At 44.3% G+C, this 288,358-nt stretch overlaps 1 protein-coding gene across 3 annotated transcripts; it reads left to right on the top strand.

Moving 5' to 3' along the window:
• The first annotated feature begins 73,937 nt into the window (after positions 1-73,937).
• Positions 73,938-203,843, top strand: LOC144756226 (butyrophilin subfamily 2 member A1-like). Of its 3 annotated transcripts, none has more exons than XM_078645845.1 (9): positions 73,938-74,039; positions 86,539-86,614; positions 94,645-94,992; positions 165,521-165,802; positions 174,088-174,204; positions 189,630-189,650; positions 189,748-189,774; positions 202,355-202,969; positions 203,080-203,843. In XM_078645845.1, exons 2-8 carry the CDS (start codon positions 86,539-86,541, stop codon positions 202,873-202,875), a joined length of 1,392 nt encoding a protein of 463 aa, XP_078501971.1. In that variant the 5' UTR covers positions 73,938-74,039; the 3' UTR covers positions 202,876-202,969; positions 203,080-203,843. The 3 variants fall into 3 exon arrangements, with proteins under 3 accessions (XP_078501971.1, XP_078501970.1, XP_078501969.1); XM_078645844.1 differs by having other exon boundaries at positions 203,043-203,843; XM_078645843.1 differs by having other exon boundaries at positions 74,010-74,332; positions 203,043-203,843.
• The last annotated feature ends 84,515 nt before the right edge of the window (positions 203,844-288,358 follow it).

Below are 288,358 nucleotides of genomic sequence, written 5' to 3'. Positions count from 1 at the left end.
CAAAAACACAACAATCATAAGTTTCAGTAACACAAAAGAGCAAACACAGTAAGTAAATAGACTTCATAACATACAGTTCACAGTAGTTTTTCAGTCATTGAGGAGAACTGAACAAGCAATAAGTAAATATTACCAAAGGCCATTGCTTTTTAAGCATGTGATCAAAACAGGAGAAGAGTAAGACAAAGGGAATAGAAGGAAACGCATTGAACGGAATAGAATGAGGGGCAGGGAGCGCCAACAACAATACTCAACAAACAATAATAGATCAAAACCCTATATCCACCCTAGATAGAACAAATGTAATTAAACTGTGTCTCTTCAAAGTAGATTTCTCTAAAATGACCAGTTTACATACAGAGAACAGGACAGTGTCCATTCTTTTGACCACAAGAAGTGCACAAAGATTCTCTCTATCTGCAGTCAGTTTTGAATTGAATCTTAGTATGAGGTCTCCAGGGAGAGAAGTAGGTTACTGAACCAGAGGCGGCTTTGACAAAAGTGTGACTACAAGCCCCTCTACCCCTGGCTTTGACAATGATGCAATAATATAGCATCTACAGAAACACGGATTAATCAGTAGAACCGTATGTATACAGTGCACATTAGGTGTGCATGGTTTCTGTCCTTATTACAGGATTCACTAGGAGTGGTACACACAGGGCTGGACCCCGTGGAGTCCTGATGAATTGCTATTAGGGGAACAGTTTGAAACATGTTGACAAAAACACGTTACTGAGACAACCAGACTCATTAAGGTCAGGTTTCTTCTCCGTAAACAACCCCTGATTTTTAACCATACCAACTAGGGGCGGGAATAAAAGAGTGGTCAACTAGTTTAGTTATTTTTAGATTTTCTGTCCCTTTCCACTCCACATCACTGCAATACACATAGTCTACAATTAAAAGTGCTCCTACATAATTTGCAAGTTGCAGCATGCCTAAATCCGTAGAGGATTGAGAGGAACCTCAATGATGAAGCATGCCACCTAGGGGCAACCCTGGTGGGTGAGGTCTAGAATTTCTTTTTTTCTAGATAAGTGATTACAACGAATTCTTGCTGTATCCTATCTAATTCTCTATGGGCAGGTTTTTGTCAATATACTCTAATTTTGTCTCACTACGCAACTGTCAGGAGGATTAGCCTAGCCTTTACCTCTGACTCCCTCTCTACTTTGGCAACACAATATATGATGAACAGCCCACTACTATGCAAATGAAATGATAAGCAAAATGTCATTTAAAAAGAACACAAATGTCAAGTATCAGCCAGTGTTATGCCCTTAATAACCACAATGTTATCAATCAGACCAGAATTTGAGAGTATGAGTCAGTATAATGCTAGGAATAGTTAGGGTATCTTCAGGAATGCCAACAACATGCCTAGGATGGGGCACATTATTCCAGAGATAGCCAGTACTCCATTAAAAATGCCCATATGATGCAATAGGTCACTATCTTTCTAGAGAAAGAATGAATAATGTCACATAAGTCCACAGTGTGTCATGGTGAGCTATCATCATGCAAGGAATAGCTTGTATGTCGCAATGTATCATGGATGGCCCATTACTATGGCAATAATAGCAGAAAGCGGCGACAGATGCAAGCAGTGTTGCACTGATGGATCATTAATGTGCCAAGGAAAACCCACATTGTTATGAAGGATGCCTACAAGAAGTCCTGCAGGGTAGCACGAATAGGCCTTGGGGAGTTCCTCGCTACTCTCACTAGGTAGACCATAACAACATCCGATCCTCACTACCACAACCACTACCTCTTACAATCACAGACATGCAGACATATCCACTCGCATGCATACACACATACCTTCATAAACAAGTCCTCATGGATGCATACACTCTTCTTTCCAGCTTTCTTTCCTAAGCCCAGCATCATTGCAGGTGTCCCTTCCCCAGCTTAGCTGAAGTGATGAAGTAGCGGGAACAGCGTGAGAAGAGGGAGATTTGAAAATTGTAATTGAAAGCTTGTACATGTCCCTTCCTTGGTCTGCCTTAATCTGTAAATTACAGATAGAGAGGGATTAGGGAGCGTGCCATAAATTTGTATTCATCTCATCTTGTTAGAGTTCATGAAAGTGTCATTCTATGCTTTACATTCTCTGTTTTGTAGTACTTCTCTTGCGCTGTTGATGGGCTACAGTATAACAAAGTTGTTGCAAGTATTCTTCTGCTTCAAATCATCTTCTTCATATAAAGACACATTTTTCTAGCTGAGGTGTAACTAATAACCTTATCTCAAGCTAATGATTATCTCAAGAATCCAGAAGATTAGAGATCAATTTCGGTTCCAAACATTGACAAATCTCCTTCTCAATACAATCCAAACATTTTGTATCATAAAAGAAACGTGTACTTTATTTTATTTATTTCTGTTTAAGGAGCTGAAGCTCTACAAAAATGTACAACATCTAGAATTTAAGAAGGTAACATTCCAGTTAAATACAAATTCTCATCATATTACAGAGATATTCTCTTAGAGGAACAGCCATGTGTTCTATTCTTCCTAAAAGTGATAGAACAATTTAAGAAACATATTTTAAAATGTTGGATATAATTAATACAAAGCAAATCTAAAAACCTTGTTTGATCCACAACACGATTCACTGAGCTACATTTACTTCTGAGGCCGCTTGAGCAGACACCTACATTTGTTTCACCATTTACCTTGTATACTTTAAGCTTCCCAAATAAGTGGATCATAACCTGCTCTATCAAAAGTGCACACAATATTTTTGGGTCAGTGAACAACTCCAGTTACATCCTCCCAAAGTTTCTTGTTCCATGAACAGAGGATTTTATGAAACCAGTGCCTACTGTGTTCTCAGGGTGCGGTAGGGTGGAAAGTGCATGTACTGCGCTCTCTGAGAGTGTGTCCTGCAAGGTCCTTCTCCCCTAAAACGATTACGAGATTAGCAGGGAGAGTCACGCGGCTGTAGTGCTGCAGTTGAGTGTTGTGAAAACGGGCGCTGAAGTGGATGGAAGAGTGAACTGTGATTCCTGCTAGCTGTGTGGAGGAGACTGCAGCTGATCGGTTCCCGGAGCTACAGCCACCTTGGATTGGGCTGGGCGCAATCTGATGACATCATTAATCAACGTTCGCATGACCATATTCACAGCCATTGTTTACTTTCATATCTACCAGTTCTGGTAACACTTCACACAGACTGCTCGCTTAAGCAGTGGAGGAAAGGCTTGATCAGTCACTCCATATCTGTTAGCATAAGTCACACTTTTGCTGAACGTGGGGAAAGGAAAGCCACAGTAGTGATCTTTATTAGACAAATACTGATGCTAAGTGCATGGAGAACACCCTCATTTTATTTGTTCATGAGGCTAGTATTATATTCTCTACCAGATGTGTTATTCTTTATCTACTTGAAGTGGTGTTCAGCTTCTTCTTGGATGGCTGAAACTATTTCATCTTTGTGAACAAAACATGCAGATCGCTCTTGTTTTCTGTAGCACTATCGGGGAGACAGTCTGGTGCTACCCCATGCATCTTAGAAATGGAAAGGTACTCTGCAAGAGCAGATCTTGAGGAGATTCTGACTCAGCTTAAAGCTATAAAAGCATCAGTCACTACAGTTGAGCAGGCTACATCTGATACCAACAAAGAAGTCAAAGCTTTTCACACAGAACATGCCGCCCTCAAAAGAAGCCTAGATTTGACAGATAGGAGGATTGATGACTTGGAATGATGCATTTGGGAGATGCCAAACTGGGAAAGTGACTTGTGGAAATTCCAGCAAAAAGTAATTGGTTTAGAAAATAGCAGTAGACAAAATAATATTGAAGTATATGGAATTCCAGAAAAGTAAGAAGGAGACAATTTTACAAGTTTCCTAAAGACTTGTATGCCTTACCTTAATGACAGTCCAATTCAAGGGGATGCTCGAATTTCATAGAGTTTGTAGAGTTCATTCTACTAGAATGGGGAACCAGAAATTACTAAGGCAATAGTCACATGCCTCTGGCACATTCAAGCAAAGGCCTTACTTCTTGCTGTTAAAACACACAGCTAGTATCAGTATAAGGGTCATATATCTTGTCTGCAGCAGATGTCTCCTATGAAATTAACACTTCCAGGAGACAATCTTTAGCTCTCTGTCCATTGCTGAAAAAGTATGACAACCTTTATGCTGGTTACTATTAACAGCAAGACAAAAGTATATCATGATCCGTCATGGCTAGAACAATTGCTAACCCTGATGTAAGAACAGCACATGGACACAGGCCCAATCCCAACAGCTAAGAACAGAATATCTCAACAGAATTTGCAAGATGTGAAATTAGACAAACAAAATACCCCACATCATGAATAACAGCCAACTAAAAAAATATTTTGTCCCTGCAAGAAGGGATGCAGACGGCCCCTCAGCAGAGCGAGATAAGTCCAGATGCCTATTGTAGGAAACCGACAGAAACGAGTTGGCATTTACTCCAAGAACACTTCCCGAAGAGTTACCTTTGCTCTCATATATATGGTTCCCTCACTATCCATGATACACTATCATGCTATGCTCTCTCAATTATTACTGGAGTGTTTGCTGGTACAGCTAAGTTTACATTTAGTGTGCCATTCAAAGTTAAAGGTTTTTTTGTGTCTGGCTCTATCTACGTCGACCATACTTGTGTACAAATATTTTGCTTCTCTTTTACTCTTCTGATCTACTTGTAAATATAAGAAAGGGAGAAGGGTGGTGCACTGCTGGTTAGGTTACGGTTCTAGAGCCGTATGAGAAGTTATAAATGTTTTTGGGTGCTGCTCGTGGGTAGTGTTTCTGTCCAAACACTCATAGGATCACAGGAACTTGTTGTGTACGCATCGAAGATGCTAGTACATCCCCAGTTGAGGCACTCCGTAATCAAACAATGATTTGAAAAGTTGTAATCCAAATGCTGTAGTTTATTTAAACAAAGTTCATCTTGGGAGGTATATTGATATTCACTTCATATCAATCCAACATGTTGTACATATGTCTTCAAATTAGAAGGGTGAAAGCGAACTGCTCCAATGCATTTCGGGCGGGGAGCCCTTTATCAAGGAGTGCTGTAAGGAAGAGAGAGCAGAGTGAGGGTTGGGGTAGCGGGGTCAAGTGAAATAATGAATTAAGTGCCGATCAATGGTAGTGCTCTGTGACTGCATGGAAACGGTGCGTAAAATGGTGCCTATATGTGAACTAAAAGAAGTGCCCATAACAAGAAATTAGAACGGAGTGGCTGAAAAACGAAGAGATGCGGAGATTAGAAACTTACTTCTGGTCAGTTATAGCAAGACGCGCTACTCAGAAGGTTCAGGGACATAGCGGGAACGCTATGACGGTGTCAACGCGGGTGGGCGAATGGAGGAAACTAATAATGTTAGAAGTAGACGACGGGCTGGGAGGACTGAGGGGAAACGTGGGGCCATGATGAAATGGTGAGTGCGGTAGGAGAAAAGGCTAGGGGATTAGCCAATGAGAAAGATACAGTTACATAGAAAGGGTAAACTGAAGAGGTATGAAAGCAACAAAGTGCAGTGCATGGCAAAAATACACGGCAGGTTACAAATAACAGCTGTATTCGATCCGATCATTAAGACCATGTGGTTTAAGTGTCTGTAAACGGTACATCCATTCAAGTTCTCTTTTGAGAAGCAACTTGTGGTTGTCAATTCCTTCTCTTTTGGTGACAGTCTCTAAAACGATGAATTGCAATTGTGCGATGGTGTGGCGAGCTTCCAAAAAATGCATGGCAATGTTAGATTTCTCATTTTTGAGACGTATGTTGGATTTGTGCTCATTCATGCGTGTCTTGATTTTTCTTTCTGTCTTACCGACATATAGTTTGCCACAGGGGCATTTCAAGGCATATACCAGGTTCGTAGAATCGCATGTGGCGTTGACTTGGAGTGTGATTGCATTGCCCTTCATGGGGTGTCTAATGATGTTACCTTTGATAATACAATTACAATGATTGCAGTTTAAACATGGTTGGGTTCCTTTGTGGTGTTTAGCAATAAGTGTGGGTTTCGACAGTATTTCTTTGATATTCTTGCTTCTGGTGTAGGCAAACAAGGGGGGATTCAAAAACATGTCCCGGAAATCAGGTTCCATTTGGAGGATCGGCCAATGTTTAAGTATGATTTTTTTGTAGGTCGAGCTTGCCGTGGAGTATTTAAAAACTAGAACCATGCGTTGTTCTTCTTCTATGTTTTTTTTTTATAAACTCTCCAGTCTGGTGATTTGAGCCACTCGGGTCTGGGCCTCCTTCAGGATCTGTGCAGGGTAACCTCTATCAAGGAAGCGGTCATGCATTTCCTTGATGCGGGTGTCCATAGTCTGTTCATCTGAAACTATGCGTTTGACACGCAGCATTTGGGAAAACGGCAAATGTCTTTTAAGTGATCCCTGGTGGAAGCTGGTATAGTGCAGTGTGTTATTGCGGTCAGTGGTTTTTCTATGGAGATCAGTGGTAAGACCCTGTTGAGTGATTTTGATGTTAACGTCCAGAAATGTAATTTCGGTGTCGCTGATTTGCCAAGTAAGTTTGATGCGTTCATCCTTGGTATTGAGTTCATGTAGAGACTGGTTTAGAGATTCTTTGGAGTCCGTCCACATTATAAACAAGTCGTCGATGTATCTGACATACATTTTTATTTTCTCGTTGAAAGTGGTGTTGCCATATATATTCAATTTTTCAAAATTCTCCATATAAATGTTGGCATATGTAGGAGCTGCACAGTTTCCCATTGCCATTCCAGATAGCTGGAGGTACCATTTGTTGTCGACTTGGAAATAGCTATGGTATAGGGTGTATACCATGAGTTCCATAAGGAAAGATTGCATTTGTGCGTCTATGTCACTGTTGAGAAGGGCTTGTTCGATGGCTTCGATGCCTCCCTGGTGGGGGATCGATGTATATAAGGAGCTAACGTCAGCTGTGCATAGTATGAGCCGGTTGTTGTCATCAGTCTGAATATTCGACAATTTGAGAAGAAACTCAGTGGTGTCTTTGATGTAACTTGTGGCTTTTGTGACCAACGGTTGAAGATATTTGTCTATAAATTTGCCGGTTGGTTCATGGATTGATCCTTTGGTGGAGACTATTGGTCTAAATGGGGGATTTTGGAGGTCTTTGTGAATTTTGGGACTCCTGTGTATGGTAGGGTTCCTGGAATGTTCCTGAAGTAAATAGTTTTTAGTGCGATCTTGGATGATTCCAGTTTGGTGTGCGTTCATAACTAAGTCTTTGAGAATGCTCTGGAACTCCCTCGTGGGGTTGTTGTCAAGTTGCATGTAGATGGTGGTGTCTTGTATATGTTCGTGGAGCCGTTGTGTGTACATGGTGGTATCAAGGATGACTAAAGCGCCGCCCTTGTCGGCTTTGACACATCTGATCTGTTGATTATTAGCCAGAGCTTTGAGGGTGTCACGATCCTTGGTGGTAAGGTTTTGATGTGTGACTTTTCTTTTGAAGTTGATTTTAGATACATCGTTGCGTACCAGATTTTCAAATAAGTCAATGCACTTATGGCTACTGGGAGCTTGGTAAGTGCTTGGTGGTCGTAGACCTCTGAGTTCATCAGGTTTAGTAGCGATGGTGGGGGGCAAGACGTTTTCAAAAAAGTGGCGTAACTTGAGTTTCCTTGTGAACTTGAAGGTACTCACTTCGAGTTATAATAGATTAGTATGTGCCATAGGAATGAATGACGTTCCTTTCTCAAGTAGGTCGATTTGATGTGGAGGAATGGTGGTCTTTGAGATGTTAATAACTAGGTGTTCTTTTTTCCTTTGGAGTCCTTTTTGGAGACTGTGCTCCGTGTGTTTGGAAGAGTTATTTCCTTTTCTTTTGTTCTGGCTCCTCCTGAGTCTTCGATGGTTTCCGGGCCTGATTCTAAAAAATGAACCGCAGAAGATAGTTCTTGTCCAGTTGTAGACGTGCTGGCTTGACCATTTGTAGATCTCGGGGTCATAGTTTTACGAGGAGGGCGGTATGTGCTGTCACTGCCGGAGGATGAGGTATCAGTCTGTGTGTTAGGGGGTCTGTTGCGGCGTCGTTGGGCGTAAACATCAGCCCAAGAGTAAACTTCATCTAGCTTGTAATCAAGCGTATCTCTTCGGAATTTTCTAATTTTCCGCTCGTTTATTTCTTTTTGGTGTTTGTCAAGTGTGGTTAATCAACAGATCAGATGTGTCAAAGCCGACAAGGGCGGCGCTTTAGTCATCCTTGATACCACCATGTACACACAACGGCTCCACGAACATATACAAGACACCACCATCTACATGCAACTTGACAACAACCCCACGAGGGAGTTCCAGAGCATTCTCAAAGACTTAGTTATGAACGCACACCAAACTGGAATCATCCAAGATCGCACTAAAAACTATTTACTTCAGGAACATCCTAGGAGCCCTACCATACACATGAGTCCCAAAATTCACAAAGACCTCCAAAATCCCCCATTTAGACCAATAGTCTCCACCAAAGGATCAATCCATGAACCAACCGGCAAATTTATAGACAAATATCTTCAACCGTTGGTCACAAAAGCCACAAGTTACATCAAAGACACCACTGAGTTTCTTCTCAAATTGTCGAATATTCAGACTGATGACAACAACCGGCTCATACTATGCACAGCTGACGTTAGCTCCTTATATACATCGATCCCCCACCAGGGAGGCATCGAAGCCATCGAACAAGCCCTTCTCAACAGTGACATAGACGCACAAATGCAATCTTTCCTTATGGAACTCATGGTATACACCCTATACCATAGCTATTTCCAAGTCGACAACAAATGGTACCTCCAGCTATCTGGAATGGCAATGGGAAACTGTGCAGCTCCTGCATATGCCAACATTTATATGGAGAATTTTGAAAAATTGAATATATATGGCAACACCACTTTCAACGAGAAAATAAAAATGTATGTCAGATACATCGACGACTTGTTTATAATGTGGACGGACTCCAAAGAATCTCTAAACCAGTCTCTACATGAACTCAATACCAAGGATGAACGCATCAAACTTACTTGGCAAATCAGCGACACCGAAATTACATTTCTGGACGTTAACATCAAAATCACTCAACAGGGTCTTACCACTGATCTCCATAGAAAAACCACTGACCGCAATAACACACTGCACTATACCAGCTTCCACCAGGGATCGCTTAAAAGACATTTGCCGTTTTCCCAAATGCTGCGTGTCAAACGCATAGTTTCAGATGAACAGACTATGGACACCCGCATCAAGGAAATGCATGACCGCTTCCTTGATAGAGGTTACCCTGCACAGATCCTGAAGGAGGCCCAGACCCGAGTGGCTCAAATCACCAGACTGGAGAGTTTATAAAAAAAAAACATAGAAGAAGAACAACGCATGGTTCTAGTTTTTAAATACTCCACGGCAAGCTCGACCTACAAAAAAATCATACTTAAACATTGGCCGATCCTCCAAATGGAACCTGATTTCCGGGACATGTTTTTGAATCCCCCCTTGTTTGCCTACACCAGAAGCAAGAATATCAAAGAAATACTGTCGAAACCCACACTTATTGCTAAACACCACAAAGGAACCCAACCATGTTTAAACTGCAATCATTGTAATTGTATTATCAAAGGTAACATCATTAGACACCCCATGAAGGGCAATGCAATCACACTCCAAGTCAACGCCACATGCGATTCTACGAACCTGGTTTATGCCTTGAAATGCCCCTGTGGCAAACTATATGTCGGTAAGACAGAAAGAAAAATCAAGACACGCATGAATGAGCACAAATCCAACATACGTCTCAAAAATGAGAAATCTAACATTGCCATGCATTTTTTGGAAGCTCGCCACACCATCGCACAATTGCAATTCATCGTTTTAGAGACTGTCACCAAAAGAGAAGGAATTGACAACCACAAGTTGCTTCTCAAAAGAGAACTTGAATGGATGTACCGTTTACAGACACTTAAACCACATGGTCTTAATGATCGGATCGAATACAGCTGTTATTTGTAACCTGCCGTGTATTTTTGCCATGCACTGCACTTTGTTGCTTTCATACCTCTTCAGTTTACCCTTTCTATGTAACTGTATCTTTCTCATCGGCTAATCCCCTAGCCTTTTCTCCTACCGCACTCACCATTCCATCATGGCCCCCACGTTTCCCCTCAGTCCTCCCAGCCCGTCGTCTACTTCTAACATTATTAGTTTCCTCCATTCGCCCACCCGCGTTGACACCGTCATAGCGTTCCCGCTATGTCCCTGAACCTTCTGAGTAGCGCGTCTTGCTATAACTGACCAGAAGTAAGTTTCTAATCTCCGCATCTCTTCGTTTTTCAGCCACTCCGTTCTAATTTCTTGTTATGGGCACTTCTTTTAGTTCACATATAGGCACCATTTTACACACCGTTTCCATGCAGTCACAGAGCACTACTATTGATCGGCACTTAATTCATTATTTCACTGCTACCCCAACCCTCACTCTGCTCTGTCTTCCTTACAGCACTCCTTGATAAAGGGCTCCCCGCCCGAAATGCATTGGAGCAGTTCGCTTTCACCCTTCTAATTTGAAGACATATGTACAACATGTTGGATTGATATGAAGTGAATATCAATATACTACAGCATTTGGATTACAACTTTTCAAATCATTGTTTGATTACGGAGTGCATCAACTGGGGATGTACTAGCATCTTCGATGCGTACACAACAAGTTCCTACTTGTAAATATAACATGGCTCTAAATTCTTAATAAAACGCTTTTATTCATTTTAGATATTACTCAAAATTAAGGCACCCAATGATTGATCTTAATGCTCCACATTTTTAGTATATAAACGATAAGAACCACGCTTTCCTCCTATTAAAAATCAACGGACTGAATAATGTCATTAAACTGAAAAAGATCCTGGCTTACCTGGCAGCGTAATAAACTGATATAGCTCTCCTCCAAGAAACACATCTCTTCCAAGTTGAATCTTCCAAATTGCGGAGGGACTCGGTTGGAAAGGTGCTGTACGCAACCAGAACACAACATAAAAAATGAAGTGTAGCTATATTAGTAGATAAGAAATCACCAGTAAGAATATGTAAGTCATGGTCAGATCCAAATGGCAGATAGGTGTTCGCCAAAATGCATATCCATTCTTCTATGTGACACTTAGAAACTGTATCCATTACCCTAATGGGAGCAGAAAAAACTTTTTCTCTGATCTGAGTTGGCTACTGATCGAGGTCAGACGTACCAAGATTGTAAAAGGGGAAGACTACACTATCGTACTAGATCCTTACCGGATATTACATCCCTGAGTCAGGCAATATACATTTTATTTTATGGTATCATACACTGTGAATTCAAGGTTGCTTGACTTTGAGACACTTGACAACAGCCTTTCAGATGAGTCTACCTTTACCGACTCCAACAATGGGTTTTGTACATGGGAAACCAAATCTGAGTGTTTGTGACTGCAAAAAAATGTTGTGCATCTGGCCCGCATGTTCCACGTCCTATGTACTAGTAAAGATGCTCTATGTTCTCGTCTTATGTACTAGTTGTCGAAGAGAGTCATTTAACCACTTGCGCGCTAGCGGTTTTCCCGCTGTGCGCTGGATTTTTCAAAAAGCCGCGTTACATGACGAGCTCAGCTCGTCATCAGCATACGAGCGCCGTAGCTGATGACGAGCTGAGCTCGTCATCAGCTTAGAAGGGGTTAAGTCAGGTCTCTAGAAGGAAGCCAATGGGACATTCCTTCATAACATTTTGTGACAACCTAGAATCCCTAAGGTATTTCAGTGCAGATCATTTTCTTTATCAGTTAACTTTGGCCAGGCTTTCTGCAATTTCTCTAAAGCATTAAAACATTCCTCTACATCCACATCACCTTCTTTCATCATCTAGGTGATTAAAGGAATAATCTGGCACCCTTTAAGGTGTGTTCTGAAGCAAATACAAGAATCTGGGGGCATATTACCTAGAAAAAGCGATATTTATCGCTAAGCAGGGTAAGTGGGAATAATTTTATCGCCGCGCTACGACGATTTTTATCGCTGAGATACCTTGCTACCATCAAGGTTTTTCTCACAAACGATAAAAATCATTCGTAATGCATGAATATCGCTGGAAATACAGCGATATTCACACATTATCGTGACAATGCTCTTAGCCATGTTATCCACCTCCCATTGGATAACATGGCTAAGAACTGCTCTGGGCAGGTGTTAGCTTTTGGAGATATTCGCGCTTAGCGCGAATATTTCCAAAACTACGCCTTTGTAGGTAATAGGAGATAGCGATGTTAGCGATTGTTTTCAGTCGCTAACATCTTGGCACGCCCACTTTGCATGTCATTAGCGATAAATATCGCTGACATGCAAAGCGGGCCCCCAGATGCTCGCTATCGCCTATTAGCTGTCGCTGGTGTTAGCGACAGCTTGGTAATAGGGCGATCAAATTATCGCCGCCTTAGCGGGAAAAAGTCCCGCTAAAGCGGCGATAAGGGCCCTTGGTAGTATGCCCCCAGGAGAGGTACATTATCTAAGGACTAGTCGCCTCTGACCATGACGTAGAGATCTCCAGTTGTTAATTACAGAATGCCCGTTTGCATATGCCATGCCTTCTTTCAGCTTTTGAGCCCCCTCACAGCTATATATATATATATATATATATATATATATTACAGTGCATATTTGTGTTTGAAATTTTGCTTATTTTTGTTGATAGTATAGCTTCTGTTGTTAAAAGTTAATAGCGTATAAATAGTTCATATGCCATATTCATGCAATATGATATTTAGAGAGAAGCACGGTTACTATTGTAGAATATGTAAAGGAATTCACATTTATATTCACATATTACATCACAGATCACAAGTTTAGTTTATCTCATCATAATGCTGAGAAATGTTGTACAAAGCCAGTACTCAAGTCGCTCTGAGAAAGAGACATTGCAGAAATAGCTTCTACGTGGCTAACAGTCTGCATGAAAGTTACACAAGTAATCTGCTATCTGACAATACAGAGACTTAAGAGTGGGATTGCCTATGGGCAAAGAGTAGACAGGACAAATATGAACACAATGAGCAGGTATGTGAGTACCTATGAGGAAACTCCCAATTTTGGTGCTGATGTATACATTAGCTAGGATTAGGAAGGAAGGGAGCTCAATGCATGGGTCACAGCCTGTTTTTACTGGCCGAGCTGGTGAGTTGGATCAAACCGATGCTTACCTAAGTGCCAAGGAGAATCTACTGGTCCATGTTTGTAAGGCGACTTGTAAACACCTATCCTTTATTTTCACAGGGCTATTATGAATCCCAATGTACCCCCATATAGGCCTAGGTAGTTACACAACCTTTTACCTATATCTGTCCTGCCTTTGTTCTACCTAACTGGTTTGACGCTGACCTTTTACCTAGTTCGGTGCTACATGACTGTTGCAGGGTTTTCTCTGAAATCTAGCCTTGTATTATGCATGCGGATTTTCAGTATCATAGCAGGATTACCATCATCTGGTTAATAACTCTGCATAAGGGTCATCTCTATCGTCATCCTTGCCCAACATGCCCACAATACACTTCTAGGTAGAACCTCTGAGGCTACCTTTTGGGTATATATACGCACAACTTCTTCACTGGGCAAACTAGAGGAGAAAGACTTCCATGCTGATGCGAGACGCTGAGGTCTCTGCATGCAGACACTCCAGCACGCAGTGGCCTGACATCCCTTGCGGAGTATCAATCTCAAGACCAAGACGAGGTCTTTCACTCTCCCACATCAGGTAATTGGGTTGGATCTATCCTAAGGGGGTTCTTGGCTATACACCTACATATATGCTAGGTACATTTGGGTACATCTAGTTAGGGTTTGCATCGTAGGAGTACGCATTATTACTGTTATGTATATATTGCCTGCATATATATATATATATATATATATATATATATATATACACATGGGAGAGGGGCGCATGTACTCCTCACTAAAATAACATAAAAATGTTAACACCAACAAGTGTTTATTTTATGTTTTTTTAGGTTGCTATCCTGACGTAGTTCTGCACTATTTTGACATATTATTTTTTTTAAGATTTTATTTTGGCCCCGGGTGAAGGGTGGCCTATGGGACTCCCCCACATGTTCTAGCGGTAGGGTATCTCTACCCTGCCCCCTTACATTATTTTTTAACTAAACTCAGGACAGGGAACTGAGGGGCATATTATCAAGGGGTTTATCTCCGCTTTTTTGGCTTTAAAAGCCAAGAAAGCGGAGATAAAATTATCTCCCTATTACCAAGCTGTCGCTAACACCAGTTAGTGACAGCTAATAGGAGATAGCGACCATCTTGGGCCCCGCTTTGCATGTCAGTGATATTTATCACTAATGACATGCAAAGTGGGCGTGCCAAGATGTTAGCGACTGGAAACAGTCGCTAACATCGCTATCTCCTATTACCAACTTTTGGAGATATTCGCGCTAAGCGCGAATATCTCCAAAAGCTAACACCTGCCCTGAGCAGTTCTTCACCATGTTATCCAATGGGAGGTGGATAACATGGCTAAGAGCATTTGCTCGATAATGCATGAATATCGCGGACTTTTCAGCGATATTCATGCATTGCGGCCGTTTTTTATCGCATTTGCGATAAACCTTGCTAATAGCAAGGTTTATCTGCGATAAAAATCGCCGACGTGCGGCGATAATTTTTGTCTCTAAACAAGTTAGACAAAAATTATCGCTAGTTGTTGGTAATATGCCCCTAAGTCCCCAAGTCCTGTAATGGCTGCCTGCAAAAGAGCTTTGCTCTCACAGAAGCCTTGCTTTCATGTGAGAAAGATAGCCTGAGTGTAAAAACATCCCCTGGGCCAATCTATTGTATTATTAATTTAGAGTGACTCTCTCCTGAGTCCCTCTAGATATACTGTCCATTAAACATATTTTTGGAGCTTAATATCTCCTAATCTACTGAACGAATTTACACCAAATCACAAAAGCATGCTGTCTGGACCAAGATCTAGCTTTTTCCCAAATTTGGTTTAATTTTGTTCATTAGTTTTTGTGCTAGCGTTGTTAAAAAACAGAAGAATGGAAAATGTATGGGTGTGTTTTGGGACCCCCCACCCTTTTTCTGGGCCCCTGCTTAATGGATCACTGTGAAATTTTTCATGTGCAAACTAGGACAGAAAAAAAGCTTATTGAAAAGTTTTGGGAAGATTTGTCAAACTGTGCCAATGTTATTAGATACAGAAAAAAATTGATTTCTTATAGAACTGCAGACCTAACTATAACTACACTGATATATTTGTGTTATTTGTAACTCACAGCACACATCTATTGGGTTAGGTTAAATCTTGTAAAGCGGTTGTGTGGATCTTGGGGCAAAGTGGGAATATAGTTGTTAATTGTTAATGGTACTTTAAACTGTCCTCTTCCGCTGGGTTAGTCTCTTTATAGTGATTGTAGAGTCTATTTACCTACGACTGTTGGACAATCAGTGATTTGTAGGTGAGAAGTTCTTCACTGGAGACAATGTCTGCCACGCGGTGGTGGTTACCATATGTCTCTCAAAAAAAGAAACTTGGCCCTACAAACACATTAAGAAAGGATGACTGGAATATTTTGATAATGAAAACAACTAATAACTACTGTTAAGGGCAAAAGATATAAACTCAATGTGGGGTGCTGCAGCCCCCCAGACATTTCAGACAGGAAGGCGGATATAGACTGGTACCAGGGGGCAGAACAAGTGATCTACAAAGCCAGAGGTTGTCCAAAAAAGTGGGGGGCCTGGCGATAGTTTAGGGCATTGCTTAATTTGAGCCAGTGGTTTCAAGTGCTCAGCATTGGCACTTAATCATCAACACCAGCGCTTTTCATGAGCACCAGTTAAGGACACATTAATTTATTGTAGGCACAGAGAGATGAAGCGATTTGCCCAGAATCACACAATGTTGCCCCGAGGCTTGAACCTGGTTCCCCAGCTCCAAAGTTAGAGCTATGGTCATTACGCTACTTGCTCTCTCTACTTTCTTGTTAAGTAGTTGATCCTGTTTTAGGCAGCGCTAACAGGAGAAAAGGGCTGGTGCAAGCTGCCTCCTGACAAGAGCTCTGGCACTTATGTGTTTACAAATTAACCAGTGGTATAGAGGATATGGCTGAAAGAGGGGTGGGAAGCCGCCCCTGGGGAGGGGGGAGTAGGGAGGTGATCAGGGAGATTTAGGTGTGTGTTTCATGTGATAATGTACCGTAAAAGCACGGCTTTTGCATGGTGCATGTGTTTATCCTGGAATGTTCCAAACTAATGACTTGTAGATGGACAACAAATGTCAACTCTCTCTTCATTTTATGCTGTATGAAGCTTATGTTTTAAAAAAAGAGTTTAAAAAAAGATATAAGCTCAACATGCTGGGGGGTGAGTGTGTCTGTGCAATCACGTATCATTACTGTCTCCAAGTTTATAATTACGCCCTTAATTCACTCAAGGACTGATCGTGGGCTCATAAGATGGTTGCATCCACAGCTGGGGGGAAAAATCATTGGGGAAAACCTCAAAATCAAGTCTACACTACGTCAACCACTGCCTTCACGATGGGACCAGGGCCCACCTAGAACAGAACCGCGGACCCATCCTACTCCTTGCTCACCTCTTCATTCAAGACTGCAAACCATGGAAGCACAGGAGGTACTATCTTGCTCAAGCCAAGGCTGCTGAAGGGGTGTCATGAGTCAAGATGATCAGCTCCTGCAAGGTGGACTTCAGCCAAGCTGCTGACAGTCATTGACAACCTACAAAACAGTTACATCAGGCATGTGCAACATAGGCCAAGAAGGTGCAGCTGCATGACAGATTTTCAGGATCACCACTGATTAATCAATTATTTACATTTACAGTCTTTAAAGGCATTCTCAACATCTGACATGAATTTGGTCCTCCTCGACATACGTAAGACACCCATGAATTAAATAATTAATGTATTACAACTTTTAGCCAAGCATAGTTGAGTTCCATGACATCACAAGCCCTCCCAAAAGTTTGGTTCAATTACAACATTTGAAAAAAGAATGTCCATGGTAAATATAATATGTGTAGAGGACATGTGGTTTAAATGAAAATACCTAGGCCCAGATTTACCAAGATTTCACGCAATGCAGTTTAGAAAGGGACATTGTTGTGCTGTGTTACATGTGGGGGAGAGAGCAGATCTGCACCATATTTACAAAGATATGGCACAGTTCTGCTCTCCTGTAGCTTTAGCTCACCTGTAGCTGCGTAGCCAAGATAGTGTTTTTGCCATTGACTGAAACCATTTTTTCACAGTCAATAGGCTATATTGGACACCAAAAAAAATGGCAAAATTCGTAACAGCTGTAGTCCCAAGATATCATAGATGTGGTATGCTAATTGCAGATGATCGGCATATGTTTTTCGAATGCCCCCTGTTACTATTGGACTTCGATCGAGAAAGTAATAAACAAAATCCTCTGCACTAATATAAAAATGAGCTTAGCACTGATCATGATAGGGTTGGAGGATCAGCCGACCTTTCCCCTATCAGCAAACAGGAGGGCCCTTCTCTTTTATCTGATCCTTCTCACGGGCTCCAGGCGGTTAAAACTATCTACAAAAAGGACATAGGACTCGAGACTGGTACACATTTTAAGATCTGGGATGAATTTTTTAACTGGAATGGTATAATAAGAACTTAATTCCCTGTGTCCTATGATTACACCTGCATGGAACTAGCAACCAGGAAACTGCGTGGGCTGGTACGCAGGAATACATGTGATATTGCAGATAACCTAGAGTGGTACAGGTCGGATGTCAGGCTCAACTTTGCAAACAATGGTGGTATGAGGACTGACTTGTGTTCGCGGTATGGCAAGACGGAGGAAGGAGCAAGTGCTACAATATCGTCAGATCGGGCAAAAAACAAAACAAGTGCTGTTCATGTTTCCACAACTTTTTAAGAAATGCTATTGTTTATGTACATGTGCAGGCATTGTAATGATATGTGTGTATGTGTACAAGGGAAATGGCCTGAAAACACAAGTACTCCTATGGAGTGCTTGAAAACAGAAAAAATTGCTGCACAAACCGGTAGCAGTGTAAGGAAACATGTACTTGGTCCATGCGCTGTGGCAGGGCTAAATACAAGAAGAAGGCATCACGCCTGTATGCTGTGACAAATGGCATCATCAAAAATGAGTGACGCTGAAGTTTATCAATGGAAGGAGGTGGGCGACCTGTAAACCCACAGATAGAACACGTCTCTTCAAGGCACCGCATGCGCTGTCTAGCCGAGACCTAAAAATAATAGATTTCAAACATGCAAAAGTTCCTGGCTTTGCCAATGCTTGTTGTGTTTAGAAACAGGGAGATTAATTGATTTGTCTAGAATCACAAAATGTGGAACTGAGGCTAGGGAGCTGCTATGGCATCCTTATGGAAGAGGATGTGGCATAAGAGCCAGAGCTGCCGACCAGGAAGCTAGTAATCCAGGTTTGAGTTTCGCCGTTGGCTTAACAGCCTTGATTTTGGACAAATCACTTAATCTCCTCGTGCCTAAAAAATGAATGTGTAGAGTAACTGGTGCCAATCTAAAGTGCTCCAACACCTTTGGGTGGTGTTGGCTCTGTACTAAATTGCACACAAAATAATAACTGGTGGTGATGTAAAGCGCTGCAATACCTTTGGGTGATGTTGGTGCTACATAAAACTGTACCAAAAAAAAATGTGACAAGCAGAGTCGGGAGGAGGGGATCTGGGGGACGATGGAATCTGTTCAACGAGAGTTCATCATGGGCAAGCAGTGACGGGTTGGGAGGCTGATGGGAAACAAATGGCAAATGCGGGCTACCAAGGGAAGATTAGGTCATTTGGATGTAATCACAAAATGTAGAACTGAGGCCAAGGCTAGGGAGACGATGTGATGTCCTCTTGGGAGAGAATGTGGTGTAAGGGCCACAGATGTCAACTGCCGAGCTGGGAAACCGGGTTTGAGTTTCATCTTCGGCTTAACATCCTTGATTCTGGGCAAATCACTTAATCTCCCCATGCCTACAAAAATGAAAGTGTTCTGGTGTAAAGGAGCTGGTGCTAATGTAAAGCCCTCCAATAGCTTTGGGTGGCGCTGGGGCTATATAAAACTGCACAACAAAAAGTAACAGGTTCTAATGTAAAGCGCTACACTACCTTTGGGTGGTGTTGGCGCCATATTAAACTGCAAAAAACCCAGAAAAATAACAGTATTAAAGGTTTAAAGTTGAGAACATGAGGAAATACATTGCATCGACAACCTCAATAAAAGGACTATTTTTGCTCTGGACACTGAGGGGCAGGCAGACCTTGATGACATCGAGACTCTGCTTGGCTCCCTTGAAGAAAATTCAAGTTAAGTAATAATGGTGCACGGGGAGGGGCGCTAGGTGGCGCACTGGTGAATGGAAGCCTCCTTGTAAGGCTCCCACATCCTGACGACCGATATCCTGCCATTGATCCTTAAATCGGCATCCAATTGGGCTGAAACTGCCCTCGCCTGTTCAGGGACATCTGCGGCGGCTCCGGTGCAAGTTTGAGGCGGATCGGACGTTGCACGCCGCCGGTGGAGCCGTTTTGCTGAGCAGCGGGGATTACCGCCGGAGACACCAGCGCACTGGGACGGCCTGCCTGGCGACGCAAGACCGGGGCTCTGTGGGCGCCAACTAGGCCCTGAAGAGCGCGAAAACGCCGGAGAGCTGTGGAGAAGTGCGGCGGACCGGGCTTTCTCGTTTGCGGAGGCGCGCTACCGGCAGAGCAGGTACTGTCCTGTGTCCCTATTGCTCCCGGGTGGCGGCTGAAGACCCTCTGCCTGTCCCTGCGGGCCCCGGTGCGGCGCGTCTCTGCGGGGCGCGAGTCTCGCCTCTGCCATCTCCCCCCCGGGGCTGCCGGCTGCGTCTGGGTGACCTTCCTGGAACCGCCGGGCCCTCTGGAGCCCCGGCTTCTTGATTCTTGCTGCGCGGCCACCCCCACTGGACATCTGCACTGCCTGTGCCTGGTGACTCCCGGACCCATCACCGCCGACTGCCATCACCGCCGCTCCGGCCACTGCGCCACTTCTTTATCCTGCGACGGGACAGTGGGATGTGAGGACTGCTGGCTGGGGTCTGTGGCTAGAACGTCCTACTGCACCATACCCCCCTGCCCTGGCATTGTAAAGACCTTATGCACGCCTCACGGACTACTTTGGGAGTGCTGCTCTATTACCCTCTACAACGTGTTTGCTTGGGCACATCCTTGATCGCGGCACACGGTGGCGGTGCCACTCCCACGCTCCCTGATACTCTGGGCCTGCACCTCCATACATCTGCTTCTTCCTCCTGCCGGGCACATACTCCTGCACGACTTCCACCTGTCCAGTGACGGCGCACTTCTTTTGCTGTTGTGTCTGGCCCCTGAGGGTCGCCTGGAGGGCCGGCTGCACCGTTGTGCTTCCGGCAGACTGCTGCCTTTTGCGACTGGGGAGCGTGTTGTGTCCTAAGACAACGACCATTGCCAATACATATTTGCTGCCTGGGATTCCCCCCTCCTTACCACGTGCGGAGGTGTTGATACGTATCGGGGGGCGGCTGGAGAGTGGGGGCTTCACGACCTGATCTGCCGGCCCACGGGACTGTCGAGACGGTGAGACCTCTGCTGCCGTCCGACTCGCGGCTTCCATCGCCGTTCCTGCACAGCTAGGATGGGACGACCTGATACGAGGCAACCGAAGCTTACTTTCGATGCAGCCAAAAAACTGAATCGCAACAGCCCGGACTCTCAGAAACGAATGGAGACCAGCAATCCCTCTGCTAGTCAGGCGTCCACCTCTACAGATACCCAAGAACTTCTTCGTGAAATGCGCCAGGGCTTCGCGACCATCGCGGACAAGGTGGACAGGATGTCGTCTCGTATGGATGCAGTAGTCCACAAATTGGAGGTCCATGAGGGGAGGCTGACGGAGGTGGAACAGCGAGTGTCAGACGTCGAGGACACCTCTGGGCAACATACGACACGTCTAGCTAGAATGGATAACTTATTGCGCACCATAGCGGCTAAGAATGAGGACTTAGAAGCGAGAAGCCGGCGTAATAATATACGCGTCGTTGGAATTCCGGAATCCACCAATGTGGGTAGAATGGAGGTATACGTGGAACACCTGTTAAGGTCAGCGGTGGGACCGGAAGCATTCTCTCCCCAGTTCATAGTGGAGAGGGCACATAGATCCCTGGGGCCGGTGCCCAAGCCGGGCATGAAACCTAGACCCATTATAGCTCGGCTACTCAACTACAGGGACAGAGATGCAGCTCTCCGAGCGGCTCGCTCTTCTAAAAAACTGGTGTGTGATGGTAACGAATTCACGCTTTATCCTGACTTCACACCCGTGGTCCAGGAGGAGCGACGCAAGTTTCTGGACGTTAAGGCGAAGCTTCGGGCCCTACAAATTGATTACGCGTTACTCTACCCGGCTAGACTGCGGGTCACCTACCAGGCGCGCCAAAAGTTCTTCACTAATCCGCAGCAGGTTGAAGACTTTATTAAACAGGTAAAACGTTCGGCTCGCCAACGCCAAGGGGAGGCGGAGGATTCTGCCCGCGAAGATGACCAGCTTGAAGATGATGAACACTGACCCCGCTGCATCTACATCATTGGATGTTGTGGGGTATCCTATTTGTGAGTACTGTCATAGAATACTCAGTGGGATGGGGTCTGTGACTGGGACATGTCCGTCTCCCCTACATGACGACTTGGGCGAGGGCTGAGGCCTAGGTCTTGCTGAATATGTACTGTGTCGTCAGGAACCCCCCTCTCTTCTGGCGGCTGGGATTAGTCTGCCATGGGCAGCGGCTAGAGAGACGGGGTTGGTGTGTTGCCACCTAGAATGGCCCCTAGCGGGTATTACCCATGCTGTTGCTGTTGTTGTAACAGGGATTGTTCTTATCCCTGGTTGCTGAGGGGAATGGGGAGGGAAGGGGAGGGAACTAGCACTGGCGGGTTGGGGTTGCCTCTGTGGGAGGAGGGGGGGAGGGCTTGGGGGAATGTTTGGTTGATACATGTTTTGTATGAAGTTCTGATACACGAGCAAAATGCCACAGTCCACTTTCAGAGGGCAACGAATTGGATTATGCCTCTTGCAGATTTGCGATTGGGGGGCTCACACTACACATTATTGCAGCATAGCTTGCTACACCAGTATGGGCGCAAGACCAGATACTCGTTGTAATTTCCTATCCTGGAATGTGCGGGGGCTGAAGGATGCGCGTAAATGTCGACAATTGTTGGCCTATTGGGACAGGCACGATGTACGGGTGATTATGTTGCAGGAGACTCATATTCCCCCAACTACGACCCCCACATTTGGTGCGAAATGGGCGGGGGTGAGGGCTTTCTCAAATTTCTCCTCATATGCTAGAGGTACTGCCATTCTTATTCACCGAAATCTCCCATTCACGTTGCAGGGGCAACAAATTGATAAAGACGGTCGATTTGTCATTGTCTGGGGGAGGTTGGGTGGGGAGACGGTCACTATTGCCAACTGCTATGCACCCAATGTTGACGACCCTCATTTTTTCCACCGCCTCTGGGGGGGTATACTGGATATAGGCTCCAGATACATGGTGTGGGGCGGGGACTTCAACGTGGCCTTACACCCGAGAGTGGACAGAGCGGATGGCTGTTCCACATACCATACTAAAGCGAGGGAGGCCCTTGAGGGGATAGTTGATGAGGGGGGCTGATCGATAGTTGGAGGCACTTACACCCTGATTTGCTGGAGGGCACACACTTTACTTCCTACACGGGCACGTGGGCAAGGCTAGATTACATCTTTGTGTCCCAGGGTCTGGCCCCGAACATTCTCGCCACTCGACATTTACCTAGAACACACTCTGATCACTGCCCTGTTTTCATGTCTTTGGACCTGCCTGGCTTTCACAAACCCCGTCCACCCTGGCGACTCCATCCCAGCATCCTGATTGACACTGTCTTCTGCGAAGAACTTAGGACTGACATAGCAGATTTCTTCCCCCGGAACAAAGACACGGTGGACAGTGTGGAAACGGTGTGGGAAGCTTTTAAAGTCACGGTGCGAGGGTGGTGTATAGCTAAGAGCTCAGGGGTGCTCAAAGATATACAACGAACGCTGCGCAGATTGGAAGAAGAGCTTCGAACTTTAGAAACTCGTATGGAGCAGGGGTTAGATGGGGAGACGCACAGTGCGTTCAGAGCGAAACTATCAGAGTACGAAGCGGAGGCACAGAGGGAAGTACACTTTAAGGGAAAACACTGGCGAGCCCGTGCTTATAATGAGGGAGGGAGACCGGGTAAGGCATTGGCCATGGCAGTGAGACTGGCGCGAGGTTCGAACACCATCTTGGAGCTAACTGCAGCGGATGGGAAGGTACACAGAGACAACGATGGCATACTCAACACACTCCAGGCACACTATGAACAGTTGTACACCTCGCGGGCAGCTGGGGAATTTGACCTGGACGGATATCTGGGGGATATAGCACTTTGCTGGATTAGCGATGTCCACAGACGGTTTCTAGGGGCGCCACTCGAATTGGAAGAGATACGAGATGCCATCATGTCCCTGAGCAACGGGAAGGCGCCGGGTCATGATGGTCTCCCCGCGGAGTTTTATAAATGCTACGTGGAGATTATGGCTCCGGTGCTACGTGAAGTATTTAATGATGCCATGGAAGTAGGGATACTCCCGAGATCGATGCGAGAGGTCATTATTACATCTTTGCTTAAACCTGGGAAGATTGCCACCCAATGTGACTCATATCGCCCTCTATCTTTATTGAACTGCGACGCCAAAATTCTTGCGAAGGTCCTTGCGACCAGGCTTTCCTTACTTATGACCACGCTCATTTTGCCAGATCAGTCCGGCTTTGTCCCCACGAGATCCACGTCACATAACCTCCGCACGGTATTCTCCCTCATTCAAACTGTCCATCCGGAGATTCCCCTTGCTGGGGTGTTTTTGGATGCCTCAAAAGCATTCGACTCTGTGGAATGGGGATTTCTATTCGCAATCCTGCGGAAAATGGGATTCCCCCCTGTTTTTGTGGCCTGGGTACAGCTGCTCTATACCTCTCCAATGGCGAGAGTATTTGCGAATGGACAGCTTACTGCCGCTTTCGCGATCACGAGAGGGACTCGACAGGGGTGCCCTCTCTCCCCGTTACTTTTCGCGATGGCTATTGAACCACTGGCCTGTCGCATCCGACAGCTCCACAAGCCCAGCGCCTTCAATTGTTTTCAGCGCCAACTCTCAATATCATTGTATGCCGATGATGTCACACTTTACGTTAAGGACCCCCAGGCTAATCTTAACTCGCTGTTGCGGGAGTTTGTTACCTTCGGATGCCTTTCAGGTGTCTCTATCAACTGGAGCAAATCCCAGCTCTTCCCGCTGACGCCGGCGGTTACCGAATTTCCACTAGATTACCCGCTCGAGTGGTGCACTTCGGAACTCCGCTACCTGGGGATCCAGATCTCCAGAGACAAAGAGGAGACACTGCGAATGAATTACGGAGTGGCCATCTCCAAATTGACGGACTCGGTGACACGGTGGATTAAGCTACCCTTGTCTATGGCGGCGAGAATCTCCCTAGTCAAGATGGTGGTACTACCGCGATTCTTGTATATGTTCCTCAATATTCCCTATCACCCTGGCGCATTTTTTTTTAAAACCTTACGCTCGGAGCTTATCCGACTGGTGTGGGGGGGGAGGCAGGCTAGGATCCGCTGGGCAATCTTGACACAACCCTATGGAGCGGGTGGCTTCGATGTCCCAGACTTCGAAACATACTACTTAAGTGCACAGGCTCACTACCTCTATCATTGGCTACGCCCAACTGCTTTCATGCCACAGGTGGCAGCGGAAGACTGGATTGCGCACCCGCTGCCACTGGAGGGAGTGGTGCATGCCCCCACAGCCACGCTGGAAATGCATTCCAACACTGTGTCCTGTACAATAGAGGCGTGGCGCAAGATAGGGGCGAGGTTGCAAACCCCGTTGCTGTATTCGCCTCGTATGCCACTATCCTACCACCCACAGGTGACTCTCTTACGGGAGGTAGGATTCCGCCGAATGTGCAAGAGGTTGGGGGTTGGGGTGTGGGGGGACCTATTCCGGGATGGGCAGTTCCGATCTCGAGATGACTTCTTTGGAAATGGCGAACATACCCCACTGGAACTCTTTTACTACCTGCGACTCAGAGAAGGCCTGAAAGCCTTATTACCTGATTATCCTCATGAACCCCCCAGCTTAGCCCCGCTCACTGTGGTGTTGAGCAGCCCTGATGGCGCACACCTGGTCTCTAAATTGTACAAATGCATTCGAGAGGAATCACCAGTAGTGCCTAGTGCGGCTAGAGGGCACTGGGCAGATGATTTCGGGAGGGATATCACTGATGCCCAATGGCAGTACTGCTGCGAATTGTCAGGAGAGGTGATGTCTAGCTGCCGCTTTAAGATCATCCATTACAAATTCCTCCATAGGATGTACTATACACCGGCTCGGAAATTCCGGTTCGGGCTTGCCGATTCAGACAGATGTGAGAGATGTGGTCGGGAAGGAGCGGACTTCTTCCATTTATCATGGACCTGCCCGCAAATACAGGACTACTGGGCACGGGTCTGTGAGGGCCTGTCACACATGATAGGTACTGCTTTGACCCCAGACCCGATGTTATTCCTTCTGGGCCATACAGCGCGGATAGCACGGACGGTTAGGAAGTTCACTAATGTAGCGCTACTGTTGGCTCGGAGACACTTAGCATGTAGATGGGGCCGAGGTCGTGCTCCTAAGTTTAAGGCTTGGCTGCATGATATGACATACTGTCAGGAACAGTATAGTGTGTTTTCAGAACTGGTACCTTTGCGCTCGAGACCAGCGGACATTTGGGGTCCCCTGCAGGCCTACCTTATCGCTGACACATCACAGGGGGAGGAGGGCGCTGAAACAAATATTGACACAACACATGCACAGTCTATTTGAATTACCTGTTCTCGTTTCACGCCATTTGGCCTGGGCAGGGAAAGAGCTATTGGAGGCCTGTTACAGCGTTTGGGACGTACCCGATATAGAACCCCCTCTCCGACAAAAGCTATATATTTCTTGTTTGCTGCATTGCCTTTGAAATGTTGGTTGCATGTCTTGCGTCAATGTTCTCCCTCCACAGGTATTGTCTAACGCCACTGCATGGACTTGGCCTCCCTGACTACTCTAATATTCTACCTACCTGCATACCAGCCTCTGATGGAACTGCATTGTTCTTTCACTAATATGTAATGCCTGTATCCCCCTGCATTCCAGGCTACAGCGGTACTCACCCGATTCTGTTCTATCCTATTACGCATGCTTGATTGTATATTATCCTCATTTGCCCCCCTAGGATACTGGTTTGAGATTAATGTCTTTTATCTTATGTGTATTAACTATTGATTGAACTTCACTACACTCCCTGGATATGGAAATTCGCTGCCTCAAATTGCCCTACTACAGGTGTATCGCTGCCGGCCTTGTATGGTTGTAGGCGCACTGCTGTGTATGAATGCCTGGATGTTAATAAAAGTTTATAATCAAAAAAAAAAAAAAAAAAAAAAAAAAAGTAATAATGGTGCACGGGAACACTTCACCAGTGAATGCGGAAAAATAAGAAAGTGTCCAGAAGGGAAAAATTTGAAGAAATAGAGTCCCACCCTATGAAATGAGAAGCAACAAGGTGAGACATGCACAGTTCAATCATTTCGCACAGGAGAAACATGGCTAAGAAATTACAGCAGAAGACACAGGTACTTCTGTAGGTCTGACATGTCCTGTGATAAAGCATAACTAAATCACTTGAGGTCTGATTTTCCAGCTACAAAAACCATTGCTGAACAACCACATATTTTGTAAAAACACACGTACCTACCTCTAGTATCCACATGCATGGGAAATAAACAGAGACTACATGTGTGCATAGCAGCTGTGCACACATGCTCCATTCCACGCTTCAGCTATACACTAATAGGATATTAAAATGCAGAACACCATCCACTAGAATAAAACAGACTACAATGGGGTTTGAAGCAGTGATGGGGTCAGGACAGAGTGTGATTTGTGGACGGGGCAAGCACAGGGAGGTGCAAGGGAGCAAGCAGAGATGATAAGAAGGAGGAGGGGGAAACAGAAAGCAGTGGAGAGGGCTGAAAAAGAAAGAAAAAAGTAGGTCCTAAAAGGGTCGTAAAACTGGAGCAGTGGATGTTAGGAAGTACTTGGTCCATGCTCTGGGGGAGGGTTAAAACACAAGAAGAGGCATGACCATGCATGTCAGGGACAAATGGTGACAAAAAATATGAGACAGACAATTGAGCTAGAAAATGGAAAGCAGGTGGGCGGGCGGAAGCCCACAGATTAAGTACAACATGTCTCTTGTAGACAGCGCGTCCGCTGTCTAGCCCAGAACTAAAAGAGAGGAGAAATGAAGATATTTCTTCTCCTTATGCCAGCCTCAGGTAAGAGCACCATTTTGGTGCAAACCCACATTTGCTAGTCATAGTAAATATTAATTAGTGTCAAAATACACAGGTGGATAAACGGGAACGACTATGCTCCACCCATGAAATGCATACCTGTTGCAAGGTGCTCCACCCATGAAATGCAGACCTGGTGCAAGGTAACACAAGGCAGCGCTATGTGCTATGTTCCTTTTATTTATTTTTTATTTTTACAAAGCCACGCAAATCAGGCTTCATAATTTGTAAAACTTATTTTGCGTCAGGGTTGCGCCAAAAAAGTGATAAAACCGGGGCTAAGTGTATATTTCCATTAGAAGAGACTGGATAAACTGAGAAATGGTCCTGCACACTCACCCACTGGGGTCAGTTTATACGGCTGACAAAAAATGAATTGAATACAATGAGGATAGTAGGGAGGTAACATAAAAACACAATAAAACGTATAAACCACAGAAAAGTTGTGATGTGATATTACTAGATTTTTTTGTTTACACATGCGATCAATATCATGACAATGTGTCAAGCATCAGTTAACCAATATAAATCAGTAATGACAGCACAAAACGTTTTCAACAAGTTTGAAAAAAATTCCAAGACTTAGGATAACCAGAATTACAGTTTTACACTGTAGTAATCCATATCGATTATGCCACTGAAGTAACCTTAACATAAAAGTAGCCAGTAGCTGTAGCACTGAAGTATCCAACGCGTGTTTTGCAGAATCTTATCTCCACTTCTTCAAGGCTAAACAGAGAACAAAAGAAAAAAGGCAAGAAAAGATAAACGTAAATCCCAAACTTAAAAAATGCGATACAAAGAAGGGCAAAGGAGTAGCAGCTAATTCTGTTTACACTGGAAACTGTCTCCAGTACTAAGCAATATATACAAGGAAAAAAGCAAAGATCAATATGTAGTAGAAAATAATGATTATCCTACAGTATTAATAGTGACACTAGTGAACAAATACAATGGAGCAAAACCTCATCCCCAAAAGGGGTAAACAAACAGGAATCAAAGTGACTCAACATAATATCTTATATAGAGCAGTCTATAAAAGGAAAATCGAGAATCAGAAAAAATTAAAGGAATATGAGCCAGCATTCAGTGTGGCCAAAAGCACCAGTGGAATAGCGCTCCAAATACAGATTTGCGACAGAATCAGTAAAAACAGAAGAGCATGAACAGTTCCCAGTGACGAAAGAACCGAAGGATTGCCTCGTATAGGGCAGAAAGAAAGAATAAAGCGCTATGGCATACCAAATTCCACAATTGGGGGTGAGTAAAGCAAAAGGCACAAATTCCCATAGTATTCATATCCTATCCAAAAGATGATGGCCAGACAGATGTGTGCAGCATCTATAGTTCCAGTCCTAAAGACATAATATCCAAATACAACGCTAAAACTCACATGAATACCAGCACTGTCCTCACCAACTTAACCAAAGTTAAGCAATGCTGTGTGGGTGATCAAAAGAATATGCTGTTAAATAATTGTAAAGGAGGCTCTAAGTTAACATAGTAATATTCCTCTTGCCCTACATATCATAAATATTTATATAATAGAGGGCACACCAACGGTACAAGCTGTCCGGAAAGAGTACCTACAAGTAACAAAAAAGCTAAAAAAAAGTGGAAATTCCATATGCAATGTTCTACCAAGCTCGGCTGTGCATAGACCATCAGGGCAAAACGAAGATTTCACGATACCCAGGGCAGGCATGGAATACATCACCAAACTATCCCAACGCAGACGAGAACATCCTACCCCAGCAGACAAAGATGGGGGAGACTAAATACACACACGACGCACAGCGCTTCTGTTATCTATTAATGCCCTCCCCCCCCCCCCTTTGTAGGTGTATGTGGCGTTCCATTGGCTGACCTAGAATCCATTCAAACATTTATGATGGCTGGGAGCGGTGAGTGGCGTGAAGGCCAGTAGATTTGATTTATGATATTCTTGTACCACTTTGACCCCACCCCACTAGTTTGACATTGAGCAAACTAATTCAGGAGCTGCAATGGATACCAAGCTGCACCACTACTATCGTCACTGCTCTATTTGTATTTGACTTATAACACCAACATTCACGAGTCTCTCGGCCTCCACTGTACACTGGGTTGGTTACTGGGACTCTGGCTGCCCCTATGCGGGTACACCCCAAATGTGTTCTATATATGCTGCATCCGCTGCCACTTTTGCCTGCCGACACTTGTTTCTGATACTGTTTGTGTAGTTTTCTTATTACGGGGAGGTCTTTGGTATATTTGGGATGTTGAATTAGGTGGAGGATCGAGTACATGTTTTGAAATGTTGTTGCGGCAGCCTAAAAATGTCTAATGAAGATGACACACACATTTCTATAATGTCTGCCACATCAGGTTCAATCCTTTCTACACAAAGTGCATGGATAGGGACCTGCCACTAGGACATGTATCTCTTATAACATGGAATGTGAGAGGGCACAATAACCCCATAAGATATGCCAGGTGTTAGCCTACCAAGACAGGCAGCATATGCAAAGTGCTATCCTCCAAGAAATGCATTTAACAAAACAGACGGAAGGCACTGTGAGGGCGAGGTGGGCTACGATAAGGCTGGTCTCTTCATACTCTAGACGGGTCTTGATATTAGTAGAAAAAGGAGTGGCCATTCACTGTCAGTCAGACGGTGGCGGATGATCAGGGCAGATATGTCATATTGCAAGTGCTCTCTGTGGCACGCTAGTCACATTCATGAACACGTACAAACCTGATATAGATGACCCTGAATTCTACATACAAATCTAGACTGAATTACACTCCATGCCACAATCTGCAATACTGTGGGGCGGGCACCTCAACACATCCCTTGACCCAATGCAAGATAGATTCGCACAGGTAATCTGGGACAGACAAGAGTCTGCCAAGGTGCTGAGGGAGGATATGAAAGAGCTTGGCATGGTGGACCTCTGGAAGTTAAGAAACCCAGCTGGGCAAGAGAGCACTTTCACCTCCTCAATCCTTGCCTCCTGTCTTGGCTAGGCTATTGGCTGACAACCAGAGAGGTGAGATCCTGGACGGCAGACATACATCTTGCCAGAACCCTATCAGATCATAAACCGTTTAAGCCAGGTATAGTTATCCCAACGCATGCCCCAACACAATTCACCTGAAAGTTCAACACCACTGCACTGTTAGATCCAGCGTGTAAATCAAGCCTGTGACTTGCCTTTGTGGAATACTTTGACACAAATAAGGATTCAGTCAATGGGGAAAATATTCTCTGGGAAGCCTTTAAAGTTGCGATACAGAGGACCTCCATAAGTACACATGCAGGAATACTTAAAGACATACACACGCCACTGCACAAAATAAAGCAAACACTGCAGACGGTAAAAACAGAATAGGAGAGCGTACCCAGCACTGCCACCCTGGCCAACATCAGAGAACAAATTACAAACGATAGCAATATTGTGGAACAGGTACTGTGATATATTTCTTGACAACATGTCAAAGAGCATACGGGAAGGGAGGATGCCCAGATCACAATATGGCCAGTATGCTAAAAAGCACCGGAGTGCAAAACCACGTGGTAAAAATCACTGATCGGGATGGGAAAAATCAACATGGTACACCGGATGTCCTGTCTGCCTTCTCTGACTTCCACATGAGCCTTTATACATCCAGAGGGACATCCACAGAGACAGAGATAGCTGCCTACCTCGACGACATAACTCTGGAGTGGCTATCATTAGGACAACGTGAATACCTGATGCAACCCACAGCGGAGGAGGAGGTCCATGAGGCTATCTGGTCACTACCCAATAGCAAACGCACTGGGTCAAAATTGGCCTAACTAGTTAATTGTATAAGGAGTTCGCGAATCTGCTCACGCCCCATCTCCAGGCACTATATGAAAAGGCTTCCACCAAGTAGATCCTCCCCTCAACCCTCTGAGACCCCCTTATAAAATAAGCACTTTTAAAACCTGGCTCCAGAGGTCTGGCGGCACTCTTTTGTTTCCATGGTTGAGCCTTCCCAGAGGTTCAACCATATGAAAAGTGATTAGCACAAGCAGATTCAGTCCCAATCTCTCCTCTCTCAGGAGCAGGCCTAAAATACTGGCTAATGGCCCTATTGTGCCCAATAGCAAACATTCCAGGGGGAATTTTTAGGGGCACAACCCATTTCTCTCAACCATTTCAGGTTCTTTCTTAAATACTCCCAATACTGCATCAAACATGCATCTAAGCCTGATAATGTTTGCCCTATTTCTCTACTTCCTTTTCTCGCTAAAATTACAGAATCGCAAATAAACTCTATTTTAACTATGTTTAAGGAATCCAACTCTATTCTGGATCCCTCCTAAAATGGTGTTAGACCCCAGCAAAGCACAGAATCTGCTCTGTTGGCGGTCACAGAGTTTCTACGTGTCTCATTTGAGGAAGGCAGATCTTATGCACTGATTTTGCTCAATTTGAGTGCAGCATTCGATACTGTTTCTCATAAGATCCTGTTGCACCAGTTGTGGGAGATTGGTATTGGTGGTAAAGCTCTTTCCTGGTTCAACTCCTTTCCATCTGACAGATCCTTCCAATTCAAATCAGATCAAATCAAAACAGCTTTACTCGGTGACAACAAGGCAAGCACCATAAAAGCATACTAACACACATATATAAAATAGAAAATACATTCCCAACATATTTCACGAGGCGAAAAAGATTATTATAAGGTATGTACAAATTTAAAATACATGGAAATAATGACACCATAAAATGACAAGTCCATTTTTCAAAAATCCTAAAAATACAATCTACCAATAATCCGTACCATAAAGTGCAAGTGCGTTCAGTACAAAAGGATGCGATTAAGTAATGGTATTACTCATCATCTTTTTCATACAACAGAACGTCCAAAAATGCATAATCTTTTCTTTTCCTGATTGCTTTTTGGATGTAACAGATTACAGAGCTTATAGTTTTCATAGTGTCCAAGCTACATAAAAAATTAAACGCATCCTTGTAATTAAAAAGCATATTTTCTAAAAAATAGTGGTTTCAATACAGTTTTTCGGATATCCATATAAAAAGGGCAAAAGAGAATAAAGTGCAAAGTAGACTGAGAGGTTTTACCATCACATGGGCAAGGGGGCAAAGTTCTGTGCCATTTCTCAATTCTTGGGAACGCAGTTAAATAATGTTAAGTGCTCAATCTTAGCCTGGTCAAATAAAAACAATGATGGACATTCTGGACTAAGATAAGATATAACTGAGTACCGCTCATGCATGGGCGTTCACAATAGGCTGCTACTGTCTTTTTTTGCTTATTCGTCCTATCCCTATCATGTTCTGTAGCAGTAAGATATCTCAATTTCAAGTCACTTTTACTATATTCTTGTATGCTTGTGGGATCGTCTATACATATTTCACATCTAATCAAAAGTTTAGAAATGTGACACAACCATGGTATTTTTATGCTATGATGTAACGCAAGACAGTCTTTGATTAGGTCCTTAGAAAATGTTGTTTCTTCCTTTGTCCATAGGCCATGCCAAAGTGTAAGAGCAGCTATATTGAGTGTATCACTTAAATAAGGGACAGACAATTCTTTGTGAACGATCAAGTTTGCAGATGCACTAGGGACTGCCAGCATTCTTTTTAAAAACGTATTTTCGTTAGTTTACAGAATTGTCGTTGTCAGGGTCTGACGGGTGCCTACCCAGTGGTGAAGAAGTGGACTACATCTCCCAGAATCCTTAGGGGCGCCTGGAAGGGGAGAGGCTTCAAATATGTGTGAGACGCTGGGGGCGGTGCACGTGATTTGTCTATGTTCGTCTGGAGAGCGAGGGCAGCGGACGCTCGTTGCCTTCGTGCCTGTCAGGATTGTATGTTTTGACATTCTGTTTTGCTCGCTGCTGTGCCTTTGTCGGTCGGTGATCCGAGCCGGCTCAACTGCAGTGGATGCTTTTGGTTAGGAGATTTTGGGCGCCTTTTTTGCACGGATCAGAGACGCGGGTTTCCTCTGCTTCTGTTGGCAATTTATGAGTGCCTAGCTGTATCGCCAGGGACGCTGGATTTCCCCCCCTCGCGGTACAAGTGACTTGGTATTGATAACTCGGAGAGACGCTGGATTTGCCCCCTCTCGAGTTAGTCAGCTTTAGCCCCGGCAGAGAGACGCTGGATTTCCCCCTCTCTGAGCCGGAGGACACATAGAGGTGTGCGTGTTTGTTGGAACGCTCTCGTGGAAGCGGCTAGCATCACGGTTTATGGTAAGACCTCTGACAAAGTTCTTGACCGTTACAAACTGCTGAACTACTGTGACTCTACCTGGTTATTCCTTGGTTACTATCGTTTATTTGCTATTTGGGATTATTCACTGAATCTTGCAAGTGTGAACCCTAGGATTCCTTTTCTGCTACGGGGAGAGAACGCATGGTATGTATGTGGCCTTATGTGTAGCATGTGTTACATTGAGTATTGTCCCAGCGATGCTCCTGGAGTGTTGTTTATTTTGCTTCTATAATTGCAGACACTTGTCCTTAAGAAGTGAGAGACGTCATCTCATATACTCGATTAGAAGAAGGAAGGGCCTAGCAGCAGCTGAGAAGTATCAGGTGGGCAACTGTCTTACGGTTGTAGAGAAGTAGAGTGTAGGTTGAGAACCCCTCTAATGCATGTTCTCTTGTACTTTTACAGATTACCCTTCCATGACGGTTCCTGCCCCGGCTTCTTTTTTCCCTCACCTGCTGACCACTGTGCTCTGTACCTCTGTTGAGTAGGAGCACGGGGACAGCTGGAGGTGGACCCCTTATAGCATCTCATCGATCCTGAGGAATCGTTGGACCGTGACAGTCGTGTTTGCTCTTTTCTCCATATAGCAGCTCCATAATTAACTGCTGTAACACACTTGGTTCTATACAAGTTTAAAATTTCTCGTAGGGGTTTATTCCCAAGTTTTGCTGCCAACCTAAGACTTCCCTCAGTCGTTTTTAAAAATTTCATTTTACATAATTCAATCTGCGAATTCCATGTGCCATTATTGCAAAATAACAAACCTAAGTATGAAAAGGTCGGGTCTCTAGTTATGGGGACCCCACCCACATGGTGCTGTCTACACTTTTTTTTCTTTCCCCCACATGACATTACAAATGGTTTTTTTAAGTTCAACTGTAAATCTATATTAGTCATGTATTGGGAGAAATGTTCTATTAGGCATTGTAGGCCGTTTGCAGTTCTGGACATTAGAACTGCATCGTCTGCATATAATAACAAAGGGGTGGGGCGTGTTCCGACTTTTGGGGCATCTACAGCTAGTTCTTGTAAAAACGGGTCCACATAGTTTATGTATAAGGAAAATAGGTGGGCCAATACACATGCCTGTCTAATGCCACGCTTTACTGCAAAGTCAAGCGTGCATTCCCCAGATTTTCCGTACCGTACCCTTGAGGTTAAGTAGGTGTATATTTGTGATAAAAAAAGGATTATTTCTAGGGGAGCACCAAGCCCTCTTAAGATTTGCCATAGTTTTTGATGGTTGACCTGATCGAAGGCACTAGTCAAATCTACGAAGCATAAGTGGAGAGTACCTTCCTTGGCTAGCGTATACTTCACGATTATCAAATCTAAATTTAAGCATTGCTCCACCGTCCCAATACCCCTTCTGAAGCCATACTGTGCCACTGTTAAGATGTCATTTTCACTGGCCCAGTCTTCTAGCCTTTCTAACATAATTCGGACCATGATCTTAGAAGAGGAATCTAGAAGGGATATTGGGCGGTAGCAATTTGCCTTTCCCCTGTCCCCTTTTTTAAATATAGTCAATTATACTTTCAACCAATGTAATTGGCAAGGCTCCTCCCAGGGCGGCATTAAAAACTGTCACTAATATCGGTGTCCAGAAATCCAGATCATACTTGAAAACATCTATCGGCACACCGTCTGGACCTGCTGCTTTCCCGCTTGCGCTTTTCTGGAGTGCAAGTTTCACTTCCTCTGGTGTGACTGACGGTGTTTTGACTGGATTTACCCTAATGCATTTATTATTTTTCCAGTCTATAATGTTTATGTCATCTGGATTAAAAATACTCTTAAAATGTGACACCCAATCTTCTGATGGTACCACGGTATCAATCCTTACTGCGTTATTATCTTTAAAGTATGGGTGGTTGACTATCTTCCAGAAGAGAGTTGGGTCTTTCAGCTCTGCTGCCCGGTTTAGGCTTTCCTAAGCCTCATCACGGATCTCACTTTTTCTTATTTCCAATGTCTTTTCATACTCTCTCCTGGTGGCATTTATTTTTTGTAGGTCTCTAGGTTTTTGTTTGAGCGCAAATTTCAATTCCCCATTTGTTCTTGTGCACTCATGATTAAACCATCTTTGTATTGGGCTATGTGTTTTTTTCTTCTTCTTTTAGACTTCAAATCACCTGCAATTGCTTCGATGATGTTAAAGAAAGCATTAATAACCGCAGTATGTATAGATGAACCGTCCAAACAAATTTCTAATTCTTTTGGTATTTTCCCTTTAAGGGTTTCCATAAATGTGGAAGGGTTAACACCTGTCCATTTTATACAGACACCATTATTACCTTGAGTTGCAATATCAACATCTCCATCCTTACCCCTCTGTTTAGTTGAAAAATGTATCTTTAAAATCAAGCTTATGGAGTGATGGTCACTGAACAAGCTAATATTTATCAGAACTTCCTTGGCCATTTCATTGCCATTAGATGATATTATAATGTGGTCAATATTTGAGGATGACCTCATTCCCACAAAGGTATGCAGGTTTTCTTCGCCCTCTAAGGTAATTGGCTCTAAGATTGATAAATCATATTTGTGTATTAGATTGTTAATCGCTTCCCCATATCTGTCATGTTTGAAGTGTACGATCTTTTCGTTAGAATGGTCACAATACCCACATTCTCATACATGCGTTACTTGGTCCCAAGCTTCACAATCACAAGGCACTCTCAATATCCTTCATACAATGTAATAAAGATTCATCACATCTTATTCATGTTTGTTTTTCTTTACTGTTCAGTGTTCCGTTAATTATTTCATCATTAACTTTTCAATGATTCATAAGTTGATTTCTTGATAATTGTTATGCCCAATGCATTTCAAGCAAAAATGCCCTTCCTCAGGGGACTTAGTTATGTTGTCTATCACTGGTCTTCATTCGTGATGTTTCAAAGCGTGTTCCTCGCGAGTAATTCAAACGGGAACGCATCTAGCGGTTCCTCCTCATTTCCGCATGATCGAGTAACGCATGTATGAGTTCAAAGTACCTCCCATGCTCAGTGGGAGCATCACAGGTGCACCAATCACACAGATAACATTGTGATAAAATAAATAAAAAACAGATCACCAGAGTGCGGAGCCATACCCAGAGTGGTATACGCACAATACCCACATACCTCACCAGCTTCAATATCACATGTAACACAGTTAATATCCCCGGCCCAAATTAAAACATAAAACCCTACAATTCCCTTCATGAAACAATCTAAATCCCTTTCTAGTGAATCAATTACAGCGCTCCTTGAATTGTCAAAAACATTGTTATAGAAGTTTATAATAACAAAAATATTATTTTCATTAGAAGTTAATTTTAATAACTGATAATATTGTGAATCAGGAAAAGTTTTCCCTAGGGTCAGGGGGGAGTCTATTGGAATTAAAATGCCAAGCCTCCCTTCGCCCTTCCCTTTCTGGATGGTATTGCACTTGTGCAAATGCTTTGATACCCGTTTATACAAAGTGTTTCAGTGCACCAGGCTTCTTGTAATAAAACAACGACCAGTCCCTCCAGTGTATTTTGCCAGTTGGCATCATTGATCTTATTTTTGATGCCAGCTATATTCCATGTCATAATTTTTAGGGTACTACTCAATCGTTGTTCAGAATCTACCAGCATGGGGTTAACAGGTCAAGCACTATAATCCTGCTCAGGTGCTTCCTCCATCTCTCTTTCACTATAATCATACTTGGGTACTTCCTATATCTCTCTTTCACAAGTATCTGAACAAACAACCTTTATCACATTTGTTTTCGAGTTGCCATTTCCCATGTTAGTACTTGTGGTACAATAATGATTACCAATAATCGGCACCCTTCTGCCCCCATCGGTAGCGCAAATATCAGATTCCGCAGAGAGAGGGCTATTTACTTCTAAGTGTGTCTTAGAAAGGCTTGCGCTTTGCTCAATAACGATTGATATGGTATTTAAATCATCTTGTGTGATAGTTTTTAGCAGAGTAAAACCCCCAAGGCTATTATGGTTTAAAACTGACTCTCCCTTATCCCTTGTAGCTAAATGTACAGGAATAGGGTGTCTAGGTAGCAGAGCCAGTCAATCATTCTGCTCTAGTGTGCTCAGTGCCTCATATCTGTTATGAGTTGGCACTTTGCAGATATTTGGGCCCTGAGGCCATCCCAAGTTCCTATGTGTTCCTCCTTTAAGTAATACATTAGCTTGATAGAAGAACCCCAGGGGGAGGACATTTATAACATCGTTCCGTATTATAGGAGGGGCTGCCCTTTCCAATATACATCTAACCAAGTTTGGTGTCCTAAAGCTTAGGACCACATTATCCCCAGCCAATCCCTTTTCAGAATTTCACACCCAGACAATCCTTCTGACCATCATGAAGTTGGTAAATAAATGATCTCCAAGCCCAGTTTTTAAATTTAAATAGTGAAGGGCCTTATTCTTTAATGACGACCAATGTTCCTCCTCTTGTGGTTTCAGTCTCGGTACATTGGCCAGTATTATAGTATACGGTGTAGCATCTGGTGGGAGGTCAAGAAAGGCCCCTTTCGATCTATCCCCTTCCCTTCTTCTCACCGGGCCATTTGGTGCTTGCATACATGTATGCAAAGCATTGGGTACTGATATTACTGGCACAGACTGAATCAGAGGACGCACTAAGGTGGGGGTTGGAGGATGTGTGTATACTTCTGCCTGGTGTTGTGGCCTAGAGGTGTTTTCTGCCCTATTTGGCTCCATTGTTTTTGTAGGGCAGCTCCCGATACAAGTTGCAGGATCCTTACCAAAAGGTCCTCTATTTTGGCTAATCTCTGTTCTATTACCATTAGTCTGGACATAAGGGGATTAATTAAAGCCTTAAATTTTGCTTCCATCTGGTTAAGGAACACATCATTGGCCTCCAATTTTCGCAAACCAGTCTCGTCACTATCAATTCCCTCTAAACCCACCCCATCCTGTTCCTTCTCCTTCTCAGCTGTTGGAACTGAATTCCCCCCCTCTCTAAGGCCACACTCTTATTCTTAGCTACTTTTGCGGCTTGTAGACTGGCTTTTGGGGAGCTCCACGCTTTCCTTTTCTTTGTCTGGCCAATGTTTCCAGAAGCAACTGCTAGTTTTTTCTGTCTGGTACAAACATTAATAGTGTTAACAACAGGGTTGGAAGATCTGCTGGCTTCATTATCCACGTCTGAGTGGCTTAACTGGGAGCTATCTATAATGATTTGTGATGAATCTAGGCGTGTAGTTGGGCCAGTATTACAATCTTTGGAAACAGTTAGTCCTGTAAGTGGATTCAGGGGGTCCAATGAAAGTCGCCTTTCCGTTATTTGAATTTCGTGCATAAGCACTGATTCCACTCGGCTGAGAAAGGCATTTAGTGTCCCTGCCACTCCCACCCCCCCTTTGCGTGTGTTCTTGCTCATTCCCAATCAAGAAACGGCACATTACAATAGGAAATGGGAATCTATTTGTTAGTGTTCTTAAGCAAGTTAGACAAATTGGCGCACACCCCTTCAATCCCTAACAGTCTCAATAATAGCTTACTCAAAGTCCTAGGTTAGAATTGGGAGGGGGGACCCAGCCCTGACGCACTGCAGGAGCCCTGGCCCCTCTTTAAACACCTCCTGGTGCACGTCGCCCTGTGTGTGTGTGTGGCGGCACTACTACCGCACGGGATGCTGGGTGATGTAGTCCCCACACACAGGAGACAAAGGCGGCTCTCGGCGGCACTCGACGTAGCCTCAGGAGTGCAGCGGCCCCCTCGGGACTCGAAACAATCCTCTGTGGCAGCAGGTTGGGAAACGCACAATTTAGCAGCCCTCCGTGGCGCAGGTAGGGAAGTAATTTAAAAGACAACGTTCGGCAAACAAAACTGGCTCACTATATCTTACTATAGCTTGTTAAATAGCTTGTTAAATAGCTGGCAATGAATGAATGAATGAATGAATCGGATCTTATCGCGCGCAAACTTAGCCCAATGGGCGTCAAGGCGCCTAAATCAAATATAGCAGCAGCGTCCCCCCTTCTACAGCCTTCTCTCATTGGTATGCCCTCTTGAAGAGGCAGGTTTTAAGAGCCTTTTTAAAGGTTTGAAATGAGGGAAGGGTTTTTATTAGGATAGGGATAGAGTTCCAAAGCTTCGGAGCGACCACAGAGAAAGCTCTTTCTCCCCATCTGACTGATTTAGCCCGAGGAACAACCAGCTGGCACAGTCCCGAAGAACGACGATCTCGTGTAGGGACATAACATGTAAGCAGGGAACCAATGGCGCTCGAGGGGCCTTCTGCCAAAGCTCTATAGGCCAGGCACAGAATTTTAAAAGAAATTCTGTAGTGAACAGGGAGCCAATGAAGTTCTTTCCTGGCTGCAGTGGCGGAGGAGGATTTAGGGAGAGCCAGAACAAACCGAGCTGCCGCATTCTGCACTATCTGCAGTCGGTGAACAGGACTTTTATTAGCTTCCGCATAGAGGGAGTTGCAATAATCTAACCTTGATCCTACCAAGGCAACTGCAACCTGTTTACGAGCTTGGGGGGAGAGATATCCTCGGATTTTGTTGAGTATCCTGATCACACCCCAGCAAGTAGCCACGGTTCTATTGGCTTGGAGGGTCATAGAGAGCGAGATGTCAAATATTACACCCAGATTCCTGGCGGATTGGGAGGGGGTGGGGCAGATACCAAGCGAAGATGGCCACCACTCATCAGACCAAGAATCTTGGTCCTTCCCAAAAATCAACACCTCCGTCTTTTCGTCGTTCAGCTTCAGGGAATTTACAGTCATCCAGTCTGCCACATACTGCATGCATACCCTGAAGCTGGCAGCCGATGACCTGACGGAGGAGTGAGCCAGTGACACCATTATCTGGGTGTCATCTGCGTAGGACACCACCTCCATCCCCTGCGATCTTACTAGTCTTGCCAGGGGAGCCACATAGATGTTGAATCACCATCAACAGGACCATCAACAGGACCAAATGCAGCAACAAGGTACTCTGTGGTCAGATTACCTTGTTGCTGGGAAGAGATGCTCACCTATGGGGCAACCGCTGGATGCATCCCTCGCTAGGACTACCCCCGCAGCGCAAAGCATCTGTTAAGAACCAGGGAGTCTGGGTTGACAGTGCCCTGTCCTTTGGAACTCAGGCAAAATCAGTAGCAGGCACCTGCTTTGGACTCTTACGAGGCCTGAAGCCCATTCTGGGACTCTTTGACTCCCATAAGCGTCAGATGATTATTCAGTCCACCATACTGTCTAGGCTGGATTACTGCACCACATTGCTCCTTGGGTCTAATAAGACCGTGATCAAAAGGCTCCAGCTACCCGACAATGCTGCAGTGTGGCTTCTTTTTGCCCTTCCAAAGCACTGTTCAATCTCTGGTTTTATCAGCACACTGCACTGGCTCACTGTGGAGCAGATAATTTGCTTAAGGCCCTATGTATCTCTCACTATAGCTCACTATAGCTTGTTAAATAGCTGGCAATCACCATCAACAGGACCAAATGCAGCAACAAGGTACTCTGTGGTCAGATTTAAAACAACGTGCTGTATCACAGAAATCCACAGAAAATCTAGGGCTCAGCTGCCAAAGGCTCTTCCTGAGATGGGGGCACATGCGGCTCGCGGGGTAGGATCACCCGGCCGTCACTCCCCACCGCTGGAGGGTAGCCCGCCACTCCCGCCGCAAGAGAATACAAGAATTTCTTTTCCATTTCATCAATAAGGCCATTTATCGACCATACAGATACATTTGCATCAATTTTGCTCTTTATCTCCATTATTGGGTTTTTCTTTAGTTATTCATAATATTGCGTGTCTCTCAGTTGTCGATGAGCTTCTATCATGTATGCATTGCGTTCCATGATCACCACGTTTCCGCCTTTATCGGCGATTTTTATTTCAATTTTCTCATCCTCCGATAAGTTTTTCAATGCTTCTCGTTCCGCCTTAGTCAGATTATCTTGATCATGATTCCACTTGAGTTTGTAAAGATCTTGGATTACAGACTCTTGGAATAGGTCTACCTTATTTCCTGGTCCCAGTTGTGGGTAGAATTTCGATTTTGGCTTTTTTCCGCTTAGGCCAGCCCCACGTTGACTCACTGTTTGTGTCAATGTTAGTTCATCTGTGGGGTCTTGATCTATGTTCATCAGGGTTAAAATCCCCTCTGCATCCCTTATTTGTAGGTCGCTTTGAGATGATTCAGATTGATTTTTGGGGTTTTCCTTTAGAGTACGTTCTTTAAAGGCTTTCGCAAGTTTGATTTTTCTGATGTAAAGGTAGAGGTCAATCCTGACCTGTGCCAAATTCATGTGACTTTTAGGGCAAAAGTTTATTCCTCTTTTTAATAACGATATCTCTGTGCTACTTAGTTGTCTATTTGATAAGTTGATTACTTGTAGCTCATCTGATGTTACTTCCTCCTCTGTCGCATATTCCTCGTTTCGACTCCTGTTTTTTCGGTTCCACCGCTTGCTCCTTTTGCCTTTTCTGATGTGCTTTTCCCGGGCCATTGCCTTCCCCTTCCTTTTCCTCTTCGTGGTTGGAACTGTGGAGTTGGGCAATTCTGTTCCCAATATCGTTGTTGCAGCATGAGGCGCATGTCCCCTAAAAAAGACATCTTTATGCTACCATTGGATTCATTTCCTTGTAGTTGTTCTGTAGACCCCAGTGAGGACGCCGAGCTCGATACACTCGACATGCTTGCCCATGTCATTTGTTCTTTTAGTCCATCAAATTTTCTTGCAAAAGTAAAGATGCAACCTTCCGCATAGTCATTTGTATCTCTTATGAATTTGGAGTGTTTGCGATCCATTACAATTTCCTCATGTTTCTCTATTTCAACCTCCAAATCTTCTTTAAACGTTATCAATTCTGAAGTCAACTTCATTGTAGATAGTTCTTTTTCAATTTCCTTTAATTGACTCTTTAGTTTTTCCAGGGATATACCGATGTGTTTTATCAAAATTTCAATTAGGCCCAGCGAGGAGTGTAATACAAATTCACCCCATTCCTGTAATAATTCATTTGTTGCATCTTGGTTATTAGCCATAAGCATTATACGAAGTCCCCTCGGGACAAGTTTTGCCTCCAGGTATTTTTTTAAAGTGATGAGTTCCCATGATTTGTTGATTTCTTTGCGGCTTAGTTTTTCCCATGTTTTTAGTTTACTTCTGGCGTCCATTTTTCCTGATGTAGCCGCTGCATTGGTCCTTTTTTCAGTACACAAAACTACAGGGTGGAGAAGGGCCCGAGGGGAATTATTGTTATAGACCTATCAGCATCTTGTCCCCCAACTATACATACTAAATACAAGGAAGATGCCACAGGTCTTTTGTACAATCCAGACACAATAAGGGAATCTAAAAAGTATTCCACAGGAGAAGCTGGAGTGACATGATAAACAAAGGGATACAAAAAGGTGAGAAAAGTACCCATCAGCCCACTCAATAGTGGAAGCTCGTCATTTGGGATTTGAAGTTTGAAAGGTTGGTGTCCGACGAGCACTACCTCAAGTAGACATTGAGGCTAGCTTAGGACCCAATGGTTGAACCCTCAACCAGAGCAAATGACAGCATATGGGGCCGAGAGGGCTTAGTTGCAGTGCTCAAAGAAATAAGAAAATGTGAGAAACAAGGAAAATGATCCATGTGATATAAAAATGCCTATCTTGACGTCAACAAGGAAACTTTATTGAATGTGCCCGTCAAGATGGTATGGTTAAAAACAGAGTGATAGTAGCAAGAAGGATGGTTTGCTATTTACCATAGATGTTCTCTGGTCAACATGTTTCAGCCTTTAAAGGCTTTCGTCAGGACCTATGTATCACTACTGCAACACTTACTTCGTATCTTGTGAAAAAAGAAATATAAATATTTTCATGGGTTGTGTATCCCCTCCTGTTTAGGAAAGAAAAAAGAAGAAAACAGAGACATACAACAGCAACTTAAGTTCATTCTAGTAACAGTTACGTGTACGTACATTATTACAATGTTTATTGGTTAGCCACTTACCCAACTTTGTGGGATCCGGAACCTCACCTCACCTGGCGACAGCTCAGGCTAAAGGAGGCCACGCACTAGAAAAAATTCATTCACAGTGGTGTTGTAGTTGATTTAAGTTCATCTTATAAATAGCTATCTTCCAGATTACATGCAAATGGTAGACCTTGGCAGCCATTGGTGAGGGATGTGTAGTAATTCGCATGGTATAGATCTAATGTTACACACAATGTACCCTATAACCGCTCTGGTGACATTAAAAAGAACACCCCAACTAAGGTGTGTATATATGGCATTGGATTGGTTATCTACAGGGTTCATCTGTTAACACTTCACTCACAATCATGGAAGCAAAGAGGGGGCGTGGCCAGCGGCATGCTAGACTAGACGTGTCTCCCGGGAGCTCCCGGCCGACGTCAAAAGATCCGACTACCATCGGCGCCATCACGACCGGACACTTTCACAACGGTCGTAGGAGGTGGTCAGGAGTGGATTGAGTGGTCAGGCGTGCACAACGGCGCCCCTCTGAGCGAGATACGCCGATTTCTGCGGACACTTCGGGAGGCTGTGAGTACAGCGGACAAAATGGCGGCGAGGTGACCGGTCAGCGCGAGAGACACGCACCTGACCGGGCGATCCTGACTGGCGGGGGAGTGAGCGGAGCAGCGGAACGGTGGATCCAACCGCGCCGGGAGGCACGCATGCACCCCTGGGAGAAGTGCACCGGAGGGACAGCGGACGGCAACAGGGTACGAGATACCCTTACACAAGAGGGCGGCCGCAGTGTCACACTGGCGAGTTAGGAGGAGCACAGAGGCACCGGCGAGGAGAGTGAGTGGTGCCCTACACGCAGGCTCAGCAGCGACGGCCCGGAGGAGGTACGGGGAGTAGCCAGGACAGCGGAGTAGCTGGCGGGGCGGCCCGGCACGCAGCGACCTTTACCAAGATGGCGGCCACTGTAGGGAAGTCAGGCAGCGCCTGAAGAGAGAGCAACGCGAGCACAACATCGGAGGAGCGGTAGGGCTGTGAGTCGGTGGGACAGAAATCTGGCGGTGAGGTGGGGGTGACCATCCGGTGCCTGGCTGAGGGAGACAGTGGCAGACTACTCACCGCCCCCCGCCTCCCCCAGCACCAGAGAGTCGGCCTGGAAACGAGGGGAGCAGAGGCGCATAGCACCCGGGCAAACCCCAGGACGGCGAGTGTTGGCCCCCGGCCGTCTGACCGGCGGGGTGGAGTGACTACTACAGTACGGAGGAGGCGCTGATCAGCCGACCCACAGGCAAGGGGGGTGAGAGATACAACGACGCCTTTACAAGACAGAACCCCTATCCAGCCAGGGCAGCACCGTGACACGAGCGAGAGGCCACGTGGCGGCGAGCGCCCGGGTGGGGCATAGCAGAACGGAGCGGCAGGGAACGGGATACCCAGCTAACATACCACCCGGAGCGGTCATCTAGGGCCGGGGACGGTGGTGGCAAGCGGCGAGAAAGTTGTGGTCATTCGGCAGACGGATTCCGGCGCAAGTGGTGCACGGTGCGGCGGACTACACGGGGGTAACCAAGAAAGGCCGACCGCCGCACGCCACCGCAGCAGCGCCACAACCTCAGCGAAGATGGTGAAGAAGGACCACCTCCAGCCCAAGCCACCCAAGCAGGGCACACTGGACACCTTTACAGCGCCGAAATCATCCAAAGACAACGCGGGTGCAACGGCGGAGGGAGCCACCGACACGGACAGGTTACTAGCGGCGATTCAGGCATCTAGATCAGATATCCAGGACTCGAGAGCAGCCTTGGAGGTTAATATTGGGGAGGTGGGCTCTGAGGTCACGCTCCTGCGGCAGGATTTTAAGAACCTTTCCGCCAGAGTGACAGAGACTGAAACACGCATTGGTGAGGCCGAAGACTCGATCACGACGCTCAAGAAAGATATGGCGGAGCTACAGGCGTCGCACAGACAACTTCTGTGGAAGGTGGACGACGCGGAAAATAGGGCCAGGCGCAACAACCTCCGCTTCGTGGGATTCAGAGAAGGAATCAAGGGGAGCAATATGGCGTCGTTCCTCCATAAATGGATCACGGACACTTTCGCAGGGGCCCGCTTCTCATCATGCTTTGTGATCGAAAGGGCGCACAGGGCACTCCTTGCAAAACCTCCGGAGGGAGCCAGGCCCAGACCGGTGATCGCCCGCTTCCTAAACTTTGCAGACAGAGACTTAATACTGCGTGAGGCAAGGAAGATGGGTAACATCAGAGTGGAAAACACGAACATAATGATTTTCCCAGACTATAGTCAAGAAGTTCAGCGGCAAAGGCGCTCCTTCGAATCGGTGAAAAGCAAATTGAGGTCAATGAACATTACATATATGTTGCTCTTCCCGGCAAAGCTCAAGGTACTTTACAAAGATAAAGCTCACTTTTTCACTCACCCAGACGACGCATGGCAGTGGTTGGAGGAGAGACCGATCCTCAATAGTCGTGAAACAGTTGGGAGAGAGGAACTGGCGAAAGCAGCACAAGAGAAGTCACGGTGGGGTTCCCCACAACGGCAGCGGAGGAGATCCAGAAGATTGTACTCGAGGTACACGGGGACCCCATATCAGCCACGACCGTCAGCAGGAACCAGGAGGGGTAGATCGGAATCACCAGGGACGTCGAGCTGGACATGCAAGTCGCCGAGGAGGCATCTGGACCAGGCCTGCTCGGATGGGGAAGGGGAACGCCTCAGACTTTCAGACGGGAACGATGAGCTCTCGGACAGTGATCAACGCTCCTTACATCCACTAGAAGCCGAGATACGACAGTTGGAACAGGACAGAACTGATACGCAGGGCAGCACGGGGCCGACCACGCAAGATTCGCGCTCCTGAACGTGGCAGTGATGGACAACTGGATGGTCGGTCGGGACACGGACTTGACACGCAAGTGGCCACAACCCTTTCAGTTGTTGTTTTTTGTTTTCCTTGCCACCCTTTTCTGTTTTTCCAGGAACAGTTCATAGTTGGTGAAATCGTAGTCTCGCCACCTGGAATCAAGCTCGGGAGTGGTGCATACCTCGGCTGGGTTGAGCGCCCGGCAGGGGGGATCCACCGCGGGTTGGTCTGGGCGGAGTTTTGTGAGACATAATTAGATAGAGGGTGGGAGTGGGGGGGGTGACAGACCGACTCCTACCAACAGCTTGTACCTTGATGGGGTCGAGTGTGGAGGGGGAGGGAGGTGGGGAGGGGGGGGTAAGGGAGATGGGAGTTACGACATGTTGGGGAAGTTGGGGGGTAGTTGGGGAAGGGAACACACGAAGGAAGGCGGTCAGAAACCTGAGACTCACATAGGCTATACACAGTGGCGGGGGTCTCCTACCAATTGGCAGTGGAACTACACAACATGGCAGGTACATTAACGTCAGCAGGAAACTTGCAAAGGGGAATCTCCATCGTGGCATGGAATGTTAACGGTCTGGGGTCCAAAATTAAGAGAGGGCTGGTGAATTCATACATCAAACGACTCGCCCCGGACATGGTCCTCCTACAGGAGACACACATGAAGGTGGGGACTTGCACATTCATAGCGAGGGGGAGGTACAGGGTATTGGCACATGCGGGCTATACTTCAGGTGCGAGGGGAGTCGCGATACTAGTGGAAAAAACACACCCATTTACCATAACACGCACATGGAGTGATCCACAAGGAACATACGTGGGGATACAGGGAACGTGGAAGAGACTAAACATTACCGTGATTTCAGTTTATGCCCCGCCGAAGCTCCAATCGCGCACGCTTAGAGAGGTGGCGTCCATACTGCTAGACTCGGCAGATACGATGCAAATTGTGGGGGGGACTTCAATGATGTCATGTCGGAAGAATTGGATCGCTCGGGACCCACACGCAGAGGGGGGCACAGACAGCGCTGGCGGCGTATATGGCCGAGATGGGACTCACTGACACTTGGCGCTGGCGACACCCGACACAGGAGGTGTACTCCTTCTATTCCGGGGCACATAAAGCCTTCTCCAGGCTGGATTACATTTTCATGGCACGGCAATACTTGTCGGAGGGGGATGAATACACCTATAAAGCTAGGGGGATTTCGGATCATTCCCCTCTTTATGCAAGAGTGGGGTTTTCAACCGAACGACGAGAGACGGAATGGCGTCTGTCGGCTTGGGACATACATACTCCAGATATACAACGGGGTCTGAGGGCGGACATAAAGGTGTATGTGGCCGAAAATGAGGGCTCGGTAGACTCCAAAGTTACCTTCTGGGAGGCCATGAAACCGGTGTTGAGAGACGGACTCAAAGGGAGACTGAGGGACGAACGAAATAGGCAAAGTAGGGAGGCGATGTCATTAGAAACGGAAATCCTGTCCTTGGAAGGTGACTATCTCAGGCACAAGGAGGTGGGCATGCTGAGGCAATTGTGCGACAAACAAAGAGAATACAGGGAGCTGGTTTCGAACGAGGCAAAAACACAGTCGCTAGCGACGTTACACCGCCTCTACGATGTCGGCGATAAATCGGGCAAGCTGCTGGCGTGGTTAGGAAGGAAGGAGAGAGCGGCACGGTGGGTGGCCCAAATTAGGAGGGACGAGGGGGAACTAGAAACGACTGACAGGGGCATTGCCGATGCATTTGCACAACATTACGAAAACTTTTACAAAGCAAGGGACCTCGGCACAGTGGACGAGGCCGCACAATACATGGAACGCGTGGACATTCCATCCTTGGAGGTGGAACTCAGTGCCCCACTCGAGGAGACAATTACTCGGGAGGAGATCACCACAGCCATTAATAGCTTAAAATCAGGGAAAACGCCGGGACCCAACGGGTTCCCGGCGGAATTCTTTAAAAAAACAGCTGACTTACTAACACGTCACCTCTTGGCCTTGTACGTAGAAGCCTACGACACAGGGAGCCTGCCCCGAGATTTGGAATTAGCAACCATAGTGCCAATCCACAAACAGGGCAAGCCCGTAGAGGACTGCGCCTCATACCGTCCCATCTCTTTGCTGAATATGGAGGTAAAAGTGCTGGCCATGGTTATGGCCGCACGCCTACGTACAGCCATCCCTGCCCTTATTCACGCAGACCAATCCGGGTTTTTGCCGGACAGAGCGACAAAACTCAACCTTCGACGGACACACAACTGGCTTCAGGAGGTGAAGGGTAGGATGGAGCCTCACTGGTTCATGTCATTGGACGCTGAAAAGGCGTTTGACGCGGTGCACTGGCCGTTTCTTTTGGCGGCATTGGGCCGGTTTGGCTTTGGTCCGAATTTTCGGAACTGGATACAGCTGCTCTACGCAGCACCGAAGGCGCGGGTGCGAGTGAATGGCTGCCTATCGCGGGAATTTAGAATAGAGAGAGGCACTAGGCAAGGATGCCCGCTATCGCCGCTGCTCTTCACACTCACCATAGAAATTTTGGCGGCTAGAATAAGGCAAAATCCGGAGATACATGGTTTTGTTTGGGGCGAGGTAGGGGGGTCCCAGGAGAAAATATCACTGTATGCCGACGATGTATTATTATACATTACGAAACCGGAGGTAACGGTGGGGGCGTTGTTCAGAGAGCTAGAGGGCTTTGGGGCGAGGGCGGGCCACACCATCAATTGGCATAAGTCTTGTCCTCTACACACCACAGGGGATGTTACAGGGGGTAGCACTGCCGGCCCGCCTGCTCACCACTGTGGAGGGATTCCAATATCTTGGTGTCTATATCTCAGTGGACGAGAAGGTCTCCTTCCAGAAGAATGTGGGCAGGATAATGAGGGAGGCGGTGGAGGATATGACGCGGTGGAGGCAGTTGCCGCTCACCATCCTGGGAAGAGCGGCAATGTATAAAATGATCACTTTACCCAAATTCCTATACGCACTTCAAAATGAATACTACCCGCTCCCAGCTAACACCATTCCCAGAATTCACGCTGACCTGCGCTCCTTCATTTGGCTGGGTAAACAACCACGCATCGCGCTTCGGAAACCCCAACGACACCAGTATAATGGTGGGATATCGTTACCAAATCTGGAGGCCTACTATTGGGCAGAACACCTAACTCCCATAAATGATTGGCTACATACACCAGCGGACCACCCCACATACGCATTGGAAAGACACAAATTGTCTACACACAGTATACTTCACTATCTGTATGGTGGGAAGGCAGGGAGAACGCTCTTGCCGGCAACGGTGATTACAATTCGAGCGTGGACGAAGGCCACGAAAGCCACGGGGTGGGAGGGGAGGTTGACGCGTCAGACGCCACTATGGCACTGCGCTTGGCTCACAGAAGTGCGAAAACTGAGAGGCTTCGCCAGGTGGGACGACATAGGAATATCCACTATTGGGGATGTGACAAGGAACGGTGAGCTGAAGTCGTTCGCGAGGCTGCGGGCGGAATATGGCTTACATCACACACAACGGTACAAACACATACAGCTAGCGCATGCTTGGAACGCTCAGAAGATATCACTACAAGACATGCCAGAATATGCACCACTAGAAGGGAGACTCCTGCAGGAACAGCTGGTACACCAGGCAGTGTCCCTCACGTACAAAACACTCACGAACAATATGTTGGGGACTCTGGCGAAACTTAGAGGGATTTGGGAGGCAGATGTCGGTAGAATGGAGGACTTAGATTGGGAGCTCATACTGATGCACCCACATGAGGTGGCTATTAAATCAAGACTGAGGCTGATCCAGTTGAACGTCTTACACAGGACTTACTTCGATAGACTACGCCTCCTTAAGATGGGCAGGATAACGGACGCCACATGCCTTAGATGTAGAGCGGCCCAGGGAGACTTTTCCCACACCATCTGGTCATGCACAGACATACAAGTATATTGGTCACACATTTTCCATGAGCTGGGGGAGGTGCTGGAGGTAGAATTAACGCTGGACCCGAAACTGGCACTATTGGGGATGGTCACGGAGGTAGACCTGCCACGCCCGCTTATCACTTTCCTGGTGCTGGCACTAGTGGTGGCCAAAAGGGACATTGCGAAACATTGGGGGGTGGAGGAGGGGCCAGGTATAGAGGAGTGGAGGAGAGGGCTAGACCTCTATATGGCAGCAGAACGGGTGACGTACAAGGCGAGAGGCTGCCCCAAGAAATTCCGAAGGGTGTGGAGCAAGTGGAGACAGTACCATGGCTTGGAAGTTGGCGATCAGAGGAGACCCCGGGAGGGAGGGGAAGGCGGTGAGGCGTAGAGGGGAACACCTGAAAGAAATGTGTGCCTAAGGTGTATCAGGGACACAGGGAGCACGGAGATACTACACATATTGGGCATTGAACAACGAAGTGGATGGAGGGATTGGCAACTGTTTACCTATAAGTACTTGACACGAATGAAATGATGACCCTTTGATTGAGAGTCGTTAGACCTGAATGTCTTCCCTTCCAAGGGGACCAGCTACAAGTTGATTGTTTCGTGAGGGTGGGGGGGGGGGGAAGGGAGTTGCGGGTAGAAATCAAAAAGCAGGATGGGTGAGAGACATGTGGAGAGTGTCAGCCTTAGCGTGAACTTACATCTCGTGTTGTTTCTGAAGTTGCCGCCCGGCCTCAGGGATGTGGGCAAGAGGGCTGTGGCAGTGTGGCATTACTGTAACAGTATTCACTTGTGTGGGCTTGACATGCCTATTTCATTTAATCTCTGCACAAAAATAAAGTTTAAAAAAAAATCAAAAAAAAATCATGGAAGCAAAGAATGCCACCCGTTGTTCCGAATGTGTTCTGAACCACAAATGAGTTGTAGCATAATAGTATTAAGTTCAAATCTTAGCAAGGAGGGAAAGCGTGATAAAGCGCAATCCACTCTAGGGATGCTGCAATCCTCCTTTACAAAACCCCAGGGAAAAAGTGAGCGAATAGTTCTACATATTCACTAGCAAGGTTGTCACAAATACGCTAAAAAACGCTCAAAAAGGGGGTGTGATTACGTCCCACCCGTCCCTCCCTGGTCGCCTACCTCTCCGTCGTTACCTCTGGCTTACGCTGAGCCGAGGGGGAGGTAGTGTGCCGGTGTGGGTAGAAAGTTTATAAAAGGACAAGGCGGACCAGAGAGAGACACGTGTAGTCTACTCTCAGATTGGATAACCCCCACCAGCTGTAAACAACCAATCCTGCGCTACTAGGCTGGAAACCGCCAATGTAGGTCTTCAAGACGCGATGAGCATCTTGTTTTCGAAAAACGTAATTGAAGGCGGACCGCTGTGGAACCCACACGAGAAAATAATCTAATAGGTCAATAGGTTAGACAGGAAATACTAATCAAGTTTAACTTCGTTTCCTGTCCGTCAAACCACACTCAGCACAAAGACCGCTGCGTGACTCTAGCCGAGAGCGGATCTGATTGGTCTCTATCTGAAAACCGGAAATGCTTGGAACTTCGAAGGGAAAATCAGGCAAAGCTCCATTTCCTGTTCACACGAGCCATATAAAGAAGACGACTCTGATTGGTCCTGGATGAAAACCGGAAATAATCATGTTGCGCCAATAGGAAATGCAGAGGCCGGCATATAGTTTCTCGTAACTGAACTCCCCTCGATGTTATTACACACCAAACTGATCGTATTGGTGTATAACAGGCGCCACGAGCAGTACAAATGCAAATGCTATTGAGTGACTAAAGTGAACAGATAATAACATATACTCACAATAGCCTAGTTTTATTCAAATGTATAAAATATAGTACACAGTATACACTCAATTGGTGTCGACTTACTGGGCTATAAAGACTGCATATAAATGCCTTGTCAAGGGGACAGTCCATTTGGTCCTGTCATACGATGTGGGTTGGTACCGCGTCTGCTGCCGGTACCCACATTATCATAGTCCAGTACATGAGGGCGGTGAATGCATAGAGTGTAATATATTTGGCTAGGAGATCTATGATATTCCTAAGGTAGCCCACATCCGTCGGTGACACAGTCAAGAGATATGTTCCCTTGACCTCGAAGACAAGGTGGACACCAGAGTGGTATCGTGTGGACCGACAGATGATCTCAATAGCTCATAGCTAGACACAGGAAAGGACCATTGTGCTGTATACGGGTAACACCAATACATGGGAAGACCCCAGAGCTCGAGCCATCTCAGATACATAATTGATGGTACTACAGCTGTAACCAAGGGATATCGTCGTTCAATCCCTCTGTATCGCACCTCAATTTATGGACCCATCTTTGCTCTTTTCTTAATAGAAACTGGGAAACATCTGTGACATGCTGGGGTATGTAAGGTTGTTCTAGCACCACCCATTGAAGTTCATCTGGTTGGTGTCTCACAGTGAGGAAGTGTGAGGTCAGACGAGTAGCTTGTTTGTTACGCCTGATCGTACTCTTGTGTTCTTGTATACGTAGCTTGATCTTTTTGGTAGTCATACCTACGTATCTCAGATTGCACGGGCAGGTGATTAAGTAGATCACTCTCTCGCTGTTACAATTGGTATGACGTTTTAATACCCACGGTTTATTAGTGCCAATGTCAACATGAAGAGTCTTCCTTGTCTGTGGACAGACTGAGCAGTTTCCACAGGGATGGTGTCCTTGGACTGGAGGGAGATCCCACAGCGTAGCAGTTTGCATCTCAGGGGTCATTCGTGGTCTTGTGTGCACCAGTTCATCTTTGAGGTTACTACCTCTCTTGAACGCAAAAAGAGGCAACGGGATATTCTGTTCAGAATGCGCCATCTGTGTCGTATTATTTTTTGGATTTTAGATGACGAGGAGTTGAAGGTAGTCACACACGCCAGTCTTTCCAGAGGTGGTTTCTTGACTGGGGGTGCTAAGAGTGCCTCCCGATGATTGTTTTCTGCCCGTTTCTTGGACTTCCTAATCAGAGTCCCTGGGTATTTCCGTGCGAACAACTTCGTCGACAGGTCTTTTGCTTCAGATTGAAAATCCATTTTGTCTGAGCAGTTCCTGCGGACCCTCAGGAACTGTCCAAATGGGAGGTTCTCACGAAGAGACCGAGGATGATGGCTGTCAAATCTCAACAGCGAATTTCGTGCCATGGGCTTCCGGTACAATGAGCTGGCTAGATGTCCATCTTTAGGGAAAATCCGAAGGTCCAAGAAAGGAAGTGTCGTTTTGCTGTAGTCCAGGGTGAACCTCAGATACGGATTCTGGCCATTCAGCCAGTCTTTGAAAGCAAATAGCGATTGTTCATCTCCACGCCATACCAGCAAAATATCATCAATGTACCTTTTCCACACCATCAATTGTTGATGGTGTGGATTGGTGGTAGTAAGGATACATTGAGTTTCAAACTGGTGAACATATAGATTCGCCAGACTGGGCGCAAATTTGCTCCCCATTGAGGTACCTGATATCTGTAGGTACAGATCATTCTCAAAAGCAAAGAAATTTTTGGTCATTGCTATCTTGGCCAATTCCATTATGAAATGGATCGGTGTTATAGTATCCGGGGCTGAGTCCTCCAAAAGTCGTTGTACTGTTTCAAGGGTGTCTAGTTGGGGTATACACGTATACAAAGATTCTACATCCAGGGACGCCAGGATGTCTTTCTCTGTATCAAACTGTACTTCAGGTAGTAAGCGCAGTACATCCTTTGTATCCTGTAAGTACGATGGCATTTGCTTCACCAGTGGACTGAGAAACACGTCCACAAAGGAGGACAAGGGTTCAAGAAGGGACCCTATGCCCGAGATAATGGGACGCCCTAGTGGTGGTCTCGTTGGTTAATGTATTATGGGCAAGGTGTAAAAAGATGGAATGACGGGAAATTTAGTGACTAGAAAGACAGCTTCCTGTGCTGTGATCCAGCCCTCACTGCTTGCTTCCTCCACTAGACATTTGATCTCATTAGTCAGCCTCAAAGTTGGATTCTCATCCAAAGGGGCATAAAAAAGAGTGTTGCCTAGTTGTCTAAGGCACTCGGTTCTGTACGAGGAGGCATCTTGAACCACTATAGCACCCCCCTTGTCAGCTGGCTTTATTACAATGTTGGTGTCTTTTGACAAGGTTATGAGAGCATCCCTCTCTGATTTGGACAAATTCTGATAATTGTCTTCTTTTGAGAAGCTTAGTGATTTCAAATCATGTAGAACTGCTGCTTCAAAAGCACCCACTCTGGACGGTACTTGTTGGAGTAGGGGCATGAAGGTAGATTTAACCCTCAGGCCTGTGTTCATATCAACAGTTGGTTCTTCCGAGTCCTTATCTCTGAAGAAGTGATGAAGCCTTACAGTTCTAAAAAATCTCTCAATTTCACCTCGAATCTGAAAAGAGTCCCCATTGTTAGTGGGTACAAACCCAAGGCCTCTGTTGAGCAACTTGCATTCATTCATAGTCAGTGTCCGAGCGCTCAGGTTCACCACAAGATCCTCTTCTGTCTCTGCACCTGCTGCGTCTGACCTCATTTGTTGCGAGGTGTTGGGTTCTCTGGTTCGTCTGCCCACTGAACTTGATTGTGGCCTCTCCGCCTGCCCCGATTCCAGCCTCTGCCCTGTCCTAAAAAAGCCTGGCTGTCAAAGTACTGGGGCTGCATTGGATAGTGTGACATTGGAGGGGGGAATTGGGGGTACCCCCACGGGGCTGGTGGCCACCATGGTCCCGGTTGATACATATTCCCTCGCCCATTGTATCTGCGATTGGCTCGAGCCTGTCGGCCCTTTCCTCTCCATTGACCAGTGTTACCCTTTTCAGTGTCAGATGATTCAGAATCTGAAGAGGTGGCATAAGAGGAACCGGTTGTTTTCGGTTTGTTTGAATCATTGGGATTGTAGTTCTCACTAGTGTATGGATATATCTTCTCATGTGAGAACTTCTCCAGATCTTTCTTAAACTTTTCTATCTTCGCAAAGAATATTGGGTCTCTGTATTCTTTGTTGGCCTTATTTGAGTCTTCCTGTTGTTTCTCAAACTTCTTGGTGGTGAGAGTAGTCTTAATCTGCCCTTCTAGGACTTGTATCTCAACTAGGATGGCATCTGCTATTCTCTTAGCCGTTGTGATAATAAGAATAAGCCAATCCCTAGTACAGCGCCACTCTATTAGTGACCAGTCCTTCACGAAAGCTTTATCCGTCAGGAAAAGCCTTGGTGCGTTAGTTACTATCAAACCTGTAGGTGCGCATTTACCATGTAAATACTCCGCCATGATCTGTCCATGCACTGATGTACGGGAGAGGCTTTTCTTAAGATTGAGTACTGTTTCCCAATCTCCTATTACTGTGGGAGTCGTAGTCGGTAGTTGGTCCAGCATGCTGGGGTTCTCACTTAAAATGGATGATAGAATCTCATCATCATAACCTAAGCCACCAAAGTCTGCCATAGTAAAACTGGAAAAAGATAAACTACAAGGCAAAATGGATGTACCCAATCGCCTGAATGAACAAGGAAATACAAGAACGAAAAAGCAGGGCCCGCAGCCGTGGCTGCACCAAATTACACAAAACTACAGGGTGGAGAAGGGCCCGAGGGGAATTATTGTTATAGACCTATCAGCATCTTGTCCCCCAACTATACATACTAAATACAAGGAAGATGCCACAGGTCTTTTGTACAATCCAGACACAATAAGGGAATCTAAAAAGTATTCCACAGGAGAAGCTGGAGTGACAGGATAAACAAAGGGATACAAAAAGGTGAGAAAAGTACCCATCAGCCCACTCAATAGTGGAAGCTCGTCATTTGGGATTTGAAGTTTGAAAGGTTGGTGTCCGACGAGCACTACCTCAAGTAGACATTGAGGCTAGCTTAGGACCCAATGGTTGAACCCTCAACCAGAGCAAATGACAGCATATGGGGCCGAGAGGGCTTAGTTGCAGTGCTCAAAGAAATAAGAAAATGTGAGTAACAAGGAAAATGATCCATGTGATATAAAAATGCCTATCTTGACGTCAACAAGGAAACTTTATTGAATGTGCCTGTCAAGATGGTATGGTTAAAAACAGAGTGATAGTAGCAAGAAGGATGGTTTGCTATTTACCATAGATGTTCTCTGGTCAACATGTTTCAGCCTTTAAAGGCTTTCGTCAGGACCACCAAGAAACCACCTCTGGAAAGACTGGCGTGTGTGACTACCTTCAACTCCTCGTCATCTAAAATCCAAAAAATAATACGACACAGATGGCGCATTCTGAACAGCACCGGAGAGAATATCCCGTTGCCTCTTTTTGCGTTCAAGAGAGGTAGTAACCTCAAAGATGAACTGGTGCACACAAGACCACGAATGACGCCTGAGATGCAAACTGCTACGCTGTGGGATCTCCCTCCAGTCCAAGGACACCATCCCTGTGGAAACTGCTCAGTCTGTCCACAGACAAGGAAGACTCTTCATGTTGACATTGGCACTAATAAACCGTGGGTATTAAAACGTCATACCAATTGTAACAGCGAGAGAGTGATCTACTTAATCACCTGCCCGTGCAATCTGAGATACGTAGGTATGACTACCAGAAAGATCAAGCTACGTATACAAGAACACAAGAGTACGATCAGGCGTAACAAACAAGCTACTCGTCTGACCTCACACTTCCTCACTGTGAGACACCAACCAGATGAACTTCAATGGGTGGTGCTAGAACAACCTTACATACCCCAGCATGTCACAGATGTTTCCCAGTTTCTATTAAGAAAAGAGCAAAGATGGGTCCATAAATTGAGGTGCGATACAGAGGGATTGAACGACGATATCCCTTGGTTACAGCTGTAGTACCATCAATTATGTATCTGAGATGGCTCGAGCTCTGGGGTCTTCCCATGTATTGGTGTTACCCGTATACAGCACAATGGTCCTTTCCTGTGTCTAGCTATGAGCTATTGAGATCATCTGTCGGTCCACACGATACCACTCTGGTGTCCACCTTGTCTTCGAGGTCAAGGGAACATATCTCTTGACTGTGTCACCGACGGATGTGGGCTACCTTAGGAATATCATAGATCTCCTAGCCAAATATATTACACTCTATGCATTCACCGCCCTCATGTACTGGACTATGATAATGTGGGTACCGGCAGCAGACGCGGTACCAACCCACATCGTATGACAGGACCAAATGGACTGTCCCCTTGACAAGGCATTTATATGCAGTCTTTATAGCCCAGTAAGTTGACACCAATTGAGTGTATACTGTGTACTATATTTTATACATTTGAATAAGACTAGGCTATTGTGAGTATATGTTATTATCTGTTCACTATAGTCACTCAATAGCATTTGCATTTGTACTGCTCGTGGCGCCTGTTATACACCAATACGATCAGTTTGGTGTGTAATAACATCGAGGGGAGTTCAGTTACGAGAAACTATATGCCGGCCTCTGCATTTCCTATTGGCGCAACATGATTATTTCCGGTTTTCATCCAGGACCAATCAGAGTCGTCTTCTTTATATGGCTCGTATGAACAGGAAACGGAGCTTTGCCTGATTTTCCCTTCGAAGTTCCAAGCATTTCCGGTTTTCAGATAGAGACCAATCAGATCCGCTCTTGGCTAGAGTCACGCAGCGGTCTTTGTGCTGAGTGCGGTTTGACGGACAGGAAACGAAGTTAAACTTGATTAGTATTTCCTGTCTAACCTATTGACCTATTAGATTATTTTCTCGTGTGGGTTCCACAGCGGTCCGCCTTCAATTACGTTTTTTGAAAACAAGATGCTCATCGCGTCTTGAAGATCTACATTGGCGGTTTCCAGCCTAGTAGCGCAGGATTGGTTGTTTACAGCTGGTGGGGGTTATCCAATCGGAGAGTAGACTACACGTGTCTCTCTCTGGTCCGCCTTGTCCTTTTATAAACTTTCTACCCACACCGGCACACTACCTCCCCCTCGGTTCAGCGTAAGCCAGAGGTAACGACGGAGAGGTAGGTGACCAGGGAGGGACGGGTGGGACGTAATCACACCCCCTTTTTGAGCGTTTTTTAGCGTATTTGTGACAACCTTGCTAGTGAATATGTAGAACTATTCGCTCACTTTTTCCCTGGGGTTTTGTAAAGGAGGATTGCAGCATCCCTAGAGTGGATCGCGCTTTATCACGCTTTCCCTCCTTGCTAAGATTTGAACTTAATACTATTATGCTACAACTCATTTGTGGTTCAGAACACATTCGGAACAGCGGGTGGCATTCTTTGCTTCCATGATTGTGAGTTAAGTGTTAACAGATGAACCCTGTAGATAACCAATCCAATGCCATATATACACACCTTAGTTGGGGTGTTCTTTTTAATGTCACCAGAGCGGTTGTAGGGTACATTGTGTGTAACATTAGATCTATACCATGCGAATTACTACACATCCCTCACCAATGGCTGCCAAGGTCTACCATTTGCATGTAATCTGGAAGATAGCTATTTATAAGATGAACTTAAATCAACTACAACACCACTGTGAATTAATTTTTTCTAGTGCGTGGCCTCCTTTAGCATGAGCTGTCGCCAGGTGAGGTGAGGTTCCTGATCCCACAAAGTTGGGTAAGTGGCTAACCAATAAACATTGTAATAATGTACGTACACGTAACTGTTACTAGAATGAACTTAAGTTGCTGTTGTATGTCTCTGTTTTCTTCTTTTTTCTTTCCTAAACAGGAGGGGATACACAACCCATGAAAATATTTATATTTCTTTTTTCACAAGATACGAAGTAAGTGTTGCAGTAGTGATACATAGGTCCTGACGAAAGCCTTCAAAGGCTGAAACATGTTGACCAGAGAACATCTATGGTAAATAGCAAACCATCCTTCTTGCTACTATCACTCTGTTTTTAACCATACCATCTTGACATGCACATTCAATAAAGTTTCCTTGTTGACGTCAAGATAGGCATTTTTATATCACATGGATCATTTTCCTTGTTTCTCACATTTTCTATTTCTTTGAGCACTGCAACTAAGCCTTCTCGGCCCCATATGCTGTCATTTGCTCTGGTTGAGGGTTCAACCATTGGGTCCTAAGCTAGCCTCAATGTCTACTTGAGGTAGTGCTCGTCGGACACCAACCTTTCAAACTTCAAATCCCAAATGACGAGCTTCCACTATTGAGTGGGCTGATGGGTACTTTTCTCACCTTTTTGTATCCCTTTGTTTATCCTGTCACTCCAGTTTCTCCTGTGGAATACTTTTTAGATTCCCTTATTGTGTCTGGATTGTACAAAAGACCTTTTTTCAGTACTACTTTTGTCAAACAACTCTGTTATCCGTGCATTCCTTTTAGCTTCTCTTTGTTCCATGTTCGTGCTGTCTTATTTGCCCCTCACTGTAGATCGTTTATATTTATTCAAAACGATTTGACTGTATTGGTCGGTATCTCTGATTAACTTTTAAGTAGTGCGACACTTCCTCGCACGTTTCTGGATTGAAACAATGCTGCGGTTTTACAACTCAGTTAAACAGATTCCCCGATACTTAGCCGATAAAGCCGTTGCTATCACCAATGCATACGCGTTCATTTATTCAACACGCTTACCAGAGTCTCTTGCGTGTATCTGTCTCCTTCGCGTTTTGTCCTTTTCTTTAATCGGCGGTCACTGCTCCCGGTTTAAATATCCTCCCAATTCGGTTCCAATTACACAGGAACTGCCGCGCTCGTGGTCGGTTCGTTACCCTGCGGCTGAACCCACGCCGCTTCACATTCACCAACTCTTCCCCCAACGAGGGAAAAAATGGGTCGCACACCCAATAACAGTTCCAAATCAGCTTTATTCTTCATATACAGGGGCTGACAGAGCGTTTGATCTACGCGTTTCGGTGTCTCTCCACCTTGCTCACGATCACCGGGCTGTTCCGCCCATTACAATTTTAAATGTTTTTTCTAATTCAGTTTGTGACACGTGACAGGAAATGGTCACAAACTGAATTAGAAAAAACATTTTAAATTGTAATGGGCGGAACAGCCCGGTGATCGTGAGCAAGGTGGAGAGACACCGAAACGCGTAGATCAAACGCGCTGTCAGCCCCTGTATATGAAGAATAAAGCTGATTTGGAACTGTTATTGGGTGTGCGACCCATTTTTTCCCTCGTTGGGGGAAGAGTTGGTGAATATATATATATATATATATATATATATATATATATATATATATATATATATATATATATACTTGCATGATCGATTGACATTCTTTTTTTATTTAATATATTTTAATATGGAAAGGTTTGCCTAGTCTAAGTAGATCTACATAACATGATTATTATCTGTGATGATGTGGACCAGTACTACATTTTCCCATAAATTGCAATGTGAATAAATATTGTCTTCTCTGAGGGCCATTTCACTGTTGGGTTCCTTGGTTTGTAATAATTTGTGGAGGTCTTATGTAGCTTTCAATAAATGTCAAGTATGTATATTTCTTATTTGACGAAACATAGGACTGGTGTGCGAGTATGTGCGTGGACATATATTGAGTGATATTAGTGGCCAAAGGAGGCACATGCTGGTTTTATCAAGTAGAACAGTGTCATCTGCACACTGCAGTGCTAAGATTCTTGAGCACCCCTAAGTTAAGGAGGCTTCAATCAGGTCTGACAAATAGAGGCTGGAGAGTAGGGGTGGTATTATGCAACCCTGTTTTAAGCCTCTGCGGGTGTACTTCTTAGGGGAGAGTGTAGAGGTGCCACTAGGCCTTACTTGTACCCAGGTGTTATTGTATAGCTGGTATATGGCTTGAAATAGGATGGAGTTACCTCTAGTATTTTGTAGCTTAAGACTAAAGCAACAACCTATCTATAAAGCTATGCCAAAGTCAATAAAGCCGGTGCATAGATTCTGGCCTCTCTGTATATATATCTTGATTGGCCAAGCGAGATCAATAAGGTTATCAATGGTGCCAGAGATGGCTCTAAGGCTTGCTTGAAGAAAGGGCAGCAGCTTGTGGTTGACAGCAAAGTCAATCAATCAATCAAATGTACTGCATTCGATTAATACAAAATTAATCATAAAAGTTCAAATATGCATCACAGATAAAAACTCTAAAAAACAGTCAATTCATATCAGCAAATGTGCAATTTCCTAGTTCTCAGAGACAATCATAAAAAGGAGGCAACACTATAACAGGTTAGAGAGTCAGGCAACATTCATAAAAAGTATCAGGCCGGATGACATTGTCTAAAACTATGCTTACGTAAAAGTGGAATTAAAAACCTTTTCTGATGATTACAATAAAATTTACAAAAAAAGAAAATGTGCAAATCAGTTTGATGCGAGAAATCATCATATGGGCAACAAGGGAGATCTTTAGAAGAATAGACACCAGCAGGGTGGCCCAACATACACGGAATGTAATTACGGCAAACCCTTAACAGAATGAATCGGTGCCAAGGGATTGTTACAAACTCCAAATAGGAAGATATCCCCTCTCCTTGCAGGGGGCCCTCAAGGTATTCCCTGATAGTAGGTTTACTATGCTGTGCATTCATTCTCGCATCATTAGCGATGGATAAAAAACGGGTTTTAAAACTTTTTTCGAGACAGATACACATTTTCCTGGTTATTCAACAGCAAAGTCATTTAAAACTGACAAAAAATAATTTTTGCGTAATATTTAGCTTCAACATCTCAGGAGGGTGTTATCAGCCTATAGATGCTTAAAAATACCTAAGCGGCCCATTTAATACAATGGGTGAAAACAGAGCCCCTCCAGGACTCATGAGTGTAGACATTATGTATAGCATTCATAAAAGTTGGAATGAAGCATGAGCTCCAAAATTACAAATGTTATTATAATATGGCAGGAGGAATGCAATTCGGTCCAGGTGCTACAACTTATCTAGACGCCTTTGTTGTATTGCTAATTTTTTTTCTAGAGTCACTAGCTGAAAAACACAAAATTATCTTCACAGTTTTGCAAATATAACCTGCAAAGTTGTCTATATAAAGAGCGCCAACACACTTTCCCAATCATATGTGCTCCTTTTGCAACTGGTACCAGATTTGTGCTCAGGTGCACTGATAAATCCTCAGAACTTTTTGGAATCTTTCATTTTGCATATATTATAAATTCTAAACCATAATTGATTTCCATGTTACCATTTGGTCATCCTAATTGCGGTTGTATAATTTGTATATAGGATTTTATGTCTATGTATGACACACTGGCCGCTAGAGTAACAGTCGAAAGATCTGGTTATCTGTTTAGTTCTCTCATTTTGCCTGAGAATTTTGGAGTTCCGTTGCCCTTGTTGTGTTGAGCGCGGTCTCTGTAGCCACATGCTGGAGGAATAGGAAGTAAATATTTGGCTAAACCATCATGCAGTGTTACTCAGCCATGAGTTATCTCATCGGCTACAGATACCTCAACTAGCATAAATAGGATTTCTTGAGCTGGTTGATCGCCCTTCCGCGCCGCATACGGTGTGCCCAGGTTGGATGACCATTTGACATGCTTCTGCTCCTGGCTGTATTTGAATGTCAGGGGGCCTTTTCCTGCTGAAGCAGTTCAGTCAAAAAATCTGTAGGAAGTGATTGCTCTCAAGTCTGTGCTCTGTGCTAAATAATCTAGTTTTGAATGGCACAAACGTATAGTTCAGATCTTAAAACGCAATTTCCCCATGCATTTTCGATAGGGATATTTGAACAGTGCAAAAAGCTAGAAATTCAACCAGAGAGAGTTTGTTTTGTAATTTGTTTTTAGAAATTAAGGTTAAAAATGTATCAATATTTGGACGGTTGGGTTTGTGGGACTCTTGTGGGAGTCCTTCAAGCATGCAACATTAAATAATAGTGCATTCTGATTCTTCGAGAGGGCCTCTTTTCCTGTCAGACGTTAGTTTGCCGCCATCTTGCCGGATTCTTGCAGGAGCCAATGGGACCCCTCTGCTCATGCACGAGTCCCCTAGGGGCACAAGGGCTGAGCTGTCTCCCGCAAAAGTCCTGTGGGCTCGGAAAAACATTATAAAAACATAGGGGGTGCTGTGAGTGTCTGGTGGGTTTGCTGCATACGGGCTGTAAAAGTTAAAGTGACGTTTTAGTTACATTGTGGTTCAATTATGTTACTTTGTAATAAAAAAGACTCCGAAGTTTACTGAAAAATCAAAGCTTAAGGTGACATTTTAGTTAGAGGAAAATGCCAGTTCATACATAACATTTTAAACTAAATAAAACACTGAAATTCACCAGTCATAGTTATTTCGAGTAATTGTAACTTATGCCCTTGCCATGCACTGCTTATGACCTCATATATTACATCACTCATTATATGTTTTATGACATCATTGATAACATTACTAACAACATCTGAAATCACATCATTGATGACAAACATGTATTGTGAGGGTGTGCATTATAGCTACTTGAAATAACCGTAACTGGTAATTTTCAGTGTTATTTTAGTTTACATTTTAGTTTAGAATGTTACATTTAAACTGACATCTTCACATAATTATAACATCACTTTACCTAATGCCAGTACTCAGACAGCGGTGTAGCCTGGTGCCTGGGTGCAGATGCCAGAAGTCACAATTAAAAGTCCAAACACAAGGTTCAGGAACCACACTCACTCAGGGCAATCTGTGCAAACAGTGTTTTTACCTCAATTCTCATGACGCGTTTCAGTCACAGGTGGCCTTGCTCACATGAATTCAGACGTATGTGGAAACGCTGGATTTTCTGTGCTACTGATTGGTTGGTACTTTCTGTATTGGTGATTGGTTGAGTGAGAGAAATATACAATTGTTGTGTTTGAGGAGTGGAGTTTCACCTTGGCACTATATATTTCACATGCCATCTGTCATTTTGATTGCTCTGGTAACTTCTATCACTTGCCCTGTGCAGTGAAATACTCTAATACTTTTTTATTTGCAAACCATCAAGATACATGTATTTCTTTAACAAAAACTAAAAATTACACATTATGCAAAATTTGGTAATATTAAAGCCCTGAGATTTCTTTCTGTCCATTCGGAGAGTTGTATTCTTTGCTTAATTTCCATCAACTTATTGAGACATATTTGCAAAAGCCAAGAACATCCTATATGCTGCTGGATGTACTTAAAGTGATCCACCAACACTAAACATGATGTGCCATTCCTAGAGATATCAAGATACTGAAAGGCATAGTCACATATCTATAATTTTAGTAATGTACATTGATACTCCACCTCTATTGACACCTTGATGCAATTTCCTTCCACAGAGAGGTAGATATTAAGTGAACGTGAAATGTGAATCACCCCAGCACCAAATGGACAGCCATTTGTCAGTGCATCTGTTTATTTGTTCCTTTAATCTCTAATCACAAATGTTTTTCTGCAAGAGAAAAAAGACAATTCTGCTCAATGCTTGCAGAAGGGGTCCATTACTTACAGATTGCTGTTACACAGGATCTACCTTTGATTTCTCAGTACTCGTCCACTGTACATTTGTGCAGGCACTTTTTGAAATATTTAATATTCAGTCAGCTCTCTCACTTGAAGAAGGGTGCAGACCAGCCACTTCTGGCGGACTTGTCAAGTTTTTATCAGGTTACTGGTCTGGGACTTGGTAAGTGGGGTTGATGGTAGATACCCCAAGGCTGGCATTCCTATGAATCTCTAAGTCATTATTAATGTGGAATATAGGCTACTGGTCAGGAAATCTAGGCACGTCATATAGAAGTTTCTGTCATAGCTCTATAATGAAGTGACATACAATCTCTGTCCATTGCAGCAGTACAGTTCTAGCAATCAATCAGAATTTGTAAAGCGCGGCTAATCACCTGTGAGGGTATTCAGGAGTTGCAAGTGATGCTGCTTTCAGGGGGGGGTCAGTTGAACAGCCAGGTCTTGAGTCCTTTCCTGAATTCCTGAAGATAATTTGTGGTCCTGAGTTGCATTGGGAGATCGCCCCAGGCCTTTTTCTCGGAGGGGTGGGAGAAAGAGCATCCTCCACTGTTGCTTCGGCGGATGTAGGGGGTGTGGGAGAGGGAGGTAGAGAGCTGGAGTCTTGATGTTGATGGAAGTTCATGCGCAGGGCGATGTAAGCTCATCCTTGATTGTGGAGAGCTTTGTAGACTTGGATCAACATCTTGAGATGGCATCTCTTCTGGATGGGGAGCCAGTGGAGCTTCCTGAGGTGATGGGTGACGTGAGTTCATTTGGGGAGGTCAAGGTTGAGTGTGGCCACTGCATTTTGCATGGTCTGCAGTGTCTTCAGTAGGTGTGTGGAGATCCCTACGTAAAGTGTGTTCCTGTAGTCCAATCAGCTGGTGATAAGGGCTTGAGTGACCGTTCATTTGGTGTTGAGGGGGAGCCATCTGAGGATCTTACGGAGCATGCGAATAGTGAGGAAGCAGGCCATGGAAACTGCATTGATCTGGTTCTTAATGGTGAGCTTGTTGTCCAAGATAATGCCAAGGTTGCAGACATGGTTTGTGGGTGTAGGAGAGGGTCCTAGTTTGGATTGTTCCACGTGGAATTATTGAGCACTAAGATAAGTACTTCTGCTTAAACGCTGTTAAGTTTTATACAGTTGTACTTCATCCAGACAGCGATGCTCAGCATGCACCTGTGGAAGTTGTTCCTTGAGTTGGAGAGGGGTCTTCTGATATTGAGAGGATGAGCTGGGTGTTGTCTGCGTAAGATATGATGTTTAGTCCATGAGTTCTGACGATGTTGGCCTGGGGGATCATGCAGGTGTTGAATAGTGTGGGGCTGAGGGAATGCTGCAGCTTACGCTCTTTGTTTCTGAGGTGAACTGTGGCAGGCGGATTCTCTGGGTTCTTCCGATGAGGAAAGTGGCAATCCATTTTTATGGCTTCTCCTTTGATTCCAATGTGATGAAGCCTCTTGATGAGGTTGTGGTGGGATATGGTTGTGAATGCTGTAGAGAAGTCAAGGAGGATCAGGGCCGCTGTTTCTTTTCGGTCCATGGAGTTTCTGATGTCGTCGGTGGCAGTGAGAAGGGCAATTTCAGTGCCCTGGTTTTAGCGGAAACCGGATTGGAAGGGGTCCAGAAGATTGTTGTTCTCCAGGTCATCCATGAGTTGGTGGTTGATGACCTTCTTGATGACTTTGGCAGAGAAGGGGAGTAGGGAGATGGGAGAGTAGTTCTTGAGTTTTCTGGGGTCGGCGGAGGGTTACTTGAGAAGGGGTTTGACTTCTGCATGTTTCCAGTCTTCGGGAAAGGTGGCCAAGGTGATGGATGCGTCGAAGATGGTGATGAGCTCCTTTCTGATTTTCTTGCTCTTGAAGTTGAATATGTGGTAGGGACAGCTTTCCAAGGGAGCTCCAGAGTGGAGGATTTTGTGATGGTAATCTTGTTTTGGTGGTGAGCTGGTCCCAGGTGGTGAGCATGTGGCTGAGTTTCCCTCAGCGGATGCGAGGTGCCGAGGGTGTCGGCAGCGGTGGATTAGGATTCAAAGTTTTTTGTAGATGGTGGAGATGTTGTTGCTGAAGAAGTCTGCAAGGGTATCACAGAGTTCTTGAGAAGGGGTGATGATATTGATGGCTGCGGGTTATGAGAACTCTCTGACGATGTTGAAGAGTCTTTACTGTGGTTAATGCTGGCTTCAATGCGGTCAGCTAGGGCACTCTTTTTCGTCTCCTTTTGGTATTCGGTGAGGGATGTCTTGAAGGCTGTTCGGTCTTCAGACTCTTTGCTAGAGTGCCATTTCCCTTCTAGTCACTTGAAGTAGCTTTTTGCAGCTCTCAGTTCCATGGAGTACCATCTGGCCCACTTGGTAAATCGTTTGGGTTGTGTGGGATTGACAGGGGCTACTCTGTTGATGCAATTGGTGATCCAGGCGGAGAAGTTCTTGACTACCTGTTTAAGGTTGGCCGAGGTGTCAGGGTTGGATGTGTTGAGGGCATCGGTCCAGTAGCTCTCTGATACTTTATTCCAGCAGTAGTGTGAAATGCTTGGGGGCTTTGTGGTGGTGCCTGGGGATACTGTGATGGTGAAGTGGGCGATGATGTGGTCTGTCCAGGTGAGCTCGGTGACATGGCTGTACCAGACTCTGTCACTTGTCACTGGTCGTGAAGATAGGGTCGAGCGGGTGACCTGCATAAAGTGAGGAGTCTGTGACTTGTTGGGTGAGCCTGATGTTGTTCATGCTTTCAAGGAGGTTGGTGGTGTTGTCGTCGTTGTGGTCTTCAAGGAGAAATTTGAGGTCTCTGAGGAAGGTGTAGTGTTTAAAGTTAATGGTGAGTGGGGCAATGCATTTGGGGATGGCATTGCAGAAACTAGGGTATGGTCCGGGAGGTCTGTAGGAGACGGTGCCTCACATGGTGGTTTTGCGATCAGTTCGGAGTTGAAAGTTGAGGTGTCCCATGATGGAGTGGTGTTGTCTGTGTTGGTGGTGCATTGGTCGGTTTCGTTATTGAAGATGGTGATTCTACCTCGGTGTTAGTTGATGCTGTCTTGGTGTGCTATCATGCATCTGTCGCGGGTTGCTGAAGCGATGTCAAGTAAAGAAGCAATTTTGAGCCAGGTCTCGGTGAGGAAGATGATGTTGGGGTGAAAGAGACAATGGTGTCCCAAATCTCGGTGGCATGTTTGCAGAGTGATCGGGTGTTGAGTAAGAGGCAGTAGAGTTGAATTGACGTCGTTTTGGTCGGCGTGGTGGTGGTGGTTGATGTACGCATGGGTGCTTTGGTGTTGCAGGAGAAGAACCTGTGCCTGCAGGAGAAAGGTACAACCTTTGATCGAGGAGAGGCAGCAATTATTGCACAGTGTGCTGTCGAGGGCTCAGAGCTCAGTGACGGTGTATGTGTGGTGGGCGGGAGAACCAGGACATCTGGCACTGGGCGTGGTTCAGTCTTGGAAAGGCGCAGACTGGCTTGCCTTTGGTGCGTCTTTGGCGTGTCCACTACGCACATACGCTGTGCAGCGGTGCCACAGCCTTCATTAAGTAGGTCCTGGTGGGAGGGAGGGATTCTGGGTGGCGGTGGGCGTGACTTGCTGAAGGCAGGAAAGGAGAAGCTGGAGCAACAGAGAGGCACCGAAAAACACACTAGAAATACATGCACAAGACCTTTCTCCAGTCCAACAGTGGTATATGGCTATGTGTCGTGTGTGCATATATGATATCTGAGTGTGCTTGAGGCTCTGTGAGCAGAGGTGTCTGAATGTCGGGATATCTGCGCACACGGGTAACTGGATGTCTTGGTCTCTTTTCATGATCGCTTGTAACAATGTGTGGATGAGTACATAAAGATTAGGGTAATTCACCCTTCCCCCTATAAACTCTGTGATCTGGAAGATTACATGACAACATTGTATCAATCACCTAAACAGACATTTAATTAGGCATCACATTATGAGAACAATTAGAAAAAAGCATTTGTTCTTTTCTCAGTTTCTTTATTTTCTTTCTTCTTTTTAGCCTTAGCCAACACATGTTTCGTCATGAAGGGTGTACCCGACGACTTCTTCGGACCTAAAAAACATAATAACAAACAACATGCTACTTTTGGTGTTTGGTCAGCATACAATCAGGTACACCTGTGTTGTAGTGCTGTTCTGGAATGCCTTTGTTAGTGATATTATGTGGAAACCCATTATTGATTAGGAAAATTACATGTTTATTTTTACTCGTTAGATTATTTTATAGACATATTTGCAACTTGTGTGAACTACCATTAGTGCATAATACTTTTGTGAAAATCTAGAATAAATACTTGTAAGGCGTGGTACAATCTCAAGAATACCGAAATGTACCTTGTGTCATGCAAGTCTAGTGCGACATACCTCTTACATCCCTTGCATACCTGTTTTTTCTGTATATGGCTAGTAGGTTCAGTCTTATAGTCAAATATATATGTATCATGTTTAAAATCCATATTAAGCAACTATGCCAGGCAAGACAATTCACTTATATGAAATTATTCCTATTTTGATACCGGTTCTGCTTCCTTCCCAGATATCAGATGAACCATGCCTTTGTGCCACATATTTGTATATAATAACATATTTAAGTTGTAAAATTGTATGAAAGGCAAACCCCTTAGTACCGGGTAGTCATCATTCTAATCAGACAGAAGACACCCTAAAGACCATCAAGAGCATCCACTCCGGAGCACCTTCAGCGACAGTGCCACCACAGCCATCGCACCTGAGCTACGTCGAACCATCAACTGCTCCCTCAAAACCGCCACATTTCTTGACAACTGGAAGAATGGCGAAGTCAACACTCTCCTAAAAAAACCTCCACAGGCCCGACGTACCTCAAGAACTTCATGCCCATCTCACTGCTTCCTTTCACAGCCAAGGTCATCAGAAAGGGCCATCAACACCCAGCTAGCACACTTCATCAAAGCCAACAACATCCTAGACACCTCTCAGTCTGGATTCCGCAGCAACCACAGCACTGAGACCGCCCTCCTCGCGACCACAGACAACATCCGTGCCCTCCTCGACCAAGGCCAAACGGCAGCCCTCATCCCCCTGGACCTATCAGCAGCCTTCAACACTGTCTCCCAACGCACACCTGCCACCAGACTCCACCACGCTAGCATCCAAGGAAAGGCCCTAGATTGGTTACGGTCATTCCTCACAGACAGAACACAGAGAATAAGACTCCCACCCTTCATCTCAGAACTGACAGAGATCACATGCGGAGTACCTCAAGGATCCTCCATCAGCCCCACCCTCTTCAACATCTATATGGCCCCCCTATCAACCATCGTTAGAAACCATGGGCTCAACATCATCTCCTACGCTGATGACACCCAGCTCATCCTCTCCCCTGCCAAGGAAAACAACATCCCCTGGCACAACTTCCAAGAAGGGATGGAAGCCGTTGCAACCTAGATAAGGAAACAACCGCCTAAAACTCAACTCAGAGAAAACAGAAGTCCTCATCCTCGGCTTCACCCCCTCCGCATGGAATCACACCTGGTGTCCCCCCACCCTTGGAAACCCACCTACCCCGACAGACCATAGACATAACCTCGGCATCATACTGGACTCATCACTCACTATGAATCGTAAGATCAATGGTTTCTCCTCCGCATGCTTCAACACCCTCAGCATACTATGTAAAACATTCAAGTGGATCCCCTCCAACTTCAGTAAAATGGTCGCTCACGCCCTCATCACTAGTAGACTGGACACCACAACGCTCTCTATGCCGGAGTCAACAAAAATCTACTCCGCAAACTCCAGAACGTCAAGAATGGCGCAGCCAGACTAATCCTCAATATCCCACGGCACAACCACATCACCCACCACCTCTGTGACCTCCACTGGCACCCCGTCGAAAAAAGACTAATGTTCAAGCTGCTCACGCACACTTACAAGGCCCTCCACAACATCGGACCTCAATACCTCAACAATCTCCTCTCCTTCCATGCCCCCAAGATAAACATCCGCTCAGCCGACCTCTCCCTAGCCACCATCCCACGCTTCTACAGGACCAGAGCGGATGGAAGCTCCTTCTCCTACTTGCCAAGACCTGGAACAATCTCCTACTCCACCATGGGCGAAGCCTGACACTGCACCAATCCAGGAGAGACCTCATGACCTAGCTCTTGAATGACCCCAACGGAGCTGCTCACACCCACTCCTCAGCGCCTTGAGACCCTAACTGGTAAGTAGTGTGCGCTACAAAACCTTGATTGAAAAAATTGATTGATTGAATCAAAACATTTCTCACCCGTGTCGCGGGACTTATGGTCCTAAGTCCTAAATTATTGGTGTGTCTGATACATCTCAATCACAGTTGTATTTGTCCCATTTAAGTGGAGGATGGCCATCTTCTCCTGTGAGCTAAATATAGTTGCTGTAACAAATGTAAAAGAAACCCATGTTGTAAATGTTGCCTGCTTCTGGTTCGGTACACCAATATGTGGACTTACCTGATTCTCACAGCTTGGCATGTTTCAGCGAGTACGCTACATGGGTCCCAGAATCCTTGGTCTGCGTCGCGAATGTTCAGCAGAGGAACAATTAACTCTGAACCACTAGGGTAAGTAACATCAATGCCAGTCTTTGCATCTGGTACTCGATACTATTCTTACTTGTATCGTCCCGAAACAGCCAACAAATTGGAAAGACCTATATTTTCCTTGTACATGCTGTACGATAGTCCCTATATATTAATATTGTAATGTCACTATTGATATATGCATATGTAGTGAATATTAAAGTCAATAGTTAGACATGGTGCCCATCTGTGGTCTACCACTGCTATCCCTAGACATGCTGACACGTGTGATGGGCTGTCTTTCCATGCATGATGGTTATCACTGCTATCCCTAGACACCATGACACGTGTGACAGTATTTCTGCCCATCTCTTGTTTATCTCTGCCAGGGCCGGACTGGCTACCGGGCAGTTGTGTGTGCTGCCGAGCAGGGGGATGATTTCGTTGATGGGGACCTGTGTGTGCAAAACGAAATTCGTTTTGCTTTTTTTATTCCAAAGCGCACGCAGGTCCCCATCAACGAAATAAGCCCACACCACAGAGAAATTAGCCCCCAGCTCGGCAGCACACACAACTGCCCGGTAGCCAGTCCGGCTCTGATCACTGCTATCCGCTGACACATGTGTGACAGTCTACCAATCTGTAGCTTTTTTTCACAATTTCAATGAAGGGCGCTGGACATCATTACGATCTCAGCAAGTTGACCATGTGTTAACTGTGGGGCGTCGGTTGATTAGTTCTGAATAGCAGAACAATTGGTTGAGGTGCAAATGTTTTTTTTTACACTCCCTGTCTGCGAAGAGCGTATTGCAAATTAATGGCCAGGTACCAGTAGGCTGATTTTGCAACTGGGCGCTTTGGGAACTCCCCATCGTTACAAAATGTTCTACAAAACAATCGAGGAGGCTCTAACTCCCACAACCACCACCCAAGTAGGTTTGTCATTTACCAAAAGGTACTCTCTCCAATGCACTACCCTATTTCTCACTCTATACATCTCTCAATAAATCCTCTATCTCCACTCTCGGACTACTATGAGCCCCCATAATAACCTTTCCTAGTCTACTCTTCCATTACCATGATAACAATTTCTAGACTTGTCCCTCCTCTGCCCCTCCCTTGTATCACCTCAAACCTGTTTTGTTATTCAGATTTCCCAAACAAGCCTTTCTAAACCCTTCCCTCTGACTCCCCCCCACTCATCCTAAACCTGCTCCTGCTGCTATGATCTCCAAATAAACTGTTTCTAGACCCTTCCCTCTTCTATCCCTCTACTAGCCTTTTCAATCCAACTAACACTCACTTATCCACCGCTCAAATAATTTCATATTACCCTATACTAATCCACCACTAATCCAATTAGTATTCCAAAGTAGTGTGCTACCCCACGATAAGCACTTTCATGTCTCATCATAGTTAAAAAGCGCCCCTAAATAAAAAACCCTCCCTCTTCTAGCCCTCAACTATCCTTTTCAACCCAAATCACACTCACATGTCCACCGCTCAAATTAGTTTCATATTTCCCTATACTAACTCACCACTAATCCTTTTTGGGTTTCAGAGTAGCGTGTTACTCACCAAAAAGCACTTCGAGGTCTCGTCAGGGGTGATAAGCGCTATAAGCATGCAATTACAATACAATACATACATGCCCTGCCAAGCTTCCCAGGCTCAGGTGTGCTGTGCTGCTATGAAGTGGGCTGGTGTGTGTGTTTTTTTTATCCGTATGTATGCAGGTAAATTGCATAATTCTGAGAGTTCTACTCCTGGAGTTTAAATGTGCATTAAAAATCCCTGGAAGGCTTGTCAAGAAACCAAATTAGCAGACTTAAATTAGGTATAAAAGATAATGCTAATTTGTGTTTCTGATTCACAGGTACCATGTTAGTTACAATTAAAGCTACGGTCACTCAAGTAAAAGTTGTATGCTTATTACCAACCTAGGAAGGATGAAAGACTTGTCGATCCTGCTGGGATTCAAACCTTTGTCCTGCAGATCATACACAGCTCTCGGCAGGGACATTTAAGTCGCATGTATGTTATTGTTTTGTATAGCGCTAATCACCCCTCAAGGTATCCAGGCGCTGTAAGCTACCTTAGCAGAAAGCATAAGTGATATATAAAACGTGGTTGAATTGCGCCTAGTTCACCATTTGACACATTAGATTTCATATTGGTCACATCCGAGTTTGCTTTAAAACTTTTCATTTTTGGTAGTTTTCATAATATTAAGTTCCTCAGTAAAATAAATATGGTTTGAACATTATACACTCTTTTTAAGATGTCTGCTTTCTTAAGGCGAATGCAGAATGCCTTCTGCCTTTCCTGTTTGCAGGCAGATGACTCATTCGGTTTCACTTCGAATCTATCCAGGAAGCGGGAGCCCGAACGAGCTCGGTTCTTCATTTTGACGTATGACGTAGGAGAGAGCTTTCCAGATGAGCAAAGATCGGGGTCGGCGGAGGTACGTGAAGTCTACAGCTCGTCTCAGGGGGGTTCATGTCAGTATCTAGGCGGGTCGCTTTCGCCGAGGCTGTATTTATTCCCACAGATGAGGCTTCCTTGGCTTGGAAAAACTATTTTTGTTCATGGATGTTCTACGGAGTTCCCCGGCTCAGAGACTGTAGGCAGTACAGATGTTTAATCCCATACCTCACAGCCGTCTGAGTCCCCAACCTTCTGAAGTGAAGTGATCTGTGCTGGGTGGTCCCAAGGAAGGCAATAGAGACCGATGTTCTGCATCTAATGAAATGTAAGGTGGGTTTGTAGAGCGCTGCTTGTCATCCGTGAGGGTATCCAGGCGCTGAAAATACCTCATATCATGTGTGACGTCTTCAGCTAGCATCCTCTGGATTCTGGGGACTGGAGAGGAGTTTCCGATATGAGCGCGATTATCATACCAAGCAAATGCTGCTGGCTGAAAGCCAGGGCTCTCTAAATGCGTTTCAGTTAGCATAAGGCTGCTTGGCAGCGATGGGTTTCTGCAGCATAATAGGTCTGGAGGGCAGGTGGCCCAATTCGGAATAGTGGGAGGGTGAACTTTTTCTGCTGGCTGCCACCCTCCACTAAGGGTGAATTTTATGTTATTTCATTGATTTTTGTAAAGCACTTATGGTGACCAATGGAAACTACAGAAAACATAAGAAACAGAAAGGGGAAACCAGGGTTCGAGCCCCGGGTCGCATCCACATCTTGTGATTCTGGGCAAATCACTTCATCTCCCCGTGCCCGACTGTGTAATGTAAATATGGTGCTCATGTAAAGCGCTCCAATACCTTCGGGTCGAGTTCGCGCTATATAAATATTTTTTTTTAAATGGTGTTGGAAAGCTAACCGTAGCTGTCTGGTTGAGCAGTGTGGCATAAACAGTTTAGAGAGGTGGGTTGTGAATGAGAAACCCAGTCTTGAGTTTGTACTAGGAGTACATGGCGGAGGTGACGGAATTATAAGAACAAACTCTAACGAAATTGACCTAAATGGAAAATTCACTATTAAAAAATAACTCAGGTTTGTGACGGATTTGGGGTGTGGGGGACCTAGAGAGTTGCCTGTGATAGCGGTCAGACACGCAGGGGTTTTTGTGCCACTAAGGCATAACCAATTGTTCATCATCAAGGCAGGGCTGGGACCTTAAAACAGCCCTGGCAAAAATTATAAATTCAGCTCCCATGTGCAGACGTGCTAATGCGCGCTGAAACCATAGCAACTCTGTCCAGTTGCCGCCGGGATCGTGTAAAGTGCACAACCACTCCTGGAAGCAAACAATGGCCTCCAAGTGTCAACACTAGGCTCCTGCGGCTCCAGACTCCCGGGGGATTGCCCGCTTGCCCGGCTGGTCAAGCCGGCCATGTTCACCATTCATGTTTGCACATGTTGGAGTCAGTGGAGGACTTCACATTTGTTTTCTGGTTCTTTAGGGATTTTGTTGTGTATTTAGGTATTTCCAGGATATACATGTTGGCCCATATTTTAGCCATTGAGGAGTGCTGCATGGGTAGTTGTGTAAATAGAAAAGGTGAAAGAGGTGATCCGTGGGGGACACCAGAGTTGTAGTGGGTGATTTGCGATGGCAGCGTGGGCCAAGTTCCTCCAGATTTGCATGGTTAGCAAGGATCGATCTGGATCATCGGAGAGCGGCACCTCTCAGCCTTATCGGTTATCCCAATAGGGCGAGGGGGATCCTGTCGACAACTCTGTCGATTGCTGCCGGTAACACCTGTGAACAGTAGCTCTTCTCTGATGTTCAGTCATCAGTTTTGGTGTCCCCCCAAGGTCTGAAAGTCACTGAGTGGTTATTATTCTCTTCCTTGTAAGAGTTCTGAGGTGACGTCTCCTTCAATGATTTTAGTAAGGATGGGAGGTCCAAAAATTTGTCTACAGTAGGCCACCAGCTTTGTGGCAGCGGCAGGGAGTGCTTCATTTGTGGAAAGTATTAGTGCGCTCACCAAACTTTTTCCTTGAAGTTAGTACTAGGAGGGGGTGTATGCCAGGAGAAAGGCTTCACATGCCTCACTTTTTGACCACTTACCAGCAGCGGGTGCAACACTACCAACCACCTCTTACATGTACTGCCCCGTCCGTCAGCCCTACAGTCATCCTGGATGGGAAGCAGCAAGCATACCATCTGGGAGCGTGTGCAACAGTCCTTATAATCCCATTAATGTGTTGTGGAAATCGAAGAAGGGCTGCCAATGCACTGACTGGCTCAGCATCACTATATTGGTTGTTTTTGTGTTTCCGTGACTTTGCAGGACAGAAAACAGTGACTGATCGACTGTCTCCTCCTTCTCTTAATTAAGGCAGCTGAAGACCAGGACCGTGAGGGAGGTGGCAAGAGACCCCTGAAATAAGCACAATATACAAACTAGCAGCAGGTTTCTTGGGTAGATGTGTAATTTTAGTATGGTAAGTTTGGCTGGAGTGTCTCTGGGAAGCAGGAACACACCAACAAACCTTATAGTGATGTGCATTAGAGCAGACGGTCCAAGTTTAATGGTTTAAGGATTGCAGGTGTAAGAAGGAGTGGGGACAGCTTTGAGTTTGTTGATGATTTTCTCAATGAAGTTCTCAGTTACTTCACTGAAAATGTCCCAGAAGGTGCCTAGATCTGAGACAGGATGGGTGCTTTTTTAGGACAGGAAGCAAGTGTCTTGTTTCAGTGGAGTTTGGTGGTTTTGTCATTAAAGAAGGAGAGGATGACACTTGTGTCCTGTTATGATGATACTTTTAAATTAAGGGAGGTATTTGTGATCATTCCATGTAGTCGCAGGGAAGGAGGAGACAGGAGTTATCAACTTTTACAATACGAGATTGCAAGAATGGTTTTTATTATTTGACAATGGCTGCTTTGTAATCCCTTTAGTTGATACTGGAAGTCATTCTGTCTGAGGGGTGTCAAGGCTTTTTTCAGTACATTTCTTGGCACTTTTCATTTAAAGAGTCAGAGTGTGTGCAGAGATCTACCTTTTCATTTTAAGAGTCAGAGCTTTTGTTGTATGCGTACTTATCACATTTAACTTCATTTTAGCCCCTCCAGCGCTGGTGTTTATTGGAATGTGTTTGAAGACTTTAGATGGGCTTCCAAGAGAAGGTATGGCTTGTCAGCAAGAGCAGAAAGCATGCCTGTAGTCTTGATATATTTTAGGCTTCTGATGCAAGATTAGGGGCTAAGGAAGTTTTTCAGGATTCAAATTCTCATTAGGCACTATGAGACGATATGGGTCTGAGCCCGGAAATGGTTGCAAGTCAGTAATGGTCAGATTCTGGATTTGAGAAAATATTCAGTCCACACTATGACTAGATTAGTGCTTTGCTGAAACAGTCATTTGGAGGAGCCCAGCTTACCCTTTTTGGCCACTTCATTTTATGCACCAGAAGAGTTCAGAGTGGCATCAGTCCAGATATTGAAGCCTATGAGGACCATGGAACACTTTGAGGAGGCACACAAGGACTGAGCTAGCTCCAAGAGTTCAGACGAATTAGTCGTTCATCGTGTTGATGTCACAGTGGAGAAGTGTGGCTCAGGGGTTAGAGGCAGCAGACCCGGAAGCTGAGATCGGTCCTGGACCAGGGTTCAATTCCCCGCCTCGGCGGGTCTTGGGCTAAAAATTCCACGGACTTGATAATTCTCGCCCCGGTGCCTCCTCGACTCACGGGTTCACACTCTGCGACTCTGGGCAATAGCTTGCTTAATCTCCACAACGGCCCCTCGCGGTGGGATGCCTGACTTTCACCTTGTGGATACCCTGCTATCTCACAGGGGAATACCAGGACGGGTTCCCTAAGCAAGCGCCGGGAAACCCACTGTGGGTTACATTTACATAGTCAAAGTAAACTTTATTTGGTTTCACAGAGGAGAACCATAAAACTTACCAACATTCAATTACATAAAAAACATAAATCATTACAAATACAAGTTAAAAATGAAATAACTTACACAACCTCCCAATTTCATCTATAATCACACTGCAATGTGCCATAAAAATCATCACTTTTTTGAGGATTTAACCATATAATGTAGTCTGAGACTTCACATCTTAATAAAATCTCAATGATGCATACATTAGTCAAACATCCAAACAAGCCCTGGTTTTCACAGTGGATTATAGATATCCCACAATGAAGGGTAAACAGTCCTCTTTCAACAACTGAAAGTACAAAAAGGTGAGGCGAGCTTGAGTAAAATCCATCTTCTTTAATATTGGAACCACAAAAGTGCCTTCGAGGGACTACATAAAACTTACATATAAACATAAAATGCAGCAAATCCTGTGGAGACTGACCGTCGCAGCCACAGGGTGCTAGCACTTGACCTCTACTGCATCCCTTCGGCCTTGCTAACAGGAGGTGAAAGAAACCTAGTGAAAGAGGTTCATGCGAAACCTAGTGCACCATAAGAGTTCAGAGTGGCATCAGTCTAGATGTTGAAGCCTATGAGGACCATGGAACACTTTGAGGAGGCACACAAGGATTGAGCTAGCTCTAAGAGTTCAGTCGAATTAGCCGTTCATCGTGTTGATGTCAATAAAGTGAGTACCTACAGGTTTAGTCAGAAAAATTCTTAGTATTTGTGGGTCCAGGACCCATTTTAGTTTGTGGCGCACGTTATATAAACGGTCTTACATAGCTCATTGTAATCCCAGGTACCTATTGCTCCTCTCAATTTAAATGAGGGCCATGAGCTGAGTTTATTTCCTTGGCCGTATCAGGAGAGTATCGGAAGTAATGCAACCTGCAGTAGCACAACAGGGGTTGGCCATTTGTTCTGAGCGTTGGGTTATATAGCACAGGGCTACAAGTCCAGTCAATACATGAAAATGTGCCCTTTGTGGTTTTGTTTCATCCTCCCATGCCAAATGACCAGAGACCCCATGATATGTGTATCATATAACCAAATAGTTCTAAATAATAGATAAGGACCTCACATCACTCTAACACAGAGTCCTTCTCTCTGGGCTGCTCAAGGTATCTATCTCTTACAGCATTCCAAGCTCGGTGTGCACCAGTGAGGTAATACAGGAACACTCTGGTGGAAGAGGCATTGCCGGGCGGTTGGTCACAATGAGAGAATGCTCCCTCTAGTCTCTTTTGCAGGAGAACGACATGGAGAATGAGTTATCTGTGGTGCCTAAAGCTTGGGCATCTACACTGGTGTCTGATGGACCACAGACACATGGATCAGCACTTAATTTGGACATTAATTATGTGACTGGCTCGCATGCAGGGTTAGTGGCCCCTAAGGTGTCCTCTAATTTTTGTCCAGTCACTGTTTTCCTCCAAGGGTCATTGGCACAGGGCTCAGGGGGAGAACGTTGTTTTCCTTCTACAGTCCTCCATGTCTACCAAGTGTGGTGGCATTCTGTCTTGCGCAATGTTGAAAGGAGTATCAACTCCAAGGTATCACCTGCTAGTGGTTAGCGCTGGGCTCGGTGCTTATTCTCTCTGCGGCCAATCTAAAACTGACCAATTCTCACTTAGTTTGTGGGTACAGATGCACAGCAGTGTTCACCATAGGTTAATTATATGTTTTTGGGTGCTGCCCCAGTTCAGTCGCGTGTCCCGCGACTTAGATAAACAATCGAAAAAGTAGTGGGGTCAGTGGGTCACTGATCCCATCCTGTGGCGCACACACTATTCCTCTTATGTGACAGAGGTTCCAAACACAGTTTTTTTCGTTTTTGTAGAAGTGGCTTTTATTCAGCAACTTTGTTCATTTATCGATTTTTCATTTTTCTCATGATCTTCATGATTTATATGACATTTCAAATTAACAACGCTTTTCCTTTGTATGAGTCCAATGCATTTCGGGGCGTCATTGCCCCTTCATCAGGGAAAGGATACTGAAAAGGTAAGATCAGATAAAGTGTAATGAGAATGCTGGAAGTGAATCAGAGTAAGGTGCTGGGGAAGCTACGAGTGATGGGGAAGGGGTGTGCAAACGAAGTTAATGGGTCACCATGAACTAACCTAAACCCGTGAGGATGGTGAGAACGATAATGGTGTAACGCTTACGTGTGTCAGGTATCGGGTACGTCGGAAATCTGCAATAAGAGGAAGTATGGGTCACGGATAGGAAATAAAGTACGAGTGAATTCAGAAAGCTCGGAGGGCAGTGTGACTGCCGCGTAATCTACAAACTGACCTGGTGCAAAGGTGTGTCGTGAGTCGAGAGACTTCCAAGGTTCAGCGTCGGTCAGGACAGGGACGTCTACTGCCGCGTAAGATCGTCAGGGGTTATGGCGGTCACGTGATATGGAAAGTGAAAAAAGTTTAAACCGGGGAAGTGTTCTGGAGTCTGTTTTCCAAGAGGGTGTGGGTAGCGCTATGGGGTGAAGGGAACCAAGCGTGGTTGATGGTAGGAGAATTGTAGTAAAGAAGCAGTTAAGAACTGGGTGATGAAACGTGGTGAAATTAAAAGATAAAAAATAATAAAAGTGTAAATAAAAAATGATGAACTGTTAACGAAGTGCAAAGTTGGAAATTACAACATACAAGGAGGTTATGTGGGAAATCCCACTTCTCATTATACACACACAGGTATCACTTATGTCGCCCCAGTAACGGTATTTACAGGTAGCACGAGAGTTCGATTCTATCATTCAGCCCGAATGGCTTTTGCGAAGAGAGTCTATGAATCCAGGTATTTTCACGTTGAAGGAGGTATTTGGTATTGTCTCTGCCTTCAATTTTCTCGATCATTTCTAGTATGATGAATTTCAATTGGGAAATATTATGTTGTTGTTCAAGGAAATGGGTGGCTATTGACGACTTGGTGTTTTTCAATCGGATGTTGGACTTATGTTCTATCAGTCTTGTTTTGATTTTCCGTTCTGTTTTGCCAACGTAGAGTTTTCCACATGGACACTTCAAAGCGTAGATGAGATTACTTGAGTCGCATGTAGCATTAACTTGTAACTTTATTGTGTTCCCTTTCATGGGATGGTTAATTGCGTTTCCTCTTATGATGCTATTGCAATTGCCGCAATTTAGGCATGGTTTGGTTCCAGTGTATTTGATCGTGGACATGTGCTTGTATTGTACTAGTTCTCCTATGTTTCGTGCTCTGGTGAATGCAAAGAGAGGGGGTTCCTCAAAAATTTGGTTAAAATCAGGTTCCAGGTTTAGTAATGGCCAGTGTTGGTTGATTATCTTTTTGAATTTTGTGCTCGCTGTTGAGTATTTGGATACTGCCACAATGCGGGTTTGTTGTTTCTTTGGGCTTGGTTGCAATAGTTTCAGTCTTTCAGTATTCGAGATCTTTTTAGTAGATTCTTCAATGATTTCTGATGGGTATCCTCTGTTGTGGAATTTGCGGCCAACTTCTTCTACCCTTTGTGTGGATTTGACAGGGTCCGAAGTGATTCTTTTTGCTCGCGCCATTTGGGAAAATGGGAGGTGTTTTTTCAGGTTGGGTTCATGGAAATTGGTGTAGTGAAGGAGGTTATTCCTGTCTGTAGTTTTGGTGAATAAGTCTGTTTCAAAACTTTGCTGGTTGACTGACACTTTAACATCCAAAAAGTTGACACTGTTTTCCGATATTTCCCAAGTGAGTTGGATACGTTCGTCAATTAGATTGAATTCAGTCAGAAGATTATGTAATTTTTCTTTGGTGTCTTTCCAGACGATAAAAATGTTGTCTATGTATCTTGTAAGTAGTAGTAGATTGTCAGTCCATTCATCTTTAGAGAAAATGTGCGTTTCTTCAAATTGTTGCATGAAAAGATTAGCGTATACGGGCGCCGCTGAATTGCCCATGGCCATGCCCACTAGTTGAAGGTACCAAGTGTCTTGGTGTTTGAAGTAGCTTTGGTACAGAGTAAATAACATGAGTTCCATCAAGAATGTTTGGAATTGTGGTTCTATGGTAGACTCTAATAGAGTCTTTTCGATTGCCTCAATGCCTAGGGAATGTGGTATTGATGTATACAATGAACGTACATCTGCTGTACATAAGATTAGTTTATCTTCCGGGTTGATGTTGAGGTTGTTGAGTTTGGAGATGAAGTCGGTGCTATCTTTGGTGTATGTCCTCATAGATTGTACTGCGGGTTGAAGGTATTTATCTAACAGTTGTCCAATTGGTTCATGAATGCTGCCGCATGTAGAGACTATTGGTCTCATTGGTGGGTCCATTAGGTTTTTATGAATTTTCGGTACCATTCTGAGTGTTGGGCTCTTGGGATTAGATTTGGTTAAGAAGTTCTTGGTTCTATCATTGATGATTCCCTGTTCATGTGCTTTCTCCAAAATGGTTTTTAGTGTTTTCATGAATTCTGTGGTGGGATTGTTATCCAGTTTCATATACATGTTCATGTCGGTGATGTGTTCCATGACCTTCGTATCGTACATGCTTTGGTCCATAATAACCAGTGCTCCCCCCTTATCAGCTTTCATACATCTAATCTGCTCATTTTTCGATATTTTTTTTTTAGGGTGTCATTGTCTTTTTGCGTGATGTTCTTCTTCTGTTTCTTACCATGTTTGATGTGGAGTAGGTCTTGTTTGACTCTATTTTCAAATAGATCTAATGTTTTCTGGCTGATAGGTGGTTGAAATGTGCTATGTGGTCTTAGTCCCAGTAGTTGGTCGGGTTCCTGACTAGATTGTTTGGGTAAGACATTATCAAAGAAGCACATTCCTGCTCAGGAGGGCTTCTCACCCGCATCCAACAACCCACTCATACCTATACGCTAGCTGCCAGGCCACTGACATCTATGCTCTCGGTGGCGCATGTCACATGAGATATACAACTTTGAGAAACTGCAATTTAATCTGTGTAGTCTGTAGGGCAAACATCCAGTACCATTTCCACAGCTGTGCTGTCTTTATGTTTTTGTTGCAAGATCTCCTTTCATGTTAAACACTCATGTGGTGATCTTCCTGTTCATTACTGTGAGTTGCATCTGACACTGTCTGCTGGATGGATGGGATTAATTTATACCGGATTAAACTTAATCTACATAATTACTACAAATAGCCTTTCATCTTCATTTTAACTTGAATTTTACATTAACTTTTTGGCACACCTTGTGGGGACACTAACCTCTAGTGGACCTTCAATCCCTAGATCTGATGCACCCCAGGGACACCCCTTGCTATTCCGTGAAATGGGAAGACATTGGTCCTCCATTTTGTAATCTCAAAGGGTGCTCCCTGAATCACGCGCACAGGCCCTGGGTAGTGGCAGCATATTTGTAGGTTCTGGGCTCTATAGTTGCAACTGGGGGATCTACATTCTGCCCTCCACGTGCAAGTTAAAGCCAGAAGCTTGGGGAAGCAGGCACCACTTTGTGTCGATTTTTATGCGAAAATTAATGCTTGAAAACATTACGGCAGTGCCAAACAGTTTACTAGCATTCTACCGAGTATCGGGCCAGCTTCATGAATGTTGCCGGTGAGCCTGTCTTTAGACTTGGCCACCAGTATCTGCAGCACCTTTCCTAGTGTGTAAGAATGGCATTTGCAGTATGGAGGGTGGATGCTGCTCACAGGGGACAAAACTGATCCCCCACTATGTCCTCTTCTGTTCTTTGTTCAGGGACTTTCTGGATGGAATATACAAAGTAACCCAACAGCGCATCCTCTTGAAAGATGCACTTGGTCATTCCTTGTAGTTGAGGGAAGACGTCCACCCAAACTCCTCACCGAGAAGGGTATCTCTGGGCAAGCCTTTTAAGATGCACCGACTGTGATGACGGTGGCAGCTACCCAACCGCTTTACTTCAGGAATATTAACTCACTGAAACCGGACCTGTGTGCAACTCTGAACACCTCACAAGGGACCAGAGAAGGCTGCAGCCTGACAAAAATACTTTCTCTTGTACCACCTTTTAATATTTCTGTCCTCTTTAACTGACCCTGATATGATTGAGGTCCAGCTCCCCATTGGCTCGCCAGTTAGCCATACTTGGAAGCCAGACAGCCACTGCCCCTTCTTATTATCGAGATTGACCCCTTGATGTGAAGCCACCGATCTGGAGCCTCTAGGGCCACCTGGTTTTAAGTAACCAAACCCCAATAACCTTAAAGCCAGCACGCCAGCCTGTTATCCTAGTTATCACACTCACTTGAACCTGCATTCACTGATTTTTTTCTTTGCAGGTTAGCAGGTACATTGTAACTCGTTTGCTTGTTTTGATCTTGTGTATTACAAGTTCACAAACACTAAGGTTGCGAACATCATATGTTACTGACTCGCTATAAAATAACCCTTTTTGGTGGCAGGAGAGTATCCTCCTTTTCTACAGTATCTCTATTGTGAATAGTAAGTTTTCTTACACTGCCTCTTTGCTGTTTAACTTTGTTGCAACTGCACTGATATTGGGTACTGGGCCTTTTGTTTTCTGAGCCCTGTGAACATAGATGATTGTCAACATTATACAGTTTCATTAGCCAGGCGCCCTGTTACATTGATTCATCACCCTATCTCTTAAATATTGTGCACTGTGGTGCATTGTATTTTCTGGTGCAATATCTCCATTTTTGAAACCATATATATATTTGAGGGTGTATATCTATATTCGGTAGATCGAGAGATAGATATAAAGATAGATAGATAGATCGATAATATTATTAAAGTTTTGAGTTGCCACATGGCTGTGCATTCACCTCTTTATTGCAAATGTGTTTATTGAGAGGTTTTTTCAGCTAGCCTCACCCTGTACCACCAATAGGTTAGCTCTTAATTGCTCATCTAAGTCTGACCAGGGAGTTAAAGAAGCAAAGTAACATATTTAACGTTTGGTGGATGGAGTAAAGGCAGTCAGGGTCGCGGAGGACTTTATGTCCACCACCCTGTCTTTTCTTCGTCTGCCAAATTTAGTGTTCACTGTTGTCGGAAGTGATTTAAAAGTTTGGTCTGTGTCCGTCATTGGTGATGGATACTTATAAAAAACATTTTTTAACGTTTTTACGTTTCTAAAAACACAAACTTCCAGAGGGGGAGTTTGTTTTTGGAAAAGTTAAGACTAATGGCCCCAACAGTCTGGGACTTTTCTACCATCTTGGGAGGTAATTTAAAAAAATGTTTTACTGTCCTTCTATTCCTAGTGGTGATGGACAGTAGAAAGAAAAAGCCTGACTGCCCACTCTATGGACCTGATTAGGATGTTGGTCGGACACTAAACCTCCTGACTCCTTGTCGGCATCTGTTCCGACCGACTCACAGTCGGAGGCTCTGACCGACCCATTATGATGCTTTCGAACACCGTTCCGAAAGCCTCCCATTGCCTGAGTTACAACCGACACAGGGTCCCATTGAAAAAAAGTGTCGGTTTCGGAAAACCTTGCACCCTGTGGCAGGCATCCCGTGGTCAAGGATCCTGAATTCACTAGCACCTTGGGCACCCTTCAATCTGTAACCCTGTCCTGATGATGAGCCTAAATGTTATGGATTGAAACACCATCGACATCCCAGCACAAACTTTTGGCGCCTCACACTCTGGTTCACCAAAATGCCTAATTTTGTGCAAAGTTTGCATAAATTCTTACTTGTGAACCTCAAGTACTTTTTATCATTGTCACATTCTCACCTTGCACCCCCTATCGCTGTTTCACTTGTCACCTTCGCTGTCCACCTTGCGTGTCACGAGCACTTGGGTGCACCAAGTTTGTCGGGTTACTTAATTATTTAATGCTTACAGTGCTGTTACAACTGTTCCCAATTTTTCCTTATTGTTTCAAATGTATGTTTTCTCTTGCATTTTCTTAATACATGATGCCTCTGGCACATTTAACTAAACAATGAGTCTCCCTACTTACCTTCCTTGCCATGTTGTGTACATGCGTATTTACCACACGACACAAGGAGGCACCAATGCCATCCGCCTCTCGCCGACCCCCAAGAATTCCCCAACAGTCCATGGCTTTGCTATCATTCTAATCAGAATAGGTGTAAATGAGCAAGCGCTCTCAGTACAAACGCCACACTGACACACTCATAGACCTAAGAACAGGAGTAGAAGCACAACATGAACAACAGCACAGAGAAGACTATTGAAGCTTAATGGGCAAGTTCATTTAGTGAATTGTTACTGGTTGATTCCTTATAATCATTTCATCCTGAATCACTTGAAGTTTGAGTTAATTTTTATTGTGTTTTGACTACTGACAGGCGCATTCCTCTGCCAGTGACCTACTGGCCCTACATGGCTGGAGAGGCTAACACAAATAATATAACAACTGTACAAAACGGCCCTTAAGATCAAACAGGAAAGGAGGTATTCCAAATGGAATGGTCTTCTTGGCCACCTTATGGTGATGAATTGAATGAACTAGGCTTCTCGAATTTGCCAGTTTCTGCACTTCTTTTTCATATACCCTTTTGCTAAGTGCCTCACTTTCTTTTTTTCTTATTTTAAATTGAGGAAAGCTGAATGAAGTGTCGCTAATCACAGCTGCAACCAGGCATGATAAGGAAGGCATGCTTGAATTCATAATAATTACACATTTTTTTCTTCTTGCAGATGGACTTCACTGCTTTGTTCATTGGCCGGGTCTGTGCAATCCTCCTCCTCCTAGGCTTCAAGGTTTCTAAAGCAGGTATGGAACCTGCCCAAAGACATCATGTTACAGACTGTTGGTACCATCTCTGGGAGCAGGGTTTGGGATGCACTAAGGATCTGATGAACAATGTTTTGAGAAAGCTGGAAGTGCACGGTGACCTTCAGTCTTTTGAACAATCACAATGGTTTGGGCACACGGTTGGCAAATGGCTTCTTTTTAATAAGTCAGTGATTGCCATCTCCCTAGGGGGACATATGAGTTTGTTTTGCTGAAGCTGTCTGGACTTTCAGTGTATGTTCCTGGAATCATGAGCCTTTTAAGCTGGTTTTCTATAGTCTAATGAGAAACTATAGCTTATGGGTCTGGATTTCTGAGAATAATCAAACAAATGCATCCACAGTCATTCTGCAAGAACGTAGGGGCATATTAGCAAGAAATAGCGATATTTATCACTAAATGCGCTTAGCGTATTTGTTTTTTATCGGGGCCTATCGCTTGATATTTTAGTGGAGAAAACATGCTATTAGCAACGTTTTTCTCCATTATGCTAAAATATACAGCGATAGTGGCGAAATGCGTGAATATCGCTGGAAATCCAGCGATATTCAAGCATTAACGCCAATGGGCACTTAACCTGAAAATCCACCTCCCATTGGATAAACAGATAAGTCATGTTTTTAGCAGGCATTAGATTATAGCGATTTTTTTTATCGGTATGCCTGCCTTGCCATAGCTGTATTAGCAACCGCTCTCAGTCGCTAGCAGTTTGGGTACGCCCACTTTGCATGTCATTAGCGATAAATATCGCTGACATGCAAAGCAGGCCCCAAACTGGTCGCTATCGCCTAAAAGCTGTCGCTATCTGCTGTTAGCGACATCTTGCTAATAGGGCGATAAAAATATCGCCGCTTTAGCGGCAAAAAGTGCCGCTAAAGCGGCGATATGGCCATTGCTAATATGCCCCATAGTTCTTTAGAGAGTATTGAGTGAACAGTGTGCACAAGCAGTAGTGATCAAATAGTTCAGTACCCTTTAATCCTGAGGGGATAACCAGTAGGATCTCATCAGCAGTGGTGTTAACAACTCTGTCCAGGCTGGCAGTTCTCTCTGAATAGGGGCCCGTCTCAGGACCGGGAACCAGAGTTCAAGGTTGGGTCCTGCGTCCCAAATTTTGGAGGGGTTACAGAGTTCCTGAGATTCCGGTCTGCTTTTATCTGAATTGCCCACAGAAGCTATGTTTAGTCTTTGGTATTGAGAGGAGTCTGAGTAGGAACATTGTGAACCCTTTAATCTCAGATCAGTTGTGTGGGTCATAAGTACTTGATTCAAGATTAAAGTGCCTGCTATTGTTGTGCTCATTTCCTGAAAGCATGGCAAACCACCCGTCGCTGCCAACGCATTGCTAATCTCAAACGTTGTAGGCATCCTGTTAGGTGCTTTACTTTCTACCACATCCTAATACGTTGGTGATTCATGAACAGCTGCTGCCAAGCCACTTGCCTGAACCTGCTCGTTGGTATCTGATGGCTGGAATTTTCGAGACGGTGCACTCTGGGTTATGGGGTTCTGTAATAATCCTTTCAGCTTCTTGGAATGGCATTTGGCTTTGTAGATCCATTTAGAACAGTGGAGTATTTTTAACTTTTCGATGGGAGATTTGTAGATCTGACCTCATCTTGCTCCCTATTCCACCTTCTCCCCTAAGCTTCTTCTCCCCTCCAAATGGTTTGCCCCCTCATACTCTGCACACTTTCTCATACTTTCCTTCCTCCATCTCATCCTCTAACCTCCTTCTGTTAACTTTTGACTCCCTCCTGCCACCCTACTACCTTGACCCCTACTACTGTAAACTTCCGCTTTCCAATCGGTCTGCTTCACCTTTTGATCCCCCACTCCTTCCTTGCCTTCTGCTTACTATAACAGTAATCTCCCTTTCGCATACCCTGTCACTCACTATCTCTCTCACCCCTCTGTTTAGGAAGTCTTGCCATTATACTCTCTCTCTTCTTAAGAAAGGAAACACATTTCTTCCAGAAAGCAACTTCATGCAGGCAGCCCTTAAGGGCATCCCACAAGCCGCAGCCTGTCTCCTGCAGGGCCTGAGGAAATATGAATCCATCACCCCATCCCTAGGGAGATTCATTTGGATCCTCCCGCCAGTCCGCACCATCTTCAAAACCAGCAGCATCATTTACAAAGCCAACGCGGCAAGCACTTCTGCTTATCTGGCAAACAAGTCTCAAAATGGAAAAGTGGTACACCGTAAGGATACATTCACGTAAGAAACATTCATGCCACAATGAAATATTTTCCACCGGGAATATGACCCAACCAACCTTGAATTACTTTATCATAAATTACATGAGCCTATCTGTACATCTATAAATATTCCACAATATTTTATTGCTCTCTGTTGCATAGGTCAAGAAAAAAAACAACTAGATTACACAAAACAAAAACAAGACAAACATCCAGCATATTCCAAGTGCCTTCAAATAATGGGAGAGCTCATTGTCCATTTGTTTCTACTTCCTTCCTTATTATTAGAAACAGAATGATGGTTGCAGAATGAGTCCAGCCTCCAATCCGCCCAGAGGTAGTCACCAAGCAAGGGAGTCCTGGGGCATCTGCCCCCTTACTTTCTCCTTATGACTGGTGGATCTCAGGACACCATCAGACTGCAGACTATGAAGTGTACAAAAGACTAAAAGACTTGGAAGTGTAAAAAAGAAAAAGGACAGAAAAGTAGGTCTTTTCTATCTCCTGGGTCTGCAATAAAATCTCAGTACCCACAGTGGCATAGCAAGGTCAGGTGGTACCCGGTGTGGAAAATTTCTTGTCATCCCCAACTGGACAAAATGGCAAAAAGTATGTGTTTAAAACACATATTTTTATCATTTTGTCATCCCCCTCAGTGATGACACACGGCGCGGCCCACGCCCACAGCACCCCCCTTCCTACGCCACTAAGTCTCCATAAGGACTACCCAAGTCTGCTCCAGTTTAGAAAAGCGTTAAAGACACATCTCTTTAATGAACACTACATCATAGAACTGTACCAATCTCATAACTAGCTAGCTCTCCTATCATATTCTGAGTTTTATGCTTGCCGCTACCCTGTACAGCGCTTTGGTGCCTTTTTAGTTAGGGTTATGATGTGAAAAGAATGCAAACATTCATATATGTCTCCACCAGATCCTTAAAGATCTCAGCTCAACAACGTATTCCTGTCTAACCTTTTGCTTGATCCAGCCTCGTCCTCTACCCTTTTCCTACTATGCCTTTACCCTACTGCACATTTGTCTGCAATACTACACAACCCTATAACTGTACAGCCACTGTCCTACTTTGCACTCTTCTTTCCACTGTAAGTCGTAAACCTTCTCAGCTTTCTTTCCTTTTAGTGTTGTCTCCCCAACGCCCAATCTGGCTCCTTTCTCCTCCTCTTGGCACTACAACGTCTCTGCCCCTTCCACTTACAACCATTCGTCTCAAACTCCACTGACCCCATGAGATGCACTCCCCTTGCATCAAAATAGTTGGCTCTTTCAGCCTCTCCACCAACATACACTCTACCCCTCTGGGCATAGCCCAGCAAAGGTGCACCTCTGACAGACTCTCACCTCTTCCCTTCATCTCTATATTCACCCAGCCCCGTTTGCCTTTCTCTTCCAATGCTTCCTTACTACCCCCACCGTGGAAACCCTCTTACTTGGAGCCCACTTCTAATATTTTTCATCTGTCTTCCCTCGCTAACCAACCCCATCCATCCTAACTCCCTCTCCTACCTTCTAACCCCATTAAAACCGTACTCCACTTATTGGCCCTCAATAAAAGCACTCCCCTGTACCACAATAAACATTTCTCCTCGTTCACCTATCTCTCTTCTCCAACTGTCCTTGTCCCCCAACCATCTCACTCCTCAACCACACTCCAGTAGAGCTGCCTTCTCCTCTCTGCATGATTATTCAAAAAGAACCACTTAATACCCTCAGTTCAGAACTATACAGAAAGGTGACAAAATCAGAAAACTGCTAAGTCCCAAATTTGCAACAAAATTGGTAAGAAATCGGACAGTATCCTTAGTGGAACCCAAGAAGATTCTAGCTCACCACCAAATTGGAGGATTTCTATAGGAAATTTCCCCATGGTAGAATATGAAGACTGCAGAAGCGTTGTGGTGTGAGCACGGAAATACGGGGCATATTATCAAGGGGGTTTATCTTCGCTTTTTTGGCTTTAAAAGCCAAAAAAGCGGAGATAGAATTATCTCCCTATTACCTAGCTGTCTCTAACAGCAGTTAGCGACAGCTAGTAGGAGATAGCGACCATCTTGGGCCCCACTTTGCATGTCAGTGATATTTATCACTAATGACATGCAAAGTGGGCGTGCCAAGATGTTAGCGACTGGAAACAGTCGCTAACATCGCTATCTCCTATTATCAACTTTTGGAGATATTCGCGCTTAGCGCGAATATCTCCAAAAGCTAACACCTGCCCTGAGCAGTTCTTAGCCATGTTATCCAATGGGAGGTGGATAACATGGCTAAGAGCATTAGCTCGGTAATGCATGAATATCGCTGACTTTTCAGCGATATTCATGCATTGCGGCCGTTTTTTATCGCATTTGCGATAAACCTTGGTAATACCAAGGTTTATCTGCGATAAAAATCGCCGCAGCTCAGCGGTAAATTTTGTCTCTAACCAAGCAATAGCGATAATTATCGCTATTGCATGGTAATATGCCCCTACATTTTCAAAAAATGAAGTAACGATTTTTAAATTTTCCTACAGCCCTACCACCTAAGCGCTAATCCACTGCATAAATATTGATTCAGCCCCCTTACTTAAACAATAGTGAACTATTATGAATGAAAGTAAAACAGCATGCCGCTGAAAATAAACAAAACATGTCTTGCTGCATTATGTGTAGCAGAATTATTTAAAAAGCATAAGCACGATGAGATATCCATTTTGAACAAGATGGCACCATGGCCTAATTGAGGCCTAGTTAGCATAAGCCACAAAAACACACTTTAACAAATCATAGCAAAATTGTTTCAACTGCAATAGTATCATAATAATATGTGTATGTGAAAAAAATCAGGTGTAAAGTAATGCTCTGGGAGGGCCATGTTGAATGAGAATAGAGCTGGTGATATAATTCAAACCTAGATGTTAAATAGTTTTAAATAAGGGGAATTGTGATACAGCGCTATTGCAGGACAGAAAAAAGAGAAAAGAAGTAGGGTATGTTTATGTGAAGTTTCACTCAAGTTACTAAAATGATTGCTAAGGGGGGCTAGACAAGGGGCCGTTGACACCAAAACCAGCATGCCTGTATGCATTTCTGTGTGACAAGATGCAGGTGGTGTGGCTGTGTGGAGGGGATCCCTTGGCTGTGTGGAGGGGATCCAGTGTGGCTGTGTGGAGGGGATCCCTGTGGCTGTGTGGAGGGGATCCCTGTGGATGTGTGGAGGGGATCCCTGTGTATGTGTAGAGGGGATCCCTGTGAATGTGTAGAGGGGATCCCTTGGCTGTGTGGAGGGGATCCAGTGTGGCTGTGTGGAGGGGATCCCTGTGGCTGTGTGGAGGGGATCCCTGTGGCTGTGTAGAGGGGATCCCTGTGAATGTGTAGAGGGGATCCCTGTGGCTGTGTGGAGGGGATCCCTGTGGCTGTGTGGAGGGGATCCCTGTGTATGTGTGGAGGGGATCCCTGTGGCTGTGTGGAGGGGATCCCTGTGGATGTGTGGAGTGGATCCTTGTGGCTGTGTGGAGGGGATCCCTGTGGATGTGTGGAGTGGATCCCTGTGGCTGTGTGGAGGGGATCCCTGTGGATGTTTGGAGGGGATCCCTGTGGCTGTGTGGAGGGGATCCCTGTGGCTGTGTGGAGGGGATCCAGTGTGGCTGTGTAGAGGGGATCCCTGTGGCTGTGTGGAGGGGATCCCTGTGGATATGTGGAGGGGATCCCTGTTGCTGTGTGGAGGCGATCTCTGTGGATGTGTGGGGGGTATTCAGTGTGGCTGTGTGGAGGGGATCCCTGTGGATGTGTGGAGGGTATCCCTGTGGCTGTGTCAATGGGATCCAGTGTGGCTGTGTAGAGGGGATCCCTGTGGCTGTGTGGAGGGGATCCCTGTGGATGTGTGGAGGGGATCCCTGTGGCTGTGTGGAGGGGATCTCTGTGGATGTGTGGAGGGTATTCAGTGTGGATGTGTGGAGCGTATCCCTGTGGATGTGTGGAGGGGATCCCTGTGGATGTGTGGGGAGGATCCCTGTGGATGTGTGGAGGGGATCCCTGTGGATGTGTGGAGGGTATTCAGTGTGGCTGTGTGGAGGGGATCCCTGTGGATGTGTGGAGGGGATCCAGTGTGGCAGTGTGGAGGGAATCCAGTGTGGCTGTGTGGAGGGGATCCAGTGTCGCTGTGTGGAGGGGATCCCTGTGGCTGTGTGGAGGGTATCACTGTGGATGTGTGTAGGGTATCCCCGTGGCTGTGTGTAGGGTATCCCTGTGGATGTGTGGAGGGGATCCCTGTGGATGTGTGGAGGGGATCCCTGTGGATGTGTGGAGGGGATCCCTGTGGATGTGTGGAGGGGATCCCTGTGGCTGTGTGGAGGAGATCCAGTGTGGCTGAGGGGAGGGTATCCCTGTGGCTGTGTGGAGGTGATCCGTGTGGATGTGTGGAGGGTATCCCTGTGGCTGTGTGGAGGGGATCCAGTGTGGCTGGGTGGAGGGGATCCCTGTGGATGTGTGAAGGGTATCCCTGTGGCTGTGTGGAGAGGACCCCTGTGGATGTGTGGAGTGTATCCTTGTGGCTGTGTGGAGGGGATCCCTGTGGTTGTGTGGAGAGGATCCCGGTGGGTGTGTGGAGGGTATCCCTGTGGCTGTGTGAGCAGATCCAGTGTGGCTGTGTGTAGGGGATCCCTGTGGCTGTGTGGAGGGGATCCAGTGTGGCTGTGTGGAGGGGATCCCTGTGGATGTGTGGAGGGGATCCCAGTGGATGTGTGGAGGGGATCCCTGTGGATGTGTGGAGGGTAACCATTGTGTATGTGTGGAGGGTATCCATTGTCACTGTGCGGAGGGTAATCGGTGTGGCTGTTTGGAGGGTATCAAGTGTGGATGTGTTGAGGGTATCCTGTGTGTCTGTGTGAAGGGTATCCCATATGTCTGAGTTGAGGGTATCCTGTGTGTCTGTGTGGAGGGTATCCCATTCGTCTGTGTTGAGGGTATCCTGTGTGTCTGTGTGGAGGGTATCCCATGCGTCTGTGTTGAGGGTATCCTGTGTGGCTGTGAGGAGGGTATCCAGTGTAGATGGGCTGAGGGTATCCAGTGTGGCTGTGTCTGTTTGGGGGACATCAAGCCTTGTTGATCGCGATAAAGCGACACAGCGTAGACTGAGCCTCACAGTATCTTTCATGTGGGTTGGACATTCAATGGGAAGCACAAGCATGTGACTAGTAGTACTTTGAAGTAGAAGGTATGTTGAATGCCGAAACGTCAAGGGGAGATGAGGATAAGTCAATTTGTATAGTTGGGATTGGGAGTAGCAGTAGGCATGTAATGATCAGTGTGAATGAGAAAGGTGTCAGATAAGATCTGGGAAAATCAGAATGGGAAGATGATTTTGGACATGGAGCGACAGCGGGTTTGGTAATACATTAAGGGGCAGCACTATTACAATTGGAAGACTTAAGGACAGCCTGATCTATGCAGGAAGCAATAGTTGGGTCAATTCTAGCAGAAGAACTCAAATGAGTTAGTACGTGCATCAGCACAGAAGCCATTCAGTTGCGCAACAAGGTGCCCCGTTCACAGTTAACAAGAGTGTAGTGGTTCCTGATCACTCACTGCTACAACATAGGTTATAGGGGTGCAGGGACTAATCCCGTGGGTTTCATTGTCATCTACAATCAGTTTGATCATAATGATAAAAGTAATAATAATGATTATAATTGTTATAATATGTTAATGGCCATCTCCAATGGTATTTTGGATAAGGATATGCTATTCCTTTTCTAAATAATGGATTTCTGTTTATTATTGTTGCCTTTTCTCCATACATTCTGCAGCCACGTTCCAAACCCTTGGTCCGGAAGGGCCAGTGGTAGCCACCGTCGGTGGGGATGCCTTGCTGACCTGTCACCTGTCACCTGGCCTCAGTGCCCAGGCCATGGAGATCCGGTGGTACCGGAAGCACTCGGATTTCATCGTTCTGCTGTACCGGAAGGGGACAGAGCACGAGGATCAGCAGATGCTGGAGTATCACGGCAGGACCCAGTTGCTCACGCATGCTATTGTTAACGGCAGCGTGACATTAGGGATCCATCCTGTGAGAGTCACGGATGAAGGAGAGTATAGGTGCTACTTTGAGTCAGATACATATCACGATGAGGCTGCGCTGGAGCTCATGGTCAAAGGTCAGTGGATCTGGTATTGGTTCTAAAGGTGCAATGTAGGGGGGGAGGGTGTTGGCTGGAACCAGTCTGCTCCTGCCCAGTATCCATTTCCTGGCAATTCTTTTCCACAGAGGAATCAGAGTTATGAAGCTCTGTGTTCAAATCAGGTTTAAAAAGAAAAAGCCTTTTGATAAAGCCTTTGCCCTTCATTAATACACCTGCTAACTGTAAACTCCAGAACTAGCAGTTCAAAAAAATATAATTCTATTTCCTTAAAAAAGGAAGTATTACATATATTATATATTATATATATATATTACCTACTGGCGATAGCCAGTAGGTATATATAGTTAGGATTGTTTTCCAAAGGGAAATCGCAACATTCTATTGGGAATAACTTTGGCGCCAGTTGAGGAATCTTCCTGAAATTTTCCTTAACTTTGCCTCGCGGCGCTCCGGTCCTTCCCTGAAAGTTTGGGGGGAATCCGTCAAGCGGGGGCCGAGATAAAAGGGGGGTCCCAAAACGTGTTTTCCCCATGTTAATTTCCATAGGGCGGTTGGACTCACTTTTAGCCCGAACGGCTGAATGGTTTTCCACCAAACTTGGCAAAATTGTAGGGACTGGTAGCCCGATGTGCCTTTGCTATGTCTCAAGATATATGCTCCAGTGGTTTTTACGAAAATTAACTTTGAAAAAATATATATTGGGCTACATTGGGCTATATATATGTTAGAGCCCAAATGTGGCCCAATGTAGCCCAATGTAGCTAAATGTAGCCCAAAGATGGCCACCAGAGACCAAAAAAAACCAAATGTAGCCCAAATATCAGCCAGATGTAGCCCAAATATAGCCCAATGGCACAATGTCCCACAGTGTTCTAAAGAACAACTAGAGCGCAAACAGTCTTACTTATGACAAAAGTATGGCACACCTAAATTCACTGAAAAAAACATAGGTTTCAGGCCTTATATAGTTAGGCATTAGGCACAAGAAAGCAGAAAAACAAACGTGTAGAACACAAAAAGGGGGCAGGGTAGAAACACCCTGACCCCTTAGGGCTTCTCAGGTGGTCCCACTAGGATATTAATATATTTAAACGTTATCCGCTAATTGAATTAGCATTTAAAAAACCTTTGACATTCACTGAAAAAAACATAGGTTTCAGGCCTTATATAGTTAGGAATTAGCATTTAAAAAACCTTTGCAATTCACTGAAAAAACCATAGGTTTCAGGCCTTATATAGTTAGGAATTAGCATTTAAAAAACCTTGCGAATTCACTGAAAAAAACATAGGTTTCAGGCCTTATATAGTTAGGAATTAGCATTTAAAAAAACCTTTGAAATTCACTGAAAAAACCATAGGTTTCAGGCCTTATATAGTTAGGAATTAGCATTTAAAAAAACCTTTGAAATTCACTGAAAAAAACATAGGTTTCAGGAGTTATATAGTTAGGAATTAGCTTTTAAAAAACCTTTGAAATTCACTCAAAAAACTATAAGTTTTAGTGGTGTTATAGTTACCTGGACATTTTACTCATACAAAACCATTGAAATTGCTCCTATATAGTTAGTTGTACTAACTATATTTCGCGCACCCGCAATCCACTGCTGATGATGTCACATATTAGATCATTCATGACATGGTCAGTGACATCACTGATGACTTCTGATGACTTCTCAAATGACATCACTGATGACATCACTGATGACATCATCCAGTGAATGTGGTTTGCTTCGTTATTTAAATATGGATTATATATATAGCAATTTGCATTGAAGAATAAGTGGATATATATAAATAAAATAAATATAAACCAGAGACCTTGGTGCAATCATGGCACTGGAGGATTTGCACGATGGGAGAGAAATGGAGAGCTACACTGATTTGAGTGTGTCACAACAAGTCCATGCTACAGGAGTGACACAAGTAGGTGAACCCACGCCTTTTAAACCAGTGTCTACCTTTAACCCCCAATTGACATATGATGCCATCGATGTTTTCTCCGATGCTGTCATAAAAGACTTAACTGCATTTCGTAAGAAACTACACTTCAGAAAGAGTGGGGATGTTGGTAATTTCTCCAATGCACAAAACTTGGCCCTTAAATCACTGAGCACAGATAAGAACATAGTTTACAAACCTGGGGACAAGGGCGGGAATATTGTGCTGCAAACTAAGGAGAATTACAACAAGGAGGCAGCAAGACAATTGGGTTGCAAATCCACATATCAGAGAATAACTGAGAGAGAATACCAGACAAGTGTAAATGATTATCATGTACTTATCAGTAAATGGCACGACGAAGGTCTCCTTGAAATGGAAGAATATATGTTCCTGCGACGCCTTAACCCTACCATCCCTACATTTTATCACCTCCCCAAGGTGCACAAGAACCCTACTGCACCCCCGGGGAGACCGATTGTTGCATCGCAGGGCAGTCTTACAGAACACCTATCCATGTTTGTGGACCATTTTTTGTTACCTTTTGTTCTGTCTCTGAAGTCACATATTCGTGACACCTCCGATTTTTTGGAAAAACTGAATTTGATTGAGTGGAAGGAGGGCTATATCTTGATGGTGTTGGACATAACGAGCCTTTACACCTCTATTGACCATGGTGATGGTCTGTTGGCTATAAAGTATTATCTAGACCAGAGACCTTTGAAATTTAGAAGACATAGTCAAATGTTGTCGGAATTTGTTCAATTCTGCCTGACCAATAATATTTTTCTTTTCCAGACAGAACTGTTTCGTCAGCTGTCTGGGACAGCGATGGGTACCTGCTTCGCCCCCAGCTACGCGAACTTGTTCATAGGCTGGTGGGAGGAGCAGGTAGCCTGGGGGGCAGACAACACATCATGGTCTCAAAACTTGATCAGTTGGTATTGTTTCATGGACGATCTGTTTATCGTCTGGAACGGTACAATTGAGAGTGCCATACTATACATGGGGAGATTGAATGACAACAGTGTTCATCTTGAATTCTCAGGGGAAGTGAGTCAAACCTCTGTGAACTACCTCGACGTGACAATTTATGTTGAGGGAGGGACACTTAAGAGCAAACATTTCCGCAAACCCACTGCGGGCAATAGTGTTTTGAGAGCGACCAGTAGTCACCCTGACAGCTTAGTAAAGAGTATCCCCTATGGGGAATTACTCAGGATAAAACGGAATTGCACTGACGATCAAGAATTCCAACTGGCAGCCAATCAATGCATTGCCCGCTTTAAGATGAGAGGGTATGGAGAGCAACTCCTCAATGACGCGTACAAAAGAGCCAATTCCACACTTAGGAAAGACCTGTTTAAAAGCAAAGAGAAACAAAGCTCCGCTACAAGTGGTGGTAAATTTAGGCTCATAACCACTTTTTCGCAAGATGCCGCTTTTCTTAAAAAAACCATAAAGAAAAGTTGGCATATTCTGCAGACTGATCAACTCCTCAAAGATGATCTCCCTACCAATCCCCAGATAACCTACCGTAAGGCACGTTCCATCAAGAACGATTTAGTTCAGAGTCATTTGGTCGAGTCCCCAAAAGTTACTGCCTTTGGTGAAATCTGTGGTTTCTCCCCATGTGGGAAGTGTAAGGCGTGTAAATTCAGCAGAAGAGTCAGATCTTACACTATCCCTCATACTGGGATACAACGCAGGATTAGCAAATTCATAACTTGCTCTACACCATACTGTGTTTATTGCCTCACTTGTCCGTGTGGACTAAGATATATCGGCAGTACTGTGAATCCCCTTAAGATGCGCATTTTAGAGCATATGCGCGCCATTGCCAATTTCGATGAGGCGTACCCGGTGGCACGCCACTTCGATAAAGTACACAAACGCAACAGGGATCTTTTGAGCTTTTTTGGCCTTGACCATGTACCGTTAAACCCAAGAGGAGGGGACATGCCGCTCGCCATAGAGGTTGTTGTTGGAACAGCCTTGCCAGCGCTGTTAAAGCCCTATTTGCCAGAGCTGCAGGAGCAGCCTTCATTTGTTAAATCAGCCTGAGACCCTGAGCGAGGCCGCAGAGGAGGCGAGAGGCGCGGCCCCGGGACTGCGAGGGACAGCGTCAGTAACACCAGCTGTTCCCTCTTCCCGCGTGAGCCGCGCCCCCTCCCAGTGCCCCGCCCCCTACAAGGCGTTGAAAACCTCTCGCGGCCCCCGCTCCGCGGGTGCCGCTCGCCATAGAGGTTGTTGTTGGAACAGACTTGCCAGCGCTGTTAAAGCCCTATTTGCCAGAGCTGCAGGAGCAGCCTTCATTTGTTAAATCAGCCTGAGACCCTGAGCGAGGCCGCAGAGGAGGCGAGAGGCGCGGCCCGGGACTGCGAGGGACAGCGTCAGTAACACCAGCTGTTCCCTCTTCCCGCGTGAGCCGCGCCCCCTCCCAGTGCCCCGCCCCCTACAAGGCGTTGAAAACCTCTCGCGGCCCCCGCTCCGCGGGGGCCGCTCGCCATAGAGGTTGTTGTTGGAACAGACTTGCCAGCGCTGTTAAAGCCCTATTTGCCAGAGCTGCAGGAGCAGCCTTCATTTGTTAAATCAGCCTGAGACCCTGAGCGAGGCCGCAGAGGAGGCGAGAGGCGCGGCCCCGGGACTGCGAGGGACAGCGTCAGTAACACCAGCTGTTCCCTCTTCCCGCGTGAGCCGCGCCCCCTCCCAGTGCCCCGCCCTTTTCCTACACCTAATTTACTTAAACTGGGGCCATAACGCGCATCGCGGGACGCGCGCGGGCTAAGCCCGGGCAAAGGGCGGGCCCTCTGTGGCCCTCTAGGGGCCCGAAGTGGCCGGGTCGGGCCACCCCCCTAAGTACACCCTACGGAAGCCATAAGTCAATCCTACGCTACACTCAGAGGAAAGTGGCTGTAAACACTGCTTAAAGATGACTAAAACCTGCAAAACCCCGATGGCCACACGATCAACCAGCAGATCAAAAACAGTGAGTACACCTTTGCCCACTATTACTGCTATAGATAAAATGCTCCAAAAAACGATTAATGTTGTGGCGGATGCTATCCAGAACACTGAGAGTGATGGAGCGGGATAGAAAACAGAAATCTGTTTAAACCCGTGAAGTCACACTTCCATAAATAAATTAATAATGCTAACAATTTGTGTTATGTGTATGCTAATTCAATCTAGTTTAAAGTTACATTACATTACAGAACACGTGGGAAACTAATATGTGTGCTCATAAATGTGCATTATGTTGCATTCTTATGTATGTGGTAAATAATAAATTAATCTTGTCTATTGTCATGTCATAACTAATAGCAGCTGTTTTTAAATAATGGCATGTGCTTATTTTGCTTCCCTTGTCTATGTGATGTCATTTCTACTATTCTAGGTGCACATAAGGTTTTATGGATTCATGAAGACTGGTAGATATAAAATGCTGCTTTATTTGTGCTTTACTGCTAGGTAATTTAGATTAATGGGTTAATTATTAGCAATGATGGGAGGCAACAGAACAAACTGTATTTCTTACATTAATTATTCTTTGTGTTTGTTTATATAATAGTTTTACAAATGAAGCTTAGAGATGGCTGCAGAAAAATAGTACCCTTTTAAAAGTGGCGCAGGGACAGTGGCGCAGAAAATTGACGCTTTCTGAAAGAGGCCTAATGATGAAAATGGCTCAAGTGAAAATAATTCCAAGAAGGTTGGAAAAGGCCTCTGAGCTTTTATTTTGAAAGGTTTTGGATTGAACTGCTAAAAAGATGACTTTTTGGAGAAATTTGCTAACGTTTGCTAACGTGCCACGGGAGTTCAGAGCTGACTAGCTCAAGGTTAAAAGGAAGCTGTCGCTACAAAATGTAGCAGACTAAGGAAGAACTGCCAAGACTTCTAAATGAACAATGGACTAGTGAATTTGCCCGGGCATGCAAGAAGGAGGTGTCACAGTTTACTGTGGTACGAGGTGGTTCAGCCAATGGAGAACTAGAATTCGTCTGCTGGAATGTGAAAAATAGTTAGATCAGCTAAAATTAGGGTATAAGAATAGGTTCAGAGAACACATAGTTGGCTTACGCTCGAGAATTCTGGAGGACGATGTTATGCTGATGGACTTTACACGTGAGGACAGGAGTTTTTATTAATTACTTTATTACTAGGTGATGAGGGTAGAGACAGAGAGATATAGTTAGGATTTTGGGAAATGCTTAATTTTACTTATTCCTGCTAATGAATAATAATTCTTGATTTATGCTCTTTTTATTAATACTGAATAAAGGCATCAATATACAATTATCGCGCTTTAACCAATCACAGCACTGTTGATAAGGCTTCAGCCTATCAGAACACTGCTTTTGCAAGCACGACCAATCAGAACACAGCTGTGCATAGGCTAATCACAACACAGCAAGCCTCTTCTTGAGGAATTTATTTATTTATTTGTGCATTTTTTATATATAGCGCGGACATTACCCAAAGATGTCAGAGCGCTTCACAATAGGAATAGACCAATCTCTAATTTTAACCAAGTCAGCAACTCTTCAAAGTGTAGCGCTATTTCACTATTAGCGCTCACCAACACTCCCTCTAAAAGAAGAAGAGGAAGTCTAACCACACGGAGCTCTGACCAATCAGGTCGCGGCTCCTCTCCTGTGACAGCAGACGTCACAACTAACTGGTGCGCGCTTTCCTAAATCAAGCCTAGACAACCTCGAGGCTCACGAAGCCTCAACCAATGAGGTCGCGGCCTTTGTGTGACGCTACGCGTCACCAACCAATGGGTGCTCGGCCTTTCTATGACGCGCCGGAACTTTAGCAAATCACAGCGCTGTTCCTTCGTGAATATTTCAAAGTCTGCACAAGTATTTCAAAGCCTGGCAAAGTCACAGAAAAGGTGTTACGTTTTATTTTATCTATCATGTATTCACTCGCCCACTTCAGTTATAACACCCCTCTCTACTGAAAACAGCAGTACCTTTACATCAATGGAAACCAAAGCGGACACTTTTTCTTTTTATTACCCGAGGACATTTGCAAACTTTACAGGCAGTATTAAGTATTAATTAACCCGAGCGCAGCCACTTCAGACACAGTAACGCTCACCAACTAATCATAGCGCTGCTCTTCAGTGATACTACGATATTTCAACCAACCAGATCGCGGCCTTGTTATGACACTACGGCCTCTTAACCAATGGGAACACAGCTCTTTTATGACGAGTCGGGATCAGAGCCAATAGAGAGGCGGCTCCTTCGTTCCCAACTCCCTTTTATTTCAATCTTTTTCTCTCGCGTTTAGCTATTATAGCGAGGAAAACAAAAGCGGCGGCTTAAATTTATGTTCGTGTGCTCTTGTTATATATTGGGGATCAGTCCATACTGACAGCAAATCCACTAAGACCTACCCTTTAATATGAAATTTAACTTTTAGAGACACTTGCTATATAATCACGGTAAAGCTTTGCTCTGATGCCATTATATGTCAACCAATCAGGGAGCTATTCTATGATGACAAGCCCAATTAGAGCGCGGCGGCTTTTACACACACGGCGCTGCTTCTACAGGTCTCTCCTTTCGCGCGCTCACTCGCAAGCAGCCCCTCCCTTACGAAATGCTTTATAAACAATATTCACCAGTCGTTCTCACACTTCTGGTTATAAGCAATGCTAAAACGAAGTAAAGAATCAAATTGGGCACACTTATAATTTAGAGAGAATTCATTTAGCAGTGACACACGCATTATTTATTTGCATCATTGCTTGCAAAAGAAATTTTAAAACGGGGACACTTGAATTTATAAGCAACTTGGATAATTGTGGTGATACACATCAACTAAATACCCGACCACCTAAATTAATATAATACTCTCACTGCTTTGTTGTGAGGCTTTTTGGCTTTTAACCAATCAGAGCCTAGCTTTTCTATGACGCTCCGGACGCCTTATCCAATCAGAGCGCGGCCACTCTGACGTAGGGAGCTGCTGCAGCTTCATTCTCTCCCCACACGGTTTCACTCGCAAAACCAGCCCCTCCCTTACAATTTTCGATCGGGGCACTTTTAAATGGTTTTAAACTACGGAGAACAATTTATTACTATATTTAAAACGTGGAATGTTTATAAAATGAATACTAATCGCTTTTTACTTGCTTAAAAATGTTTATCAACGTGAAATACCTTAATTATAGCCTAATTAACACCGAACATTCTAAAATGCTCCTGAATGTTTTAAAATAGCACAGTTCACCTTTTTATACTTTTCAACTATGCTGAACACTTTTGAATTGAATTTTATTAGCGTGCAGAGCTTTTAAATGTATTTAAACACTGCACAACATCATAAAAAGTCTTAGAATGGTACAGACTTTATCCTAAACTTTCCTAAGTACCTTAAAATTACTTTTGGTACATTTTAGTGAATATATAAAACGAAACTCATCTGTCTGCTTCTCTAATTAGGATAGTTTACATACATTCAAGTATCCACACTTCGGAATAGTCGGCGCTATTCACACTAAGGATAATTTCCATTTGCCAGTAGAGCAACTCTTACCCTACCCTTCTAACACGTAAAAATATGAACTCATTTTCCTCTGAATGCACCGCGAAGTGACAGTATCTAAGAGTTCCACTTGAACATACCTTACAAAACAATCACGCACTTTCACACTGAAAATTCCCTAACTTCAGTCACACATGAAATCCGTACAGGACTCTCACCTGTTTATAGAAATCATGCACCGTTAGCAAAATAACACCGTTATCCGTACAGGGCTCTCACCTGTTTATAGATATAAAACATGTACCCGTACAGGACTCTAACCTGTTTATAGATAATCATGCACCGACATTACTCTGCCCTTCACTCAAGCTTGAATATAACTAATACTCTTATCACAGTGAGTTTTATGGAAGGCGCTTTGTCCCTATTCTCATGCTGCTCTAATTTCTTAGAAAACCCTCACTATTACAAGATTCACACCTAGCCCTAAAACTGTGTTGCACGGCGACAACACTGTATTGCACGGCGACAATACTTCTGGTACACGGCGATACCAACAGTGATACTCGGCGATATCACAGAAACAGATCAGATATTCTGCATGACTACCTTCTCATCACACAGTTTTTGTACCGGTACACACATAGCACAAAATAAACAAACTCAACATGTGTTAAAACTTAATCCTATGAATTTACCAACATATATGTATCATGCATGTAACATGTATGTCAAAAACAACATATATAAACCGTCCGATGGCTACCAGAAATTGATCCAGCGCTCTCACCAAAATATTGCACAAATGACACTATCTACTACCACGATTCAAGACCAGGAGAGTATTGAAAAGCAGAAGAGTAGCTCTGAAAGCAGGAACAGGAATTCTGAAACTGGGAAGTTGAAGGTAATTGAAGAAGAAAATGAATTGCCAAGTACCAGCTACAAAGACGACGTTCCTAACGGAGTGAAGCTGCCGAGTAAAGAAGTACCTGAGTCCAGAATGAAAATTTCTGACACTGAAACTGATGAAATTGATGAAAATTTTCAAATAAGAAAATACAGAAAAGGAGCTTGGAGAACAGAATGTAATGTGACCAAGCAAAAGAAGAAATTACTAAGAAAAAGTGATAACTGGCCAGAAGATAATGAAGGCCTAAAATTCAAATTGAGATACAGATCAAAGAAACAGATTGATGAAAAATCAAGTCAAAAAGATTCTGTAAAGAAAAGTGAGGCAGGAATGAAAATAGAAGTGATACCTGTAATGGAGGTAAATAGTTGCAGTGAGAAAGAGATTGAAGACAAAAGTGACAATGATTGAAGTACATACCTGTTAAATTTTTAGGTTTTCTGTTTTTGGCATAAGGCTGAAGAAATCTTGTTAGGTGGCACAAGGTCGAAGAAATACTGTTAGCTGAAAAATTAATTTGTGACATTAGGTCGAAGAAAAACTGTTAGAAGGTTTAAAAATAAAAAAAAAAAAATGATTGAGGGAGTTGAAAACAGAAGTGTTGAGCTTCCAGTCGCTGTAATCCAAGATGAATCTTGAATTCCAATCTGCGCAAAGATTGGATTTCCCTGGAAGGTATTCTGCTCTCAGAGAGATTTTGTGTTCTAGGCAGAAAAACCAAAGCTTCTTTGCTAGAATGGAGAGGTCTTCTGACTTGGTCCCTCCTAGACGGTTTATGTAAGCAACGGCAGACATATTGTCCATTTTCAATATGACTGATCTTCCATGAAGAAAGCGTTTGAAGCTCATTAGAGCATAAAGTCCTGCAGTTAATTCTAGATAATTGATGTGGTGCAGGGACTCTTGTTGGGACCAAATTCCTCCAGTGGAATCGCAATTTCATTACAAGACCGGAGGCTACCATTATGCATGTTGGTAGCCATGTAACACAACATCAGACATATGAGTGATTGGTTTGCAATAATGATGAGCAAAAGTTCTAGAATTCGACCAATCAGCAGCTTTAAGAATATCATCCAACTTACCTCCTGACCAAAAGGACTTACTGGCCATAGCACCTCTGATAGAGTGTGGTTTGAAGATATTTAGATCAATACCAGCAAAATTCATAACAATTTTGACCCACCTTGCAATAGAAGCAGAGGAGATACCCTTATGAGGTTTAACAAAGGATATAAGCAACTGATTAACACCACAGGGGCAAAGAGCATGCATCCTCGTCACGGCTGATTTGTGTTTAGCTGACAACAATGTTGCGTGCTGTTTTAGAATTAATGGCATGATGTTATGAGCCATAGTGTTCATCATATTAAAGTATTGAGACGCTAAGCGCGGGAAGGGGAGAGAGACTACAGCAACGGCATAACATTATAGCTACAGCTGTGTTGTGATTGGCTGTGCTAGCGAAAGCTGCTTTTTGAAGCGCTGTGTTGTGATTGGCTGAGGGACTGCATATGGTTGATGTGTGTTGTGTTACCAGATGCCTTGTCAGTAAAGTGCATGTGCGCAATGTTCTTTCTCACACTCTCTGACGGTAGCTTTTACAGTGGATATTAGCAAACAGAGTAGGTTTTTCTTTTTCCACAGGTATATGTTGCAGAAGGTGTGTAAGTGAAAAATTAAGCACATTTAAAACACATGTGATTATATGTTGGTATTATTGTTATAAATAAATATTTTGCGTTGCTACTGTTTTTGCAAATTGATAATTTTTCTTTACAGGTTAATATAATTAGTGATACAGGTAAATTAGAGAAATATTAAATTGACCAAGTTATAAGGTTTTCTACACCTGATAGTGTTAAATTAATTAATTAATTGATCAGCAAACACTGCAAGGCAAATTAAAAGAGTACTTTTACCAAATTAATTAAAGAAAATGTCTTCCTTATATAAGAAAATGAAAAAGGTTGTTGCCAAATGCGAGAATAAATTAAAAATTCCCAAATTAGCGAAAATAAATAATAAAAGTGTCAGAGTAGAAAATATTGATCAATGTAAAATTGATATTGTAAATATGGATCAGAACAGAAATTCAAGAAGATCCCTAGAACAGATTAATGTAACGCCAAAAGTGTCAGATCAGATTGATAAAGTGACAGTTCAGAATTTTACTAAAATTGATGCGATAGAAAAACATGATGAAATGATTGATACATCTGGAATTAATATTCCTGTTTGTGTGAATTCATCAAATGATTTAAAGGAGTCCATGAAAATTATGGAAACAGAGATAGTCCATGTGCTGGGAAAAGATGAAATTAATTCCGCAGTTTTAAAGGTCCCATTAACTGAAAAGGTTTATTCTATTGTATTTGAAATTGAATTAGTAGGGATTGCAACTCAGCAAGAAACAGAGATGACTTCAGTTCTGGTAAGTGAGAAGTCTGATACTGATCTGATTAAATTGACCCAGCCTGATGAGTCAAAATTATGCTCAAAGGGAAAGGAGACTGAGATAAATGAGCTAAATAAAGAGCTACAAATACAGCGACAGGTAATGGTTCAGCAGATTGACATGGCTTCATTGCCATTACACATTTTTGTTAATAAACAGACAGAGAATACAGATACAGGATTAAATAAAGAACAGGAAAATAGTCCAAAAAGATTAAATGCACTTCCAGAATGTTGGAATAAGAATAATGTTCTTTTGAGTGAAGACATCAAGGTAAAGGACATAATTGATCAACAGATTGAAACATTGACTTCTGCAGGTTCACTTTTCAGAAATGCAAATTTAATTAAAAGATTGATTGATAATATTCAATTGGCAGAAAGGTTTGCTGTCGTGATATGTGCAGCATACAAAATGAATGATGAACATGCTTTGAGTTCACTAATACTAACATCTGTAGTTGAAACATGGCAGGTAGTCAAAGACTTACAAGATGAAGCAACTCATGAGGAGAATAACACATGGTTGAGAAACACATGGTTGAGAACAGATTTTAGACAGCGAGATGAGGATGAGATTTTGTCACACAAAGATGGTAGAGCAGTTTTACCAAATAGCATGATTACTGATATGGACAGAATGTACCATAGATTTGTGGAATTCCTTTACCAGAGGTGTCTGACATATCAGCAAGTGAACACAATTAAGAGAACAATTGTGAGATTGGGAACAGAATTACAGGAGAGTGGTTCATTGACCAGATTACAAATAGATTTCTGTGAGATGTCACTGCATTATAAACTGTGCTACATTTTTGTGATTTACTGTTTGATTACAAAATGGGTTGAAACATTTCAGATGCGACATGATGATAAAATTACTGTTGCAAATTTACTAGATGGTAAAAGACATATTGAAAACAGACTGCTCCATTGTACAGATGGAACAGAAATTTCAGATGTTGAGGAGCATGAGGATGTTACTATAAAAGACAGAGATGCAAAAATGTGCCTAGCTACAGGTACAAAGTGGACAGATGTTCTTCCACTTGTTTTGATGTTTCTGAGAAACACTACTGATAAAAAGACAGATTTAAGTCTACGTGAGATTATGATGGACAAGGTCATGAGACAGACATTCATACCAGAGAAAAGAATGATGCCTATCAATGATAGCATCAATTTGGAGAACTGCAGGAATTTATCAGATGAAATGATTTCTGTGTTTGATGAAGATGAAACTGAAGTACAAACAAGAGAAAAAGAGCAAGTATTTGATCTGTTACCAGGTAAAAGGATCAGGAAAAAGGTTCGTCTAAAAAGAAATTCTCTAGTGCCAAGGTGGCAGAAAAGGAGGTCAGTCAGTCTTGTCATAATAAATACAGAGAAATGCAAAAGACTGAAGAGGTGGATTGACACTGGCCATACTTTTCGTGTAACTACACCTGAAAATCCTGATGAGGATAGTGTCACAATTGATGATTCAGATTCTGAAGAAGAGCCTGAAGAGAATCCAGATCTTGAAGATCGACAAGTTGGTCGACATCTGGAGAACATAAATAGAAAACAAGCCTTGATTGAAGAAGACTTGAAAGTTGTGACTGAAGACTCAGAAAATGATGGAAATCTGTCAGATAAAGAAGCAGAAGAAGAATGTGATCAGATTATGATTCAAGACCAGGAGAGTATTGAAAAGCAGAAAAGTAGCTCTGAAAGCAGGAACAGGAATTCTGAAACTGGGAAGTTGAAGGTAATTGAAGAAGAAAATGAATTGCCAAGTACCAGCTACAAAGATGACGTTCCTAGCGGAGTGAAGCTGCTGAGTAAAGAAGTACCTGAGTCCAGAATGAAAATATCTGACACTGAAACTGATGAGAATGATGAAGATTCTCAAATAAGAAAATTAAGAAAAGGAGCTTGGAGAACAGAATGTAAAGTGACCAAGCAAAAGAAGAAATTACTAAGAAAAAGTGATAACTGGCCAGAAGAAAATGAAGGCATAAAATTCAAATTGAGATACAGATCAAAGAAAAAGATTGATGAAAAATCAAGTCAAAAAGATTCTGAAAAGAAAAGTGAGACAGGAAAGAAAATAGAAGTGAAACCTGTAGTGGAGGTAAATAATGAGAGTCAGAAAGAGATTGAAGACAAAAGTGACAATGATTGAAGTACATACCTGTTAAATTTTAGGTTTTTTGTTTTTGGCATAAGGCTGAAGAAATCTTGTTAGATGACACAAGGTCGAAGAAATTCTGTTAGCTGAAAAATTAATTTGTGACATTAGGTCGAAGAAAAACTGTTAGAAGGTTTAAAGAGTATATATAAAAAAAAAAAAAAAAAAAAAAAAAAAAAATTTTGAAAAAGGGGGGTGTTAGAAATTTTTAGAAAATTTAGGTAAAATTTTTAAAAATTTTGTTTTATTTTTCTTTGCAAGCTTAATGAAAATATAATTCTGCTTTGGTTAATTTAGGTTATTGTTCTTTTTTGAAATTTACAAGGAGAAGTTTTAGGTTAATATGACAAGCAAGATACTGACATTTTATTAGTTATAGTTTTTGCAACACTTTTAATGAAGCTTAGTTGTATGTTACACAAGAGAAAGAAATAGAACTAGAGGGGTTTCTTAAAACTCAATATGAGAATTGTAGATAAACTGATGAGATAAGTCTTTAGAAATACTAACACAGGTGAAATTGAATCATGTTCATCTTAGATAAAAATTTTGCTAAAATATTGGGTGGTGGTGTGGTGATTTGTTAATCACCAGATGAGGGAGTTGATGGAGCGGGATAGAAAACAGAAATCTGTTTAAACCCGTGAAGTCACACTTCCATAAATAAATTAATAATGCTAACAATTTGTGTTATGTGTATGCTAATTCAATCTAGTTTAAAGTTACATTACATTACAGAACACGTGGGAAACTAATATGTGTGCTCATAAATGTGCATTATGTTGCATTCTTATGTATGTGGTAAATAATAAATTAATCTTGTCTATTGTCATGTCATAACTAATAGCAGCTGTTTTTAAATAATGGCATGTGCTTATTTTGCTTCCCTTGTCTATGTGATGTCATTTCTACTATTCTAGGTGCACATAAGGTTTTATGGATTCATGAAGACTGGTAGATATAAAATGCTGCTTTATTTGTGCTTTACTGCTAGGTAATTTAGATTAATGGGTTAATTATTAGCAATTATGGGAGGCAACAGAACAAACTGTATTTCTTACATTAATTATTCTTTGTGTTTGTTTATATAATAGTTTTACAAATGAAGCTTAGAGATGGCTGCAGAAAAATAGTACCCTTTTAAAAGTGGCGCAGGGACAGTGGCGCAGAAAATTGACGCTTTCTGAAAGAGGCCTAATGATGAAAATGGCTCAAGTGAAAATAATTCCAAGAAGGTTGGAAAAGGCCTCTGAGCTTTTATTTTGAAAGGTTTTGGATTGAACTGCTAAAAAGATGACTTTTTGGAGAAATTTGCTAACGTTTGCTAACGTGCCATGGGAGTTCAGAGCTGACTAGCTCAAGGTTAAAAGGAAGCTGTCGCTACAAAATGTAGCAGACTAAGGAAGAACTGCCAAGACTTCTAAATGAACAATGGACTAGTGAATTTGCCCGGGCATGCAAGAAGGAGGTGTCACAGTTTACTGTGGTACGAGGTGGTTCAGCCAATGGAGAACTAGAATTCGTCTGCTGGAATGTGAAAAATAGTTAGATCAGCTAAAATTAGGGTATAAGAATAGGTTCAGAGAACACATAGTTGGCTTACGCTCGAGAATTCTGGAGGACGATGTTATGCTGATGGACTTTACACGTGAGGACAGGAGTTTTTATTAATTACTTTATTACTAGGTGATGAGGGTAGAGACAGAGAGATATAGTTAGGATTTTGGGAAATGCTTAATTTTACTTATTCCTGCTAATGAATAATAATTCTTGATTTATGCTCTTTTTATTAATACTGAATAAATCTTTCTTTATGACATTTTCTAATGCTTGTTTAATAAAATACCAAAACCTAAGTTTTTCTAGATGTGTTAAAATAAACTTTCTAAAATGACAAGCTGGTCTTGATTATTGCAGATGGTTTAAACAACTATATTTAGATCTTATCGCCTCATGATTCAAGCGCTCTATTGTTGTTATGGGCCTAGTGTTGTAGTGTAAGTTTTGTGGTAGTAGATAGTGTCATTTGTGCAATATTTTGGTGAGAGCGCTGGATCAAGAGGAGGCTCTCTTTGACGCCTAACTTATGTTTCCCAGACTTGTCCTCACATACCAGTACAGAAGACCCAAATATGGAGGACACAGCCTCATCACAGGAGTCCCTTTTAATGCAATCATTTTCAGAACTACCAAGATCACACATCAAGGAAAAACCTTCTAATTCATCTTCCATCGATCTAGTAGCGAACACCCTGGACAACAGCCTTATGATTTTAACTAGTAGTGCAAATAACATCCAGCAAGAAAAGGATTTTGCTTCCGCACTGGAAGTTCACACCATGGACACTGCCCCATTAGCTACTGCTATAACTGAAACCCAACCATCTAAACAAAGCAACCCTTCAAATTCCAAGAGAAAAAAGCCCAGATTCTTACTTCCTAAAAGGAAAGTTCATCACATATCAGGCAAACCCAAGCGATCGCTCAAAGACATGTGGCAGAAGAATAGATTAGAGAAACTCCCTGTTATAATGCGGGATGGTCCCATATCAATTTCCCCACTAGTCTACGATGCATGTGGGAATATCAATCCCAAAACTGGTATCTCTCTAGTTAATGAGGAAACAGGGCATATCGAGAAGCAGAGTAGTGCAATCTTGCCAACAATGAGAGAGATTGAAGCCTTAATTAAAACAATTCTACAACCCATCAGCCACCAGATTGATAATATAGAAAGGGCGCTGAGTAAATTTGAGAGGGCACAAAATGATATATCCTCTAGTATCCTCAGATTGCTCAAAACAACTAACACGCCTACCACCTTTGTTCCATCTTCATCAACCCTTAATGTGAAAAATTCAAAAACATTGAAAAAAGTAGATAACACTTTAAAGAATACAGGAAAGCTAAACAATTCTCAACTTCAGAGCCTACCCTTAACTGTTCAAACACCAAATTCACAATTAGCTTCCACTACCTCTGTGAACATAACCACACCTATGCTTAACACACCTAACACTCAAACAGATGAGGACGATAGCGAGTGGGCGGCAGAGAGTCACCTGCCTAGTACCAACGTAGGCACACCCGAGGATAAAAGTCGCACGGCCCCTCCCAAAGGTAACACTCAACTCAAAGATACAGGGACACAGCCCCCTAGACCTATTACAACACGTCCACTAACACATATTAACTTGCCACCACAGTCCAACCTTTATACAATAGTGATGATTGGGGTGCCAAAAATTGCTGTTAACAGGGAAGAAACACGAGAGGAACTGAGCAACAAAGTAACGCAATGGCTTACTATACATAGGCCCCTCCCGCAAAACATAATAGGTACCATCCAACAGGTCAAAAGAGTAGAGTGGGTGGGCACTCGCTTTAAATCCACAGAGGGTGACTGTATCGTGGTTACCTTCAAATACCTAGGACCGGCGAAATTCATCGCAGGATGGAGAACCACTGGGACAAAAAGCTTGATTCGAACCATGGGACTTAGCTACTTCTATCCAGTCCGTTCAGATACCCACAGGAACAAATTAAATTACAATTATACCCAAGAAGGATCTTACAGGACACAGCAGAATAATCAACCCTGGCTGGCCTTTGTCCCACCCCGCCCAGATACACCAATGGCCCTAGACCAACATCCATATTCTCATTCATGGGGAAATAAAGTCCATAACTACCAACCGATAGAAATAGCTGAACGTCATGGGCATGGTCACTACCGAGCCTTTAACCATGCCACCTTACAATACAATGACTACGGGTTTCCTACATTTAATCGTTACGATGCTCTTCTCAGCCACGACCAACTGGAAGAGGTCGACTGACTGCCATCTGACCTGTTCCCCGTCTCACTTTCTGTGAAAACAAACAGCCATGTAGAAAATATGAGGACCCCACCAAAAACATCTAATTCCCCAGTGGACAATCCATCCAATACTATCTTCATGACGAAATCAAGACACTCAGTCAGCCCTAAAGCAAATCAAGCCCAACCCCCTCTTAGTGGACGAGGCAGGCATCTTTCCCTTACCAACAGTTTGCCAACCTCATGTATCACCTGCAACTCCAAGGACGAACCCTGTGATAAGGGACAATCTAGATCTGTGCTCTCTATCTGTTATAACACCTGCTTCAAACTTAGTACACTATGTCCCTAATATAATCAAGATATTGTCTTGGAACGTCGCAGGATTGGCCTAAAAAATTATTGACCCGTTGTGGGAAGTTTTTGTTAAAAATTACACCATCCTGTGCTTCCAAGAAACATGGCTAATAGATAACAACACCTTCATTGAGGGATATCAAAGTTTTTTTGTCCCCGCATCACCCTCCCCAAGCGGCAGAGCAAAGGGGGGCCTGGCAATATTCACTAGTCTGTCTCTTAAAATGAAGATTAACCAAGTGCAGCTGGATAACAGGAACATGCAGATACTGACTCTTAGTAGGGGTAAGAAAGCTATAACCCTAATTAACTTTTATAACTCTGTCGCAAATTCGAACGATTGTAACCTTGCCAGACTGGAGAGTTACCTAAATGAATCTGGCTCAAAACTACCACAGGACAAAATTCTTCTTGGTGACTTTAACACACACATTTGTGGTAATCCTCTCTTAACCACTTTGGGATCCCTGGGCTGTGGACTCAGAACAGGTCCCCACTTCACACATTGCCACCGTGGAACCAAACTAAATACTCTAACGGATACTATGAACTTGACCATGGCACTATCTATAAAAGACGACTCCTTTTCCTTCAAAGATCCAACCTACAAAGGATCGGAGTCAGGGTCTTTTATAGATCATATTCTCCTTTCTGCTGGAGTTGCCCAACAGGTTTTAAACTTTGACATTCTTGAAAGCATTTATAGTGATCACAATCCTTTGCTCCTTGAACTGCAATGCGGCCCCTCAGTGCTCCATAAAAATATTGAGGACCCTGGGACACTTAAACTGGTTAATAATAACCGCCGCTTAAAATGGAACCTGGTAAACAGCGACAAATTGTATGAGGCCGTTGCTTTACACTGCGAACATGAACTTAAGCTCTGTGCTACAAATTCTGCACCTCCAGAATCTATTTTATCCGCCTTTGCTGTAGTGTCCAAAAGATTAGAACAACTATTGACGGTAACAACCAAGGGATCTACTACTCAACACCCCCGCTGGTTTGACCATGCTTGTTCTTCTGCAAACCGCAAATTAAAAGCTGCTCTTAAAAACAAACCGAGAGACTCTGCACTTATTAAGGCCCTTCGAGCAGACTACAAAAATGCCCTTGCCTCACGCAAAAAGTCAATTAAGACTAAAACATGGGAATCTTTGCTCGACCCCTCTACCTTGGGCAACAGTTCAAAATTCTGGAGTATAATAAATAGACCACTTTTTGGTGACCCAAATGATGAGAGTCTCGGTACAGTTATACCGGAGAATGAATGGATCACTCACTTTGGAGCTATCTTCGAGAGCGACGCCCCACAGTCCTCAGAACCATTTCATCTCCCTGAGAGCAGCCCGCTACACTTTTCAACTAAAGAAATTGAACTAGGGATACTTGGTCTCTCCAGTAACAAAGCCCCGGGCCCCGATGGTCTTCCACCTGACCTATTTAAATCCAATATCACCTTATGGGCTCCCATTCTCACATCTGTCATCAATGCCGGGGTCGAAGTGGGGGCTCCTAAATCTTGGGGAGCATCTACTATCGTCCCTGTTTACAAAAAGGGGGACAGAACAAAAGCGGCCTGCTACAGACCAATCTCCCTGATAAACTCCGTTGCGAAGGTAGTGGGTGGGATTCTACTAAAGAGACTGAACGCATGGGCCAAACAACACAACATAATGACCCCTGCACAGTATGGATTCCGACCAGGTCATGCAACAACTACACAGTGTCTGAATCTATATCTAATAAGTGGTAAATACACCCAAGCAAGAGAGGGAACTTTGTATATGGCCTTTATGGACCTTTCCTCGGCGTTTGACTGTGTCGATAGGAGCAAATTATGGGAAGTCCTGCAAAATATGGGCGTAGAAAATAACTTGATCAACTTTCTGGCTGACTTACACAACGACACCCGTGCAAATGTGCGTTTTACAAGAGACATGAAAGTAACGAGAGATTTTAATGTTAACCGAGGGGTCAGACAGGGCTGTATTTTAGCACCTTTTCTTTTTAATTTATATATAAATGGACTTGAAGATCATCTGGTAAAAACAGACACGGATTACCCTCGAATTGGGAAAACAGGCGTACCGGTCCTGTTGTACGCGGACGACGCCGTTCTTTTATCCAGAACCGCACTCGGACTCCAAAAATTACTGGTTTCTTTTTTTCAATTCATGTCCTCACGTGGCCTAAATATTAACAATTCCAAATCTTTTATCATGACGGTTGGATTAACTCCCAAAAAACAATACCCCTTCTCACTTAATGGGGAAAACATACCACTAACAAAAACTTTTTCGTATTTGGGAGTACTGTTTGACCACAAACTCAGATGGGGCCCTGCCATAACAAAAAAGAAAGGCGAAATATTGAGGACCAACTCTGGTATAATGGATTTTGCTCGAAAATTGGGTAACACTCCAGTGTCCGCCATATTGAAGCTCTATCAGGCAAAAAGTGTTGCGGTGGCAAGTTACGGAAGTGAACTGTGGGGGTTCTTACCGGTTGATACCCTAGTAACTCTTGAAAATAACTTTCTGAAACAGGTCATGAGCTTGCCAAAGAGTACCGCAAATTTCTCCGTACATGAGGAACTGGGCACCCCATATTTAGCTGACAAAATCGCTGTAAATCCTTTGCTCTGCTGGTTAAGCTGTTGGCGAAATACATCTATTCCATTGACTCATAACATCCTAGCTGAAGCACTTACTTGGGAAGGTCAACTCAAGTTACCCTGGCTGAAATACATTCGAAATTGCTGTAAAGATCTGGGCAGATTAGATCTTTACGTAACACCCCAGAATACTACTAAGCAAGATGTCAATTTCGTAAAAAACACTTTTTATCTGAAACGACAACTCGACAGGGAAGAAACTGAGTTTAAAAAGTCCAGCGTAAGGAGCCACGCACTAACAAAGACCTGTGCGTTTTCTGAACCTTATTTATCGTGGAATATATCCAGATATGAACGCTTCCTGCTGAGCAGATTTCGATTTGATCTCTACCATCTACTCTTAGCTGTGCCAAGTGGAGCCCATAGAGGTCAAGTGTTGCCAGCTTGCGGCTGCGACAACATGTCTCCGCAAGACCTGGCTCACTTTTTATTTCTATGTTCTTATTACTCAAGTCCACGCAATATGTTTTTAAAACCGTTGCTTAAAAAGATGAATTTTATACAAATTAAGCCTGCACTTCTATATCTTCAAATGTTGCATGAAGACAGTACTTTTTTTATCTGCAAGTTTTTAAAAACAGCCTTGAAGTATAGATTAAGCATGGAAGGATGACTCCAAACTGAATTACACTACAGATCCAAGTTCGTCTTGATTAAGTAATTGTATATGGGTCCACTGTATTGTGTCTTTCTCTCGCAAAATTGCTTATTACTTTTTTTATATGTGGTCATGGAAGATAATTCTTTTCTATGATTGAACTGTATATTACTGTATTATGTGCTTTTATGACTGCTCCTCTGTCAGTCGAATAAAGAAACTTTGATGATGATGATGACTGGAGTCACGGTACATAATTGACCTTCAAACCAAAATGCCTTTAGGGATGAATATACATGAGGAATTGTCATCTCATCTGGGGGAATAATGTTATAATGTTCTGGTGTAGATGAGTAGGGAGACACCGATGAGGTTCCTCTTATTGATTCTGTATTTTGTATTTTGTATTTTTGGGCTGTATTGAATTTTCACTGTACCTATTTATGATGGGACATTCACCCTTGGGCTTGTTGATCTGTTGATTTTAATTCTTCAACTATGTCTGCATTGGACTGGAATTTGCGTTTTGGTTTTGAATCTCTTTGACTCGACTCCAGGAATATGTATACTTATATAGATGGTTCTCTGAGTTAGACCTCCTTCATTCCTTGTGTCCAACAATATTTATGAGTTTCATGATTGTGTCCTCAATTATCTGTCTTTGCCTTTCAAGAGGAATGAAAAGGAGTGTGGGTCCTCCTTACAGTCTATGAGGGATTATCAATGCATTAGCCCATCCAGGGCTTGATTGTTTGTGCTAGTGATCTCTTATTTGAGACTGCGCAGGGGGAGGGATTATGCATAGCAGATGTATTTGAGTGAAAAGTACATTTGAATTTCTTTACTTATTTATTTTATTTTTCCATTGGTATTGACAGTGAGAAACTGTGTTTCATATATATATTTCTTGAAATGTCAGCCATGCCCATCCAGGGCTTTAATTTGTACTTGTGTCACGATGCACTGTGACATTTAGACATTCTAAGATGGCGCCTATGCTTTTCGTTTTACCTTCCCCGCGTCATAGGCTAGTCCTATGTTTATGTTTTTGACCCCAATTTGGAAATATATGGTGGACGCCTCTGTCGGTTCAGTAAACTTCGAGGAAGGTTCCGACCGAAACGCGTCAGTGTGCTGTGCAATAATAAATGACTGGATATACACCCCCGAGAGTGCTTCCTTCTTCCTGCGGGTGATTGCCGCTTTGGGAGGCAGAGCAGTACTGGTTTTGCGAGTGCACCCTCGCAACGGGAGCACCCGCCTGTGAGTGCGACGCCTTGGTGCTTTTTGAGCTTTAATATATATATATATATATATTACCTACTGGCGGTCGCCAGTAGGTATATATAGTTAGGATTTTTTTCCTATGGGATTTTTGAAAATTCTATGTCTAATAACTTTGGCGTTTGTGGACGGAATTGGCTGAAAGTTTCAGGAAAATGGAACATTTTGTTTTTGAGCAGCCCCTGAAAATTTGGGGGGGTTTCGTCAAGGGGGGGCCGAGAAAAAAGGGGGGTCCCAAAACGCGTTTTTCCCATGTTAATTTCCATAGGGCGGTTGGCCTCACTTTTAGCCCGAACGGCTGAATGGATTTGCACGAAACTTGGCAAAATTGTAGGGACTGTTAGCCCGATGTGCCTTTGCTAGGTCTCAATATATGTGCTCCAGTGGATTTTGATAAATTAACGTTCAAAAAAATATATATATCTGTAACAGCGCTCCGGGCAGCGCCCCGGTTCGCGTACCTGACGCGTAACGGAACTTCGCGAAGCGAAGCTGATTGGCTCTCCGGTGTCTGTCAACATTCTAAACAGTCCGGAGCGGCCGCCATCTTGTCTCTCGGTAGGATCGAGAGACAAGAGGAGGCCAAAACAAAGGGGGAAATGACCATAAGGGGGCATAGTAGATCCTCCCTGACCCCCTAGGTTTGATGTGGAGGCTTTAAAAGGGCCCCGCGGGGCAAAAAAAAAAAAAATCGTTTTTTTTTCCGTGGGGAGCGCCCGGTACGCGCACTGGGAAGCGGTCCGGGGAGCGTACTATGAGGAAAAAAGAATGATAGACTTTTCAAATATTGTATGTTTATTGATTGTTCGTTTTGTTGTTTTTTGTTTTTTTTTTTTGTGATTGTTTTTCAAAATTTAATAGAACGTCTAACATTTGACTGTCCGAAATGTCATCATTTTCAGTGAACATAACTTCCAACATTTGAGTGTCCGAAATGTCCTTATTTTGAGTGAACATAACTTGCAACATGTCCTCATTTTGAAGGAGGAAATCTACAGATTGTACACATTGTAGTAGTTCATGGTCCTGTGATTCATCCATGAATTCAATGTCATTTGGTTCAATGTTTTCTTGATTGGTCTCTTCAAGGACAATTTCAAATGACACTTTTTGTTCTCCTTCCATTTTGCCTGAAATTTGCATAAAAAATATATATATCAGTAGAGATAGGGCACTGTTGGGATTAATTTAACAGTGAATTTATCTTTGGGCAGTGTATAGTATCAGACTAGTAGTAGAAATATAAAAATGTGTATGTGATGAAACCTTAGTAAATTCATAATTATACAAGACAAGCCTAAATCCATCCATAACTATAACAGAAAAGTCTATCTAAATCTATAACTATTAGAGAGGGATAGTATATAACTATCAGAAAAAGTTTTCCATATTAACTTAAAGTGCACAATATACTTTAGTTTTCAAAATAACATCTTACCTTTTAAAAACAAGTTTAAGTTGTCAGTGAAAATGCTCTTGCAATGTACTTCAGGAAGTAGTAGTCAAAATGGCTGTGTTTCTTTCTCTTTCTTTATATATATTCAGGTACATAACCAATCAAATGTCAGGTAAAAAAAGTAGAAAATGCAAGTAACATTTTAATTGGTTGTCAATTCCAACACTTCAGATGTGTTTTGTGAAGTAATTTACCTCAGGGTATTTAGAGAGGTCTACAGGCTAAATGGTTAAATGGAATTCCAATCAAATTTGTGAAAATGGTAGGGATTGGTATGTAGTATGAGCTAATCTATATTTGGTGAAAGTGTCTCCAGTGGTTTTTCTGTAAATTACTTTCCCACCTTTTTTGAGCGAGCGCTTCCCAGTGCGCGCCCCGGTACGCGAACCGGCAGCGTTACGGGAGTCCTCCATTTTGTGTTTCGGTAAAATTGAAATACAAGATGGAGGGCAAATAATGTTCAGAATGGATAGAAGGGGGCACGGTAGACGTATCCTGACCCCCTAGGTTTTCTGAGGGTGGCTGAGGAGGCCCATATGTGCGAGAAAAAAAACAAATTTTTAAAACAAATTCGCGTGGTTAGCGTCCGGTGCGCGTACCGGGTAGCGCTCCGCAAAGCATAAATTGTGAAAATTAGTTACAAAAAAGTTACATTTAAAATTTGTTTATATTGATCATAGTTAGGGTAGCTCTGAGAAGAGCTTTTGGGTCTGTGGTAGATTTAGGTACTTATAAGTAGGTACCAATAAATAGTCTTAAATTCAGGATGAAAACTCTGTTCCCCTCATCTGAGAAGTGAACTCGTTCTCCTCTGTTGATATCTTGCATGTAGTAACGCAAGTTATTGTTGTAGATGCAGCCCATTCCAGGGTCTCTCATGTAAGCTGAAACAGACTTATTTACATGCTTCCTCGATTTCTCAATTTGTGAACAAAATTCGTTGGACCACCTCCATTTCTGTCTTTGGCATATATTGGAATATACCAAGGCAGTTTGAGGAAAAAGTGCCATCAATTGCTCAAAGGTGTCCTTTAAAAGCATTTCCAGACCTACCCCAGTCAAAGTGCCCAAGTCATTTCCTCCACAGTGTACAATTAACAGGTCAGGTTTTGGCAAATGCAAAAAGGTTTTCACCAATGGTATCAATTGGTGACCTCTTAATCCTCTGTGGCCAATCCACTTGATTTCCACATTTTGTAAATTGAGGTTGTGTAAATTTCTGTTATCAGCATACCTTTGAGCCCAATGGATGTAACTATGTCCAACAATCCAGACAGAAAACATAGTGAGAGCAGGTTCTGCTGCAGTCAGATGAAGTGTGGTAATGAAATGGCAGTTGAAACAGTAGGAGTATGTAATGAAAAAAACTGTGGAGTTTCTGTGCTAATGAATCAGTAGCAGTGATTGGTGGATTTTGATTGCTGGAAACAGAAAGTTAGGGTGCATGGATGAGTTCTTTGAAAGATGTAATTTGAATGGTCAAGAAAAAATCATTTTATGAAAGATTGCACTGGATACGCAGGTGTACTGAGAGTTCAGAGTTCAATTGAAACATTGTTGTGTGAAGTTGCAAACATGAGAGGTCTTTCAGGAGGTGGTTGCTATGCAAAAAAGGCAGAAAGGGCAGAGGGGGGAAGGGTGTTGATTTGAAAAAAGTGAGGGAAGAGTTTTGATTGGGTGACATGAGAGATATGTGTGATGAATTACAACATTTCTGTGCTTTTTTTGGCTGCAGCCTCTGGAGTGCATACCCTTTGCTCTTCTGAAGACAAATTGGTGTGTGTCTGAGTCTGTTTTGAAACTCAAAAAGTATTTGCTAAGGTGAGAAAAGATTCATTTAATTTAAATAGAGAATAGTATGCTTTAAGGAGAAAATTATGAAGAAAGTTGTGTATTTAAAATGTTGCTTTGTGTCAAGTGTTTTACAAATAGATTTTGTTTCTTTGAGTTACATAGCCATGTTACATAGGCATGTTAAAAGTGACGCAAAAATGGTGCAAGGGCCTTAAAAAAACGCTTTCATGTGTCTTAGGGCATTTTAAGTCACTTCCCCATGAATGTAGGTATATAATTACTTTACATGATGTGTTTAAAAACGTTTTTTGAAATCAATTAGGTTTCTTGATATGTACTGCTAGAGTTTCATAGGTTGCTTGGGGCATATTTACAAGGCCTTTGAGTTCCTTTGATGTTATTTTTCCCATTTTAATTTAAGACATTTCCTTGTGGTGCAAGGTCCTTGTAAATACGCCCCCATGTGTGCTTGGCAAATTTAGATTTTGATTCTTTGAGTTACATAGACATGTTAAAAGTGATGCAAAAATGGTGCAGGGGCCTTAAAAAACGCTTTCATGTGTCTTAGGGCATTTTAAGTCACTTCCCCATGAATGTAGGTATATAATTACTTCACATGATGTGTTTAAAAGCGTTTTTTGAAATCAATTAGGTTTCTTGATATGTACTGCTAGAGTTTCATAGGTTGCTTGGGGCATATTTACAAGGCCTTTGAGTTCCTTTGATGTTATTTTTCCCATTTTAATTTAAGACATTTCCTTGTGGTGCAAGGTCCTTGTAAATACGCCCCCATGTGTGCTTGGCAAATTTAGATTTTGATTCTTTGAGTTACATAGCCATGTTAAAAGTGACGCAAAAAAATGGTGCAAGGGCCTTAAAAAACGCTTTCATGTGTCTTAGGGCATTTTAAGTCACTTCCCCATGAATGTAGGTATATAATTTCTTTACATGATGTGTTTAAAAACGTTTTTTGAAATCAATTAGAGTTTCATAGGTTGCTTGGGGCATATTTACAAGGCCTTTGAGTCCCTCTGATGTTATTTTTCCCATTTTAATTTAAGTCATTTCCCCGTGGTGCAAGGTCCTTGTAAATACGCCCCCATGTGTGCTTGGCTAATTTAAGTACTGATAGGGTGTGCTTCTACATAGGACCTGTGTTGTGTTTTCAAATTATGACCAGAAAATTGTTTGTTTTTTAAAAAAAAAAACACTTTTCACATTTATGAGAAGGTGATATTGGTGTCTGCTTCTTTAAATAAATATTGAACTGAGAAATATTAAACTGAGGCTTCTGTAAGTGTCAAGGGAGGTGAGTAATGTACATTGCTCTGTTGTATACAGTCCTCATCTTCTGCGTACTCTTGGATATGCTAGACTACATCTGCACAATGAGATAACTAAGCTGAGGAAACACAGGTGATGTGATTGTGAATTGAGCAAAAATATTTGCACGTTTTTCAATGACATCACCTGTGTTTCCTAACATTACGAATCACATTGTGCAGATAAGGTTTAGGCCTGTCGAGGAAGATAGAGGAGGTCTGGCCTTTGTTCAAGAGTGCAATGGACATGACTCACTTCATTGGTAGGCCTGCACATGTATTATCTCCTCTGTACTCATCAATAAGCCTAAATTTCATCTGCAACCCTGAGTAGGCCTCACCTCAATCAAACCTCTGGATAGGCCACACCTTATCGTCATCTTGAATCAATCATTTAAAATGTTAGGGGCAGATTTATGATGGCCGTGCGCCTCTTTTGTGCCGCTGTTGCGTCACTTTTGTGACGCAGCAGCAGTGCAAAAGATGCACCATGTTGCAAGATAGGCCTCACTTCATCTGCAACAAAATACCGTCAGTTTAAACTGTATACATTTAGGACTGTGTAGGGGGCATGGAGAAGATGAGCAAAAGATGCGCTATGTTGCGACATATTTACAACTTGATGCATCTAGGCAGATGTGTCATGCTGTAAAGTCCTGTGCCACATGAAACCTGCGTCAGGTTTCATGTGGGCGTTTTGTTGCAGGGTGGCCAGTCATTTGGATGAAAACCGTGTAAAACTAACACAGTAAAATTAAGAAGATTTTACTGAGTCAGCTTTATGGCATTGCTGAATCAAATCCTTACGCCTGTTTGAAACAGGCATAAGGAGTGATGCACCATGCAATGTGTGGCTTGCCCCTGTGCATTGCAGTAGATATGTTGCGCTTATGACGTGATTCCTGCAATGCGCCGTTTTTGTGGAACAGATGTGTGACGCATCTGTGCTGTTTTTGCTCAGTGGTGCTCTGCATTGTAAATGTGGCACATCATGGGTGGCAGACCAGTGGTGTACGTTAACTGGTGCATCCCTGGGGATGTGCCAGTTAACATAAATCTGCTCCTTTAAATTTAAGTATTAGCAGGGGACACAGTGTTGGTGAGGCTTATCCAAGGTTAAGAAGAGATGAGTCCTGTTCACTGAAAATTTGGACATAGGCCTCAACTCCTCAGCATCGCTGGACATGGTTAAATAATATCTGCAAAATGTTACTCTTGTTAAACAATTTTACTATTATAGTCTCTGAGATTTGTGTCTTAGTCTGCAACATCTCATTGTTCTCTTTTTTTTAAAGATAACGACAACATCAAGCATGAGTGATAATGAGCAATCTGTTGATCTCGATCTTATCATTGAACTTGTGATTGAAACGTCAGTGGAAGTAGATCCCTTGGATGATTAATATCCTGTGGATGATGAAGAAGTTGAGGAGGATGCTGATTTGTCAGAATTGTATGACATAGGGTGGGCAGCTGACCTGCTCGAGCCTATTAACCTATAAAGACTTTTAAAATAAATTTAAGTTACTCGAAATGAAAAGTAACCATGTAAACCGTTTCATTTAAAATTAAATACAACTTCAAAAACAGATTGTGTGAAGTGTCTTTAATAAAATAGTAAAATATGCTAATAAAATTAGTTCAGATTCACATATAAAAGAGCACTGGTCAAATGTAGAAGCATTCCATTTCTTTGCTACTATTTGTGAGTTTCAATTTTGGTAATGAACTAAAAATTATTGTATGTAGAATTGAGACCTAGTATGTTAATTTTTTGACGACTGTGATTGATTTACTGTTTGGTAATTTTGGTTAATAACATTTTTTATTATATTTTACCACAGATTCAACTGCAGATCATTTCAAAATTAGACAATGCTGTCTAAGGAAAGAAGCCGAAAGGCTACAAAACGTCAAAGACATCAGATTACTAAATGCTTGCAGCAGTCCTCTACAATAAAATCTCGTCAAGTCACCAAGAAAGCTCCGGGTAAGAGAACAAAATCATTCCTTAGAAACATTTGTAGCAAAAAAGTTTAACTACAGAACATGTTTTAGTCCAGAAAAAGAGAGCCAATTTAAACGGAAAGGAAAGGCCAATCAAAAATGTTACTGCTAGAGCAGGAGATAACTCTGTGCATGGTAGTAGAAGGAAAAATCAGTTTAGGGACATTCGTAGACGAATGTTCCGCAACAGGATAATTGGCAATTTGTTAAAAAATATTAAGAAAGGTCAACAGAAAGTGGTTTTTTATAAGAGAAAAAAAAAGTTGAGAAAATTATTGATCAGGCATTCAAAATTAAGCGAAAGTTATTTATTTTGATAATCAATAGAATTAGGAAACTAAACAAGGCAATTTATGATTTCAAAACAAATAGTAGATGGAAGAGAACAGTTAATCGTAGTAATTTTTGTGAAGTTTTTTCAGGAGAATGGATGCATAGTTCAAGTTGTGAGGCATTTTTTAATGAGGAGAGTTATTTCCAGGATAATAATTTGCTGCATGCAGTTGACACCAGTGGTCGAGCTTATGAGGTGAAAGATGGTTGTCCAGTTGAAAAAGAAAAACTTGTGACAACAGAGGCAGAAGAGGTGTTAGGTAATGAGGTTTTAGGAAGACGTCCTAAGGGACCAGTGTATACCTGGAAGTGTAGTAGTATTTGCAGTGTGCGACAGGATTCCATCAATTTGCTTTGTGATTTTGTACGGACATTTAATAAGAAAAGTTTAAAACAGAAAATGAAGTTGTTGCAAGAATTAGATCCTTGCAGAGTGAGAGAAGTGACAGGTTTGCATGGTCATTCACTGGCTTGTCTTTCCAGGAGAGTATGCCAGAGTGTTTTTCATCATTTCAGGATGCTAGCAGTGCATCATAATAAAGTGAGGAAATAAGTTAGAATGTTGTATTATGCTAAGAGTCCAGCAATTATGCTTAAACAATTATGCACTGCTCTTTTGCATGGTTCTGAAGTAGATGTGAAGAATATTTGTGAAGAAATTGAGTTTTGTTACTTTGCAAGTAAAGAGGAGAATGTTGAAATTGACCCAGAAGAAGAAGGTAATGTGGAAGATAGTGTACAGGTTTCCAGTACAGAAAATTTTCAGAAGGAAATTGCCACGTTTCAGGTGAAATCAAGTGAGAGGCCTAATTTCACTTGTGTGTGTTGTCGACGCACTTATTATAAGAATCAGACTAAGTTAGTGGATTTATATGCGAAAAGTGAAAGGGAAAATAATAGTGAATGGAAGGATTTTGCAACATACTTGATGGTAGAAAATTGTTTTGATTTGGGATTGGCTCAACGTGTGTGTACTTATTGTTGTAACAAATTAAATCAAAACCGGATGCCTGCTAGAGCGGTTCATAATAATCTGGAATTGGTTGAGATTCCTTCTGAATTGAAGGATTTAAATACTTATGAATCTATTTTGATTCAAAGTATCCATCCCTTTCAGGCTATTGTAAGAATGGAGCCAAAGACAGGGAAATTGCCTCCATCAGATTTACAGAGAGGATTAAAGGGAAGAGTTGTTTATTTGCCTCTAGATTTGAAGAAAAACATTAATACAATTGGAGTAGAGAAAGTGGAAGAGGAACCTCTGGTTATCTTAGTTAATCGGGTTCCGACAAAGAGTAAGAAAATCTGGCAAGATTTAGTGGATGTTAGGAAAGTGGAAAAGGCAACATTGTATTTGAAGAAAAACAATAAGTACTACAAGAATGTATATGTTGCAGAAGAGGAAGTAAGTGAAGAAGAGGATAGCGATTTGTGTGCTGGGCAAATTGAGAAAGTAGAACCCTCTAAAAATGAAGAAATATATGAACATTGTAGTGTTCATCCTTTGCATTCCAAGGAAGTCATGGGAATGCTATTGAGTTGTTTCAAATGAAACAAGCCAAAGGAAGTCCCATTAGTGTTTGGGAGGAAAGTTTGGAAGCTCGGTGTTTCCCACAGCTATTTCCAACAGGTCAAGGAGGAAGATATGATGAGCGACCTGATCAAATTCCTGCTTCTGAATACCGGACTTTACGATTGTATGCAGAAGATCCTAGGTTTCGTCAATGCATTCCCTATTTGTTTCATCTACTGTTTGAAAGCGATCTGTCTGGACTGTCATATGCAGTGAACCACATCTTGAAAAGTGGTGTACAGATGCAAAACATCTCGGCAAGTGACTTTATGGATAAAGTCAATGTGCAAGACAGTATTTTGGATTCTCACCTGATTAATCTCATGGTCTGTCAGCGTGGTACTAATGAGTACTGGTACCGTCGTCATGGTGATTTAAAATGTATGCTGAGGAACTTAGGAACTCCCACATGGTTCCTCACTCTCAGCTGTGCCGAGTATGGCTGGGAAGACTTACTTGAATTTCTACGAGAGGCAAATGGAAACATTGAAAATATCGAATTCAAGACACCCGGAGAACTGTGCTCTTTGGATCCAGTGAATGTATGCAGGTACTTCAATCATAGATTTGAAGCTAGGATGTCTTTCATCATGAACAAGAAAAATCCACCTCTTGGAGAGGTGTTGGATTTCTTCTGGAGAAAGGAGTACCAAGCAAGAGGTGCTCCTCATATACATATGCTGCTGTGGATCAAAGATGCACCCACATTTGGAACAGATCCAGATGACTTAGGGCCCGATGTAGGTCGGTCGGTAACGGCCGAAAATCGGTATTTTCGGCCGTTACCGACCGGTATTCAGTAAATGGTATGTAGGGCACATATTTCACAGAATCGGTAAATTTACCGATTCTGTGAAATACCGAATCGGTATTTATACCTATTCGGTAATTTTGATATGTAGGTGGGACTCTTCTGAGTCCCACAACCCTTACCGAATCTGTATTTTACCATCAAATATATTTGATGGTAAAATACAGATTCTGGTGTGCATGCACATGTGTGCATGCACACCTGTGCCATATGACAGGCAGACCTGCCCTTAGGGCAGGTATGCCTGCCACATGGCCCCCGAATCTTTTTTGGGGGTGCTAGAGGGTGTCAAAGTGACACCCCCTGCACCCTTGTCAAAATCTGTATTTACCGATTCGGTAAATACCGACCGGTAAAGCCCCATTCATTCCTATGGGCTTCAAAGCCCATAGGAATGAATGGGGCTTTACCGGTTGGTATTTACCGAATCAGTAAATACAGATATTTACCGATTCGGTAAAAGGAACATCTGGATGTTCCTACATATCCACCCCTTAGATTTACCGATTTTTAATTACCGAATCGGTAAAATTCGGTAATTAAAAATCGGTAAATATATTTTACCTACATCGGGGCCCTAGTGATGAGTTTCATAGAACAGTATTCTACATGTGCTGTTCCAAACGCAAAGGAAGACAAAAGCCTAAGAGAACAAGTTTTACGCTTCCAAAGCCATCGTTGTGGAAAGTACTGTCGTCATAAATTCAGAAACAAGGACAAGTTCTACACCAAATGTCGTTTCGCCTTTCCAAGACCGGTGATTTCTAAAGGAAGAGTGAACAGTTTGATGTCTTTGCTGCGACATAATGTGATGAAGAAATCACCCAAAAACACATACAATTTGAAAAGGAACGAAGAGTCCAAGTACATCAACGACTACAACCCAGTGATTTTGTCCATGTGGAATGCTAACATGGATATACAGTTTGTGGCTGATAACTGTATGGCTGTGGCTCGGTATGTGACATCTTACATCACCAAAAAAGAAAAGACAGAATTGAAGGATATGTGGGAGGACATTTCCCATGAAAAGAGCCTCAGTAAGAAGTTGTACAGTTTCAGTCTGAAGATGTTGTCGCATCGAGAAATCTGAGCTTATGAATGTTCTGACCGGTTGTCTTCAGCAAGTCTCTATGCCAAATCCAGGAGTATCATTTGGGCGAGTCTTGGTCTTGCTGCAACGCGTAATCGAGTTCTGAAACCTGTGCGGGAAATTGAGTATTTGGCGGAAAAGGAGCCAAACAGTACCGATATTTTGAAGACCAACATGTTGGATACATATTATCCAAATAGAAGCAGTCACCTCGAGAATGTTTGTCTGTATGAGGTTCTACAAAATTACATATTCAAGAGGAACATCAAAGAAGATATTGATAAAGGAGTGTATGCTGTAATTGGAAGTGAGGGATGTCTGGTCAAGCAAAGAAAATGCCAATTGGTAAATCATTGAAAATTGACTGGTGAATCTCCTGAAAGAAAAGAGTTTTTCTATTTAGCTCTTTTGCAACTTTTCAAGCCTTGGCGTGCAGAAGAGGAACTGCTTGGAGATTTCCTCTGTTACGAAGACTCTTTCAATGCCGCCAAGGAGACTATAGAATGTCCTGTTTTTCCCAAATATCTGGAAATGTTGAATGCGGAAATTGAGCAGGAAGCAACAATTGCAGCCGAGATTGCTAGAGACAGTTCTCAGGACAGTCAGAGTTCTGTTTCATTGAGTCAGGATCCATTAGGAGGACCAGTTATCGAAAATGAAGTTGCCACTGCCATGATTGAAGTGGAAAGAGCCATGGCACATGCTCAGGAGGATGTGGTTAACTTAGAAGACTTGGAAAGACAACTCAACGTTGAGCAGAGGAAAATATATGAAGAAGTTACCAACCAAATTGATCATGGATTAAGTCATGAGAAGAAAGAGTGCTCATGTACGTCGTTGAAGCCTGTCCGACTGTACGTGAGTGGAGAAGCGGGAACTGGAAAAAGTTTCCTCATTAAAGCAATTTCATGTTATTTGCAGAAAATGACTGAGTCATCGCTGTCTTGTGTTGTCACCGCTCCAACTGGACTGGCAGCACATAACATTAAAGGTATTACTTTGCATCGTCTACTGATGCTGCCAGTGGAGCATGATAACAAATTACAATACCACAAGTTATCTGGAGATGCTTGTTGTGAAGTTTCAAGAGTCTTGAGGAAAATGAAACTTCTTATCATTGACGAAGTAAGCATGGTTTCCAATGTCATGCTTGCCTTTGTGCATTTGAGAATGCAAGAAGTTCTCAAAACAGAGTATGATGTGTTATTTGGTGGCAAACACATCATTGTTTTCGGTGATCTTCTGCAGCTGACACCAGTGAAAGGACAACCTGTGTTCAAAATGCTCACGCATGAAGATACCAGGAAGTGCCTAGGAGCATTGGCAACGTCAATATATGGTTAAACTTCAATTATGCTGAACTGCGTGAAAATATGCGTCAAGCGAAGGATGAAGATTATAAGAATATTCTACAAGATGTTAGAATTGGAAAAGTGACCGAGCATGGGAAAGAAGCTTTACATGCACGATTACTGTCAAATTTATATCCAGAACAAGATGTTGTGCCTGAGAATATTTTTCAGAAAATTACTGAGAAGAAATCTGGAATATGTTTGATGCCAACTCTTGCAGAATGTGCCAAATTTAACAACAAAATGTTGCATTTAGAAAACCAAGAGATTGTGAAACTGGAAGCTATTGACAGAGTAGAGCATATGGGAACTACAATTATTTTGTCTGAGAATTTGAAATCAAAATTGGAATCATTAGAGAAGACTATATCTAAAGCTGCAGGTTTAGAAAAGACTCTGAATGTGTGCTTAAATTGCCGTATAATTTTGAGAAGGAATTTATATGTTGAAAGAGGTCTGGTAAATGGATCAATGGGTAATGTTGTTGATTTTGAGAAATACAGAAATAGAGATGGAATTGAATTTTTAAAAATTAAATTTGATGGCATTGAGGAAGTACAGCTAATTGGTCGTTGCTCTGCTAGGTTTTTGCTTGTAAAAGACTTATATGTTCGCCGTAAGCAGTTTCCTGTTTGCTTGGCATATGCGGTGACAATCCATAAATCGCAAGGTTTAAGTGTAGACAGTGCATTGGTGAATATTGGCAGTTCTGTGTTCAAGGAGGGTATGGCATATGTGGCATTGTCACGAGTCAGAACTTTATCGGGATTGTACTTGAATGAGTGTGATGTCACAAACATTTGTGCGGATCTAGATTGTGTTAAGGAATACAATAGGTTAAGAAGAGAGTATGCGCCACATTTGCCTCAATATCCTTTGTTTGAGAAACGTGTGGTAGGCCGGAAACGAAGAAATGTGACCAATAGTAGGGAGGTTGTAGCAAAAAGACGAAAAGTCGATGAACCCGAAATTACAAGCAGAAAAAAAATGGATTCTGTTGAAGATGTTGTTGGTTTTCAATTTGAAAATAGTTCTGGTGTCAACTGCTATGCTAATGTAGTGGTTAATGTTGTCTTTTCTCTAGAAACTTTAAAAGAACAGATTGTGGTCAATTCGGATCAAAGTTTTTGCTGCTTGCTGAATTCTGTGTTAGAGAAATGTAGCACTGATAGAACAAAAATAGAAAGTGTGTCTGAAATTCGAAATCTGTTAGACAAATGTTCAGGTCAAACGCAATTCTCTCAAAATATTCAGCAAGATTGTCAAGAGTTTTTAATGTATATGCTTGATGTATTGCAAGATGAAGGTGTAGATGTAGATTACCTGTTTGGCCTTTCTTATCAATGGCAGCATGACTGCGAGAACTGTAGGGTATCAAGTACTACTAGTGTAGACTCAGAAAGATTTATATATTTAACTTTGCCAGACAGTAAATCAGTGTCCTTTAATAAGCTAGTAAAATCAGCCGATCACAACATGGAGTGTAGCCAATGTAAGTCAGCAATGCTGTCCACATTATTTATACGAACATATGGCCAGTATGTCATTTTAATGTTCCAACGATGTAGGCCTGATGGAACAAAATTGACAACTTTAATTAAAAATGTTGTGGCTTCGCAGTTGTCAATATCAGGAAGGACTTTTGTAACTGCAGCAATTATATATCATGACGGTCCTTCAACAACATCGGGACATTACACAGCTTATTTAAAGTCTAGAAACGTTGGTCATTCTGCAATGATTCTGTTTTAACTTAAAAAAAAAAATTGCCTTTTGACCTTAAAAATTCTTACCTGGTGTTTTTACAACCAAAATTTTAGGGAAAGAATCTCGGGATCTGCTCTGAGGAATTTCAAGAGGTTCTAATGGCTCCTACACTATTTGGCCTTGAGGATAAGTGTAGTACAGAGTCAAAAGTTAAATGTGTAAATGTGGAACATGAGTGAGCAAGAAGGGTGAGATACTACTAGTACAGGATTGTGAAAGTGATCTTGAACGTTTTCTTTCTGAAAGTTGCGGAAAAAGAAAATGACGGGATTTGCTTAGAAGAATTTCAAGAGTTATAAATGGCTCTTACACGATTTGGCCTTGAGGAAATGTGCGGTAGAGAGCGAGAAGTCATTTATTGTATGTAACATATTTGTCAAAACGATGGAGCTTTTCTTTCAGAAAGTGGCAGGCTGAAAATAATAGCAGCACAACAGAGTATAAGCTGTTCATAGGACATCCTTTGACGTCATGGAAAGTAAGTTACTTTTAAGGAGTTCTGATTTCTGATTGGTTATGTTATATGGGTTTTTTAAACACAATCATTTTGATTGTGTTTTTTTTCCCCGCTGTTATATGATGAATACCTTCAAGTCACTGTTTTTAGTGAAATTTGATACATTCTGAGAACAGCAAAAATAAACCATTTAACATGTATAATTAATTCTGTACTTTTTGTATTTATGATATACATTGAGAACTGTGTAGGAGGCATGGAGAAACTGAGGCTTCTGTAAGTGTCAAGGGAGGTGAGTAATGTACATTGCTCTGTTGCATACAGTCCTCACCTTCTCCGTACTCTTGGATATGCTAGACTACATCTGCACAATGAGATACCTAAGCTGAGGGAATACAGGTGATGTGATTGTGGAATGAGCAAAAAAAATTGCACGTTTTTCAATTACATTACCTGTGTTTCCTAACATTACGAATCACATTGTGCAGATGAGGTTTAGGCCTGTTCAAGGAGATAGAGAAGGTCTGACGTTTGTTCAAGAGTGCAGTGGACATGACTCACTTCATTGGTAGGCCTGCACATGTATTATCTCCTCTGTACTCTTCAACAAGCCTAAATTTCATCTGCAACCCTGAGTAGGCCTCACCTCAAAAAAACTTCTGGATAAGCCACACCTTATCATCATCCTGAATCAATCATTTAAAATGTTAGGAGCAGATTTATGATGGCCGTGCGCCTCTTTTGCGCCACCGTTGCGTCACTTTTGTGACGTAGCAGCAGTGCAAAAGATGCACCATGTTGCAACATGGGCCTCACTTCATCTGCAACAAGATACCGTCAGTTTAAAATGTATATATTTAGGACTGTGTAGGGGGCATGGAGAAGCTGAGGCTTCTGTAAGTGTCAAAGTTGTTGCATACAGTGCTCACCTTTTGCGTAGTCTTTCATATGCTAGACTACATCTGTACAATGAGATACCTAAGCAAAGGAAACACAAGTGATGTGATTGTGGAATGAGCAAAAAAAATTGCACGTTTTTCAATTACATTACCTGTGTTTCATAACATTACGAATCACATTGTGTAGATGAGGTTTAGGCCTGTTCAAGGAGATAGAGAAGGTCTGACGTTTGTTCAAGAGTGCAGTGGACATGACTCACTTCGTTGGTAGGCCTGCTCATGTATTATCTCCTCTGTACTCTTCAATAACTTAAATTTCATCTGTAACTCTGAGTAGGACTCACCTGAAACAAATCTGTGGATAGGCCACACCTTATCAGCATCTAGAAACAATCATTTAAAATATTAGGGGTAGATTTATGATGGCCGTGCGCCTCTTTTGCGCCGCTGTTCCGTCACTTTTGTGACGCAGCAGCAGTGCAAAAGATGCACCATGTTGCAAGATAGGCCTCACTTCATCTTCAACAAGATACCGTCAGTTTAAAATGTATATATTTAGGACTGTGTAGGGGGCATGGAGAAGCGGAGGCCTCTAACTTTATTTCTTTGTAAAATTGGATGATTGTCAATCTTTTCCCTTGTCTTTTCTAATTTTTGAATACATGTTTTAATATTTTTCAAATTTTTGTTCTTTCTTTCACAGATTGAAAGTATAAAAATAACAAGTGACTAAGTTAACGACAATTATAAGGTAAATGTTTTGTACTCTTTTCGTTACATTTCTATCACATTTAACTTCTATTAGTTCCACTGCTTCATTTCTTTAACCCTCAGTTTTCTGCCTTTGCTACTTCCCTCATTCCTTTCTCTATTACTTACTTACTCTACTCCTTCCACTCCTTTTCTCAGTCCCTCTGTTCTCATAGTTACTCACTCTTGTTCACTCACTTCGTCTCTATTACTCTCACTGTCTCTGGCTGATCACTCTTTCACTACTTGTTCATTATGCTTTCTCCCTGTAGTTCAAGCATACTAAGGGGCATATTATCAACACAGGCAATAAAATTCTCGCTGCTTTTATCGGCAGAAAACTGCCGCAAAAGCGGCTTTAGCGGCAGATTTCTGCCGATAAAAGCAGCGATAATTTTATCGCCTATGTTGATAATATGCCCCTATGTTATTTACATTTCTTTGCTGTTTCAATCATTCCTTTTCTGTTACTTCTTCTTTTCTGCTTTCTGTTTTTTCTCTCTGTTATTCCACATGTTTTAATCTTATTTTGAACATTCACTCACATTCTCTAAGAAACTCTTGTTTATTATTCTTCTACTCTCCTTTTTTTCTTTCACTTCCTTATCTATTTTGTTTTTCACAATTATACCCTCTTCCATCTTTTGTTTGGTAAATAGATCTATTAAACAGTATCTCTGTGTTACTCCCTATAGCTGTCTTTCTTTTAACATTACTCTCTGTTTCCTTCCCTTATACTTACTCTTCTTTTATTTTTTATTTTTTTTTTTAGTTCGCTTCCGGTTCGCGTACCGGCGAGCGAACCGGGAAGCGAACCAAAAGAAATAGAGGTTGCCAGAGTGCTAAACATTCTAGCAATTTTTTATAAATGGGAGGCAGTTCTGAAAAGAACTTTTTTTATTATTTTTGTTCTTTTATATTTTTTTTATTATTTTTCTGAACATTTTTTTTTTTTGTATTTTTGGAACAATTTAAATTATTATTTTTTTTTTTTAGGGCGTTTAGAGCACTTGTGATTTTCATATGCCCTGTTCATTAAAATGACACTCATCTCCCCATGGCAAAGTAGTCCCCCACAATAAATACACACCAGCTTGATGTGCTGAAAATTGCTTTGAATATTCAGGACCGTCTCCCTCGCCTCTGGTCCCGAAAAACTTTCCTGTGTTGAGGTGGTGGCTACAGGAGTTCACGGGTTTTCACGCAAGTCACGCACCTCAGCCACGCTGTAATTTATTGGATGCCACCTTTGCATGTGGCGATGCATTGTATAGTTCCCAAAGCTATATTTTTTATCTGTGCCTCGGGACAGAACCTCTTTACATATCAGGCATGTGACATGACGGGCATTGACTTTTTTTTTGCCCTGCTGGAAAGGAAAAAAATTGCCATATGAAATGGTTCTTATGGTGGGATTTCCGGGGCTGTTCAGGCAAGAATACTCTTTCCTGTACCTCCTCTTCCTCTTCTTCCTCCTCTTCCTCAGGGTTGGGAAGGAACTGGGTAGGTGGTCCTCTCTTCCTAGGAGGTGGTGGTGGTGGTGGGGATGCACCAGCTGAAGCTACAACACTTGCCATTGCTAAGTGATGAAACAAGGTCTTCCTCTCACAAAGATGAAAGTCAGAGTGAGGAAACAAGGAGGGGTTTTCATCATTTGGGGAAAAAAATAGTTCTAAACCAATGAAAAGTGTTATTTTTAGGTCACATGACCTAGCCTTACATCATTAGGAAACCAAAAGTGAAATGAACCAATGAAAAGTTTTATTAACAAGTCACATGACCTGTTATGCTTACGTTACGCGCTCCGCGCCGCGCCCCGGATCGCTTCCGGGAAGCTGCGCTTCGCGCACCGGAGCACTTCCGGGTGCGCTAACGCGGCGCGTCATAAGACGCATTACGCGACAACGCGATACGTCGCGGTTATGCGACGCGTCACGATGTTGTTTTCTAACGCGGTAGTTGCGCAAACGGAACGTTTACCGGTTCGCGGACCGAGTCGCGGCACCAAATTGAGCTAACGGGAAGCTCACCGGTTCGGGTACCGGGAGCGAAACAAAAAAAATAATTAAAAAAATACATTAAAAAATGTATTAAAAACATATAAAATATATTTTTCGATTTAAAGAAGAATACATTTTAAAGGTTTTGAAATTTGCTATTAAAAAAACATTGAAATTCACTGAAAAAACCATAGGTTATAGACCATATATAGTTAGGAATTAGCATTTACAAAACCTTGAAAATTCACTGAAAAAACCATAGGTTAGAGACCATATATAGTTAGCTGGACATTTTATTCACATAAAACCAATGAAATTCCATATATAGTTAGTTGCACTAACTATATATCGCGCACCCGCAATCCACTGCTGATGATGTCACATATTACATCATTCATGACATGGTCAGTGACATCACTGATGACATCTCAAATGACATCACTGATGACATCACTGATAACATCTCAATTGACATCACTGATGACATCACTGATGACATCTCATTTGACATGACTGATCACATCACTGATGACATCATTCATGTGATAATACGATGAACTTCTTCAGACTCTAATATAACCTTATATACACTCAGTGTAAATAGACACTCACAGACTGTCACTCATCCATGGAGTTACTCACACACCTAGTCAGTCATGCAAAGAATCAATCACACCTCAATTTCCTCAACTATACAGTTATACACACCTTACGTATTCAAACAGATACTAACACATATTTACTCTCTTATACAATCCCTGATACAATTTCATAATGATCCATACAGCCACTCACACATTCACTGGCTCTTATGCACAGTTATTTATATATGTCAACTCTCACATATACTGTGTTTTAGATATGTTTTTACTTTGACATGTAGCACTGAGATATCCATTCACTCACCAATACACTCATGCACACAGTCAACCACCCATAGAGCTGTTTCCACATGCACTTTTGAACCCATACATCTAGTGAATCAACTGCTCACACATCTATGCACAGAGTCATACACCTCTCAACCATCAACACACACACTCAGTCTCCCATACAAATACTTGGGCAACCAATCAATAACCCTTATAGTTACTCATATAGCTACTGATCAACACATGCGGCAGTTAACAGAACAACAGACATAATGATGCACAAATTAAGACAGTTTAGTCACTAACCCATGCACTCAGTGAGACATATTTAATCACTCACTCATACAGTCAGTCATGCACCTACTAAATCCTTCATCCAGACACTTATACATCCACTCATTCTTCAATATGTAAGACATATTTAAACTTTACAGAAACATAAAATCACTGGATGTTGTTATCAGTGATGTCATCTGTGATGTCACTGACCATGTCATGAACGATGTAATATGTGACATCATCAGCAGTGGATTGCGGGTGCGCGATATATAGTTAGTGCAACTAACTATATATGGAATTTCATTGGTTTTATGTGAATAAAATGTCCAGCTAACTATATATGGTCTCTAACCTATGGTGTTTTTCAGTGAATATATATATATATATATATATATATATATATATATATATATATATATATATATATGTATATATATATTTATATATATATATATATATTATTGCAACAAAATTCCTGTCACAGAGGGAGCACAAGTTAGCCGGTGCCCACGTCGAGACCAGGACAGTGTCATGGCTCTCCTCTTGGTGGTTTTTAAAGATGGTTTATTTCAGACTGTGGTAAACTACGCGTTTCGAACCCTAGTTCCATCAGTGATGTCACTGACCATGTAATGAGTGATGTAATATGTGACGTCATCAGCAGTGGATTGCGGGCACGCGAGTTATAGTTAGCTGAACTAACTATAATAGGAGAATTTCAATGGTTTTGTATGAGTGAAATGTCCAGCTAACTATAATGAGGAAAATTGAATTTTGCCCTGCTATGTGTCCCTACGTGTTCCCCATCATGTGATATATGTGCATGATCGCTATGCATTTCCTCTCCATGGCCGAAAATAAAGACGCATTTACAGTTGTGTCCAACGTTAGTATGTCAGTTATCCAGTCCTCCGTGAAGCAACGTGAATTAGGCTTTTAGGCCTATGTTGCCAACGTCTTTGCATGGTGCACGTTAAATCATCGAGATGCACCCGTTTCTAGGGCTCCACAGGGCCCGGACACCAGATCCAGGCCTCAAGCCTCCTGAACCACTCCGAGAGATGCAGCCCCGCCCGCATCCCTGACCCTTCCCTTACTTCCTGCCAAGCAACGCGGTGCCCAGCTCGGCCTGGCCTGCCTGCCAAGAATATGTTATGCCTACAGTTATCTGTTCAGCTCCCCGGCTTCACATTCCTAGCTAACGAACAGCATAAACATATCTATCTACAGTCTAGTCTTTCTGTCTCCATGCAAGTGATTTACTGAATTAGTATCCATAGAAGATCCATAGTTCACGCAATACATGAAGAAATATATGCATACACTAGCCTTTAGTGACAAGCAGCCTCTGCCCTGATGACTTTTAGAATCAAGCAACATGTACTCTAAACACAAGATATCAGATACGCTATAGGTACAGGTCGTTCTGACATCCCAGACTTCAGTCTCCTCTACTAGTGCTAGGAGTCAGCGCCCCCCAGCTCTCCCCAGTTACACGTCATGACTCGTTTTGCGCGCACCAGTAGGTTAAAGGTTCCAGCTGTCCATGAAGCCCCCTCCATGTGTCCACCCACTTATGACACTTCTGTGACTTCTACATCACACACCTCCGTGCACGCCCTGTGCACGCCTTCTTTAACGCCCATATGTTCTTATCTTTCTTTTTCACTTGTTACGCCTACTGTATTCAATGCAACTGTACGGTTTTACTATATATATTGTATGATGTTAATGAAATGTTAAGATTGTCCCTTCCTGAACCTTAGCAGGTGATGGAACCCGATGTCCATTGGCTCGAGCCACTTAATTAAAGCCCGTATGACTCAGATACCACGGACTCTGTCTCTCATTTATTGAGCTATCCTTTTCATTTTAATGCATAGAAAAATAGTACAGGTAATATATTTATTTACCACATAATGGCGCCCGAATAGGGACGTCCCCTTCCCCACGCGCCGGCGATGTAACGCAGGCCCCCTGACCCCTTCTACAGCCGTGACGGACCCCTTCTGCGCACCTGCAGGTTTTCCTGCTAAACTCCCTCAGGCCCACGGAGGAGACGGAGACTGCGGTCTAGCATCCAGACGAGGCGTTGAGGAAGGCGGAGAGTCCCAACCAGAGCCCAAGCCGAGAGAGCAAGGTCCGAGGTATCCGGAGGCCCACCTGTTTCCGAAGCCCGAAGCGCATGCGTAGTGCGTAGCAGTAACCAGACGTCGTAGCAGTCCAGTCCAGTCCAGTTTCCGAGGCCTTCAGTTTTGCTTCCCGGTGAGTACCGTTGCTGGGAACGCATCTAGATGGGTTCATTAATTTGTGCCCGGTCCAGACGGGTTTGGGTACACAGATCCGGTCCGACGTGTTCACCTAGGTGGATACGGTATGACGTGTCTCTTTATGAGACCGGTATGTTCTGTACTGTTTTAGCAGTGCATCCAGTAATTCTGTTTTCTAGTATAGTCTCTCGAGATTTCCAGTATTATGTTTTCAATGTACTAGGTAGTATCTGTTCGAACTGTTTCTAATGTGTTTTGATGTCGTGGTATGAATGATTTGTTTTGCTATTCATTTCTGTGTTCATTGTGTATTGTGCTTAAGTTCGAGTACGTTCAAATATGCCTCTGTTTTCAAAGTTACGTCAGATAGGGACCAGAAAAGGGATACTCGAAGAATCAGTTCCTGTCCCACCTAGGGACAGTCCCGGACATTTCATGTATCATAAACATGGCTTAGATGCCATACTGTACTTAGACTTATGGGTAGATTATACCAAAAACCTGGAAGAGAAATATAGATGGCCTGTTTCAGGAACCTGGGATCCTGAGTGCATCATGAGAGTAGAGGAAGCATTATGGAAAAAGAAAGCCAGACAATCCCAGAAGGACGCCATAGAATTGTGGCGTAAAGAATCGCATAAAAGAACAGAAAAAGAAATCAGAAAAGCAGAACTAAGTAGGGAATCATCAGAAAAAGCCCAAGAAAGGGAACTACTAGAAGAAGGTGAACGAGTTAGAGCAGAACAGTTGGATAGACAAAGAAATGCCCTTATTAAAGGCATGTATCCCCTTCTCGCCGAGGGCCTGCCTGAGGCGACCCCGGAAGCACCCTGTAATTTACCGCCACCATTGATCCCGACTAAGCTACGTCATAAACCGACCGCAGCTGAAATTTTCCTTTCTTCCTATTTAGACGATACTGTACCGGAATATACAAATCCGCGTCCTCCCCCGCCTGTTCAACCCCAAGACCCTGTTAATAACGCAATTACTGTTCCTCCAGCCACTGGTCCCGGGAATCCTTTTAATCCGCCAGTAACCCAGGACCAGCCCACATTACGTATGCCTACTTTACCAGTCACATTACCAGCGACCGCGCATCCAGTATTAGTTGACGATTCTAGTTCCGGAGGAGCAGGGGGAGGTATCCCTATCACCCCGCCTCAAGCAAAACGAATGACGCTAAGAGACGTAGCATTACAACGCACGCCGAAAGTGGCTACATACGCAGCCCTCAAACAGTACCTTACTGATTGTAGATATGATCCAGTACCAGGCGAAGATCACATGATATTATATTCCGTACGTCTGCGACGAGTTGCAAGCTATTTGACTCTCTTACCTGGGATGGGGGAACATTTAGACAGAATATATCATTTCATCCGAACAGGGGAAAGACCAGAAAGTATTCACGAGGCTATGGCCCACAGGAAAGTCGAGACTCAAAATATGATCCTGCAGTTTTTGATAAATTGTTTAATAAGAGAACAAGACCAGCCTGGTAAAAACAAAGACGAGATGAAAGTCCTGACAAAATGGAGTGACAACATAGCAGACGGAAAACACAGTAAACAAGGTTGTATAGAATCCATGTATAGAAAGATTCGTAAAGAAATTCTAGGCATACATGAAAGGGAGAAAGCAACGAGAGAACCCGAGAAAGAGAATGACACTTCAGACGAAGATGCAGACACAGACAACCCAGATAGAATAGCGTACGTAAGTAGGGCGAGACCTTTTGACAGACCCACACGCCTAGAATATAAGAAAACTTTTCTTCCTCCCGTACCAGAACAGTGTTCTCTTGAGCATTTATTCCAAGCTACCGATAGAGTTCTGAAACAACGTATAGGTTACAGTGAGCTTAGTACCATGCATGAACAGGAACTAGCCCGATCAGCAGTTCAATGGACTAGAAATTCTAGCACATTTAAAGACGAAGTAGTGGCCCAAACGTTTCTGAATCTTCCCCCAGACGAACAGCGACTGGTGGGTATGTACATGATCCAGCACCTCATTACACTGTATGAAAGTCAGCATTCTGATCCAGGTCCCCTATATAATGTATTGGACGAGTTACTCCTAAACAGATGGAAAGGCCTAGGTACCGATTTGATTAATGTCATTCTAGAACAACGCCACAAATACAGAACGTTCCTGACTCCACATTTTGTTCCTGTTCCACCCCCAGTAAGGAAGACATTTTACATAGACAGACAGAATCCCTTGCGAGAAGTCCATCCTGTTCGGACAGGGGGAGGTGTGCTCGAACGAGTATTTGTTTACACCCCTTTAACGAAAATAGAACTACTGGAAATGAAAAAGTTAGTACCCTGTCACGACAAAGATCCAGCAGGGTTCCACCGTGAATTAAAAGACATGCTCCGCATGGGAGAATACACGTATCCCGATATCATTAAAATGTTAAAGGTCCTGTTGCCTGCGGGCATATATGAAAAACTCAAAGAAAAAGAGTGGGAGGTGGGAGAGAAAAAGATTGACTGGGCCGAATTAGAGAACGAAGATAAAACACGAGTTCCTGGTACCGGTCTCGGGGATAAAGCCAAAGCATTGCCCGAGTTGTTAATACAAGTCTTGCCAAGATTACTAACCACGAAAAAGGAAGACTGGGATGCCATCTCAGCCTGTAAACAGAAACAAGACGAAGACACTAGTGACTTTTATTCTAGATTTGAAAAATGTTTCATTATTAATAGCGGCTTGAGATCAAGTAGTGAGGCGTATCCACATCTTTTTGTTACCAAATTAGTAGAGAATTCTTTATCACAAGTTAAAAATCGAGTACTGAAAGTTGAGAGTACCTGGCAAGCTAATACCCCGTCCCAAATGTTACAAATGTTACAGTACCATCAGAACCGAATCAGAGAAGAGCAGGAACACGAAAAGAGACGTATGAAAGACACGAAATGAAAGTACTAGTTGCACAGTCTGTTCCGGTAGATAGTCAGAAGAGGGGTACAACTCAGACCAGTCATTCTGCAGCTCCCGTTAAAGGGACATGCAATTACTGTAAACAGCCAGGTCACTATATAAACGAATGTGCCGTTCTGAAACACAACATAGCTATGGGTAAGACGAAAGAAAGACCGCGTCCTCCTAGACAGGAACATGTTCCACAAAATACGCAACCGCCACACAACACGTTACACAGCAGATGTACCAGTACGCACAGTCAGAGTATCCAGATTATCAGCAGTATTCATGAAACAGCCTAGAGAGGGAGGTTGGCTTGCCTCTCATCGAGGTTCCTGTAGATCAAGAGGGTCCCTATGTACACAGTCAAGTATTAGGGAAAGACAGAAAATTTCTGATTGATACAGGGGCAAGTAGGACTACCATCAGTCATGACGAGGTTCCAGGGGCTCCTCTCTCAGGCTCAAGAAATGTTTCCCTGGGATTTTCAGGAAAGCCTATTGTTAATGAAATATCGAAACCAGTTTCCCTAGAAGTTGGTCCATTGTCCCGAACTACAGACTTGTTACTTACGAAATCATGTCCAGAAAACTTACTTGGTATTAAAACATTGAAAGAACTAGGGGCAGTGATTTGTTGTTCTCCGGAAGGAGTGAGATTGTTTTTACGTGATTTTAAAGGACATTATGTGTTAAGAGATTTTGATCCAAGATTACTGAATGTACCACAGCATTTATGGGCGCAAGGTCCTACTGATGTAGGTTGTATGCACATTACACCATACCGTGTCACTCTGAAATAAGGAATTGTACTACCCCGAATTCGACAATACAAGTTGCCACCTGAGGCTGTAGCAGCCTTATCGAAAATTATTGACGAGCTCATTGCTCAAGGAGTGGTTGTAGAAACTGACTCCAATGTATGTAATTCCCCGATCATTCCGATCCTTAAACGTACTGATCCAAATGCACCTCCAGTTTATCGACTAGTGATTGACCTTCGAGAACTTAATAAATGTATCATACCCCAGTACCCAGTGGTTCCAGATATCTCTTCCCTGTTGACTGCCATTGATTCCGAAGCAGCGTTCTTTACTGTTATCGATCTCAAGAACGCCTTCTTTAGTGTACCCATCCATCCGGACAGCCAGTTCCTTTTCGGATTCTGTTTAAATGGACGAAGCTATAAATTTACACGTGCACCTCAAGGGTTCACAGAAAGTCCTAGTATTTACAGTCAAGCACTGAAACGACAACTAGATAGTATTCACATGCCAACTGACACTGCCCTGCTCCAGTACGTTGATGACCTATTAATTACAGCTCGTACAGAACGTGACTGCGAACGTGCGTCACTGACAGTCTTATATTTCTTGGCAGAAATGGGGCACAAGGTGTCCCCTTCGAAACTGCAATTCTGTGTCCAGCAAGTGGTGTACCTTGGTCACTTGCTGTCCAAGAGGGGTAGACAGTTGACACCTGACCGTATCCAGTTAATTGCACATCTTCCACAGCCCAAGACACAGAAGGAGGTACGAGCTTTTATCGGCCTCACTTCTTACTGTAGACAATGGATCCCTCAGTACGCATATCTAGCCAAACCACTGATACAGTTGACAACACAGGAGGCAGCGACATCGACTGTCCCCCCTTGGACCCAGGAACATACACTTGTTTTCGACGAATTAAAGAAAGCTTTATGTCAAGCACCTGTTTTAGCGACACCAAACTAAAGTAAACCTTTTACACTTTTTGTCACTGAACGCGATGGTACAGCATTATCTGTTCTCACACAAGATCAAGCAGGACAACACAAGCCTTGTGCTTATTTTTCCAGCACATTGGATCCAGTAGCCCAGGCTTTGCCTGCGTGCCTCAAATCAGTTGCAGCCACAGCTTTAGCTATCAGACAAAGTGATTCCATAGTGTTAGGACACCCCCTGACAGTACAGGTTCCACACTCCGTGGAAGTTCTTTTAAACCGAACACAGACTCAGCACTTGACCATAGCACGATTGACAGGATATGAACTGACACTGTTTCAGCCACACATAGAAATCAGACGCTGCAACATATTAAACCCTGCTACACTGTTACCCTCGATTACCTCAAACCCTGCAACACATGACTGTGTGGAAGTTATTAACACCATGACGAAGCCAAGACAAGACTTGACGGACATTGCATTACCTAACCCAGACCTGACACTTTATGTGGATGGTTCATGTATGAGAACAAGTACAGGAGAGTTAGTGGCAGCATATGCAGTGACTACTGAAACTGAAGTTATAGAAACACATCGTATTGACACCCTGTCTGCTCAAGCAGCAGAGCTCATCGCTCTGACCCAAGCCTGCCTACGAGCCAAGAACCTGAAAGTAAACATATATACAGATTCACGTTATGCATTCGGAGTCGTTCATGACTTTGGAGTCCTCTGGCAAGAAAGAGGTTTTATGACCTCTCATGGAGCCAAGATTCAGCATGGCCCCCTCATTCAAGCTCTGTTAGAAGCAATACATTTACCTACGGCTATAGCCATTATGAAGTGCAAAGCACATACGAGAGTCACTGACACCATTTCCCAGGGTAACGACCTGGCAGATCGAACAGCCAAGCTTACAGCTCAGACTCCAGACATTCCAGCTGACACGACAAAGGCAGACGTTCCAGTTCTGACAACTTGCATGACAGTTAAGGATCCTACACAAGATGTACTAGACATACAGACACATGCTACTCCAGACGAAATCAGGAAATGGTCTGAACAAGGAGGGGTCCAGACAGATCAGGGATGGATGACGAAGGGAAAAGCCACATGGTTTCTCCCCGACTCTATGGTTCAAGTCATTATTAATACAGCACATAGTCCAGCACACCTAGGAGAAAAAGCCATGTTAGACAGCATCCAGAACCTCTGGTTTAACAAGCATTTACGAGCAGCAGCGAAGCAGAAAGTGCGTACCTGCATGATCTGTTGTCAGTTCAACCCAGGTAAAGGTGTTCCCGTGGAACAAGGTGGATTTCATCCTCCTGACCATCCTTTTGAAGTCCTCCAGATGGATTATATCCAGATGGATCGATGTCGAAGATTCAAGTATGTCCTCGTAGTTGTATGCGCTTTGTCCAGATGCACAGAAGCATATCCAGTCCCAGATTATACTGCCGTGACCACTGCCAAACAGCTGGTACGTGAGTTTTTCCCTCGATACGGTTTGCCCCGTGTCGTGTATTCAGATAACGGACAGCCATTCTCGTCCGAACTCATGAAACAGGTATCACTTCTGTTAGGGTACCAGTGGAAATTCCACTGCGTACAACACCCTGAGGCAGCTGGCCTCGTCGAACGACACAATCAAACTCTGAAAACACGACTAGCGAAGGTCTGTGCAGAAAAAGGTGTAGATTGGATGGTAGCCCTGCCGGTTGCCCTCTTCTATATGCGAATGGTCGCTCACTCCAGATCTGGTTTGTCACCATACGAAGTTGTATTCGGTCGTCCCCCAAACATGTGGGGTACACCTATGCCTCGTAAAATCACCGATGTTGACAGTAACATGCTGACAGATTACATAGCTTCCTTGATGTCTGCACTACTCTCTTGTCGTTCACAGGTCGCGGCTGCCTTCCCGGACAACACCCAGGTGAAACCGCACGAGGTCGTTCCAGGAGATCTAGTATTGGTTCGGAATTTTGATCGCTCAAGTCCTCTGGAGCCCCGCTGGAAGGAGCCAAAACTCGTTCTGATGACCACAAGGACCGCCGTAAAACTAGAAGGAAGAAAAGGCTGGCTCCATTCCAGTCATATCAAGCGTTTCCATGGACCGTGTCCAAAGACTTTTTTCAAGGACTGCCCCGATACTGACTCTAAACTTCCCCTGTTAGAGAAAACTCCGCAGCAGGAGTATAAAATCAAACTAAGGTCTAGTAAGTCAGACAGCGTTTAATTGTTTAAGTCCCCCTCGGGTGAAGCGGTTAGACAGGTTTCTGACATGTATGAGATAGACCCACATAGTGAGAGAGATAGACGGAACTTCAAGAAAATGAAATATTGTAAAAATCTCCGAAGCAGATGCATCGTTACATTGTTGTTTATGTTTTTTCTGAGTCTTACGATCACATGTATAAGTTGTATGTTACACGTATTTTTTCCTCCTCTTGGTTCACATTTACACCTTTCCTCTAATGATACAGTAGAGCACACATTTAGTGAACTACCCCCTCACGAGTTATCCTATCGACTTGCAATGCGCAATAATACTTTTATTCGTATGTTACACTATTCGCATCAGACCAGTAATGCCACTAATTGCTGGGTATGTGGTCGACTCCCCCCTTTCCAGACGGTGAAGGGAGCTCTGCCACTCTTTCCCTATCCGTTTTCACACAATGGTTCGTGTGGAGCATGGTTTACATTGACGTCATTTTTAGACGATAAGTCCCTTCTGAATACAGTTATGAATGAAACCTGTTTCCCAGACAAGGACGGTCTTTCCCATAGGACAGGGATAGATCTAGAAAATGAAGTATATGATCTAGGTAATTTTTCCTCTAACCTCATGGTTTTGAATGTTCAGTCCAAGACTAATTCAGACTTACCTTCTATAACAGTTCTACCAGTGAAAGGCGAGTTATGTGTTAGAAAGAATGGTTCGGTACACCTAGGACACAGTGATTGTACTACTGTGGTCGAGTACAGTGACAGTGGGAAGTCTACTTTCAAAGCTTCACGTCATTCCTACTTTATATGTGGTCAGACCGCCTATGTACGTTTGCCCCTAGATTGGGATGGAACATGTTACATTGCATTCCTACTGCCACCAGTTTTCCTAGCCCCGTCCGATTATCACCGAAATACCCATCTAGTACACGTCAGACATAGGAGGGAGATTGATTCCCCAATTGTCGATCAGACTGAAACCGCATTGGAACAGTATACGGATTTCAATAAAGGTTTCTTTTTCTTCATAGGTCCCGTCCAGAATAGTAAATTAATACGCAGGTTAACCAGAACCCTTGAAGCAGTAGTGAATGAGACTACTTCCGCCCTAGGTAACTTAACAGAAGAACAGTCTGCTATGAGATTTGTTGTTCTTCAGAACCGCCTTGTTCTTGACGTCATACTGGCCGATAGGGGCGGAGCCTGTAGAGTCATCGGATCTAGTTGTTGCGTTTTCATTCCTAATAACGCACCGTCTGTGTATTCAGCAATAACGAGACTTCATAAAACAGCTCATCAGCTACACCAGAATCCAGGCACCTGGACTTGGTCCGGCTGGCTCTGGAGTGTAATATCTGCCTGGGGATGGAAAGTACTGTCATTCCTGGGAGTAGTAGTAATGATCATATTCAGTTGTTGTCTCTGTTTACAATGTGGCCCAGCGATTTGCGGCTTGTGCGCTACATCTTGTATTCCACGTCCACAATCCCATGCCCAAAAGAAAAAAGACGAGCAAATGATGCTGTATGAACAGATAGATGGTCTCATGAATATTGACGTTTCCTGAAGGGAACGTATGGAACAAGGAGGGAATGAGGAAAATTGAATTTTGCCCTGCTATGTGTCCCTACGTGTTCCCCATCATGTGATATATGTGCATGATCGCTATGCATTTCCTCTCCATGGCCGAAAATAAAGACGCATTTACAGTTGTGTCCAACGTTAGTATGTCAGTTATCCAGTCCTCCGTGAAGCAACGTGAATTAGGCTTTTAGGCCTATGTTGCCAACGTCTTTGCATGGTGCATGTTAAATCATCGAGATGCACCCGTTTCTAGGGCTCCACAGGGCCCGGACACCAGATCCAGGCCTCAAGCCTCCTGAACCACTCCGAGAGATGCAGCCCCGCCCGCATCCCTGACCCTTCCCTTACTTCCTGCCAAGCAACGCGGTGCCCGGCTCGGCCTGGCCTGCCTGCCAAGAATATGTTATGCCTACAGTTATCTGTTCAGCTCCCCGGCTTCACATTCCTAGCTAACGAACAGCATAAACATATCTATCTACAGTCTAGTCTTTCTGTCTCCATGCAAGTGATTTACTGAATTAGTATCCATAGAAGATCCATAGTTCACGCAATACATGAAGAAATATATGCATACACTAGCCTTTAGTGACAAGCAGCCTGATGACTTTTAGAATCAAGCAACATGTACTCTAAACACAAGATATCAGATACGCTATAGGTACAGGTCGTTCTGACATCCCAGACTTCAGTCTCCTCTACTACTGCTAGGAGTCAGCGCCCCCCAGCTCTCCCCAGTTACACGTCATGACTCGTTTTGCGCGCACCAGTAGGTTAAAGGTTCCAGCTGTCCATGAAGCCCCCTCCATGTGTCCACCCACTTATGACACTTCTGTGACGTCTACATCACACACCTCCGTGCACGCCCTGTGCACGCCTTCTTTAACGCCCATATGTTCTTATCTTTCTTTTTCACTTGTTACGCCTACTGTATTCAATGCAACTGTACGGTTTTACTATATATATTGTATGATGTTAATGAAATGTTGAGATTGTCCCTTCCTGAACCTTAGCAGGTGATGGAACCCGATCTCCATTGGCTCGAGCCACTTAATTAAAGCCCGTATGACTCAGATACCACGGACTCTGTCTCTCATTTATTGAGCTATCCTTTTCATTTTAATGCAAAGAAAAATAGTACCGGTAATATATTTATTTACCACAATAACGCCCCTGAAACCTATGGTTTTTTCAGTGAATTCATAAGGTTTTTTAAATGCTAATTCCTAACTATAACGTGCCTGAAACGCCTATGTTTTTTTCAGTGAATTTCAAAGGTTTTTTTAATTGCTAATTCCTAACTATAACTTGTCTGGAACCTATATTTTTTTCAGTAAATGTCAAAGGTTTTTTAAATGCTAATTCCTAACTATAACATGTCTGAAACCTATGGTTTTTTCAGTGAATTTCAAAGGTTTTTGTAAATGACAATTTTTAAATGTATTAATTGTTATTTATTTTATACTGATTTTCTACATATATTTTTTACAATTTATATTTAGATATTTTACTTTTTTAAATTACATTATAATTACATTATACATTACATCACAAAATATACTTTCTCTGAATGAATTACTTTAGTTTAAATATTTTGCAAATAGGCAATAGTCTTCTAAGCACAGTAGTTACAGGTGTAATGCGCAACACAATTTCAGACACAATGCAACATTGAGGTCAATGTGAATTTCTAGTTAAATGCAATTAGTTAATTTTTGGATTACTATTCTAACCACAGGACTGGATCCTGGTTTCAGTCCTGGGACATCTCCTGTAAACAGTTGAGTAAAAGCGTTTGGTTACAGTAGTGATTTTTAAGGAATATTATTGTATTTTAAAAGTTGACAGAAACTTTTTCACATAGAATCCCCAATGTTATCCTAAGGGTGGAAATTCACTTAGCAGGTAAGTAGTGTTAACGTTACTTTTCCTAACTCAGTGGTGGCTCCTGGATCCAGCACGGGTGCATCTCCTGTAAACAGTTGAAAGAATGCGTTAAGTCAAACAGGCGATTTTTTTTAGTTTGTGAAAATAGACACTTAAAAACTTTTCTGGTGAAAACCAGACAATAGATTCCTATGGAAGGAAATACAAGTTACTGGTAAGTACGGTTAGAATTACTTTTCAGGATCAGTACTGGGCTCAAAGAAGCAGCACTGAGGTCAGTCCTGATAACATCTGAGTAAATCTGAATTCGAAATTCTGCTGATTTTATAGGAATTTTATAAAGTTCAAAAACTCCACACTTAAAAGAATTTCCAAGTGAAACCAGTCAACGTTAGCCTATGGAAGGAAATTCAAGTTACTGGTAAGTATGGTTAGAATTACTTTTCAGGATCAGTACTGTGCTCATAGATGCAGCACTGAGATCTCTCTTGATAACAGGTGAGTAAATCGGAATTCCTTGTTCGGCTGATTTTAGGTGAATATTTTAATGTTCCAAAACTCCACTCTTAGAAGAATTTCCAAGTGAAACCACTCAATGTTACCCTATGGAAGGAAATTCACTTAGCAGGTAAGTAGTGATATCGTTACTTTTTCTTGCTCAGTGGTGGATCCTGGATCTAGAGCTGGTGCATCTCCTGTAAACAGTTGAAAGAATGCGTTTAAGTCATACAGGCGATTTTTAAGGAATACTTTTAGTTTGTAAAAATAGACACTTAGAAACTTTTCTGGTGAAAACTAGACAATGGATTCCTATGGAAGGACATACAAGTTATTGGTAAGTATGGTTAGAATTACTTTCAGGGTCAGTGCTGGGCTAAAAGAAGCAGCACTGAGGTCACTCCTGATAACAGGTGAGTAAATCGGAATTCGTAGTTCGGCTGATTTTAGAGGAATATTTGTTATGTTTCAGAAATCAATACTTAGAAACTTTTCAGCTGAAAACCACACAATGGATTCCTACGGAAGGAAATACAAGTTACTGTAAGTACGCTTAGAATTACTTTTCAGGGTCAGTGCTAGGCTAAAAGATGCCGCACTGGTTTCTCTCCTGATAACAGATGAGTAAATCGGAATTCGTAGTTCGGCTGATTTTAGAGGAATATTTGTATAATGGTGAAGGAAGGGGGAGGGGCCTGAGGTGACATGTGTGCAAACACGCCCTGTGGCGCGTTTTCAGTTGCAGGATTAAGTGCCCTTGAATCCTGAGGTCCCCTGTGTGCCAACTAGCCCATCAGGTACCTCTAGTATGCGCCAGGGGGCTGCGTTGTAGAGAGGTGTTCAGAGGCCACGCCCCTTTTTACAATACTCTGCAACGCAGCTCCGTGGTGCTCACTAGAGGTACCTGGTGGGTTAGTTGGCCCCCAGGGACCCTCAGTATTGACAAGTCATTAATTGCCCAACTTAAACCGCGACACAGGGCGTGTTTGCACACATGTGAACTCAGGCCCTGCCCCCTCCCTTCACCACTGTGCAAACGCGCCCCGTGGTTCGTTTTAAGTTGGGGGATTAAGTCTCCTTGAATACTGAGGGTCCCTGGGGTGCAACTAGCCCACCAGCTAACTCCAGTAAGCGCCACAGAGCTGCGTTGAAGAGAGGTGTAAAAAGGGGCGTGGCCTCAGAACACCTCTCTGCAATGGAGCTCCCTGGGGCATACTGGAGGTACCTGGTGGGCTAGTTGGCCCCCAGGGACCCCCAGTATTCCAGGGGAATTTGTTCCCCCTCTGCAAATGCGCCAGGGAGCACGTTTGCAGAGTGGTGCAATGAGGGGACGTGCCCTCCGGCCGCAATCCTGTTTTTTTTTTTTTTAAGTAGGGGGGACTGTGTAGCCCCCCTTCTTTTTCTAATTTTTTTAGCCCTGGGGACCCCATCCCCCAGGGCCTGCCCCCAATTTTTAATATATAAAAAAGTAAATCGGGAAGAGGGCCACGTGGCCCCCCTCCCAAGGCCATAATTAGCCCCGGGAACCCCATCCCCCGGGGCATGGTCCATTTATTTTTTAATTATTATTTTGGAGGGGGGCTACCTTGCCCCCCTCCTATGGCCAGTTGAGGCCCCGGTGCCGTTTATATTGTTTTAAATGTTTTTTTTGGAGGGGGGCCGCGTGGCCTCCTCCCGGGCCACATGTAGCCATGGGGACCCCATCCCCCGGGGCTGTCCCACTCCGTTGGGGACCGTGGGGGGGGTCCCTCCTGCGGGAGCCGGTATTGCTTTTCCATATGGGGAGCAGCTAACATGCTGCTCCCCATATGGAAAAGCAATCTGCTTTCCTATTTGGAAGATAGAGCAGGTTTCCTGCTCTCTCTTCCAAATAGGAAAGCAGTTTGCAATGGCAGGGTGGGAGCCGCGAGGCCATTGCAAAAGGTAGTGTCCCGGGGTGGGCACCCCGGGACACTGCAGGAGCTGACCCTGGGGGGTGGCGTCCCCAGGGCCCTCGAGAGCTCCAGGAGGGGGGCCACGCAGCCCCCCTCCAATCATTTGAGAAGCCCCGGGGGTGGTGGTCCCCGGGGCTTGGGGGGTCCATAACGGACGGCAAATTTAAAAATTTAGTACCCCGCTGAGGTGGCTGTCCCTGGGGCGTGTGGGGGGGCTCCGGCAGCCCCCCGCATACAAGAAATTAGAGCCCCAGGGGTGGCGGTCCCTGGGACTGGGGGGGGCGTGAGAGCCCCCCCCACCCATTTCTAAAAAGCCCCAGGGGTGACGGTCCCCAAGGCTGCGGGGGGGGGCGTGAGCCCATGCATACATGAAATTAGAGCCCCGGGGGGTTGTGGTCCCCGGGGGTGGGGCTGCCTGAGAGCCGCCCCACCCATTTCTAAAAAGCCCCAGGGGTGGCGGTCCCCGGGGCTGTGGGGGGGCCCGTGAGCTCCCCGCATACATTAAGTAAGAGCCCCAGGGGGTGGCGGTCCCCGGGGCAGTGGGGGGGGATTGGGACCCCCACACACTTTCTTTTTTATTAATGCCCCTGGGATTTGGCCCCCCGGGGGCAAATTACCTCATTTACGCGGGAGACCACGTTTCTCATTTTTTTTCTATCACTAGGATGCGCGGATCCTACGCACATCCCGGGATTACCCCCATTTTGCATTTTGCGCCTTTCTACCGAAACACAAGATGGCTGCCAACACTTCCTGGTTTGGTGTGTTGCCAATTAGCATGCAGCTCGTGCTCGTAAAGCTACGCGCATGATCCTTGGAGGATACGCGTACCCTACTTCGTCCATAGATATATCTAGGATTTTACTTTAGATTTTCTCAGGAACTACTGCACGGATTTACACCATTTAACAAAAAGCGTGATCTATGAACCAAACTCTACCTTTTTGCCAAATTTGGTGTAATTCCGTTCAGCAGTTCGGGCTCTAGCAGTGCTTAAAGGTCCCTATGGAAAATTGCATAGGGAAGACACTTTTTGTGACCCCCTTTTTTTCTCGGCCCCCGCTTGACGAATCACCCCGAAACTTTCAGGATAAGAGCGGAGCACTCCATCTTCTTGAAGAATTTCACGAAGATTCGTCGACCGGCACCAAAGTTATTCCAAATAGAATGTTGCGGATTTCCAATGGAAACTAGGGCCTAACTATAACTACCTACTGGCGACTGCCAGTAGGTAATATATATAGATATATATATATATCCATATCCTTCCAGGTGCATGCAATTCTAAATCAAGGCTCTGGCACAGGCTCCAGGTTATATATATCTTTCCCATACATTCAGCCATGGATTTTGATAAGCAAAACTGCGATTGCAGCAAAATGCTACTCATCCTAGAACCAGGCATAGCAAGGAGAAACATCTTTATTTCTCTTCCTTATTTCCTCTTTCTATGTGTAGTGTATACTGGAGCAAACATAGAAAGAAAAAAATACCTTTAAGGATTGGAACTGTAATGCAGGCACCCTTCCTCCATGGTGAAAGGATGCCTATGTTGGTGCTGGGCAGCACACAGTGTGCCAGCGCTTGGAGACAGCAGAAATTTGCCATATCTTATGTGGATATGGTGCATTTCTGCTGCCTTCTTTCCAAGCAGCGCTGTGCAGCAACTTTGTTTGCCACCCTGCATTTCTTGAAAATATAGTAAATATCCCCCTAAATGTTCAAGGCCTTAATTCCCCAGTTAAACATAGAGCGGTGCTGTAGAAGCTTTACAGAAAATAAATAGATGTAGCCTTACTGCAGGAGAATCACTTGTAACATAATGATATACAATCCCTGAGAGCTTACTGGTACCCCACACAGTATCACTGTACATACAGAACTACATCAAGAAGAAGGAAACCTATCCTACGCTAAAGGGACAGGCCTTCAATCGGCAGGATAAAACCATTGAAGCCAATGGTAGAATTATTGGGGTCAAGGAAAAACTTGCCCAGATTCTTCCTACCCTCATACCTGTATTTGGCACCAATGAAAACAAAGAGATCTCCTACATAGCACTTTTCCCCAGGGTAACACCCTTTCACACAGAACGTTTATTAATATAGGGAGACCTCAACACTGTCTTACACTCTCACCAAGTCCCACAGCTAACACACCACCTCCGGAATTAATTAAAGCCATTGGCAACCTTGATTTAGTTAATGTGTGGAGGCACCAGCTTGGCCATTTCTATTCGGTGTTATAAATCATACGCTCATATTGACTTTTTCTGGTTTCCAGGGACCTCATGCCCCAGATGCTAGATTTAACTACAGATGCATGCCCCGATAGTCCTACAGATTTCAACACTACCACCACAGTCACCGATCTCCTGCTCCAAGGTACGCAACAAAACAGCCCTTAGGGACCCAATGGTGCATGAAAGCATCAAAGATGTTGCTTGAGAGGTATTTCGAGGAAAACTAAAATGTGAAGGTAACACCGGCCGACTTGTGGGATGCTACCAAGGCAGTAATCAGAGGGAAACTGGTATCCCATTCTCCTATTTTTGAACGTTTAGCAAAAAATTTAAAAACAGACCTAGAGACACAACTGGCCCAGGTAGAGCAGCAACATAAGCAAGGAGGTTCCTTTCACATACCCTGAGTGCTCTGTAGACTTAGAAGCAAGTTACAACTATTGATGAAAGACGCAGTTCAAAAGCTGCTTTACATCAAGCAAAGATACTATGAAAAGGGCGATAAAGATGAGAGGCTGCTAGCCTGGAAATTGAAAAAAGTGAAAATGTGTAATCATATCAGGAAGGTCAGGAGCATAGATGGAACAAGGTATACGTCTAATACGGCCGATCCAAGATGGCGGAGTGAGGATCTGCTGTGAGCAAGCTCGCCCGGGGGTTTCTCTAACTATCCCTACCGAGTGATTCGAAATGGCGACACGGCGCTCATGACTGGGCAGTAGCGCTGCAGGGACTGCGGGGATTGCAGGCGATACACTCTCCCCTCTAAAGACAGATAGCGAATTTCAGAAAGAAGTGCGGAGGTGGGAAGCGAGACACTCTGTGTGGAGAAACACTTTCAGCGCAACCCACGAGGCTCACTACAAGACGCGCTGCTGATGCTTACCGCCACTGCCACTGCTGAGCTTCTCCGACGGACGATTGGCGGTCTGTTTAGGGGATCCGGGCTCGGCTGGTCGGGCCTTTACTCTCGCATTGCGAACACCTGGCGGAGGAAGGGGATGTCTACGAAGAGGTTCCCGCGGACTACACGAAAACACCCAGCTGGGGACGCGGGTGTTACCGGTGCTTTACCTCTCTTGCCGGCCGTGGCTGCAGCTCTCCCTCAGGCCATACAAACATTAAAAATTAATATCCAAACGACCTCAGATGCGAACTCAGATGCTCCAGGAACTGTTTTTGTGGAGAAGACTAAAGGTGGCACGGCGCAAGCAGTAGGTGCGGGGAAAACCGCAAATCGGCAACTTGCTATTGCTGAAGCGTCCACAGCCGCTCCTGAGCTGCCAGATGATCAGCAACAGAACAGCATGGACTCTGACCCAGAGAACCAGGTACAGAACTTCCCTAATCTACCCCCTAATCTACCCCCTGATGTGCCCTTAAAAAAGGCAAACCAGAGTGCTGCAAGGCTGCTGGCTAAAACGAAGCCACTGACAAAAACAGGAGGGGGAGATGTGGGGGGGGGACCCTATAAGTGCAAGCGCAAAACTGGTCCCAGAGACTGAGAACACAGAGGGGCAGAGTGCCAGTATATCTATGTCTAAAAAATCTGCACCTCCAGCGAATAATAATTTATCTGTCTCTACAAAGAAAGACAGGGCAGATGCAGATGGGCCTCAGTTTAATCAGCATATAGAGGGCCGGATAGTTTCTGGTGACACTGCTGTCTCGATGGGTAATATGGATAATATCGAAGCAGAAGCTGAAGCAAGGGTGGTACCTGGTGGGCAAGCTGATGGGCTAGCAGAGGCGGAGGTGGCTACGGATCAGATAGAGCAAGGCTCGTTCGAGGATATTGAAGACATTGAAGACACAGACGTAGAAATCGAAGATGATTTGAGGGAGAAGGGTGACAAGGGGGTCTATCTGAGTAACGCAACAAAAGCACGCACTAAAAAAGGGCGAAAACAGAAAACAAAATCGAAGGCAAAGAAATGCGGTAGAAATGGTGGCATACTAAACAAACATATGATAAATAACTGTCAGACCTCAATTAAAGCTTTACTGAGCCAAAGTCCATTAAGAAGATGGATTGAAGCAAAGGGGCTAGTCAAAAATATGACTCAGAGACTATCAGGGGGGAGCCCTACAGAACCTATATCCAATAAAGAGACTTTACCTGATACCGCCAGTTCTTCTAATTTAGACTCCTGCCCCTTGGATATTACACTAAACTTACCATCTAATATATCCAACACACCTTACATACCACCGTCCGCCTCTATACTTTTGATGGTGCCTGAACCCGAGCTTACTACGGAATCTTCTACAGAAGAGGCTGATATGGTACAACATACTGCAATCTCTGCAGCAATAGCAGCCCCGAATATTTTCTCTTCTTCAGAACCTTTTTCTTCCTATACTAATGTGGAGATTAATGAACATATAATTATCTCTAAACAAAGCTCAAGCCAAGAATCAGCCGATCCCGCTTCTTTAGATATGATACTGCAACTATTGAGCAACCAACGGGCAGAAGCACAGGAATACTATTTACAATTGAGGGAGGACAATAGCAAAGTTCAATCTACTCTACAAGAAATCACCACTAAGCTCAGGGGATTCTCGCAAGATATTGAGGAGCTACAACAACGGGTGGTTTCGCTAGAAGAGAACAACTTAGAGACTACATCTGCAACAGATCGACATGAAACTCAACTTGCTACACTTCAACAAAAAGTTGAAGACTTGGAGAATCGTCAGAGACGCTCTAATCTTAAAAATTTTGGCGTGCCGGAGGGCGCAGAAGGCTCTGACCCGAGGGCGTACTTAGTAGGCTTATTCCAGAAAGCCTTCCCTGATTTAGCAGATTGGGACTGGGATTCACAAATCCAACGAGCCCATCGTCTCCCTCTGATACAGAGAAATAGGGAGAGTCGATTCCCACGTCCTTTTCTAATTTTCTTTGGAAATTTTTTATTACGCCAGGCCATATGGCAGAGGGCACGCCCTAACACTCCGGTAGCTATTGGTGAATTCTCAATCTTCGCCCGTTCTGACCTCAGCAAAGAAACAATGGACAGACGATGGATGCTTCGAAAGCTAATAGATCCTATAAAATCAAGCGGAGGCCAGGCATTTCTCCAAGAACCAGCAAGGCTCAAAGTTATCAAAGATGGCCATACACACTTTTTTCTTGAAGTCAAAGAAGCAGAGGCTTATTTAGCCAACATCGATACAGGCAAGAATAAGAATAAGAATAAGACTAAGAATTAGTCTAGTCCACTTATTTATTTCATTTACTTTCTCTTCTTTTGTGACCTAACAAGTATTAGAAATTGCCAATATTTAATACTTTGGCTGCAGGGGGGATGACACATTTGCTCAAATCGGCTAATCTTGTTTAATATTTCTTGTTTTATTGCAACTTTTGTAACTCTCAAGCAGCTATATATCAAACGCCCAGGTTATTTTCTATATATACTCGCTGACAAACTCTTAACAGCGCAAGTGGGGGATGGGAGAGACTTCTCCGGGCGACTTGCCACGAAAGCTGCCCCTTCAGCGGCAGCAGATGCAGAGGGATGGTTCTTCCCCGGCCGGGGTAAGAACTAGGGGGGTGGGGGGTTGGAGGGTGGGAGTCTCCGCAATATGGGGGGTTGAGGGTGGGAGGGGAAAAACTATGAAAATTTGTTTGCAGGCTGAGAGGAATGAGGGGTTGGTCGCATATCATGAAGCCAGAATCTTTTTGTGCACCTATAATACTAAAAATATGCGATATATGAGGCCATGCGGATGTCATGAAATCTACTTTGGAAAATTTAAGACATGCTTAAAATTTAAGGGATTAATCTTCTGTATTTTCTAGATGTATGAAATAAAATATTTAGCTTGGAACGTAGCCGGGCTTAATAGCAAGAACAAAAGGTGCTTGGTTAAAGAGGAATTGAAAATGCATAACCCCCATATCATTTTATTATCCGAAACACACATTGCGGGTAAGGATAAAAAACTCCTTAAACATCTGGGATACGACATCATAGTTTGTTCTGCTTTTGGACAATCTACAAGAGGGGTCGCCATACTCAAAGATACGCGATTTCGGGCTGAGACAATACAGACTTTTTGGGGTAAAGATGGCAGATGGGCAATAGCGCAGATAAGCTACGAAAATATTAAATATGTTTTATGTGTGGTCTATGGCTGCAATGTAGATGACCCTAGCTTTTTTGACCATCTGAATGTTAAACTTTTGGGCTTGGAGGGAGAACTTATCATTATGGGGGATTTTAATTGCGTCATGGATTACAGAATTGATACAACTAGCTCTGGGCGATATCAAAGGATGCATAAAACTAGATCAGCTATCTTGGACTTATGCCGCGTACATAACATCAAAGACGCTTGGCGACACTTAAACGCTAACAATCCTGGATATACATATTATTCTGCCCCTCATAAAACATGCTCTAGGCTTGACATGGCATTAGCAAGCAAAAATTTATTGGTGAATAGTTCTATGGTTATATGCCCTCGAATATCATCGGACCATAATGCAATATTATTGACAATCAAAACAATAAATACTAGAACTACACCCAGACCATTCTCCTTCCCGAGACATTTGATTTCAGATACATCCTTTATGACGCAATTAAAATCACACCTTACCGAATTTATAGGCATAAATATCAACTCAACCTCACCTGATATGGTTTGGGATGCTTGTAAGGCAAGTATTAGGGGTTTCACTCAGGCTTATATAATTAGACAAAATTTTGAAAACAAAAAAAATAATGACCAACTATTGATTAAAATAATAGCTTTACAAGAACAACTATCATTAGCACTTCAAAATAATGTAGCAAAAAGCATAGAAATCGGCCTTGAACTCTGCTCAATCAAAAATAAAATGAAGTCAAAATTTATCCAGAAAAGCACAAATAGTTTACATAAATTTAAATTAACACAATATGAGGGGGGTGACAAAATCGGGAAAATCCTGGCCTACAAAGTTGCTGAGGATCGAGCTAACTCTACTATTACAAGCATACGGGGGGCTGGCAATAAAATTTATACTCAACCTCAAGATATTGTAGAACAATTCGCCGATTTCTATAGAAATTTATATACCCCAGAAGTGGACTATAACCTAGACGACATATATACATATGTGGAGGAGCACTCTGGGGACATGCAGAATTGCTTAGAGATAGACTCACTGTCTGAGGACATAACAATGGCTGAATTGCATCTAGCGATAGCTTTATTATCCGTAGGAAAAGCGGCGGGCGAGGACACCATACCCCTAGAAATATGTAAATTCTGCTTAGAAGAGCTTGAACAACTATTGCTGAAAGTCATGCAATTTGTAGGCCTAGAAGGAAAGACACCTAGGTCATGGAATAGGGCAAAAATAATATTTTTTTTGAAAAAAGGTAAACCGAAGGAAGAGAGAGGGTCATATCGCCCCATCTCCTTAATAAACACAGATGCAAAAATTTTCGCTAAAATTTTAGCTTTACGATTAGCTCCTATTATGCCTCAAATCATCAACCCACAACAGCATGGTTTCATAACTGGTAGGGACACTACTATACATACTAATATGGCAATAACCGCATTAGATGTGGCAGAGACAGAATCCACCCCACTTGGTATAATTCTATTAGATGCTGAAAAAGCTTTTGACCGAGTGGGGTGGGACTTTCTCTGGCACATACTGCTTAGGACAGGGTTTAAAGGACAATTTCTACGGAGCATTCAAGCACTGTACGATAAACCTTCAGCATATACCAGCTATGGGGGACTGAGATCTTCAGACTTTTCTATCTTACGAGGTACCCGTCAGGGATGCCCCCTATCCCCTCTTCTATTTGCCCTTTCATTGGAGCCTTTTCTGTCCGCACTCCAACTTCAAAATCAGATCGTACCCTTTAGATCAGGAACACAAGAACTAAAAATAACTGCATACGCAGATGACATCGCGATCTACACTGAAGATGTCGTGGAAGCATTAAAGGGAATAGCATTAGAAGCCGAAAAATATGGTAAGGTGGCGGGCTATAAATTAAATCTACTAAAAACGCAAGTAATAGCTAATTACACACCTGCAGTGGCTGTGCCTGAGATCTGCCACTCCGCCACATATCTCGGGGTTAAAATCACGGCTAAATTACTAGAAATCAATAATTTAAACTATAACAAACTAATTAAATCAACCAGCCTATTGCTAAAAAAATGGCACAGATTACCTTTGAACCTAACTGGCAGAATTAACTTAATCAAGATGAAAGTTTTGCCCAAATTTGTATACTTATTTCGGTCTATACCATTAGCATTAAACAATCAATTTTTTAAAAAACTTGACGGAATACTTAGCAGTTTTATTTGGGGGTATAAAAAAGCAAGAAGATCACTGGCCCTTATGAAAAATAATACGAACTATGGCGGACTCAATTTTCCTGATTTCAAACTATACTTTTGGTCTGCTTTTGTAACTCGTCTTCGCTCCTTATTAAATGAAAGAAGGACTTTATTTTTTCATTTGTTTACACTAAAATCCGACTCGAATATGTTTCTGTTCCGAATTAACGACCCCAATTATTACAAAAGGGTTAGATTTAAGACTATAAGAGACTTAATAAAGATCTGGGGTAACATACTTTCTTTTTGCAATACCAGCTTTTTTCACCCCAAGCTTCCGCTTTGGGGCAATCCGGGCCTACCAAACATTTTTTCTGACATTAATACTCGCTGCTGGCTAAGATCGGGTATCACGGTTTTAGGGGATTGTTATGGAACACAAGGTTTTTTAGATTTCAATACTCTCAAATTATTATATAATCTATCTGAAAATATGAGATATAAACACTTACAGATACACAACTACCTGATTAATAAAAAACAAATATTGGAGGTCACTGAAAGTGATATCTGGACATGTCTATACTCATCCAAAAATATATCCACAATAAGCGAAGCATACAAGCTTTTTGTTGGATTTAAATCAAATGATTGTATTAAACTGGCTGACAAATGGAGCAGAATGTTGGGGTCAAATATAACACCTAAACAGATTGAGAGTTCTTTAATAAATATCAATAAACGAGTGCGATCTTCAAACCTCAGATTACAACAATTTAGAACAACCTGTATGCTGTACTACACCCCGGAAAGAATTTCAAAATGGCCATCTAATAACATTCATAGTGATCGTACAAAATGCCCTAAATGCTCTGCCGAAGCAGCTGACTTAGCACATATCTTATTCTCGTGCCCGAATCTTAAAACTTTCTGGCATGATGTAGAAAAAGTTCTTAAACTGAAACATATTCAGCTGCCTACATTTACGGCCACTTCTGTTTTGTTGGACACTTACTCGGCATCTTTTCCACAAGCCGCTTTGGCCACGATATTAATGTCCTGTGCTAAGCTAACTTTGGCCAGAGCTTGGATTAGTCCAGAAATACCTAAGGTCTGGGATTGGTGGGCCCTGGTAATCGAGATATACTCAATGGAACTAGCTCTAGCTAAGATCAGGGGCTTACAGTCATTGAAAAAGCACGAAAAAATTTGGGGTACTTTTATAGATTCATGATGCTTCATTTTGTATATATTATATTTTCTCTTTTCTTGTGATACAGGGGAGGGGTGTAGAAAATAGTTCGAATTATATTATTCGCATCAACGTTGAAAAGAAACTGATATTATTTTTTTGTTCATCTATTCCCAAAATAATATTTCATGATTTAGCTGTATTTGTTTTATATGGAAATAATTTATGTATGTCAAAATTAATCACTTATGAGTTAATTTACTTATTCCTTGTACGCCTGCAAACAATAAAAACATTTAAAAAAAAAAAAAGGAACAAGGTATACGTCTAGATTTCTCAATTCCTTCATGGCATATTATTCCACGTTACTCACCCATGGGTACCTAGATCCCCAGCAGATGACTTCCTTAGAAACTATTTCGCCCTTGACTTATAGGCAGACTTCGCAGAACTCGAAGGGCTGAGGAAATCAGCAAGCGATCAAACCTTTGTCTAGTATCAAAGCACTAATACCTGATGGCTTCCTAGCCTCCTCCTTCAAAATATTTTCAGCCACCTAGGTAAAACTTTGAATCATTTCCTGAATTCAAAGACTGTGTTATCGATTCCATGTTGATATTACACCTGGCGCTGATGCTTATTTTGGACAAGGACCCCACTGACTGCTGGACATATCGACCTATAGCCTTCCTGAATTGTGACGCAAAACCTTATGCATATGTCCTTGTTAAGGGGCTTAACTCAATTTGGCACACTTTGATAGAAGTTCGACAATCTAGATTTCTCAAAGATCACTAGACAGGTGAAAGTAGGAGATCGGCCTATAGCCTCATAGAAGTTGCAGAATGGAACCATCAGCCAGTAGCCCTTCAGTCGCTAGACACAGAGATGGCTTTTGACAGGGTTCATTTGCCTTTTCTGTTCAAAATATTGGACAGAACCGCAACGGGAGCAAAAGTGAAGACACCAAGGGGTGAAGAACATAGCCGCTGATGCTGTTTCTCGTTTTCAGTGGGTGTAATACCTGGTGTTTGCGCCCCAAGCATCTGGATACTGCTGGTTCAACTGGATGGCCAGACTCTCACCCGGTTCCAGTACACTTCCGATACCAACATAAAACAATTTCTACACATTCCTTTAGAACTGGACTGCCACCACCGCTTTTCATGGGAGCTTTCCAGCAGGGGTGTTTGTGATTTGGTAGGTGGCAATTGGACAGGTACACATTTTATGTAAAAACCTGAGGCAAGGGGAGCGTTTCTATCGCAGCCACCCCAGGATTTCCAAAGGACACAGCTACTTGTCAGTGTATGGGCTTATAGGAGATCCTCCCTAACACAGTTGCACATACAAGGTTGTCATTAAGTGTATATGGTAAATGATTGGTCTGTAGTTCTATGATACAGAGTATTAACTCGTGTATTAGACTTTGTAATGCATGCAACTAGCAGGGAACTGCCTGGCTTTTGCTGCACAGGAGCGGCGTGTACTCCTAGATATTAATAATGTGTATGGTAATATCTACCTTCTTGTTTTGCTCCAAAGGTAAAAGAGTGCAGGTGATGGATCACTCCTCTGTGGCCAGAGCAGAATAGCGAGCTAGAGATAGGAGGTGGTCCAAGGGTTTCAGTAACGCACAGTTGTCCTGGATAAGAACCCCAGGAATGAGATGGGCCGCGCTGGAACCTAACTTTCTTCTCCTGCTGGAGATATCTGGCATAGGCCAGATATACTGATAATCCATTTGGGTGGAAATTATCTGACATCATGTGGGATGAGGGGTTCCCCTATTACAGCCATGAGGCTGAGTCTTTCCAATATGTGCACCTACCTATGGACAGCGGTGAAATAGTATGGTCAGAAATCAACCCACACAGGTGGCAGGAGGGGGATAGAGCTCCTGGAGCTATCCAAATGTCCAGGTGGAGAATGCACCTGTCCCTAAAAAATTTACACAGCAGCATAGCTTGTGTCAAATCTGATAAGGCTTGCCAAGGAGGCATCTGAGAGGAATTTTGTGCCTAACCCAACCAGTCTAATCAATAAACTAGCAACATATTTGTATCCACAGTGTCAAATCTTGTGTTGCTTTCATGATGTTATTATAAGTTCTCACTCACCAAGGGCTAGGGGAAGCAATGCTATGGGTGGACTCTGAGGCACAAGTTGCAGTGTGGTTCCTCAGAGGAGGTCGGCGCTCAAAGGCTGAGTATGGAGAGTAAGAAGAGCCTAGTGGTGCCTTTGACGCTGCTGCAAGCCGCCTATTTGTTACAGCCCGCAAGACTCCTTGATACCCGCACACCGTTTGTATCACAGTACCATGCAGGTCTTTCCACATTCTTCTTTGGAGCTACGGGTAAATAGCCATAACAACGCGGGCATTACCGCACGCTGCTATTACAACGCTGCTTTTACAACGAGAGTCGTTACAACGACTTGCGCTGGAGGGCGCTGTTGGATAGGGTGTAGTTACATTTTCTATTCCAACACCTTCCCTACTGTAACGTGGGCTGGAGTTGGAATAGAAAATTAAACTATTCCACTATCCAGCGCTTACAGCGCAAGTCGTTGTAACGACTTACGTTGTAAAAACAGCGTTGTAATGGCACGCGGGGTAAAAGCCTGCGTTGTAATGCCATACAACCAAGCTACGTGAAAGGGAAGGGAGCTCGGGCAAGAATGAGGTGTGGTAGTGAGCAGAGAAGGAGGACAGGGGAGAGAGAACAACCACATCAACACACCAAGAGAAAAGACAAAGGGCCATGTATGGCCATCGAGTGTTAAATACTGTGGAAGTATGCAAGAGGAACTATATTGGCAAAGCCAATAGGTCTAGCTGGCCTTTTTATTTCTGACTAGCCCATGACCAAAACATTTTTTTAAAAGCCTGCTCCTGTGGAAAATGAAACAAAAACGGATTCCTTGTATACAATACGTCTTTGAGATAAAGAACGTAATATAGGATTTTGTTAGTGTGCTTTTGAGGCGTAAAATATGAGTAGGACACTTGCTCAGAAAGAATACTCAAAATAAGTAATACGGACGCTGGTGCAGATTGCTGAGTGTCATACTCCTATCTTTATCCAGCATATTCCCTGACACAGAAGGTGCTAAGCCAAACATCTTGTTTGCTACAGGCTTCAGTACAAGTGCTGAACACCACGGCCATGCATATATCTGAAGCTGGACTCTGAGCCACCCACATTTGGTGCATAGTTCAGTCCACATCCAGCCATCTCAGTCTCAGGAATTATGGGCCTTTTTTCTCTTTCTCCTTATGACTTAAGGGTTGGGTGCTCCCACCATCCAGATACATCCTGGTGAGTTATTCAGTTTCTAAGCCTGTGCAGTAGACACACACAGTCTGTCTTTGAACCGGTCGCACTGGCAAGATTAAGATATCCAATTCCACTAAAGAAGTCCTATGGAGAGCCAGATTTTTCAGTGATTTCTTGAGCTGAACCCATTCAATATGCTTGCCAGACTTTAGTCAACCATCTGCAGTTAGTGTATAGGTTCTCAACTTAACATGTTATCACCCGTGTGGGTTGGTAGCCGTAACATGATGCCTTACTACATGTCTTCCACTTACTCTCTTGCACAGGGCCTGAAATGTTGGGGTTTCTGTGGCTTCTACATTTTGCTAACCTAAAGCAACATGCAGCTCTCCAATGCTCCAAACACACCCTGAGGAGCCAATTCACTAGTGGCTTGGGTCAGTGTATTGCTGTCTCGTCCAGACAGTGGGTCCCGAGTGCCCTGTTCTGTCTTTGCAAGGGTGCACTTTCTTCTTTTAGGCTCCTCTGCAAGCATGACATTTAGTTGACTGCTTCAACTCATTTTTAATTGCTCTGCAGGACAAGAGCATTCTTGTGTCAAACACACATAGTCATTCACAGGTATCTCTCAAACAGTCTTCTTCTTGCTCATGGCGCCGGTCATACATGCACAATCCCATCTCCCTGGACACATCACACTCCATCCCGTTGAGCGATTGCAGACCCACTGCAGACAATGGAAGAAACACAACCAAAATATGTGTCTCTCAAAGATGCCAGTAGGGTGAGAATCCCTTAACGCAGCTTTTCCAAATCCAGCCAGGACGTTGATTTATCATTAGTGTTTTTTACCGATGGATAGTGAAAATCATTGCCTGGTTTTAAGTTTGGAAGCATCAGCACCTGGGAAGTCTTTTGACTAAATGTGTGAGATGGAGAAAGTGATAGGACACCACCGATGGCCATTAAAGTCACCTGTTGTATGTGTTTCCTCCTCAGGTTCTCCATCTGACCCTCTGGTCCTTCTTCAGGGGTACCAGAAAGGAGGGATTCTGGTCACATGTAAATCTTCTGGTTGGTACCCGGAACCCCAGATGCTGTGGAGAAAAGATGGTGGGAAGGATCTGCAGCCCACATCTGGCCAAGTGAAGCGGGACTTGAACGGGCTCTTTGAAGTTCAGAGTACCTTGATCCTTACTGCAGACACCAATGGGAAGCACACCTGTGTTGTTCAAAATACGACCACCAACCAGAGGAGGCAAACATCTCTTTACGTGGCAGGTAAGCTTCATAAAGTATTGGTATCTTTGTCACAGCATTATCTTCATATGTCACATACGTCTCCTGGCTTGCCAATGAACAAAAGGTGAGATTGTGAAAAAAGTGAATAATAGCAGACAGAGCACAAGAAAGACATGGAGAGAGAGAGAGAGAGAGAGAGTGAAAGTGATGGAGAGAAAAGAGACGGAAAAGTAAAGAGAACAAAAGGGCTCAAAAGACTTAAAGGTAGAATTAGAGCGAAGAACTGCGTGAGAGGAAGAGAGGAAAGAGAAAAAGGAAAAATGCAGAGAACATTGGATGAGAGAAAAGAGAATAAGAAAAAGGATTCAAAAGAAAAATAGATAGAAAGCGAATGAGCAAGAAAGGGAAACAGTCACTGAGCTGAGCAGGGCTTAATTTTCAAATGAAAATATTAAAAAAAAACAAGTGCAGGGTCTAAAGGTTTTTCTTGGAGGCTGCTTCTAACACCATCCAGTGCCAAGATTTGGGATTCCCAAGGCTGCCTAGTCTTGATTCGACCTCATGCAAAGTGCTTAAATTGCAAACGTATACGTTCAGGGACCCGAAGTTTTGGTTTGAAGCCCACGACCGTTGCTATGGAATGCGTGGGTGATGAATACCAAGGTGGCATAGTCTTGATCCTACCTCATGTCTATCTCCTCCCTTACAGACCTCTCTGCTCCTTTAACTGCCTACTTCACATTCTTGTTCATGCCTGCTTTCTTTCTTTGTCACTGTTTCCTATCTTTCTCTTCCTCCTTCTTTCCCCCTTTTGTGTTTTTCTCTCTCTTGCACTGGATGTGATGAGGAAAAACATGTGCCATTCCCCAAAAATGAGTTCCTTAGGTGCATCACCTGCAACCACCATCAAACAAGTCACCCTTTCGCTTCAGCCTCCTAAATTGCCCCCAAAATATTTGCTACTTGTCTTCTGTGATGATCACTCCTAGCTCCTCATACTGAAATCTAGATCTCTTACTTATCCATGTCTCTTGCAATGGGTTATAAATTCTAGAAGCAAATGGCTTGTCCATGGATACCCTTTATTATAGTTTTGAAAAAGGGTTATGGTCTGTCTTGTGACTGCCTTTTTCTTGCCTAGTTACAGCACTCAAAGTGAGGGTTTTGTGTGTGTCTGAATCTCTTAGTTTCTTTGACACTGTTTTGCCTCTTTGTGTGTTTGAAAGATTGAATCACCCCCTTTCAAGTAAGTTAAGTGCATGTTGTTGAACACCATTTGCTAAAGACCTCACTTTCCATGCCTCAGTTTAATTGCTTGGTTGCTAGAAAGTAGGGTGAATTGTTCCAATAAGGAAGTGAGACCCATCCTAACGTCCACTTCGTTCCAAACTCTGCGCACATCATACTTTTAACAAAGGAGAGCGAATTGTTAAAGGGTCCAGCCTTTGCGTTGAGCCATGAAACACTTACACAGGTGTCAACCTGCCAGTGTAGTGTCCCGAACACAGAAGTGTTTTTCAGTTTCTGTCTTTGACCACTCAGGGAGATGTTTAAGATGGGGTGCTCGATAATAGGCATTGTCTGTAGTCAACTCCCCCCCCCCCACCACCATGTAGTAGATGGAATCCGACTGTTGCTGGTACTCAAGTTTTCCTTCTCCTGCCAATAACATTTGTTCATAGGTGTTGGAGTGGCTTAGTGGCAGAAATAACAACTTTGGTGGCAACCTTATGTCTACGGTTGAGTTGCACCACCCAACCCCCACTTAGGCAAGGTTATGCCACCTTTTTATATCTGTTCTGAGCGCTTTATCTGGTGGATGAAAGTTAGTGACATACTTAATGGCTAGGTTTGCAGAAAGACTTACCAGAACATATTTAATCGAGTCCAGGAATCTTTCCTTTGGGTGGGTTAAGCCTGAATCCATACGCTTGCCATTGGCTCCCAGAAAACGAAGAAGGCTAGGGAGTTTGAGAAGGAGAAATTGAGAAAGGCTCGCTAGATATGAGAGGGAAGGAGGCAGAGCAAGAGTAGTGGGGACAGGAAGTAACAAAATGGGACAGAAGGGAGAGGGTAGAGGAAAAAGCAAGAGAAAGAAAAGAAGAGAACATTGAAGGGAGTGAGGGTAGCCTTCAAGATAGAGAAACTCGTGATTACAGCAGACGGGACGGAGATTCTTCTGGGAAAGGCAACACACCTCCGACTCTGCAAAAGCTCCAAAAGAGCTTTTCACATGCATGTGGAAAGCAGGGGTATTTTGAAATGGTCTGTGAGTTTTGACACAGCCTGTAAGACTCCGACTTTGAATAAGGTTTCTATGGCAGCTGTTTTAATGAGTCGCTTGCCAGTAGACTCATTGGAAGAGTGCCTGTGACTGATCAAATGAATTATGAGCAAATGAAGTAGCAACTAAAATCACTCCATAAACCTGAGCTCAACCCCCTTGTAGATAAGGCACAGTGAAGACAGCTTAACTTACAGGGAGGCAATGTCTAAAGTATTTAAATAGTACTAAAACAATAATAAAGTTGAAATGCAAAACTATAAAAATCCGAAAATGAATTAGACACCTTGAATAACGTTTAATAAAAAAATTCCAAAAAGGGGAACTGGAGATATGAATTTTTAAAGTTTCAAGTAGAAATAGCTCCAAGAAGCACCAAGTGTCAATGATGTCCAATGGTCACAGCAGAGCAGGACCTAGGTGAATCTGGCACTGACTGTGATGGAGCGCAAATCAGGTATACCAACTAGGTTCATCCTCGGCAAAAGATTTTACCTTCTGAATTAGAACTTTAATTCTCAATGCACCACATGATTGCACTTCTGCAGCCCCCAGGACTCCAGAAGAGGCCTATAGAGACTCACTGGGTGTCAGACATACGCCAACAGCAAGGCCCAGTCCAGGACCAATTGCCTCTGATCAGCTATGCAGTTGCTGGAAAGGCTCCTTGTAAGCTTGTTGCATCCCTGTAGCTTGAATAGGAGGTCAGACTTATGATTCTTGGCATTCAGTTCCTTGTCCTGGGTACAAGAGGAAGGGCATATCCAGTCCTTTAGGGCTCTTTTCAGATCTCAGGCTGCAGGTTCAGTCCTCTTCTGATCTTTCCCAGATCCCGCAATGGTCTGAAGAGGGTGTCTGGAGATGCCACATTAATGCCTGGCACCAGCTAGCAGGTCATAATGAATCCTGCAGATAACCTAAACAATGGGGGTCAAGGTTCCTGAGGCTATCCCTACCCACTTTGGGTATTTTTAAGAAGATGCACAAACCTTCGGCTACACTAAACTTGGGCTTTGGGGGTTCAGGTTATGTGTGGGGAGTGTATTATGGTAATCCTGGTACCCTCCCCATCTCACACTGAAACCCAGTTCAAAACAGCCACTGTACCCCAAAACAACTCATGAACACAAGTATTGTTCAACAAAAAATAGGGTTTTCAGCAAACAGATGATTGATACACAAGAATTGTTTTGGTATCCTATTTAAGTTGAAGTTCTCCGCAGTTGTTATATGTAAACCCAGCAGACCTGTCAAACAGGCTTTGATAATATGTAAAACAAAAAGCCCACAGTGATTGGATCATGCCCGGGGGATGGGGGGGGGGGTTGCAAAAGATTGGCCTTGCCTGGGTCAGCCAACTTTTGCCTCTGTCAGGAGAGGCCGCTTTGAATGGTGACCTCAGTTCGAATATGAAATTCCCCAGCAGACCTGTCGAGCAGGATTTAATGTTGCTCACAGCTCCACTCAGTGTTTTCATATGGAACAGCCAGCCTTGCTAAAGTGAAAATAACTTTTGGGGCTTATCACTTTAAGGACATGTATAAAATTAAAGATTTACTTCTCCTACTTTTAAATACCATACAGCCTGCCTTGTAGGCACTAAGGCCTACTTAGGGGTGACTTTGATTTAAGCCTGTAAAAAGGGTTTATTTTGACAGGTCAAATTGCAGTGTTTACACTCCTACTGTCAGGCTACACTGGTAGGCCTGCAGTCATGGTTACACTGACACTGTAGTGGATGGCACAATGGATGCTGCAGTCCACTTGTGACATTTAACTTGCACGCCTTGGGTACACTTTGGTACCGTATACTAGGGACTTATATGTAAGGTAAATATGCCAATTAGGAGTATTTCAGCTTTACCCTATTGGAAGGAGGAAAACAATAGCTCTTTCACACCCACCATATGTAGTTATTAACTGTGAGAGGTGGTGCAAAAGGGCCCGTGACACTCAAAGTATCAATGGGAGGAAGATTCCTGCCTGTGGTTCTCCTCCTTCCTTCACAATAGATCTCAGCGCATTCTAAACAACCATAATCTTTCTGATCAGTCACCACTGTCGCTTGCCATATCCCAAGGATTTACTCTCTCCCAACATTGTCTAACCTTTACATGGAGTCCAAAACCGAAATGCTCAAACTAACCCACATCTCCTGCCACATGTAAGAGGATGACACTCAACTCTGCATGAAAATCATCTCTCCCGTTGACATCGGTATCCTCAATAACACCTTGGCAAAAAAGCAACTTTGGCTGACTTGCACCCTCTTCAAACTCAATGCCCTCAAAACAGATTTCTTATTGATCTCAATACCATCCATTGTCCCTAGTATCAACAACTAGCTCCCACAGATTACAGCCTTGAACTGTGCCCCACACATCATTGACTCCACTAAATCCCTAGGTATAATTTTGGACAATGCCCTCCCCATGCAAAAACACATCAGTTATTTTTTGTTTGTTGTTTATGCAGTTTTATATAGCACAACCTTGACCCGAAGGTATCAGAGTACTTTACATGAGCACCAGTTGCATTACAGACTGACACATTCATTTATAGGCATCAGGAGACTGACGGCCAGATTCATCAACGTGAAATCGGCTCGCAAAGGGCCGGATTCTGAGAATCTGGCCCTTTGCGAGCGCAATTTTTGCATTTGGGATTCATCATCCCAAATGCAAAAATCGCTATTATAGAATTCGCAAATTTGCGAGGAATTGCATTTAAGGAATCTCTATTTGAGATTCCTTAAATGCAATTCATGAAACATTTAAAAATTGCGAATTCGCAATTTTGGGCCGCTATTTACCGCGAAGTCAAACCTTGTGGTAAATAGCGGAAACTTAGAAAAATGCACTAAAGTGCATTTTTCTAAGTCGTATGTTACACACACACATGTCCTTGGGACATGTGTGTGCGTAACACCAGCGTCCAATATCATTTCAGGGGTGCAACAGGGTGTCCTTTGGACACCCCTGCACCCTTGAAATCGCAAACTCAAAATGCGAATCGCTAATAGCGATTCGCACATTGATATGTCTTCCCATTCATTCCTATGGGCCTTTAGGCCTATAGGAATGAATGGGGAGTTATTCCTTATTTGCGATTAGAAATTAGCTAATCGCAAATAAGAAAGATGTAGGAATCGCAAAATAAATTGCGATTTGGACATGAATCCCATTTTGCGAGTCTGTAATAGCGATTCCTTAATAATCGCTATTATAGACTCGCAAAACGGGACTTTGATGAATCTAGGTGTAAGTGATTTGTCCAGAATCACAGGATGTTTGAGCCTCCCACCAGACTCAAACCTGGTTCCCCAGCTTCAAAGTCGGCTGGCCTAGCCCCTAAGCTCTTGTTTTATTGAAATTAAACTATAGTAGCAAGACCCTTGTTGGCATCCCGAAAATCACACTTGTACCACTGAAGGTGGTAGCTAAGCTCATCACCGGATTAAAAAAAAGTAATCATATCACCTCTGACCTCCAGTCTCTGAAATAGCTACCCTATGAAGCAAGGATCCATCTCAAAATTATTGCTAGTATGACCTAGAAAGCGCTGCACCACAGCACCCCCTCTTTTCTGACCCAAAAACTGGTAGATATAGATCTTCCAGAGGTACAAGCTCCTTGCTACCTAAGCCACAACATTTTAACAAGCAGGAAACCTATAACTGATCCTTCTGCAGAATTGCCTGCAGAATCTGGAGCTCTCTACCTCCCGAGATCAGATGCAATCCATCTACCTTCAGGAAAATAGTAAAAATTCTACTTTCCAACAAATTTCTTTCACACTGAGGACATGCTTCCCTCTCATTATGAGTGACTCCCTCCTGTCTGCTTGTCACTGCTTCTTATCACACCTAGGCCCATACCCGCGAGATGCTTGCTGACATTCTGCATTCCCCAGGCATCTACACACCATCCTGACACCTTTGGACTTTGCTGATGTCAGTTATGATTGACTATGTGTTCTTATCTCTCTGCGTACAATTTGCTTTGTAATACTCTCCTTATGTCTTATACTAGGTTTTTGTATACTGTCTACCTTTTTGTATCATACCCTCCATTGTTATTCTTGTGAAGTGCTCTGTCACCTGAAAGGGTCTTGTTCACGCTATGTAAAACTCAAAAAACTTGGGGCCATATTATCAAGGAAGCTGCGGTAGTTTATCGCCGCTTTACCGGCAGGAAACTGGCGATAAAGCGGCGATAATGGGCTTGATAATATGCGATTCGAATTTCAATCGAAGCCCAGGTTAGATGTTCACATATCTAACCTAGGCTTCGATTGAAATTCGAATCGCATATTATCAAGGCCATTATCGCCACTTTAACTGCAGTTTCCTGACGGTAAAGCGGCGATAAACTACCACAGCTTCCTTGATAATATGGCCCTAAATAAATACATTAAATAGGTGCCTACTGGGTTAGGTTTGAGAAGAAGTATTTCAGACCCAATGAGATTTTCCCTGATGCAAGTGGTATAGACCTAATAGCTGGAGGGGACTATATGGAGTACCCTCTTTCCAGATTAGAAGTAGATGTCAGTAGCTTGAGGGCCATGGCTGATGGAAGTTAAGAGAGAAGCATGGTACTGGATGTCTTTTAGGCTATGATCTCACTGCAACCGGTCAAGTATCAGGACCAGAAGCCAAGAGGTCTAGAGAGTGTTAGCAGTGCCTACCAGAGCACAGTCTGCACCCCAGACTCAGGAAGAGACTGTGAGAATCCCATACTTCCAGAGACTAGAGAAGGGTTTTAAGCAGATGAATGCAGACTCTCAGAAGGTCCAAGCCAAGGCACCCATCGCCCTAGTTTAAAATGGGGAGGAGGATAAGAAGAGAATCATGTGTTAGGGTGTGAGTCATGGACCAATAAGAGGTTTGTAGTTCCTCTAGTACTCAGGAACCTCCTGTTGTCTCTGGCTCATTAAGGTCTGTGGATAGGAAAGTTAAAGAGTCAGGGTAGGTTGAACTCGGTTTTACTGGCCAAGTATGCACCAGGACAGAGAGAGGTTCAGTACAACTTTCACACTTGGCAACTGAGTGATAAGCTCGGAAGTAAGACAACAGCACCTTTAGCCTAACGGCATGTAGTTGGTGCACCATTTGAGAATGGGACATTGATCTTTTTGGTTCATTTGGCCTCTCCTCAGCCTCCCGCAACAAAAGGATCTTAGTTGTGGAGAACCGTGCCACTAGGTACCCAGTGGCAGTACCTCTAGGCAGCACCACTGTGAAAATAGTTTGAGAGCACTCCTAGATATCTTCTCACAATCAAGATTTCCCAAAATAGGGATTCCAAACAAAGTTACAATTTACATCTCCTGTTACGTGACAGAAACTTGGGAACAAGCTTGGTGTGACTTATCACTTCTAAACAGCGTACCATCCGCAGACTAAGCGGTTGGTGTAATGCTTTACAAGACCCTTATGAGCACAATGGTGACTCTACCAGAGGACCTCTTTACTATTATCCACTGAGGACCTATAACAGCACCAATCGATTTCTGTTTTGTGTTCCGGTGCTATGTCTTTGGTCATTATATGAGATTAGGTTGCCGGGAGCATGGGTTGTATTAGAAAATAGTATGTGATAAGACATTAATGTATTAGTTGGCGTTCAGGTAATGTTTTCAAGGCTATTGATCCAGAAGGTAGTGATGATGTAAAAATTCACAATGATCCAGTTTAAAGGCATCTTTTTGTCTTCTAGCACAGCTTGAAAAATAGTATTAATGTAAATCTTAGCAAATATAATAGATGAATGTGCATGATTGCCATTTAATTGCAAATCTAGCTTAGCTTTATGACACAATACTGTAAATATGGTGGCGCATTGATGATAAATCTAACATATACTGAACGGATCTCCTCTAGTCTGTCATTGAGAGTCTGGTAACCTCGTTTTTCATAAGCGAGGGGCTATTACTAACAAAATGACAGCTGTCTCTCCACTGTCAACACATTTGCTCTTATCTCATCAGACTTAGCTTTTCTAATCTTGTTGTCATGTCTGTGCATTTCTCTTCCCAGATTCCTTCTTCTCGATGGTCTCCTCAGCCGTCATTACCCTTCTTATTCTCCTGGCACTTTTTGTTGTCATAATGATACCAGCAATTTACTTCTTCCATAAGCAACACCAAGAAAAAGGTAAGTGTCTGTATAATGTGTTAAAGACATCAACAAAGCCACAATACAGTACTCCTAATGATCCGTAAACAAAAACTTAACTACAGATATATATATCAAGGTCAAGTAAGCATAAACATAATCATTGTTAACTTAATCTGTATTCTTAATCTGCATGTGTGCAATATATATAATTTATTTATTTAGGATTTTTATACAGAGCTACACTACTTCCAGAGATGTGAGTGCACGTTATTATCAAACAAACTGAGTGATCACAGCTTCAATAAAGTACGTTTATCAAGGAAATAAAACAAGTGCGCATTTAACTATTGAAAATATCACAAGCAACATGAAAATGGAGTGAGGAGATAGAGTAATGGTAGAATAACAGGGAGGAGATAAATAAACTGAATGAAAAAAGGGGAGTGGCTTAGTTGAAAAAAGAGGGATGTGTCCGTCTAAAGCTAAATATTGTCCTTCATCTTTGTAGAGGGGAGAGTGGCATTGCAACCCTCTTAATAATATTTATGAAGTAAATGCAACTCTATCTATGCTGCAATATAATCCGAGGTAAGTGGGTACTCGGGCTCAAACACAGTGGTTCCTACTAAAAATGGTATGTTTCCTTTATGAGTGAATTTACCTTTGATGTGCACACCTAGAATTCACAAAGAGATTCCTGTCAGGTGTAAATCCATTTACAGTGGCAGTGATGGCTGCCAGGAGTGTATAGATTTCTGTTGCTGTTAATACCTCTCAGGGGGTGTGAGGTGGGCGTTTCCAGGTGTTGTTTGCCTTGGAAACTGGGAGAGACCACTATCTTCTATGTTTGCGGACATTCTCAAACTCCTCTCCCTTTCTTTCCCCCCTGGAATGGGTCTTAAATTCACTCCACCCAGGGGCTGGCTTTCTAAAAGAAACAATGTACATTTCCAGAGAATGTCCTAATCTGAGTATGAATAATTCTGTATGGTGCGAATAGGCAACTGTATAGAAAGTACTCCTGGGTATCTGCGCATGGAGGAGCTTTCCAATAACAATTCTCCAGATCTACTTTTTGTATACGTTTGATGAATCAGGTCCAATGGTGGTAATTTCCTCACTGTCCCCTGTGAGAAGATGAGTGCGAGTAGCGCACCAATTATTACTGCAATGGTCTAGATGATGTCTTTAAGGTACCGTTTATGCTTCCAATTTACATTTGTATTTGAGTATGTACATACCTTAAGACCATGATTAATCTCTACAAAACCTTCTTACTATAAATAATAAAAATAATAATATTAAATAGGTATTTCAAATTTGGAAATGATTGATCAGGAGTGTACAAACTGTAAGAGGAAGCTGGAATAAAGTTTTTTTCTAGTCTGCTCCTCACAGCCATCTTTGGTCACTAAAGGGGCAGATATCACTGACGCACATATACCACCACACCATTTTAATAATATTTTGAATCATTTATACCAAAGTCAATGTCAAAGGGCCACAGATAAAGTAATGTACTCATTCTTTTACAGACTAGGACATGACTATCCAAATTAACTTACACACATTTCTCTAGTGTCTATAGTACTGCGTTACATTACACCTTTGCTCATGACTTTCAAATACTAGATAGACCAAAGGGTTATCATCATAACCAGTCCCTTAGTATAAATTGGACATACAGCACATGAGCATAAACATTATTTTTGTTATTTCGTTTATTTAATGAGGCTGTCTATTTGCTTATTGGACATCTTAACAGTAATTTAGCTTTATTCTTGAGGTAAAAGAGATATTTAACATTCTCTGCTCATTTAAAACTAATTACTATATATATATATATATATATATATATATATATATATATATATATATATATATATATATTCAGGAAAACACCTCAACTTTACGGGGGGCCGCCGGTCCTGCAGGGCGGGCTCGTTGCCAGGAATGGAGATCCTGGAGTTATGCGGGTTTACCACTGAAAAAAGAAGAGCCCAACATCGGCTTAAGGAGCAGCTGACATTTATTCGTCTCATCATAGGCAGTTCACGCCCAAAATCCTTACGCGTTTCGGCGTCATCCAGGCCTTGGTCACAGGTGAGCGTGGTATCAAACCATAGTGGTCCCAGAATGCACTAACACAGTCTTTTAAAGCGTGCATTTGAATGTTCAATTATTGCTCAATAGCGTGACTTATTTCAAATTGTGCAGTAATATTCATGGAAGGTGCACCTGAGTAGTAGAAGCGGCAGAGTGCAGATTACTGTCCCATGATATTGACATAAGTGACGCTCCCGCGATGTTGCCAAAGATAGGAATCTTCCTCTCTAATCTCCCTTTCACTCCGTAGTCTCCATATTGCCTCGGTAGTCCATTTCAGCTGGAGAACAACGGAGAGCGGTCCATGCCCCCTCATTAAACATTCAGGAAAACACCTCCACTTTACGGGGGGCCGCCGGTCCTGCAGGGGGGGCTCGTTGCCAGGAATGGAGCTCCTGGAGTTATGCGGGTTTACCACTGAAAAAAGAAGAGCCCAACATCGGCTTAAGGAGCAGCTGACATTTATTCATCTCATCATATATATATATATATATTCAAGCTCAAAGTTTGCCAAAAGCAACGAGCAGCACTCAGAATGCCAGTGTAACAGTTAGCAAATAGAATAAAAAAAACCTTAGAAATCCATAAAAAAAACAAAGGTTACAGGGACGTTATAGTTAAGGTCACATTTTTCCCGTACAAAACCAGAGAAAATCAGCCGTTATAGTTACCTGAGTTAACTATAACTCGCTCCCCCTCAAAGTACTGCTTATAACCTCACAGCTTACATCACTCATGACATGGTCAGTGACATCACTGATGACAACACTGATGACATCGCAAATGACTTTGCGTTGAATTTACTGTAGTTATTGAAAGGTCTAAAAGTAACATCAAACTTGGGGATGAAGAACATTGAGGTCTTAGCTGGAGAGAGGGAACTTTATATAAACTCCTCGCTCAAATTCTCCTCCAGATATTCCTTCAACACAGCATCCTTTTTGACTGTTAGAGGATTATTTCTACTGTGTCAAACATCAGCCTCACAAACTAACATGCACAAATGTAGCTGCATCGAAGTGGCAATTGGCCAGCTTCCTTCCTACAAAACACATCACTAACGTTTTGGTAAGCCAGGCATATGGCTGAAGGTTTAGCAATGGTGGAGAAGCAATACAAGGATTGTTCTTTGAAGGAACCGGAGACAGATAATGTAATGTTGCTAACAAAATACCAATTTAAAAATACCATTTTGTTGATCCCAGTTTATGTGTTTGTTGTTCAACCATAGTCATATAGTGCCTAATTCCACAAGAATAAATGGTGCTTCAATGAGAAAACTGCTTTTGTTTGAGTCCTGATAACACAACATCTATGAACAGGCTGGATTGTAAGTTTTGAAGTTTCATCAAAAAGCTTTAGAAAACTATTTGTCCCCTGTTTTAAGAATTCTACCTCTTTTGACAAATTGGACAGGAGAAATCTTTTCGGCCAAAAGGTAATCATAGAGGATCGACAGCACATTATTGCAATTTATGGTGAAACTACTTTAAGAAACTTGGTCTGCGTGTTAGACTGTCGAAGGTTAATGGGCACTTCCTTATAAATTAGTCCTACAATGACCTAAAACAGGCATACACCAGGGATAGCTATCTGTTGGATGCTGATGATTTGATCATTTCATCAATGGCACCGACAGACTTATAGTCACTTTTTGCAGGCTTATTGGTTTGAAGATAAACATATCTAAAGCAAAGAATATGCCTTTTGGCTGTTCCAGACTTGCCTTTATATTCTTCTTTAATTTAATATGTTACTAGCTATGTTTATTTGGTAGGAGAGTATTGATCATAGAGAAAATTGGAATCACCATTTTACTAAATTAACCTCTAGAAATAAGGGAGTAATTAACACAGTTAAATGCTTCTCCATTAAATATAAGGGAGCTTGTGTTTGGTTCAGCTCTGGAGGTGATTCAAATAAATCAATTGCTTATATAGTCCAAGTTTTAGGTGTGTAATTTATGCACATTGACAGAGTAAAAAGTATCCACAAAAAGCTTCTTATAAACATTATTATATAGCTGAAAAGAACATTGATATTTTATTTTATTCAATTTTTAAATGCATACAAATTTTGGCTCTGACTTACAAATCTTTTAGTTTTTGCATATGTCAGCCTCTATACCTTTAGAGTTGTTGCTTTTATTGTAAATGATTTTGAATCCATACAATAAATGTATTTACTTACACTGAACTAAAATTGGCACTTAAATCATAATGCAAAGTGCACTTTTAGTAGTGTTGAATATTAGGAGCAATTTATGCCGTTAGTATTGAGTGGGACAATATATCTAACACTTTGTGCCACTGAGCCTTCTTTTAGAAACATTGAGATTGTCTCATGTAATCACCTGAAGTCTGAGGAAGGGTTTCAGAAATAATTGGAGTGTACTTGCCCCTAGAAGATACGAATAAAAAAAAGGTACTAGCAAAACATGGAAACTCAGTTTTAGTTCAAATTTGGACCATATCCAAATGTCACAAATTGTCCCACATAATGACGATGACAGGAGTGAGGCAGTCAATTTGCTCCGTATTCTTCAACTGCTGCTGACTATTTGGCACTTCAAAATGCTACTGGTGAGACACTTCAGTGGAAGTTAACATGAAGAGTCCTTCGGGGCTGGCACTCCACTTGTGGCCTAATTTATTGCTGTGTCAAGGAATGATAGACAGTGATCTAGAAGTGCCACTCCCTACAACGGAAGCTTATTGAATATCTTAACTGAAATACTACAGACCGCTTTGATGGCAACTGAGCCACTCCTTCCTATCAATGGTGTTCTCATAGAGTCCAAATAATGACTTGGAACGATCGATCATCTGCCCAACAGTTAATAAGATGATTTCAAGACGCTATCAGTCATCACCAGGTGACCTGGACTTCTTCCCTACTCATTCCTTCACAGAGAGTTTAGGACTGCAGGCATATCTAAAAACTTGAAGTCATGGACAGAAAGGATCTCTGAATGTCACATGTCTCCTTGCCATTCGCTGTCGTTGATAGGAGCCATGGTGGTGCCAAGTTTGCCTGACCACCTGAGTGTCAAGTTTGCAGAGGTTGTCCCGGATGGGCAGGATGCATCCTGACAGTTCCTTAGGTCGCATCTGGAGATGATTGACTCAGTGCCCAGCTGCCATGGGATCCTTTGTGGCACTTAAGAGGCATGCTTGGCTGCATTCTACAGGTTTCTCAGCTGCTCTCTAGGCCACCTTAATGGAGATGACATAGTAGATTGATAGTTTGTGCCTTTTTGTGGCCCACTCAGATTCAGCTCCAGAACGTTTGAAGATGGGTAGTACAACTGTCCGGCATTTGTGCCTTGCATCTCCTACCTGCGAATTTCACAGGCAGAAGCAGAAGTTTCAAGTATACTTCAAGCAACTTCCTTTTCATCAGCCCTTCCAGCCCATCCTGCAGCCTAATCCATTTCTTGGCAAATTAGAGGCCACAGCAGACCTAGGAGTAGATGGGCCCAGCAACATTGCTCCTTCCCCTCATACTATTCCGAACCACCTGGAGAGCCACTTTATTTCCCTCTTAAGGGACCACACACAGCTGGATGGAGGGAGGGCATCAGCCTTTCTACGGGTATTGAAAGCCATAACAATGAACCAGTAAGTTTTACAAATTGTAAGAAGGGGATATGCTCTACCCATACTCCGGCCACTCCTCAGATCTATTCCCTCATTTAATTTGTAAGATCAACTTTAGATTCTGCAGCAGGAGATGGCAGACCGAGTTGTAAAAATGAGCAGTGAAGTTGGTCCCAGAACAGGAATTTGGCAGGGGTGCTATGTCTGGTTCTTTCTGTTTCAAAAAGAAGGCGGTCTGCATCCGATCTAAGACCTGAGGCTCTTAAACTTCTACCTTTGCAAGGAAAAGTTCAAATTGCCGTCTGTGGCTCAAGTGCATTTGGTGCTGGAAGGGGAAGATAGGATGGTGTCCATCGACTTGCAGGACTTGTATTTTCACAAACCGATCTTGTAGTCGCACTGAAGTTACATGCTATTGACAGTAGGTCCCACTCACTGTCAGTTCGAGATCATTCAGTTTGAATTGCCATCAGCACTTCCTGTCTTCACCGAGGTGATAGCAGTGGTTGCAGCACATCGGCAAAAACTGAGGATCTAAGTGTTCCCATACTGGGACTAGTGGCTGCCTCAGGCTCACTGCAGCTTGGGATGGACCATCTGAAGGCTACGGTATACCTGTTCGAGTTGGACTTTTCCGTCAATTTGCCCCAGTAACACCTAGAGCCCTTTCAGCGCCTCTGGTTCATAGGAGCAGTATGGGATACAACATCCCTGCAAGCCTTCCCTCCTACCCAGAGCACATGCTAAGACTTCAGGTTTGCTTGTGGGTGGATTCTTCTTCAACATTTTGAATCATGCTGTTCATTAACCATATGCCTTTTCTAAGGAATCACCAGAGGGAATGCGTGGTCTTTCTACCCCACGAAGGCTTCAACATTTGCCTCAGCCAAGAGTGTTCCTGTGGCAGAGATTGGTCATAAGGCGACATTGGCCTCCATTCACACTTTTGGCAAGCAGTATTGCTTGGGCTAGGAAATGAGAAGCGATGGCCGTTTTGCTTGTTCCGTGCTGCAGGATTTCCTAGTTTGACCACAACGTCAGACCCATCACCTGGGGAGGGTTCTGCTGTCTTATCTAATCGAAAGGGGAGGAGCCTGCTGGTAGATACAAGTATTCAAAACACAGAAGTAGATGGGAGGCTGCTTGCAATTTGTTTAGCAACTGGAAATCGATATGAGTAGCATTCCAACCCATCATTCTTTGGTCCACCATGCCATCTGGCATCTCAGATTAAACCCAGCCACATGCACGTCAATCCCGGTCCTGCTTCATCAAGAACAGTGCAGCCCAAACTGCCAAGCCAAATCCTCTCTGACCCAGAATACAAGCAGCCCAAGAGCAGTTTTGCTCTGATTGTGACTCAACAGTAGAGTGTAGCTTGGTTCCAGTGGCACAGTTAGCATAGGACCCCGTCTTGGCATACCCTTAGCAACTTAGGGCACTACATCAAACAAACAAGAGGTGAAGCAGGGTTTGTGAAAACCAGACCGTAATAGATGAAACAGGTTGAAGGAGGAGCATTATGTGAGCAGATTGAATACTACATGTTCAGTACTTGACAGAAAAAAGAAAGTTGTGATATTGAGGCAGTATGACCGCATATCTGAAGCATTCCATGTATTTGACATAGAAGAAGAAATGACCCAAGAGAGGTTAGGCAAAGAAGGACACCTGAAGACAGGGCTATTGATGTTGCAATTAAAAGGGTGAATGGAGCTGGGGGAGTAGTTATGGAGTTGGTGGTACAGTCTGTTACTCAGGCGATGCCAGAGTCAAGGAATCGATGCACGAAGCATGGATGGTAGCAGGAGTTGGATATTAGCAGGTGATAGACTGAACACTGAGTCTAGGCCTAATGGCATGCTGGCACATGGGGCCTGGCTAGACGTGACTCTGCAGAGTTATTTTATTATGCTTATGATAAAACCAAGCTGGAAACCAACTAATAACAGAACACGCCGGCATACAGATTAATTGATTCGCAATGTGTGAAGAACAAAGATGGGTGTATATAGTGTTCACCCTTTTATCCGTTTTATTTGCTGAGTTGTTTATAATTATGATTTACTTCTTATTCAGATTAGTTGTAAAAGAATAGCACATAATTAAAACTACATTATTTTAAAATACCATACTGCGATTGTAATGATTTTGTGGTGAGGCACCGTTGCATCAACTGCAGAAGAAAGGCTCTCTGACAGGTTTGTCTGACTCAAAAACCACTACCTTACAAGAGCAAACCTCAGTGGGAGGGGTAAGAATCACCTGCCAGTTTTCCTTTTCTCCAAAACATTTTGCAGTTTCCTTTTGTGGTTTAGGTGATATACTAGGCGTTCATATAGTAATCTCGGTATGCACAGCAAAGCTGCTCGTCCAATGTCCTGCTTATACCCTGTTCATATGAAGAAGGACTGAGCAATCAGTTGAGTTTTAGGACACGCCTTCTTCCAGAGTTTATGTACAATGCACAGTCTCCCAGCAACACCTTTCTGTCTGTGGACATGTCAGTTGTGCCTGGCTGTTCTAATAATTGCACCTGACTCAACAACATAGTCCTCTACAGGGCTCTAAAAGACCCTCCCATTTTGAGCCTACATATTGTGACTTCACCACTGTAGTTCCTCTTTCGTCTTCTTTGACACACCGACCTCGTCTGCTTAGCCGAGTGCACACAGCCGGGTCCAAGCCTTTCCATTCTGCAGTGTTCTGTCATGGAAATGTTCCTCCTCCAGATGGCATTGTTTGGATTTCCTTCTTGGTACCAGCCTACCACGAGCCAGGGACCCATTGCTGACTATGTAGCTGATGTGGCTGCAGGGAAGTCAGAGGTAGAACTACCAATATGGTCTCAGCAAAACGGAGGCCAAGAGCATGAAAATGGACTGGAAGCTGGTGTTGCTGGAAGATAGATGCCATGGGATTTTGACAGATAACCCTAGGGTATAGCGACAAACACATAGCCCAATACTAACCTCCTTCCTATATGGTGAACACCTGAGGAACTGGTCCTGCCTCCATCTAAAGAATCTTTCCTAAACACACTCACCACCACCAAACCAACCAATCCCAAAGGGTACCTTCCACAAGCTGGTTCTACATCTTCTCCAGAAAATGTGTCCCAATTTCACACACCACCACCAAACCAATTAATGGAAACGAGTACCGAACCCAACCCCATCTAAGAAACAGGAAACACCTGGGAAGGGAAAGTTAAACTAATGGACAACAAGGTAGGAGAGACCAGACATGGAGAGGGTTGGAATTTAACCTTTATAAGGATGACCCTCAATGTGATGGTGTCTTCTTTGGCTATCTTGCAGGGAAAAAGGAGACTTCTGAAATGCACTACTGATAATCCTTCTTCAGAACTAGAGATTGTAGCAGAGCAGTATATAGGGAAACCAAAAGACATTTTTCTTGAACTATCAACCTTGTTTGGCAGCAAAGTTACATCAGTAAAGAGGACCTACTGTTACTATTTAGCGCCTGCCCAGTGAATATGATGACACCGGACCTGTGGGCCATAAGGAGTGAGGTAGTTTGTCCTGTAATGATTGCTCAGACATATCCTTGCCCTTTTGGGCAGGCAGTCTAAAATAGATGGACCAATATCGCTGACTGCAAGCATCTTGCTATGGAGTGCTGGCCGTGGGAAGACTTGTGTAAAATACAATGAGTACATTGTTATTAGACAAATGCTTGAATGAAATCCAGTGCTTAATTTGAGCCGGTGGTTTCCAGTGCTCTGCACCGGCACTTCATTGTCAACACCAGCACTTATGACACTCTGCCACATGATGGCACTGTTTGTCTAGTTAGAGATGAGCATAACAACAGTTGTTTATTAATGTATATACATTTAGAATTACTAACTTCAGCCCCCAACCCATTTTTATAGTTTAGGGGACTTGGAATAGTTTGAATTGTCCCACTTGAAGGAGGAGTGTGATGGTTAGTAGTGGTGTTGGTACTATAATTGGCATCGCTGGCAGGGGCAATAGATGGTGCAAGCTGCAGTAGCCTCCTGACAAGGGCCCTGTCACCTTTCTTTTACAAATTAAGTACTGATGACAGCCTTGTCAAGTGATTTTATATTGCTCCACGTGCTTGCTCCATCTAGTTAGGATTCTGGCTGGCTGACTCTGTGATGCACTAGCTATTAACTTTGCTTTTGTTAATAACCCCCTTCAGACTTCGATTGGCATATGAGGAGATTTTCTTCAACAATGGCAGCATACAGTGTTGTACATGTTATTAACAATAAGTGCCTAAAGTACGAGCTATAACTATGCATTGATTTCTAAGTTACTTGTAAATATATAACATTTACTTTAGAACATTGTTCACATTGTTATTTATTATAATATATGTATTGTTATCAGGAGGTGTGTGCTTTAATTTTATAGGAAGTGTTTATTGTTGGGCTCCTTCTACAATTTGTCTAGTGACCCTCCATTCCACCTGTAGACATTGCGATGGAGTCTGCTTTCGTCTTCATTGCTCTCTGTAGTACAGTGGGCCTTCATAGGTCAAGAGATGGTCCCCTAACATGTCCCCGCTTCTCTGTCCTTCTTGATACTGATAACTCCCCCCTTTCCTCCCAACCTCATGATACGCGTTGAGAGGTTGGGTTCCTCCCCGTGGTCACCTTGAGATAAGGACAGAAGAAGCAGGATGCCCTTCTGAGATCACTGTATACTTCTAGAAGGAATGTTCAGGTGTTTGTAAAATGTAATAATCCTAGAACTACCCCAGTTAACATGAGGTTAAATCATAGGCATGCCTGTGTTAGTTACAATGCATAGGCTCCCTTCTAGAATCAATGTTTCATTTTAAGGCCGACCGTATAAAGTTTACCTGGCTCCCAGCCCTAAGGTTTTTCTCAGGGTCTACCATTACCCAACATCATTGACGAAGCATTCGTGAAGCTTTGGGGTTTTGATTGCAATGCCTTCCTCCTCCAGATAAGTGGGCTAACCCTTAAGGAAAGCCTTGCAGTACATCCAATCCCATCTCTCCTTTAGATGTTACATTGTCTTGAATTTACTCAGTAGCCAGTTTCCAGGGTGTCATTTCTTCTCATGCATCTTCAGATGAACACCCATCCTCGTCTGCTGGTGTATGTCAGATTGAGTGAAGTTGGATTGTTTACCTCTCCTGTCAAATTGAACTAACCCAAAGTTAATCAATACAATCATAGGACTTTTGAGAGTGAGAAAAACATTTTGAGTGTATGTCTCTAGTCATCGCATAATTCCAATTCAGAGTTCTAGCATTTAAAACAGATGGAACTGTATGGGCAATGATGATGAGACCCAGTCCTCAGCCTTGCTGGCCAACATCCCAAGAGTGTATTTATTTATTTATTTATTTCTGCCGATTTTTAGAGCGCGCAAATACCCTGGGGTGTCTCGGCGCTGTAGTTGCAGAACTCTCCGGAGGAAGGGGGGGGGATTAGGCAGGGAACAGCCATGTCTTTAGTTGCTTTCTGAAGTTAAGAAGGGTCGGAGCGCTCTTGATGTTTAGAGGAAGTGCGTTCCACATTTTGGCCGTGGCCACAGCAAAGCGTTTGTCGCCCCAGTTGGCCCTTCTTGTACGGGGGACCATGAGTAGGTGCGCTGAGGATGACCGCAGAGTTCTAGTATGTTCAAGCGGTCGGAAGGCTTTCCTTAAAAATAAGGGTCCTTGATCGTGAATGGCCTTATATGCAATGCATAAAGCCTTAAACTTGATGCGGCTCCTCACCGGTAGCCAATGTAATTGTCGGATGTAAGGGGAAACTGATGCAAATCTAGGGATAGATAGCAGTGTTCTGGCAGCAGCGTTCTGGACAGTTTGCAGTTTAAGAACCTTTTGTTGTGTATTGAGTAACAATGCATTGCAGTAATCAGTTTTGGAGAATACTAGTGTACTGACCAAGGTTTTGCCTGCATGTGACGGAAGGTATGGGATTAGTTTTTTTATCCTTTTTAGTACGTGGAAGGAAGAAGAAACCACAGCATTGACATGTTGCTGGAATGTCAATTTGTTATCGAAGATAACGCCCAAGTTGCGTACCTTCGTCACAGGTTCTGGCGGTTGTCCCATCTGGTAAGGCCACCATTGAGGGGACCAGGTGGGTTGAAGCCTCCCGAATGTCATCACTTCTGTCTTATCAGAATTAAGTTTAAGACAGTTGGATGACATCCAGGAGCTTATTGCCTTCATTCCCATTTGGAAATTGGCTGCTACTGAGATTCCGTCATTATGTATCGATAATACCAATTGGGTATCGTCAGCATAAGTAGTGAGGGAGATTCCACAGGATTTTATGACCCTCGCCAGGTCCGACACATAGATATTAAATAGTGTCGGACTTAGCGAGGATCCCTGTGGTACTCCACATGGCAAGGAGAAGGTCTGGGATGTGAAATTGCCTAGTTTCACTGTTTGTGGACGGTTCGACAGGAATGAGGCCAAGAGGTTTTTTGCTTTGCATGTGATTCCTATGGCTTCGACACGGTCGATCAAGGTGGCGTGGTCGACCGTGTCGAAGGCTGCAGATAGGTCCAGGAGTACTAGAACTGCGGCTCCTCCATTGTCCATTGTAGACCTAATCTCATCTGCTGCTTTCAACAGTGCCGTCTCTGTTCCGTGGCCCTGTCGGAACCCAAATTGGGTGTCATCCAGTAGATTATTGTGATGGATGTAATTTGACAGCTGGATATTCATGATCTTTTCAAAGATCTTTGCAGGGAATGGGAGACAGGCAATGGGCCTATAACTAGCAGGAAGGAGAGGGTCTAGACTAGGTTTTTTAAGCAGCGGTTTGATTATTGCTTTTTTCCACTGCGGGGGGTATACACCGGATTCAAACATTGCATTGCAGATGGTGGTTAGGGGGGGGGCAATGACCTCCGAGATGAGGTTGAGAATGTTTGGAGGGCAAGGGTCCAAAGGAGAGCCGGATTTGGTTCGAGCAATCAGTAGTTGAATGAATTCACAGGAGGTAGGTTTAAAAACTGCGAATGAAGGGGCGGTGTCAGCTGTGGAATGAGAGGGAATGGTCGCTACCTCAGGTGTAAATGAGTTAAAGATGGCTCTAACCTTGTCCTCGAAAAAATTGGCTAATGCATCAGAAAGGGCTTGAGATCCTTCTGACTGAGGAACAGATGGATTGGACAGATAAGTTACTACTTGAAATAGTTTCCCTGAGGAGTTTTTCGCCTCATTAATTTGGCTTGTATAGTATGTAGTTTTTTCTGTTTTTATGAGTTTTTTATAGTTAGTGAGAGCGCTTTTGTAACTAATCTTGTCAGATGTGTTAAAGTTACGGCGCCACTGCCGTTCCAGGTTTCTGCAATACTGACGCTGAAGTCTGAGCGGCTCAGAGAACCAGGGGGCTGATAGGCGTTTTCTAGTACGGTGGGAGGTTTTAGGAGGTGCTAATTTGTTGCAGGCTTCGGTCAGAATCTCCGTGTAAGTGTCTGACGCTGCTATGGGATCATGCTCGTTAAGTGATGGGCTATCCTGAATCATCTGAGTGAGACGTTCAAGATTTAAGTTCTTCCAGTCTCTGAATGTAGTAGAGTGGGGAAGAGACAGCCGAGGGGGCGTGGGTTTAGTAGGGATAGAGAAGCATATCGCAAAATGATCAGTCCAAATTAGAGGAATGACCTCTGTGATGGAGATTTCGGGATTGTTGGTGAATACTCCATCCAACGTATGGCCTGCTTTGTGCGTGGGCATTTTAAAAATTTGTGTGAGACCGGCAGTCTCTAAATCTCCAAGTAACATTTTAGTGTCAGGGTCTTCTGAAACTTCGAGGTGAAAGTTAAAATCACCTAGAATGGTAAACTGTGGTGCTCCAATGGATGTCTCGATTATATGATCCAGGCGTGCTAGAAATTTGGCTCTGGATCCTGGAGGGCGATAAATCAGCATACCTTTAAATGTTGCTTTACTGGATAGGCCTATGGAGAAGAGGAGGGCCTCGCATTCAGGATAGGTAGTGTCTATAGTCGATATTTTAAGGTGATCTTTGTACATGATTGCGACTCCTCCACCCTTTCTTATAGGTCTGTCTAGTTTACACACACAGTAATTGTCTGGTGTGGCGTCTCTAAAATCGGGGCCAGAGGCCTCGTCTCCCCAAGTTTCGGTGATAAATAGAATATCTATCTGTTGCGAGTCTATGAACTCAGCGATTTCGAATTTATGTTTTGGTAGAGATCTTGCATTGATAAGAGCTGCTGTTACTAGAGGGGGAGGTATAGGGGGAAAGATGGGTGGCGTCTCAGTGCAAGTGGGACACTTGAGAGGTCCGAACCTAGGATCGTTGTAATTAAAGTTTGGACATGAATGAGGGTACCTGGTTGTTTGTTTGATGCTGAGGAGTTGATCCGAAGTGTAAGTTAGTGGCAAGGCGCTGGTTGCGGGATAGGGAGATGAAGGATCAGGGGGGGTGGCCCTTAGCCCGGTCTCGGCGCGGACCAGCGCAGACGAGCTTGCCTTATGCGCGCCTTTGGCGCGCATTCGTCGCGCCCGCTGCGCTCGTCCGCTGCGCTTCCTGTGCATACACATTCTTATGGACTAAAGACGCTAGGGGGTGTGGCCTCGGAGTGGGCGTGTCCTGCTCCGGGCGGGGGGAGATGGTCTTTTCCCAAGCGAGGTACTTGTGGTCTTCCCAGCGCTCGTTTTCGGCAATAAACAAGTGCCTGCACACAGTAATCGTGTGCAGGGATCAGGGGGAGAGTGAAGTTAAAAAGGTGAAATTTTCAATTTTAAAAGCAAGACAGACGTCTCCCGGCTGTGCCTCAGGAGGTAAACAACTAACAAGCGCCCAAGCGCGACGGCGCGCTATTTATGCAGTGTTCTTAGGGGGCGTGGCCTCGGAGTGGGCGTGTCCTGCTCCGGGCGGGGGGAGATGGTCTTTTCCCAAGCGAGGTACTTGTGGTCTTCCCAGCGCTCGTTTTCGGCAATAAACAAGTGCCTGCACACAGTAATCGTGTGCAGGGATCAGGGGGAGAGTGAAGTTAAAAAGGTGAAATTTTCAATTTTAAAAGCAAAACAGACGTCTCCCGGCTGTGCCTCAGGAGGTAAACAACTAAGAAGCGCCCAAGCGCGACGGCGCGCTATTTATGCAGTGTTCTTAGGGGGCGTGGCCTCGGAGTGTGCGTGTCCTGCTCCGGGCGGGGGGAGATGGTCTTTTCCCAAGCGAGGTACTTGTGGTCTTCCCAGCGCTCGTTTTCGGCAATAAACAAGTGCCTGCACACAGTAATCGTGTGCAGGGAACAGGGGGAGAGTGAAGTTAAAAAGGTGAAATTTTCAATTTTAAAAGCAAAACAGACGTCTCCCGGCTGTGCCTCAGGAGGTAAACAACTCAGGAGCCTCAGGAACTCAGGTGCCTCAGGAGGTAAACAACTAACGAAGGTGTAGCGAAGGACACCTCCAGAGAAGCATGTCTAGAAAGGCCTACAAAGCTCAACAAATGTGTCTAAGGTGACTAACCTGTACCTATTGCAAGTGCTGGGGAAAGGGGCTGGGGAGTGGTTTATTGACAAAATAACCATACTTATCACCCATAACATAGCACACACTTTCCCTGTTGCTCAGTCCTTGTGCTCAGTGGGGTCTGTAATATTACTGCAATCCTCTATAAAATAAAATGTTCTTCTTTTGTCTCACTGTGGCCCAGCTTTCCCCTACACCAGCTTCACTCTACTGCTCTTACAGTTCACCACAGCTCTAACATGCCCCTGTCTCTTTTTTCCTCAGGGATCCTGGCTGAAGAGCTGGGTAAGTTCCTAGGCTGCACATTATATGCTCTCTTCTTTTCATATGTTCACATTATCCCTTTTCAGTGTAGTAACCCTTTTCTTTTCTTTGCTTTCAGATTATTGGCGGGCTCGGAGCTATGCAGGTAATTCCACAAACATTGTGTTTTGCTCTATAACGTAGCTGCATTGTTGTTTCATTTACACAGTGCTCAGACAACAAAGTGTTTTACCGGAGGGGCAGCACACTCAGACATGCCAACATTTTAGAATAGGAAAATGAAAGATTTTGGGAAAAGACATTGGGAATAGATTTCCCCATCAACTTCTATTGAAGCAAAGTCAATTCAGGCTGGGGACATCTAAAATGAAGCAATTATTCCTAAATCATGGGTCTCCTGCCGGAATTGGGTCTATGCAAACTACACTGTATGTTTGCTTGTTTGGAAGAATATTGGATTGCAGTGAGAGTTATATGAGCAGTGAACGAAGCTGTGCATATTATATGAAGCTATGCATCGACGTGTTGACATGTTTTAAAGCAAACGAGAGTGATAGAAGTCTAAAGCCTGGATATAAGTGGTACCTATCAGATGCAATATTTATCTGTTCCGCAGTTTTCATTGGATGAAAGTTGGGCCATTGTAGTGGGGAATTCACAGCGCCTTGGCTGCCTTATTGTCTTGCAAAAGGTAGCCATTGAAGCACTTGAAGGGCAAGCTAGAGGTAAATATAGATTACATACTTAACTCCACATCCATGTACCTTTAGTGTATATAGGGTGGTTGGCAGTAGGTAGTTATAGTTAGCTTCTAGTTTCCACAGGAAAAGCGTTTTTTATTTTTCTCCAACAACTTTGGCGCTATTTGACGAATCTTCATGCCATTTTCAAAATCAGTACTACACTCAGTTCAGCTGCTGTATTGAACGTTTCGGGGTGATTCTCGTATCTGGGGTGAGAAAAAGAGGGGCGTTCCAAAATGCTTTTTCTCCATGCAATTTCACATAGGGATTTTGAACACGACTACAGATCGAACCGCTGGACGAAACTAACCCAAGTTTGGCAGAAAGGTAGCACTTGATCCAGAAAAAGGAAAACTGCTCCCACTCACTGGGAGCGTAGTTTTCATTATATTTCCTGCTCACTATCAAGCTGGCAGGCAAACAGGTGAAAAAATTGCTCCCAAGCACAGAGAGCAGCATTTTTGGCTTCTCCCTGCGTGCGTGAGCAATGCCAGCTCCAGCTGGAGGAGGTGAGATGGCAGGGATGGTGGGGGCATTGATGCTCCCTCTGTGGTCTCCAACGCTGCACACTGGGTACCCAGGGTGGGCTCCTGGGCACCAAGCATCAAGAGGCGATATCAGCTGGGGGAGGGGTCCCTGAGGCTGATATCAACCCGGTGAGGGGGGCCATGCATCCCCCCTTCCCTTGAAATTCTAAATGAAGGTGAATGCATCGTTGATCTATTGGATCGCAATCTGATCTGTAGTGACTCTTACACTTGGTTTCTTTCTTGTTGTCTCTTGGAGAGAGCAGAGTCAATGGTTCTCCCTTTTAATTACCCTGAGTGTGCGAATTCACAAATTCATCTGCAAGCTCTGCCCGTTTGGCCATGGTCCATTTTCCTTAGTAGTATGCAAAGTCTTCCCACTTTTTCTCATGTTGATGGACAGCTGACTAAAAGGCCCCTAAGCGCTTTTTCTGCCAATTTTGGTGATTCGTTCTTGAAGCAGAGGAATACGAGGACATCTCCACCAAACAAAGAAGCACTTACTTCATAAAGTTAAGAGGAAGTATCCCTTGTTTGGTAGAGATTCCCCTCTTTGTAGTCTTGCCATCTTCTCTAGCAAGGATTCATGTTATCCCCGATTTGTGGATCAAGACCACGAGGAACTGTCACATTTTCGAAATTACATTTCCTCACAGTCCATCACTCAGCTGTAGTGTAGATTATGCACTAGATGTTTACAAAGTATTTCAATTGGGTAGATATTTTGTGCAGAACTGGGGACTGGTGTTAGATAAAGAGGCACGTGATGTTTCATTCTGGCCCATTCACTCACACAGCTTCTGACGCAGACACTCGGACACCCACTCGCCCACCCATTCAGCCACTCTAACATACACTCACAGACCCACATATACACACACACATACGCGAACGCACGCACGAACGCACGCATGTGCACACACACACACACACACACGCACACACCCATATAGTCACTCACACACCCATACAGGTTGCAGGGACGTTATAGTTAGGAAATAGCATGTAAAAAAACATAGAAATTCACTCAAAAAACCAAAGGTTACAGGGACGTTATAGTTAAGCTCAGATCTTACTCCAATAAAACCACTGACAGCAGTTATAGTTACCTGACCTAACTATAACTTATGCCCCTGCAATGCACTGCTTAAGACCTCACCTATTGCATCACTTATGGCATGGTCAGCAACATCACTGATGACATCATCCACAGAACCACTCACACACCCACTTACACCCTATACAACCTCATATACACCCGGTCACAAACCCACTCACTAATCCTTAGAGCCACTCACACACCCAGTAACTGACCAATACAGCCACTCATTCACCCATACAGCGACTCACACACCAACTTATTCACCCATACAGTCACTCAGACATCTACTAACACACCCATGCAGCCACTCAGACAGCAAGTCACACATGGTTATAGACAGTCACATAGCCACTCAGATGACATGTGTTAGATATAGTATCACTCAGTAGTATAGAAAGAATAGTAATTTAACTTATGCAGTAGCTTAGTACTTAGTATATATCTTTAAGTCTTAGAAAAGTTTATGAAACACACTTACTGGATGAAGTCATCAGTATGTCATCAGTGATGCCATTTGAGGTGTCATCAGTGAGGTCACTGACCATGCCATGAGTGATTTAATATGTGAGGTCATAAGCAGTGCATTGTGGTGGCGTAAGTTATAGTTAGCTCAGGTAACTATAACTGCTGAATTTCAATGGTTTTCAACAAGGGAAATCTGAGCCCAACTATAACTTCCCTGTAACGTTTGATTTTTTTGAGTGAAAAAAATAAATATACATATATATATATACACACACACACACACTATAAATAAACAAAGGTGAAAGTGCTGTTATATTTATGTGAAAATGTCAGTTAAAAATACCATGTTATACTAACAGAAAACACTGTAGTTCAAATGCTAAGTTTACTAAGCTAACTGTTGCTCACACCTTCACCATAGACTGCTTATGACTTCACATATTACCTCATTCATAACATGTTTAATGACATAATTGAAGTCTTTACTAATGGCATCTCAAATGACGTCATCCAATAAGTGTGACAGTTTGCTATATGCTTCTGAAACAAAGTTATTTAATGAGCTACATCTGTAGCTTTTTTGTACTGCTAATGAGTGTAAGCCTTTGTACAATGCTTGGCCTCCAAAGGGGGCATGCATGAGTGGAGGGTGTTGGCTATCCATGAACTGTTAGCCACAGGACAAAGGTTGTGCAAGCCGAAACCACCTAAAAGGGTTTGATAGTGTGTAGGTAGTGAGTTCCCTGTGAAAACATATGCAAGCTCTTAGTGAAAAAGTATGTACAGGGCGGCGGCTGTGCATAGTAGGGGCTAGGCAATCTGAAGAGCTTTGGTTGTCTGGAAGAAGTGAGCAATCCGTGAAGCGCTGTGCACGGGGCAAAGGCTGTACATAGCAGGAGTTGGACCACTTCATTGGGCTTGGGTGTGTAGAGGGAGTAGATTACAGACTAATTATTTTGTATAAGCACACATGTTTATGTAATTTATGCTTTACATGATTATCCGCCATTTAGTACTTATTTACATATTTCAAAGGCTGTACAGTTTTGTAGAATAAAATAAACAACAGGATGGTGGATGGTGTCATCAGTGATGTATTAATGATGTCAGTGAGCATGTCATGTTTGATGTAATATGTGAGGTCACAGCAGTGCATGGCGGGGTGCAAGTTACAGTTAGCTCAGGAAACTCATAGGCGAGGATCTTCGCTACTGTAGCAGAGTTGTCTCTATGGCATTGTTTAAGGAAAAAATATAAACTTGATTAATTTAAATTTAAAAAAACATATTTTAATGTACAATAAAAATGTAAATTAAAAGTTAAAAGGGCATATTAATAGGCTAAGCTTGGCCTTAGTAGGTCATATCAGGAGCATCCATCTCAGAAAAAAGTGCTTAAAAGAAGCTTCACCTTTACTGCTTTGACAACGTAGGGCATAAAAGCAGTAAAAGTGCAATAAAAACTTGTTGTTTTCCAGTTTCTATTGAAATGCAAATATTCCATCTGATGATGTTTTGTCAGTTCAAATCGGTTTTAACTGAAAAGCATAAACCCTATTGATAATGAACTCAATCACTTCTCTAGTGCTGCAATCACAGACATCCCCAGCCTGAATTAAAAAAGTGTTTCAGGTTCTATCCATTACAAATATGCCTTGAAAACAAAGTCACTCTTGTAAGGCAAACAATTATACGTCAAAGATACGTCTTTAGTCCTGTAGATTGCTCGTTTGCACCTCGAGAAGGTAGTAGTCTAATTTAATTAGGTAAACAACAAATATCATTAAGGTACTAAAGCCATAGCTCCTTACCGTACTGAAGCGTGTGATGACCGTAGGTCTTTTATAAGAAGATATTTCTTGTACCGCATTGCACTATGAAAGTGCAATAATTTCAACAATATCACGCTCTAATCGAAAAAGCATCAAAGGACAATCCTGGTCTCAATTCCGACAGCGACCTCAGAAAAGGTTTTAAAAGTATTAATAACTGTTTTATCCTACAATATTTTGTGAAACTGCTAATCGATTTGTGCATGTATATTTCTGTAAGAGATAAAAGAGCAAAATTGTTGGTAAATAGAATAATCTGTATTCTAGTGAGTTTTCTTTTGGGTGTATCAAGATAAAGCATTTGCAAAAAGTCACCAACTTTATTTAGGCACAAGCTGAAGTGCAAAGGCACAAGAACACACCTTTGCGCGCATCTATTCTAATAGAATGGAAAAAGCTGTATGTCCACTCACCAGATAGGTCATACAAGTATGTTGGTGTTGTCCTTGAATGAAGACCTCCAATGATATACAACAGAGGTTTTTCTACACAATTGTTTCCTATCCACTAAGTCAAATACAGATTCGAGTCTACAGAAAGTATTTTTGAAATGTCAAGTCCATTTGCTTGTGTCTATGCATTTCTGTATATGATTTGCATGTTTCCGGAAGCCCCAAGACATCAATTCCCAAATAAAAAAAAGGAGTCCTCACTTCCCCTTAATTCTTATCAGTTCTTGGTCGAGCAAGTGGGCTGCTGGGTGCTAAAGCAAGAATAAGAGATATCACCTTATGGCGAATATGAGGGTAAAATGCATCTCCTGGACTGTTAATGGGCTTCGGTGCCCTCGGAGACATAGGATGGTAATGAAGTACTTGGAGCAATCTCCAGCTCAAGTTTTTCTCCTCCAGGAGACCCATTTAAGCCTCAGTGAGAGTAAGGAGTTTTTTTGGGAAAACCAGATGGGTAGGATCGTTCGGCTGTTCTGAGCAGACAGTGTCTAATAAGGGGGTTGCAATATTAATCAAGGCTGGGTCTGGTGGCATTTTGAAGTCAATATCTACAGAGTCGGGTAGATGGATTCTGGCGCAGGCAAATTTTGGCGGGAGGGGACTGGCTATGGTATCTTATTATGGGCCTAATATCGATGATCCCTCCTGCTTGCTCAGAGTGCAGACCAGGTTGGTGGAGGTCACCTCCCCTGTGGTTATAGGGGGTGATTTCAACGTTCTCCTGGACCCTCGCCATGATCGATCAAACTATAGTCAGCATATTGCTGCTTCAGGATCCCGTCGTGCCATGGTCAATATGATTCATGAACTATATGAACCTAATACACACCTGGAAGGCCAAGAGGGGGACAGTCCCGGGTTTTACATATTTTAGTAAAACATACGGGCATGCCTCAAGACTGGATTACATTCTAATGGATAGGTCATGTTTAGAGACAGTAGTAGACATCAATATACTCCCAAGTGTCCTATCGGACCATGCTCCCATTTTATGTACACTCCTGTTGGGCCGCCCCAGGGATAATTTAGCACCCAGATGGACCCAGAAAAGGGCAATGCTTCATAATATGGATATAGTTACTGCGGTCAGTTCTTCTATAGACAACTACTTTAATGATAACAATGGCTCAACATCGCCTGAGGTTGTTTGGGACGCATTTAAGGCCCTTATACGGGGGACACATGCATAGCCTGACCGGTGCTAAGAAAAGGGGGGAGGCATTGAAATTTAAAAAATTGGAGGTTAAGATCTCCTCGTTAGAAACCGCTAGACTGAGTGGACATCCAGATAACCTGCCACAAGTCCTTGAATACCTTGATCGTCAACGCTCTGAATATAGGGCGATGTTAGACCTAAAAGTTAAGGCGCAATGGGCTGTCCATGGTATGGAGAACTACGAATATGGTGAAAAAGCGGGAGCAATCTTGGCCCGTAAGATCAAAGCGGACAGGGTAAGAAATAATATTAACAACTTAGTTATAGATGATCAGGGAACCATCTCTTATGATCAGGAGGATATGCAGAGGCACTTACTCTCCCTATTCTCTAAACTTTACGAGGAGGAGGTTTCTCCAAGCCCTGATAACATCTCAAAATGGCTGGAGAACAAGGCCTTACCATGCCTGACAGAGGATGGCCCAAACAAGGAGATTGATTGATTGATTGAACATGCTGAATAGCCCCTTTACGGAGGAAGAAATCAGATCCTATATTAAGAAAATAAAGAATAATAAAGCCGCTGGGACAGATGCTCTCCCAGGAGAAGTATTTAAGGTGTTCCAGGAGGTCTTGGTTTCAAGGCTTTGTGAGCTATTTAATTATGTATACAGCCAAGAGGGTAGGGCTCCTCCATCGTGGAAAGAGTCCATAATAGTGCTCATTTTAAAACCAGGAAAGGATCCCCTTAATGCAGACTCCTATAGGCCTATCTCCCTGCTTAACGCGGATTATACGATCTCTACCAGCGTTTTGGCAGGGAGATTGGCTAAGTTGTCCCCACAAATTATAAATTCAGACCAAAAGGGCTTTGTCCCTGGCAGACATATCCAAGAGTTAACTCTGCAATTAATAGGCAGTATCAATTTAGCGGTGGCAAGGTCGGAGCCCTTGGCAGTGGCAGCGTATGACGCTGCGAAGGCCTTCGACCGCGTCAACTGGGGCTTCTTATGGGAAGTGTTAAAAACTATGGGCTTTGGAACAATCTTTATTGAAACACTCTTTATTGTTACGAGGGCGCTTCCGCAGCCATACTCTTAAATGGCCTCCTGACGCCGCGCTTCAATATAAAAAGGGGTATGAGGCAGGGGTGCCCCATTTCGCCCCTTTTGTTCGATATTTATATCGAACCCCTGGCGCAGGCATTGAGGAAGGACGATTTGATCACCCCCTTTAGTGTTATGGATTACAGCTGTAAATTAGCCCTGTACGCTGATGATTTGCTGGTCTATACCAGTAATCCGGCAGAGGTGCTTCCCAGGGTTGAGGATGCCCTGACTGAGTTTGGTCTGTGCTCTGGCTACCTGATTAACAACTCTAAAATGGAGGTTATGTGCTGGGGGGTAGATAATTGGGCTGGTGCCTGCGGTGGCGAGTTTAAGTACCTGGGGATAACAATAACACCAGACTTAAACAATATTACCTAGACCAAGAAGAAGAAGGTGGCTAAGGAGATCGACCATCTTTTCTCCAGGTGCCAGAACCTACCCCTGACAGTCTACAGCCGGGTGAATTTGGTTAAGATGGTCATCTTGCCCAAATTGATGTACCTGTTAAGTACCATACCTCTGGTTTTTCCAGATTAAATCTTGGGGAAAATCCAGGGGAAAATAGGTAGTTTCATCTGGGTGAACAAAAACTCCAGGCTCTTCTGGAAAAAGCTAAAAAGAAAGCTGTTAAAAGGAGGCCTAGCGCTCCCAGATGTGTTGTGGTACGCATTTTCTTTCCAGTTAAAAAATATTTGCTGTCTCCTTTCTTGCCCCGACAATTCCAACTGGGGTCAGATCTTGACTATAATGGCTCACCTTGAGGGTGGTGACACAGGCTTCTTATATAAATTTGGAGCGCCAAAATTCTACAAAAAAGTCCGCCTCAAGGTATTAAAATTAGCTCTTATGGTCTGGAACAGAGTCAAAGGGAGATGGGGTATAAGATATTACTCCGACTTCGCCCCAATCTGGGACTCCCCTGGTTTACCGTTATGCCTTAGGGACAGCCTATCACTCCCCATTAGGAGAGCAGGGATCAAGGTATGGTCTGATTTAGTAACATCAGAGGGGGTTCTCCCTTGGGAGGTCCTGAGAGTTAAGATCGGGGACTCTTTCTCCAGATTTAAATATATGCAATTATGCTCTTGGTATCTGGCGGAGAAAGAGAACATTGGGGGTAATTTGGATATCGAGCATGCCCTTCAATTACCTAACCCCAGGAAGACAGAGGTGGGATTTTGGTATAGGAACTTGCTGGACGCGGAGGAACTACAGTCCCCTCCACCTCATCTAGTCTGGAATTCCTCCATGTTGGAGGAAGCCTCAGCTAGCTTATATGAGACATCCCTCCAAATCTTATATAAGTTTTTTAGGCCAGCTTCACTAAAAAAAAAAAAAATCCCTTCTATGTTATTATTAGGTTGCACTATACGCCGAAAAAAAATAGTGAAGTTTGTGAGTCCCCTAAGTGTCCCAGAAGTGGCCTGGTTGAGGCCGATGACATTCACATCTTTTATGACTGTCCCAGTCTGGGCCCCTTTTGGGCTAATGTGGAGCGGGCTATGGAGCGTATTTTTAAAGCTAAATTGGGCCTTAATTTGGTTAGAGTATTGTTTGGTCTTGATGCAGACCTTTTAAGGGGGCTAATGGCGACACAAGTAGCTCTGTTTTTTAGCTTAATTTTGATTGCGCGTAGAGAGATCTGCAAACTGTGGAAGGATGCTAGTGCTCCTCTTTATGAAAACTGGCTGCGCGCAGCATTAGGTATGGCACGCTTGGAAATGGGACTAGCACACAATATAAATAGTAAGGTATGGAAAACTTTGATCTTGTGTGGGAGAGAAATGAGGCTGGTCTAAGGTCTCAAAGGTTCTATGATTACATCATGCCTCGGACAAAGAAGCAGGCCTGGTCGGCTCCAGGTTGGATCGGGTTTTAAAATGTTCAGTTGCAGATGCCAATGGTGAAATGAGAACCTAAAAAAAAAAAAAAAAGACATAAATTCCCCAAAACCTTTACAAAAAAATGCTCTGGTACTGCTTCCTTTAACCCCTTCAGTGCTGTTGACGGCTCCCGGTCCTCATCAGTTACGGTGGGCGTGTGCCGATGACGGACGGGAGCCGTCATGACCACGCCCGCGATCGGAATGTGCCGCACAGGCCCAGAATTCCGGACGCAGCCAGAGGGTTAATTCATTCCATAGCCTCATCTCTACACTTAGTTGTTTTTCTACCAATAGTCTTTTCTAAAATCACTACGTTATTGTATTCAGATATAGACTTGAAGTCGTGCAGCTATGGACCTGTTAATCCAACACTATATCAAACAATTTGTGCTGCTTATGTCACGGAGTGAAGGCAACCGAGGGGTGGGTGCAAGTGGGAGCAAACAGGCGAAAGAGAGCAAGTGGAGCCGGCGGGGAGAAGCACACGGATGAGAAAGCAATCAGTGGGTGGAGGAGTACATGAAGCTGAGCACAACATGGAAGAGGTAGGGAGAAGCACACAGGTGCAAGACAGCAACACAGAAGGGGGAAAGAAGTAGATGAGGGAAACAGCTGAAAAATGCCCATACACACTGGCATACCTTTTAAGTTTCAGTCCTGAGGAAGAACCTGGTTTCAAGCTTTACAAGGGGTCGAAACAAGCCACATTCATGGACTGTCTTAAAAATGAATAGGCTACAACGGCGGCTAATCACAAAGGTAACTTACACTTGTGAGTAATGTACATATGTAATTTTGAGTAACTTTGCTTATTTTTGGCTATTTCCAAAATCTGAGTGTAAAGTTAGTCAAAAGTGAAGACACGCCACCTCCTCCTGAAAAAGGGAGTGGAGCCACATTTTTCATGTGTAGGTTACTACTGCTAAAACAGAAACTGTACTTAATCCAGCACCACACAGAGCCAACTGCTGCAGCAACAGCAGCAACCCCCGGTAGAAAATTTAGTAAGTAGGGACTTAACGCAATATTCAATTATTACATCAATTAAAATTAAGTAAAAATATAAATAAATACAATGCCGACTTGGCCTTACATAAAAAAAATGTAAATGATCACTATCTGCCCCACGGGTACTATCCATTGGCTGCACAGATTCAGTGCAGCTTGTTTTTGGCTGCTCAGCATTCAACCAGTTGAGAGGGGGACTTCAGACTTTGCATGTGTCTGATTACTTAAACCTGAAGCACTTGCAGTTGAACACTGCCAACAGTCTGGAGACTTACAGGGGCCATGTACTCTTGTCACTCTGCTGTCTGATCCTAAATGTGTGCTGGGCCCCAAGGCACAGCTTTTGAGGCCAAAGCGTTTGTTGTCCCTATTAATTCTGGAGTCACTCGCAGCATCATAACTGCAGAGCGCAACAACATCCAGAAACCTGAAGACCAATCAATGATGTTTAAATACGTTATAAGATTCTATAGCCTAGGTTTAGCTCTCAATGTGGGTCTATAAGACATTTAGGAATTGAAAGTGAGGTGGTGTTGGTAGCATGGTGATACGGTCATGACCGTTGTGCAGGGGGGTTATTACATGGCGACTCACAAGGCGATCTACCTTGATCATGAGCAAAGGAGGACCACATTTTATGGCATGGAGGTCAAAAATCTGAAGCAAAAAAGGGCAGTAAGAAGGTGACGTGTACATCTTTGCAAACTATCTGCTGCTTTGTGTTTAGGAGCTTTTGATCCGTTTGAATTAGAAGCCAAAGTTTCGTTTTGCTTAAAATGTGCAAATTATGCAGCATATTCTGGATTGGGAGGGACAGGGGCGGAACGAACACCCCTGCATCCGCAGCAGTGCTGGGGGGCATTCGTCTAGACATACAGGGGACCCCCTCAACTTGTCATCTCGAGGGTATGGGTATTAGGAGGGGCCCCCATGACATTCCTTGCAGGGGGGGCCCTTAAGGTTTCCTTACGCCACTGATGAGGCAAATGCTCATGCGGAAGTCTGTAGAATCGCAAAATTACAATGATACTTCACAGCACTAAAACTATTGAAAGATGGTGGAGGATACATTTGCACAAAATATATAAATGATCCATCATTAAACCAAGTGGATACCTCACTACCCATGGAAAGCGATAAAAGGATTCCTGTTGCCAAGCAAGGTGTTACTAGTGCCTGCTGTGTACTAAATTGCTTTTCTTTATAACAGCTGATAACTAACTAAACGATGATGATTTGCCTAATATAAAAAGACACCTCCCACCTTTTTCAGTCAACCCTCGTTAAAAACGGAGACATGAGCTAAATTTCCCAAAATCTGCTGGGACAGCTGGGGAAAACTGGGACTATCCCAGCAAATCCTGGTTGCCTGGTCACCCTTACCTATGGGAATACCACTGGAGGCAAACGCTTTAGTATACGGCCCGCTCTTCAACCAGAGAAAGTAGCACGGCCTCTTGTCAGTTTACAAATGTTTTTATTGGAAACCTGAGGCACCTTACTATTATTTGAATCTTATCACCTTCGCTGCAGCGGCTATATCGCCGCAGCGCTAAGGAGGCGGGGGGGGGGGGGCGCGCGGCGCTCACACGCTAGTGACAGAACCGCTCCGTCACCAGCCTCGGTTGAGCTGTGCTCATGACGGAGCGGTTCCGTCATGGCCCCGCCCGCTCAATAGAACGCGCTGCGCAGGCGCGAAATCAGCGCCGCGCAGGCGCGTAGGGCGGGCCATGACGGAACCACTCCGTCATCAGCACAGCGCCACCGCGGCTGATGACGTAGCGGTTCCGTCATCAGCGTCGAAGAGGTTATACACCCTCATAGCTGCCAAGGTTTCAGATTGCTTATGTGTGACATTTTCATAATTTCAGTGCAATTATGAGTGACTCTTAACGACTATGAGTCACACTTTCAAGTGAGCAAACTCAAGCAATGAAGACGAGGGAAACCTGTAAATATCAGAAAGTACACCCTTTGGATCAACCAGAAACTCTTAGAAGACCAAGTTTTAAGGCAGCTTTTGTATAACATTTCCAAACTTGGAGTGCCTATGTGTGACATTTACATATATGTGACACTTTGAATTGTATTGCTTATTTTTTGACGTATTGTGTAATTTGATGAACTTGTTCTGTTACATTGTTGATTCTCATGTAAAGCGCTCTGATACCTTCGGGTCTAGCCAGCGCTATATAAAACTCTTTTAAATAAAATAAATAAATAAATAAAATATATTTCTGTACCACCCCAGTAGCTTTCTCCCAGTGGAATCACCAAAATGCAGAAAAGGTTAAAAGTAGAAAATCTATCCTTCTCTATTTATTCTTACCTTGGCGATTTGTTTGTAGACAGTATTGTGCAACTGGTAAATTTGCAGGACCGCGTTCTTGGCCTGGAGATTGTGACGTACAGATCTATCTAATCACCTCTTCTGCTTCTCTCCTTAGTTGATGTGACCCTGGATCCTGACACCGCCAGTCCTTACCTCGTCCTGACAGAAGATCAGAAAAGTGTAAATTGTGTGGAAATGCGCCAACCTTATCCGGATCTTATCCAGCGATTCGACACTCGACTCTGCATCCTGGGAGCAGAGGGCTTTAACTCAGGACAGGCCTACTGGGAAGTAGAGGTTGGCCATGAGGCATACTTGACCCTTGGGGCTGCAGCGCAGTCAGTGGAGCGGAAATCTGCTGTCAGACTCTCTTCAGAGGCAGGAATCTGGGCCTTGCAGCTCCACAAAGGGCAGTACCGGGCCCTCACCTCTCCAGAGGTGTGTCTGCCTCTCAGAGCAAAGTCTGAGAAGATTGGGGTGTTTTTAGATTATCAGCGGGGACAGCTGACTTTTTATAGTGTGGACAACTTGACCAAAATGCACACCTTTCATAAACGCTTCTCTGAAACAGTCTTTCCTTTCTTCTGGATCTGCGACACACAGACCTCTTTCAGACTATGCCCCAAACCGCTGTAATACAGCCCTCATTCAGACTCTGCGCAAACTGCTGTAATACAGACCTCTTTCAGATTGTAACCCAAGCCGCTGTAATACAGACCTCTTTCAGATTGTAATCCAAGCCGCTGTAATACAGACCTCTTTCAGATTGTAATCCAAGCCGCTGTAATACAGACCTCTTTCAGACTGTACCTCAACCGCTGTAATACAGACCTCATTCAGATGGTGCCCCAACTCGATGTAATACTGACCTCATTCGGACTGTGCCCTAAGCCTCTGAAATATATGCATAGAGGATCGCTCTAGAAAGGGACTTCTCAAAGCATCACCATGGGACCCCGAGATGTTCCCCTCTTGAGAACATGTGACGGAAGTGCCTCACTGTATGTTCATCCTTAATTCAAACCGGTTTCTCTCACTCAGTTGGAGCAGGGAGGAGTATCAATGCTTTTCAACTTTTCATCGTCAAGATGAAGAGGGAGCCATGTCTATCGTAGCAAACTTGCAACAGATGCAGGAAGACGGCCGGACCAACTGTGGGGTCCTTACAGGGACCACCCCAGCCTATACTGCTCTGCTAAACCACTGTCCCAACCGTTGTATAGACTGATGGAAAAATTGTCATCACAGTTGCCTTACCAACACTGCTTAGTGCGTTTTGGTGTAAATGGGATGCAACAGATGTTCAATGGTGCTACCTATATATGCAGGCTTCTTCCTCCTTTTCTCTTCTCCCCTTCCATTCCCTCTCAACTGCCTGTGGCCTTCCTCCTTCTGTGTCTTGCTTCTTTCTTCCCCTCCTCACCCTGCTTCTATTTTTCTCTCTCCTGTACTCTCACTATCTGTTTCATGCATACTAGCTCTCCCAATTAAAATTCCTGTGCACAGTTTAAGGTCATCCATGTTCTTTTCCAATTCCTGGCATCCTTGATGAAACATTTTAGCACATAATGAGCAGGAATCTAATAATAAAAAATTTAACAAATTGTAAATTTCAGGTGTTTTAATTAGAAAATATCATGTAAATGAGTTTCACGCAATTTACCAACCGGAATGGATGGAAGACTGAGATGGTTGTGGCAGGATCAGGCTCATGACTTGAAGATTACAGCAGGTGCCCTTGGCAAGCGTTTAATTCACTACCTCATCTTGCCATCCTAATCCATCACTGAGTTAAACACTAGCCACTGATAATTTCTATGATGTGCAGGTCACAAGTTCAAGTCGCAACATGGCCACCTCAGCCTTCCATCCTTCTGATGTCAGTAAATTGACTACTATTAATTTGGCTAAGGGATAAGGTAACATAACTCATGGTGGTACTAACTATGCAAATATTTTGGGGTACACCTATAGATGCACTGTTTTACCGGTTGTATGTCAGTACAACGCATGCTTTTACCGCGCATGCCATTACAACGGGGAGATTACAACGCAAGTCGTAACAATGACTTGCGTTGGGGGGCACTGGATATTGGAATAGTTTAATTTTCTATTCCAACTCCAGTCTCCGTGGATAGTAGGGAAGGTGTTGGATAGAAAATTAAACTATTCCCTATCCAACAGCGCCCTCCAGCGAAAGTCGACTTTCGCTGTAATCCCCGCGTTGTAATGGTAGTGCGGGGTAATAGTTGCGTCGTAAAGGATGTTCCCCGTTTTACCACTTGCCATTTGATACACATAGTATGTTATGGTTACTTCCCAGTAATTTTATTACTTTGAATCATTTCTTCCTCGCTTCCACGCTTCTAGTTGACTTTCCTTGTACCCTCCCTGGACACGGCAAAGCTGATTCAGCATTAGCTACGGAAATTGCTGAACGTATCCATCCACTGAAAGAAGAGATCAAAGGCTTTAAACCTCTTTTCGCTGGCCCAAAATTGATATATGGGGTTTCGACCTTCCTAATAGACCTTTCAGAATAAATGATAACAGCGTTTCTAACATCTAGAGTAGAAAGAGCTTCATCGGAAGAAGAACTTGCTCCAAATTTATGAAAAATGACTTCCTATAATACAGGGAACTCTCATGTTTTGAGGTTTTCAAGAGAAAGCTCCCAATTAGCCAAGTCTCTTGGCCGAGGAACTTGCTACTTAGAACATCTTCCAGGTCACAAAACTGCAATGAAACAGATTCTAAAGGCTCAAAGGGTATTTCGTCAAAGGTTCTAAGACCTAAATCACATCCTAGTCTGAGACAATTCTTTACTGATGTTCGTATCAAGTAAAAACGTTTAAGCATTCTGAAAACATATGCTTCTAGTGCTCTCTATCAAACTGTCATAAACACTGCTTTGACCTTGCCCACAGAGGTTATTCGTGTGTGGAGGACCATAATTCTATAACAACAAACTTTCCTTACCATTAAATGCCCTGCTTTAAATTAGAAAAATGATCCCATAAATTCACTAGAAAGAAAAACTGAACTCCAAATGTTGCCAGGTGTCTTGAGGACTGCCAGAGACATCTATCAGAGAGACAGATAAAAAATGATGTTGATAGGAGTGGGGGATTGAGGGGGGGGGGGTGTTATCTTGTATACTATAGTGTGTCCATACCTTGGAGAATTTGGAAATCAAAGTAGGACTATACTGGGTCTGTCCCAGGAGATGGGCACCCATCATAGAGTAATGTACAGAGCGAGGAAATTGCCCAAGAGGGAATGCAGACATATTTTTGGTGCTGATGCATTATGTGACTATGCCTTAATGCATGTGTTTGTAGTGATCAGGCAAGTCGTGTGACCATCTAGAAGGCATTAATCAATGAGAGAAACGAAGAACAGTTTGTGTGCATGTTGAGTTAGCTGTTGAGGAGTAGAGATTTGAGGTCCTGTTTGAAGGAGTGGTTACACCAGAGTTCTTTAGGTCGCTAGTTTCAGATCTTCAGCGCATTACCTGAGAAGGAGCGAGACTGATATGCTTTCTAGTTGAAGTTGGGAGGAATGAGAAGAAGAGTGTTGGAGCTTCTCAGTGCTCGGGCTCTTCCAGGTCTTGAAATTCTGGTTTCTAAGTATTGTTTTTTTTTGTTTGAAGCATTTTGTAGGTGAAGCAGGCGGTCTTGAAAAAACATTTTCCTTCAGTGGGAAGCCATTTAAGACTACTGAGGGTAGGGGAGATATGGTAAAAAATTTAGAACCTGTGATACCTGTGAGCCTGTCGGCCGCGTTGAGAACAGCTTTAAGGGATGCCACGTGACATTTCGGAGTTCCTGTAAGGAGGGAATTGCCGAAGTCAGGTTTTGAGATGACAAGAGATTGCAGTACCATCTTAAGATCATCTGGGGGGGGATGAACTGCTATACTTTCTTGAGATGTAAGCAGAGCGCTCCTTTGGCAGAGTTGTTTAAGGGCTCCTCCATGGACATGGTTTTTGTCCTGGGTGATGCCCAGAGACTTAACAGCGTTAGAGAGAGAAAAAGAGCAGTTAAGAGCGTTCAGATTCTTGATATAATCTAGGATAGGTAAAGGATTTGTTCTGGGGAGAAGAGAAGTAGTTTCGTCTTTTTGGGGTTCAGTTTAAGATGGTTGGTTTTGAGTCATGATTGTATGGTTATAAGTGTGGTGTTCAGTTGTCGGAGGTCACCGGGTGATTTGATTTTGCTGTAGAGTTCTATGTTGTTGGCATATAGATGGTATTTGACCCCTGCTTGGTTCAAAATGTGGGTGAGGGGTTCCATGAATAGATTAAATAGGGCTGGGGAGAGGACAGAGCCTTGTGGTACCGCTTACGTTACAGGAGCTGGGTCGGAGAGAGAACTGTGGATTTTTACTTGCTAACAGCGTTGCTGCAGATAGGGCGTAAACCATTTCAGGGCTGTGCCATTGACACCCATGTGATATCTGAGAGTTTCAAGTAAAGCTGGGTGATTTACTGTATCATCCAGGTTTCGGTGAATGTCATCTGAAATATTTCACTTCGCTGACCCATAGAGGACTTTGGTTTGGATCCGCGTTGATAGAATCACGTGTTTCGATCATTACCAAGCTTGAAGTGAGTTTCACTCTGGAAATAAGAAACATGAAGGCCCGCTTTAACACGGAGACCTGCGCTTACTGCGAGAAGGCTGTTTCTCTAGCCTTAATTCAAACTGTGCTAGATCGGACACGTGCTACAGGAAGATAAATTCATCTTGAAACGGGCACAATCGATCCTAAACTTTGCTGGATTAAGAAATATATAGATGCAGGACATTCTAGTTTGTTTAGCCTCGTCAGTTGACTTAAGACTCTGAGATCCTTAACAGCTTTGATGTTCGTCCTCTTGAATTAACTTCACTATCCCTGACCTAAATTAAGGTTACGGTTGGTCATTATACAGTTTTTATTGACTCCAGTCCTGAAGATGGTCTCAAAAAGTATTTCTTAAAGAGACCGAAACGTCGACCTCCACCTCTTCCTTTTGTATCATTTATTGTACTGTATTGGATAGGTGTTCTTAGGTTCTGTTGTGTTACATATCTTTATCATTTATAGACCTTCAGACCTTTGTTTTACTGTATATATTGATTCAATTATTTTTTTATAAAAACTTTTGTCTATACACCTTGTCAGTTATCGTGTTTTATGTAGTTTTGACTTGTTTTATGTTATGTGAGTTGTTGTATTCATAGAAAGATTGAATTCACACAGGGACTATTCATTTATCCCTCCAATTTTGGTTGAAATAACTTAAGTTTGTGTAAACAAATTCCCTTGAAGGCACTCTCACCCCTCTATCATAATCTCCCAAGCCCTCAAGGGTATTCTGGGTCGCTCACTGTTTGTAACCTTATCTGAAATATTGAGCATAGCGGTTTTGGTTTTACAACCTTTCCTCAATCCTGATTTGAAAGTGTTGTGGGGGTTGAATTCCTCAATGTGTTGGTTTAGTTGAAGGAGGACACATTTCTCCAGCGTTTTGGCAAGGAAGGGAAGGTTTGTGATAGGTCTGATGTTGTTGAAGTCATTGGGATGCGTTCCTGTTTTTTTGAGAATGGGAGTGACTTGAACTATTGGAGGGAGTCAGGAAAACAGCCTGAAGAGAAAGATGCATTAATGATTTTGGTCCAGAACGGGGAGATGATATGGTTGAGGTTCTATACTAGGGTGGAGAGGAGTGGGCAGAAGTGTGGGCAGAAGGTTTCAAGTTTGCTATTATTTTGAAGACTTCGTTTTCAAACATAGGTTTGAAGTCTGTCCACTTAGCATTGTTTTTTAGCCGATGACTGTCCAGATTAGATTCCGGTTTTGTGAGGACGTGCTGGTCATTGGTTGAGTCCTGAGAGGGGTTCCATTGGTGACAGAGGGGTCAATGATGCAGTTGAGCAGGGATGACAGACTGGTATCATGGATAAGAGTTTGTCGGATTTTTGCAATTTTGTCAGTGAGGTAGTTAGCGATTTCTTCACAGCATTCAAGGTGACTGGTGTATCAGGTTGGGAGGTAAAGGTCGTTTGATGTTTGATTAAGTTGAAGAGCTCACTGGGTCTGTTCTTCGCATGATCCAGTTGATTCTGATAGAAGGTGGCTTGTTCTCTAAATATGTGTTTCTTGTAGGCGAGTCATTCAGATCTTAAGAGTGAGAGGCCCTGTGTTTTGGGGAGAGCATTTCACTATTCTCAGGTCAGAGTAGAGTGATGATTTAGCAGGCTCGCAAGACCAGATTTTACATGAGAGAGGTCAATAGTTAGGGAGTCAAGTTATCGTTCCATTCGGCTTAGGCGCCGGTTGAGAATATTGAAGAGGCTATCGGTTTTGGGGAGGGTGGAGAGGCGGGGTCTTGAGTCAGAGGTGGGCAGGCGATACACAAAGGAGGAGGAAGGAGCAGAGTCATCAAGTTGGGAGGAAAGGGTGGTTCGGTTGGCTTGGCTGGGGGTTGGATATGGAGAATCATGTTCTCGGGGGGAACAGTAATGTAAGGACTAGAAGTCAAGCTGGCGCTCTCACATCCAGTGAGCATGTCAAGGGGCTAAGTGGCCATGTGATCAAGTGTAAGGGTGTGTGTGGTGTTGGCTGGACTGGCACTCACTGGACCAAGGCTTGTTGACAAATTCCCAGACCATATATTCTTTATGGCTTTACTGGACACACAATGTCTAAGAATGGACTTAGACACTGTATGGGTATCGTGCTCATGCAACTGTACCCTCACCAGTGGTATAGTGCACCCAGCTAGAGGGGTGACTTATCTATACCATAGGCCGTGGGTGGCAGGCATGGCACACAGATATGTGTTCCATGTCAAATTTTCACTTTTCTCTGCACCAAAACACGCAGCCTGCAATGGCAGTGTGTGCATGTTAAGGTACAGGACCTCTAAGGGTAGCACAATATGTGCTGAAGCCCTTAGAGGCCTTTCCTGATCACAGTTCCCTTGGTATCTATGGTACATTTTACAAGGGACTTACATATGTGGCCAGAGAGGTGGCAATTGTGGGTACAAACGTATAGTTTTGGGAAAGAACACAGTCCCCAGAACCTGACTGGCAGGGACCCAGGGCACATTAAGTCAAAGTACATCAGAAAACTGGCACAAAGTGTGGGGGGGGGGGGTGTTACGGCAACAGAAACCCAGCTTCCTTAAGTGTTTCTTTAGAGAGAGCTGCTCTTTAATACAACCTCAAAAGCAAATGTAACTAGCCCCCCGGCCCCCCACTCTTGATCCCTGCCGGCTGCCACTAGTAGCTAGGGACCCCTAGGTGCCCAGTGCAGAGTTGTTCCACCGGCTCATACGTCCACAGGATAACACAGGGTAAGTCGCGATTGGTATTGTAGTGTTTCAGGACCCTTCCCAAAGGAGCCTGAGGACACCTGCTGGATCAAGGTGAGATTGGAGAGCCACCCTACCTGTAGACTCCCAGGGAACCAGGATACCTACACCAGGGAGCCTGGGTGTATAGGTGCGCAGTGGTGTCGGAGCCACCCATAGAAGCCAATGGAGGGTCTTGGAAGTCCGTCAGTTGCAGTAACTCGGGGACCAGGAAGGTGGAACCCAAATTTGGATTCTGGACGAGAAGTACCTGTAAGCAGAGGGGACAGAGTCCAAATCACTCAGAGGTGTCCACAAGGCGTAGAAGCACAATGCAGCCTCTTGTCAGAGGTCCTTGCCATAGTACGACTGTCTTGAAGCAGCTGTGGAGCCCAGGTGATAATGCAGGAGGACAGGAGCCATCCACGAGCTGTCCCACTGTGGATGAAGGATGCAGCAAAGTCCGTGGCCGGCAGGACCACCACCAAGCCTTGGCAACTGCAACAGTCGGGTCAAAGGAAAAGATGCTTGGTTGCAGACTAGCAAGGTCTGTGGGACTAAGCCAGCAAGGGTAAGTCAGGGCTGGCCCTCAGCATGCAGGAGAGCTAGCAGGAATCATAGGAGACCCCTCGAGGACCCTCTGGCGGCATGCACAGGGAGTCGCATCAAAGCCTCAGTAGCACGCAGAAGATGGAGGCCTACTGTGCAAAGGATGCAGGTAGGATGCTGTTCTGGGAGCTGTGCGTTGTTTAAGGCTGGAACTTCTTGGAGCTCAAAGATCTCTGGTGAGGAGATTCAACAAGCCTTGGCAACAGGGATACTGTTCAAGTCGGCTGGAGAGGGAGTGGTCTTTAAAGCTGCTGGGAAGAGTGGTCAGGCTCTGGAGAGCCAACAAACCACCACTTGTGTTACGGAGCCAGGAGGTGTCTGTAGGAGAGCAGGATCAGCAAACCGGTCATTGACCTCGAGGTGGCTGTGGATGCAGGGTAGTGACTCCTTCACTCCAAGGGAGATTCCATTTTCCTTGGATGCATGGAGAGTCCTTGCTGACTCGGAGGATGCATGGCCATAGAGTTGCAGAAACTTGGTCCTGGCTCGATCCAGCAGCACAGTGTCAGTATCCACCAGCAGAAGTCTTTAGATGATCTTCAGAAGACAGGCAGTTGGTATTTGAAGATGGAGTACAGACTAATCTAAGGACCTACCCTAACCCTGAAAGGGGGAAGGACATCTGCAGTAACCCACTTATCAGGGGAGCTCAAGGACGCTACTCAGCTGACCTAGCCAGTCAGATGCTCCCAGGGGCTAAGATTCAAGATTGCAGAATCATGTGGCTACCTGGTGGAGCTCTGGGCACTTCTTTAAGGAGGAGATGGACAGGGGGTGGACACTCCCCTGTACTTTGTGTAGTTTCATGCCTGAGCAGAAGCCAATGGCTGGTGAACTGGGCCAAACTGGTTAATGCAAGGAGTGCCATTCAATGCAGTCTGTTCGCTCTCAGAAGCGCCCCCGCCCCATCTAATTGAAAAGAAGAGGTTGTCACACCTCTCCTTAGCAGGAAATCCTTTGTTTTGCATCCCCTGCCCGAGTTAGGCTCATCAGCAAAAGAGCAGAACAGTGCCTGAGGCCGGCAGCAGTGTGTGATGGCAGGCAGACTCTGTAAGTCTACACAGTTAGGTATTGAGGGGTTCTTCTAAGGAGCGCCCCAGTACATGGTATCATGCAACTAACACTGGAATTGGAGAAGTTGCATGATTCCAACATGTTTGATACCAAACATGACCAGACTCGGTAGCCATTATGAAGCTGGACCTTTCGACTTGCCAGTGTTCACTACATAACTTAAAATGTCTGCTCGCACTTACAATGACCAGAGAATGGAATCCGGGTTTGTAGGGGTGCCTCTGCTTGTACAGGGGTACAAACACACTTGGAACCAAGCATCATGTCCTTGGACTGAAGGACCTACCTTAGGGGTGATCTATCGGTTGTGAACTACAGTCAAAACACACTGACCAGGCAAAAGTAGGGGCATCTATGCTAGAAATAACCTACTTTCCTACAAACATGACCATATTGCACTACACATCTCAATCAGCCCATCCGCATTTCATAAGGTGTTTTTTTTTTCAAGTGCTGCAAACACATTTCATTTACCACACAAATTAGTTGTTCAGTGTTGTGTTTTGTATGAGTGTTGGTCCTGTCAGCCTTAAGGTGGTCTTCACCCAAAATGTTTGCCCCATTCCTGTTTTTGATTAGTTTGTTTTTGTTGGACTTAAGACTTTAGCACTGCCTACCAGTGGCAAAGTATGCAAAGTGCTTGTGCCGTCTTTAAACAAGGGTGCGATTGGCTTAGACCCAATTTGCACATTTAATTTACTTGCAAGTCCCTAGTAGAGTGGTACAGAAGGACCGAGGGCCTGTAAATTAGATGCTACTAGTGGGCTGCAGCGCTAATTGTCCCATTTACCTAAGTAGCCTTTAAATATGTCTCAGGCCTGCTATTTTAACCTGTGTGTGCAGTTTTAAATTGTCAATCCGACCTGACAAAATAAACCTTTTGCCAGGCCTACAGTAGACCCTGAACAGCCCATACATAGGGCAGGGTGCTATGTACTTAAAAAGTTGGACATGTACTTTTAAGTTTTTACATGACATGGTAGTGAAAAACTCCTAAATTCGTTTTTCAATACTGTCGGGCCTACCTCTTCCATAGGATATCATTGGGTTATCTTATTGCACTTTAAAAAAATCTGTACGGGCAGCATTATACATGATACACTGCAGGTTATGAAGGAAAGGATCATCATTCTAATAACAAATGCTCAGGCTACCTTTCTCCATCTCTCCATTTTGCCCGGCTACACACCAAGTAGGGAGTGTGAACACTCTAGCACTGCTGTGGGTAGCCCTTCCCCCCACATGAATTCATGTCAGTACCCTCACTTACACTCGTGTCATCAATGTCAGCAGACTCCGTGTCTTCGGGCGGGTCTAGAAAGGTGTCACACACATCCCTCCATACCAGGATGTCATCCTGCAGTTGATCATCATACCCACTCAGCTTTATGTGCACCTCCTCAGCCAGTGCCCACTCCTTTACATACCTATGCCACTGTTCTACTACAGGGGCAACTGAGCCATCCAAGCGATGGCCACTCTGCACCTAGCCAGAACAGGTGCCAGTTGCAGGAATTTGTAGATCATCTTACGACCCATTAATCTCTTAACATAGTTTAGTAAACAATGTATTGTTGTATGGTCAGTTCATAACTACGTGGTCCACTGGAAGTCCGTCTCTACCTGTGCCCAGAAGTCCTGCACCGTCTGGCTTCTCCATACCTGGTGTAAGTTCACCCTGCTGGTGATGCAGCATGGACACCTGTCTGGTTGGGTGGGAGATAGTTGGTGGAGACTCTTGGGAGTCATATGCGTACTGTGGAGGAAATTGTAGTGCACTAGATTAAAGCAGGTGATGCAAGACACTGTGTGTGTGTGAGTTCACAGATACTCTACCAGGCAGTAATCCAACAGAGCCTCCAGGTCTGACTCCCATGCAGGACACACCTTGGGCTGTGGGCCAGCTACGTCCTCTCTCATCGCCCTTTAGAGATGTGTGATCAGATTTCTACCAGTGCTGCAGGACAATAAGATATCCAGCATATGTCTGGACCGGGGTGTAGTGGGTGAGGAGGGCCAGGTCAGTTTGGCCATCTCTGCCAGCCCTGCATGATAGAGGAAATGTCCCGGCCCAAGTACAAATTAAAAAAAAAACAAAAGGAGAGGCAGGGAGATTAAGAAACACTCTCTTAGTCCCCGGTAATCATATATAAACAAAAAAAGAGAGGTTAAATATGTCTCAAAAGCCACAGAGACGGAGCTATGTAAAGAAGGAGTTTACACACCCAATTTGGGTGGATAGGAAAGCCCTCACACACCGACCTAGTCAGTGTCATGCTTCATCATAGGGCCCCACCTCAGAGGCCGAGTGCCTCTTTGGTGTGCTACGACGCCAGAAGACTGCGGAGCTGGTTGTGTGATTGGGCGTGCAGTGGGGAATATAAATAAAAGTGTCTAAAGAGTATCTCAAAAAACTTTTATTAGTAGATCCCTATGACACAGTTACAAAATGGTTCTATGTGTCTGAATTTACAACCAAAAGTAATAGTTTGGTTTAATTCAGAGATTAAGTTAAGTCAGTCAACATGTTTCAGCCTTTCAAGTGGTCTTAATTTACCTAGGCATTCATCAGGACTAGTGTGAACCCCGGCGGTATGGACTCTCTAATCGTCCACCCTAACCTGGGGACGTGAAAGCGAAAAAGTAAAAATAGTGATAAAGTGCAAAAAGAAAAATGGGAATAGTTAATAGCCCGTTCCGACCACTCCTGACTTAGGAGTGTATCTGCACCTGTAAACGAAAGAGACACAGACAAACATAAAAGACAAACACACGATTTATGGTAGGTGTAGGTCAAATCGTTTGTCCAGAGTGCTCCAAACTGTGGCAAAAAATAGTGTCAGCAGATAAACACTAAAGTTATCACCATCCATATAACCCTATAGGGATGATACCACTAACTCTGGGAAGTGGAGTGTCAAATGAGTGCTTAAAATACGCTAAAAAGCTACAGGGGATTTAAAATACGAATGAAAGTACTCCATGGGAAGGATCAATGGACCAAATGGTCAGTGACCCCACCGACCTGTTCGTAACCTTAAACCGTTATCTCACTTCAAATTATGGCGCTAACTGCACCATGGGTCTCGGGAGGGGGGTAGGAGTGTACCTGGCACATCCGGTAGGAAGAAAGTTAGAGGTTTGAATACATTAGGTTTGTTGTACTTAGCTCGGTAGTGGAGGTCGCGTTGTGTGGAATCGTGTAAGAAACTCACGCCCTCAACGCTCGCCACCCGCTTAGGCACCTAGCTTCACCTCTGGACCGGACCCCGACGATGGAGAGCGGGGCCGGTTAATGTGTTTAAAAAGCATTCTCCGTCGTTCCGTACACATCCGGGTGGGCGTGGTTAAGCCAGAGTGAGGCTTGAAACGCACAGGCCAGACGCCGGTGGGCGTAGGTCGTACTGAAAGAGAGGCTTGGTTAGTAACGGCCAATCAGAACAAAGGGACAGATGTTACTATAGTAACCGGTACGCTACTTTGGCGGAAACAATGGCTAAAGCTTTATTGAATTAAGACGCCAAGATAACAACGCCGAGCTGCAGCCTGGGAACCCCGTGATCGAGTGAGGGGAAGGTGCTGCAAAAAGATATAAAAAAGGGGGGGGGGGGGCATTACCATGGAATGGCTAGGTCTAATTAGTAGTAGACATAAAATCCAAAAGCCAGGAACAGAAAGTGAGGGGCTGATCCAAAAATTATAGTTAGACCCTGTTTAGTCACCACACAGCAATGCAGGGGGTGAAACAAAGGGGAGGGAAGGGAAAGGAACAGAATATGCATAAGTTCATAAGAAGAGAAACGACTGGGAATCAACCTGCAGTATAATTTAGGAGTTCTGCAGTTCGCTCTTTATCTCAGTACTGTGTTCCATGGGATATCATCGTTTAATCCAACTAGATTGGTTCCCAAGCGATAAATTCAACGTTGTTCTTTCTCAAACAACCTGCTTGTGATGTTATTGGTACCAATGATAACCTCTATAATGGTCCATCTCAAGTCATTGGTCGTGTGATTGTTTGATAGGAAATGTCGGCTCAACTTAGTCGTTGTTTTTTTGCATCTAATATTGCTCCGATGCTCACAAATGCGCTGCTTTATTTTGCGAGTGGTCATGCCTACATATCGTAAGGCGCAAGGGCAGGTGATTAGGTACACAACATTAGTTGAGTTACAATTCGTGTGCGACAACTGAGTCCAGGTCTTTCCTTGCTCTAAGTTGAGTGTTTTTGATGCCTCCGTCAGGTGGCACATACTACAATCTGTACAGGGGTAATGCCCTATGACTTGGCGTAAACCCCATGCCTCCGTGACTGAAGGGATTCGTAGGGGGATCCTTTCTTTGGGGCGAGTGTGGACCAGAGCGTCTTTGAGACTCCGGCCTTTCTTAAAGGAAAAAAGAGGCTTATCCCAGTCTTTTTTGGTAGATTTAATGATATTCCAATGCTTGTTTATTGTCTTTTTCATGACGTTGGACAGACTGTTAAAAGTGGTCACACATGTGAGTGGAATTTCATCTTGAGTGTTGTTTTTTTCTTCCAACAACGCACATCTTGGCTGATTCCGTGCTCTCTTAAATCCCTTATTGAGAATTGAGGCTGGGTAACCTCTATCTTTCAGTTTTTCAGTTAGTCCAGAGGATTGCTCTTTAGAATCTTTCAGAGTACTACAATTTCTTCTCAGTCTTAAATATTGCCCGTATGGTAAATTCTCCTTCAGAGGGCGGGGGTGGAAACTGGTGAACTCTAGTAGATTGATTTTAGATGTAGGTTTGTAATGGGTTTTCGTGGTTAGGCTCGTACCGGAAACAGAGATCACTACATCGAGGAAGATGATTTCAGTTTTACTGGTGGTATGTGTGAACCTGAGGTTGTGGTCAAGAGTATTGATCCATGATAGGAAAGAATGAAGGTCAACCTCGTTGCCTGTCCACAGTAGCAAAATATCATCAATGTAGCGCTTCCATAAAAGTATGGAAGCCGCAAATTCTGTTGATGCAGGTAAGATATATTTAGACTCAAAATCTGCCACATAGAGTCCAGCTACACTCGGGGAAAATGTACTGCCCATAGATGTACCTGAGCATTGGAGGAATAATTGATTCTTGAAGGAAAAAAGTTCTCTTTAAGGGCTATAGTAGCGCACTGGATTATGAATGATCTTGGTGTTTGGTAATTCCATTCAATTGAGTTAAGTGACTCCTCCAGGACTCTGATGGTATCGTCCTGGGGGATGCTCGTGTAAAGACTCTCAACATCCAACGTCACCAGTGTAATGGAGTTTTCTACAAAGGTGATGTCAAGTAGAAGCTGTAATAAGCTTTTGGTGTCTCTGAGGTAGGTTGGGGTTGACTGCACAAGTGGTTTGAGAAATTGATCACAAAATCTGGATAAAGGTTCCAAGAGAGAACCTATTCCTGATACTATAGGTCGTCCAGGGGAGGGAGCCTGTTTTTATGCATCTTGGGCAGTGTGTAAAAGTATGGAATCACATCACTGCTGCTGTCCAGAAAGTCTGCTTCATTTTTGGACAGATAACCTCTTTCTTCCGCTTGTCTCACTAGAGTAGTGATCTTCTTGGTTAGATTCGCGGTGGGGTCCATAGTCAAAGGGGTGTAGTTCAAATTCTTCACAGGCTTGTTCCAGTCTTGTTCCAATGTGATGAAATACTCACCAGAATACAGGTCCCTCAACAGTGCACATGTGTATTTTTTTTTTATAAAGCACACGTTCACCCAAGGGTATCTTGGTGCTGAGTAACAGATGTTATTGTTACCCAACTCAATGGTATTCATTTTAAAGACCTCAGAAGGATGTAAGGCTAAGTGAGCCCACCGGGATTTGAACCTGTGACCAGAAGGTCGAACACAGGCCCCTACTGTGGGCATATTAGTCCACTATGCCACCAGACCAGACACCCACTGTCCCTCCAGGCCTGAATGGACAAACTTCCCATCATCTGCAGAACAAGCATCAGTATCCAGAAGGGGAGTTCTCGATAATAAGGGGTATGCCTCAGAACCACTCCTACATAGCGTTGCCATATGCGCACAGTCTGGCAAACAACATTGAGGAGGTCCCTAGCAACCCCCGCCCCCTCCTTTAATGCCACGGGGAGGCAGCCTGCGGCCACCGATCCTGCCAGTACACACGTCTCCCAATTCATCATCATTATAAAAACTTTATTTCTGTCAGAAGACCATAAAAGTGCAAGGGCAATGCAATTCATACAAGCGATTAAGAACAGACTCAATACATTAATAGCTTGATAAAAAAATATCCTTCAGACCATAATCTAAAATGCATCGGAAAAATTTATTGGACATAGGAATACCTAGGAATACAAGCCATCAAAAACCTAAGCCTATTCCACAATGGGCGACATGGCCCGCTATGCTGCCTTAGTACCAGAGTTGCACTATGTTCAATGCTGAATTGTTAATAAAACATAGACCATTCAGCTATTAAAACAATAAAAATATTTTGTAAGAGAAGACACGATAACATATGCAGCAGTCTCACTCTTTTAGCAAGGTCCTTCTAATTGCCCACAAGATTCCACAAAACTTTGCGTCTGAGTAGGCTATCACTGGACTGGAGTCTGATTTTAGAATGCGAAGGGCTTCCCCGAGAAAGTGTTTGCAAATTGGTTTAAGCCATTTTACTCAAGAGCGGGAATACAATGGGCTAACAAAAAATACATGAGCAATAGTCTCTGTGACAGGGATGCAACCTGGACAAAACTGAGAGGTAGTGGAGGATTGTCTCCACCAAGCTGTAAATCAGTTCAGGGGAAGGGAACTGTAGGAAGGTGGGACCCTTCTCCATGGTTACCCTCACTTTTTGCCTGGTGCTAAGCTGTTACGGACTGGGACTGGGATTCTGCTAATCAGGATCCCAGTCTATCTGCTTTCTCCCCTACATTGGTATTTTCAGTACTAAGGTACACCCTAGATTGGATAGTGGGATACCCTTATAGGTCCCTAGCATATGGTACCCATGTGCCCAGGGCATAGGTACCCCAGAGGTCTCCCATGCTCTGAAGCATGCATTATGCCACCCATGGGAGACCATTTAAAATGGAACTACAGATCTGCCATTGCAGCCTGTGTTAGTTGTTACTTGATATAGGTATATATAGGTTTCCTGTATCTAGGGTCACTGCACTTAAAACCTATAAGTCACCCCGCTAGCAGGCCTTTGCAATCCTGAAGGCAGGGTGCTTCGTTCTAAGTGAGAGGGTGCCCCTGCATGAGCAGGACACCCCTACAGTCTACGGAGTCCATTCTCTCAGGTTGTCAGCGAAGCAGCCATATACTATATAGAGGGACACCGCATAATTACGTCATGACCATCTCGGAAACGGATGCAATGAATGCTATCATGTTTGGTATCAAACATGTTGGAAGAAAATGTAGCATTGCTAGTTCTCACTTTCATATACGAAAACCTCACCAAGGTTGCGGTCAGGTCCAGCGGATTTAGCCTTTACGATGGAATTAATGCAGGTCTTAATTTTATTTTTAGAGAAGAAATCCATGGATGTGACATGGGCAATATCAAGAGAGATGTCTTCTGTGTCTAAAACACAGGGCTCAGAATATAATAAAGAGAAATGGTCGAACTATGCTATGGTGGAGATATTATTAGTTGGTGGTAAGGGCCTATTGGCATCCCCCTAGTGACTAAAAGCCAAAACGTTTGAGAATCGTTCCTGGCACAGTTCTCCCTGATTATCATCCATCTGTTTTTGTCCCACTCCTTTTTTTGCTCTGACCTGTGCAGACTTATAAGACCTCCTCAGTTCCCTCACAAGGACCACGTTGCATGTTCTAATTGCCTGGGCTAGTTGGCGCCAAAGACCTCTGCACACCTGGTTAAACCCGGCGGACTGAGGAAATCCTGAGTGCACATTGTGGCACAAAAATATGTAGCCAGCTGCTCGAAGAGGTGATTTGACAGGCTGGAACTTCTTTCAACCCTTCCGGATGTTAATTTGAAGGATGACGGCGAACTATCTCCAGCTAAACGCCGGTAAAACGGAGGTGTTACTAGTGGGTAAAGAAACAACTGCTTGGGGGAACAACTGGTGGCCAGAAACACTCGGCCAACCTCCTGAATGCAAAGACCATGTAAGAAATCCGGAAGTCTGGATGGACGCTGCCCTGACCTTTACCCATCATACCAAAAAGGTGGCAGCTACCTGTTTTGGTATTCTACGCAATCTTAGACCGATTTAAAAAAAATTTGACCACCAAACCCGTCAAATCGTGGTGCAGTCAGCAATCTTGTCAAGACTGGACTATGCCAGCTCCCTCTTGCTAGGGGCAAACGTAGCAGAGAAAGCTAGACTCCAGCGAGTTCAGAATGCTGCTGCCAGAGCGCTAACCGGTCTCCCACGTTATAAGTCAGTGTCCACTGTCCTCACGAAACTCCACTGGCTCCCCGTGGAAAAAAGGATCCACTATAAAACCCTCGGTCTTGCATTTAAAATCCTTAAAACTGCCCCCTCCCCCCATGCTATGTCCACTTCTCACATCGTACGTACCCCGACGCACGCTGCGTTCAGAAGGACAGAACTTGGCAGTAATGCCCCGTTTCAAATTAGCAAGAATGGGCGGTCGGTCATTTAGATACCTCGCTGCAAGACTCTGGAATGAACTTCCTATTCAAATTCGAAGAATTGAGGAGCTACTACCCTTCAGGAAAGCTATAAAAACCTACCTCTTCTGTTAATGTGTAATTGCCCCACTATGACAGCATAAACACCCCCTACCTGTACATCTTCATGCAGCTAGCGCCGGGACGCCCCTTGGCTGGGGCAGCCGTGCGCGTTACAAGTTACAGCGCGGGGATGCCTCCGGGTCACCAGGCGCTCTATAAATCGCTAAATAAATAAATAAATAAATAAGTTCATTTAACATTAACATTAACATTAATATTTAAGCTTTGAATCTCAGCTATGCTTGTCAGGAGGATCTGCTTTTTTCTCTAAGCTTGGCTGCATCCAAGGCTACCTGGGGCCATTTTAATCATCTCTTGTTGTTTGATGGGAGTACCTCCCTTGTCAATACAATGAGTTTTGGAGAACTAAGAGTGTTCCCCAGTGAGATCTCCGGGAGCCATTTCGATCACTCTAGGCCATAACCTTAAGTCCACCAAAAATAATCTCTACGGCTTGTTTTGCTTGTCCTATTATAAGTATTGGCACCCATTTGGTCTTAACTAGTACGGCCGTTTGCTGCCCTTAAACCAAACTCCAGTGAATGGGCATTGAGCTGGAGTGCCACTTGGGACCATTTTTTAATAGGGGGTAAATCAAGGTGGGGGACATGTCAAATCTCTTCTTCCTCTCCAGTCCCACAGACGTCCACCTTCTCCAGGGGTTCAAAAGTGGTGTTAAAGTCGCCAGCTACAATAAAAGGTGGTTGTATAGCCCTATCATCCAGAAGTTCTTCTAGTGCATGTATTGTAGCCGACCTCCTTCCTGCCCTGGTTGCTCTTGCATAGACATTATAAATGTCAATCAAGATGCCATTCTGGCCTTTGAGTTGAATGGCTAGAATGTCAGGGTTATCGGACGGAAACTCACAAATTGTGAATATTATCAGCCTCCCACCCCCGCTGAACGGCCAGGTTTACTAGAGCTTGCTGGATGATAGAACGTGACATAGCCTGCTAAGTAGACTGGGTCCCTACTCCAGCTCTCTTGCAATATGCAAATATCAAAGGTTTCAATATATTGACTCCAATACAGGAGAACCATTTTCGACCTTACCCCGGCCACATTCCATGACACTAGATGGAGCGTATAGAGCTCCTCCTGACTATTGGTGGGAGTAGATTGTAAAGCTTCTATGAATTCCCTGCCTGCACTTAGAATTTTTAGTAATGCCCCTTCAGGGGGCCAACTATCAGTAGGGGAAAGCTCTTTATAATCCAAATGTCATAGGGCGAAGAGATTAAGGAATGATTTTTAGTAGGTTTGCTTCTAGTTGTAAATATAGTTTGGGTGTTAGGGAGGTTTGCCAAGTGGAATTTTGGGCATGAGTTTTAGTTTGTTGCTGTAGTCTGTGATTGGATGCTAGGTTTCAATCTAAACCCAGGTGAGGGACTGAATGATGGGCAGTTGTGGTTGGTGGATATTGAAGTAATCTGTACTTGAGTTAGATGCTTTTAATAGTGGGAGAGCTGGATCTGGCTTCCAAAGCTATCAGATTGTGGGTACCTTCCCATCTGCCAAGCATAATTTAATGCATTCCAAGGGAATATTAGGACAAGTAAGCCTTCTAGCTCGCAGAATGTCCCTTATAACTGAGCGACAACCCCTCACGTGGTGAATCCACGGTATGTTATATTTATAAGGTACTATCCCGTAAGAGGGCACTTTGGGCACGTTTGTCATGTAGATGCATTTGGGAGGCAATTGGACATGCTCACGCCAAAGAGGAGAATTGATTGGAGGGTTATCATCTCTGTAGGGTCTGAAAAGATGATGGGAGATAGGAGGACAAATCCAGTGTGCTGATGGGTCCCTATTAACTTGCAGCTGGGCACTTTGGGCCCCCAGTGGATCACTGTGTGTGATCGCTGCAGCAGGGATATTCTTAATATTTACACTAGAGGCTCTTGAGAGTGGTTGATAGGGTTCCATCTGCGCTAGGCTGGTTGGATTAACACGTTGGATACAGCTCTGGCCGTGGTGTTAAGCGGCGTTCTCAACTCTAGTTAATAGGAGGTTGACCTGTCCTATGAGGTCTTTAATTGCTGATATCAGCATGCTAACGTCTGCCCTTAAATCAACAATAATCATGGATACTGCAGGATTGAGTATGGGTAGCCCATTAGATGGGACCTCGCCTCCATCGTCTGCTCTTACCCCCCCCTGCCTAGTACTTTTCCCCCTCCCCCACTAAAATCTCAAAGTCCTCCCTTCCCTCTTGATTGCAGCTCAGGTTCTGAAGGGGAGAAAATCTATTGCTAAGGGTGAAGTAAGTTTCAAGTGGGCCTTGGGCTGAATGAGTTACGAGTGGAACTATATTCTCTAGCTCGGCATCAGTAGCAATCGGCTTAGGATGAGTCAATTTGCTACTGTGCGTTGTGGATTTTGAGGGAATGCTTTTTTGTGTCTTCGAGTTTGGGCTAGATGGAAGCCCCGTTAAGTTGTGTAATGTAGCTGGCTCTGATGGGACAAGAATCTCCTCGCAATCGACCAGTAGGTTGTCAATGCGATCTAATACACAATTGCTCCCAGCATTCATGCGGGCCTGCTTAGCTTTGTTTGGTTTTATCTGTACCTCCTCGCCTCCGCAGTCAACAGATTTTCTTTTCCCCATTACTTAACCAAAACCTAAACTTGCAATTGACTTTGAGGCCCTACCACACGAATAGACCAGATAATGCCTTATCTTTTTTTATCTCTGGAAACCCCCTCCCACTGACCAGGGCACGAACAACGTTCCATGCGCTGTCCGCAACCAATTAATAGTCCAGAGGGGCTAAGTAAACTCAGGCACATGAGATAAGGTAGACTAAAGGATGACCTGGACACCTTGTAGGTCCCACCTGGCGATTACCGTAGAGCTAAGTATAATAGTGTAAAAGGGCGCAGAGCTTGCCTGGCTCCAAAATGGCCGCAATGAAGTACAGCTTCGGCCAGCCGACCGCCAAAGAAACAGAACCCTGCCACCCTCAACGTCAAACCGCAGGCAGTAAACAAAGAATGGCCCCACAGGCAACCCGGCATTAAGGATTCGAGCCTGAAAGTTGGAACGAAGCTGCCAAAGGAAGTGTACTTGCTCTCGGTACGGAGACCCCCCTGAGGCTAACATGGCAGTTGTGAAAAAGACCCCAGAGTCGTACGTGCGTCACTGCCCAGCATAGGTCGCAGCATGTAGCGGTAAGCGGAGAGGGGAAACCGGGGAAACCGGGGAAACCGTTGCTGATTTATCGTCTGTAGCAGAGATCCCTCTGATGAAATCACAAGGAACTAGAAGGTAGAGGGTCCCGAATGCATGCTGGTGTGTCGCAGACACGCAGGAACCCACAGGCAGGTGGCTGAAGCAGTGAGGCCATAAAACGCGCTCCACCCAGGTTCTGGATCAATAACGACTCCTACGTACCACCAACACAGCTGTTGGAAGTGAATATCAGGACGCAAAACTAGCGAGGAACCGTGCATCTGGAAGTATGAATGAGCGGACCATGAATGGGAAGGAGTGTTGATGCATCGCAAGTGCACTAGCGCATTAGTCAAATAGAACACAACCAAAGGCAGCTGGAAGCGTTGAACACCACAGATTTGGGCCAGCCATTAACTTTGAGTAGAGAAGGTGATCGTAAGTACAGCTGCAAGGTAAAGGAATTAGGCAACGCTTATTTGGAGGTTTGAAAGTGCGTGCGGAGTTCCGCAGACACTTCGGGAAGATACGCACAAGCAGAGTTATCTGACGACTTAGTTTGTGAGATCACTGCGAGACACGTTCACCCACAGACCCAGGTAGCGGTTGCCCACTGAAAAAACCAAGGTCAATAGAATAGACTGAGGGTGGAACGGAGCGCCTTAACTAACACCACCTGAATGAAGATCGTCCTAGCTAACTCAGCAATATTGAGCTGCAGAGAAGGTGGCGAACCAAACACCCACATCACACGGGATGAGAAGAACAGAACTGACCGCGAGTAAGCAACCGTGATCACACGTTACAGAGCACCCAGTGCATAGTATTCCCAGGGACTTAATGGTGGACTTTCCTGAAAATTAGAGCGCGAAGTACAAGGACTCACATGAAAGCGTCTTAGATTAGACACAGCGTCTAATCAACAGATCAACCAGCCGCCATGGGGAAGACAGATAAAATGCAGCCTAAATTACAATTTGAGGTGTGGAAGACCCCTAGGACCAAAGAACCCGACCACAGTAGCACAGAACCGGAAGTGGACACAACAGACCCAACAGTAGACGCCAAACTTCAACAGATCTTCACAGCTATGCAGCGAAGCCTCACAAAGAATCAGATGTACCTGACCAGGGTGTCAGGCACAAAGTCTTCTGTTGGGCTTCGGGCCCTCGATTCATTTCCATCGGCTGCTGACAGCATGTCGGCATCCTGCACCAGTCTATGGGTCTCTACTGTACTGGGCTGCATGGTGCCCTCCTCACAAACTGTGACCCTCCGGTCTCCCAGTGGGGTGGTGTTGGGATATTCCTCGGGGCAGACTGCGGCAGCAGGACCCTCCCCTGGCACAGGTGCCTCAGGTATGTTTTGGCTGTGGCTGGAGTGTATCGCCTCCCCTCGGATTTCCAGACAAGCCCACACTTCCTCCAGACTGTCAAAGAAGTGTGTTTCTCTTACGCTAGGGCGTTTAGTTTTTCCGGGTACAGTAACATGTACTGAAGTTGGAGCGCCCTCAATTTCTGTATGACGCCTAGAAAGGACTTGCGTTGCTCCGGCAATTGTTTAGTGTAGTCCGGATATATGGTGATCTTGCCATTACTGAAGTGCATGGCCTGCAGCACAAAAAGGATACAGTCTCTGTCGTGATAGTTAAGGATTTTGGCAATCATGGCTCTCGGCGAAGTCCCCGGAGGTGGCGACACCAGTGCTCTGTGGGCCCATTCCACCACAAACAATTGAGAGACACCATGCGGATAGAGTTCAGTGCACGTACAGTTTTCCATGAACTTTACTGCCAACCCCCCTTCTGCTCTCTCTGGAAAACCCAGGACTAGGATGTTACTGTGCCGGGAGCGGCCATCCGCATCTTCTGCTTGTCATTCCAACTCCTTTTTTTTTTTTATCCTCATTTGCCTGGCCCTACTCTTATTCAGCCTCCAACTGCCATATGCGTGTTGAGAGTGCAAGGATTCATTGCGCCTGATAACACGATTGGTGAGAATTGGCAAGAGGTGGCCCGAAGAGTAAAATGGGTAATGGCTCCAAATTTGATGTTTGAATCGATTGAACTAGCCTTCGGAGCCAATTGGAACGGCCTAGTTCTTGGAGTCCTAAGGCATAATCATAGGACCGGGGGGAAAAAAAAACAAAAAAACCCCGGTTACTGCTTCCAATGAACCAAGAAGTTCTAAAAAGCCCGGCAACGTGAGCCACCTGATCTTAACATGTCTGTTTTAGAGGTTGCATAAAGAGATGATAACCAGTTTGCGTGTATCGGTGCCAGGTTTTCAGTCCATATCTTGCATATCTCTCTTCTTGCAAGCAGTATTGCATAAAAGAGAAATGTCCTCGCATGGCCCTTGATATTGTTATCCCATCCAAATATAATCAGGGGAAGTGTGATGGTAATCGAGATGTTGAGAATAGAGTTCAAAGTCGCTTTGACTTCGTTCCAAAACTGTAATATGCTAGAGCATTCCTTAAACATATGGATATCTGAAGCTGCGATATAATCACATTTATTACATTTCTTCCCTGGAATGAATTTAGATAACTTTAGGGGAGTAAAATAGGCTCGATGTATTGTAAAAAAATGATTGCACCTAAGCCATGCAGGTTTGACACACTTGTATAACAAGGTACAGGATTTCTGCCCGATTTCAATACTCTGGTGTTAGAACCTGAGATGCCAGGTCACCTAGGGTAGCCTGGCCTAGGGGTAAGACATGCAATTCTAGAGGCACAGTGTGAAGGTTGCAGACCACCCCGCAGTAAATCCACGCAACAGCACTTAAAAAGGACACTACACCAATTTGTTGTAAAAATACGTACTGGTTTATAAAAATAATGTCTTTGTACTTTTACTTTCAGAGTCAACTATTAAATTACATTTCAGTTTGTTTGGATTTTGGCAAGAATACTTTTAAGTTCTAAACCATATGAACAACCAGCATTTATAAAATAGACAGATCACTTAACCAAAACTGGTAGGTAACTCTGACACTTGTTTTAGCTCAGTTAGGCATTTACTGTACTCTGCTTACTGTATATCATCTCTCATCACAGCATTACTTTATAGTTTGGCAAGATCAGCACTCAAAACAGATCAGAGCAACATTTTCCTTTACAGGGATAACATTACAGTCCTTCTTCTAATCCTGTTCAAAAAGAAATTGTTTAAGCACCACTTAAGTCAGCTTTATATAGAACCCTGTCAGGGATTCCTCATAGACGCTGTACTCCCAGAGTCAGAGTCTCAATTTATATCCAATTAAACCTGTGGAAGACAATCCCCCACGTAGCTACCTCCTTACTTGTGACTGTTGTTGTTGGGATAGTTCTGCACCAGAGGTAAAGGATTATCAGGCACGAGGGCCCGGGGAACCAAGGCTGAAGAGGCTCTCTCTCGCCTCAGGCCGACTCCTCCGCGCTGCACTCGCGCTGGAAATAATAAGGGCAGACACCACAAAACCCCCAGACCTCTGCCGGGCCTTGTAACTCTCCCTCCCTGCCCAGGCCGGCTCCTCAGCGCGGCGCTCGAGCAGGAGGAAGCGAGCCGATTACTCAGCCAGCTAAAGAACCCTCCGGCGCCTCTCCTCAGCGCTGGTCCCTGCAGTCACTTCTCCGGCGGGCATGCGCGGAAGCGCTCTTGCCGAGGCCGCCTCCCACTGATCCCGCTCCAGGGAGAGACGCTACACTCTCGGGCCTGCTCACCTCTCTGCCCCTCCTTCCGGGGATAGCTGCATCAGACGGGGCGTGCGCAATGGCTCCTTCACTTTCTTCAGGACGGGGTCGCTACCGGCAACGCGGCTCAAGCGCGATAGGCGCCCCCGGGGTCCCGCTCACAAAGGGAAGCCTCGCCAGGCTTCTCAGGCTCAGTGGATCCCGGGAGGGTGCTGGAACAGAGCGCGTTCGGCGTTTCAGAGGTCCCGCTCCCAGTTCACCTCACACCTTCCACCCAACAGGCAGAGGGGCTTGCCACACGCCACAGGACCAGTCAATGGTAAGGAAATATTACAGTTGTTCAGTGAAGATATTTCCTTTCTTCACTAAAACGAAGAGGAGGGGGGGGCTCCTTCAGGATAAAGCCAAAATGTACTTTCTTAGCACTAACCCCCTATTCCTCCTTACTGGACAGACTAGGGGCTCAGGGGAACTCTTAATTCAGCTCCCAGGACAGGGCTCTTCTTAGTTTCCAAAACTACCAGAATTAACCCCTTCACCTATCTGCCCAGGATCAGCAGGATGGGCTAACTTGGCTAGGACAACAGGAAATGGGGGGGAAGAAACCTAGACAGAGGGCTACTCTTGTAGAGGAAACCACCCTTCAGGATCCTACCCCTGCCAGACCTCAACCTTCACTCTAGCTGCTCCTCACTGACAGACAAAATGGCTGTCCAGCATTCCGCCTTATATAGGCTTCCCCCTCAGTGGTCCAGAATGGACCAGAAGGTTCTGGAACGTCCTATACTAGTCTATGGACAAGTTCTAGGCTTGGCAGTTAGGGCAGTTGGTAGCCACCATTTTGTGGCTCCAACTTTCCCTGTCAAAAATAGACCTCTGGGCCTGAGGTGAAAGATTATGAGGGGAAAAAGAACACCTATCCCCTTGACCAATACCTATGAAAAGTAGTAGACACAAAATTATTAAGGGGATGAGGGGCAAAAAGGGGACAAAATAAATAATAATGAGGAGGGACTACGCAAAAAATCCAGACAGGTCTAACACGCGTCCCCCCCAGCTGAAAGTGGGGAGAACTACCCAACCCCTTGGGAGTCCTCATCACTAAGGCAGAAATAACTGGAGAGACCGTCTGCATTGGCGTGGTCCACTCCAGGCCGATGTTCCACCCGGAAGTCCATTCCCTGTAGGGAGATGGACCACCTCAACAGCTTGGGATTTTCCCCCTTCATTTGCATCAGCCAACGAAGGGGGCGGTGGTCAGTCTGAACCAGGAAGTGCGAGCCAAAGAGGTATGGCCGCAGCTTCTTCAGAGCCCACACCACCGCAAAAGCTTCCCTCTCAATTGCACTCCACTTCTGTTCCCGGGGAAGCAGTCTCCTGGATAAGAAGACTACAGGCTGATCCAGGCCCTCTTCATTTAGTTGCGATAACACTGCCCCAATGCCATGTTCTGATGCATCTGTTTGGACAATGAACTCCTTGGAGAAATCGGGAGCCTTCAGGACCGGTGCTACACACATGGCCTGCTTCAACTTTTCAAAGGCTTGCTGACAAGCCTTTGTCCAAACTACCCGTCGAGGTTGTTTCCTGGAGGTGAGCTCTGTGAGGGGCGCAACAATAGTGCCATACCCCTTCACAAAGCGACGGTAGTAACCTGTGAGGCCCAGGAAAGCTCGGACCTCAGTCTGTGTCTTGGGGGGTTCCCAGGCCATGATTGCCTCAATCTTCGCCTGTAGGGGCTGCACTGACGCCCTACCCACCAAGTGTCCAAGGTACACAACCGACCCCTGCCCAATCTGGCATTTGCTGGCCTTGATTGTCAATCCAGCCTTTTTCAGGGCCTGGAGAACTGCTTGCAAATGTTGCAAATGGTCCTCCCAACTGCTACTGAAGACAGCAATGTCATCCAGGTAGGCAGCAGAGAAACTCTCCATTCCAGAGAGGACCTGGTTCACCAGTCGCTGAAATGTGGCAGGGGCGTTCTTGAGCCCAAAGGGCATCACACAGAACTGGAAGTGTCCCTCAGGCGTGGAGAAGGCTGACCTTTCCTTTGCTCCATCTGTCAAGGAGATCTGCCAGTACCCTGAAGTGAGGTCAAAGATACTCAGATATTGGGCAGCTCCTAGCCGGTCAATTAACTCATCCGCCCTAGGGATTGGATGAGCATCAGTCTTTGTAACTGAGTTCAGTCCTCGGTAATCCACACAGAACCTCAGTTCTGGTGTGGTGCCCGGTGGGGCGGCTTTTGGGACTAGCACCACCGGACTGGACCAAGGGCTGTTGGAAGGTTCTATCACTCCTAGCTCCAGCATCTTGGCACCCTCGCCATGGATGCTAGCCTTCACCTTGTCCGACAGCCTGTAGGTCTTGGACTTCACTGGGGGGCTTTCTCCTGTGTCCACATCATGGGTACACAGGTGGGTTCTTCCCGGGACAAGGGAGAACAGCGAAGAGTACTGCTCCAATACCTGGCGGCAATCCTCTCGTTGCTCAGGAGTTAGGGATGGGGAGAGAATCACTCCCTCCACCGACCCATCCTTCTCTTGGGATGAAAAGAGATCCGGGAGAGGCTCGCTTTCTGCTTCCTCAGCACCATCAGTCACCAACATCAGGATGACCTCTGGCCTCTCATGGTGAGGTTTGAGGCGATTGGCATGCAGCACCCGTAGGGGCTGTCGCGGGGTCTTAAGATCCACCAAGTAAGTGGCCTTACCCTTCTTCTCCAACACCTCAAATGGGCCTGTCCAACGATCTTGAAGGGCACTTAGCTCTCCAGGTTCCATCACCCATACTTTCTGGCCAGGCTCCAACTCCACCGGGTGAGCATTTTGGTCGTACCATTCCTTCATGACTGCCTGACTGGCCTCCAAGTTGTCAGAAGCCTGCTTCCACAACTTGGCCATCTGGCTTCTGAAGGCCAGCATGTAGCTCACCACATCCTGAGGAGGTTTTCTGGGAGACTTCTCCCATCCATCCTTCACCAGGCTGAGAGGCCCACGCACAGGGTGCCCATACAACAATTCAAAAGGGCTGAAGCCCACTCCCTTCTGCGGCACCTCTCTGTAAGAGAACAGCAAGCAAGGCAGGAGGACGTCCCACTTCCTCCGTAAGCTCTCCGGCAGACTTCTTATCATGCCCTTCAGGGTCTTATTAAACCTCTCAACCAGTCCATTGGACTGGGGGTGATAAGGAGTGGTGAACCGGTAGGTCACTCCACACTCCTTCCACATTGTCCGCATGTAAGCTGACAGGAAGTTAGTCCCCCTGTCGGACACAACCTCCTTGGGGAATCCTACACGGGTAAAGATTCCCATCAGGGCCCTAGCCACCACAGGTGCAGTAACAGTCCTCAGAGGGATGGCCTCTGGGTACCGTGTGGCATGATCCACCAGAACCAGGATAAACCTGTGACCAGCTGTTGTTGGTGGATCCAATGGCCCTACAATGTCGATGCCCACCCTTTCAAAGGGGGTGCTAACGACTGGAAGTGGTTCCAGGGGAGCCTTTAGCTTCACCCCTGTTTTCCCACTGGCCTGGCAGGATACACATGTCCTACAGTATGTGTTGGACGCCACTTTCATCTGAGGCCAGTAGAAGTGGAGGACAAGCCGTGCAAAGGTCTTGTCCTGGCCTAAGTGTCCTGCCAGTGGTATCGCATGAGCCAATTCCAGCAGAAAGGCTCGGTATTGCTGCGGGACCACCAAGGCCCTTGATGAGCCAGGTAGGGGTACCTTGGGTTCACTGTAGAGGAGTCCATCCTCCCAGTAAATATGGTGGTGTCCCGTAGCGTCTCCTGCTGCCTGGGCTTCAGCCTGACGCCTCAGTCCCTCAAGGGTAGGGCACTCCCTCTGCCCCTTACAGAATTCCTCTCTGGTAGGTCCTCCCTCCACATGCCATTCAGCAGGGATGGGTAAATCCTCCAGAGAGTCTACTCCCCCCTCCATGGACTCCTGGCCTACCACCACAGGTGGCCGATCTGTCACATGGGACGTGGAAGCCGAAGCAGGCTGTCCCTGTCTCCGAGTCTGTCCCTTTTTGGCAGCGGGTTGGGCCATTGTTCCAGGCTCCAACCCAGGCGAACTCCCTCTCCGGGCAGTCGCAGACCGTGTGCTTACACAGGCCCAGTCAGGTGTACCCAGCATCGCAGAATGCGTCCGTTATTCCACCTCTCTCCAAGTGTTGTGCTCCATGTCATTCCCCAACAGACAATCAACTGGCACGGCAGGGCTTACGGCAACTCGAAGTGAACCTGCAACTCCCTCCCACTCAAAGGGAACCTCAGCCACTGGATAGTGGCCCATTCTGCCGTCAGCCATCGCGGCGGGGTGGAGTACATTAGGAACAACCTGCTCTGGAGACACCAGTTGACTTCTCACCATAGTCATACTGGCTCCTGTATCTCTCAGAGCCTCCCCTCTTTGGCCATTGATGGTAACCCATTGCCCATACTTTGTAGTATTTGGGGGCACCTGGATCTTTGGAACCATCTCCCGCTCTCCCAGGGACACTAAGGTGACACCCGCCCACTCACCCCCCTTATCTAAGGGCAACTCCTCCCCGAGCGCTACACTAGCTACTCCCGGTGACTTTCCTCCGGTGGGAGGGGGTGGTCTCTTTGGGCATCTGGCATCCCCCTTATAATGTCCAACACCACCACATTCAAAACAGTGGAGAACCCTTGGCTGCTGGCTTTGGCCAGGATTAGGGTTTCTGGGCGGGTTTGCCCTAGGGGTGAAACCTGCTCCCTTACCTTGGAAATTATTTTGGGGACCTTTGGAGAACTCCTTCTTTTTATCTCCCCCCTCCTTCTTCTGGGGGCGCCCTGTCCGGCTTTTTGAGAATCCCCTCCAGTCCCCTTTGAGGACACCCGGGTACTTGCCCAAGTGTCAGCCTCCTCTGCAAGCTTCCGGGGATCGGTCAGCTTGCTGTCCACCAGGTGTTGGCGCAACTCGGGAAAACATTTCTCGAGGAGGTGTTCTTTCAAAAATAGATTGTACAGCCCCTCATAATCTTTCACCTCGCTGCCCTTGACCCAACCCTCCAAAGCTTTCTTGGCGTAGTCTAAAAAGTCTACCCAATTCTGGGTACTCAGTTTGTGACTTCCCCTAAATTTCTGTCTGTACCTTTCAGGGGTAAGTCCAAACTTCTTCACCAGTGCCACCTTCATGGTAGGGTAGTGGGTTTGCTCATCCTGCTCCAGAGCCAACAAGGTGTCTCTGCCAGCAGGGGGCATGTATTTACACAGCCCACCTCCCCAGTGAGTTTCTAAGATCCCATGAGCCCTTAAAGAAACTTCGTAGGCGGCCAGCCATTTGGCAATGTCATCTCCTGGGGGACACTTACTTTCCAGCTTCTACAAACGGAGGACACTGACCCAGCAAGGCGGATTTCCAAAGTGCACCAGGGCACCTAGCGCATCGCCACACGAGGTCTCCTGCCAACTCCTCGCCGCACCCGCTCCGCGGGTGCCGCATCGCCGCATTACAACATCGTCAGCAGCCTTGTGGAGAACACGCAGGACCTACAGCGGCAAGGCGGTAAGGGGCGCGAGAGACCAGCAGGGCTGTGAGCGTGCGGGGACTTCAACTCCCAGAAGTCCCTGCAAGACCAAGGAAGAGCTTCCGGTCCGCTCTCCCTGCTGGCCCGCCCCCCGCCCAACAAAGGTGTTTAAAAAGCGTTTCCGTTCCCGCCATCAGCGGGACACTTACTTTCCAGCTTCTACAAACGGAGGACACTGACCCAGCAAGGCGGATTTCCAAAGTGCACCAGGGCACCTAGCGCATCGCCACACGAGGTCTCCTGCCAACTCCTCGCCGCACCCGCTCCGCGGGTGCCGCATCGCTGCATTACAACATCGTCAGCAGCCTTGTGGAGAACACGCAGGACCTACAGCGGCAAGGCGGTAAGGGGCGCGAGAGACCAGCAGGGCTGCGAGCGTGCGGGGACTTCAACTCCCAGAAGTCCCTGCAAGACCAAGGAAGACCTTCCGGTCCGCTCTCCCTGCTGGCCCGCCCCCCCGCCCAGGTGCAGCTTCTTACATAAAGGCCATTCACTCCCGCAGCGCGGGACGCAGCCCGGGCTAAGACTGGGCAAAGACAGGGCCGTTTGAGGCCGTTAGAGTACGGAAGAGTCCGGTCCGGCCCCTTCCTCTAATACCTACACTCCGGCCTCTCCAACACAGGTATCTATAACCAGTCCGTTTCCCCTGTTATTCCGTCACCGTACTAATCTTTTATTTAGCCAGTTATTTACTGTAAAATGAATACTAGAGCTACAAGGCAGAAAAAAACAAAAAAAACCGGTATAGCCGAACAACTTCTAGGTCCTATGGACGATTTTCTCTCCAAAGCTAATACGTTTATAGACCAGAGTATTAGTTTAATCGAAGGTAGAGTCTCCACCGATTTGGCGATTGCACGTCGTTCATCATTGGGACTAATTGCTACAGCAAAAACTCCTGAAACACAGCCAACCTCAACGCTAACGGCGGCGACTACGAATAGACTTAGTCTACCCAATAACGTTGATTTGTCAGCATCTCAAATTTCTGTAACCCTCTCAGAATCTGACCTGGAGAATACCCCCGATATATTTCCCGACATAACACCTGAAGAAACCAGACAAATGAGAGGAAAACGGGAGGGGGCGGTAAAAAAAAGGATTGCAAAGAGTAATTTAAATCATACTATAACCTCTGTATCGTCCAATCCTCCGACAACGGTCCCTAGCCCAAACGAGTTGGTGACTTCTAACCACCCCGCTCCCCCAATTAATAACGTGGTAACAATCCATCACGTACCGCGTGACCTCTGTGATACCTTAATGCCTGATCCAATAGCCACATTAAATCCTGGCAGTCAAAGAGAATCAGCAAGACTAATCACAGAGGTAGCTTTTCTCCTAAATTCTCATATTCGCCCTCTAGAATCAAGACTCAGTAATATAGAGAGGCAGTTAACTAAAATCATTGGTTTCTTACAAACCACACCTCTACAATCCCACACTAAGCCTCCGTCAAACCCAGAGCCTATTCTTCCCACATCCAAAAAAACTGTTACTGTACCTCCTCCAAAGCCCACAAAGCAACTCACACTAAACCTTCCGACAAATAATCCCATTCCACAAAACGTAGCTTCCACGCCCACGGTAATTCCCTCACAAGCTGGCTCCCAATCAATATCAACTGCAAACTCTATTCCCCCGAAAACCCCTGCTTTAAAGACACCTACAACAATAAGCACCAAGCCACCCCAAACAAAAAATACCCCGAGGGGGACAACTGACCAACCACCCACCTTTAATTTACCACCTGAGGCTACTCCTTACGTGGTGGTTATGACGGGGGTTCCCGAACTCACTGGCGAGGGAACCGAACCAAACTGGTCGTTAATGAATAAAGTCCAGTTTTGGCTGAGTACAAACCGTCCCGTTCCGCCGCTTTGGAAAAGTAAAATAGCCTCAGTGTCCAGGACCCCGTGGGTGGGATATAGAAAAAAAACAATACGAGGAGACTGTATAGTTATTACATTTGAGGACCCCACCATAGCTGAATATATATGCTCCTGGGAATGTAACAACTTCCCCGGAGGTATTGTAACAAGACCCCTGTCTTACTTCTACCCGAAAAGGTATAACAATAATAGCCACCAACGTAAGTTTGACAACTTTTGGAAGAGGCCAATTCCCCAACCATGGGAGCTAGAATCAGCGGCCAATAATAATCTAATGCGATCCACCGAACCTACCAACTTTCGGTATCCACCTAATCGGAGCTTCCATCAAAGAGAAGTCCCTTGGCAGATTGTGGGCCCCCAAAATAGATTTCGAAGTTGGGAGCACTGGGAGAGACCATCCTACCAAACGCTTGATCCTAACTATGAGGTCACTAATAATGGGCAACACTGGTTAGGTTTCCCGACCACGAACAGGTTCAGCGGCTTGGAAATGGTCGATTGACAAACAGCTTTACCCCCAGAACCCTTGCTAACTACGGCGGCATCCTCACATCTAAATTCAACGTCCACCCCATTTACACCACATAAGCATAAGGATGTACATGATTGCGGACCCACTCAGCTTCCCATGGTTTTCTGGAACGTTGCCGGTCTTCGTAATAAGATCGAAGACGGATCGGCAGCGGTTTTTCTGAAGGGCTTTCAATTCATTTTTCTCCAGGAAACATGGTCAACGGCAGCGCTCCACTTACTGGGATATAGGACTTTCACATCTCCTGCCCTTCCTAGCACTTCAGGCAGACCGAAGGGAGGTCTGGTAACTTACATGGCAAACACCATTGCAGACTTAATGATCATCAAGACAGACCTTCATCCGAATTTTCAAATTCTTACCTTCTCTGTAGGGAAAAAAATCAATGTTACTGCAGTAAACATATACAATAACCTGGATCTAGAAAATTTTGTGAACGTTCTTGACCAAATTCAAAACAAAATAACGGAACACATTCACTATAAACAGAAAGGGGATACTGCTCACATAATTTGGGGCGGTGACTTCAATTTGCACCCCTGCCCCACTATCGAAACCTGTGGAATAGTAGACGACTCCGACAGCCCTTTAACGCACTTTATCCATTCAGAAGCAGGATCCGCGATGAACAAAGTAATTGCAGACCTGGACCTGCAAATTCTGAATCCCACACTACAATCAACTGACATGTTAGAGCCTACTTATAGAGGTAGGGGCTATGAAACAACAGTGGATTATATATTAGTTACAGAAGTTTTAAAACCGCAACTCGGACCATTTAAAATTTTAGAAAATTGTCTCAGTGATCATTCAGCGCTAAGTCTAAACTTTCAAATACATTTCTCGACTTCCCCGATGGTAACCATAGCCAACACTCTATCTCAGAATAGGCTTGTGCTGAACAAAACCAATGGCTTTACAATCAAATGGGAGAAAGTGGATCCCAATATTCTAACGAAGAAACTAGTTACTCTTGCTTACAAAAACATTGAGATCTGTCTTGATCCTCAAGCAGAGGCTAAGCAAATACTGGAAAACTTCAACGCCATTATAGAACTTGTCAAAAGCCTATTAACCAGAACTTTCAAACAAAACAATAGGAAGACCATAGGCTGGTTTAGTCGAGACTGCACGAAAGCACAGTCAAATCTGAGGAAAGCTCTTAGGAAACCCAACAGAGATGCAATAAAGATTCAAAATCTCAGAAGAGAATACTCTACCATTAGAAAGATGAGGAAAAAGGATCTAAAATCATCCTTGTGGAAGGCCTTACATGAGAGTGCTCTCTCGAAGAACTCCCAGGCTTTCTGGAAAATAGTTAAATCACCTTTTCTTTCCAACTCAATTGGACCAAAAATAGACGTGGCCATAGACGAGGCTACATGGACAAGCCATTTCTCGAAAATCTTCCAAACTTCATCTAATAGAGGTTTGCATCAGCCTAGCTGCAATCCAGTCACCTTCCCTATTCATCTGGAAATTGACCTTCAAGATTTCGAAGAGGCGTTATCCTTAACTAGACCCGGAAAAGCCCCTGGCCCTGACGGGGTCCCCGTCGACCTATTCAAATTCCTTCCCGACTTGTGGATTCCAATAATCACGAGGGTCTGTTTTGCAACCATGGAACTTGGACTGCTGGACTCATGGTCTTCGTCAATAATGGTCCCCATCTTCAAGAAGGGGGACAGGCAAGATGTTAAGTGCTACCGCCCAATCTCCCTTCTTGATTCTTTGGGCAAAGTAGTTGGTAGAGTCCTCCTTGGCAAGCTGCAACAGTGGGTGGCTGACGAAAACATCCTCTCAGACCTACAGTTCGGCTTCAGGGAGGGTTTTGGAACCATTGAGCAAGCCTTAAATCTTTCTTTGCTCATTTCTAAGTACACACTGGCAAAATCAGGTTCTATCTTTATGACATATGTGGATCTCTCCTCTGCATTTGACTGTGTCTCACATACCAAGCTCTGGTCATTACTAAGCAAGATGGGAGTAGATCCTCCTCTCCTTGACTTTTTAAGAGAACTCTACAGCGGGGCCACAGCGAGAGTGCGGTTCGGGACAGGAGGAGAACTGACAGCACCATTTAGGGTAGAGCGGGGAGTGAGGCAAGGCTGCGTCCTCGCCCCCTTTCTTTTTTCCTTATACACCAACGGTCTGGAAGAGTGTATGTTGAAGGGGGGAAGAGACCTCCCAAAAGTAAAAGATCGCCTAATCCCCGCCCTGCTCTACGCGGACGACGCTGTCATTTTAGCCCGAACTCCAATTGAATTACAGAAATCTTTGACTAAATACGCAGATTTCATGGCAGCTCTGGATCTGCATATTAATGTTAAAAAAACCTTTTCTATGGTAGTTGGTGGCTCAAAAAAACCCGCAAAATCCATCTTTTTAAAAGACCAAAAAATTGAGAGAACCTCGCAATATCCCTACTTGGGTATCATGATTGATGATGCCCAAAATTGGAAACCGGCGGTAGAAGCCAGGAGGCACCTTTTTAAAAGAGCGAATATGGCCCTAATGAAATTTTCCAACAAACTAGGGAAAAAACCACCAGTGGAACTGTTGCAAATATATGCGGCGAAGTGCCAATCCACAGCATTATATGGTGCCGGGATCTGGGGCTATACAAACACTGTCCCAATCCAAAAAGAGGAAAATATCTTCACGAGATTCCTTCTGTCAACACCACGAGGCACTTCCATCTATGCCTCGCATATAGAATTGGGAATCCCATTTATCGAAGACCTGATAAAAATCCAACCTCTAATGCTTTGGAGAAGAGTTTGGTTATCTGATGAAAATAACCTGACAAAAAACATTATCCAAGATGTTATGGAGTTGGACCATGCTAAAAAAATTCCTTGGATTTCTTACATCAGAAATTTTCTACAAGATCTGGGATTTGAAAAATACTATTATAACCCAGATCTAATGAAAGAAATCTCCAAAAAAGATCTAAAACAGGTAGCATTGAGTCACTTGGATTCCCTGAGACTAACAACGCTGACTACAAAAAAATCTGTCATGCATGCAATTACTATTCAGCAGACTACGAAAATTCAGCTATATCTCACCTTAGGGATTTCCACTTACGAGAAGATGCTCCTAACAAGATTCAGGTTGAACTTATTTTTCAGACTGGTGACCTTCCCCGAAAAGAACAATTGGAGTACTGATATGGTACTGTGTCCTTGTGACGAACATTCTCAACAGTCCACTATCCATACCATACTTTTTTGTAAGTTTTACCAACCGCACCGAAAAACTTGGCTTATTCCCCTATTGAAAAAATGGGGACACAGACAATGCCGCCCAGCGTTGTTATCACTTCAATTTTTGGACTCAGAATGTACGGTATATCATGTATTAAATTTTTTAAAATGCATCATGAGACACAGAAACAATCTGTAATACTGTAACCTACCATCTTCTGATAGCTTTTCTAAACTGCCTCAAAAATAATTTGGCCGAGCTAAGAAATCAAATGTATAATTCACCTTTTTTAAACTCAATGTCTTTTAAATGTATTTGTTGTCTTTTATGGCTTTTCGAATTGTAAAAACCGAATAAAGATTATCATTATCACTCCTGGGGTGTAACTAGCGATGACATCTTTGGGTAAATAGGGTCTGGGTTCCCTGGTGTTCACTTTATTTTCGCTGCCACCATTATCTGGATTGGGAGGCCTTTGTATTAAGGCTTGTAGGTCCATCTCTTTGATGGTTCGCTCATGGGCTAACCTCCTTTCCTCCCTTTCCATCTCCATCCTAGCTAATTCCAACTTCATCCTCCTCTCCTCCCTCCTATCTTCTAGCTCGGCGTCAGTTAAACCCCTGTCTGAGATGCTGCTGCTCGCCCTCGAAGGTATCCTGGGACCTGTCAGCAGATTCCCCCTTCCAGCTTGGTTCAACATTGCAGTCTCAAGGACAGTGTCCCCGTCACCCTCTTCAGTTTCTGGTTCTTCCCTTAAATGAGCTTCCACCCATGCCCTTATACTTGTCAGCAACTCGCCTTTCTTGGCACCTTTATTAAAGAATACCCCTTGTTGCTGACACCATTCTCTGAGTTGGGCCACAGTATTGGCTTCTAGCTCTTTAAAATTCAATTCCATCTTTCACTATGGAATAAAATCAACACACAGGAGAAAACCAAGAAGTGACCTGAGGTTAACCTCCACCCACCACCAGAAATAAATTTAGAAAAAACAAAATTCAAATTAGGAGGGCCGCAAGGAGAAAACTCCTGGTGTAGGTCAGTGTATTGCGTTGAATTACTAATGAGTAGCTGCAACCAAGTCAGAATCCCACCGCTAGGCACCAAATGTTAGAACCTGAGATGCCAGGTCACCTAGGGTAGCCTGGCCTAGGGGTAAGACATGCAATTCTAGAGGCACAGTGTGAAGGTTGCAGACCACCCAGCAGTAAATCCACGCAACAGCACTTAAAAAGGACACTACATCAATTTGTTGTAAAAATAGGTACTGGTTTATAAAAATAATGTCTTTGTACTTTTACTTTCAGAGTCCACTATTAAATTACATTTCAGTTTGTTTGGATATTGGCAAGAATACTTTTAAGTTCTAAACCATATGAACAACCAGCATTTATAAAATAGACAGATCACTTAACCAAAACTGGTAGGTAACTCTGACACTTGTTTTAGCTCAGTTAGGCATTTACTGTACTCTGCTTACTGTATATCATCTCTCATCACAGCATTACTTTATAGTTTGGCAAGATCAGCACTCAAAACAGATCAGAGCAACATTTTCTTTTACAGGGATAACATTACAGTCCTTCTTCTAATCCTGTTCAAAAAGAAATTGTTTAAGCACCACTTAAGTCAGCTTTATATAGAACCCTGTCAGGGATTCCTCATAGACGCTGTACTCCCAGAGTCAGAGTCTCAATTTATATCCAATTAAACCTGTGGAAGACAATCCCCCACGTAGCTACCTCCTTACTTGTGACTGTTGTTGTTGGGATAGTTCTGCACCAGAGGTAAAGGATTATCAGGCACGAGGGCCCGGGGAACCAAGGCTGAAGAGGCTCTCTCTCGCCTCAGGCCGACTCCTCCGCGCTGAACTCGCGCTGGAAATAATAAGGGCAGACACCACAAAACCCCCAGACCTCTGCCGGGCCTTGTAACTCTCCCTCCCTGCCCAGGCCGGCTCCTCAGCGCGGCGCTCGAGCAGGAGGAAGCGAGCCGATTACTCAGCCAGCTAAAGAACCCTCCGGCGCCTCTCCTCAGCGCTGGTCCCCGCAGTCACTTCTCCGGCGGGCATGCGCGGAAGCGCTCTTGCCGAGGCCGCCTCCCACTGATCCCGCTCCAGGGAGAGACGCTACACTCTCGGGCCTGCTCACCTCTCTGCCCCTCCTTCCGGGGATAGCTGCATCAGACGGGGCGTGCGCAATGGCTCCTTCACTTTCTTCAGGACGGGGTCGCTACCGGCAACACGGCTCAAGCGCGATAGGCGCCCCCGGGGTCCCGCTCACAAAGGGAAGCCTCGCCAGGCTTCTCAGGCTCAGTGGATCCCGGGAGGGTGCTGGAACAGAGCGCGTTCGGTGTTTCAGAGGTCCCGCTCCCAGTTCACCTCACACCTTCCACCCAACAGGCAGAGGGGCTTGCCACACGCCACAGGACCAGTCAATGGTAAGGAAATATTACAGTTGTTCAGTGAAGATATTTCCTTTCTTCACTAAAACGAAGAGGAGGGGGCGGGCTCCTTCAGGATAAAGCCAAAATGTACTTTCTTAGCACTAACCCCCTATTCCTCCTTACTGGACAGACTAGGGGCTCAGGGGAACTCTTAATTCAGCTCCCAGAACAGGGCTCTTCTTAGTTTCCAAAACTACCAGAATTAACCCCTTCACCTATCTGCCCAGGATCAGCAGGATGGGCTAACTTGGCTAGGACAACAGGAAATGGGGGGGAAGAAACCTAGACAGAGGGCTACTCTTGTAGAGGAAACCACCCTTCAGGATCCTACCCCTGCCAGACCTCAACCTTCACTCTAGCTGCTCCTCACTGACAGACAAAATGGCTGTCCAGCATTCCGCCTTATATAGGCTGCCCCCTCAGTGGTCCAGAATGGACCAGAAGGTTCTGGAACGTCCTATACTAGTCTATGGACAAGTTCTAGGCTTGGCAGTTAGGGCAGTTGGTAGCCACCATTTTGTGGCTCCAACTTTCCCTGTCAAAAATAGACCTCTGGGCCTGAGGTGAAAGATTATGAGGGGAAAAAGAACACCTATCCCCTTGACCAATACCTATGAAAAGTAGTAGACACAAAATTATTAAGGGGATGAGGGGCAAAAAGGGGACAAAATAAATAATAATGAGGAGGGACTACGCAAAAAATCCAGACAGGTCTAACATCTGGGCACCGAGTTCTGGGCCCCCTAGCTGTTCCGGGAGGATGAATTCTCCATCTATCTCTTCTAACAGACCCCAATACCACTGAGAAACCTCTTTACCCCCTCCTGATTGTACTACCAGTTTCTCTTCAATAGTGCTATGCTTCCCAAGTATTGCCCCTGTCCTGGTCAGTACTTTGAACCAGCTGTCCAGTTGTAAGAACTTAAACCATGAAAGCTCTATACCCAGTTGGTCCCGCAGCTCCTCCCAGGGCCTCAGTGATTCACATGCCAACAAATCTCCCCATGTTGATATTCCTCCTACTCTCAACGGGGTGGCAAGCCTGTCGTCAAGGCAGCGCGGCAGCCCTGGAGATTCCCAGATGGGTGCATAGTTAGAATAATATGACAGACCTAGTTTCCTCCTTATATATGACCATGTCTTCGCTTGGGACATAAGAATCTTTAATTTTACTTTTTTGAAGTATTTCTGGTCTCCATATTTAAACATGTAGCCATAAGTTGGTAAACCGGCTCCGATCAGCATGGCATTGAACATGAGGCCTATTGATGTATTAACTGGAGTTTTTTAAAGCATTCTTGAATGAGACAATTGGAATGCCCACGCATAATACTGCAAATCAGGCAGAGACAGACCCCCTTTTCCCTCCTCCTTCTCAGTTTTTTTCCATGCCACTCTTACCGATTTGTAACACCACACAAAAGAATTAAGCTCTCTCTGACATTTCTCCAAGGCTGCATTATCAAATGCGAGAGGAATGGTGTTAAAAATAAAGGTACATTTTGGGAGGATAGACATCTTCATCAGACTTACTCTGCCAAAAATGGTTAATGGAAGATTAGACCAAGATTTTAGCAATTTCTTACTTTCATTGAGCACTCTCTCAAGGTTAACTTGTGCGATTTTGTCAACATCTTGCACTACCCGGATACCCAGGTATCTCATTGAGTTGGTTACGTTTAGCCGTAAATCGGGAATATTCCAAGTCATGATGTCAGTTTTGCTTGGGTTGATCTCAAAGCCCGAGATACAGCCAAACTCTTCAGCTCTCCTTATTACCTCTGGGAATGTATTTTCCGGGTCTGAAGTAAAGACTAGGATATCGTCTGCATACAGATCTACCCGCTTTTCCCAGTCCCCGAATCTGAAAGATGGAATTAATACATCTCGTCTTAGGATTTCCGCAAACGGTTCAATATACAGATTAAAGAGGAGGGGGGAAAGCGGGCAGCCCTGTCTAGTGCCTCTCGAAATCCCAAGTGATTCAGACAGTGTACCGTTTATTAAGATCCGTGCAGATGGTGAATTATACATAAGTTCTATTGTGCGGCAAAATTTCTCCCCAAAGTTAAACTTCTTTAATACGTCTTTGAGATAGGGCCATTTTACCCTGTCAAAGGCTTTAGCCGCGTCTAGGGTGAGAGTTGCCAGCGGAAGGGAAAAGGCTGAGGCGATGTCAATTGCCCCCACTAGATCGTATGTTAGATCGGAGAGCTGACGACCTTTAATAAAGCCCTTCTGGTCCTGATGTATGATTCCCCCTACTACTGAACCCAATCTAGATGATAAGATGGAGGCAAATAACTTGTAGTCGCTGTTCAGTAGTGATATTGGGTGGTATGACCCGCATGAAGTTGGGTCTTTGCCAGGTTTAGGAATCAATACTATAGTGGCCTCGCTCCATGATCGAGGGGGGTCGTAGCCATCTCTCAAGATGCCGTTAAAGAGGGCCGTTAAAGTAGGGACAATTGCGTCGGCCAAAACTCGATACAGATCTCCAGGTAGTCCGTCAGGGCCTGCTGCTTTGCCGTGTTTGAGTGACGAAATAACCTTCCTCACTTCTGTTTCGGAGATATCCATCTCAATCGCTTTGCTTTGTACAGATGTGAGAGATGGTAAGGGTATCTGATTCAACCATGTATCCCTTGCTTGTTGGTTATCAGGGATATCTTCCCTATATAGCTCCTCAAAGAACTTCCTGAAGGCTGTACTAATCTCTTGATCTGATGTTCTGAGCTCGCTTTCCCCCTCAACCTTTATCCCTCTTATATAATTTTTGGCTTGCTAAGCTCTAACCTTCCAGGCCAAGATCTTTCCCGCTGTTTCCCCGAATTCAAAATTTGATATTTTGCTCGCCTCCCATCTCTATGATACCCTCTCTTGTAGGATAGTTTCTAGCTGATTTCTCAGATCAATCATATCTTTTTGGTCTTGTAGTGACCCGATTGAAGCCTCAAATCTCTGTTCGATTATCTCTAGTTCCTGTTCAAGATTCTGGATTTTCGATATATAGCTTTTCCTCAAGTAGGAGGCTCTATTTGTAATACATCCTCTCAAGTATGCTTTTAAAGTCAACCAGACAGTATCTAGAGAGGCTGAACCCAGATTAGTATCTAAGAACATCCTAGTTTCGGACTTAAAATGTGTCACTTCCTCCGGGACCAATAGAATGGTTCGGTCAAATGACCAAGAGGGATTTTTTTTTATCTTGAAGTTTTAGTGTAAATAAAAGAGCTGAGTGATCCGATAGGTGAGAGGGTATATATTTGATGGTAGATATAGAGTTTTGAAGGCAATAACTAAACAGAGCAAAGTCTATTCTTGATGTATGTTTATATTTTAGGTTTCTATACGATACCCCTGGTTTGGAGCCGGCTTTTTCTCTCCATATATCTGCCAAACCAATTTGCTCCATAATCCCTTTAAGGGACTGTCTGGTTTTTGAAAGAGGTTGACTTTATATCCGCTGTAGCGAGTGGATTTATCTAGTGTGGGGTTCAGAGTAACATTAAAGTCCCCAGTCCTTATTATGGGGTCTGAGGTGGTTATTAAGTTGTTTCTGACGATTTCTAGGAAAGATGGATCGGCTATATTAGGGCCATAATATCCGACTAGATTACATATCCACCCGTGTACAGACAGCTTAACTAAAAGCCATCTTCCACTATTATCCTCGTTGAAATTAAGAATTTGTGCATTTGCTGATTTTTTGCAGATTAAGAGAATACCTCTTATATTGGCGTTATGGTCAGTGCTGATGAATTTGTCTATCCACTTTTGTTTTTTTAATATTGAGTCGGCCTCACTTTTTAAAAGGTGTGATTCTTGGATGACAATGATCTGTGCCGGAGAGTCGCGTAAATATTGTAAAATGCGTTCTCTTCTCCCTCGTACGCGCAGACCGTTGACATTCCAAGATAGGAAGTGAACTAAAGTCATCATTCCTCCCTAGTGAGCACTTCCCTACTACGCATTTTATTATTGTTGCCTCTATTCACTTCGTTTGTCTTGGCTATGACAGTTGGACAATTGAAAGAAAGAATCTGTTTTGAGGGACCAGATTTCTGAGGATATTTTTGAATTTTTGTGACCCCCTCCCCTGCTCCAAAATCTCCCCTTGGAAAACCCAACCCTACTTACTCCGGCCAGATGTAGGGCCGGCTTCGCGCCAGACTGCGCCTTCTCCTCCCACACCACGTAGTGCTCGCCCTTAAAAAGAAAAAAATTGCCTGTGCATTAACTTGTGTGATATCTAGTGCAGAAGCTTTCATGTATACACTTTCGATTTCCCCTTCTACTTTTTTCCATTGATTTCTATTTTTTTTCTTTTTGATATTTTTATATATATATATATATATATATTCACTGAAAAAACCATAGGTTATAGACCATATATAGTTAGGAATTAGCATTTACAAAACCTTGAAAATTCACTGAAAAAACCATAGGTTATAGACCATATATAGTTAGGAATTAGCATTTAAAAAACCTTATTTTACTCACACAAAACCATTGAAATTCCATATATAGTTAGTTGCACTAACTATATATTGCGCACCCGCAATCCACTGCTGATCATGTCACATATTACATCATTCATGACATGGTCAGTGACATCACTGATGACATCACTGATGACATCTCAAATGACATCACTGATGACATCACTGATGACATCTCAAATGACATCACTGAGGACATCACTGATGACATCTCAAATGACATCACTGATGACTACATCCAGTGACTGTATAATTCTGTAAAGTTAAAATATGTCTTACATATTGAAGAATGAGTGGATGTATAAGTGTCTTGATGAAGGATTTAGTAGGGGCATGGCTGACTGTATGTGTGACTGATTAAATGTGTCTCACTGAGTGCATGGGTTAGTGACTAAACTGTCTTAATTTGTGCATCATTATGTCTGTTGTTCTGTAAACTGCTGCATGTGTTGATCATTAGCTATATGATTAACTGTATGGGTTATTGATTGGTTGCCCAAGCATTTGTATGGGAGACTGAGTGTGTGTGTGGGTGGCTGGGAGGTGTATGACTCTCTGCATAGATGTGTGAGCAGTTGATTGACTAGATGTATGGGTTCAAAAGTGCATGTGGAAACAGCTGTATGGGCGGTTGACTGTGTGCATGAGTGTATTGGTGACTGAATGGATATCTCAGTGCTACATGTCAAAGTAAGTACATATGTAAAACACAGTACATGTGAGAGTTGACATATATAAATAACTGTGCATAAGAGCCAGTGAATGTGTGAGTGGCTGTATGGATCATTGTGAACTTGTATCCAGGATTGTATAAGTGAGTAAATATGTTTTAGTATATGTTTGAATAAGTAAGGTGTGTATAACTGTATAGTTGAGGAAATGGAGGTGTGGTTGATTCTTTGCATGACTGACTAAGTGTCTGAGTAACTCCATGGATGAGTGACAGTCTATGAGTGTCTGTTTACACTGAGTGTATCTAAGGTTATATTAGAGTCTGAAGAGGTTCATCGTATTATCACATGAATGATGTCATCAGTGATGTGATCAGTAATGTCAAATGAGATGTCATCAGTGATGTCATCAGTGATGTCATTTGAGATTTCATCAGTGATGTCACCAGTGATGTCATTTGAGATGTCATCAGTGATGTCATCAGTGATGTCATTTGAGATGTCATCAGTGATGTCATCAGTGATGTCACTGACCATGTCATGAATGATGTAATATGTGACATGATCAGCAGTGGATTGCGGGTGCGCGATATATAGTTAGTGCAACTAACTATATATGGAATTTCAATGGTTTTGTGTGAGTAAAATAAGGTTTTTTAAATGCTAATTCCTAACTATATATGGTCTATAACCTATGGTTTTTTCAGTGAATTTTCAAGGTTTTGTAAATGCTAATTCCTAACTATATATGGTCTATAACCTATGGTTTTTTCAGTGAATTTCAATGGTTTTTTAATAGCAAATATCATAAGCTGTCGAATGTCAAGTACGTGGTAAGTGAAAACATTTTCGTGTTTATGCACACTGATCTGCTTTGAATGGTGCCCCCCCCCTCATTTCTATTAGGAGTACTCTCTCTTTGCAGATAGTGAAAGGTAGTTAACGCAGGCCTTTGCCCCCATTGTAATCCGTCGTGCCTGCTTCTCTCTCCATTTGATTGATTGTTATCCAAGTATTTACTGTTTTAGAATTAGTTCTCTTTGGTTCATTCTCTATTTACAAACAAACACAGAGTCGCAATACTCTGTTTAGTCTTTGCAGATAACGAAAAATCGTGTAAAAAAAAAGAAAAGGAATCAAGCAAAATCAGTAGGCCACTAATGGGATCTCTTTTTGACCACGCTAAAATAGAAACATTAGGAACAACCCCTCATGACAAATACAAAACTAGTGAGATGAACTGAACTCCACACAATGATGGCTGCAAAACAGCTCGGCTCCGCCACCCACCCCGCCCAAAATAACGATAAAGAGCGGCTGCCATGATTGGTTGCGGAATGGCCACGACGGAGCTACGAAATGGTGCTGCTCTCATGCTAACCCCAGCTTCAGTCTGAAACATCCAGAAACACTGTAGACTACCAATTCGATCAGTTCCGGTAGCGCCCCAATGTAACCCGGTAGAGAAGAACTAGCCCTCCCCTCTTTGACTGATGGTTCTTGTTGCCTGTCCCTTCTGTTGTCATTTAACAGAACTATTTAGCCTGCTGAAAGGGGTTGTGTTCCGACCGCTGGTTGGTGGAGACATTTTGACTATATTCTGGACCTGCGTTGTCGCGTAATGCGTCATATGACGCGCCGCGTTAGCGCATCCGGAAGTCATCCGGGGCGCGCAGCGCGTAACGTAAGCATAACAAGTCATGTGACTTGTTAATAAAACTTTTCATTGGTTCATTTTACTTTTCTTATTGTAATGATGAAAGGCTTGGTCATATGACCTAAAAATTACGCTTTTCATTACTTCCGAACATTATTTTTTCTTAAATATATGTTATAATGTTCCAGGCTAATGTACTTTCCCGGAAATTTTACAACTGTCCTGCAAGTAAAATATATTCTTTTTTCGAGAAAAAGAGCGTTTCTTCGTCCCATGACGGAGCCGTTGAGCAAAAGAGGGTCGACCTGCTGTCTTAGTCGCCGATACGCCTGAATATGAGATTCTTATCGATCACTTTATGTTGCAGGAATAGAAAACACAACAGCCCTTGACCATTTATCTTTACTGCGTTCCTTCGTATTATACCTTTTACCCTTCATGTAATTGGTCTGCTTTATTTCACTTGCCTTTTAATGATTCTAAAACAGTGACTATTATTAAAAACTTTACCAATGTATATACTACTACCATGTTTTCTTTTAAAAACCTTTATTGTGAAAATTTCATTATACAAATACGAGCCTATAACCACGTGGGCCTGCCACGGAGCAAACTGTAATCGTATATGATGAATAGACATTTACACTGTAGAGGAACGTAACGGGCGGGCCATTAGGTTGCAAGAACTAAGGTGTCTAACAATTACGGAATCGGTGGACGTACATTTTATAATTAAAATACGATAAGGCCAGTTACAATAAAATTATCTAGATATACATTTGCGGGCAAGTACCATGGGTGACGTTAATTCGAACTTTCAACAGTACAGTAATCAATAACACATCAGAACTTAATATCAATAGGGATGTCGAAATATTCAATCAATTCTCGTCCCCGCCCGCCATGTGCTTCAAAACTGCATACGTATCTCGTGATTTCAAGGTTCTGCAACCAGTACACAACAAGGAGTTACGAGTCCCATTTATTCCGGCGCCATTTTGGGCGAGGACGGGCAGGTCCAGGATATAGTCAAAATGTCTCTACCAACCATCGACTATGATGATGTTCATATGCTGTATTTATTAGAGTAACACTCATCTGTCCACATGAAATTAATTTGCCACAATCTAAACATGTCATTTTAATCTTTCCAAAGTTCTTCTAAATATTTGGGACCGTTTCCCTTGCCTCTGAAGCTCTCAGTGCCACTTCTTTGATGAATGTACTAGCAGGTCAGGGGTTCTCCTCCAAATCTCTCTTTTATGCAGCACTATAATTAATTGGTGCCACCTCTCCATATGACGATGCATGGTATAGTTACCACAACTATATTTTTTTTCGGTTCCTCTGGAGAGTTCATCGTGGCAGATGAAGCGTGTAACGTACCGGGCATTTACCTTTTTTTGCATGTACAGGAAAGGAAAAAAAATCGAGCGTCCGAGTTCTAAGGTGTCCCAGGGCCATTTTAGTGGACCAGGCCCAAATCCAAAGAACAGGCCGCCATTTTGAGAGTCCTCTTGCAGCCGCCTGTCGCTGTAGCATCAAGAGCAGCCGAAACTCAGCTGAATGGCAACTGAAACGGTAAAGGGGCGCCCCACTACAGCAGACGAGCCTCCACCTAGGAAGGCCCATTCACGCCGCCTCCCCCCCCCCCTTCGGGCACCCCACGCCGTTATTCGGAGCAGTATTGTAGGATGGCCACACCAGTGCGGCAACTTGCTAGATATCACCTCGGTGGTAACCGAATCTCAACGCCTTGTGGTGTCTTCTATTCAGAAAACATTGTTATGCTGCCTTCGACCTATTCGCCGCAAGTGCGCACACAACTCAACTTGCTAGACACCACCTCGGTGCCATCCGGATCTTGGAATGTCAGCGCCTTTTGGTGTCTTCTCTTCAGAAAATATTGTTGCGCTGCCTTTGGCCCCATTCGCACATCAGTCCGCTACTGACGCCATCTCACAGGCTAATGGGGCGCCCCACGCCGACTTTCAACATTGTAGGATGGCCACAGAAGTGCGACAACTTACTAGACACCACCTCGGTGCCATCCGGATCTTGGCGCGTTGTGCTGCCTTCGGCCTATTCGCACATCGGTCCGCTACTGACGCAAACTCACAGGCCAACGGGGCGCCCCACGCCGACTTTCAGCATTGTAGGATGGCCACACCAGTGCGGCAACTTGCTACACACCACCTCGGTGCCATCCGGATCTTGGCATCTCAGCGCCTAGTGGTGTCTTCTATTCCGAAAATATTGTTGCGCTGCCTTCGGCCCCATTCACACATCGGTCCGCTACTGACGCCATCTCACAGGCCAACGGGGCGCCCCACGCCGACTTTCAGCATTGTAGGATGGCCACACCAGTGCGGCAACTTACTAGACACCACCTCGGTGCCATCCGGATCTTGGCGCGTTGTGCTGCCTTCGGCCTATTCGCACATCGGTCCGCTACTGACGCAAACTCACAGGCCAACGGGGCGCCCCACGCCGACTTTCAGCATTGTAGGATGGCCACACCAGTGCTGCAACTTGCTGGACACCACCTCGGTGCCATCCGGATCTTGGCGCGTTGTATTGCCTTCGGCCTATTCGCACATCGGTCCGCTACTGACGCCGCCTCACGTGCCAACGTATTTTCTCCGCATTTTATACCCTATGCCGCATAACAGGTCATGTGACTTGTTTATAAAACTTTTCATTGGTTCATTTTACTTTTGGTTTCCTAATGATGGAAGGCTTGATCATATGACCTAAAAACAACACTTTTCATTGGATGAAAACTTTTTTTTTTTCCCAAACGATGAAAGCCCCACCTTGTTTCTGGATGTTTCAGACTGAAGCTGGCGTCAGCATGAGAGCACCACCATCTCGTAGCTCCGTCGTGGTCATTCCGCGAGCAATCATGGCAGCCGCTCCCCACCAGAAGCCTGCAGGAGTCGGGCCCCCAAAACTTTTGATGAATTCTCAAGGCGGAGGGGACGCTTTCGAGAATGGGGTCCAAGACCTAGCAGACAAGCGTCCGATTTCCAAGGTGTCCCAGGGCCATTTCAGTGGACCAGGCCCAAAAAGGAAAGAGCCTGCCGCCATTTTGAGAGTCCTGTGACAGCCGCCTATCGCTGCACCGCAAGAGTGGGCGCAACTCAGCTGAATTGCGGCTTTTGACACAGTGGACCAAAAACAGACGGAATGGCAACTAAAACGGTAAAGGGGCGCCCCACTACAACAGATGACACTCCACCTGGAGAGGCCCGTTCACGCCGCCTCCCCCGGGGCGCCCCACGCCGTTATTCGGAGCAGCATTGTAGGATACCAAAACCAGTGCGGCAACTTACTGGACATCACCTTGGTGCCATCGTTCTGCTGCCTTGGAACTATTCGCACAACAGTTTGCTACTGATGACCCACCCCCCGCGACGCCCCACGCCGTTATTTGCTGGGTGGCAACTTACTAGACATCACTTTCGTGTCATCTAGATTTCAGCGCGTTCTGCTGCCTTGGAACTATTCGCACAACAGTTTGCTACTGATGACCCACCCCCCGCGACGCCCCACGCCGGAAATCTGGACGTTGTGCTGCGTTGGGACTATTCGCACAGCCGACCGCTACTTCGTTGTTTTTCCCTAAAAATGTTTATATGTTATTACTATTTTTGTTTTCTTGTATATATTTATAAATTATTAAAGTTTTATAATCTTACTACTTTGTTGGAGTGCTATATATTTTTAATGTGACACATAATTGTAAAAACTTTGATGTACAAAGAGTCATCCCTGGAATCTTCCGCTTCAGGCTCGGTCCCCTCCCCAATCACAATACAGGATGGTTTTCAGATAATAGCAACGCTTCTGCTGTGATGGATCTCATCGAGTGTGGGCCTTGATCTACTATAACTCCTTTGAAGAGGGGTGATTCTTTACAGCTGTGGCCATAAACTACATCTGCAGGGCTAGCTGATACCCTAGGACCAGCCTGGACAATCGGACACAGAGGAAAAGGAGTGTCAGAGGGTGCGGTAGTGAATAGGGCGAAAGGGAGGTGTCGGGCGGGCACAGGGTGTGATTCTCAGGGAAGAGCAGCGCAGATGGGGGGAGGTTTATTACCCATGCATAAGACAGAGAGCGGGGGTGACCACTGCCTGGGGGAGATGCTTGCGAGGGTGGGGAGCCATGCTAAGGATCGACAGCGTGCACAGAGTGGGTCTGGTCAAGGCATCTAAAATGGCTGCCGTGCACGACAAAAGTGTGGCATTTGAAAAAAGACAAGATGGCGCAGACAATGTTTTTCAACACTTCCTGATTTCCTTCGAATCGAACGTTAACAGACGTTGGGGCATATTACCAAAGTTAAGCGATATTTATCCCTAACGATGCTTAGCAACGATTTTTTTACCGTCAGAAATTATCGCAGATAAACCTTGCTATTATCAAGGTTTATCGCAAATACGATAAAAAACGACCGCAATGCATTAATATCGCTGAAAACTCAGCGATATTCATGCATTACCGAGCTAATGCTCTTAGCCATGTTATCCACCTCCCATTGGATAACATGGCTAAGAACTGCTCAGGGCAGGTGCTAGCTTTTGGAGATATTCGCGCTTATCTCGAATATTTCCAAAAGTTGATAATAGGAGATAGCGATGTTAGCGACTGTTTCCAGTCGCTAACATCTTGGCATGCCCACTTTGCATGTCATTAGTGATAAATATCACTCACATGCAAAGTGGGGCCCAAGATGGTCGCTATCTCCTACTAGCCGTCGCTAACTGGTGTTAGCAACAGCTAGGTAATACAGATATAATTTTATCTCCGCGAAGCGGAGCGCTGTTACAGATATATATCTTGTTTTTGAATGTTAATTTCTCAAAATGCACTGAAGCACATATATTGAGACCTAGCAAAGGCACATCGGGCTACCAGTCCCTAATATTTTACCAAGTTTCGTGCAAATCCATTCAGCCGTTCGATTATTATTATTATTTTTTTTTTTTGCCCCGCGGGGCCCAAACCTCCACATCAAACCTAGGGGGTCAGCGAGGATCTACTATGCCCCCTTATGGTCATTTGCCCCTTCGTTTTGGCCTCCTCTTGTCTCTCGATCCTACCGAGAGACAAGATGGCGGCCGCTACGGACTGTTTGGAATGTTTACAGACACCGGAGAGCCAATCAGCTTCGCTTCGCAAAGCTCCGTAACGCGAAAAGTACGCGAAGCGGTGCGCTGTTACAGATATATATCTTTTTTTGAACGTTAATTTCTCAAAATCCACTGGAGCACATATATTGAGATCTAGCAAAGGCACATCGGGCTACCAGTCCCTACAATTTTGCCAAGTTTCGTGCAAATCTATTCAGCTGTTCGATTATTATTATTTTTTTTTTTTTTTGCCCCGCGGGGCCCTTTTAAAACCTCCACTTCAAACCTAAACGGTCACGGAGGATCTACTATGCCCCCTTATGGTCATTTGCCCCTTCGGTTTGGCCTCCGCTTGTCTCTCGATCCTACCGAGAGACAAGATGGCGGCCGCTACGGACTGTTTGGAATGTTTACAGACGCCGGAGAACCAATCAGCTTCGCTTCACAAAGCTCCGTTGCGCGAAAAGTACGCGAACTGGAGCGCTGCCCGGTCCGCTGTTACAGATATATATCTTTTTTTAAACGTTAATTTCTCAAAATCCACTGGAGCACATATATTGAGACCTACAAAAGGCACATCGGGCTACCAGTCTCTACAATTTTGCCAAGTTTCGTGCAAATCCATTCAGCCGTTCGGGCTAAAAGTGAGGCCAACCGCCCTATGGAAAACTCAATGTTAAAAACACGTTTTGGGACCCCCCTTTTTTCTCGACCCCCCCTGGACGAACCCCCCCCCCAATTTTCAGGGGCTGCTCAGAAACAAAATGTGCCATTTTCCTGAAAATTTCAGCCAATTCCGTCCACAAACGCCAAAGTTATTAGACATAGAATTTTCAAAAAACCCATAGAGAAAAAATCCTAACTATATATACCTACTGGCGACCGCCAGTAGGTAATATATATACACATATATATATATATATATATATATACATATATATATATATCCAACCATACGCAGATCCCATTGTAAGAGCTGCCGCCTGGAAATAAGTGGATTGCTGTCTGTTGGCAGTCTGCTGACAGCGTTCTGGGTACTGGCAAACTTCAGAGTTCTTGCCAAACGCGTTTCGAGAGCGGACTGCTCTCTTCATCAGTGGCATCGGATTTCTGCACTGAGGCGCTAATCACATCACCTGCTTGTAGGGCGTGGCCTGACAGCTTGGCCTTGTGGTATATGAAGTCCCAAGTGGGAGCGCTTGCTGTGCAGTCTGTGAAAAAGTAAAATCCCAAGTGGGTCGAAGTTTTCAAGACCCCGTAGTGCTGCCCTGCTTTAAGGCTGTCAACATGTGCAGAGAAGGCGCCAATCTGCTTCAGCGCCGACTTGCTTTCCATTCCTGGTATTCAGCGCATGGTGAAGCCTGACAGGACCCGCAAGGAAGCGGTGGGTGGCTCAAATGCGACCGGGACAGCCGCTATAACATCCAACCATACGCAGATCCCATTGTAAGAGCTGCCGCCTGGAAATAAGTGGATTGCTGTCTGTTGGCAGTCTGCTGACAGCGTTCTGGGTACTGGCAAACTTCAGAGTTCTTGCCAAACGCGTTTCGAGAGCGGACTGCTCTCTTCATCAGTGGCATCGGATTTCTGCACTGAGGCGCTAATCACATCACCTGCTTGTAGGGCGTGGCCTGACAGCTTGGCCTTGTGGTATATGAAGTCCCAAGTGGGAGCGCTTGCTGTGCAGTCTGTGAAAAAGTAAAATCCCAAGTGGGTCGAAGTTTTCAAGACCCCGTAGTGCTGCCCTGCTTTAAGGCTGTCAACATGTGCAGAGAAGGCGCCAATCTGCTTCAGCGCCGACTTGCTTTCCATTCCTGGTATTCAGCGCATGGTGAAGCCTGACAGGACCCGCAAGGAAGCGGTGGGTGGCTCAAATGCGACCGGGACAGCCGCTATAACATCCAACCATACGCAGATCCCATTGTAAGAGCTGCCGCCTGGAAATAAGTGGATTGCTGTCTGTTGGCAGTCTGCTGACAGCGTTCTGGGTACTGGCAAACTTCAGAGTTCTTGCCAAACGCGTTTCGAGAGCGGACTGCTCTCTTCATCAGTGGCATCGGATTTCTGCACTGAGGCGCTAATCACATCACCTGCTTGTAGGGCGTGGCCTGACAGCTTGGCCTTGTGGTATATGAAGTCCCAAGTGGGAGCGCTTGCTGTGCAGTCTGTGAAAAAGTAAAATCCCAAGTGGGTCGAAGTTTTCAAGACCCCGTAGTGCTGCCCTGCTTTGAGGCTGTCAACATGTGCAGAGAAGGCGCCAATCTGCTTCAGCGCCGACTTGCTTTCCATTCCTGGTATTCAGCGCATGGTGAAGCCTGACAGGACCCGCAAGGAAGCGGTGGGTGGCTCAAATGCGACCGGGACAGCCGCTATAACATCCAACCATACGCAGATCCCATTGTAAGAGCTGCCGCCTGGAAATAAGTGGATTGCTGTCTGTTGGCAGTCTGCTGACAGCGTTCTGGGTACTGGCAAACTTCAGAGTTCTTGCCAAACGCGTTTCGAGAGCGGACTGCTCTCTTCATCAGTGGCATCGGATTTCTGCACTGAGGCGCTAATCACATCACCTGCTTGTAGGGCGTGGCCTGACAGCTTGGCCTTGTGGTATATGAAGTCCCAAGTGGGAGCGCTTGCTGTGCAGTCTGTGAAAAAGTAAAATCCCAAGTGGGTCGAAGTTTTCAAGACCCCGTAGTGCTGCCCTGCTTTAAGGCTGTCAACATGTGCAGAGAAGGCGCCAATCTGCTTCAGCGCCGACTTGCTTTCCATTCCTGGTATTCAGCGCATGGTGAAGCCTGACAGGACCCGCAAGGAAGCGGTGGGTGGCTCAAATGCGACCGGGACAGCCGCTATAACATCCAACCATACGCAGATCCCATTGTAAGAGCTGCCGCCTGGAAATAAGTGGATTGCTGTCTGTTGGCAGTCTGCTGACAGCGTTCTGGGTACTGGCAAACTTCAGAGTTCTTGCCAAACGCGTTTCGAGAGCGGACTGCTCTCTTCATCAGTGGCATCGGATTTCTGCACTGAGGCGCTAATCACATCACCTGCTTGTAGGGCGTGGCCTGACAGCTTGGCCTTGTGGTATATGAAGTCCCAAGTGGGAGCGCTTGCTGTGCAGTCTGTGAAAAAGTAAAATCCCAAGTGGGTCGAAGTTTTCAAGACCCCGTAGTGCTGCCCTGCTTTAAGGCTGTCAACATGTGCAGAGAAGGCGCCAATCTGCTTCAGCGCCGACTTGCTTTCCATTCCTGGTATTCAGCGCATGGTGAAGCCTGACAGGACCCGCAAGGAAGCGGTGGGTGGCTCAAATGCGACCGGGACAGCCGCTATAACATCCAACCATACGCAGATCCCATTGTAAGAGCTGCCGCCTGGAAATATATATATTTTTTTTAATACTTTCCTTTCCTTTTTTTTTTTTTTACCTTTCTTTCCCTTTACTTCCTAAGATTTTTCAATAGCTCATATAGCTAAAAGAGTATAGTAGGAGATAGAGAATTGATGATTTAATCATTTTAAAGTTTGCCCTGAGATTGATTCCGAATAGATTCCAAAAGCTCATCCGCCTCATAAGGCGATCTAACATTGTGCATCTTGTTAATATACATGATGCGCAAAAAAGCCGGGAACCTCATCTGAACTGTTGCACCAGCCGCTCTAAATTTATCCATCTTCTGGCCCAACTCCCATTGTCTGTCGAGTGTGGTCTTGGATAGGTCAGAACGGATTTCGAAGGGGAAATCAGGACTTTTTGTGGTTTTAAGCTTGAGTGCAATGTTGAGTATTTTCTCTTTTAGAGCATACGTCAGGAAGTTGACGAGAATTTTCCTGGGTTTAGTCCTGCCTGCGTTAAGTCGGAAAGGATCGCGATGGATTCTCTGTATGTCTTTTTCCAACACCTCTGCTGATTCCTCGAGGTCTAGAGATTCCTTCAGTAGATTCACTATATAAGTCTTGAGATCTCCTCCTTCCTTTCCCTCCGGGATCTTTAGGAGACGCAAATTATTCCTGCGTGAGAAATTCTCTAAATATTCCACTCTTTCTTTCATCGCATCCCCTTCCCTCCGTAAGTTTTGAATTCTCAGCTCAGCTGCTTCTAGGTTGGCTTGCATTCCTCCCACCGCACCCTCTAGTGCCTCTGTTCTTTCCCCCAAGCCATCTACTTTCCTCTCCAAAGCTTCGCAAGATAATCGAATGTCGTTCTGGTTTGTCTTGGAGACCAAAAAATCGTTACGGATCTCTTCTCTCATTGAGGCGATTGAGACTGCCAGGGCCATCAGTGCGGACTCGGTATTAGTGGGTGTCTTGTGACTGTCTCCCTCTTCCACTTCTTTGTCTCTCCCTACTATATTTTGTGGAATTTGTGGAAGGCATGTGGCATTCGAAGTTTGCACCTCGCCCTCACCCTCCAGAATATTTGCTGATACAGTCAGTGGTGTGGGCAGTAGATCAGCCATGTTGGTAGCTGGGGTAAAGATATCAGAAGACCTGGTAAGATTTAAACTAGACTGGTCAATATCTGTAATGGACAAGCTGACAGAGGGGGTATCAATGCTGGGACCCTCGTCCGGAGTACTAACTGGAATTAAGTCCAAGACCTGCGGCAGCACTTTGAAAAAAGAGCGCAGGGAGGGAGTTATTTTCCCAACACCGCTAGTTGAGTTCAAAGCCTTGCCCCCTCCTTGAAAACCAGATTTACTACTTTTTTTACTTCTTTTCCCTTTAGCTTTCGGCTTAAGCTTCTGGTTTGACTTTTCTTTTGTTAAGGCTGCGAGGCTAGGATTGGAGAACTTACTTGTTGCAGAAGTGGAGGCGGAGGCAGAGGACTGAATTGTTACCACTACCCCTGAAGCAGAGGGTTCTGGTAGTTGTAGTATTTCTTTACTAACCCTTTGTATCTCTTCTAAATTTTTAATTACTTTTTTAAAGCCTTCCAACTCCTTTGTGGTCATAGTAATCGGGGCCTTTTGACACTTCAGGGCTATCACCACCCCCTGCAGGTTCGCTATGTTACCCTCTCCGCTTTTGTGACTGTCTGCGGCTTTCCAAGCATCCTCCTGAAACAGGATAAAATCAATCGACACAGTCTCTATTTTGTGCTCTAGTGCGCTTGTGGAGTCTTGAATTGCAGCCAACCGGTTCGACTGGGAGGGCTCTGCGTCCCAACTCCAGTGCATCCCCTACATCGCTCGGTCTCATTGCGTTATTCTTTGTGTGGGGTGTTGCGGTGCGGTATATTGGGAGATGGTGTTCGCAGGATTCGAGAGTGCAGTCTTGTCTTTGCCCATGGTGCACTGAGAGCAGCAGCCTCCCACCCTCCAAGCCATCAACATCGCCAGCACTTCTTACCACCCAAGCCGCCAGAAGAGTTAGTCAGTTTTCATCACCCCTACAAAGCCACCAGCTTTTAACTTCCACTTGTGTGCGGTCGCAGGGGCCATCAAGGTGGGTCAATGGCATCCCTATATGAGAGGTCTCACCCGTTCCACATCAGCCTATCATTGTCGTACTACGCTCCTGCGTGGGCATCACCACCACCGTCTACGTGTTACCCCACTAATCAGGACTGAGCTGGCCCAAGTGGGAGCCGGAGCGAATCAGGGAGCACTCTCAGACCATGCGACATTTGTACAGAGGGGAGTACCCAGCAGTAGAGTGAGCCCCGGGTGCCTAGGTGCAAACCAAAGACATGGACAAGGCAGTAGCTCGTGCCTGCACCAGAGAACCCCCCTCCACCCCAGAACGTCAGGAGGCACTGGCTAAAACTGCAGCTGATCCAGCACTTCGGGTCACCGGGACAGCCAGGAGGCACCTCTTCAGGGTGAGAGGAAGTTCCAGTACCCCCACCAGGGTCCAAGCAGGGGATGCGTTTGGGGCCTAGTTGGAGTCAACCTGCTACAGGCTGTACGTCCAGCACTCTACTGCTACTGTGATGTTAACAAGTTCAGCCTGCCCCATAAGCTTGGGGATATGATGGGGACAAACAAAGTGAGGCAATCTGCTAAGCTGCGCTAGTCACCATGCCTAGAAGTCAGTTGCAGGGCTGCAGTCATACCTGCTGTCAAGGCGCCCACAATGTCTGCTTCATCAGCTCCACTCAAGCAGGCCCGGGTCAATGGTAGCAGCTCATGATCACACAGATGGTCACAGCGTATTCAGGTGGCATGCGCCCCGGGCCCAACCGGCACGTGTTACAGCTGAGGGCTCTGGGCGCCACTGGCAATGTCTCGGGCTCCCCGCTGGTCAACAGTTCCCCGGCAATGCATGCTGAATATATGGTGTCCCACATTGTCGCTCCTCAGACTGCTGAGTGAGAGTCCCCCCCCAGCAGATACTGCACAGGGCTCCCACGGGCGCAATAGTGAAATGCAGTCGGGTCCAAGGGCCCACAAGTGATGACCAGCACCTGTGCTCCTGGGGGCCTCCTTCTAGGTGGTAGCTATGCAGGTCACTCAGCAGGCACGGTGGGGTACCAGGATACAGCTCCAGCCCCGGTGCTCCCAGCAGTCTCTTAGGGACTCCACCTGCTCCAGGCCACCTCTCCTCCCAGTTCAGCACCTGTCATGCCTCTGGGGCAGCTATGGGGACCAGTGAGGCATCATCTGGATCCCACACAGATGGGGAGATCCACAGCGCAGATCAAGCACCGGGGGTCCATAGGCAAGAAAGTCCATGGCTCCACGTCTCGCCGTGCTGTGCAGGCTTAAACTGCTCAGCCAGCATGGCCCACTCCACTCACAAGTCCCGGAAACCTCGTAGGCGGTCGCTTCTCAAATTCCAGCAGGGCTTGGGCGCTGCACGCCGTCCATTTTACAGGAATGGTTTCATTAGAGCAGGATTAAGTAAATCTTGGTGAAACACTGTGTGAGTGCTCAGGGGCTCACATCCTGTTGGCCATGTTGCCTGGCCAGACCCCCATCCCATTACACTCAATAAGTAATAACTTTTAATTACGACCAGCTAGAAATGTTGAGTTTGGTCTCTGAGAAATTGTAAGTCACAGTTTTGAAAATGTCACTTTCAGAAAGTATGAGGGTATGAAACATCCAATCTACCAACAAATTGTTTCAAAACAAAATGAATGCATATATCATTATTGTACTAACATCAGGCATGCCTATATGTAATCAAAGTTTTTTTTAATTAACAACAATCCACATATTTCTCTATATACAGGGTCGGACTGACAGCATAAGTTCTCTATGACACATTGATCACTGAAATGATATAATACTCACAGTGTTCTGAGACAGATAGGGCAACAACCCAACCACTCATCAATTATCCATTACAGTTCTTTCCTTTGAAGAAGGATTGACAAGCAAGTCTATTGTTGGCAATTGTGTTTGTTAATTAATTGACACTTCGGTCTCCATATGTCTAAAAACTAGAAGAGACCATTAAGAATCCAAACTTTCCAAAAAATAGCATGTGACAAGAAAATCTGGGAGGCAGGAAATGAATTCAGACGCCTGCATTACTGGCTTAAATTCTAAATATTGATTAAATGTTCTTCGGATTCTGTTTGATAAATATAGTGTTGATTTGGGATATGACAGTCTTCTTTTTGTGCTACTTTTCGGGAGTTATTCCTTGAATTATTACAAATAGGGGCTATAATGTATTTTAATATTGATATATTTCCCTATAGATGGTCCACAATTGGCGATTTTTGCTTTTAAGCACTACTGTTCTCTAAAACCTGTAAAACTGCGTTCTCTCCGATTCTATTGATTGGATTTTTGTTGCTTTGATCTTAAATAATGTATTACATTTAACTCTAGTTTTCTAAAATGGTGTGGGATGTTTCTTGTGTTGTGTTTTTACTTTATTACTGTTTGAGTGCCTCTAGGTTAAGCCTCACTGCTTTTGTGCCAGGCTACCAGAGGGTTAAGTTATTGACATTTGTGGTTCAACCGGTGATGGACAGTGCCTGTTGCTTGAGAAGGGCTCATCCTCCGCTCAACCAACAATACAATTTCTTACAATTTGCATCAGAGGCTCTGAAAAATGTGTTCTCTATGGGAGTATTCTGTTGCTGTCAGGCTGGCATGGCATTTTTAGGTCAAAGCCTGCGTTGCAGCGCGTTCGCTGATGCAGGCGAGAGTTCTTGTAAGCAAGAAGGGGCATGAAACCACGCCCCTTCTGCCATTGGCCGGCCTCGCGAAATGGAGGCCTGCCATTGGCCAATGCCCCTGTTTGGATGATTTGTCCGCTATACTCCCTCCTTTTGAGGACTCCGTGACCTGACTTCTGGTGTTGCAAGCCGATTTCCTGAAACATTGCTATGGCAACCAAAAGGCCGGTCACGGAGTCCTGGAGGGGAGGGATTCAGTAGCTGTTTCGGCCTCTTAAAAAGGACACTACACCAATTTGTTGTAAAAATACGTACTGGTTTATAAAAATAATGTCTTTGTACTTTTACTTTCAGAGTCCACTATTAAATTACATTTCAGTTTGTTTGGATTTTGGCAAGAATACTTTTAAGTTCTAAACCATATGAACAACCAGCATTTATAAAATAGACAGATCACTTAACCAAAACTGGTAGGTAACTCTGACACTTGTTTTAGCTCAGTTAGGCATTTACTGTACTCTGCTTACTGTATATCATCTCTCATCACAGCATTACTTTATAGTTTGGCAAGATCAGCACTCAAAACAGATCAGAGCAACATTTTCCTTTACAGGGATAACATTACAGTCCTTCTTGTAATCCTGTTCAAAAAGAAATTGTTTAAGCACCACTTAAGTCAGCTTTATATAGAACCCTGTCAGGGATTCCTCATAGACGCTGTACTCCCAGAGTCAGAGTCTCAATTTATATCCAATTAAACCTGTGGAAGACAATCCCCCACGTAGCTACCTCCTTACTTGTGACTGTTGTTGTTGGGATAGTTCTGCACCAGAGGTAAAGGATTATCAGGCACGAGGGCCCGGGGAACCAAGGCTGAAGAGGCTCTCTCTCGCCTCAGGCCGACTCCTCCGCGCTGCACTCGCGCTGGAAATAATAAGGGCAGACACCACAAAACCCCCAGACCTCTGCTGGGCCTTGTAACTCTCCCTCCCTGCCCAGGCCGGCTCCTCAGCGCGGCGCTCGAGCAGGAGGAAGCGAGCCGATTACTCAGCCAGCTAAAGAACCCTGCGGCGCCTCTCCTCAGCGCTGGTCCCCGCAGTCACTTCTCCGGCGGGCATGCGCGGAAGCGCTCTTGCCGGGGCCGCCTCCCACTGATCCCGCTCCAGGGAGAGACGCTACACTCTCGGGCCTGCTCACCTCTCTGCCCCTCCTTCCGGGGATAGCTGCATCAGACGGGGCGTGCGCAATGGCTCCTTCACTTTCTTCAGGACGGGGTCGCTACCGGCAACACGGCTCAAGCGCGATAGGCGCCCCCGGGGTCCCGCTCACAAAGGGAAGCCTCGCCAGGCTTCTCAGGCTCAGTGGATCCCGGGAGGGTGCTGGAACAGAGCGCGTTCGGTGTTTCAGAGGTCCCGCTCCCAGTTCACCTCACACCTTCCACCCAACAGGCAGAGGGGCTTGCCACACGCCACAGGACCTGTCAATGGTAAGGAAATATTACAGTTGTTCAGTGAAGATATTTCCTTTCTTCACTAAAACGAAGAGGAGGGGGGGGCTCCTTCAGGATAAAGCCAAAATGTACTTTCTTAGCACTAACCCCCTATTCCTCCTTACTGGACAGACTAGGGGCTCAGGGGAACTCTTAATTCAGCTCCCAGGACAGGGCTCTTCTTAGTTTCCAAAACTACCAGAATTAACCCCTACACCTATCTGCCCAGGATCAGCAGGATGGGCTAACTTGGCTAGGACAACAGGAAATGGGGGGGGAAGAAACCTAGACAGAGGGCTACTCTTGTAGAGGAAACCACCCTTCAGGATCCTACCCCTGCCAGACCTCAACCTTCACTCTAGCTGCTCCTCACTGACAGACAAAATGGCTGTCCAGCATTCCGCCTTATATAGGCTGCCCCCTCAGTGGTCCAGAATGGACCAGAAGGTTCTGGAACGTCCTATACTAGTCTATGGACAAGTTCTAGGCTTGGCAGTTAGGGCAGTTGGTAGCCACCATTTTGTGGCTCCAACTTTCCCTGTCAAAAATAGACCTCTGGGCCTGAGGTGAAAGATTATGAGGGGAAAAAGAACATCTATCCCCTTGACCAATACCTATGAAAAGTAGTAGACACAAAATTATTAAGGGGATGAGGGGCAAAAAGGGGACAAAATAAATAATAATGAGGAGGGACTACGCAAAAAATCCAGACAGGTCTAACATCTGGGCACCGAGTTTTGGGCCCCCTAGCTGTTCCGGGAGGATGAATTCTCCATCTATCTCTTCTAACAGACCCCAATACCACTGCGAAACCTCTTTACCCCCTCCTGATTGTACTACCAGTTTCTCTTCAATAGTGCTATGCTTCCCAAGTATTGCCCCTGTCCTGGTCAGTACTTTGAACCAGCTGTCCAGTTGTAAGAACTTAAACCATGAAAGATCTATACCCAGCTGGTCCCGCAGCTCCTCCCAGGGCCTCAGTGATTCACATGCCAACAAATCTCCCCATGTTGATATTCCTCCTACTCTCAACGGGGTGGCAAGCCTGTCGTCAAGGCAGCGCGGCAGCCCTGGAGATTCCCAGATGGGTGCATAGTTAGAATAATATGACAGACCTAGTTTCCTCCTTATATATGACCATGTCTTCGCTTGGGACATAAGAATCTTTAATTTTACTTTTTTGAAGTATTTCTGGTCTCCATATTTAAACATGTAGCCATAAGTTGGTAAACCGGCTCCGATCAGCATGGCATTGAACATGAGGCCTATTGATGTATTAACTGGAGTTTTTAAAAGCATTCTTGAATGAGACAATTGGAATGCCCACGCATAATACTGCAAATCAGGCAGAGACAGACCCCCTTTTCCCTCCTCCTTCTCAGTTTTTTTCCATGCCACTCTTACCGATTTGTAACACCACACAAAAGAATTAAGCTCTCTCTGACATTTCTCCAAGGCTGCATTATCAAATGCGAGAGGAATGGTGTTAAAAATAAAGGTACATTTTGGGAGGATAGACATCTTCATCAGACTTACTCTGCCAAAAATGGTTAATGGAAGATTAGACCAAGATTTTAGCAATTTCTTACTTTCATTGAGCACTCTCTCAAGGTTAACTTGTGCGATTTTGTCAACATCTTGCACTACCCGGATACCCAGGTATCTCATTGAGTTGGTTACATTTAGCCGTAAATCGGGAATATTCCAAGTCATGATGTCAGTTTTGCTTGGGTTGATCTCATAGCCCGAGATACAGCCAAACTCTTCAGCTCTCCTTATTACCTCTGGGAATGTATTTTCCGGGTCTGAAGTAAAGACTAGGATATCGTCTGCATACAGAGCTACCCGCTTTTCCCAGTCCCCGAATCTGAAAGATGGAATTAATACATCTCGTCTTAGGATTTCCGCAAACGGTTCAATATACAGATTAAAGAGGAGGGGGGAAAGCGGGCAGCCCTGTCTAGTGCCTCTCGAAATCCCAAGTGATTCAGACAGTGTACCGTTTATTAAGATCCGTGCAGATGGTGAATTATACATAAGTTCTATTGTGCGGCAAAATTTCTCCCCAAAGTTAAACTTCTTTAATACGTCTTTGAGATAGGGCCAGTTTACCCTGTCAAAGGCTTTAGCCGCGTCTAGGGTGAGAGTTGCCAGCGGAAGGGAAAAGGCTGAGGCGATGTCAATTGCCCCCACTAGATCGTATGTTAGATCGGAGAGCTGACGACCTTTAATAAAGCCCTTCTGGTCCTGATGTATGATTCCCCCTACTACTGAACCCAATCTAGATGATAAGATGGAGGCAAATAACTTGTAGTCGCTGTTCAGTAGTGATATTGGGCGGTATGACCCGCATGAAGTTGGGTCTTTGCCAGGTTTAGGAATCAATACTATAGTGGCCTCGCTCCATGATCGAGGGGGGTCGTAGCCATCTCTCAAGATGCCGTTAAAGAGGGCCGTTAAAGTAGGGACAATTGCGTCGGCCAAAACTCGATACAGATCTCCAGGTAGTCCGTCAGGGCCTGCTGCTTTGCCGTGTTTGAGTGACGAAATAACCTTCCTCACTTCTGTTTCGGAGATATCCATCTCAATCGCTTCGCTTTGTACAGATGTGAGAGATGGTAAGGGTATCTGATTCAACCATGTATCCCTTGCTTGTTGGTTATCAGGGATATCTTCCCTATATAGCTCCTCAAAGAACTTCCTGAAGGCTGTACTAATCTCTTGATCTGATGTTCTGAGCTCGCTTTCCCCCTCAACCTTTATCCCTCTTATATAATTTTTGGCTTGCTAAGCTCTAACCTTCCAGGCCAAGATCTTTCCCGCTGTTTCCCCGAATTCAAAATTTGATATTTTGCTCGCCTCCCATCTCTTTGATACCCTCTCTTGTAGGATAGTTTCTAGCTGATTTCTCAGATCAATCATATCTTTTTGGTCTTGTAGTGACCCGATTGAAGCCTCGAATCTCTGTTCGATTATCTCTAGTTCCTGTTCAAGATTCTGGATTTTCGATATATAGCTTTTCCTCAAGTAGGAGGCTCTATTTGTAATACATCCTCTCAAGTATGCTTTTAAAGTCTCCCAGACAGTATCTAGAGAGGCTGAACCCAGATTAGTATCTAAGAACATCCTAGTTTCGGACTTAAAATGTGTCAATTCCTCCGGGACCAACAGAATGGTTCGGTCAAATGACCAAGAGGGATTTTTTTTTTATCTTGAAGTTTTAGTGTAAATAAAAGAGCTGAGTGATCCGATAGGTGAGAGGGTATATATTTGATGGTAGATATAGAGTTTTGAAGGCAATAACTAAACAGAGCAAAGTCTATTCTTGATGTATGTTTATATTTTAGGTTTCTATACGATACCCCTGGTTTGGAGCCGGCTTTTTCTCTCCATATATCTGCCAAACCAATTTGCTCCATAATCCCTTTAAGGGACTGTCTGGTTTTTGAAAGAGGTTGACTTTATATCCGCTGTAGCGAGTGGATTTATCTAGTGTGGGGTTCAGAGTAACATTAAAGTCCCCGGTCCTTATTATGGGGTCTGAGGTGGTTATTAAGTTGTTTCTGACGATTTCTAGGAAAGATGGATCGGCTATATTAGGGCCATAATATCCGACTAGATTACATATCCACCCGTGTACAGACAGCTTAACTAAAAGCCATCTTCCACTATTATCCTCGTTAAAATTAAGAATTTGTGCATTTGCTGATTTTTTGCAGATTAAGAGAATACCTCTTATATTGGCGTTATGGTCAGTGCTGATGAATTTGTCTATCCACTTTTGTTTTTTTAATATTGAGTCGGCCTCACTTTTTAAAAGGTGTGATTCTTGGATGACAATGATCTGTGCCGGAGAGTCGCGTAAATATTGTAAAATGCGTTCTCTTCTCCCTCGTACGCGCAGACCGTTGACATTCCAAGATAGGAAGTGAACTAAAGGCATCATTCCTCCCTAGTGAGCACTTCCCTACTACGCATTTTAATATTGTTGCCTCTATTCACTTCGTTTGTCTTGGCTATGACAGTTGGACAATTGAAAGAAAGAATCTGTTTTGAGGGACCAGATTTTGACCCCCTCCCCTGCTCCAAAATCTCCCCTTGGAAAACCCAACCCTACTTACTCCGGCCAGATGTAGGGCCGGCTTCGCGCCAGACTGCGCCTTCTCCTCCCACACCACGTAGTGCTCGCCCTTAAAAAGAAAAAAATTGCCTGTGCATTAACTTGTGTGATATCTAGTGCAGAAGCTTTCATGTATACACTTTCGATTTCCCCTTCTACTTTTTTCCATTGATTTCTATTTTTTTCTTTTTGATATTTTTATATATATATATATATATATATATATATATATATATATATATATATATGTATAAACATATATATATTTTTTTTAATACTTTCCTTTCCTTTTTTTTTTTTTACCTTTCTTTCCCTTTACTTCCTAAGATTTTTCAATAGCTCATATAGCTAAAAGAGTATAGTAGGAGATAGAGAATTGATGATTTAATCATTTTAAAGTTTGCCCTGAGATTGATTCCGAATAGATTCCAAAAGCTCATCCGCCTCATAAGGCGATCTAACATTGTGCATCTTGTTAATATACATGATGCGCAAAAAAGCCGGGAACCTCATCTGAACTGTTGCACCAGCCGCTCTAAATTTATCCATCTTCTGGCCCAACTCCCATTGTCTGTCGAGTGTGGTCTTGGATAGGTCAGAACGGATTTCGAAGGGGAAATTAGGACTTTTTGTGGTTTTAAGCTTGAGTGCAATGTTGAGTATTTTCTCTTTTAGAGCATACGTCAGGAAGTTGACGAGAATTTTCCTGGGTTTAGTCCTGCCTGCGTTAAGTCGGAAAGGATCGCGATGGATTCTCTGTATGTCTTTTTCCAACACCTCTGCTGATTCCTCGAGGTCTAGAGATTCCTTCAGTAGATTCACTATATAAGTCTTGAGATCTCCTCCTTCCTTTCCCTCCGGGATCTTTAGGAGACGCAAATTATTCCTGCGTGAGAAATTCTCTAAATATTCCACTCTTTCTTTCATCGCATCCCCTTCCCTCCGTAAGTTTTGAATTCTCAGCTCAGCTGCTTCTAGGTTGGCTTGCATTCCTCCCACCGCACCCTCTAGTGCCTCTGTTCTTTCCCCCAAGCCATCTACTTTCCTCTCCAAAGCTTCGCAAGATAATCGAATGTCGTTCTGGTTTGTCTTGGAGACCAAAAAATCGTTACGGATCTCTTTTCTCATTGAGGCGATTGAGACTGCCAGGGCCATCAGTGCGGACTCGGTATTAGTGGGTGTCTTGTGACTGTCTCCCTCTTCCACTTCTTTGTCTCTCCCTACTATATTTTGTGGAATTTGTGGAAGGCATGTGGCATTCGAAGTTTGCACCTCGCCCTCACCCTCCAGAATATTTGCTGATACAGTCAGTGGTGTGGGCAGTAGATCAGCCATGTTGGTAGCTGGGGTAAAGATATCAGAAGACCTGGTAAGATTTAAACTAGACTGGTCAATATCTGTAATGGACAAGCTGACAGAGGGGGTATCAATGCTGGGACCCTCGTCCGGAGTACTAACTGGAATTAAGTCCAAGACCTGCGGCAGCACTTTGAAAAAAGAGCGCAGGGAGGGAGTTATTTTCCCAACACCGCTAGTTGAGTTCAAAGCCTTGCCCCCTCCTTGAAAACCAGATTTACTACTTTTTTTACTTCTTTTCCCTTTAGCTTTCGGCTTAAGCTTCTGGTTTGACTTTTCTTTTGTTAAGGCTGCGGGGCTAGGATTGGAGAGCTTACTTGTTGCAGAAGTGGAGGCGGAGGCAGAGGACTGAATTGTTACCACTACCCCTGAAGCAGAGGGTTCTGGTAGTTGTAGTATTTCTTTACTAACCCTTTGTATCTCTTCTAAATTTTTTATTACTTTTTTAAAGCCTTCCAACTCCTTTGTGGTCATAGTAATCGGGGCCTTTTGACACTTCAGGGCTATCACCACCCCCTGCAGGTTCGCTATGTTACCCTCTCCGCTTTTGTGACTGTCTGCGGCTTTCCAAGCATCCTCCTGAAACAGGATAAAATCAATCGACACAGTCTCTATTTTGTGCTCTAGTGCGCTTGTGGAGTCTTGAATTGCAGCCAACTGGTTCGACTGGGAGGGCTCTGCGTCCCCCCTCCAGTGCATCCCCTACATCGCTCGGTCTCATTGCGTTATTCTTTGTGTGGGGTGTTGCGGTGCGGTATATTGGGAGATGGTGTTCGCAGGATTCGAGAGTGCAGTCTTGTCTTTGCCCATGGTGCACTGAGAGCAGCAGCCTCCCACCCTCCAAGCCATCAACATCGCCAGCACTTCTTACCACCCAAGCCGCCTGAAGAGTTAGTCAGTTTTCATCACCCCTACAAAGCCACCAGCTTTTAACTTCCACTTGTGTGCGGTCGCAGGGGCCATCAAGGTGGGTCAATGGCATCCCTATATGAGAGGTCTCACCCGTTCCACATCAGCCTATCATTGTCGTACTACGCTCCTGCGTGGGCATCACCACCACCGTCTACGTGTTACCCCACTAATCAGGACTGAGCTGGCCCAAGTGGGAGCCGGAGCGAATCAGGGAGCACTCTCAGACCATGCGACATTTGTACAGAGGGGAGTACCCAGCAGTAGAGTGAGCCCCGGGTGCCTAGGTGCAAACCAAAGACATGGACAAGGCAGTAGCTCGTGCCTGCACCAGAGAACCCCCCTCCACCCCAGAACGTCAGGAGGCACTGGCTAAAACTGCAGCTGATCCAGCACTTCGGGTCACCGGGACAGCCAGGAGGCACCTCTTCAGGGTGAGAGGAAGTTCCAGTACCCCCACCAGGGTCCAAGCAGGGGATGCGTTTGGGGCCTAGTTGGAGTCAACCTGCTACAGGCTGTACGTCCAGCACTCTACTGCTACTGTGATGTTAACAAGTTCAGCCTGCCCCATAAGCTTGGGGATATGATGGGGACAAACAAAGTGAGGCAATCTGCTAAGCTGCGCTAGTCACCATGCCTAGAAGTCAGTTGCAGGGCTGCAGTCATACCTGCTGTCAAGGCGCCCACAATGTCTGCTTCATCAGCTCCACTCAAGCAGGCCCGGGTCAATGGTAGCAGCTCATGATCACACAGATGGTCACAGCGTATTCAGGTGGCATGCGCCCCGGGCCCAACCGGCACGTGTTACAGCTGAGGGCTCTGGGCGCCACTGGCAATGTCTCGGGCTCCCCGCTGGTCAACAGTTCCCCGGCAATGCATGCTGAATATATGGTGTCCCACATTGTCGCTCCTCAGACCGCTGAGTGAGAGTCCCCCCCCCAGCCGATACTGCACAGGGCTCCCACGGGCGCAATAGTGAAATGCAGTCGGGTCCAAGGGCCCACAAGTGATGACCAGCACCTGTGCTCCTGGGGGCCTCCTTCTAGGTGGTAGCTATGCAGGTCACTCAGCAGGCACGGTGGGGTACCAGGATACAGCTCCAGCCCCGGTGCTCCCAGCAGTCTCTTAGGGACTCCACCTGCTCCAGGCCACCTCTCCTCCCAGTTCAGCACCCGCCATGCCTCTGGGGCAGCTATGGGGACCAGTGAGGCATCATCTGGATCCCACACAGATGGGGAGATCCACAGCGCAGATCAAGCACCGGGGGTCCATAGGCAAGAAAGTCCATGGCTCCACGTCTCGCCGTGCTGTGCAGGCTTAAACTGCTCAGCCAGCATGGCCCACTCCACTCACAAGTCCCGGAAACCTCGTAGGCGGTCGCTTCTCAAATTCCAGCAGGGCTTGGGCGCTGCACGCCGTCCATTTTACAGGAATGGTTTCATTAGAGCAGGATTAAGTAAATCTTGGTGAAACACTGTGTGAGTGCTCAGGGGCTCACATCCTGTTGGCCATGTTGCCTGGCCAGACCCCCATCCCATTACACTCAATAAGTAATAACTTTTAATTACGACCAGCTAGAAATGTTGAGTTTGGTCTCTGAGAAATTGTAAGTCACAGTTTTGAAAATGTCACTTTCAGAAAGTATGAGGGTATGAAACATCCAATCTACCAACAAATTGTTTCAAAACAAAATGAATGCATATATCATTATTGTATTAACATACTAACATCAGGCATGCCTATATGTAATCAAAGTTTTTTTTAATTAACAACAATCCACATATTTCTCTATATACAGGGTCGGACTGACAGCATAAGTTCTCTATGACACATTGATCACTGAAATGATATAATACTCACAGTGTTCTGAGACAGATAGGGCAACAACCCAACCACTCATCAATTATCCATTACAGTTCTTCCCTTTGAAGAAGGATTGACAAGCAAGTCTATTGTTGGTAATTGTGTTTGTTAATTAATTGACACTTCGGTCTCCATATGTCTAAAAACTAGAAGAGACCATTAAGAATCCAAACTTTCCAAAAAATAGCATGTGACAAGAAAATCTGGGAGGCAGGAAATGAATTCAGACGCCTGCATTACTGGCTTAAATTCTAAATATTGATTAAATGTTCTTTGGATTCTGTTTGATAAATATAGTGTTGATTTGGGATATGACAGTCTTCTTTTTGTGCTACTTTTCGGGAGTTATTCCTTGAATTATTACAAATAGGGGCTATAATGTATTTTAATATTGATATATTTCCCTATAGATGGTCCACAATTGGCGATCTTTGCTTTTAAGCACTACTGTTCTCTAAAACCTGTAAAACTGCGTTATCTCCGATTCTATGGATTGCATTTTTGTTGCTTTGATCTTAAATAATGTATTACATTTAACTCTAGTTTTCTAAAATGGTGTGGGATGTTTCTTGTGTTGTGTTTTTACTTTATTACTGTTTGAGTGCCTCTAGGTTAAGCCTCACTGCTTTTGTGCCAGGCTACCAGAGGGTTAAGTTATTGACATTTGTGGTTCAACCGGTGATGGACAGTGCCTGTTGCTTGAGAAGGGCTCATCCTCCGCTCAACCAACAATACAATTTCTTACAATTTGCATCAGAGGCTCTGAAAAATGTGTTCTCTATGGGAGTATTCTGTTGCTGTCAGGCTGGCATGGCATTTTTAGGTCAAAGCCTGCGTTGCAGCGCGTTCGCTGATGCAGGCGAGAGTTCTTGTAAGCAAGAAGGGGCATGAAACCACGCCCCTTCTGCCATTGGCCGGCCTCGCGAAATGGAGGCCTGCCATTGGCCAATGCCCCTGTTTGGATGATTTGTCCGCTATACTCCCTCCTTTTGAGGACTCCGTGACCTGACTTCTGGTGTTGCAAGCCGATTTCCTGAAACATTGCTATGGCAACCAAAAGGCCGGTCACGGAGTCCTGGAGGGGAGGGATTCAGTAGCTGTTTCGGCCTCTTTTTTTTTTGTGCGTGCGTTTTTCAGTCATTGTTACCTCGTTCTCCTTGCTGGAAGAAGGCATTGCAGTGCCTTGTTGCTTTTGGTCCTGGTCTTCTGTGGCCTTCTATCTGTTCAAAACATGTGGTTCCAGGAGGCAGGTCTCACTTTAGGCCGGTCGGCTGGGAGCGAGGCAGCATGCAGCTGGGTGGGGTTCCTACCCAGGCAGCAGGAGCGGAGAGATGGGCTCGCTAAGCGAGCCAACAGAGGGTCGTGTGCAGTGCAGAGAGCAGCGGACATGCCCCTCAGTCTCGTGGAGAGGCAAGGACGGGTGCAGCACAGCAGGGGAAAGCCGCCTTTGCCGTTAGAACAGAGACACAGCAACAACGGCAGCAGCCTCACCTTCGTTGATGTGATGTGGCGGTTTATACCCGGGCCTCACCGTAGCAGCAGCAAACGGCCCAGCGGAAGGCCGATCACAGAACCAGAGGACTGCCAGAAAGTCAGGTGGAAGTGCAAGTAGGCACCAGGGCTCGACCACCCTCGTCGGCAGTTGTTGGGGTAGCAGGCCTGGTTTTCTGAGGGAATGCCTTCCACCTCCTGTCCACCCATAGTTGGAAGAGATCATCCTCTTTTATACTGCCTGTCAGGTTCAATGTGCATTCAAACCAATCTGCTGATTTGAGGGGAAAGCAAACAAGCATTTGCAGTGCAATGGGTCTAGCCTTTACACACGTTCGATCTATTGGCATTGTAAATGACAATACCTTTTATTTTATGTTTTGGTTTTTAAAACATAAATAAAAGGCATTGTCATTTCCAATGTCAATAGCTTAAACTAACATAAATGCGAGACCTATTGCATTGCAAATGCTTGTTGAAGTCTAGAGGCTGTCTTCTTGAAACAGTACTTCACCACAAGTAGGACTGCAGGTCCCCAGGATCGCCCTGATGTGGAGTTTAATGCTTTGCACTGTAATACACTGTGGATTAGTTACCAAAGATTTAATACCATTAAATACAAGAAAACAAGAATTGCCAAAGATAAAAGGCTGACAGCCAATACCAGAGCAATTGTTTCTAGTTGTGACATGAAATAGGGAGGGATTTCAGATCTGTATGGACATGTATTGAAAAGCAAGCTGTGTGAAAGCAGTAGTCTCCTGCAGTAATTCTGAATACGCTGGTTATTTGGAAATTCCTCAAACTTCTAAACGAGTTTGCAGCCTTAATGTCTTGAGATGCATTGGTAGTTTCAGAACAAGGAGTTCGCTATCCGTTAGCTGCAGTATGGTTGCCTTCCACCACAGCATTATTCTCTGGAGTAGTTTCAAAACATAACACAAAACATGCATTGGGAATACCAATAGGTCTGTTTTTTTGGGAAACTTTTGGTTATAGTTGGATGTTTGTGTAACCCCTAGCTGTCCTAAAAAGTAGTAGGGAATCCCCCTGCTGAACAGAGGTTAAGCTGTACCTCCAAAGACAAGTGCTATGAAAAGGATTCAGAAGAAGTCATATGTAGCAAATTATTGCAAACTACTGCATAGTTCAAATGGACATTATATAATCACATTTTTAAGCAAGCCTATGTAAGGATGTTTTTACTTTGTAAACAAAAAAGCAGTGCATTCATCAAGACACCATGACAGAAATGTATGCATGTTTTTATGGAGAGCACTGTGTTTTCATGGCCGGCCAAGACATTTAAACAGCACACGCTTCCTTAAAAATACATTAATCAAATATTAAAATGAGATTGTGTAAACAAAGAATACACACTGGCTCTCAGTGAGAAGCTACATATTAGGCCTAACAAAAGGACTGCATGACGTCCCGTCAATAACACTTAAAATATGGCCTATCACAATATAACGATCTACGTAATACCCTGGCCTTGATGAACAGCCCGTTCAAGCAATGACGAGCCATGAAAAACACATGCAAGCCTAGGACCGAAGGGGGCTAATTTAAAACCTACACGCTCCCTGTACTACTTATTGGACTTGTTTTATGTATCAATGACATTATGTCACACAACTAAAGTACCTGCAGCGACACCTAGAGAGCTGGACCCTCCATACGAGGAATAGGGGCATTAACTACAAGGTGAACAATATAGCTCTATCTAGAAAAATATGCTCCTTATTCACACCGACATTTCAAGAAATTAAATATAGAGACACAAATTAAATAAGTCCAAAACATTAACAAAATATTTTAGTTTATTATCGCAAAATGGCATCTAGAAAACATATGCGTACAAAAAACATAAATACAAAAACACTATTTTAATTGCGCTCTCTTATATGAACATTAAAGCACAAATATCTTACATTGATTCCCATGCATACCATGCTCCAACTCAGTTAGGCATTATCACCATTCTTTTGATAACCAAATTATCAATAAGCTCCTACTGGTATAATTGTCACAGGTTGTAATATTGTCATCAGCCAGAATGGCCATTTATCCCATCAGACAATTTCAATGGGCTGGAAGGGGAAGGGTATGGGGGTTAGATCCATCGGGGGCTGCTTATTGAAGATCAACGGCCACTGGTTTGGGTTATTCTCTCCAAGTCCCCGGGGTTTATGGCAGCGGGCACATTGTAGGTAAATAGAGAGACGTTGACAATGAATGGATAGAGAGGAAGGCAGTAAGGAAGACATCTTTGCCAGTGCTGCTTTAAGTTCTTAGTAAAGTCCAGTCAACGCTATGTTTCAGCCTGGCACGGTCTTATCCCAGCCTTCCTCTGGGCTAAACAGTGCAGAGTGTCAACCACTCAATAATTAAATGCAGCGGGGCAAGCCTACTGATAAAATTAAAATACTTTGTAGAACCTTGTGCATAACAGGACATGGCAAATAAATAGTTAAAGACAAAACCTCTCATTTGAAAATAATACAAATATTCATCATAATCTAAATTCATAAAACTTCATGAAAAAATATTTATATAAAAAAATTCAAATGTTCCAATATCACCATACAAAACAGAAAATATTTCAAACTTTTTTAAACAAATGCATACTTTTTTAAACAAATGAGTATGTATGAAGACTCTACTCCGAGAGAAAGATGTTTTTAAAATAATACTGTATCATGCAGCAAAAGTATTAAAGGAAACATAACACTGGAATCAAAAACTGTTTAGGAATAAATAGCCATTAAATGTGACGTGAAAATGGGTTGACCGTCCCAAATATCATACCCCTTTGTCTCCTAACATGAACTGAATATAGAAATAGGACAATGGTTTTTGTTATTTAGTGTCACTGTAAAATGCAGTTCGATGCTCTTGAGAAGAAAGACAATTTCTGTGGCTGATCAGCATAATAGCGACACTTCAGTATTCTTGTGGAATACGATAACAACTAACTCATCCATTCACATTAGGAGCACCTCGATTTTGGCTCAGATAAAGAAGGAATATGAAGGCTTCCTGTAATAAAGTCTAAATTACCTTTACTCAGTGCCTTCATCATTAAAATTGAAAGTAAAATAATTGAGCCCACATGGGGTTTTGTGGTGTGTTGCGGCCTGTTCTACTTGGGCTGATTTTTGCTACATCTGTCGAGCAGTGCATCAATTTTTGTGGTTCCTGGGAGCTGTCTTTCCTGTATATGTGTGTTCACAGCATCTAGCTAGGACATATATGTTGTGGTCACCAATCGCTGGCAGTCATGCACAGTCACTCTGTGCTGAGAACCACCTACAATTCCACCTGCACCTTGATTCACATTAGCAATGCAATGATCCAGAGGTGTAAACCAGTTGGCAGCAGTGGTATTACTTCCCATGTTGTGATGCTTGCAGTATCCAAATGTTTGTGATGGTGCAAGAGCATCCAATCATCATCTGGTAGCTAGATGACAAGTGTCTGTGCTAAAAACACCATGTGAGTTGGGCTTCATAAAATTAATCGCGCAGAGTAAGAGTAGCATCTTTATTGATGCAGTGCTGCTGACAAGTCAGAATTCTTGGTGCCTGTTTTAGGCAATGTATGTCAACATATAAGCACGATCTGCTAGTATTACCACTGAACTATTAAAATGCACTATTTAGTGGTATTACTGCAAGTCTGTGCTGGTGAAATTCTCAAATTTGCTTTGCATGCTACTTTAGAGGCATCTCTTTTCTATTGACAAAATAGGAGTGTAAATACCGAAGGTAAATCAATCACCACTTTTTTTACAGACTCCAGATGGGAAGCTCCGTACAGGTTCTGTACTAACTTCTAGAAGTGAGAAATATTTTGTATGCTTGAAGGACACTTGCCCATTACTTGCATTTTATCCATCTGATATACATCTGTAAAGATGTCGAGGATAAAGCACCATTTTACTGGGGGGAAATAACATTTCAACACAGACGCATACATATTTCTCTTCGCACCAGCCTCATATAAAAGTCATTCAAGAGTTATGTGGAGGCATTAATAGTCTGCTTAGACTTCCAAAACAGCAGACATCAATTAGAGGTTGACTGCCCGATTAAGTTAATATAAGAGCACTTATTGAGTAAGAATAATCTAAAATTCTGAAAAAATTATAGAAATTGCTGAAAGTGATGAAAGGTCAGATCTGTTTGTTAGAGAGCTGAATAAGGGCAGTCCACCTAGTGATGATGTTAACAGCAATGGGCAAGGGTGTGCAGAAAGGAAAGGCAATATATGGCCTGTGTTAATAGGCAAACCGATGTGATTTTGAAGTGAATAGCTGAATTTAAGATATGCCTAGCAAGTAATAAGGTGTGCAATAAGGTTGGGTGTTTTGTCAAAGTAATAGGTCAACAGCAACCTTAATTTATTCCAGAATGTTCAGGAACAAGAGGAGTGCGATAATGAAAATAACGAAGTGCCATTGCTTGGCTGATATTTCTAATCAACAGTGTGTGAGATCCCTTTTGTTATATTGAATATAATGTGACGGACATTAAACAGGGTGTGTATGGGGAAGAATCAATTGAGAACTTAGGGTATACCTTTTGTAACATTCAATTGCACCATTGCTTCACTGATGAAAGGATGTATGTGATATGCAACAGATATCTGCTTTGTTGACCTCACGAGAGCTACCTAAAGATGACGTTAGACCCTGCTTATAACAACCGATCATTGTATTAATGATAGGGTACATGCCTTGTTGTTACAAAACATAATCTGGTATTAACTATGAAGGTTATGTGCAGAAAAACAAGAAATCAAGAAAGGGGGAGAACCTGTAAAACGCAGGGGGAGGGGAGTGCTCGTGAGTGTGAGAAGTGACCTGGTGATTTTGTTGCGACAGACCTGTCAATCAATCAATCAATCATGCCATTTGTATAGCGCACTACTCACCCGGGAGGGTCTCAAGGCGCTTGGGGGGAGGGGTATGCTACTGCTCGAACAGCCAGGTCTTGAGTTGTTTCCTGAAGGCGAGATGGTCCTGGATCAGCCGAAGGTGGATGGGGAGGGAGTTCCAAGTCTTGGCGCCAGGTAAGAGAAGGATCTTCCTCCGGCGGTGGCTCTTCGGATGCGTGGTACGGCTGCGAGGGCAAGGCTGGTGGACCGTAGCTGGCGGGTGGGCGTGTAGAAGGTCAGGCGGTCGTTGAGGTACTTGGGGCCTAGGTCGTGGAGAGACTTGTGTGCGTGGGTGAGGAGCCGGAATGTGATCCTCTTGTCGACGGGGAGCCAGTGCAGGTTCCTCAGGTGGCTGGAGATGTGGCTGCGTCGGGGGACATCCAGGATGAGTTGGGCGGAGGCGTTCTGGATGCACTGGAGTCTTTTCTGTAGCTTGGCTGTGGTTCCGGCGTAGAGGGCGTTTCCGTAGTCCAGTCGGCTGGTGACGAGTGCCTGGGTGACAGTCTTCCTGGTCTCGGTCGGGATCAAGCGGAAGATCTTGCGAAGCATACGCAGGGTGTTGAAGCACGATGAGGAGACAGCATTGACTTGTCCGGTCATCGAGAGGGAGGGGTCCAGTATGAAGCCCAGGTTGCGTGCGTGGTCGGTTGGCTTGGGTGCGGTGCCCAGGGCTGGGGGCCACCAGGAGTCGTCCCAGGCGGAGGGCGAAGATCCCAGGATGAGGACTTCTGTCTTGTCCGAGTTCAGTTTCAGGCGGCTGTCCTTCATCCACTCGGCGACGTCTTTCATCCCTTCGTGTAGGCAGGTTCTGGCGGTGTCGGGGTCTCTGGTGAGGGAGAGGATCAGCTGGGTGTCGTCGGCGTAAGAAATGATGTTGAGGTTGTGCTGGCGTGCGATGGCTGCGGGAGGTTTCATGTAGATGTTGAAGAGGGTGGGGCTGAGAGAAGATCCTTGCGGGACGCCGCAGATGACTGCGGTGGCCTCGGAGCGAAAGGGGGCGAGGCGGACTCTTTGTGTTCTTCCGGCGAGGAACGAGCAGGGTCCGGATGTCGTCGGTGGCTGCGATGAGGGCGGTCTCGGTGCTGTGGTTGGCTCTGAAGCCGGACTGCGAGGGGTCGAGGGATCCGTTCGTCTCGAGGAAGGCGGTCAGCTGTCTGTTGACGATCTTCTCGATGACTTTAGCAGGAAAAGGGAGGAGCGAGATGGGGCGGAAGTTTTTGAGATCGGTGGGGTCCGCTGTAGGTTTCTTCAGGAGGGCGCTGATCTCGGCGTGCTTCCAGCTCTCCGGGAAGGTGGCGGTGTTGAAGGAGGCGTTGATGATGTTCCGGAGTTGGGGTGCGATGGTGGAGTCGGCCTTGTTGAAGACGTGGTGTGGGCAGGGGTCGGTCGGTGATCTGGAGTGGATGGTGTTCATCGTGCGGGCTGTGTCTTCGGTGGTCACTGTGGTCCAGGTGCGAAGGGTGGCGTTGGTTTGACGGTTGGGTGCGTGGGTGGGGCGCCGAAGCTGTTGTGGATGTCGGCGATCTTGCGGTGGAAGAAGGAGGCGAGGGAGTCGCAGAGGTCTTGTGACGGAGTGATGTCGCTGGTGCCGGTGCTGGGGTTGGAGAACTCCTTGACGATAGTGAAGAGCTCTTTGCTGTCGTGGGCGTTGTTGTCCAGTCGTTCCTTCAGGGATTTCTTCTTGGTGGTGCGGATGAGCTGGTGGTGCTTGCGGGTAGCGTGTTTGAGGGCGGTCATGTTGTCGGTAGTCCGGTCGAGGAGCCAGGCTTTCTCGAGGGTGCGGCAGGTCTTCTTGGAGTCCTTGAGGTCGTCGGTGAACCAAGATGCCTTCTTGCTTCTGGGTCTGCTGGGAGGGTTCTTTAGTGGCGTGAGGTCGTCGGCGCAGGCGGTCAGCCACTGTGTGTAGTTGCGGGCTGCTTCGTTGGGGTCCGTTGTGGTGGCGGGTGGGCTCTGGCTGAGGGAGGTGGTGAGCTGGTCTGCGGTGATCTTGCTCCAATTCCTGTGAGGTACCTGTTGCGGGTGGTGGTGGGTCGTGGATCTTTTGAAGCTGAAGTGGACGCAGCTGTGGTCGGTCCAGTGGAGTCCGGTGGCGTGGCTGAAGGTGATGTACTTGCTGGAAGAGATGACGGGATCAAGGGTGTGGCCGGCGTAGTGGGTGGGGGTGTTGACCAGTTGCTTGAGTCCGAGGTTGGCGAGGTTTTCCAGCAGGGCGGTGGTGTTGTGGTCCTTGTTGTTCTCCAGGTGGAAGTTGAGGTCCCCGAGGAGGATGTAGTCAGTGGAGGGGAGGGCGTGCGGGCTGATGAAGTCTGTGATGTCTTCGCTGAATTGTGTGCGTGGTCCCGGGGGTCTGTAGACGAGGGTGCCTCTGAGGGTCGTCTTAGGGTCGGTGTGAATCTGGAAGAGGAGATGTTCGGCTGCGGTGAAGGAGTCGTTGGCGTCGGTCGTGATGCGGATGGTGTTCCTGTGGACAATGGCGATGCCACCTCCGGTCTGGTTGATGCGGTCCCTCCTGATGATCTTGTACCCGTCCGGGATGGCGATGGTGATGTCGGGTGCAGAGGAGGCGTTCATCCAGGTTTCCGTGAGGAAGGCGACGTCCGGTGATGTAGCATCGAGGAGGTTCCAGAGTTCCACGGCGTGTCTGTGGACGGAGCGGGTGTTGATCAGGATGCACTTGAGGTGGTTGCTGCTGGTGTTTGTCTTGGCGGGTGCGGGGCAGGTTCGGAGGCAGGTGAACTTGCAGGTGCAGCAGGTGAAGGGTCCGTGGGTGCGACTCGGGGTGGCTCGGCAGCAGGCGTGGGTCCGGCCGGCATTGAGTGCGTTGAGAGTGGCGGCGTCATAGGTCAGTCGGGTCGTCTTGCCTCGGCGGGGAGGGCCAGGGGTCCTGGCACTGGGCGCGGGCCAGGGGCGGATGGGCGCAGACGGGCTTACCTTTGGCGCACCTTCGGCGCTCAATCGGCGCTCCCGCTGCGTGCGTCCGCTACGCGGTCGTTCTGGGGGCGTTATAAGTAAGGAGCCGGGAGCGAGGAGCAGCTGGGTGGAGGGAGCGGGGCGGCGAATGGAATCACAGGGGGGCGGGGCCGCAGGGAGGCAGCGGCGGGAAATTCCAAGAAGCAGCGGGCAGCGGGAAATTCCCAGGAGCAGCGGGAAATTCCCAGGAGCAGCGGGCAGCGAGCGAAGGAATCTGCAGGCAGGAGGCGGCAAAGGCAGGCAGGAGCGGCAGCAGTGAGTGGGGCGACCAAGCCCTGTGGAGGGCTGAGCGGTCACACTCTGTGGTCCCCTTAAGTAAGGAGCCGGGAGGGAGGAGCAGATGCGTGGCGGGAGTGGGGCGGCGAATGGAATCACAGGGGGGCGGGGCCGCAGGGAGGCAGCGGCGGGAAATTCCAAGAAGCAGCGGGCAGCGGGAAATTCCCAGGAGCAGCGGGAAATTCCCAGGAGCAGCGGGCAGCGAGCGAAGGAATCTGCAGGCAGGAGGCGGCAAAGGCAGGCAGGAGCGGCAGCAGTGAGTGGGGCGACCAAGCCCTGTGGAGGGCTGAGCGGTCACCTGTGAGAAATATGTAACTGAATGAGTCAAGTTTTCACAGATTTCTCTCCTGTGGTCATGGGCAAAAAAAACAAAATCGGGTGAGTTGAAAATGCGTGCCAACTTGCACTACTTGTTGACTGCTAGCTCTTGCCCAAAATTAATCAAGTGTTCTCAGCGATTAATATTGATAACATCTTCTCACTCTAAGAGTTTAAAGCTGCATGCCACAAGGTTTAGCTTGCACTTGAATTCCACTATTTGATTATGAAATGAAATACCAGCATTTGTAAAGCGCACAGCTACCTCCAGAGTGGTGTCCCGGCGCTGGGGGCGGTCGGGAAGATCGAGCTGTGAACCCCGTGGTTCGGAGTCAGGCATCATGGCCGCTGGGCCAGACCTCTTCCACGATGTTTGTGACATCTGAAGGAGTGTTTCAGTACCTTAGGTTGCTGTGTGATTTGGTATCCACCAGAGCCATCTTTCAGAGATGAGAACATGCAATTCTTGAAAAACATTGACCGTTTGAGGGCTAAGATTATATTTTGATATTTAAAAAGTTTGTGAAAGACCACAATATTGTGTTAATGAAGGTTCTTGCGGTTTTGGATGAAAGTGTCAAGACAGACTAAAGAGAAATGTAAATTCTTGTGTAATAAAGATAAATATCTTGGACATATGCTAATGACTGTGGGAGTGTAATGAAAGGAGAATCTGATAAATGTCATAGGAGAGGCTACATATCCATAAACCAGAAAACAATTAATTGTATTCATACTTAGTGCCTCACTTCAAATTCTGACAGAGTAACTAACTGACAATGCTATAACGGAAGTGTGCTAGATTTAACCGCAAACTCTATTTGTTGCCGTCAAGAAGGCTGTTATTGAAGCACCAATTTACATACCCGTCCATAGTGAAAAGACTTGTGTGTTAATAATCGATGCTAGTTAAGAGCCAATAGTTGCTTTTCGACGACATGTCTAGCAGGTGTTGAGAACACTGTTGTGTTCCCTTATAAAAAAATTTAAATCCAGTGGAAAAACTTTGCTTTAACATTGAGAGGGAAGTGAGGGCTTGGACATGGGCAGTGGAACACTTAAAAATATTTGGGAAGCAATGGGGTCCCAGGATGAGTACATTCTTGGTAGGCTCCAATCTGTACGCCACTCTTTTGCATGCTAGCCTGTTCCTGGATCTTGAAGAGATACCACAGTTGGAGTATATCTGTTGCAAGGTGAAGTGCTCCAGAGAGTGGCTGAAACAGAGTCAGACTACGGCAGAGAGGCTGTACTGAGGCCCTCCGCCTCCTTAACAACAGTACTTTGAAGCTACAAATTGCCTTCACCTCACTGGGCTACTTCTTGAGGGAGATGAGGAGTTTTGAGAACGTCAGAGATGGATGTCAGCTGGAGGATATACAACCATTACCACGCATTTTTTACCACGCAATACCATTACAACGCTGGCATTACAACGCAAACCATTACAACGCATTGCGCTGGGGGGCGCTCTAGGATAGGGAATAAGTTTGATTTTCTATCCAACACCTTCCCTAGTGTCCACGGGGACTGGAGTTGGAATAGAAAATTATACTTACCACTATCCAGCACCTCTAAGCGCTATGCGTTGTAAAGGTATGCGTGGTAAAAACCGCATTGTAAAGGTATGCGTGGTAAAAGTATGCGTTGTAACGTCATACATCCCAGCTGGAGGGCTCTGAGAGGTGCATGACCAAGCTCTGTCATGTTGTAATTGCAGCTACAGCGAGGCAATCTAGGGCCCCAAGGGGGCCTTTAGGGGACAGAAAGCTGTAGGACTCATGTCTGTCCCAGAGACTCAACAACAGTGGCTATTGAGTCATATGGGCCTCTGCAAGTCCTGTAAGCAAATGATCAGGGATCTCCATCTTGATTGCAGGTCTTGGGGGAGGAGGGAGCATGCTGTCAGTGCCTCCCGCTAACAATGCTATGATCAGCCCAGCCAGCGACAGGATATCCTTTATGTACCTAGCATAACAAGATGCCATTGTTCACCTGATTTTGGGACAGAATAGTAAAAGGAGCTTGAGAGGTGCAAAAAGGACCTTTGTGGGAGATTAAGGAGGCAACAACTTGAGACCAAAGAGGTGGAGGCCACAGTGCAGCTTGCAGAGACAATTATGATGTTGGACAATGAAAGAGGAAGTGCACAAATGTAACTATTGTGAGTACCTTCTTAGATTTTGACAAGACGTATCCTAGTGGACTTTATAATGTAAGGGCTGAGTTACTCGGTAGTTTGGGCTGAGATGTTCTGATTAAAGCTGTACCAAGGCTGGTTTGCATACGGCTGGTATCTGGCAAGAGTAGCATAGTGGGCAACAAAACAAAGGACTGGAATGTTGAGATTAAATTATTCATTCCAGCCTTCAATTGTTGTTGTTCCTCAGTTTGACACCCTAATGCAAAGATTGCTCATAACTGATTCCCCAGCCACGAGTCCTTTGCACATTGTACTACAGAAATCAATCTATATATCATGAGGTCTAAATAGGCTGAAACAAGCTTGGGGCTTCTTGTGTTCCCATTTGGAGGATATCTGGACTGGCAGTGTGTGCTGGACTGTACAAAATGGAGCTAGAGCAACAGTGATTTGTATATGACCACATTGTGTCTAAAGTGGCAGAGCGGGCAAAAAGCAATGAACTAGAATTTGACCATGAGTAATCACCAGTGATCTATTGGCAGCATCTCTGTAAACATGTACCATTTAGGTAACCAAGCTGCACAGACTGAAGACCCCTAACTAGGTTGAAATCGGGCTCGGTTTCTGGGATTACAACCCTATTTCTCAGCCCTGAAGTTTTTCTATAGCATTTGAGTAATGGCTATTTTGTCCACTGATGGTAGGACCTTGTACATCTTAGAAGGAAAGAGGCACGAGTGATGAGGATTCATGGAAGGTTTAGCACGCCTTTGGGACTACTCTTGTTTTATAAATAATCTCGCAATCCGCATACAGCAACTGTTCACAGGGTTCTTTGCTGTGAACTCAATGGGAATACCATGTTACCCTATATAAAGGAGTTCAGTATGCTAGGCCAATGTATAAGAAGCAGACAGAATCACCCTGCTCTACCGCATGCACTCTGCGCATTATTTATAGCGTACATGTTAAACCTCATCTGGCTCAACATGTGCCTGTATCAATCGCTGAAAGTGCCAGTCTGGGGAATATTCTGGATTTGTATTGTATTTATGTAGTATGCTGTTTTGTGCCTCACTGGCATTACTAGTTGGAACACTGTGATTTGAGCATTCTGGGGTTTGTTGTGGAATGCTGACTGTTTTGACAGTTTGTGCTGTTGCTCATCCATGTCGCTGTGTCACTCTTGAGCACAATAAAATCTACTTATAATCTACAACTACGTCTACGCTTATGATCAGAAACACTACAAAATTGTTGGCGACGATGCTCAAGAGTGGATCAAGAACCCATCGTCTCACCTCTAATTCACTTCAGACTCGTGTTCACAATGCCCCGCGAGTAGATCTGCGCTGGTAAATGTAGATCGGCTGGTGACCTGGGAGACTGCAGACGACGGAGGAAACTCACAGATAAGTGCTCCGTTTCATCATTTTGCTTGCCGAAGACGCTGTGTGTCCGCTATTTAGCGGAAGAAGATTTTCAGTTAAACGTGATTGGCAATTGTGATGACGCGCATGGTTGGCAGCGTAGCATCGCGCAATTGACGTTGTGGCGGCCATTTTAGGTCGGCTTGACTGCTTTTGTATTCCCAAGTCGGAAGGAAATTGCGCGTGATTGGCAAACCAGCCCCACGTTATTAGTGACACGGCTGATGAATGAAAGACTTTTCTCTAGTTAGACTACGTTATTACACAGCAACCTTCACAACGCTGTATGTTTTACCAGATTGCCAGGCACGTCAATTTTTGTTTTTCACGTGTCAGCTGACAACACTATCAACAATTTATTTCTGCACTTTCTGCCAATAATCCTCACAAGTTTATGAGCATTCGACTAAAACTTGCTCATTCAGAATGCACTTTTCCTTCTATGCTCTGTTCCTTAACACGATGTTAACATATGAATTCACTAGTTGAATTTTAACTATCCCAAATTAACACAGCGACAGGACAAGACGAGACAAGACAAAATCTTAAATTGAGATTAGCTTTAAATATCTTCCATTTAAGCTGTACATTATGCAGTCAGTTTCTCCTCCCCCTCCTTTTCTGGAGACGCCGGGGAATCCGCCAATAATCTGGAGGAAGTGGTTTGACGCTTTTGAAACTTATTTGGGTGCAATTGGCACGTCAAGATATCGCGCAGAAAGGAAGAAGTGCTTATTGTTGCATTCTTTGGGTTTCGAAGGAAGAGAAATTTACAAACATCTACCTCCTCTTGTAAGAAACAACGAAGAAGACGTTGATGAATATGTTGAGACAAGGATGAAGCTGGAGTTGAGATTTGATGTCAAACCTAGTCTTGTTGTAATTAGACATAAATTCTTCAAAAGGGAACAACTGCCAGGTGAAGATGTTGAAACCTATGTGTCCAATCTAAGACAGTTGAGTGCAGAATGTGAGTTTGAGGGTTTCAGAGAACAATTAATCAGAGATCAATACATATGTACATGCACTGACAAGTCGATCCAACAAAAACTACTTACGTTGGGAAACCCTATTCTTGAAGAGACAATCCGTATTGCCAAAAGCATTGAACTGTCAAAGAAAGAAGTTAAGGAGCTTGAGAAGAAAAGTGATGAGACAGTTTCCATAGTAAGAGCTAAGGAGAACAAGGAGAACAGAACAGTTTCTGGTCAACAACGTTTCGAGAAGAACAATTTTGTCAAATTCCCAACGTTTCGAAAGGAATTCGTTTTCTAGAAGTGACATTTGTTATAGATGTGGAAATCTTTCACATAATAAGAATAACAAATTTTGTCCTGCAAGAAGTTCTATTTGTCGCAATTGTGGGAAATATGGTCATTTCGCGAAAATTTGTCAAAATCCTAGACAGGGGAATTCGACCTTTGTTAATAAGTCTCAGGGTCAGAGCAATGTTACTGGAGTAGGAAATGTTTCAGAGTTTTATGATAGCACTGGTAAAGGTCCAGATCCTATTAACACCATCCAAGATGACCTTAGGAAGATGGTTGTAGTAGTACAAGAGAATCCAGATCATATTAACAGCTTCCACAATGACATTAAGGAAATGGTTGTAGTTGTACGTGAGGATGGAGTTATCACTGGAGACCCTTCCGATTGTGTTGATCCTTGTGAAAATTTCGGTGTGGGTGACAAAGTAATTTCCTTATTGGTAGATTCAGGTGCAAGAGTAACCATGATCACCCAAGAGTTATTTGATGAAACTTGGCCTGAAAGGAAACTTGAACCTCCTGATAGAGCCCCTGTTTCATATGAGGGACGCAGAATAGCTTTACTTGGGTATTTTGAGGACATTTTGCAATTCAAGGGTAGGAACATTTTTGGAAAGATATATGTTTCAATTAAAGGGTTGAATATCCTGGGTTGGTTTCATGGGGGTTTATTTCGGTTAATTCTAAGACCAGGTGCAAAAGAACAGGTTGGAATAGCTGAATCTAACGACTATGTTGAAAGTCTAGCGGTGGTTGAATCTGATGACTATATTGTAAATTTAACTCACAAGTTTCCCACTGTTTTTGGGAAGGGACTTGGAATGATTAAAGACTTCAAACACGAAATTAGAGTGAAAAAGGGAGCCATTCCCATTAAGCATAAAGTCAGGGGTGTCCCTTTTAGTGTTAGAGATAGTCTAGAAGCTGAATTGATCGATTTGTGCAAGAAAGGGGTCATTGAACCAATCGAGTCATCTTTGTGGTTGTCTCCTCTTGTTGTCGCTAGGAAAAGGAATGGTGATTTGCGCGTCTGTGTTGACTTGCGCAGCCTTAACAAAAACATCTGGATTGACTCTCACCCTTTACCTAAAATTACTGATTTGTTGTCTCTTACCAGAGGCGCAAGATGGTGCACTAAATTGGACTTAGCTTCCGCATACCATCAGGTGGTGTTGAGTGAATCTTCTAGACATTTGACTGCATTCGTTTCGCCCTTTGGCAGTTTTCAATACTGCAGAATGCCTTTCGGCCTTTTTCAAAGACTAATGAGTCAAATGTTTAAAGATACCCCTGGAGTAATTGTTTTTCAGGACGATGTTTTAACTTTTGGCGATAACAAAGAGGATCATGACAATTCTTTGAATCAAGTTTTGGAAATTATGCAAGGTAAAGGTGTTGTACTTAAGAGAGAAAAGTGTATTTTCCTAAAAGAGAAAATGGAGTTTCTTGGACATGTAGTTTCACACAATGGAGTAGAACCTCGCCCTGGTTTGGTAAAAGCCATTGTTGACGCTTCTCCTCCTGTAGATAAATCTGGTTTAAAATCTTTCATTGGGTTGAGTGAGTTTTACTCTAGATTTATCAAGGATTATGTATCTAAAGTTCAGCCACTTACTAACATGTTAAAAAAAAATGTGCCATTTGTGTGGGACGAGAACTGTCAAGAGATCTTTCTATGGATTATGTCTCAGTTAGTGAGTGACAGTATTTTTAAAGCTTTTGATCCCAATAAAGAATGTGTTGTGACTGTGGATGCTAGTGGTTTTGGTCTTGGAGCTGTGCTCACTCAAAAGAGTGGTCAGGTTGACAACACCAGTGTGTACGCTTCGAGAGTTTTGCGTGGTGCTGAGATGAATTTCTCTGTCATTGAGAAAGAGCTTTTAGCTTGCTGGTGGGCAGTGAGAACATTCAACTCTTTTCTCTGGGGAAGTCACTTTATAATACGTACGGATCATAGTCCTTTAGTCTCAATCCTATCTGGTGAGAAGATTAAGGAGCACACTCCAAGGATTGCTAGGTTGTCAACAAAGTTACTTCAGTACAATTTTGATATTGTCTATTTACCAGGAATGAAGAATGTCAGGGCTGACTACTTCTCACGTTTTCCTATTTCTGGCAATGACTCTGATTTTGAGAAGGAAGATGATCAAGAGGATTGCTTTGTTGCTGCTTTAGATCTTGAGGGAATGTGTGCTGTCAATGAGGCTGAATGGAGAAGGGAGTTGTCGAAGGATAAAGTACTTGCTCAAGTCATCGATTATATGAAATCTGGCTGGCCCAGGGAGAAAAATGTCTCAGGACAATTTCAGACGTTTGTTAAAATTTCTGATGAGCTCACAGTTCAGGATGGTATTCTTCAGCGGTGTGGTAGACTGATTCCTCCTGAGAGTTTAAGGGAACGTCTCATTGATGGTGCGCTTGAAGGTCATTTGGGGAAAACGTTCACTAAACGTAGGTTGCGTGATGTATTTTGGTGGCCCCAAATGGATATGTGTGTCGACACATTAGTTGATGGTTGTGTTAATTGCAATTCTTCCGACAAGAGCCATAAAGTGAGAACACCTCCTTTAGAGCCTATTCAATTTCCAGAAAGAGCGTGGGAGAGGATTGTTGGTCCTTTTAATCTCTTACCTCCTTCTTCACGTTTTGCCATCGTTGCCATTGATTACTACTCCAAATGGCCGGAGGTTCGGTTTATCAGTGAACCCTCCTCAGCTAATGCCATCCTTTTCCTGAAGGATATTTTCCTTAGGGAAGGATTTCCTTCGTTTGTCATGACCGACAATGGTGTACAGTTCGTTAGCTCTGAATTTGAGTGTTTTCTTAGACAAGGTGGTGTCTCTCACAAGAAGAGTTCCTTCTATCATCCCCAAGCTAATGGCCTTGTCGAGAGAATGTACCGGGTGTTGAATAATTGTGTGCAATGGGCTATTGCTAGCAAATGTGTACTTGAGAATGCTGTTCGTTCCATGTTATGGTTCTATCGCACCACAGCACATTCATCTACTGGGGTGTCTCCATTTGAACTTCTAAGAGGGAGAAAGCCGTCTACCAAGATTTGTCCGGGTTGGATGTCCAAATGGGTCAAAATGAATGTTATGGATGGCATTGATGGATTTGTAAGAGACAATGTTACTAAAGCACAATCAAGGCAAAAGGTTTACTTTGATGAAAGAAAAAGAGCTGTATCGCATAATATTTGTGCTGGTGATGTTGTTCGCATTAAGAATCCTGTCCATGTCACCAAGGGAA

The sequence above is a fragment of the Lissotriton helveticus genome, chromosome 5_1, assembly GCF_964261635.1.
Source record: "Lissotriton helveticus chromosome 5_1, aLisHel1.1, whole genome shotgun sequence".
Lineage (NCBI taxonomy): Eukaryota > Metazoa > Chordata > Amphibia > Caudata > Salamandridae > Lissotriton > Lissotriton helveticus.
This window is presented reverse-complemented; position numbering and strand designations above follow the sequence as displayed.

Coding starts and splice junctions, on each gene's coding strand:
- LOC144756226 (XM_078645843.1), top strand. Junction 94,993..165,520: donor GCTGGAGCTCATGGTCAAAG/GTCAGTGGATCT, acceptor TTTCCTCCTCAG/GTTCTCCATCTGACCCTCTG. Junction 189,651..189,747: donor GATCCTGGCTGAAGAGCTGG/GTAAGTTCCTAG, acceptor CTTTGCTTTCAG/ATTATTGGCGGGCTCGGAGC.